The sequence below is a fragment of the Sodiomyces alcalophilus genome (genome assembly GCF_042370955.1).
Source record: "Sodiomyces alcalophilus JCM 7366 unplaced genomic scaffold ACRALscaffold_1, whole genome shotgun sequence".
NCBI lineage: Eukaryota > Fungi > Ascomycota > Sordariomycetes > Glomerellales > Plectosphaerellaceae > Sodiomyces > Sodiomyces alcalophilus.
Window position 1 is genome coordinate 5287488 of NW_027263532.1, and position 271441 is coordinate 5558928.

General features: G+C 49.9%; 64 protein-coding genes across 65 annotated transcripts; 31 read left to right on the forward strand and 33 right to left on the reverse strand.

Moving 5' to 3' along the window:
- Window positions 1-21138: 21138 nt before the first annotated feature.
- ACRALDRAFT_1090651 (uncharacterized protein) lies at window positions 21139-22874 on the reverse strand. The gene is made up of 6 exons (XM_071019529.1): window positions 22394-22874; window positions 22301-22326; window positions 22145-22233; window positions 21953-22082; window positions 21596-21874; window positions 21139-21533 (listed from the first exon to the last, which is right to left on the reverse strand). The coding sequence occupies exons 1-6, from the start codon at window positions 22432-22434 to the stop codon at window positions 21478-21480; spliced, it is 621 nt and encodes a 206-aa protein (XP_070880124.1). The 5' UTR covers window positions 22435-22874; the 3' UTR covers window positions 21139-21477.
- A 140-nt stretch (window positions 22875-23014) lies between these two features.
- On the forward strand, window positions 23015-24436 carry ACRALDRAFT_2024961 (uncharacterized protein; the record flags this gene model as incomplete). Its single annotated transcript, XM_071020275.1, has 2 exons — window positions 23015-23166; window positions 23233-24436. 2 exons carry the CDS (start codon window positions 23015-23017, stop codon window positions 24434-24436), a joined length of 1356 nt encoding a protein of 451 aa, XP_070880125.1.
- Window positions 24437-24667: 231 nt separating this feature from the next.
- Window positions 24668-26792, reverse strand: ACRALDRAFT_2039600 (uncharacterized protein; the record flags this gene model as incomplete). Its single annotated transcript, XM_071020973.1, has 2 exons — window positions 24668-24684; window positions 24743-26792. 2 exons carry the CDS (start codon window positions 26790-26792, stop codon window positions 24668-24670), a joined length of 2067 nt encoding a protein of 688 aa, XP_070880126.1.
- A 512-nt stretch (window positions 26793-27304) lies between these two features.
- Window positions 27305-29563, reverse strand: ACRALDRAFT_1045742 (uncharacterized protein; the record flags this gene model as incomplete). The annotated part of the gene is made up of 10 exons (XM_071015405.1): window positions 27305-28014; window positions 28107-28338; window positions 28405-28446; window positions 28517-28544; window positions 28599-28684; window positions 28764-28806; window positions 28870-29014; window positions 29097-29146; window positions 29204-29281; window positions 29399-29563. 10 exons carry the CDS (start codon window positions 29561-29563, stop codon window positions 27531-27533), a joined length of 1353 nt encoding a protein of 450 aa, XP_070880127.1. The 3' UTR covers window positions 27305-27530.
- Window positions 29564-30697: 1134 nt separating this feature from the next.
- ACRALDRAFT_1066520 (uncharacterized protein) lies at window positions 30698-31800 on the forward strand (the record flags this gene model as incomplete). Its single annotated transcript, XM_071017356.1, has 3 exons — window positions 30698-30740; window positions 31003-31157; window positions 31354-31800. 3 exons carry the CDS (start codon window positions 30698-30700, stop codon window positions 31798-31800), a joined length of 645 nt encoding a protein of 214 aa, XP_070880128.1.
- A 514-nt stretch (window positions 31801-32314) lies between these two features.
- Window positions 32315-33099, reverse strand: ACRALDRAFT_2024965 (uncharacterized protein; the record flags this gene model as incomplete). The annotated part of the gene is made up of 3 exons (XM_071020276.1): window positions 32315-32624; window positions 32753-32863; window positions 32930-33099. 3 exons carry the CDS (start codon window positions 33097-33099, stop codon window positions 32315-32317), a joined length of 591 nt encoding a protein of 196 aa, XP_070880129.1.
- Window positions 33100-33332: 233 nt separating this feature from the next.
- Window positions 33333-34533, forward strand: ACRALDRAFT_1073330 (uncharacterized protein). The gene is made up of 5 exons (XM_071018089.1): window positions 33333-33495; window positions 33561-33575; window positions 33784-33937; window positions 34007-34072; window positions 34140-34533. Exons 1-5 carry the CDS (start codon window positions 33448-33450, stop codon window positions 34163-34165), a joined length of 309 nt encoding a protein of 102 aa, XP_070880130.1. The 5' UTR covers window positions 33333-33447; the 3' UTR covers window positions 34166-34533.
- Window positions 34534-34944: 411 nt separating this feature from the next.
- On the forward strand, window positions 34945-39540 carry ACRALDRAFT_1078440 (uncharacterized protein; the record flags this gene model as incomplete). Its single annotated transcript, XM_071018776.1, has 5 exons — window positions 34945-35316; window positions 35475-35994; window positions 36081-39053; window positions 39097-39363; window positions 39488-39540. The coding sequence occupies exons 1-5, from the start codon at window positions 35254-35256 to the stop codon at window positions 39538-39540; spliced, it is 3876 nt and encodes a 1291-aa protein (XP_070880131.1). The 5' UTR covers window positions 34945-35253.
- A 1224-nt stretch (window positions 39541-40764) lies between these two features.
- Window positions 40765-43828, reverse strand: ACRALDRAFT_2092861 (uncharacterized protein; the record flags this gene model as incomplete). Its single annotated transcript, XM_071022606.1, has 3 exons — window positions 40765-40899; window positions 40998-43497; window positions 43563-43828. 3 exons carry the CDS (start codon window positions 43826-43828, stop codon window positions 40765-40767), a joined length of 2901 nt encoding a protein of 966 aa, XP_070880132.1.
- Window positions 43829-44198: 370 nt separating this feature from the next.
- Window positions 44199-44900, reverse strand: ACRALDRAFT_1073328 (uncharacterized protein). Its single transcript, XM_071018088.1, has 2 exons — window positions 44651-44900; window positions 44199-44587 (listed from the first exon to the last, which is right to left on the reverse strand). The coding sequence occupies exons 1-2, from the start codon at window positions 44820-44822 to the stop codon at window positions 44244-44246; spliced, it is 516 nt and encodes a 171-aa protein (XP_070880133.1). The 5' UTR covers window positions 44823-44900; the 3' UTR covers window positions 44199-44243.
- A 247-nt stretch (window positions 44901-45147) lies between these two features.
- On the reverse strand, window positions 45148-46550 carry ACRALDRAFT_2051148 (uncharacterized protein). The gene has a single exon (XM_071021598.1). It carries the CDS (start codon window positions 46438-46440, stop codon window positions 45418-45420), a length of 1023 nt encoding a protein of 340 aa, XP_070880134.1. The 5' UTR covers window positions 46441-46550; the 3' UTR covers window positions 45148-45417.
- A 299-nt stretch (window positions 46551-46849) lies between these two features.
- Window positions 46850-48497, forward strand: ACRALDRAFT_1045733 (uncharacterized protein; the record flags this gene model as incomplete). The annotated part of the gene is made up of 2 exons (XM_071015404.1): window positions 46850-46967; window positions 47054-48497. The coding sequence occupies exons 1-2, from the start codon at window positions 46882-46884 to the stop codon at window positions 48495-48497; spliced, it is 1530 nt and encodes a 509-aa protein (XP_070880135.1). The 5' UTR covers window positions 46850-46881.
- A 152-nt stretch (window positions 48498-48649) lies between these two features.
- On the reverse strand, window positions 48650-50192 carry ACRALDRAFT_205058 (uncharacterized protein; the record flags this gene model as incomplete). Its single annotated transcript, XM_071021588.1, has 2 exons — window positions 48650-49615; window positions 49713-50192. 2 exons carry the CDS (start codon window positions 50190-50192, stop codon window positions 48650-48652), a joined length of 1446 nt encoding a protein of 481 aa, XP_070880136.1.
- Window positions 50193-51869: 1677 nt separating this feature from the next.
- Window positions 51870-54099, reverse strand: ACRALDRAFT_1059213 (glycoside hydrolase family 125 protein). Its single transcript, XM_071015994.1, has 4 exons — window positions 53819-54099; window positions 52508-53721; window positions 52272-52439; window positions 51870-52181 (listed from the first exon to the last, which is right to left on the reverse strand). Exons 1-4 carry the CDS (start codon window positions 53947-53949, stop codon window positions 52075-52077), a joined length of 1620 nt encoding a protein of 539 aa, XP_070880137.1. The 5' UTR covers window positions 53950-54099; the 3' UTR covers window positions 51870-52074.
- A 159-nt stretch (window positions 54100-54258) lies between these two features.
- On the reverse strand, window positions 54259-56160 carry ACRALDRAFT_1078433 (uncharacterized protein; the record flags this gene model as incomplete). The annotated part of the gene is made up of 5 exons (XM_071018775.1): window positions 55934-56160; window positions 55670-55866; window positions 55534-55601; window positions 54610-55416; window positions 54259-54538 (listed from the first exon to the last, which is right to left on the reverse strand). A coding segment is annotated over exon 4 (721 nt), but the record flags the coding sequence as incomplete, so codon positions are not given.
- A 280-nt stretch (window positions 56161-56440) lies between these two features.
- Window positions 56441-57905, forward strand: ACRALDRAFT_2024975 (uncharacterized protein; the record flags this gene model as incomplete). Its single annotated transcript, XM_071020277.1, has 2 exons — window positions 56441-56966; window positions 57025-57905. 2 exons carry the CDS (start codon window positions 56441-56443, stop codon window positions 57903-57905), a joined length of 1407 nt encoding a protein of 468 aa, XP_070880139.1.
- Window positions 57580-59822, reverse strand: ACRALDRAFT_1059212 (uncharacterized protein). The gene has a single exon (XM_071015993.1). It carries the CDS (start codon window positions 59545-59547, stop codon window positions 58105-58107), a length of 1443 nt encoding a protein of 480 aa, XP_070880140.1. The 5' UTR covers window positions 59548-59822; the 3' UTR covers window positions 57580-58104.
- A 349-nt stretch (window positions 59823-60171) lies between these two features.
- Window positions 60172-63003, reverse strand: ACRALDRAFT_1059211 (uncharacterized protein). Its single transcript, XM_071015992.1, has one exon. It carries the CDS (start codon window positions 62634-62636, stop codon window positions 60273-60275), a length of 2364 nt encoding a protein of 787 aa, XP_070880141.1. The 5' UTR covers window positions 62637-63003; the 3' UTR covers window positions 60172-60272.
- Window positions 63004-63327: 324 nt separating this feature from the next.
- Window positions 63328-64383, forward strand: ACRALDRAFT_205054 (uncharacterized protein; the record flags this gene model as incomplete). Its single annotated transcript, XM_071021586.1, has 1 exon — window positions 63328-64383. One exon carries the CDS (start codon window positions 63328-63330, stop codon window positions 64381-64383), a length of 1056 nt encoding a protein of 351 aa, XP_070880142.1.
- A 268-nt stretch (window positions 64384-64651) lies between these two features.
- On the reverse strand, window positions 64652-67054 carry ACRALDRAFT_2024979 (uncharacterized protein; the record flags this gene model as incomplete). The annotated part of the gene is made up of 3 exons (XM_071020278.1): window positions 64652-64896; window positions 64976-65486; window positions 65576-67054. 3 exons carry the CDS (start codon window positions 67052-67054, stop codon window positions 64652-64654), a joined length of 2235 nt encoding a protein of 744 aa, XP_070880143.1.
- A 1674-nt stretch (window positions 67055-68728) lies between these two features.
- Window positions 68729-72184, forward strand: ACRALDRAFT_2024980 (uncharacterized protein; the record flags this gene model as incomplete). Its single annotated transcript, XM_071020279.1, has 1 exon — window positions 68729-72184. The coding sequence occupies one exon, from the start codon at window positions 68729-68731 to the stop codon at window positions 72182-72184; it is 3456 nt and encodes a 1151-aa protein (XP_070880144.1).
- Window positions 72185-72469: 285 nt separating this feature from the next.
- On the forward strand, window positions 72470-73106 carry ACRALDRAFT_205051 (uncharacterized protein; the record flags this gene model as incomplete). Its single annotated transcript, XM_071021585.1, has 3 exons — window positions 72470-72494; window positions 72568-72816; window positions 72898-73106. The coding sequence occupies 3 exons, from the start codon at window positions 72470-72472 to the stop codon at window positions 73104-73106; spliced, it is 483 nt and encodes a 160-aa protein (XP_070880145.1).
- A 22-nt stretch (window positions 73107-73128) lies between these two features.
- Window positions 73129-74924, reverse strand: ACRALDRAFT_2039612 (uncharacterized protein; the record flags this gene model as incomplete). Its single annotated transcript, XM_071020974.1, has 3 exons — window positions 73129-74390; window positions 74468-74615; window positions 74814-74924. 3 exons carry the CDS (start codon window positions 74922-74924, stop codon window positions 73129-73131), a joined length of 1521 nt encoding a protein of 506 aa, XP_070880146.1.
- A 454-nt stretch (window positions 74925-75378) lies between these two features.
- Window positions 75379-77609, forward strand: ACRALDRAFT_2024982 (uncharacterized protein; the record flags this gene model as incomplete). The annotated part of the gene is made up of 2 exons (XM_071020280.1): window positions 75379-75398; window positions 75923-77609. 2 exons carry the CDS (start codon window positions 75379-75381, stop codon window positions 77607-77609), a joined length of 1707 nt encoding a protein of 568 aa, XP_070880147.1.
- Window positions 77610-78049: 440 nt separating this feature from the next.
- ACRALDRAFT_2024983 (uncharacterized protein) lies at window positions 78050-80948 on the reverse strand (the record flags this gene model as incomplete). Its single annotated transcript, XM_071020281.1, has 3 exons — window positions 78050-79224; window positions 79383-80750; window positions 80828-80948. 3 exons carry the CDS (start codon window positions 80946-80948, stop codon window positions 78050-78052), a joined length of 2664 nt encoding a protein of 887 aa, XP_070880148.1.
- Window positions 80949-82536: 1588 nt separating this feature from the next.
- ACRALDRAFT_1059205 (uncharacterized protein) lies at window positions 82537-83003 on the forward strand. Its single transcript, XM_071015991.1, has one exon. It carries the CDS (start codon window positions 82653-82655, stop codon window positions 82902-82904), a length of 252 nt encoding a protein of 83 aa, XP_070880149.1. The 5' UTR covers window positions 82537-82652; the 3' UTR covers window positions 82905-83003.
- Window positions 83004-83568: 565 nt separating this feature from the next.
- Window positions 83569-84988, forward strand: ACRALDRAFT_1066500 (uncharacterized protein; the record flags this gene model as incomplete). Its single annotated transcript, XM_071017355.1, has 3 exons — window positions 83569-83937; window positions 84001-84845; window positions 84949-84988. 3 exons carry the CDS (start codon window positions 83569-83571, stop codon window positions 84986-84988), a joined length of 1254 nt encoding a protein of 417 aa, XP_070880150.1.
- A 426-nt stretch (window positions 84989-85414) lies between these two features.
- ACRALDRAFT_2039616 (uncharacterized protein) lies at window positions 85415-86452 on the reverse strand (the record flags this gene model as incomplete). The annotated part of the gene is made up of 3 exons (XM_071020975.1): window positions 85415-86030; window positions 86115-86226; window positions 86317-86452. The coding sequence occupies 3 exons, from the start codon at window positions 86450-86452 to the stop codon at window positions 85415-85417; spliced, it is 864 nt and encodes a 287-aa protein (XP_070880151.1).
- Window positions 86453-87161: 709 nt separating this feature from the next.
- ACRALDRAFT_1053389 (uncharacterized protein) lies at window positions 87162-88019 on the reverse strand (the record flags this gene model as incomplete). The annotated part of the gene is made up of 2 exons (XM_071015776.1): window positions 87162-87532; window positions 87641-88019. 2 exons carry the CDS (start codon window positions 88017-88019, stop codon window positions 87162-87164), a joined length of 750 nt encoding a protein of 249 aa, XP_070880152.1.
- A 336-nt stretch (window positions 88020-88355) lies between these two features.
- On the forward strand, window positions 88356-91064 carry ACRALDRAFT_1078424 (uncharacterized protein). Its single transcript, XM_071018774.1, has 2 exons — window positions 88356-88575; window positions 88631-91064. The coding sequence occupies exons 1-2, from the start codon at window positions 88477-88479 to the stop codon at window positions 90788-90790; spliced, it is 2259 nt and encodes a 752-aa protein (XP_070880153.1). The 5' UTR covers window positions 88356-88476; the 3' UTR covers window positions 90791-91064.
- Window positions 91065-91467: 403 nt separating this feature from the next.
- Window positions 91468-92235, forward strand: ACRALDRAFT_1066497 (uncharacterized protein; the record flags this gene model as incomplete). Its single annotated transcript, XM_071017354.1, has 2 exons — window positions 91468-91505; window positions 91560-92235. The coding sequence occupies 2 exons, from the start codon at window positions 91468-91470 to the stop codon at window positions 92233-92235; spliced, it is 714 nt and encodes a 237-aa protein (XP_070880154.1).
- Window positions 92236-93558: 1323 nt separating this feature from the next.
- On the reverse strand, window positions 93559-95001 carry ACRALDRAFT_2131493 (uncharacterized protein). The gene has a single exon (XM_071024016.1). It carries the CDS (start codon window positions 94872-94874, stop codon window positions 93621-93623), a length of 1254 nt encoding a protein of 417 aa, XP_070880155.1. The 5' UTR covers window positions 94875-95001; the 3' UTR covers window positions 93559-93620.
- Window positions 95002-95224: 223 nt separating this feature from the next.
- Window positions 95225-95785, reverse strand: ACRALDRAFT_1059199 (uncharacterized protein). Its single transcript, XM_071015990.1, has one exon. The coding sequence runs from the start codon at window positions 95708-95710 to the stop codon at window positions 95393-95395; it is 318 nt and encodes a 105-aa protein (XP_070880156.1). The 5' UTR covers window positions 95711-95785; the 3' UTR covers window positions 95225-95392.
- Window positions 95786-97346: 1561 nt separating this feature from the next.
- ACRALDRAFT_1078422 (uncharacterized protein) lies at window positions 97347-100024 on the forward strand (the record flags this gene model as incomplete). Its single annotated transcript, XM_071018773.1, has 4 exons — window positions 97347-97530; window positions 97607-97644; window positions 97809-98339; window positions 98375-100024. Exons 1-4 carry the CDS (start codon window positions 97497-97499, stop codon window positions 100022-100024), a joined length of 2253 nt encoding a protein of 750 aa, XP_070880157.1. The 5' UTR covers window positions 97347-97496.
- Window positions 100025-100792: 768 nt separating this feature from the next.
- On the reverse strand, window positions 100793-103442 carry ACRALDRAFT_2024992 (uncharacterized protein; the record flags this gene model as incomplete). Its single annotated transcript, XM_071020282.1, has 3 exons — window positions 100793-103026; window positions 103125-103249; window positions 103345-103442. The coding sequence occupies 3 exons, from the start codon at window positions 103440-103442 to the stop codon at window positions 100793-100795; spliced, it is 2457 nt and encodes an 818-aa protein (XP_070880158.1).
- Window positions 103443-104738: 1296 nt separating this feature from the next.
- On the reverse strand, window positions 104739-108515 carry ACRALDRAFT_1078420 (uncharacterized protein; the record flags this gene model as incomplete). Its single annotated transcript, XM_071018772.1, has 2 exons — window positions 104739-108243; window positions 108359-108515. The coding sequence occupies 2 exons, from the start codon at window positions 108513-108515 to the stop codon at window positions 104921-104923; spliced, it is 3480 nt and encodes a 1159-aa protein (XP_070880159.1). The 3' UTR covers window positions 104739-104920.
- Window positions 108516-109770: 1255 nt separating this feature from the next.
- Window positions 109771-118196, reverse strand: ACRALDRAFT_1078419 (uncharacterized protein; the record flags this gene model as incomplete). The annotated part of the gene is made up of 3 exons (XM_071018771.1): window positions 118074-118196; window positions 116979-117757; window positions 109771-116832 (listed from the first exon to the last, which is right to left on the reverse strand). Exons 1-3 carry the CDS (start codon window positions 118075-118077, stop codon window positions 109771-109773), a joined length of 7845 nt encoding a protein of 2614 aa, XP_070880160.1. The 5' UTR covers window positions 118078-118196.
- A 792-nt stretch (window positions 118197-118988) lies between these two features.
- On the reverse strand, window positions 118989-119689 carry ACRALDRAFT_205041 (uncharacterized protein; the record flags this gene model as incomplete). Its single annotated transcript, XM_071021583.1, has 6 exons — window positions 118989-119010; window positions 119127-119149; window positions 119184-119362; window positions 119413-119444; window positions 119511-119634; window positions 119668-119689. 6 exons carry the CDS (start codon window positions 119687-119689, stop codon window positions 118989-118991), a joined length of 402 nt encoding a protein of 133 aa, XP_070880161.1.
- A 93-nt stretch (window positions 119690-119782) lies between these two features.
- Window positions 119783-120735, forward strand: ACRALDRAFT_2024995 (uncharacterized protein; the record flags this gene model as incomplete). The annotated part of the gene is made up of 5 exons (XM_071020283.1): window positions 119783-119857; window positions 119956-120068; window positions 120116-120212; window positions 120408-120539; window positions 120694-120735. The coding sequence occupies 5 exons, from the start codon at window positions 119783-119785 to the stop codon at window positions 120733-120735; spliced, it is 459 nt and encodes a 152-aa protein (XP_070880162.1).
- On the forward strand, window positions 120495-123711 carry ACRALDRAFT_1073311 (uncharacterized protein). Its single transcript, XM_071018087.1, has 4 exons — window positions 120495-120539; window positions 120679-122782; window positions 122870-123148; window positions 123253-123711. The coding sequence occupies exons 2-4, from the start codon at window positions 120998-121000 to the stop codon at window positions 123268-123270; spliced, it is 2082 nt and encodes a 693-aa protein (XP_070880163.1). The 5' UTR covers window positions 120495-120539; window positions 120679-120997; the 3' UTR covers window positions 123271-123711.
- Window positions 123712-127176: 3465 nt separating this feature from the next.
- Window positions 127177-130689, forward strand: ACRALDRAFT_1078417 (uncharacterized protein; the record flags this gene model as incomplete). Of its 2 annotated transcripts, XM_071018769.1 has the most annotated exons (9): window positions 127177-127207; window positions 127710-127829; window positions 128404-128612; window positions 128692-129569; window positions 129623-129713; window positions 129783-129872; window positions 129941-130032; window positions 130090-130347; window positions 130566-130689. In XM_071018769.1, the coding sequence occupies 9 exons, from the start codon at window positions 127177-127179 to the stop codon at window positions 130687-130689; spliced, it is 1893 nt and encodes a 630-aa protein (XP_070880164.1). The 2 variants fall into 2 exon arrangements, with proteins under 2 accessions (XP_070880164.1, XP_070880165.1); XM_071018770.1 differs by lacking the exons at window positions 127177-127207; window positions 127710-127829; window positions 129623-129713; ... (2 more) ...; window positions 130090-130347; window positions 130566-130689 and having other exon boundaries at window positions 128418-128463; window positions 128667-129569.
- A 267-nt stretch (window positions 130690-130956) lies between these two features.
- Window positions 130957-132801, reverse strand: ACRALDRAFT_2117835 (uncharacterized protein). Its single transcript, XM_071023780.1, has 3 exons — window positions 132402-132801; window positions 131941-132279; window positions 130957-131864 (listed from the first exon to the last, which is right to left on the reverse strand). The coding sequence occupies exons 1-3, from the start codon at window positions 132589-132591 to the stop codon at window positions 131629-131631; spliced, it is 765 nt and encodes a 254-aa protein (XP_070880166.1). The 5' UTR covers window positions 132592-132801; the 3' UTR covers window positions 130957-131628.
- Window positions 132802-133288: 487 nt separating this feature from the next.
- Window positions 133289-134869, reverse strand: ACRALDRAFT_2117837 (uncharacterized protein). Its single transcript, XM_071023781.1, has 2 exons — window positions 133614-134869; window positions 133289-133554 (listed from the first exon to the last, which is right to left on the reverse strand). Exons 1-2 carry the CDS (start codon window positions 134720-134722, stop codon window positions 133467-133469), a joined length of 1197 nt encoding a protein of 398 aa, XP_070880167.1. The 5' UTR covers window positions 134723-134869; the 3' UTR covers window positions 133289-133466.
- Window positions 134870-136340: 1471 nt separating this feature from the next.
- ACRALDRAFT_2117839 (uncharacterized protein) lies at window positions 136341-140048 on the reverse strand. The gene is made up of 4 exons (XM_071023782.1): window positions 139658-140048; window positions 139519-139589; window positions 136928-139420; window positions 136341-136790 (listed from the first exon to the last, which is right to left on the reverse strand). Exons 1-4 carry the CDS (start codon window positions 139776-139778, stop codon window positions 136761-136763), a joined length of 2715 nt encoding a protein of 904 aa, XP_070880168.1. The 5' UTR covers window positions 139779-140048; the 3' UTR covers window positions 136341-136760.
- Window positions 140049-140230: 182 nt separating this feature from the next.
- ACRALDRAFT_2057006 (uncharacterized protein) lies at window positions 140231-141841 on the forward strand. Its single transcript, XM_071021793.1, has 2 exons — window positions 140231-140387; window positions 140478-141841. The coding sequence occupies exons 1-2, from the start codon at window positions 140325-140327 to the stop codon at window positions 141735-141737; spliced, it is 1323 nt and encodes a 440-aa protein (XP_070880169.1). The 5' UTR covers window positions 140231-140324; the 3' UTR covers window positions 141738-141841.
- A 1633-nt stretch (window positions 141842-143474) lies between these two features.
- ACRALDRAFT_1066485 (uncharacterized protein) lies at window positions 143475-144543 on the forward strand (the record flags this gene model as incomplete). The annotated part of the gene is made up of 3 exons (XM_071017353.1): window positions 143475-143794; window positions 143888-144140; window positions 144310-144543. The coding sequence occupies 3 exons, from the start codon at window positions 143475-143477 to the stop codon at window positions 144541-144543; spliced, it is 807 nt and encodes a 268-aa protein (XP_070880170.1).
- Window positions 144544-145004: 461 nt separating this feature from the next.
- ACRALDRAFT_2093040 (uncharacterized protein) lies at window positions 145005-145856 on the reverse strand (the record flags this gene model as incomplete). The annotated part of the gene is made up of 2 exons (XM_071022615.1): window positions 145005-145652; window positions 145758-145856. Coding segments are annotated over 2 exons (747 nt in total), but the record flags the coding sequence as incomplete, so codon positions are not given.
- Window positions 145857-146476: 620 nt separating this feature from the next.
- Window positions 146477-147897, forward strand: ACRALDRAFT_1078410 (uncharacterized protein). Its single transcript, XM_071018768.1, has one exon. The coding sequence runs from the start codon at window positions 146705-146707 to the stop codon at window positions 147803-147805; it is 1101 nt and encodes a 366-aa protein (XP_070880172.1). The 5' UTR covers window positions 146477-146704; the 3' UTR covers window positions 147806-147897.
- Window positions 147898-150629: 2732 nt separating this feature from the next.
- On the reverse strand, window positions 150630-159257 carry ACRALDRAFT_2016023 (uncharacterized protein; the record flags this gene model as incomplete). The annotated part of the gene is made up of 11 exons (XM_071019824.1): window positions 150630-150719; window positions 150751-150844; window positions 150892-150938; window positions 150969-151188; window positions 151252-151350; window positions 151381-151444; window positions 151477-151526; window positions 151558-151680; window positions 151739-151806; window positions 151836-151924; window positions 159233-159257. The coding sequence occupies 11 exons, from the start codon at window positions 159255-159257 to the stop codon at window positions 150630-150632; spliced, it is 969 nt and encodes a 322-aa protein (XP_070880173.1).
- Window positions 159258-164011: 4754 nt separating this feature from the next.
- On the forward strand, window positions 164012-167848 carry ACRALDRAFT_1045700 (uncharacterized protein). Its single transcript, XM_071015403.1, has 4 exons — window positions 164012-164712; window positions 164815-166895; window positions 166993-167162; window positions 167272-167848. The coding sequence occupies exons 1-4, from the start codon at window positions 164244-164246 to the stop codon at window positions 167357-167359; spliced, it is 2808 nt and encodes a 935-aa protein (XP_070880174.1). The 5' UTR covers window positions 164012-164243; the 3' UTR covers window positions 167360-167848.
- A 426-nt stretch (window positions 167849-168274) lies between these two features.
- On the reverse strand, window positions 168275-171067 carry ACRALDRAFT_205026 (uncharacterized protein; the record flags this gene model as incomplete). Its single annotated transcript, XM_071021580.1, has 20 exons — window positions 168275-168313; window positions 168349-168417; window positions 168462-168546; window positions 168575-168652; window positions 168685-168778; window positions 168872-168950; window positions 168991-169085; window positions 169135-169169; window positions 169201-169283; window positions 169415-169499; window positions 169562-169644; window positions 169684-169698; window positions 169826-169885; window positions 169919-169947; window positions 170081-170189; window positions 170290-170362; window positions 170405-170673; window positions 170724-170739; window positions 170836-171009; window positions 171063-171067. 20 exons carry the CDS (start codon window positions 171065-171067, stop codon window positions 168275-168277), a joined length of 1575 nt encoding a protein of 524 aa, XP_070880175.1.
- A 27-nt stretch (window positions 171068-171094) lies between these two features.
- ACRALDRAFT_205025 (uncharacterized protein) lies at window positions 171095-173418 on the forward strand (the record flags this gene model as incomplete). The annotated part of the gene is made up of 19 exons (XM_071021579.1): window positions 171095-171135; window positions 171188-171258; window positions 171329-171363; window positions 171393-171419; window positions 171458-171579; window positions 171662-171802; window positions 171839-171920; window positions 171966-172042; window positions 172085-172186; window positions 172234-172372; window positions 172440-172451; window positions 172487-172539; window positions 172578-172596; window positions 172635-172875; window positions 172907-173076; window positions 173162-173193; window positions 173238-173278; window positions 173314-173336; window positions 173410-173418. The coding sequence occupies 19 exons, from the start codon at window positions 171095-171097 to the stop codon at window positions 173416-173418; spliced, it is 1437 nt and encodes a 478-aa protein (XP_070880176.1).
- Window positions 173419-173695: 277 nt separating this feature from the next.
- ACRALDRAFT_205024 (uncharacterized protein) lies at window positions 173696-175720 on the reverse strand (the record flags this gene model as incomplete). Its single annotated transcript, XM_071021578.1, has 17 exons — window positions 173696-173704; window positions 173755-173864; window positions 173911-173945; window positions 174030-174143; window positions 174190-174312; window positions 174386-174467; window positions 174537-174553; window positions 174583-174653; window positions 174723-174825; window positions 174882-174966; window positions 175045-175066; window positions 175101-175121; window positions 175184-175219; window positions 175249-175316; window positions 175383-175399; window positions 175475-175552; window positions 175623-175720. 17 exons carry the CDS (start codon window positions 175718-175720, stop codon window positions 173696-173698), a joined length of 1089 nt encoding a protein of 362 aa, XP_070880177.1.
- Window positions 175721-178011: 2291 nt separating this feature from the next.
- On the forward strand, window positions 178012-181144 carry ACRALDRAFT_2117851 (uncharacterized protein). Its single transcript, XM_071023784.1, has 4 exons — window positions 178012-178640; window positions 178717-178724; window positions 179546-179744; window positions 179802-181144. Exons 1-4 carry the CDS (start codon window positions 178150-178152, stop codon window positions 180994-180996), a joined length of 1893 nt encoding a protein of 630 aa, XP_070880178.1. The 5' UTR covers window positions 178012-178149; the 3' UTR covers window positions 180997-181144.
- A 1746-nt stretch (window positions 181145-182890) lies between these two features.
- Window positions 182891-185648, forward strand: ACRALDRAFT_1037903 (uncharacterized protein). Its single transcript, XM_071015075.1, has 3 exons — window positions 182891-183274; window positions 183354-183533; window positions 183591-185648. The coding sequence occupies exons 1-3, from the start codon at window positions 183179-183181 to the stop codon at window positions 185556-185558; spliced, it is 2244 nt and encodes a 747-aa protein (XP_070880179.1). The 5' UTR covers window positions 182891-183178; the 3' UTR covers window positions 185559-185648.
- Window positions 185649-186210: 562 nt separating this feature from the next.
- Window positions 186211-188361, forward strand: ACRALDRAFT_2092563 (uncharacterized protein; the record flags this gene model as incomplete). Its single annotated transcript, XM_071022596.1, has 2 exons — window positions 186211-186603; window positions 186727-188361. The coding sequence occupies 2 exons, from the start codon at window positions 186211-186213 to the stop codon at window positions 188359-188361; spliced, it is 2028 nt and encodes a 675-aa protein (XP_070880180.1).
- Window positions 188118-189607, reverse strand: ACRALDRAFT_1078405 (uncharacterized protein; the record flags this gene model as incomplete). Its single annotated transcript, XM_071018767.1, has 2 exons — window positions 188118-189471; window positions 189533-189607. The coding sequence occupies 2 exons, from the start codon at window positions 189605-189607 to the stop codon at window positions 188887-188889; spliced, it is 660 nt and encodes a 219-aa protein (XP_070880181.1). The 3' UTR covers window positions 188118-188886.
- A 321-nt stretch (window positions 189608-189928) lies between these two features.
- On the forward strand, window positions 189929-193011 carry ACRALDRAFT_1045692 (uncharacterized protein). The gene is made up of 2 exons (XM_071015402.1): window positions 189929-190312; window positions 190379-193011. Exons 1-2 carry the CDS (start codon window positions 190045-190047, stop codon window positions 192829-192831), a joined length of 2721 nt encoding a protein of 906 aa, XP_070880182.1. The 5' UTR covers window positions 189929-190044; the 3' UTR covers window positions 192832-193011.
- A 1428-nt stretch (window positions 193012-194439) lies between these two features.
- Window positions 194440-196282, forward strand: ACRALDRAFT_2095707 (uncharacterized protein; the record flags this gene model as incomplete). Its single annotated transcript, XM_071022733.1, has 5 exons — window positions 194440-194741; window positions 194857-195139; window positions 195228-195252; window positions 195319-195505; window positions 195649-196282. The coding sequence occupies 5 exons, from the start codon at window positions 194440-194442 to the stop codon at window positions 196280-196282; spliced, it is 1431 nt and encodes a 476-aa protein (XP_070880183.1).
- Window positions 196283-196713: 431 nt separating this feature from the next.
- ACRALDRAFT_2025013 (uncharacterized protein) lies at window positions 196714-199165 on the reverse strand (the record flags this gene model as incomplete). Its single annotated transcript, XM_071020284.1, has 2 exons — window positions 196714-197046; window positions 197150-199165. 2 exons carry the CDS (start codon window positions 199163-199165, stop codon window positions 196714-196716), a joined length of 2349 nt encoding a protein of 782 aa, XP_070880184.1.
- A 1087-nt stretch (window positions 199166-200252) lies between these two features.
- On the forward strand, window positions 200253-202173 carry ACRALDRAFT_2039639 (uncharacterized protein; the record flags this gene model as incomplete). Its single annotated transcript, XM_071020976.1, has 4 exons — window positions 200253-200435; window positions 200502-200575; window positions 200654-202035; window positions 202103-202173. The coding sequence occupies 4 exons, from the start codon at window positions 200253-200255 to the stop codon at window positions 202171-202173; spliced, it is 1710 nt and encodes a 569-aa protein (XP_070880185.1).
- Window positions 202174-202529: 356 nt separating this feature from the next.
- Window positions 202530-203470, forward strand: ACRALDRAFT_1045688 (uncharacterized protein; the record flags this gene model as incomplete). The annotated part of the gene is made up of 2 exons (XM_071015401.1): window positions 202530-202790; window positions 202904-203470. Exons 1-2 carry the CDS (start codon window positions 202638-202640, stop codon window positions 203468-203470), a joined length of 720 nt encoding a protein of 239 aa, XP_070880186.1. The 5' UTR covers window positions 202530-202637.
- Window positions 203471-204126: 656 nt separating this feature from the next.
- Window positions 204127-206957, forward strand: ACRALDRAFT_2095583 (uncharacterized protein; the record flags this gene model as incomplete). The annotated part of the gene is made up of 2 exons (XM_071022729.1): window positions 204127-206417; window positions 206516-206957. The coding sequence occupies 2 exons, from the start codon at window positions 204127-204129 to the stop codon at window positions 206955-206957; spliced, it is 2733 nt and encodes a 910-aa protein (XP_070880187.1).
- Window positions 206958-207304: 347 nt separating this feature from the next.
- Window positions 207305-208657, reverse strand: ACRALDRAFT_2096190 (uncharacterized protein; the record flags this gene model as incomplete). Its single annotated transcript, XM_071022770.1, has 2 exons — window positions 207305-208348; window positions 208421-208657. The coding sequence occupies 2 exons, from the start codon at window positions 208655-208657 to the stop codon at window positions 207305-207307; spliced, it is 1281 nt and encodes a 426-aa protein (XP_070880188.1).
- Window positions 208658-271441: the final 62784 nt, after the last annotated feature.

Here is a 271441-nt window from a genome sequence, read left to right on the forward strand (position 1 = left end):
CTTAACTAGGGCCGTGTTAAGACCCCCGAAGAAAAGATATTACTGCGCCTAAGGGCCTTCGCCTAGTTAGAAGCCGATAAGAGGACTGCTACCGATATAGTTAATAAGTAATGGTAGTAGAAGACGGACTTTATTAACCGTTTAAGAGTTAGGACCCTGCGTAAGTAAAGACTCCGAGTCGGCGACCTTATCCTTATACACGATACTAAGCTGGCTATCGATATAAGCCGCGATAAGAAGCTAGACTACCGCTAGAATAGCCTATTTCGTATTATATCGTCTAATTAGGATAATAAGACCTTTAGGTTATCGACTTTATTAGGGGAAGAGCTCTAGGGCGTTACTTTTGCCGCTAACCGCCTTAAGAAATTTATCTAGGATAAAGACGGATACTAGGAGCCGGAGGACTAGACGATACTAGAAAGGGACTACGCTAAAGAACTAATAATTACGTACCCTACCCGTAGCGTCCTTATCGATAAAGAGCTAGTTAAAGCACCCCTCCTCCTAGGTGAATCTACTAATAAAGATACTAGGGCCGAGGATAATAAGCGTTAAGATAACGCTGGTTCCCCTGATTAGACCGTTAACGCACTCCTATGATGGTTAGCGAGACTTCGGGATATACTAGGCGAGTATTATAAGAGGTTAGAAGCGGAACTCCGGAAAGCGACGTAGTCGGAAAGAGTCGAAGTCTATATCCCTAGAGATCCTGACTTTAACCTAAGTAAGTATAAGGACTATACTAGGACCTTATACTTTATCCCCTACTATTACTTCCTACTTAGTTAACCTAATCCTAGTAATACTATACTTAATAGGAGTCTTACGTATAGTATTAGGGCCGAGGATATATAAGGCACCGCTATCTACTTATTATCGAAAACTAACTACTACCCCCTAAAACGAAAATACCACCTTTAGGACTCCTTTACTCGCTCTTTTTCCTATTTCTTTCCCGTTTACCCTTTATTACCCTAATTACCCTATTCCACGCCCTTCTACTTATTATTTTATTTATTAGTTCCTTTTATTTATATTTTACTATCACTATTTTCTATTTACACGCACTAACTAAGTAGACACCGTAAAGATATATCCACTAAATATATTTATTATTTATCTATCTTTCCTTTACCCGTTTACGCCGCGCACCGAAATAAAAATATCCTAATTATATTAAGGTTGCCCTGATTATAGTAATTACTACCCGAATCACCTATCTATATCTTACTCCGGCTTACTCTTATAGTCGCTATTACTAGGGCCGTACACTTCCGACTTATGCCGTTAAACCTAAGCCCTAGAGATAAAGGGAATATAATACCACTCCACTATCTCTTCTCGATCCCTCTTTATTAGGTTATTCTAAATAGTGTGATAGAACTTCTTAAGATCGTCCTTATATTTATACGCTAATATAGGGACCTATACTATTATATAGTCCCATGGTTTAAGACCCCTTCCTCTATAAACGTCGCGTATCTGCTAAGCACTTTTATAGTATAGAGTAATAGTGCTTACCACGAAGACGCTGTATTAAGGCGATAGCCGTGGACATATCTTATTATCGTGTACGGACTATAGCAGTACTAGTAAGTCCTTAGTACACGGATCAGCGTAACTAATACCTGTATAGTTACTATCTGGCTATAAGACCTCCCGATTAGACTAATAGAACTGCTTTCGGAGCTTATTATCACGATACGTGTAAGCTATCTTATAAAAATAGTAGTTAGCGTAGTCCGGAAATCGATCGTTACGTTAAAGCGATACGTACTCGAAGAAAGGATAAGTGATCTTATTATTAACCCGATTACTTATAGCCGACTATTATTCCTTATAGTATTAGTATAGCACCTTATTAATAACCCTAAACCCTTAGATAATCAGGGCTTTAACCGTATAAGCCCGGGTCACCGTCTTTATAATATACTCCCTTTATAGACTAGCGAGGTCCTTAGCCACGAATACACGGCGGCGAAATAAAGATAAACTATTACTAGACCTTACCTTCTTAAATAGCTCCTGCTCTATATCTCTGTTAGTAAGATTTAGCAGGCTATTCTATACCCGGCCTATGATAGTAGCCTTAGAGTCGCCCTGGATAACCTGGCCTATAAAGTCTAGCTCGATATACGATATACCACCTTTACTAGCTACTTTATACTAAATAAAATACGAGTTTGCCTGTATCTATAATATTAGCTTGCCCTGATCAGGGTAACACGATAAAAAGCGTAAAAAGAACTTACTATTATATCTTAGACCGTCGTAAAAATATTATACTTATTAACCGTACCCGCGATAAGTCGTGTCTTAGACTAGAAACACGGTATAGGACGAACTAACTCTTAACGAGCCACGGCTTTCTTACGCTTATAAGAGCTAAGGTTATTAAGCCCCGTGATTAGAGCTTTAGCGGATATATCGATAATCTTATTATTAATATTAATAGTGGGAAGTTAGTAGGAAAACACGATGTCGAGTCGTAAGATAATATAAAGACGTAGAGCCCGAAAGATACGCCTCTGGCTAGTAGCCCTCCGCCTTATATCCTTTAACGATAGGTAACGTGGCCTAGCGATTTATAGTTTAGTGACTTAAGGAGGCATAGTTAAATAAATAGCCTATTTTGAGTTACTAAAAAGATCGGGCTTTAAGCGTGATTTATAATTACCTTCCTTACGTCGCTTTATTATATAGTCGCGATTATAGGTATAATAAAAAAGGTGCTATCTAATCTTTTTATCTAATTAGATCGGTTACACGGTAAGCCGACTTCCGTATTTAGATCCCGCGCCTGATTTACTAAGTTGCTTTTATCCGAAAACCATAAATAGTATTAGGATTGCCCTTTCTTTGATAATCACGACCCTATTTAACTAGTAACCGTAATAGGAACTCCGGTTAAAGCCAGTCTTGTAAGGGAGGCACTGCTTAGAAATATTAGACGTCGATAGAGGATATATATCCCCTATTACTAGCTTTAGTTAACCCGTTTTCCCTCTCTTCCTCTCTTTTCCTATATCGTTAAGTTTATTTTTCTAACTTGCCCCCGCTATCCATTTCTTTACTATTTACTGCCTCGCCGCCCTTATGTATCTTTCCCTGTATCCGCTACCTATACGTTACCGTGATTAGGCTAATAGAGATATTTAGAATATCTGTATCCCCCACCTTTAACTACTAGGAGCCGGCTCCCGCTAGTCCTATCCTTACCGCTAATATTATTCCCGCTACCCGTGTTATTATCGATAAGACTATACGCCCCCGCCGTATTAATAACCCTAATAATAGCCGATAGGTATTCCCTATATAAGGACTACCGTACCGTTTATTTAACGTCCCCGATAACGCTGCCCCCTTTATAGGTTTTCCCTAGTAGCCGGAAGATAATATATACGTAGTCTAATGCCTCCTTAAGAATATTATAGATAGCGAGCTTAATACTATTATAGTTAATATAATACTGCCTTATATTCCTATAGTGAGTATATTCGCCGAGAGGCCGCGGGATGCTTACCCGGCAGTTTAGTTATCTTTTAGGATATATTATAACCTAATAAATAAGAGATAATTAGAGCGGGGCAGTCTAGAAGATATAATACGCGCTATGTTTAAGCGTAGATAAGGGGATAACCGTCCTATAGCATGGATTAGTGTTATACCTTACTAGGAGTTAAATGGCCGTACGGCGGTCTACTTATCTTAGCCGCTAGAGGTAATTAACCGTATTAAGAGAAGTCGCTTTATCCCTATTATTTATTACTTTAAGAATCACTTTATTAGTCTGATTATAGATTAAGAAATATAGTGTATATATAGGTATAATAGTATTTAGAATACTAGTAATACTAAGGACCGCCTTTTATAGTTATTTAAGTACGCTATAGGATAGTTACGTAGTATTAATACACCTAATAAGGCCGTCTCTAGCCTTACCCGCCGTTTCTATATTATTCCCGGTCCTTACTAGACGGATAATTACTTATACGGCCTTTTTATTATTAAGTGGATACGAGCTATTATCTAAGAGGGCTACTTATTCCCTTAAAGCTCTAAGATTTACCGGTTCGTATAAGGATATTATTATAGAAGTAATAGCGTAGCTTATGCTTATTATATTAAGGAAGAGTGGCTATCCTATGTTAGAGTAATTCTCGGTTTTAGTTATTAGAAGATACTAGCGGTCCCGGTGGTCCCTTAGCCCCCTCTACTATTACCTCCTAAGAGCATAGGTTTTACCCTTATTAATAAACCTGTTATTAAGTCTAAGCCCGCTACCCCTGGTTCCTTTGATTAGGCTAAGAAAAAGACTTAGGCCCTAGTTACGAGTACTCCTAAGTTATAGGAGCCTAAGAAAGATACTGGTGTCCCGGTGCGTCCTAAGACACCTAAGGTTATCTCTAAAAAGCCCTCGGCACTAAGTACGCCTAAGAAGATCGCTAAGGTCACGAAGAGTCCTAAAAAGACTCCTAAGTCCTCTAAATCTTCTAAGTTTACTAGTATTAACCTGAATAGCTACGAGATTATTTAGATATCGCTAAAGAAGGTCTTAGTGTAGCCTAGGAAGATTAATATCTAAGGCAAATAGGTTAAGGATATAGAGGAGCAGGATAAGGGCGTCGAGATGTCATATAGTTATCTATTCTATAGACTATATAATCCTCGCCCTACGGACTTTTATATTAGTCCGATTAGACCTAGCTTATTCTCTCGAGATAATTGGGTTTATTTATATAATAGTGTTTACCGGGTAACACTTTATAATACCGCCGTTAATAGTTCCTTATATATACCGCCTTCACGCGCGATTCCCTAGGAAGGATAGTTACGGTATAACGCTAGGATTAAGTGGGATAAGGATATGGTTACGGCCATTATAGAGCGAGTATATACTAAAAAGGAGGATTATATAGTCGGTGGATAGACTCTCCGTAAGCGTAAGTGAGTTTTAGGATGGTTTTACTAGATTATACTTAGCTTAATTAGGGTAACCTGATTATATTTAGAGTTATTATAGCTATAAGGGCGTGAGTAAGATAACTAGGGCCGATTATAAAGGGGTGGATCGGAGACCCAGTGCTATATTATTAGGACGTCACGTAACGTTATAAGACGCGCGCTTTTTTTATTTATCTTATATATTATATATACGTGGCGACGCCACCTAGACACACAGGATGCTTATTATCCTATATAATTATTATCCTTTTAACCCTAAGTTTTGCTATGTTTATTATATTCACTTTATTTAGGCTATATTACCCTAATTAGAGCAGCACACACCTCTAGGAACTTCTTTTAAAGGTCTCCTTATTATATGTGTTGTTTTAGTTATATGCACTTCGTGGTCTTAAGCACTCCTATTATCGAAGACTTGTCCGAGATCACACTGCCTAAGCCGTTCTGTATAGTGACGGCTTCGCCTTTCTTTAATAAGTGCTTACTCGTGTCCGTTATTAGTTAATTCGGCGCTTATCGAGGCGATAAACGCCGCTAGAGCTTTTTCCCGATCTATCTAAACGTCGTCTAATTCGCTTATATATAGTGGCTTCCGCTCGTCTATTCTCTTTACCTTTTTTTTTCCTATAAGCTTTTATAATTCTTTATTGTTTATTATCGGTAGCCGAGATAAAGCGTTAGAGACTATGTTTTATCTGCCCGGGATATATCGTATGTTTAGTCAGAATTAACTAAGGAAAGTTAAAGCGGCTACTAGTCGTGGGTTAAGTTTATTAACGTCTATTATCTTAAGTAACGTCTATTCTATTACTCCTTTAGTTATTTAATAGTCTATTAGCACTATTACCAGTTATTTATATAACTATAAGCGTATACGTAATATCTTATAGGCCTAAACGAGTATATAGACTTTGAGTTCGGTCGATTTATAGCGTGCTTCTATAGCTATTAGCTTTTAGGAAAGGAATAGAATAGGTTAAATCGAATACGCGGGGCCTTTTCCGCCGTCCTAGGGGGTTAATAGGTAGAATAGGAAGGCTCCTAGGCCGTTTCCGCTAGCGTCTAAGTTAATAAAAGTTATCTTATCTAGCACGTGGTGGTATAATCGTATCTCCTCGGTAACTTACTTCTATATAATATCGAACGCTTATCTCTTAATTTCCGTTAGTTTATAGGTTAATTTCTCGGTTTACTTTTATCTTATATATTTTAGGGTAGATAGGGTGATTTTACTTATATCTCTGGCTTTGTTATTTAGTATAGTTTTACGCTTTTATAGTGGCTCGACTTTAACTCGAAACCAGGGGATAAATCGCCGTAGAAATCTAACTTTTCCGACGTATATCTCTAGGTCGGATAATGTTTCTAGTATTTTAATCTATTATAAGGCTTTTATTCGGTCTATAGTGGTGTATAAACCTAGACCGTCGACCTTAAAGCCTAGTAAACGAACGGAATTATATACGTAGAAGGATTTTTCGGGAGAGAGAGCTAGCCGAATATCCTAAAATAGCTTAAGGATCGTTTTTAGGTGTTTTATATACTCCTCGAAGGTATTAGAGAAGATAATAATATCGTCGATATACGCTCTATAGAAGTGCTGATATTTAAATAGCCGTTAATCTATAAATCTTTATATAAAAGGTAGAGAGTTTCGGAAACCCATTAATATAACTTCCGGTCGTTCTAATCCCCGTGGGGAGACGATAGTTATTCGTTCTTTATACTCTTCCTTTACTAGTAGTTAGTAGAAAAAGGAGCTTACGTTAAAAGCACTAAACTATTTTTTCCCTTATAGCGATTATATAATCTTATCCTGCGATAGGATTAGGTATACGTCTAGTAAAACTACTACGTTTAGCTTATAAAGATTAATAACGACTCTACCTTTTCTCTGGCCTTAGACTATACGCTAAACTATAAAAGCTAGGTAGGCGAAAGGCGTGGGCAGCCTCTACTAAGTTATTCGGCCAAGTTTATATATTCCGTTAAATTTATTATTAAGAATATCTCTATCCTCTCCGCTTAGCGAATATAGCTAAGAATATAGGTTTACTATCTACTAGTTATCTATAAGGTCGACTCGTATATATTTATATAGTAGGAGCGGTATAATACCTTAGTCACGCTATACGTTAAAGGATTCTAGTAGTTTAACTATTTTTCTCGCTTTATCTGCGTCGGTGGTATAAATTTAGATACTATCTTTTATCACGATTTCTGGTATATCGTCTAGTCATTCGGGCTTTATTATACTATATTTCTGTTTTTTAGTAGGTAGCGTTCCTTTTATTAGTGCTCCTTAGTTATAGTTTATTATCTCCTTTAGCTACTCGGGGCTCGCTTTTAAGATACGTCGTATAATCTCTAAGTCGTTAAATTAGCCACCCTCGGCTATCGCCAGCGTATAGGTGTTTACCTATTTAACTTACTCGGTCTTATCGTTATCCTAGGAGTCACGCAGGCGGCCTATTTTATCGTTCCTATATAAGGTCTTAGGCGTGTTCGTGTCGTTTACGAAGTATATAGCCTTTAGGGTATCGGCGTCGTAGATATATAGTAAGGCGTTATACCGGCTATATAGCTTAAAGTGAAATTCATAGTCTCTAAGCAGATTATTATACCTTACCGGAATTAATATAATAGACTTTAGTGGCACTATAATCGTCTACGCTACTATAACTCTACGTTAATATCTACGTCCTAGCTTCCGTAGATATCCTAGGATTAGGACTATTATACTATAATAGCTAGTAACACGTAAATTTCTAGATAAGTATAGAATATCGACTCTATAGTTTTTTAGAAAGACTATACCGAGTAGCAGTTTCGGCTCCAGTTCGTCTAGCACCTAAGCCGTGACTATAAAATAGCCTTAGATCGGTGTGTCGCGTACACGACTATCGATATAGAAGTCGAAAATAGCCACTTCCTGCACGTTAATTATCCCGGTAACTCCTTTTACGGGCTTCGGTTTTACTATAGTTCCGTATCGTACATTCTAGGCATACTCGTTTAACCATTTTCTATCGACTAGGATTATAAAGTATCCCGAGTCTATATAGACGCTTGCCGGTTCTCCTAAGGGGGTGAATCTAATACCGATCTTATAGTACGTATATCTTTTAAGTCCTCGTGTTCTAGATACCTATACGTTAATAATTTCGTTAGGTTTAAATAAGAAGAAACTATTAAGAGCTTCCGGCTTTAGGGGTCTCTATGGTTTATTAGTTATCTTATCGGCTAGTTCGTTAATTTACTACGTGATTATTAGTAGTTAGATAATTTCGCTTCCTATTTCGTTATCCTGGGTAGTTGTAACGAGATGATCGCAGACCCATCGGCATATAGTCGGACCGATAGCCGCGCACGGACCACCGATCCGAACCTATCTCTGTGCGTACGCTAAGGGATCAGTTTAATCCCTTAAGTTAAAGTCTTAGTTTAAAGTCAGCGCTTAGTTAACGAATATACTACGATTACCCTGCGGTACTAAGCTATCAAGCCTTTTCTATAATATCTTCTCCTTAACTAAAGTCTACGGACTTTCCTTTTATTATAATTCTTTAACTTCCACACCTTTAAGGTAATCAGGCCGAAGATACCACTAAAAAGGACTTAAGGAATAAGCGTCCCCCCGGGGGGAGCTAGCGAAATAGACGCCGGGCAGCCGCCCGCCGTACTAAGGTTAATAACGACGGTAGCCGAACAGGAACCGTCGGATAAAAACAAGGGGTTAACGGATACGCCGGTTACGCTTAGTCCCGAAAACAGTAGTTTATAGGCTAATTAGCGATCTATCGCCGGCCCCTTAACGTCGATATAAAAGGCGTTAATTACGATATTTTTATAATATCTCTAGTAATAAAGCAAGATTAATCGAGTAATCATAGAAAAGCTCGCTAAATAACTAGCGCCCCGGCGTGATTATAAAAAACCGCCGGTATATAATTATAAACTAATTAGAGAGTTATCCACGGTTATAAAAATCGATAACTAATTAGCAGTAATTAAGGCTAGGAACTAGTTTAGACCTAGTACCCTAATACTATAATAGATCGAATAGGCTTTAACGAAGCTCGAATATACCTTCTAGACGTCCTAAAGGCACTATACCCGGAAAATCACTAACCCGAATTAGAACGACTTTACGGCGTTTATTCGGCGAGAGCACCTATCCCGGGATATATAATAGTATTATTACCGTAAGGAACTTCGTAAGCTACGAATAACCGGCGATATAACGCCGATAAAGCTATTCGAATAGTAGGATAATCTATATAGGCTATTAGGCTAGGAGATAAGCGGAAGCGAAGAGCGTGCCTATAACTATTTTAGTCGGCTACCCCTATATATTAAGGATAAGATATAGGAGCGGAAAACCGAATTAGACAAGGCGGTGACGCTAGCTTAAGAGGCGTAGCTATTCTAGGATATAAGCCCTATTAAAAAGGCGAGCAGTAAGCGATCGGATACCGGTTATAAAAGGACCCTATCGAACTTCTAGCGTTCGGATAGTCGCTTAAGTCGGGTAAGCACCCCGGCGACTAGTCGGCGTACGCCCGCCGAGCCAGGTAAGACGGACTCGAAGGGGGCGCCCCTAATAGGTTAAAAGGCATCGGGCTCGGGTCCAGAGCCTCTATAAGCGTAGCCTAGCACGCGTGCCTTTATAGGCGAGTACTATAACTATAGTAAAAAGGGTTACCGTTCTAAGGACTACTATAATAATAAGGAATAACGGATAACTAATAACGGGGCGGCGAAGGCTTACGCCCGCGTTAATAATATACACGCTATATATAATAACCTCGATAACGATATTCGGGTCAGAGAACTTTATTCGTTAGGAAATAAGTCGGTATAGGTAATAAGGGGGCCGGACCTACGCCTAATAACCAGCCAGTAATCGTAGTTAGCGAGGTAATAAGATCTATAGCGATAGTAATCCGTTATAGAAAGGAGATCGAGTTTAGCGTGAATTTAGATACCTATACGTAGGTAGATATTATTAGCCCGGCGTTAGTAGAACGCCTAAGGTTAAAACCGCTCTTAGAGGTTAAGACTCCGGAGATTAAAGGCTTCGACGGCAGCCCGATAAGGGTTCGCGGAGCATACGGCTTAGCTTTCTATTTACTAGATATAGAAGGGCGGCCACGCCTATTAAAAAGGGTCTTCCTATATACGGATCGACCTAAGGGTACCGGATAATTACTACTCTTAAATAATAGTATAGGTTAGGAAGGTATTATAATTAATACGGCCCGCTAAATATTTATCTACGGGCTAATCTTAATTATAGACCCCGAGCTATAGGCTCGCGAGGTTATTGAAAAGCGAGCGAAGGCGTACGTTATATATATCGCTGCCGCTACTACTATCGCACTAGGGACGCCGGATATAACTATTCCGTCTATAAATAACGATAAGGTGATATACGGACTAGTTATCGAACTACCACCGGAAATCGCTAACTATTAGGATGTGTTTTCGGAGCAGGCTATAAAGGAGCCACCCTTACTAAAGGACGCCGAATACACGATTAACTTATAAGACAGGAAGGAACCGCTATTCGGGCCGTTATATCCCCTATCTCGAGCCTAGCTAAAGGAGCTAAAAAAGTATATCGCTGAAAGGATAGCGAGCGGTTATATTTAACGGTTAATAAGCCCTATAGGCTCGCTAATACTATTTATACCTAAGAAGGACGGTAGCTTATAACTCTATATCGATTATTAAGGGTTAAACGCTATAATAATTAAGAATAGGTACCCCCTACCCCTAATCGGCGAGCTATTAAATAGGCTCGCCGGGGTAAAGTACTTTTTTAAAGTAGATATTCGAGATACCTATTATAGGATCCGGATTAAGAAAGAGGACCGCTAGAAGACGGCGTTTAGAACGCGATACGGCCACTACGAGTACACGGTCATACTATTTAGGCTAACGAATACTCTAGCCACCTTTTAGGCGTATATTTACTAAGCGCTCGCCGGTTTACTAGATATATATTATATCGCTTACCTAGATAATATCCTTATATATTCTATGTTAAGGGAATAGTATATAAAGGACCTAAAGAAGGTTTTAGATTAGCTTTATAGGGCCTAGCTATACACGAAACTATTAAAGTACGAATTTTACTATAACTAAGTAGATTTCCTAGGGTTTATAGTAACCCGTAAGGGTATTATAATAAACCCGGAACGTGTATATACGGTTACCGAGTAGCCGGCGCCCGGGTTATTTTATAATATCTAAGTTTTCCTCGGTTTTACTAATTTCTATAAGAGGTTTATTAAGGGATACTCTAGAGTCACCGCGCTATTAACTACGCTACTAAAAGGTAATTAGGCGGGTAAAAAAAAAGGACCTTTTAAGTTCCCGGATAGCGCTAAACGGGTATTCGAATTACTAAAAATCGCCTTCGGGTCGGCGACTATTCTACGGCACTAAAACCTAGTGCTAGATATAAGGGTTAAGATGGACGCCTCGAATAAGGCTATTTCCGGGATCCTAAGTTAGAAGTATAAGACTAAATAACGACTAGTCGCCTACTTCTCGCGGAAGCTATCCGAAACAGAGTAACGATAAGGTATAGGATAATAGGAGCTACTAGCTATAATAAAGAGCCTCGAGTATTAGCGCCACTATCTTAAAGGCACGGGATAGGCGTTCATAGTGCTAACGGACTATTAGGCGCTTAAGGGCGTACTAAACGCGCCGGCGCGGGACCTTCGCGGAAGGCTCGCTAAATAGGTGTACCGATTATCGTTATTCGACTTCGAGGTTTAATACCGCCCGGGTAAGATAAACCCGGTAGACGGCCTATTAAGACGGCCGGATTATATAGTGGATAAGACGCTATACGATAATATACTCCCTACCTTATCGTAAAGATTATAACTAGTTAGTGACCTCCCGATAAGCGTTCGCTAACGGATCGCGAGTATCTATCTTACCCTAATAAGTAACGCGGTAAAGATCGTATATATTTAAGCTGCTCGGGTAACGCTACCCGAATATAGGCCTAGTAAATATAAGCGGGCATAGACTTTATAGGAGGGGGCCCTACCTAGCTTAAGAGAATATAAGGACGGAAAAGGGCTATAACCCCTATATCCTATTAACGGTACCCGGCGTGTTATTATCGCTACTATTACCCGCTCCTGAATATAAAATATAGGGTATAGGGCGACTACCTAGCAAAGGATTACCGATAAGATATTACTAATACCCGAGGCTAATAAGGCTAGGGTTACTATAATACCGGATTAGTATATCCTACGTTTTATAGCCTAAGAGCTAGCTAGGAATAAAATAGCAGGTTAGTATACTATTAGCGAGGAACTAAAAGATCTGGTTAAAGGGCTATAGACTATTAACCCGGGTTATATATCCTTAATTAAGAATATTCGCTAAGGGACCGGAAAAAGAGCGGGGTACTCTCTCAGAGATAAGGATATACTACTATTTAAGGGACGGTTAGTACTGCCTGTATAGGGCGCCCTAAGGGCGGAGGTCCTACGATAGCACTATGATAACCCTAGAGCCGGGTATATAGGGGCGAATAAGACGCTTAAGCTGATTTTAAGAAAGTTCTACTAGGTGGACTTAGCGGCGGATATTCGCGATTACGTCGCCGTATATTCGGCGTGTTAAGGGGCGTAGGTACCGCGATATAAGCCGTACGGTTAGCTATAGACGCTATCGTTACCCACGTATCCGTTCTAAAAGATTAGCATAGATTTTATCACGGGTCTACCGTCTATAAAAGGGGTAGACAGGTAAACGTATAACGCTATCCTAGTAATCGTCGACTAGTATATAAAGTACGCTCTATTTATTCCTATACGGAAGGACTTAATAGCACCCTAGCTAGCGGCGCTACTATATAAGGAAATTAAATACCGATTCGGTAGCCTAAAGGGTATAGTAATAGACCGGGATAAGCTATTTACTAGTTAGTTTTAGATAGAGTTCTGCCACGAGTAGGCGAACGCTTAGCGACTATCCACTATATACTACCCGTAAACGGATAGTTAGACGGAATAAACGTATTAGTTCCTAATTAAGTACTTATAAATAATCGCCGGTAATATAATAACGTAATAGCCTATTTAGTTATTAGAAGCTAGGTTCGCCTATAATAATAGCGAGCACTCCTTGCTTAGTATCTCGCTATATAAAGCGTTATACGGGTACTATCCACGTATAATAGAATATATTCGACCCAGGGACGATACCCGGGTATAGGGCGTCTAAGAACGTATTAAAAAGCTAGCGGAAGTTTAGCGAAAGGTCCGCGAATACTAGGCGCGTGCCACGGAGTACTAGGCTCGGCACTATAATAAGCGCTACTAACTATAGCAGTATAAGGTAGGCGATATTATTAGACTATCCACAAAGAACTTCCGATTCTAGTAAGGGTTAAAGCTAGTACCGCGATATATTTAGGTATAAGTAACTAAAAGAATCGGCGAGTAGGCGTATAGGGTTCGCCTTCCTATATAGTATACGAGGATACACGATATATTCCCGGTATCCTTATTAAAGCCGTGGAAAGACTAAGTAGCCGTAGAGTTATCGGCGAAGGATCTCCCGCTCCTAGAAAAGGAGTAAGATAAATAGGAGGTAAAAGATATTATTAGTTATAAAGAAGAATAAGGGAAAACGTTTTATTTTATAAAGTAGGCAGGCTAGCCGGTAGAATATAATACCTAGGAACTAAAGGACTACCTAAAAAACGCTTTAGGGATCCGGAAAAGGTACTAAAAGCATAAAAAGTATATACATAAAAAGTAGGATAATTATAAGATAGTATAAGGCGCCGAAGGGTCGCTAGATATAAAAATAAGAACTTAATTATAGGTTATAATAACCTTTTTCCTTAATAATAACTAAATAAAATAGGGTTAAGCCCTAACTAATCCTAAAATTATAAAACTATCTGTATAAAGTTTAACGCTATTTTAGGCGATTATTACCGGCGGTAGCTCGGCGAATAAAAAAAAATTTTAGTTACTAAAACTAAAAAAATCGGTCTTATTACTAATAACGGCGGCTACGATATCGTCGTTATTAATAGGGGCCGGCTAAGTAGCGGGGGTATAACGGCGGGGCGTACGAATACGCCGATAAAGGATATCGTCCTTATCTAATAAAGTAAACGCTAGCGGCGTGTATATAGTATTACTAGTAAGAGCCGGAACGTTAATAGCCGATAAGGCGGCGGAAGCCCGACGATAAGCAGGATAGCGGGGGCGAGCCATAACGGGATAAGGAATAGGTTCGATAGCCTTATTAGAACTATCGCTAAAAGGATTATTATTACTATTAATAAAGGTATAACTATAGCGAGTGGCCGCTAAGTAACCGGTAAAATAATAAGCCAGAGCAGGGCGTTGGGGATTATTAATAGCCGCTAAGAGGTCGGCGAGCCTATCTAAAGACGGAAACGCCTTAAGGCCTTAAAGGCGATCCTCACGATTAAATAGGCAGTAACCGTTTATCGCTAAGTCCTTAATAAAAGAAATAAGCGACTTAACGTCGCGGAGGTTACCCTCGCGAGGCGGGCGGGTTTAATCTAATAACGCCGACGCTTCGGCGTTATTAATACGACTAAGACGGTGTATAAAATTAACTATTATTATAAAGCGTAAGGATAAGATCTCGTCTAGAACTAGCATTTAAGACTACTAATCGTTAGGAACAGGTAGCTAAGCGGCCGGCGATTAAACTTATATCCTTAACGGTAAGCTTTTTCTTATTATAGTTTATAACCACGCGGAACTATTTATAGGCCTTAGAGATACGCTTATAAGAGCGACGCCGGGCTATTAGCGTTAAATTATTATCTATTATATAAATACGCTTACTACTATTCTATAGTAACTAAGCAGCACCTAGTATAAAATCGGGGATTTAACGACTAATTAGTATAAAAAAACGCTAAAGAGTCGGCGAACCTATAACGACGTATTATTAATAACCCCGGGTATAGGCGACGTAGCGACTAGCCCCTATGCCGTCGCTGGCCTTATCGAAACAGTTAATACTAATATATAAATCTAGCCGAGAAATATAAAATAAACAGGGAGCCTTGTCCCTAATAACCGATTCCCACCTATTATCGGTATTATATTATAGCTCGCGAAGAGCTATAGTAACTTATAAATTAACCGACGATATAATAGCGATTAATCGGTATAATAATATTAATAGTATTAATAGTAATAGAATTAAGAGGGGTAAACTAATAATCGGCGAATAGTTAGTGATTATAATAATAAAAGATAGTTATAGGAAGAAAAGTAGGAGCTATAAGGGAAATTATTATATAAGGAACTATATACTCGCCGCTAAATAGTTACCTAAGGCTAGGCATAGTATCCGCGAAAGGTTAGATAACTATAGGTAATAATAATAAGCATCGCGGAGTTTCTATAGTAATATTCGGATAAATCACGAGGCATATAGTCGGCGATAGAATACTAAAGAGGTAAATAAAAGGAGCGGCCACTCTTTTTCCCTACGGGTTTTTAATAAGGGCTCGCGTGGAACCAGATAAAGATAATTAATCGCGATAAACGCGTAATTAGAGGCATCACGATAATATAAGTCTACGGGACCAGACTTATTAGGGGGGGGCAGTATAACGAGATAATCGCAGACCTATCGGCATATAGTCAGACCGATGGCCGCGCACGGACCACCGATCCGAACCTATCTCTATGCGTACGCTAAGGGATCAGTTTAATCCCTTAAGTTAAAGTCTTGGTTTAAAGTCAGCGCTTAGTTAACGAATATACTGCGATTACCCTGCGGTACTAAGCTATCGAGCCTTTTCTATAATATCTTCTCCTTAACTAAAGTCTACGGACTTTCCTTTCGTTATAGTAGTCTATTCTATTTTCGGGTTCGATCTATCGTTTATCTCCTCCGTTATCTCCTATTCCGGCTTTATAATCTACGGGGTAGTTTTATATAGACCCTATCCTTTCGGCTTTAGGTCTATATAGGTGTTTAAGAACACGTGCTTAAATAACTATATTCCGCTCGCGAAGTATACTATGTATTTTCTGTATTAATACGTTTACGGTTTCGGCCTAGTCGGTTCCTTTAATCGTGTTTATCCTTTCTATATAGATATATGCTCTTAACCGGTTATAGAGGTGGCTATGCCGCGGTTATACGCTTACCGGTTTATAGACTATATAGGAGTATAGCCGGTTCGGCCTAAGAAATAAGAATAATAGACGTTAATTTTATTAGCTAGTTCCTCCTCTTCGATTTTATAAAAGTATATCTCCTCTCCTTCGCTAAGTACCTTATCGACTAAAATATATCCCTTTTCGCGCAGTTCCTCCTTATCGTTAGCTCTACCTGGGTTATCTATAGCTATATACACGATATATCTATCGCGGTCACCGTTTCTGTTATTCACCCACTATCTTATACGTTATTAGTAAGGACATCTATCCTTATAAAACCAGCGGCCTCCTCTACGAAACTACCGGCCTCTACGGCCGCGATTACCACGATTATCGCCGCCTTAGCGGCCTTAGATAAATCTATCGCGGTTATCGAAATTACTAGAGTATAGTTATCTATAGCCGAAATTATTATTATTAAAACGGTTACCTCGGCTTCCTTAATTTCCGCCAAAATATCCCTAGTTCGCTAATTCGCTTATCTCTACCGTTTCGTCTATCGCACTAGCATCTATATAGTACACGGCGAGTCTATTAGTCTATAGCTGCTATATATAGTTATTAAGGGTATTTACCTAGCTATTTAAGGGGGGTCCTAGCTGCTCGGCCCGAAATATACCATTTTATAGTTAGTATTATAGCGAGAGTTAGCGGTTTACTATCTAGTCTTCGATTTATTATATAAACTCGTTAAGATATCTGTTTATATCTAGGCGAGCGCAGATTTCTTATAAAGAGGGGTCGATACGGTTCTAGATTTCCTACTAGACGTTAAGATTCGTTCTGGTGCTAGCGCCCGAAGCTCTATATAAGCGGGCTACTTAGTTTGCCTATTCGGTAAAAGCTTATCCGTCGACGATATCCCTGGTAGTGAAACGTAGATCGGCTATTTTCGCTATTACCACTTCGGGGTTTATTTACTAATAATAACGTAGGGCTACGTACTAGCCTTCTAAAGAGCGTCGGACCTTACTGTGTTGCGTTACGGTAAGGCTAGTTAGCCACTATAAAGCGGCTTCTCCGACGAATAAAGCGTGTAGATTAATTCAGGCTTCTTCGGCGAGCTTATAAGTGGTTACCCACTCCTTAACGTTTTCGATAAATAGTTTAATATTATACTATAGCACCTTCTTACCCGATACTAATTAAGGCACTAAGGTTAGCGATAGGTGCTTTAGCGGACTAAAAAATCCGATTAAGGTTAGCTTCTAGTAAAAAACGTGTAGATTATTAGCACTCTAGGAACTATAGTTTACGTCGTTACTATTATTTCCACTAGTTATATTATTAGTTACCGCCGTTCTGCCAGCGAAAATGTTTATTATCTACTAGAATTATTTAGTGGATAGTATAATTACGGCTAGCGCTAGTATAGGAGGCGGTATTAGGTGCTGCGTCGTTTACTATTAGGGCTCCTATTAATAAGTGCCCGAGCTAAAGGCCTACGTTTCTTAGTCGATATCTATTCTAGTTATCTAATATATTTATTCTAGTACTTATAAGGTTTCGCGTAATTAGTATAGAGGTGGTGGTTAGCCTAGGCTCTATAAGTCTATATAATTATAGGAAAAGGTCGTTTAGGTAGGGGGGTTATATACAGGGGGAGGTGGGGTTACGGACTCGATTAGGTTTTATATAGGTAGGAAAGGGGGTGGAGTGGTGGCTTAGAAAAGGGGTCTACGAGGGGCGTTAATATTAAGAGCTATTAATTAATTATTAACTGATTATAGTCTGTTCTCGAGTAATAGTTATTATCTATATCGCTCCACCAGTTATCTGCTTATTAGTAGGATCTCTTAAGGGGTCTAGCTGGTCTATCTCGAGTATATTCTGCTAGGATATCTGCTTCTACTAATATTCAGCTATCTAAGAACGGTTATAAGTGTTACTTTTACTACCTAATTATCGGTTTCCTACTATAGTAGGAAGGTTAGTCCTATATCCGTCGCTCTGCTTCTATTACTGCGTCTACTATTCCGGTACTCTCTTTCGGCTCTGTTTCTTAGCGCCGATCCTTCCTAGTAGATAATAGTAATTACTCCGTCTAGCAGTTATTACTATCTTACTTATTCGGGCTTAGCTTATATAAATCTGTGTATTTAAAAAAGCTCCCTTTCAGCAGTTATCAGAGGTTCTATTTACGGTAGAACGCTTAAAGTAACGGAGTTATAGGCAAAATCTATAGCGGAAAGAGGGGTAAGTGCTATAGTGTGTGATAAAAGAGGAGTAAAATTTATAGCTTATTATATAAGTTCGTGGCTACTACCTGCCGTGTAAAGCTATATTCGTAATAGTAATAACGCGTCCGATCGAATTAAGGTTAGAGAGAGGGGAGGAAAATAAAACAAGAAGAAATAGGAAAAACGTTAGAAAAGCGTTAGGAAAACGATAAGAGGAAAACGGTGTAAAATGATATAGAAAGGTGGGAAAACGGGGTTTTAGACGTCTTTAGTCTAACTCTATTAACGGTAAGTCGTTTACTGCAGTTATATATATAGTATGTGTTTTCTGCAGTTTATATAGCCGATTATTAGGTTACGGGAGGATATTTAATAAGGTCTGCGTAGGCTTATTGATTATATAGAAGAGTAGTAAAAAGAAGAAAAAGGGGTTTAGGGGTATAGTATAGGCGCCAACGATAGCTTCTAAACAGTTACTACCATTTACTATACTCAATCGTGGAGCGGAAGACCGGAAGGTCTATACAGAATTTATACAGAAAAGAAGATAATTATTCTAAGTCTAAGCTCGTTAAGCTCTGCTGTAGAGCAGACCTATATATATCTGCTAACAGCTAACTAAGTAAAATATGTATAAACTTTTGTGTAGCAGTGCCATTACTATACTATATTATCACGGACCGGGAGCTTACCCTAATAAACGCCCTAAAACTCTATATAAACTTAAGATACGTTCCCTATCTTCTATGCCGTTAGTATATTAATATAAACATGCTTACGAAGAGTAAATCCTTCTTCCCCAAGGCTATAAAGACTAGTAACGGAAGGGTTACTCGCTACCTTACTTTTTAGGCGTTTTTAAAGGGCTAGAATACCCTGGTTACGAGTTTAAACGGAAGAGATATTCGCCTAGCGACTTAGAGACTTTAAGTAACCAGGAAAACACCCCGAAAACGTAGTTAATTACGCTATGAATACGTGGATCTAGCCCTACGAAGAGAAGATTATGGATTGCTTTACGAATAGGGTCCTATATTTTAGTTACCGTACTATATCCATTATAGAGTCCTTTTACGCTAGCCTTAAAAGGTATATATACTCCTTTACCGGTAATCTAGTAACTATCTTCCGTAGCTTAAAGCTATACTAGAGGAATTAAGAGGCGGACTTACGATTAGAGAGGAATAGTCGAATTAATAGAACGCACTTTTATATAAGTAGCGTTCTGTTTAGCCTTATTAGATAGCAGGTCGTCCTATAAGTCCTTAAGCGGATCAAAATCGAGCTTATTACCCTAGAATCGGCGCGGTAACTATTATAACCATTATAAACAGCCTTATAATCGGCCTCACGGCTAGCCTCGTAGCCAGCCTTATAGTAGTAGCTAGGACCCTGCCTGCCTTATACTATCACGACCTCTATAGGCCTGCCCTGCCGGTATATACTATCCCGCTATCTACGCGACTCGGAGCCTCTATGTATTATATTAATCGATATCCACTAGCGATAGGATCGCTCTAATACTAATAATAACGATAGTACCACACTTATCCCCTCTTCCCTTAGTCCCCTTAAACCGATAACTATTTAAGGAAAAGGCCGGCTAAAAGGAGCCCTAAAGGCATCTTCTATAGGGAAGAAGAAGGGTCAGGGTAAGAATAGTACTAAGCGACTGCTATCGGGCTTTAAAATCGCAGCTTTTAAGGAATAACGTGATGCCCTTAATGCCCTCCCACTATTAACTACGCCTCCTGCCCTAATACTAGGATATAAGCCCGGGACGCAGGCCCCCTAAAAGTCTGCTGGAATCTTCGATTAATTAGAATCGATTAATAAGGTGTCTTCGTAGGAACACGAATTAGAGTATATTTCCGCTAAGTTTAAGGATATAATAGATATGTTATTAAGGCAGGCTAAGAAGGATATCCTAGATAAGCAAAAGGAATTATATAAGCTCGAGAAGATACTAGCTGATTAGCTATTTTATTATTCTTTTTATTACTCTTTTTATTATTCTTTTTATTATTATCCGACTTTTCCTTTTTTTATAGATAAGATAGATACATAGATATAATAGTTATATATACCTACTCAACTTCTATATATAAATTAGCTATGGTACTTAGGGATATTTGGTGTCACGTTATCGTCCTACATGGACCCACTTATTACGGTCGGGATAGTAGGACTTACGGTCGTTCCAGTTAAGCCCTTAATAATCTGTCCTCTTAATGGCATTGAACGTACTACGAATAAGACTTCTAAGAAGTCTCCGTTAATTGCCTCCTAAGCTGCTTTAATAGCTGCTTTTAATTCCTCTCTGCCTATCCACTAAAGCTCCGGATAGTGACGATCAATCCAGCTCTTTATAACGAACCAAATACATCGTGATGGCTTTAATCTTTTTATTCTTTGTTGACGTTAGTCTCGTGGCGATATAACGCTTTGTACCCCTTTATACAAAATTATATGGGAAGGTACCGATCGGCAGCGTAATCCAATGAACGGTCGAGATGTGGGGCAAAGTCGCAAACTAACGTATTAAACCCTGGTAGGGGTGTACAATGAGACGACACGACGTCGCTCGTCCGTGATGATAGGTAATTACTGACTACTTGTCTTAAAGGCAGAACTACTCGGGCACGAGTAGGTACAAAGTACGCCTCGTAACGTCTGACACGGGCATTTCGTTTCCCATAGTTTAGCAGCTGTCGGCTCTTCGCTCTTCGGATTTCCCCTTGAACCATCTCACTCATTTCGGCAGCACCAACCACAACAGCTTCGATCAATAGGATAGTGTATTCGAATTATTAAAAGTACTCCAACGAGCGTCGTAGGCATACAATGCCATTAGTATACAATTTCAACGAGGTGCGACCCTCATACGCTATGCTTTGTAAAGACGGAAATCCTTCCCCTCTGCTCCAAGTGGCCGGTCCCGTGGCTCCAGCGGTTCTAGTCAGTCAGTCAGTCAGTCAGTCATCACGGCATTCCATGTCATAAAACAGTGACAGGGCGTGACGGCCGACGCGATGCTGCCAATATAATGCCTCCCATCTCTCTTTGATTCTCTCATATTCCCACGGTTCTTCGTCCGTGGCTGGTATAAATTCTGTCCTCTAACAAGCGCAGTTCTCCTGCTGGGGCTGGGTGGTGTTGGTCTTAACATCAATCACTGCGAAAGGCGTGTTAGTCAAGATCGGGGCAAGACGAAATATCGCTGCGCCGGGTACATACTCTGGCTAGATGCCTGGGCAGCAGCATCGGTCCCCTCCATTCCAGGTAGTGCCTGGGCTATCCTCTTGAAAAGTGTCTTGACGTTGTGGCCCAACTTGGCGCTCGTTTCCACGAACATGAGGTTGTTCTTCTTCGCCTCTTCCTCCCCCTGCTGCGTCGTGACCTCTCTCTTCTCGTTCAGGTCTGTCTTGTTGCCCACCAGGACAATGATGACGTCGTTTCCCCGCTCAGCCCGCACGTCGTCTATCCACTTCTTGGTGTTTTGGAAAGATTTCGCATCTGCGCAGTGCCGTGGTATAAGTATCGTGTCTCCTTCCCAGCCCGAAGTTTTATCCTTTCAGTAAATGGGTAACGTACTGGAAATGTCGTAGACAACGACCGCTACGCTAGAGTCGCGGATATATGAAGGGATCAGACTCCGGAACCGCTCCTGGCCAGCAGTGTCCCAGAGTTGTAGTCTAACGGTGCGGTCCTCAAGGTACATTGTCTAGTCCGCAGCACGTTAGCGACAACCACCTCGAGTCTGTACGGTGCACGGAGCGATCATGCCTTGGAGAGAAAGTCGATGCCGATTGTCGCTTGGTACATATTATCGAACGAGTCGTACATAAACCGTGTAATGAGCGACGTCTTGCCGACTACAAGGGAAGAACTGTTAGTCGGCCAAGTCGATTCCGCGTGGAGATGTAGAATATTGCAATTTACCGCTTTGTTCGCCCAAGAAGACAAGCCTACGAACGAGTTTCAATTAATCATTACTCTTCAAGCACTAATTCCATGGACCGTGTTGAGACGTACTTGAACTTCTTGAGCGGGTTATTGTACGACGGTGATGCCATGGTTCTCGCCGCCTGGTTCTCGCACGCTAATCGACAAAGGAACAACTGACAAGGCCTAGGTCAGGCCGAAAAAGACGCGATCTTGGTTGGCTAGAAACCTTAGATGGGTAGTCGTCGTTGGTAGGTAAGCTGACTGGCCTCGGAGTGGTCCGCTGGAACGTCGAGCCGGTCAGACTGGTTAAGGGAGCAAGGTAGCTATGCGAGAGGCGGCGTAAGAGACGAGGTGTACGTCTGAATCGTTGTTGGCGTGGTATTCGCAGAGATATGGAGATTCGAGGCGCTGGGAGGGAGAAAAAGGAGGCTGCTGGTGTTCAAAGACGACGGCCTTGGCGGTCGTCCATGTTGACTTTCCAGGACAGGATACACTGCTGCCTTGGACCGATTATATAATACATCACGTGCTGATAACGGTGATGGCAGCCCCACCTCACCGCTGAAAAATTCTGGGTCATCACGGATCCAGTAGCTGTTAGTGCTCCATAACCGCTGACAAGAGTCTTCCCAAGAACTTTTCATATCTCATCATTGCAAGCACCGAATCACGCAAGAACCATCAATTTTCGGCAAGGAACTACCACAAATGGCGGTTCTCAAACCTCTTTCAGGGGACGGCGAAGCTCCCCAGCAGTACAAGCAGCCATCGAGGAAAGGCAAGAAGGCATGGAGGAAGAACGTCGATGTCAGCGACGTCCAGAAGGGCTTGGATGCTTTGAATGAACAAATTATTCGGGGGTAGGACTTCACTCACAGACGCACGGCACAAGAGTTATGTTTCTCTGACAACCTGTTGTTCTTTAGCGGCGTCATCGCGGAAAAGGACTCGGCCGACCTCTTCACCATCGACACAGTAGGCGACACCAGCATCGCTAGGCAGCGCACCAAGAAAACCCTCCGCTCCGACGAAATCATCGCTCAACGCTCTGCCGTTCCGGCTGTCCCGCTCCGAAAGCGGCCCGCCAAGACGTCAGACGGCATTCTCCCCGTGAAACGCCAGCGTAAAGACTGGGTATCCCACACCGAACTCGCCCGCCTCCGCAAGGTCGCCGACGGCCAGCACGACTCTCCCATCACCGTCCAGGACGCCACCTACGACATTTGGGCCGCCCCCGCCCCGGGCGCGCCCACCGTTATCAAGGCGCCGGACGTTCCCGAGGAGGAAAACTTCATCCCTCCCGAGGTGAACCCGAAGCTTCCCAGGACTCTGCGTCTGAAGCCCATCTCTCTGGCCGCCAGCGGTAAACCCGTGCCGGCCGTCTCCAAGCCCACGGGCAGCTACAGTTACAATCCGCTCTTCGAAGAGTACGCCGCACGTCTGCAGGCGGAATCGAACAAGGCCGTGGAAGAGGAGAAGAAGCGCCTGGCACAAGAGGAGGCCGACCGTGTCAAGGCCGAGGCAGCAGCACGATCAGCCGCCGAGGCCGAAGCCGCCGAAGCACGCGCCGAGATGTCGGAATGGGACGAAGATTCAGCGTGGGAAGGGTTCGAGACGGAAGCCGACGAGGACGAGGAGCAGGTCTCTGCGCGGAAGATTGCGAAGCGGAAGACCACGGTCCAGCGGAATCGGTACAAGCGCCGCAAGGCGGAGGAAGGACGGCTGAAGCACGTGGCGGCGATGAAGCGGCGCGACGAACAGGCCAAGCGCATCCGGGAAATCGCCGCCGAGGTGGCGGAGCGCGAGGCCCACCGCGCGGCCCTCGTGCAGGCCAAGTTGGCTGGGGGGAGCGACGAGAGCGAGGAGGAGGTCGGCGGGGAGGGCGAGCTGCGGCTGCGTCGTAAGAAGCTGGGCCGCACCAAGCTGCCCGAGGGCGATCTGGCGCTGGTCCTCCCCGACGAGCTGGAGGATTCGCTGCGTCGGTTGCGGCCCGAGGGGAACCTCCTCAAAGAGCGGTACCGGAGCCTCTTGGTCCGTGGCCGGTTGGAACACAGGAGACACATCCCCTTCAAGAAGACGGCCAACGTCAAGTGGACCGAAAAGTGGTCATTCAAGGATTTCAGGATATAGATGGCGTAAAGGGACGGTTCTATTTACTCTCGCTTCTGCTTTGCCTGCATTTTCCCAGGTTGCTGCATGCCTTATAGTGGAAGGCGAGACAACGACACGAACCGGCAGACGACGGGACGCTACACTACGTTTATGGTCATAAAATTTCCTTCGGGGGCTCCTCGATTTTTCCTTCTCTCTTGACATCCAGTCAATTCGTGCCAGTCATGTCGAATCCGTGGTGAATCCCCGTTAAAAGCTCACCATATCTGCAGATTCCAAGTCAGTACCGTGCAACGTCAACGCAAATGGCTCGTATGGGCTTACCTCTCCCAAACAAACCCCGCTTGATCCAGTCCATGGCAAGCAGGATTCGCGTGCGCAAGCTCACGCTCTGCGCAAAGTAGACAGACCGCCACGCATATACGGCCCAGAGCCCGCCGACGATATTCCAACCCTGGCCGAGGTCAAAGACGGCCGAGTTGCCGATGTATGCCAGGTTGCCGAGGTGGTGGTACTCAAAGGCCTTGTAGACGACCGCGTCGATGTCGCCATCACGCACGTGGTTGAGGTGCAGGGCATCGGCTGCGCGCGCCATCTTGTTGAACTTGTGGGCGAGGTACTGGCCCTGCTGGTGGGCTCGCTGGGCGGTGGCGGGCAGGGAGGTGAGCTTTGCGTCGATCTGCTTCAGCAGCTCGAGAAGCTCGCCAAAGTCGAGGGTGCCGGACTGGTCCTTGTCGAACTGGGCGAAGAGCTTGTCGAGGCGGCGCAGGTGGGTGACGGCCTGCGGGAACTTCTTCTTGACGTCGGTGGCCACGGCGCGCCAGTCGCTGAAGTGCAGCTCGAGGCTTTCCGGGTCTCTGCCGTGCTTCCAGGCGAGACCGCGGAGGAAGGTGACGATGTGATCGGCCACGTTGTTCTGTACCGTCGCGCAGTCGCCGATGGCGTAGACGTCGCCCAGCGGGGCCCCGTTTAGGCGGAGGTGCGTATCGGTCTCGAGCGCGTGACGGTTCGTCTGGTGCGGGCCCAGTTTCTTTGCCAGCCGCTCACAGAATTCGGTTTGCGAAACGCCTGTCGACCAAAGACAGAAACCCATGGGCAGCTCCTTTACGATTATAGAACCGTCGTCCTGTTTCTGGGAGAAGATGATCTTGTCGGGTAAGACTTGCTGGACGCGCGAGTTGGTGTGCACGGCGACCTGATCGCGACGGAATCGGGCCTCGGCGTACTTGGAGACGGCTTCGTCGTAGGTATTGAGGATATGGCTGCGGCTCTGGATGAGGTGCACTGATATCTGATTCCGGAGTACGCGCGGGAAATGGAGCGTCAAGTCCTCGTTGAGCAGGTCGTATAACTCGGCGGCGAACTCGACACCGGTGGGACCACCGCCGCTGATAACGAACGATAGCAGGCGCTTCCGCTCTTCGTGCGACGTGGTGGGTAGGGAAGCTCTCTCTAGGTTTCGAACAATGGAATTACGTATCAACCGCGCATCATTGATGTCCTTCAAGAAATGGGCGTTCTCCAGACCATGGACGCCATGCGGGTTCGTCTTGGACCCGACGGCGATGACCAGCTTGTCGTATGGGACGTAAAACCGGACCTCCTCGCCTTCGGGGGAAACCTGGGATACCTCCACGAGCTTGTGGGAAAAGTCGACGTCCTCGGCCTTTGCTCGGATGAAATGGCCATGGACACGGCCGAGAATGCGACGCATGGGCTCGACGAGAGACCTCAGCTCCAGGGTTCCGACCGTAGCCGAGGGGAGCATCGGGGTGAAGAGGAAATAGTTCTTGGGCGAAACGACGGTGACATGGTACTCGTCCGGATTCAGTTCCTTGAGCATGGCCACGCTGCCCCAGCCACCACCCAGGATGACCAGTTTTGGCTTGCCTCGCTGCCGCATCTTCTCCTCGCTGTCCGCGTCGTCAATCAATGCTTCGGCGATTGGTAGGTTCTTGGGTCCACCTCTTCGCGGATAAAGAGCCAACTGGGCCACCTCGACATCTTGCTGTGTCGTGTGCTCCTTGTATGTAGAGGCATCGTAAATGAAGAACCCAGCTATGGCCAGTGTCATGAAGACGATCGACCCGCCGAACCAAGCCGCTGCCCTGTATGCATACTTGAGAAGCTTCGATTGGACTTTCGGAAGAGGGCCCCCTGATGCGAAGCGGCTGTTGATCCGCGTGATCCCATGCGCATCGAAGAACGACGGCGGGTGTAGGGCCCGTGATCGCACCCCAGTAGGTGTTCTTTGTGGAGGCAAGCTTGTGTGTACTCGGCGCAGCGACCTAGAGCTGAGATGTCCCACGGGTAGTCGACATTGTCTCGTCGCCTGGAAAGTGCGCATTGGTATGGATGGAGTTGAAAGGGACATCTTGACGCATTTATCGCGACGGGAGATGGTGCGAGAAGGACGCAAGCATGTCTAACGAGCGGGGGTGAAGGCCAAGGGATGAAGTATCAAACAAAGCATGAGTATAAACTCCAAGTCTCCAGCGAGGAGTGTTTGTTTTGGCAATTGACAGACACAGGGCGAGGACGGACGAAGGAGAAAGTACTATGGTGCTAGTACTGTGCTGGGAGCAGTTTACGTCGCGTCTGAAACAGCCTCCATGATGTATCTGGCGGCCACAGGTCACCAACGATGCCATTACGTCATGGTACCATAACTTGTCCCCGCTTCTCCTGAGTACTGTGAAGGCTGTGATGTTTCGAGCTAGGTACCACAGTGTGGTGGGGTTGAGTGTCACTGTGTTCATTCTTCAGTTGCACTACTTCGTACAGAGTACAGAGTACCTTCAATGTCAAGACTTGGACCAGGTATTTACAGATATAATCCTTCAAGAAAATACAAATTGTATTTATTCAAGTGTCGCAGTCAGATGTGTGGAGTTTCTGAGGTATTCGAACAGGGCCAAGTTGCACGACATCAATGCTCACAGGCTTCACGCGCATATATATATCTATATTTCGACCACCTCCACCGCCTCATACTCTCCCCATTCCCGTCAAGTTCAAACAAAAACGCCGTGGATGACTGTTGTATATAGTCTAAAAGGCCATCATGCTCTATCACACTGCAGTAGATGCAGAACCCCTGACATCACAGCCCTCAACAGCGAAAGTACCTCGTCTCCACCCAGCGGCTTTCCGTGCCGGCAAGCATATTGCACAGCACGACGGAAATGGAGGGGAAGACTTGCGTCAGCCGGTGCACGCCCAGCTTTCCTGCGTGATAGCACGCCAGGACGATCTTCTCCTGGGCGACGCCGTGGTCGACGAGCACCTGCACCGCCATCAGCGCAGCCCCTCCGCTCGCCATCTGCGTGTCGATGAGCAACACGCTCTCGCTCTTCTCGATGTCCCGGGGTAGCTTGAGGTAGTGCAGCTCGGGCTCCCCGGTCCGGACGTTAGACTGGATCAGCACACGTCCCGTGCGACAGTCGGGGATCAGCCTATGCAGCGCCGTTTCGAACGCTGCTCCGCCCCGAAGGACGAGAACGGCCGTCACCTCGCCCTGGGCTTTGAGGCCGTTGTACCGGTAGCCCTGGGGTGTCTCGACAGAGTGTTCCTTGTAACTCACGTTGTTAAGCGCTCTTTTCCCCGCCCCGAGAGCCTCATTAGCATGTTCCTTTTACTTTTGCCTTTTCATTTGATTTGGCTAGACCAGAACGGGGTCAGACTCAACTGTTCAAGCAACAGACTTGCAAGTCGGTCAAAGTAGAAGATAAAGTCTTCGGGCTTGGTGTCAATGTTTTGAAGGATTGTGCTCATCCCCCTCAACTGCGGAGTCTGGTGAAGTATCACGACTCGGTCCGAGAGCGGTTGGTTCGCGGCGTCAATCTCCAGCTGGACCAACGCCTCTCTGTGATGGGTCGACTTTTCCAAAAGTTTTCCCTCGATGTACTGAACGACCATTGCTGCCTTGGGTCAGCGTCATCGCAGCCCAGACCACCCCCCCTGCTGGCCGTGGCACAAGAACCTACTCATGGCGACATGGTTTTCAATGCCTCGAGGGACAATGACATCTGCACCTCGTCAGTAACCACAAAACGGCTGGAGGAGTAACCCTGTAGTTAGTCACACGGGCCTACTTACCTGCTATCTTCCGCTGCGGCTCTACGTACTGCGATTTATTGAGCGAATAAGAACAGACATACGAAACAATGATTGTCCTTACCTTTTCAAAGTTGGGTTTGACAAATGCAAACCACTGTTTCATGATGCCCTCGATGTCACGACCTCGATCCTTGACATCACGCAACACTATACATACCGTATGAGCAAGGGTTGATATCATTCAACGTTGGAAAAGGTGAACATCTGGAGAGCAAGGTGATCATACCCCGTCTAGACAAGCATGTATCTGCGTCGGCATCGCAGAAAATCTAACGGAGCGCAGGCCGTCAGCCCTGTATATGGGACCTAGATACCTCGCGACATGTTCCCACCTTCATATCCAAGAGTTCTAGGATGCGCTTGTCGTACAAGGCGAAAATGCCTTCCAGAATCAACACATGGGGCGAGTAGATGGTCGTCGTCTGCTCGGTACGCTGATGCTTGGAGAATGAGTAGACGGGAATCTCAGTCTTCTTGCTACTGGGAGTGAGCCTCTGTTCTACATTCCAGGTGCTGGACGTCACCAAGGACGAAGCGACTGCATGTCCGGAGAACGTACCCAGCTTTGAGGTCTCGTAGACATTGAACCAGAACGTCAAAGTCAATGGCCTGATGGATGAAGCATTAAGCACCGTGACTCCACTGATCGCGGGGCTAGGAACTAACTTCAGGGGAATCAAAATCGAACTCATTGGCGAAGGCCTTTTTGGATTGTTCTGGACTGAGCGGTTTGTAGAACGAGTCCTAAACGGGGCAGAAGTAAGTCGATGTAAGGGGACTTTGTGGCATTGCCTCTCCCAAGGATACTCGTGGTGAGGAGAGGAATGGTCGGTATCGGGCGGACCCAAGGGATACACTGACCATGGACAAGATGACGACCCAAGGCAAGTTCAGTTTCTTGCAGATGGCATGGGAAAGGGTGGATTTGCCCGAGCCCGAGCTACCGGCCACTCCAATGATACTCAAGTCGGCCCATGGCGGTGAGTAATGCAGCCGTTTCTGGATAGTAAGAGACTCCCCGGCCATGGTCGGTTCGGATCTCATATCGGGGGCAGATATCCCTTTGTCCCGACAAGAAGTATATTGTGCGCCTTGGTATCTTCTCCCGGTCTCTTTAAATTCGCCCAGCCGCTAAAGACGGTTGTCGCTCTCCGTCAAGCAAGCCGGGCCACGAGAATAGCGATGGAACTCGCGGGAATCGAGTCCTTTATATGCTCCGTCTCTCGAGGGGTTGAGGGGATCGGTGTTGTTGAAGATAACCAAAGAGGCTTGATTGGTTAGCTTGTGATAAGCATAAACCGAACCGGGTGGGTGGCATGGAAAAGGAACCGCCGTCATGCCCGGTGGATCTGGCTTAATTATCGCCTATCAGCGGAGTCGCTGGCTTGGAAGTAGTTACGAATAGGTACGACAGTTTGAGCTCCATATCAACTTTATTCAAAAGACTCTGTCGCGACACCAATTGCCCCGCCGGAGTTGGCTGTCATTTGAGGTTTGAAAAGAAAGGTATTGTGCCGTTTAGGACGGACCCGGTCTGTTCACTGAAACCAAAGTTAAATAAGCACCATAGTAGTGGTTGTTTTCATAGTAACTCAAGCGCTGTAGCTGGACACCGACTCAATCTACTCGGTACTCCTCCGTGCCTCTTCGTGTTCGATGTTCTGCGTTCTGCTGCCCCGTTCATGTACCTACAGTAGGTCCACAGTCACCGCACGTTACAGGTACGGTACGGTACGTACCTTTGGTAAATCAGATTGGGGCCCGGATTCGTTGGCTCCTCCCCACCTACAAAAAGCACCGTCTTTGCTGATTCTTTTCCTTCCAAGCTCTCCTCTCCTCACTTGTCAAGCTCCCATAACTTTGCTCAACCCTCCCACTAATACTCTACCCGACCTTATTTACCTTAATTCTCCATCTTGTGCAAGGCGCATTCGTCCATCCATCTCAATTCTTCCCTTACCAACATCGCATGTCAGGTCTTCCTGATCCTGACGACTTGGCCTCTGTTGCGATTTGGAATCGAGCTGCCGCGCGCCTCCTCCGCCAGACTCTGGAAAGAATCATGGTGTGTATACCACTCTGCCATGTCTATTCGTCTTCTCAGCAGCCGCTAAGAGGCTCCGCAGACTTCGTCGGCATCAACAACCACACCCACGAACCATGCCTTTGAAGAAAGGGTGGAGCGTGTCAAAGTGCCCAAGAGGTAAGTCTGACTTTGATTTTTTCATGCGCTCGACTGCTTTCATCTCTTGCCCATGTCATATGATGAACAACTATCACAATGGGAATCTCTCCTAGAATTCCATGCGGAGAAAATCGATATCAAACTTTGTTCTGATGCATCAAATGCACCCTCAGTTCTGTTTGCAAGAGTCGGCATACTGCCTAGCTTTGAACTCGGAACTAACATCTGTGCGAGTTCAGCGACATCCATGCTCTAATTCTAGACTACCTGACGATGGAAGGCTATCCAAAAACTGCTGCCAATTTCAGCAAGGAAGCCAACCTCGTGCCGCATCCATCGCACGGGTCCATCAAACTTCGTCAACAAATACAAAACCATATCCATACGGGACAAGTCCAGTCAGCCATCGAGGCATTGAACGACTTTGATCAAGAGGTAAGCCGGTCCCAGCTGTCATATCTCCCCTTTGTTGTTTGCGATGATTAGACATCGAGTTGTACATGCACCACTCATATGGTCTTCGGATCGTTGATGAGAACCAACCACTTTTTATGAGCATAAAATACCCTGTCTCTACTTTGTTTCTGCCCGCCTTTTGATTTTGGCAGTTAAAACTGACAGTGGATTCCAGATTCTCGACCGAGACGAGGCGCTACATTTTGCCTTGTTGCGTCTTCAGCTGGTTGAGTTGATCCGGACATGCACAGCAACACCAGGAGGCGATATCAGCCCGGCGCTGGAGTTTGCAACAACACATCTTGGGCCCCGGGCACCCACAGATCCACAGTTCCTCAAGGACCTAGAGGAGACGATGGCTCTGTTGATCTTCCCCCACAATGATCTCGAGCCACCGCTTGCCGCGCTTTTTCATCCTGATCTGAGACGCCATGTGGCCGACATGGTCAATAAGGCCATGCTGAACCGCGAGTCGGAACGAAAAGAAGCAGCCATTCGGCAGCTTACCCGCATGAGAGTGTGGGCCGAATCGAGTGCGCGGGAGGCAAAGAAGCCGTTACCGGAGAAGATTGACATTCGCCTGGATGGATCGCAGGGTGACGATCCCATGCTCATCTCGTAGGAGAAGAGGACACGATTGATACGATGATTACGAGACAACATAATCAGCCTGCTTTTTACTGTTTGTGCAAGGGGTTAATGGTACACGGCCGTGCAGGAAGCATGGCTCCGGGGCTTGGCGTTTGGCTTGGAAACTTGGGGATTACGACTGGGAATAACGGACAAGGACAGGATAGCATGGATCTGGATATACACGACAACGGCGTTTATTCACGCCTGCCCTGGTGGCATGTACTATCATGTATCTATGATTTGTTCAGTACAAAGCATGTACTCGGACGGCGAGCAGACTCAAGAGCTTGCACGAAGCATTTTTCAATCGACTGTTTCGCAAGCTTTACATTCACGCACGAGTGTCTCCAGACATGAACGCCTTTGATGTCCAGTTTACTTTGCACCCAATACGTTTCTCAAGCAATATGGCCAAAGTCCCTCGTAATCTTTATGTACACCCGAGGATCTTGCCGCTTCCCTACTCTATAGCTACATATGCCTTCCGGTGTTCTCCCATCCTCCTACTTGGTCCGGACATGCTTGAGCTTCTTCGCCGAATACAGGAAATTGTTGGCGTATGCCTTGGGGGTGAACTTCCGGCTCTGCGGTTCCTGCACAAAGTACTCGTAGCCTTGCTTCTCGGCGAAACGGATAGCCGCCTCCTTGGAGTCGAAGTCGATATTGGTTCCTTGCATGAAATCGGCCGACGACTGCCAGCCCATCAATGGGTTCTCCCACCGGTGACCCTTGGGAAGGATGTCCCAGTCCATACGCCAGGACTTGCTCTTCCACTCGCCGGATTGGGTGGCGGGTTTGGCTTGTTGGTAGATGCTGGAAAAAAAGGAATGTCGAATCAGCCGGCTGCAGACCACGTCAAGGACACGAGACGCAAGACGCCCGACGCCAGCGCCCAATGGAATACAGGGCCTGAAAAAAGTCGAGGTCATTTCTGTACATACCGGACTGTGCGGGCTTGAAGCTCCATGGGCGCACCGGAGACCACCGCAGCTTGGAGGTAGGGAGTATCTTCCCTGCCATCCTGGACGCGCTTGGGGACGGGGGTGAAGGTCCTGTGTCCAATGGGTAAGCCTTTCGTTTGTTCTTCTTTTGCATCCAGAATCCACCGAGAGACTCACGAAGTCGCCCTGTCGTTCGTAGTGGTGTAGTCCGGCTGGTTCTGGTCGGTGGCGGGAATAGCGGGAGTCGATGATGTCGCGACGGATCGGCGTGCGGTCATTGGCAACGAGGCCCGCGGCGTGGCCGTACGGAGTAGCCTGGAGGCGTTCTGAGCTCTGAGGGCGGCCATTTTTCCAAAGTACGACGATGGCCTCGAAGGGGTGTGTGGACTGGCGACGTCGGTTTGCTGGTGAGAGCACGGATTACTGGGAACGTCGGAATTGCTCGTCGTTGAACGAGGGCCAAGTCAGGTCATGAATTGGTGGGTTGTGATTGGGCGACGCATTAATGTTTTTCCCGCTACTGCGAGTGGGTTTTCGTGCCCATTCCAGAGTCCCGCGGCAATCGACTCCTCCGAACATTGGAACCATCAACTACCTACGTCGTCACAGTCGTTAATAAATCGCCAATTGGCTGTCTGCAACTCTCGTCGATTGGAATCGTCTCCCCTCGGCTTTTACTTGGATCGACCGCCATCATGAGCTTCGTTACGCGTCGTGGTCTCTCGACCCTCATTCCCCCCAAGGTATATGCTCCGCTCTTCCGAATTGAGCATCTTGCAAAAGGGTGCTAACTTTTCTCGAAATTCAGGTGGCCTCTCCCAAGGTACGATCCTCCCTCGCCCCGATCATACAAACCGACGGACCGCGGTTGCTTCGATTTTGTATTTCCTCTGGGCCGCCGTAGAGGACTTTATGCTGCTACCGAGTGACTTGGAGACTGGGATACAGCTTGGATGTCAACGATGGCGGGAAAGATTTTGCTTGAAAAGTGATGGACGCAACGACTGATACATTCATCTCAACGACTCTAGGCCCTTGGCGCGAACCCCAACGCCGCCCGCATGGCCAACGTTGGCAAGTTTTACGAGGCCCTTCCCCGTGGACCTGCCCCCGAGATTCAGGCCAAGGGTCCCCTCGGGTGGTATGGCAAGAAGTACTTCCACGGCAAGAATGCGTCGAGCATGCGTACGTACATTCGTGGAGTGTGAAGAAGGGGAACGAGAAAAAGAATTGCTCGTACTGACGAACATACAGCCATCGTGCACGCCATTGCGCTCGTTCTGGGCATCGGCTACCTCCAGAGCTACTACTTCCACCTCCGTACGTTGTTGTCCGTGTCTTCGAGGCGGCGGGCTGTTTGTTTGCTGACATGTCTTCTTATTCGCAGGCCACGCCAAGAACAATGCTCACTAAGGGAGGCTGGGGAAGGACGATGGGTTCATTCGCCTAGGATAGACCGACAGGCGTGTACATATAGACGTTGTTCCAACAAAGCCCTTAACTGAGAGATTCCCTTTGTGTTTCAACTTTCCGAGGTTTCCTTTCGGACTTGTGTGGAATCGCTTCACTGTCCTTTGGTTGGTCTCCAACATGTCATACGACGTGGAGCTCGTCGAAGTATATGACATGTATGTTATTCAAGTGACTTGACCCGGGTATGTCGCCAGCCGTCGTGGTTATCCGGTGGGCCTTCGTACAGCACAGGTGATATACTTCGTATGTGCGGAACTGAGGGAAGTTGGGTGTGATTATTACACTGAGCCGCAGTTATGACTTTCAACTCATCTCTTAATGTCTTGCCTGCCTAGCCACTGATTCGGCGCACATTCTACCTAATGGGGTTGACATGATATGGACTCGTTTTGTCGCATCTGGACGTATCTTCTACGTTCCTCTACTTGTGCTGTAATGATGATTATGTACGATGTACCTATTGTCTTCCAAACTGTGCCCACACTGTAATCAAGTAATTTTCAATTTCTGCCAGCCTCGGCGGGGCTGTCGTTTGTACCTTAGAATTTAGGCTTGCTACGGTCATACTCAAGAGCGAACAAGTGACTGCGGGACCTGAACGCTAAACCCAAATGGGACTTGAAGGCCTGGGCCTGTAGCTTTCTGAAAATCAACTTAACCATCAGCCGCAAGCTTCCTTCCACTACGTCTCTTCGTCGACCTACCCTCCCCTCCCCTCCGATTACGCATCTTATTCTATCTACCTCTAATCCCCCTCTTCTTTTTTGTCCTCTTGCCGCTGCATCTTGCAAGCACACATTACTCTTTAATCAGCCCTCTTCCTGGTAGGGGGAGGCACGCCACCAGAAGATCGTATCTTTGCGATCATTCCGACCCAACAACCTCCGCTTTGCGAACCCCGTCACCCCGTCACGTCGTCACCTGATTTGATTTCATTGAATCCTTCGGCGACGATTACCTCGACATTGTCCACTTCTCTTCCACCAACTGCTTCCGGCCGCCTCTAACGATCCGGCCTCGCCACGACGATGGCAACAGAGGCTCCTACGAATCCCTCTGTCGATGCTTCTACCTCTTCTGATGCCAACTCGGTGAGTGCTGAATGCCGTCTCCTTCCTGACCACGCCTCCCTACGGGTCACAGTCCAATCATCCAGCATGGACCGACGGGATAGGCTTTCATACGACATTTTGTCCTTATCACCTCTATCCCAGTCATTCCCATGCCGCATTGCTGATATACCTTCTAGTCTGCTCAGTCCAGCAACGCCGACTCCCGCTCCCAAAATGCCTCCGTCAATCGTGCAAGTGTAAATGGGAGCCCCGCTCCCGACGATATCGAGAACAAACATATCACCAGCGTCGAGGAACAAGCCAACTCGGCCGAAGTTAGCGTGAGCGGCGGATCAGACACAGAAGCATCGCGGGGCGACTCAACCCCCAAAACGAAAGATGGTGAAAAATCCCAACCCCGTTCTTCGACAGGCCTCAAGAAGCCTACCACCTTCAAAGCCGTCTCAGTCAACAAGACCTTTCTGGCCTCCAAGGCTGCCGCGAGCAGTTCGACGGCCAAGGCCAATGAGAAGGGCAGTACCCCGTCCGGGATCGGTTCCACCTCGTCAGGCGCTTCAGGTCTATCTGGCTCCCGCCCGAGACTGGTCGCCAAGACGGGTGGTAGTTCAGGGACGGGGGCTAAATTCTCCTCGGCGGTCAATGGTGCTACAGCGTCGACCGGACCTGATCCCAACGCTGTCTGGAACAAGAATCGCCGTAAGTTGCTGATTTATATTATTTCTGAACTCCTGTCACCACCACTTGGATGGGGCCATTTCTCCTCAACTGACGCATGCTCGCAGCTGTCCCCGCCCCTGACCCCAGAAAGCTCACCGACGAGGAGCTGCAGAAGTACGGTATTCATATGGCGAACCGACTCGGGCCGGAGAGCACGCAGGGACAGAACAACTGGGCGGATATTGACGATGATGACGATGACTGGGCCCCGGACTCGATCACCTGGACTGATGGTACCAAGGTCACGCTTCCTCAGCCTTCCGCAGCACCGACACCCACCCCGCCTGACCGCCAACCGAGCCCGGCCAAGGACAAGCCGCTGTCCTCTGATAAGTCCAGATCGCCCGTACCGTCCGCCGATGGCCCTACTACTTCACAAACTACGAAATCCGGCTACCTCCCTTCAGGCAAAGGCTTAATTCTGAAGGGGGCGTCGGTGGATAAACCTACACTAGTCGCTAAGCCTTCGGCCACGACCACCCAGTCCAAAAGTCCTTGGGCAAAACTTCCCCCCATCGACAGGACACCCCCCGTTGTCGCGGAGCCGCCCCCTTTTCAAGCTCAGCCTCGCCCACCTGCCAGGGGGCATGCGGTACCGGGCGGCCCCGAGCCACATGGTGGCCCTCGAGAGATTGCCCCGGATGACTTCAGCCGATCTGCATGGCGCGATGGGCCAGGAGCTGGCAACAAAGAGCTTTTCAATTCACAGTCTGGTCGATATGAACCGGCGCCCGATCGCCGACCGTCCTGGCGGTCCGATCAGCATCCCAAACAGCCCGCTCTCCTACAACGCCCCCAAGTCGACCAACCCGAGCCTTCCCCTGCCTTTCAGAGCAGAACGACTGCTCAGGACGGCCACCATGGCCGGCGCCGCGGCTCGTCCTCCGTGAGCACAGGGAATAGTCTTGCCCACCCGCAACGGCCGTTCTTCAAGGGACACGAGCAAAATATGCCACCCCACGACCTACTCCCGCCTGGCGCCCGCCGCGGCTCACTCACGGCTTCCATAGAGAGCCCAGCTTCGCCCCGTGGAATTTCCCCCTCAGGTCTACACGGGGGGCCGCGAATGCACCAACCCGGTCAACCCTGGCGACCACATCCTTCTCCAGCCACATCTCACGCGACACTACACAATGTCGTCCCTCCCGCCGTTAGTCAGCCTGAGAGGACCACCGAAGACGAATTCGAACTACAGAAGAAAATTATGCGTGAAAAGCGCGAGCTGGCGATGCAGCGACGTCGCGAGCAAGAGGCTCGAGAGGAGGCCGAGAGACGGGAGCGAATTAAGGCCAAGCTCGAAAAGTTGGGTCCCCCACCCGAGCGCAAGTCGGCTAAGGAATCGACGTCTCAAGAAGAGAAGCCGCCTCAGATTCGACAACGTCCTAGTCCGACCGACGCGAGCTCTGCATCGCAGCCTAAGGAGTCGGCGGTGAGCCCACCCGGCCGTTCTTCCGCCCAAGCGCACGAGGCCCCTGCCACCGATAAATCCCTCCCTGAGACGGCGCATGAAAAGCCTCCCGGTCGCCCTGGCGCTGCTGCCGGCCATTCGGCACCTCCGTCGCAAATTCTTGGTCGTCCAGACGCCAAGGCTGCTGATGACAACGGCACCCATACACTTCCTACCCACCTCCGTGGGAGACAGGATGGGCGGGCCAACAGCTCCTGGACTTCACCCCAGTCGTCCCAGCCAGATCGCATCGTTCCTTGGGTCGTCCCAAGCCAGCAGTCTTCAACCAGCGTCTGGGCTCCGAACAACACCCGCGGCCTAGGAAACGGCACCTTCAACGAAAACCTCGGGCGCGCCCCGACTATTGCCCCACAAATCGATTCATCGCACTCGAGAAAGGGACCTGCGCCCATTGGCCCCCCTAGCACCCAGAGGGCGCAGGAACCTGCCGCACAGCAACAGCCAGCCGCCACACGAAGCCGGTGGGCCGCTGCCATTGCCGACAGCGACAGGACGGTGAGAAACGACCTGGTCATGCGTCAAGCCGAGCAGGAACGACAGCTTGCTGAGCGCGGGCTTACCTTTGCCGACACGATCCCCGACGTCACAGATACCTGGCGACCTGCCACCAAGCATTCTGTCCTGCAGCCATCTCGGCCAGATATGCCCCAAGCCGATCGTCCTTCGACTAGCGCCGGCGGACTTGGCGGCTCCGTTCTTCACGCCAGTCCGTCCGCATCGCAACCGCGACCGTCCCGATTCTTCCCTGCAAAGGACGTGCGGAATGAACCGAATTTCGGCCTGGGCTCCAGACAACCTAGATCGCCCTCCCCACCGCCCCCAGAAGCGGCTGGTCACCCGGCGTTTGACGGTGATGCGCTACATCCGCACGTTTCGCTCCCTCGCCCGCAGCCCATTGTCAGGCTGCCTCCCGCCCCGGCGGCCACATCGATCTCTGTACCCAAGACTGGTTCCTCGTTCTCCTGGGCAAACCCGGCGCCATTCAAGGATGGCCCCACGACTACTGCCACGGCCTCCTCGCATCGCCGCCATGGCTCAAGTGCCGAGCGGGATAACACCCTTGCGACCGTCAGCGAGACGGAGCGGTCTCAGTTCACGACGGCGGGTGCCTGGGACGAGAGGTTCCGAAATCTGTTTTCGGACCGGAAGGCCCCTACGGGACCCCGTAAGGCCCAAGCGCCGGCCAGGGCATCGGTCGTGGACCCTTCTAGCAGGAGCGCTCTCGACGAAACCAGCCACCGTTCCCCGGCCATGGTTTGCCTCCCTCAGGAGGTCGACCCGATTCGTGGGCATGCATCGGCCCGGAAGGAGTTCAGGGACGATCCGACGTGTTTCACAAGCAAACCCGTGTCGGAGGAGTGCTTCGAGGAGCAGGAAATGGGCTCGCTGCCCCTTGTCCGCGTGCCTCGCGATGTGTCGGAAGCTGCGTGGAATCCGGCCCCACCGCCTCACCGACACGGCCTTCGGCGGTTCGGAATGGCAGACATCTCGTCTGCGGCGCAGCTATGGATCCCACATGATTTCGCCCCAGGTGGTGGCCCCGAATACCGCATACAATTCCCTGGCATGAGTGCGTGGAGATCTGTGCCTGCGCCTAATCTACGTACACGCAGTAACCCTCGCCGTGGTTCTGGGAGGGGATCCCGCACATCACTGGGCCCTCGGGGCGGCAAGGGACGAGACTCCAACTCCCAAGCCGGGGATCAGCCCTCACACGGCTCCACAGGGGGTCGTGGAGGCCGAGGAGGATACCGAGGGAGATCGTCAGAGTGGACTCGCCGGGCGCCTGGTTCGCATGGGTCCCATTAGTGGTCGGGCCTGTGGCGCCCCAGAGCAGCAAATTCAGGCCCGTTCCAAGGCGGAAGAAGGCCTCTCGCGGCGTGAGACTATGGCGATTCTGCCTATACACCACTTACATATGTACGGCACGGTGGGCTTGTCTTGCGCAGGTGCCTAGCCTGGTCTCAGCCAGCCCAGAGCAGTGTGTACGATTGTTTGTTCCAGTGGAATTTTGCGAGGAGGCTTCTTCCTACATCTCGACGTGGCTCTGCACTTGAATCTTGGTCAGTCAGATGACCCCCAGAAGCAACCCCAGCTCTCGGGGCAGTCCAGGGATTTTCGATTCTTTCCAGTGTGTGGCCAGCATGATATGCGATACTGGGCACCGAAACCGGAATCACAGCGACCAAACAGAATTCTTATTTTCCTTTTCTTTTTCCTTTATCATTGTTCTTCATGACACCTAGCCCGATGCTATTGCGGCGTGGCGTTGCGCGAACCTCTGCGCCCCCAACCCTCTTCCTATCCAAGCAAGTGGACAGGAGGACACATCAGGGGCAGTGGACGAGTCGAGTTTAGAAGCATGCCCAAGATAGTTGAGTCGGATACCGCCAATGTGCTGCGCCATCCAAGGACCTCACAGGCATGACAGATGTGAATCCAGGCTGGATAGGGAGATGGGACGTGGAGGTATCGGCAGGTCGTTAGGGTCTTATGGGACCACGTACATATTGGACGGTATATCGAGATGCCATCCGTTGGCATTGGGTATTGGTGCGGACAAGGGGTTCACGACTGCGGTGGCACATGGACGAGGGATTGGCTTGTCATGGCGGGCGTACGCGGAATTATTCCTCCTCTGGACTCGGACGAATGGATGAGCAGCGACGGCGACGAGCCGCATTGGGTCGCTGCGGCGCTGCGGCAAGGTTAGGTGTAGGTGGTTGGGAGATTCAGGGAGGATGAAGGATGCGCACGCGAAAGCCGCAGCAACGTGGCCCGTACGACGCAGCAGACACTGAGCGAGAATTTAAGTAAATGATGAAACCCGTATCTTTTATATCGTGTCTATTGGGAGTGATCCGCTGGGTCTTGAAGCTGAGGAAAGGGGGTGAGTGGGTAGACGAGAGTCGAGGCGCAACCCGCTGGCATGAGGTTGCAGTCTCCCGCGTCTATGACCGTGTAATAATGTAGAATATCCTCGGAAGTAAAGGGCTGACAAAGTGTTGGATGGGAGAGTTCATCTTCAAGTCCGATGCTCTCGATGGTCTATTTTCCCGTCTCGTTCCATTGCCATCTCGCTGATTATCATGCGACCAAACTCCTAAACGCCGCCATATATGTCGTATCATCCTCAACTCCTCCATCATGACACCTCGTGAGCCAGAAACCAGCGCGATGCGGCGTATATATACAAACATACATCTACGTCCATACATGTGCCGCAAGACAGAAATACGGAAGAAGCCACCATAGTCGCAAATCGCAAGCCAATCGCAAGATTAGAACTCTTCGACTGCGCAATTTGGGTGTAGGATGAAAACGATCTTTTCGGCAGCCGACGATGAGCCTTCTCCGGCGTTGTCTCCGTCGGTGTCTTCGGTCGCAGAGCTCCGGATGGCCATGAGGATGCGTTCCTGTGGAAGAGGGACATGTTAGCTGCCGTCTGCCCAAGAGGATGACAAGAAAGTAAAGGAGGTGAAAAATACAGAAGAATTAAAACGAGGAGACATACCTTGACCATCTTCTTCAACACCAGCTTTGCAAGCCCCTGCTCGCGGTTGTAGTCCTCCTCACTTTCCAGCTCGTCCTCCTTTTGCTCGAGATACCACTGCACCAGCGTCTCGCCGTCGATGCCCTCGCCGCTGGAGGCCTCGTCCTCGTTGACGCGCTGCACAAACATGTTGACCATGCCGATGTACCTGTCGTAGGTAATGGTCTGCTTCTTCTTCTCCGCAGGCTGAGACTGCTGCTGCTGCTGCTGCGCGTCGGCCATGTCCTCGTCTTCCAGGTCCGCCGGCTGACCGGACGCCTCCCGCGCGGCCCTCCGCAGCGTCGCGCCGTCCTCCAGAGGCGGCTCGCCGAACCCGCCTTCTAACTCCTCCTCCTCGCGGAACTCGACGTCGTCGTGCTCGACGGAGATGATGCTCTGGCGGAGGAGGTTGTAGGCCTCGATGACCATGTGGGAGGCGATGCCCTCGACGCAGTTGGCCTTGGCGATGGCCTCGGACAGGCGGATCAGGCTCTCGAGCTGGCGCACGGTGATGCGGTAGCTGTTCTTGCCGACGCCGCCCTGGGCGTCGTCGGCGCGCAGCTCCTTGTACTTCTGCACTAGGGTCTCGCGGGCCTCGTCGGTGAACTCGGGGCGGAAGGTGCGGGCGAAGCGGATGTAGCGCTGCAGCTGCTCGGTGCTAAACTCGGGCTCGACGGCGTCGTCGCGCAGCTGGTGGACGCCGACGATGTGCTCGGCCAGGTTCCGGTCGACCGACTCGGAGCACTCGTCGAGGATGACGAAGAAGAGGTCGAAACGCGACATGATGGGCGCGCTCATGTTGATGTTCTGGCGGAGGGTCGCCTTGCGGTTGTAGCGGCCGCCCACGGGGTTGGCGGCGGCGAGGATGGACGTCCTGGCGTTCAGGGTGGCCTGGATACCGGCCTTGGCGATGGAGATGGTCTGCTGCTCCATGGCTTCGTGGATGGCGACCTGGTCGACAATGTCCATCTTGTCGAATTCGTCAATGGCGCAGATGCCGTTGTCGGCCAGCATAAGGGCGCCGGCTTCGATGGTGAACTCGCCCGTTTCCTCGTCCTTGATGACGGCGGCCGTGAGACCGGCGGCCGAAGAGGCCTTGCCGCTGGTGTACACGGCCCGAGGCGCGAAGGAGCAGACGTACTTGAGGAACTGAGACTTGGAGGTCGACGGGTCGCCGACGATGCAGATGTTGATGTCGCCGCGGAGCTCCATGCCTTCGGCGGTCGTCTTGTGCACGCCCGACATGAGTTGGAGCAGAAGCCCCTTTTTGACCACGTCGTGCCCGTAGACCATGGGGGCCAGCGATTGGACCAGGCGCGAGTAGATGTGATCGCTGTGGACCATGTCACGGAGTTCCTCGATCTCGGCCGGGTTCATCGAGGCGAGCACCGCGGCTTGGGCCTCCTCGACGGTCTCGGCCGAGTCGGTCGAGTGGCCCTGGGTCAGCGAGGTGATGATATCGGCCATCTGCCCGGAAGACGACTGGCCCGGCGAGGACGTATCCGGGATGACCATGCAGGCGAGGAAAGCCAGGCGGTAGGTAAGGTCCCGGACGCCCAGGGACTTGAGACCGGTGACGCCGGCGCCGCCGACGTCGGCGGCACCACGGGCGGCATTCCTGTCGTCGCGCACGGCCGTCGGCCTCAGGCCGGGTAGGCCCAGCTGGCTGACGTCGGGGACGACGATGAGGGCACCGGTGAAGATGCACTTCTCGCCGGCCTTGGCGCGATCGACAATCTCGCCGCGCAAGATGACATCCATTGTGCGCGGCATGCTGCCGGTGGGGATCTCGGAGCTGTTCTCCTGGATGCGGACCTTTTGCCAGTCGACAAAGGTGCTCTGGCGGATGTCGAGCTGCCAGGCCTGGCGGTTCGAGCAGATGCTGTTGGGGCACTGGGTGGGCTCGGTGTAGCGGAAAGTCTGCTCGACGTTGGGCACGACGGTGCGGCATGCCTCGCAGACAAAGGTGGCCACGGACAGCTCGGGGCGGACTTCGGAGGTTCGGGTGACGGTACCGGAGATGGACAGCAGTTGACCAATGTTGGCGGCCCGTAGACTCCTGACGCGGGAGACCAGCGGCAGGCTGTAGAAGGCGATGGAGAAGAGCTTGTCGGTCTGCTGGTTGCTCGTTTTGGAGCCGAGCTCGGACTGGCTGGCGGAACCGGCATTGCTGGCGGCGGAGGTGGCCAGGTTGCTGGAGGCGGTGGGCTGGCGATGCTCGCGGAAGTACTGGGGCTCATGCTTGGCGATCATGTTGTGGAGGGCGGCGGTGAGGAAGGGCAGGAAGCGGTAGTAGCCGCGCATGATACCGTCGGCCAGCTCGCCATTCTGCCAGCTGGCGAGGTGCTTGAAGTCGACGTAAAAGGTCGAGAGCTGGTAGGTGCGCATACCGTGAATCTGGGCAACATAGTATTTGTCGGTGGTGACGGCGGCGGCGCTGGGGGTCGGGGCGGCGCCGGATGGGGTTGGTTCCTCGATGAATCTGTCGTGGCAAGGGTGAGCCTTGGTCAGTACGAGGAATGGATGCTCGGAATTCTTGCCACTTACCCCTCGATGAAAGCCTCAAAGTGCTCCTGGACCATGAGGCCAATCTTGTCCTCCACCTTGGGGACGCTCGCGGGATCCTGTATCCTGGAGCTCCGGGGAACCTGGTCATCGGCGAAGCCTTCGGCCTCATCGTCACTTATGGCGTTGGTACCCTCGGAAGGTGGTGCACGCGGGCGAAAGCCGGCGGAGGAGCTTGGATGAAGGAATCTCCTGGGGGTTGTCGCCCTGTCGGACATGAGATAGCCGGCATCGCTCGAGGCAGCCATGATGCCTGGTGGGGGTGTTGTCGATCTGTTGTATTCCTTGTTCGTACGATAAAGATGATGGATTGAAGACGGTTGTGGTGAGCTGCTGGTGGAGTATCCAGTCGTCAGGATCGTCCCTAGGGCAAGGCAGTCAGTGAGTTGGTGTTGAGGCTGAAAAGTTGCAAGGGGGGAATAAACGGGAAACGGCGAAATTGATTGGCAAAGACGCGTGCGGGGTCCTCACCGCCCCTGACGCGTTTTAGCGCGACGGGCCTTTAATTGATTGCAGGCCTGACCTTACGCTAAATCGAATTCGGCTTAATATAGCACGTGACCTCGCGTTGTCCTCACCGGGCTTCACCGGGACTTGACCGAGATTACTGTGGTTCAGCGAGTACTCGTCGTTCAACTCAAGTATTGTAATGGGATGCCGCCTTTATTTCTCTTGCGATGAGTACGAGTGTATCCGCTCCGCTACTTGCACCCATTCTTCCATGCCTCTCACATGGGGATCTGTCTCTGCGTTCGCTGTCGATTCGTGTCCCCAGACCACGACTTGGTCAAACTTGGCCGTGATTTGCATGGCTCCCAGCTTCTCCTTCTCTCCCTCATCCTCCTCCTGCTCATGGCCATTTACTTCGTCAAGGTGTCGCCGTGCCTCTCTTTCCGTTGGTTGGTTTTCAGACTGCTTCTCCACCACGACGCCCCGATATCCGTCCGGTAACCTCACGCTCCGGCCTTGTAGTTTTCTGCCGCGAAAGTAGGCCGTCTTGTTGTCATCTAGAACTTCATATGAGTCTCCCCCATTTCTAGTGTAATCCAGGTGAGAACGGATGGGCTTACCTCCCGGCCTAATTGACGGCTCAGAACTTGTCGTTGTGGTTGTAGTGGGCTTCCAGAAGGCGTGAGCCGAGTCCACAGGTCCCTCGCAGTGGATGCGGCAGGGGAGCAGGTTGGCGATGGCCTTGGGCGGTTCACTTTCGCCCGATTGGATTGTAAACATGGGTTGGGACATGTCGGAAAGTCTTCGATATTCGTACTGCTAACAAAGGAATTGTTTTGGCTGTTGCGGTGGCTTCTTAGGTACGGTGAGAGGCGGATGGTGATGGCACTTAATCTCGAGACGCGTGTGGACGCGACGATAGTGCACAGACCCTGCACCTGATGTGCTTAGTAATACTCCGGTCCGGCCCACGTTTCACCGAGCAGACCGAGATCTAAAATACAGAACCCTCGTCTCGTCAGGTGAAGATGGACCTTCAATACCTAAAGAAGCAGAGGTTCTTTACTTTTTGCCTTTCTTTATTTCCTTTGAGTTTTCAGCGTGGAAACATGTGTACAAAGTATCAGCCTGGAAAGGGAGCTTGTGGTGCGAGGCGCGCATTGGACTCCAACGTCTTCGCTATCATGTCATCTATGATCTACAGAACACCGTCAATCCGAGATATCTACTTGCTTGACAGTAAGCATCTCATATCTCATTTATGCATTGACATTGTAAAGGCATATGAATAGTCGTCCCACCACACGAAGCAGACCAGACAGAAAAACAGGGTATCCCAGAACATGTTCGCAGCTCGCCTCCCGAAACGCCGGCTTCATTCCTTTCCCTATTTCTTCTTCTTCTTCTTCGCCTTCTTGACTCCGGCCTTCGCATTGCCCGCAGCCGTGGGAAACCGGTTCGCATGGTCCACGTCAAACGCAGGTTTATGCCGCCGGAAAAGCGCCATGGCGACCTTTGCGTCCTCCACGCTCGAATGCGCCCCGCCCTGGATCTCCACCCCGAGGATCTCCTTCGCCAGCCTCGCCAGGGCCGGTTTCCGCCCGTTGCCGTACTGCTTAAACCCAGGGAACTTGGCCGTGTCGCGTATGTCGCGCACGGAGTGGCTCAGCTTGAGCGCGTCGAGGTCGTGCTTGACGTCGTGCCCGACCAGGATCCTGTCCCGCAGCAGCTCGGCCACCTGGCTCTGCACCTCGTCGAAATCCCTCGCGAACCGCATGTGCTTCTGCGTCAGGCCCGTGATGGCCGTGCGCCAGTCCGTCACGCGCTCCTGCGGCTTGACGTACGAGTCGTACACCTGCCGCCCGTGAAAGTCCACGAGACTGACCCGCGCCAGGACCGACTCGTAGCCCCCTTCCCCGACGCCGACCATTTCGCAGTCGATGGCGATGTACTTGCCCACCTCGAGGTTTTCGGTGAGTCCCGCGTTTACCTTCTCCTCTTCCGAGGTGAGTAGGGAGTTGTTCCGCAACCCCAGCCCGTACGCCTCGGCCAGTGACTCGGGCGAGATGTCATTCTCGGCTGCCCATGAAGCGAGAGACGGTGAGGGCCCGGTGTCGATCTTGGAGCTCTGGCCTGCACCCATCCGGGCCGTGAGATTGGGAATCCTCGCTCTGGGCTTGGCCTTGTCGGCGGATCTTCCTGGCGGAGGGATCGAGAGGGTAACGGATTTTTGTTTCTTGGCTGGCCGCGACGTCTTAGTTGTCGTTGTTGGTTGAGTCGCTTTCCTTTTCCGAGACCCAGACGCAGTCTTCGCGGTTGAGCTGGTGGTGGTGGTGGATTCCGCTTTGATTTGCGCCTGAAGCTTCTTCCAATTTGACGATAGTTCAGTTGCCATGTTGTCTCTTGTCATGAAGAATGGTCACTTTGAGATCGTACCAAACGAACAAGTGTCCATAAGTGTCGGGAAAACTTCCGACAAGCAGGTTAGCCTTCCTTATCTATCTCATATATCCAAGTCTGTGAAAAGCTGGTGATGGTGAAGTCTCTGAATTCTTAAGATACCTCTCACGAGGTACCTCGGTGAGATAAGTCGTGTATCCTATGTAGCTAACAGATATTCACTAAAGAGAGATTTCTGTAACAATATCAACGAAATAAGCGAATGGAGCAGAATTCTTATCAGGATCCTTCTTATCTCACACACCGCTTTCTTGAGGGGCGTTTTCTGCCGAAACACTTTAGATCTCTTTGCGCCCAGGCGGCAAACGTCACTTTCCCATCCCTGTCCTCGACAGTCGCATCGACTTTCATCGACTTTCATCGAATTCCATCCCAGACATCGATTTCCATCATGGCGCAAAACCCCCCAAAGGTTGAGGCCACTGTTGGCTCCGAAGAGCCACGGCAGAAAGGAAAGGCCACTCCGGATACGCTCAAGTACGACTGTTGCCCCTCGGCTGCCCCTCGACCCTACATAACTGCTTTTCTTCCGGTCGAATCTCCATGCTAACCTGGCCTCGCAGGATCGGATGCATCGCCATGGTGACAAAGGATGGCGTACCGCGCCGCGCCGAAATCCTTAGCATCAAGCAAACGAGGAGCGGCCGCCAATTCTACTGCAACTTCGACAACTTCAACAAGCGTCTCGACGAGTGGGTGCCTGTAGCCCGGATAGATTTCGACCAGGACGTGGAGTGGCCGAATCCCGAGAAGGACAAGCTCAAGGAAGGCAAAGGGAAAAAAGGCTCGACGGTATCGAAAAAGTCACACCCAAAAAAGTCCCAAAAGAGGCCAGGCAAGAGGGAGCAGTCGGTGGCGTCGGCGTCTGAGGTCACCACGCCGCGCCCGACTGCCGACACCACCGAATCGAATCAGAAGCTTACGCCCGCCGAAGAGAGCCAGGCCCAGACACCCGTGAATGGCGAGGCCGTATCAACGCCGGCGGCGGGGGACGAGATGGAAGTGGACGGCCAAGGCGCACGAGCCGGGGCGGCGGTTGCGGCAGCGGAACCCAAGCGGCCCGAGACGAACGGGTTCAGTCGCCAGGCCGAGATTGAGAAGCTGCGTACACACGGCAGCATGACGCAGAACCCGGCCGAGATTTCGCGGATCCGGAACATCTCCAAAGTGCAGTTTGGCAAACACGACCTCTTCCCCTGGTACTTTTCTCCCTACCCCGAGGCTTTCGGAATGGAAGACGTCATGTACATCTGCGAGTTTTGCCTAGGGTACTACGGAGACTTCAAGGCCTTTTCGCGACACAGGACCAAGTGCACGCTCCAGCACCCGCCGGGCAACGAGATTTACCGCGACGAGTCGGTCTCCTTTTTCGAGATCGACGGACGGAGGCAGCGCACATGGTGCCGCAACCTGTGTCTCCTGTCCAAGATGTTCCTCGACCACAAGACGCTCTACTACGACGTCGACCCTTTTTTGTTCTACGTCATGACGGTCCGGGACGAAAAGGGGTTCCATCTCGTGGGGTACTTCTCCAAGGAGAAGGAGAGCGCCGACGGCTACAACGTTGCCTGCATCCTTACGCTGCCGCAGTACCAGCGCAAGGGCTACGGGCGACTGCTGATCCAGTTCTCGTACGAGCTGTCCAAGATTGAGGGCAAGCTGGGGTCGCCGGAGAAGCCGCTGTCGGACCTGGGTCTCCTGAGTTACCGGCAGTACTGGGGCGAGAACATCATCGACCTCCTCGTGGGGTTCAACGAGCGCGACGAGAAGGTGACCATCGAGCACATCTCGACGGCGCTCTCCATGACCCCCCAGGACGTGGAGCACACGCTCGGCGCGCTGAGGATGCAGATCTACCACCGGGGCGAGCACAAGATTGTGATTCCGGAGAAGCTGATACTGCAGTGGGAGAAGCAGAAGACGAAAAAGAGGCGCGTGATCGATCCAGAACGTATCCAGTGGAAGCCACCGGTGTTTACCGCTTCGAGCAGGACATGGGGATGGTAGTTGGGAGGCGTGGGAGGCGTAGGAGGACGTGGGAGGTTGTGTTTGACCATCATTAACTGTTATTAGCGCAAGGATTGTAAAGCAAATGATACCCCTTTTTTCTTTTTTTTCCGGTTCAGGTGCGCTGGCTGCATACACGGAAAGGCCGTTGCCTACTTGGCATTCTCAAGACTGCCAGCAGCAGAAGAACACTCGTTCACTGGAACCCTGCCCTCTTTCACATCCTTCACAACTGTCGCCAACCGTTCCACTCCCTCCAGAACATCCTCAACCTCTTCCCACGAGAAACATATCCTCAGCTCCCGGCCAAATCTGGCAGACGCTTCATCGCCGTACACCTCGAACAACTCCCCCGGCGCGATAATCAGCGCCTCAGCGTCCCGAGCCCGCCGAGCCACGGCCTCCGCCTCGACCCCATCTGGCAAGGCCAACCAGATGAAATATCCCCCGTAGACGTCTGCGCCGAGCAAGCTGGACCGGCGGGTCCGGACGCCGAGCGGGACGAGCAAAGCATCAACGGCAGCAGCGACGCGCGCGTGCCGGGTACGGAGCGCGGGGACGATGACGTGGCGAAGCCGGCGTTCCAGGTCGCCCGACCGCAACATCTCCCACAGGGCCACGGCGGCGAAGTGGCTCGGGGCGCCACCGCTCCGACTGGCGCCCGTCTGGGAGAGGCCGTAGGAAAAGGCGGGGGACGCGTCGACCCAGCCGGTCCTGACGCCCGGGGCGACGATTTTGGAGAAGGAGCCGTTGGAGATGGCGTGGCCGAAGCGGGCTGGGTCGGCGACTTCGTCTTCGCGGCGGGGCAGGCGGGCGTCGATGTCGCTGAGGCGCGGGAGGCGGAGGTTGGGGGAGGAGGGGGGGAAGGAGACGGGGGGAGGAGAGGAAGGGAAGGATGGGGGTGAGGATGCGGACGGTGGCGGGTCGAGGGGCCATTGGAGGAAATCGTAGACGTCGTCGGCGAGGAGGAGGGCGTCGTGGCGACGGGCGAGGCGGACGAGGGCTTCGCGGCGCGGTAGGGGCATGGTTTTCCCCGAAGGGTTGGCGCAGGTGGGCACGAGGTAGATGAGGTGGCGGTACAGTTTGCGGTGCCTGAGTTTCTTGACACGGTCAGGGTCCTATGATTCCGGGGGTTTTGCGCCCGTCGTTGGCGCGATGCTGTCAGTTCGACTAGGTCCAGTGGAGAATGGGGATGTTTGTTTGAGAATCACGCACCGTAGGACACTCCCTCTCCCACGCCTCATCAAAGCGTCGCATTCGCTTGTCCAAAGCGTCGACATCCACCCCTTGCTCGTCTTCCGGGGCGGCCCTCATCCGGCCTCCGAACCCGGCATCCTCGAATATGGGGCAAGCTAGGAAGTAGCACGGCGCAGCCACCCACACGGCGCGCGTGACGGCCGGGTCGGTGAAGCTGGCGAGGATGTTGGCGATGCTCTGGCTCGCGCCGCCTGTGATGCAGATGCGTTCCGGGTCGGGAACTCCGCCATAGAAGCGGGATAACCAGGCGGCTAGGGCTTCACGTAAGGGCCGGAGGCCGGGATCGGGGCCGTACTGTAGACCCGGCACGGAGACGGCGGGGTCGGAGAGGGCGCGGACGGTGGCGGCCTTGAGGGCTTCGGAGGGAAGGAAGGAGGGGGAGGGCCAGCCCCGGAGGAGGTTGATTTGTTTCTTTAGGGCTTGTATGGGTTCCCCCATGTTTGAAGGTAGCCGGGGTTTCTTGTCCTAAGATGAGGAGGAATGAGAATGAGATGGTGATGGTGGGTCTGTCGTCAGTGGGCGTCAATCTGATGATGGTTAACTGTCGTTCGAACCGGAGGTAAGCGGTGGACTCTAAGAACGCATACTTGCTTTGGGATATCTGCCTATAGCTGATGATATGGTGAGTGTTGCGACCGTGAGAGTGAGGCATATGAAGTGAGGGCATAGGACATGAGATAGAGGCCTGCCCTTTGCACGTGAATGTCTTGCCATGGGAAGTCGCAGTTGGTACCACCTGTTGCCGCACGGTCTCAGTAGCCCGCCACTGTCAACACCCTATAAGGCCCCAATATTATCTCAGCGGGCTCAGACGTTTTGATTCTAGGCGTGCGCGTGGAAGTAGTGGGCGGCTTCCCGGCTAATTCGTGGTGTACATAGTGACATAGTTCTGCTTAAGTCACACAAATGCAAAAAATGCACTTAATAGGTGTAAACCTGAGCCACACGCCACAAAAGGTACATTGACTTGGTATTTCTGGGATGCCTAGAATAAACGTCTGAGGAACGAACGCAGAGCTAAGCGTAGTCCCCCCTCTATCTTCGCCCACACACCAGATATCGCTAAGTAAATTATATCCTGAGGATCGTTAAGCGTAGGAAAAGCTTAGATAGTAGGTTTGATCGAGCGACCGGGCGGTCCTTTAATTAACGATTGAATCGAGCGACCGGGCGGTCCTTTAGGACCTTAAAGGACCCGGATTGACCTGATTGAATCGAGTGACCGGGCGGTCCTTTGACTAACGATTGAATCGAGCGACCGGGCGGTCCTTTGAGGGACCTTAAAGGACCCGGATTGACCTGATTGAATCGAGCGACCGGGCGATCCTTTAAAGGACCTTTGAAGGGCCCGGATTGACCTGATTGAATCGAGCGACCGGGCGGTCCTTTGAGGGACCTTAAAGGACCCGGATTGACCTGATTGAATCGAGCGACCGGGCGATCCTTTAAAGGACCTTTGAAGGGCCCGGATTGACCTGATTGAATCGAGCGATCGGGCGGTCTTTTGAAGGGCCCGGATTGACCTGATTGAATCGAGTAACCGGGCGCTCCTTTGAAGGACCTTGAAGGACCTGATTGACCTGATTGAATCGAGCGACCGGGCGGTCTTTTGAAGGGCCCGGATTGACCTGATTGAATCGAGTAACCGGGCGCTCCTTTAAAGGACCCTGAAGGACCTGATTGACCTGATTAAATTGATTAGCCTAGGCTTAGTAAAATTGAGCGATTGGGCAGACCTTTAAAACGATAATATCGTGGTTGTTCGTAAACGCGGTCGAGCCAGCGTTCGTTGATTACGGTTCTGTTTGCGTTCGGGACTCAGACCATCCTGCGGGCATGTCTAGTATAAACAGAATAAAGGTCTCTGATTGGCTAAACCTCTATAATAGACCCATATATACGTACCTTACCGATAATTTTGTATAATCTTCGTACCTACGCCACACTATGCCCCAGGGTGGTCTGAGCTTGCTGAGATAACCCCAATACAACATTTTCAGGGGATCTTCAGCATCACGGCCTGTCGACACTGCGTTTTCTACTTCTTGTCTGTCGGCTCGTTCTTCCTATGGTTTGGTCTATGAGACGTACAAGTCAAGGACACGAAAAGCAATTCGGAATCGTTCATTACAGTCCCATGCCTTGGGCTCTTCTCATGTCGTCGATACTAATACATGCTTAACAGCTTCTTATATCCATGCATCTCTACCATGAGAACGCTATTAGGGTATCCATGTTGCCTAGGCTCGCGTCAAGGTCTTCTTCCACTCGTCTTTTCAGTTTCTGCCCATTCAATCCTTGCCTAACACTCGCCACCCCATCACATCTCATAAGGATCCGGCTCGGTAAAGATGAGATGCGGTTTTCGCTTGGCAATGTCCAAGATGGTTTCGGCAAACACACCATTCGCCCATGCAAACCAACTCCCTGTTAGGTGTTAGCATAGAAGAGGAGGGGGGTCAGGGGAGAAAGAGGAGAGAAATAGAATAGACGTGCGGTCGACTGGCCAAGACTTACTGGTATAAGACGTCACGTAGTTGACATTCACGCTCTCGTGCACCAAGCCCAGCTTGGCCGAGTTCAGGACCAGGCCGATGCATTCCTTGATCTCGTCGTCGTCGTTTGAAGTTCGCGCTTGATTCAACAGGCTCATCGGCCATGCGTTGACGAGACCAATGTGAGGACCTTTACGGTAAGAAATAAATGTTAGCACAAACGGGCTCAGCTATGCAACCGGAGGCTGCGCAACTCACCCCCAATGCCCCGGAATTCCTGCCCCGTCAGGTAATACGGGTTGCCCGACTTTTCCAAGAGCATCCTCCTCGTGTTCTGGTACACCTCGTTGTCGACATCAACAAACCCCATCAGCGGCAGGGCCAGGAGGGAAGGGTAGTTGGCATCATCCATCAGAATGGACGAGCCGTACCCATCCACCTCGTACGCAAACACCTCGCCGTACTTGCGGTGCGTCACCACGCCGTGCTCCCACACCCCGTCCGAGATGGTCTTGCTCCACGCGCTCAGCGTCCCCGCCAGCTTCCCCTTGCCGGCGCCCTCGAGCATGGCGGCCGTCCTCTTCAGCTCGGCGGCCATCATGGCGTTGGCCGGGATGAAGAAGCCGAGGATGGTGGCGTCGTCGCTGGGACGGAACGCCGACCGCACCAGGCCCGTGCCCCAGTTGAGCGGGTTCCCGACGCCGTCGAGGCTCAGCGTCTCGGTGCCCGTGTTGGTGGGCCGCTGGAAGGTGTACTCGTTGCGCACGAACCGGCCCGTGTCCGGGTCAAACGTCGACCGCGACTGCTGCTCCAGCACGCCCAGCAGCGCGTCGACGGCCTTGAACCACCGGCCGTGCAGAAACTCGGTCGACCCCGTGTGTTGGTGGAAGTCGTTGCCCAGGGCGAGGAAGTGGGCGAGCGAGTCCAGCTCGTATTTGCACTCGAAGACGAACGAAGGCTCGTACGCCGGGCGCACCGTGTCGTCCTGCCCGTTGTGGCTCACTGGAAGCTTGCTGATCGGGGGAGGCTGGAAGGCGTTGCAGTAGGGCGACTTGATGACGTACTCGGACTGCGTGTTGATGGCGCCGAGGATCAGCTTGTAGATGGCCGGGTCCTTCTTGGCCAGCGGCTGGATCGGCGACAGCTGGTTGGTGGAATCGCGCAGCCATTCGGCCGTGATGTCGCCCGTGACTATGAACGATTGCGGGCCCTGCCACATGCCCTCGTCGGCGCCATAGATGTCGTCGCCGAATGGGACTGTTACCCCGGTGTCGGTGCCGTCGGTGTGAAATTTGATGGTGGTATCGGTTGTCGAGGGGAAAGCATTCTCGAATAGCCTTGCCAGGTCGGGGTCCTTCATGCGCGAAGTGACATCCTGGATGACTCTCTCGATCTCGTCCGAGTGGAAGGTTCGGCAAACAGGGTCGGGTCGTTGAAAAGGCAGGGCAAGGGGCCCTTTGCTCAAAGGACGGCTAATGTGTAGGGAGGCAGAGGCGTCGATTATTAGCAAGCCCAAGGCTGTCTTTCGCATGGGAGCTCGGCAAAGGTCCGAGACAGCGGCGCACTCACTGCGGATACTTGGAGTATTCGGCGTAGTTGGGACAAGCTGCGGCATTCACGCCTGGTATCGCCGGTTGTTCCGCCGAAGAGTATGCAACCCAGAGACTGACCAGCGGGAGGAATGGTAGGAGGGAGTCCATTCTGTCACGCGAGACAGGAAGACGGGAAACGCCAGATCACGGCGTGACGAGAGGGAACAGAAGGAAATTAAGAATGCTGCGACATGGACGAAGTCCCAATGGGCAATGGGGGAAGAAAAGAAAGCAAGTGATGTGCACTGAGAAGAGACGTAGGGAAGAAGGGAGAATGTGGCTTCGAGCGAGGAATACGAAGTACGAGTACAACGTTCAGCGTTCGGTGTGCGGGTGGGGAACCTCGGTGAGCCAGTAGCGTGTGCCAATTACGTAGGTGCGGCAATCGACGGCTTATTAACGGAGGAATTGGTACTCCTCGGCTTAATCGTATATACTATTGTTTATATTTCTTGCCTATGCAATCCCACCTCATGATACTGGGCCAACAGACAGGACTGCTTCACTTTCAGAACTGCTCACTTTTTAGAGAAAAAAGACATGATGCTCCCCTGCGACTTTGCACCAGGCTTCTTCGCTTTCGCGCCTTGGCTCCCCGCCGACGAATTGGTCGCTGAGGACACCTTCGGCTTGGATGACGTCGGCGCAGGTGTATCGTCTTCCGAGAACGACTCCCACCCAGGCTCCTGGGTCGTGACTGTAGTAGAAAACTCGGCGTTAGTCGTACTCGGTACTCGTCATGTCTCGTGCGCGTGCAGCGTAGCTTACCCAGATACCCCTGGCTATCCATGGTCTGTTTCTTCTTCATGACCCGGCGCCTGCCCCGTCGACGGCCATCGCCCGAGGCCGAAACGATCTCCGCGGGCTCTTCCTCCTCCGCCTTGGTCTCCGGCTCCGCCTCCGGTTCGGGCTCTGGCGCCTCTTCCATCGGCTCGTCCTCGTCCTCGTCCTCCTCTTTTTCCTCCTCCCCTTTCCGTTCAGACTCCTCACCGTCGCTCTCCTCCATCATGCGCCGCAGTTCCTCTTCCCGTTGCTTCTTCATCTTCGAAACCGACTCTGCCGCAACCTTTTTCGGAGCCGGAATCGACTCGGAATCGTCCTCGCCGTCGTCCGACAAGACTGGCGTCGGCTCCTCGCGCTTCGGTGTCGATGATGCCGAGGCGGATTTGGACGAGGCTATGGCGGCCGCCTTGGAGAAAGCAGACATGATTCCACCCGATGACGAGGAGCCGCCCCGCTTCAGAGTAGGCGTGGCCACCTTGCTGGCCCTTGTCGGTTTCTCTTCTTTCACGGGGGCCTCTTTCGGTTCTTCCTTGACTTTGGCAGCCGTATCGGTCGGTTTCTTGGTCCCACTGCTGCTTGCTGGCGTGGTGGGTTTCTTCTCGACAGGTTTCTTCGCGGAAGGCTTCTCCTCGGCAGGTTTCTCCTCGACAGGCTTCTTCTCGACGGGTTTCTTCTCAACAGGTTTCGAAGACGAAGCAGATACCGCGTGGGGTCGCTTTCCCTGACGGTCTCTCTTGGTCATGCTCGGATTGGAAATGGATCCGTACTTTTTACTCCGTTCGGTCGATTCCTCTTGCGAATAGTTCAATACCTCTCGTGAGACATCAGGCAAAAGTTGGAGCTCCTGCTTATCCAGTTAAGAACGCCGGCTTTCCGGATAGGCAAGAAGGATGAATCGTGCAGCCTCACCTTTAGAGGATGCGCCGATAGGCTGTAGACCTGGAATGATGCAACACTATGGTAAGTAGCCAAAACCTCTTGAAACCTATCAGCACACCATATCCTCGACAACCTCATGTAAGGAGTAGAGGCACACGACGCTCACCTGGCAGACGGTCCTCGGACGCTAGGGTCAACGTCTGCGTGAAGATCGGTTCGTCCGAGCCTTCAACAGCTGGACTGGTCATTTCGACGTCCCCATCGTCTTGTACCTCCGGCTTCTTCGTGCCATAGATGAGATATGTTGCGTGGACTTTGCCGTTGGTCATTGCATTTTGCCATCTGTGGAAGTCATAGAGCATTCTGCTACCGTTAGTCACTGGGATTCAATGGTCTGAGGTTGAAGTGGTAAATGTCTTGACAAACGTACGCCTTGGCAACATTGACATGCACCTGCAGCGCTCGACTGAGGGTTCTATAAGTGACCATCTTATCCTCCGTGAAGAGGCGTTCGGCCAGATATTTCTTGTAGTCGTCCATTGTATGAGTGAACAAGACCAGAAACGACTCCTTCAGGGCACAGAAACAGGCCGAGTTTCTTTGGTATTCTGTCTCCCTTTCTCAAGGTGGCGGTATTGTCAAATGAGAATCAAAAGCTTCAAGGTGACATGGCTCGGTGAAGTGTAAAAGGGATTCTTGCGACGCGCCCTGGACTGACAAGGGTGGTGACGCGTGGTCACGTGATGTAGCGTAATACATCGGACCCAACGACAAGGGGACCCCTGTAGGGACATATCTCTTTAATGGGATCGTGACGCCAGACGCGACTGACCCGGACAGACTCCCTGGAATAATTTCTTTGGCTTGTTCTCGGCGTATTTCAACGCTCATTGCCGACCAGCTACGTATTGTATTGCTCCCGTATCCTTCGCTCGCCATGGCAACCGATGTCCCCGACTCGACCGACTGGCTCTCCACGCCTCTTTCAGGCCTCGCCGCCGTCGAAGCATCCCTTCGCTGCCAGGTCTGCAAAGACTTCTACAGGACGCCCATGCTCACCTCGTGCTGCCACACCTTCTGCTCTCTCTGCATCCGCCATGCCCTCGCCAACGACGGTCGCTGCCCGCTCTGCCGCTCCGCCGACCAGGAGTCTAAGCTGCGCAACAATTGGTCCATGGACGAGGTGGTCGAATCCTTCTCCAAGGCGCGCAAGGCCGCCCTCGACTTTGCGCGCGCCGGTCCGTCGGTGGATACGAATAGGAAATCGTCTCCGAAACGGAAACTGGTGGATCGGGAAGGTGACGACGTTCTCCAAGAGCCGGTAGTCAAGAGACTACGGAGTTCTGCCAGGTTAAACAGCGCCAAGGCACGAAACACCCCTGCGGCTGCGTCGTCGACGGAAGAAATACTCGTCGCCGACTCGGATGACGACGCCATGGATGAACAGGACGACGATACATATGGTATGCGATTCAAGAAGTACTCCCCCGATGGTACCCCGCCCGTTCTGACCCTTCCTAGAACCCGAAGACGGCCTCGTCCCCTGTCCCATATGCCAAGCCCGCATGAAGCAATGGCAAGTCTTCAAACACCTCGACACATGCACGGGACCACCCGACCCTGCATCCTCCGCCAGCCGACCCAGCGGCCAACGCAGCACCAGTAGTGACACCAACACCTCCATCCTCCTCCTCAATTCCACGCGCCAACCACCAGCAACCAAACGCCCCGAACGTCTCCCGGCCATCAACTACTCGATTCTCAAAGACCAAGCGCTGCGCAAGAAGATGGCCGAGCTAGGCCTCTCGACCACGGGGTCCCGGCAGCTCCTCGAGCGGCGGCACAAGGAATGGATCACCCTCTGGAACGCCAACTGCGACTCGTCGCGTCCCAAGCGCCGCGCCGAGCTCCTGCACGACCTTGACGTCTGGGAGCGCACCCAGGGCGGGAAGGCGGCCATGTTTGCTGGTAACAACGGGGTTGCGAGGGCCTTTGCGGTGAAGGATAAGGATTTTGACGCCGCCGCGTGGGCGAGCCTTCACGATACCAGCTTTCGCGATCTGATCACCAGTGCGAGGAGGAGTCGGGACGAGGTGGTGCAGACGAAGCAGGGCGGGCAAGAAGAAAAGGCTAACGAGGGCAAAGAGGAAGAAGTTGGGGAGAAGGACGCCGCTGAGGCTGCGGGTGAAGCTGGGGGACCTAGTCAGTCAGGAGAACAAGAGGAGGTTTCTGCGAGTAGTCCAAAGACAGGGGACGCCAGATTACCGTCACCGTTACCGCCGTCACCGCCACCACCGCCACTAGCGCAGCCTTCTCCCTCGGTAATACAACTCGGGACTCCAAGTAGGGAGGAAGGAGGAGGAAGCACAGGGTCAGACAGGGACATAGATACGACGGCATGAGATTGGAAGCAAGTTTGATACATAACATTATAGGAGCTGCATTCGCGGCATGCGTGGGGAAGAGCCAAGGTATAGCGCCCACTTTGTATAAAGGCCTTGGATATAGAGAACGAGGGAACGGAGAAAAGAGAAGAAAGCAAATATACCCCCATGCCCCCTATTATAATCCATGGCATCGTTAATATTATTCTCGAGCCGGCTACGGCGTCTCTCCCAGGACCATCTCCATCAACCGTTCCGCTGCCTCGGTTGTAGGGGTAAGCGGCCTGTTCTTCTGCGCCTCCTTCTCCTTCTCCTCCTTCTCCTCCTCTTTCCTCGCAGCGACCGTCTCGCTCGGCACAATCCCCGCCTCGTCCAACCTCTTCTGCATCTCCTCGGCCTCCCGCTCCTGCTCCGCCAGCTCCATAGCACGCAACTCGGCATCCACCTCGGCCTCGTCCACAGCCTCCGCCCCGCTCGCCGCCGCATCCTCCTCCAGGATCCTCGCCACCTCGTCCGTCTCGGCAACCTGCTCCCTCAGCGCCTCCACCGCGCCCTCGACCCGCGCCACGCCGCCGACTTCCCGGTTCAGCGTCGCCAGCGCCCCCGCGCTGGATTCCATCACCCGCACCATCTGCGCCTGGTCTCGCGCCTGCTCCAGCTTGCCCGCCACGTCTTCGAGCTGCGCCAGTGCCGCGCCGCGCCGCTTCAGCGCATCCTCGGCCACCCGTTTTCGACGGAGCAGGGCCAGCGCTGTCGCGTGGCTGCTGCCCCGTCCCGCTGCGACGGCCGCCTTGGCCTCGGCCGTCAGCTCGTCCACGCGCGAGCCGAGGAGCGCCGTCTGGTGTCGCAGGTCGGCCATGAGGGCCCGCAGCTCCGCGACCGCCTCGTCCTCCGTGGTGATGGTCGGCTCTTCGCTTGCATCCGCCCCGCCGCGGATCCGGACCGTCCGCTCGTCGCCGGCCACCAGGCCCTTCTCCCTCTCCAGGAACCGAAGGAGAACGTCCATGTCTGTCCCGGATAGGGGAGGCACGGAGTGATTATCAACGAGCAGCTCGCGAACAAAGTCGCGCCGGGTAAATGTCCGCTCGAAGCGCGAGTCGCTCCTCCGTGCGGCGATGGCCTCCGCCACGGACGCTGCCGCCTTCTCCACATTGGCGAGGACGACGAAGCGACCCTTGGGTATGGTATCCTCGCGCGTCGCCGAGGGCGCTCCGAGACCGAGCTGACGGGCCGCCCATACCGCAGCGCGCCAGGGTACGCTGCTCCAACCGCCACTTGTGTGATATATGCTTTCTTGCCTGCCGAGGAAATCCTGCAAGGGAAACAGAGCGCCGTTGTCGAGCGAGTCACGGATTACCGTGCCGAGGGCCAGCGGGCGGCCGAATTGCCGAGATTCCAACCTTGCGGGGAGCTTTGCGTCGCAATCGAGGACGAGACGCTGTGAGGACGATGGGGATGACGGTGAGGCTGCGGTCGAGATGTCGGAAATCTGGCCGTTCCACGCAAGGCGGGCGAGAGCCGAGCGCCAGGCGGTCACATTGGCCGTATAACCATCTGGATTGAGAGATTTCTGGGTGCGAAAATCAGAGTAGAGAGCGGGGAGGCGAGCTCGGCGGAAAGAAGGGTCGTTCTGGATTAAATATTCGACAAGCTCGCCCATGATAGCAGAGTGGTTTGGACAGCGGTGTCGTCTCTTTAATCGTCTTTCTTTTGGCTCCCAGAGCCTGCGATAGCTCAGTATAAGATGGGAAATATGAATCTTGGATCGTGAGACGAGACGAGAGACGAGGCTTCGGTGGAAGCGGTCTACGGTTGCAAGTCGTCCTCGTGGGTGAAGAGATGTGTCTGCGACCAAGAGCAGATTCTATAGATGCAGGAGAGAAACCTCTTTGGCTGGAAATCAGTGCCTGCCTTTTGAAAATGGTTCTGTGCAGCGTATGTTGGGAGGCATGAAAGCAGGCAGCTTCTCAACACACGCAGTCGACAGGTCGTGAGGTCGTTCTTATCTTATCAGCGCGCCAAACATCCCTGGCTTATCCGATAAGATGACCTCACTGTACCTACGGCGTAGTACCGGCCCCACTCACCTTCACCCACCCCCACCAGCGTCGTGATACCAGGTACAATGTACAATGTACCTTGTACTTCGTAGGTAGTGTCCGGTCTCTTCCAAGGGCCCCTTTTAAAGGCCCCCTTAATAGGACGAATCGAGGAACAAGATAGGTGCTGCCCTCTCGCCGACACAGGATTAGAAGAGTCTCAAGATAGTGGACCGGACCTGTTAGTGGAGGTAACGTATATTACGGCATACGGTAGTTCTACTCCCACCCCTGATATCATCTACTTTCCCCAGTAACGTCCGTTATCACAGCAGATTTAGCCGCCTCACCCAAAATCATCCTGTGCGGAACTCGGCTTCTCTCCAGCCTCCTCCTCTCCCAGTGGAGGTGGCACATCATGCAAAGGAGCCGTCTCGAGACTCGCTGTGGCTGCGACAACACGGCTCGCTCTCCTCGTCCGAACCGCCTCCTCGCCCCCATCCAAGGCCTCGCTCTCCTCATCCACCACCGGCCCCTCGTCCTGATCCACACCCAGCGTGCTTCCCTGCAGGCTACCATTCAGCGGCGCTTGTAGGCCTTCGTCCACGTGCCGCTGTAGTCCCCGCACGAATTCGCCGGCGAGCGCGAACCGTACCTCGCCCTTCTCGTACCCTAGGTCGGTGTACAGCCGCTGGGCCTCGTTGAGACACCGCTGCGCCTGGATGTATTTCGACTGTTTCACCCACGCCTCCGCCCCCAGGACCGCCCAGAACCCCGCCTTGCGCGTCCGTGTCCCCCACGACGCCAGGGACCCGGTCACCGCCCCGACCTTGGACGCGTAGCAGATGGCCAGTCGTTCCTTGAGCAAGGCGTCCGCTATCGGGCCCGGTATCCTCGATTCTAGAAGCCGAGACGCCCAGCTCGCTGCCTTGTCGATATTGCTCCCTCCCTGGAGACGGAGCAGTTCGAAACCTAGGGTGAGGGACCGGAGCGCTCCAAAGGGCGCGCTGCACCGCGTATGGTACGAGTAAAAAGCCGATTCTAGCATCTGATCCAGCGCTTCGGCCCGCGACTTGGACGATGTGTTCTGCGCCATGATGAGCAGGCTGACTGCCGCCATCTCGTTGCTCGCCGCGTGGTACCTCCAAGCCTTGGCGTCGCCGAAATCGGACCGTAGGAGATCGTATGTCGACTGCGCCAACTTCCAGTCGCGCAACATGAAGCAGTAATCCGCCATCTTGCGCATGATGGCTTCCGAGCTATCCGCCGGGTAGTATCCCAGGCTTTCAAAGCTGGCATCGGACCCTGCCGCGCCGATGGACGACCTCGAGCTGCCCCCAAAGCCGCCCCATTTCCGCGACAGGTTCATGAATCGCCCGGCGAAACCACGCCGCCGCGATGCCACCTGGTCGTTCCAGATGGCCACATGCCGCTCCATCGTCGGGATGACCGACTGCGTAACCATCTCGCGCACAAAAGTGCGGATGGCCGTCGCATCCGACTCGAATATGTGTCTTGTGGGGTCCTCGAAATCCTCGTCGTCCTCACTTTTCCGGAGATCCGCCAGCTCTTCTTCTGCCGTCATCCAGTCGCTCCGGGGAAGCGGTATGCTGTCGTCGTCCGTCTCTGCGCTCTGGCTACTCCGGAGACGGAGGAGATGGCAGTGCAGTCCCAAATGGCGCTTCATCTGTTCGAACAGCGAGAGAGACCTGGTGATGTCGTCGCGCTCTTCGTCGTGCACCAGCACGTAGTACCGGAGATATTCGCCATCCACCCACTCAGGTAGCTTCTTGTCTCCCTGCCGTGTCTCGTTGTATAGCGTGCGCAGTTCTTCTATCGGTGACTTGCTTTGTGAGCTGATTGCGATGACGCATGCCACCGGGTGAGAGAACGTCTCGTGTGGTGAGACGGGGATCCCAGATAAGAGCCGGCGTATGTAGAGCGAGTAGTACGGGGAAGCGGCATCGATATCCAAGCCCTGCCTCGTGAAATGTTGTCCTTGGTGCGGTATGTTGGACATGGAGTGCTCGGCGTATTGGAGATGCCGATCAACGACCGACTCGACGGCCTCTAGCCTTTGCTTTTCCTGTGCCGCATTCTCGGTCAGCCCATCGGTGGTCGTCGGAGCAGCACCGCCCTTGATCCCGCTGGAGGACAAATCGGGTCCCTGGAGGTCATCCCCCAAACGGACAAACCGGATGGCGAAATCCTCCCACGTCCGGCTCAACCCATTGCTGTCCCGGATGGTCACCTTGCCCTGCACTTTCTCGCCAAACGGACGAAGAAGCTCCCACAGGCCATTTTTGAAGCCTTTGCCCCTGGCAAACTCGGCCGTTTCTTCCGACGTGTAGATAGCGACGTGGGGTACGAACGACTTGAGGAGGAGGTTGAGGAGATCACCCGGGTTGTCGCCAGCACTATCAGCGAGCGACTTGGTACCCCCAGCTCCGCCGAGTACAGATCCCGTATGGCTCCTCGCCGGAGAAGCGCGTCCCGAGGGCGATATGGACCTCGAACCGGGGGGTGTCTGAGTCGATGCGAAGAGAGAGGCGGTGGACGGGTTCGGCCTTCGATACGGCAGCGTGACTTCGGACTGCGAAAGCGGTCGGCCTTCCGGCACGGAGACCTTGGAAGACCTTACGGCGGGGTGTGCCGCCGGCAAGGTCTGCAGCGAGGCGGAGGGTGAGGCATCTCGATCGGGGGACTGCATCAAGACAGAGGGACCTTCAGGGGTTGATGGCCGCGCGATTCGACCATGCACACCTTACGGGGCACGGTAGCCAGTAGCCAGTGTCTTTTCAGACAGTCGGAGAGCGCCGAGGCGGGTTGTTCAGCCACCAAGTCGGGACTGTAGGGCTCGAAAGTGTGTCTGGAATACTGTGATGCTTTGCTTCTTGTGTTCTGGATGCTCATCGATGCCGTGGAAGTCGGTGGGTGGTGATTCGAGATGAAGAAGGAGGACTAAGCACCTAATTAGACTTGAGACCAACGCCTGCAGAATTCGAGAGAGCCTTCAGCTTTGTATGTACAGAAGGCTGATCAAGCACCCGGGCCAGGCAGTAGACATGACATGGCTTGTTGAATTGGGTAAAGGTAAGGTCGCTGGACGATTGACCTCCGTTTACTTGGTCAACCCACCAAAGATGGTATGCGGATATGCCGCTTAGGCGCTTATGTAATCAGGAACTCGGATATTTCCATATATACCGCCCAGAACTCGCGGTCCTTGAATATTCGTATATATACATAGTAACCCTTTGCCTGCATGCTGCTCCGTCCAGGGAGCTCCTGGTCCTGTCGTCACTTTTTTGAGTAGACCAGCTGACAAGCCAACTTCATTCTTCTCTTGATCCCTATCTTCACGCCTAAGTACTACACCACATAATATCAAAGACGTCCACATGTCCGATCTCTCGTCATTCCTAGCCACTCGCTACCTCGTAGCCGACCCCAAACCATCCAAGAAACGCAAACGCAAGCAAGCCACCGAAGGCCTCATCATCGCTGACGATGACGACTCCTGGGCCAAACCCTCTTCCTCCACACAAGACGACGACCCCACATTAGATGGCTCCGTAACCATCTCCGGCACGAGCGCCGACTTTCGCCGCAGCAAGAAATCCAACTGGAAGTCTCTCAATGGTCCCTCCAAAACCACCACCACAACATCCTCCACCTCCTCCTCCACAAGACCACCAGCTACCGACAGCGACGCCGCAGCAGCAGACGCCATCCTAGCCTCCGCAGCCGCCGAATCCGCCGCAGCGCGCGACGCCGACGATGAACTCCCCACAATAGCCGACCAATCCGTCGTCAAGATGAGCGACGGCACCCACGCCGGGCTACAATCCGCCGCCTCGGTCGCCGCGCAGCTCCAGAAGCGCCGCGAAGCCGAGGAAGCCGAGTTCGCCGCGCTGCGCAAGAAGAAAGGCGGCAAGAAACACGAGGAGGAAGAGACGGTCTACCGCGACGCCACGGGCCGGCGCGTCGACGTGGCGATGAAACGCGCCGAGGCGCGGCGCATGGCTGCCGAGCAGGAGGAGCGCGACCGCGAGAGGCAGGCTAAGACGACGGCGCGCGGCGACGTGCAGGCTGCCGATGCCCGGGCCAGGAGGGAGGCGCTCGAAGAGGCCAAGACCATGGCGTTTGCAAGGACGGCCGACGACGAGGAGATGAACCGCGAGCTGAAGGAGAGGCAGAGGTGGAATGACCCCATGGCGCAGTTTATGGATACCACCGGGGGTAGTGGCGATGGCGCGGGGGTGAAGGGGAAGAAAGGAAAGGGGAGGAAGCCGGTGTATACTGGCGCTGCACAGCCGAACCGGTATGGGATTCGGCCGGGGTACAGGTGGGACGGGGTTGATAGGAGCAACGGCTTTGAAGGCGAGCGGTTCAGGGCCATTAATCGGAGGGAGAGGAATAAGGGTCTGGACTACGCGTGGCAGATGGACGAGTAGAGAGACGGGGGAACTTGAAACGTTCCCACGAGAAGGGCAGTTATATTCTTGAGTAAAACCAGGTAAAGGACAATACCACCTTCCGACGTCCTTTGCGATGATCATAGACCGCAAGTTCGGGCTGGCAAACAAGTATACATGTCTATCAATTAGACCAAATACGCCCGAGCAACATGCCCATGGTGGTCCTGCGCCGCGAGGGCCCAAATCTAATCCAACCCCCAACCCTCACCCCAACCCCTCGGGACCCCAGTTGACCATGCCCCCCTTACTCTCTTCGGCGAATGAGCCTGTCCTGTCCCATAACACCATGCTGCTTGACAAGTTGAATCCAATCGGCCCTGGAGGTCTGATTGGGACCCGCGCCGATACGCCCGTGGAAGATTCTCTGCAGCTCTCCAGCCGTTATGCCTCCTGGCAAGGCCGGAAGCGCCTGAATAAGCTCCGAAGCCTCAATCGGCCCGGCGCTGGCAGGCGACCCAGCACGGGATCCCGAAACTGGTGGAGAGGCAGCTGTAGTCCCTGGTTAGCATCCCATATTTCCCATGGCTACATAGATAGAATGCGTCTCGATCAAAAAGGGGAAACGTACCAGACGGACTTCCGGCACGAGAACCGGTGGGCGTGGCTCTTGCGCCGCCACTGACGAGTTTGATCTTCTTCTGCTTCTTCCTCTGCTGCTGGCCATCCGACATTTCGCCGCCAGTCGCTTCCCCGTCACTCGTCGACGCCAGGCCCGGTCTCGGCTTCTGGCCGGCGACCCCGGGAGGCAAGGGGGTGCCGGAGCGGCTGGGCTGGACCGAGGTTCCCGTGGCCTTCTTTTGCTTCTTCTTCCGCGACGGCTCGGTTTCGCTCGACTCGGACAAATCGGGAGACCCCGGTCGCTTCAACGACTTGCCCTTCTTCAAAGCCTCCGTCTGCTTGTGCTTGCCAGAGGGAGTCAGGCTTCCCTTGGCTCCGGGCGTCGAAACGCCCTTGTCCTTTGCGCCTCTGATATCCTGCTTAAGGCCAGAGGGCTCTTGGCTGCCAGATTTTTCGTCGTCCTTCTTGTCCTCGTCGGCCTTGTCATTTTTGTCCTTTTCCTCGTCCGAGTCGTCTTCGCTCTGATTCGGTTGTTAGTAGGACAGTCTCAGGCAGCTAACGTTCAAGAAAGAATAAAACACAAAGAAAAACAAAGAATCGATATACTCACCGAAGAAGTCTCAAAAGGATCGTAACCACTGTCGGAATCGCTCTTGTAGATGGTCTCCTTCTCGCGCTTGATCAAGGCCTTGGTCATCTCCTTGCCTTCCCTCCGCCTGGCCTCTTCCTCGAGGCGCGCCTCCAGCTCCTCCTTGTCCACTTCGCCTTCGTCGGCGTCGCCAAAGAGGTTGGCGCCGAGCTGCTCGCGGCGAATGCGCTCGCTGGCGTGTTTCTGGTCTTCGTCCTGCTCCGGCTCGAAACCGGGGTTCTCGTCGTCGTCCTGGAACTCGTCGCATTCGAAATCCAGCTGGTCGTGGTCGAAGAGGTCCTCTCGGGACACCTCGCGGAAGGTGCTGCTCTCGGTCTTGACACGGGCGGGGCCGCGGAAATACTGTCTCGTCTCCTCCATGTCCTTCTGCTGCCTCTCTTTTTCCTTGTCCTGCATGTACCAACGGGACACGCCGGCTTGTTTCTTCATCAGAGCTTCCGCTTCCTCGAGTTTCATGGTGGCAAAGTTGGGCTTTGCCGTAAACTTGTACCACTTCTCGAGGGGCACCATGGCGAACTTGCCGTCGTTGGTGGCCACCAGGCACACGGTGGTCTCGGAGAGGGGGGCGACGTAGGAGCCGACCCATACATTCTTGCCATCGGCATCTTCGATGTGCCAGGGAAGAGACTCCTCGTAGCGCAGCTCTCGCTGCTTCCGCTCCTGTTCGGATCGGGGAGCGCGGTGGAACTGGACGCCGCGGTCCTCCGGCTTGGACTGCTTCGTCCTGGGTGCGGCGTCTTTAACGGCCGGGGCACTCTTGGCGGCTTCCATGGCTCTCCAAGCCTCTTTCTCGGCTTTGAGCTTGGCAATCCTCTCGGCTTCTTTCTCGTCTTCGGAGGTCGGCTCGGGTTCGGGCGGAAGCTCGGGACCCTTGGGCTCCCGACCGGGGGCGGGCTGGCGGGGATCTCGACGCTGCAGGGTGACGGGTCGTGTAAAGTCCTCCTGGTTGGTAGGATCGACGGCCTTCTTCTCCGCATCCAACTTGGACGAGGAGAATCTCATGACGTGATAGCGAAGAGAGGCGTTCAGGTCGCGCTTGGTGGTGACAATCTTCCACTCGCGGCCGCCGGGGGGTAGGGGTTCCGACCAACCACCATTGGCAGCTGTCTTGGAGCGGAATTCTGCGATTCTGGACAGCAAGGAAGTGGTCGGGTCGACCGAGGCCGCGGTGCTCGAGGCAGCCGGGCCAGGGCGGGCAGGCGGCTGAGAGGGACGAGCGGCACCCGACGCACCTGGTGTGGGTTTGGCACCCGGGCGGGCGGCATTGTTGTTCTTTGGCTGGGGCCTCCTGCGAGCGACCATGGGATCGGCGGTTCGGAGACGTCGCCGAATCGGGGGCGGTCGAGGCGGCGCGACAGGATTCGCATTGGATGTCTGGTTGGGATTGGGGTTGGGGTTCGGGCCCTGGCCGGATGGCGGGCCGGATGGCGGCGCGCTCATTGTGGTTTGCGGTAAAGGCGGAAAGGAGTTTGTTGGGAGAGAATGCGCGTGAAGAGATAGACGGGTGAGGTCGGCCCCGTTGTCGGCAGGACACAGCGACGAAGAAGTGGAATAGACAGACTCGGAAGCTGCCAGAGACTCGGGAAATGGAATAAGTAATTATATTCGAAGGTGTCAAGCCAGGGACACGGAGGCAATGATGATGGAGGATAAAGAGGACGAGAAGGGCGTCGAGCGAGGCCCTAGATCAGCCTTTTGAAGTGAGGAAGAATGGTAAGGCGTAGCATTACACAAGAGAAAAGGAGGAAACGATTGTAAAATTGCTGTGTTTGCGCTTGAATGTCAGACGCAAGGTTAGGAGGTATAGTATAGGTAGTGAGTGTTGCGAGGAGGAAAACGCGAATGGGCGAAATATCACGTTACTGATGGGAAAGAGACGATGTAGAGGAAGCAGTTGCACAGAGGGGACCTAGGCAAGGCGTAACTTTCAGACTACGAGGCTAACAAAGCCAACTCGCACGGTGTACACGGTGTACTTTCGTTGGCTCGGATCGCAGCAAAGGAAGGCACGAATTAAGGTTGGCGGGATTTGCACAGCCATTATTAGTCATGGGATCCCTTAGTCATACATTCTACAGGTACGTGTAGTTTCTCCCGCACGGTCCTAGCAGCATAACGTCATTGCCTCACGTGCGGAAAACAGTTATGGCCTTACTTCGTAGAATCAGATACGATACCATTATACATAATTACCTACCAAGTTGTGGCAGATGCTCTGATATAATAAATAGTGCCGCTTTATTTTATCTATAGTTTGAAAACATGCATTGCTTCTTTGTGCCTCCTACCGAGTAGGTATTCAAAGAACGGCTCCAAGGTCATCGACTTGCGAAGCTTGAGAGAGACGCTGTACAATCATTATGTATTTGGTACAAACTAACCAGCCATGTCGGACTGGTACTTTTCTTCAACAACTTGTTTGGCCTAGCTCAGATAAGTACCAAGTACTCCGTGTAAACTCAAACAAAATTTTAACTTCCTTCCCTGCGTACATGTACCTACCTACCTACGGATACATACTACAAAAGGACATGGCCCCACGTTCGGCTCAAACGTCAACTCCAGAGTGTCAAGGAAACATCGTGCCGCAAATTTCATCCCCATCTTCATCTTCAGCATCATCTTGCCAAAGCCCACCTGAAGATAATGTGACAATCTGGCTTTTAGCCCCGTCTCTCTTTGTCTTATCTCCTCCATTTCTCCCTGGAAATCCTACCTGGGGAGGACGGAAATAGTGTCAAGCTATCGTGACGGACAGCTTCCAGCCTCAGTCCGCATCACCCATCTCCCTGCAAACGCGCCTCAGTCAATCAATGCCGCACTCCTTCACAGTTCCTCTCTTTCTATTCTAGACAGAGTCAAGGTTAGCTGGCTCCTCCACCCTCCGTCCTTTTTCTTCCCTCAAATTTGTCAATCGTTCTCACCTCATACCTCTTCTCTAGACATTCCCCTGTTGAACAAAGATTAAGGTCATACGGAGCAAGTGTGGAAACATCCAGGGCGTGCCATGAGGTCCACTTGACAAAAGAGGCCTACTTCCGCTTTACTTCCATCTCACTTCCTTTCACCTTCCTTTCCCGCCCTGATCTCATCTTCTCATCTCCTCTACACATCATGGCGGGAAGACACGACGCGTACGGCATGGGCCAAGGCCATGCCCATGGCCATCTTCGGCCTCCTCCTGGCTTCTCAGCTCCGACACCCGATTTGGAAAATAGGCTTCGAAATCTGATCCTTTCAAACACGGTGCCCGGCGAGACGACTACCCAGTCGGCGCATCCATTCGCCGATCCATCTCATGCACCTGCCCCCGAAGCCCCTGGGCCGCCCGTCCCTCCCCAAACGAACTCGTCGTTTTCACCATATTCCGGCCATGAAACTCTCCCAGCTTCAGCTTCGCCTGATGCGCCCTTAGGACCCCAGTCAGCACCCGCGCCACCAAAGACCTCCCGGAAGCGCCCCAACCAGGCTCAGCGCCGCCAAATGAACTCACACTTGGTCATCCCCATCGATCCGCGACCTGCACATCCCTGGGCCAATCGACGTCAGGGAAATCGTGGGAATAACGGGAATCACCCGCCGAGTCAAGGTCAAGCTCATGGTTCTTGGGGTCTGCGATCCCAGCATGCTCATCCGCCAGGTCACTCTGATCCCTCTGATCAATCTGTCCCGGCAAGCTCTCGGACCACCGCCGGTCGTCATCATCATCATGGGCAATCCCCAAGGAATAATGCTCCTCAAGTACCGCATCATCACAACTCCATCCACCGCCATCCTACTTCCGGTATACCGCCGGGTCCGTCGGGAGACATCCCCCCGCCTTTTCCCCGCCGCCAACATCACGGAAACTTATACGAACCTCACGGTGTAAATATTCGCCCAGAGCAGGTCGCGGCCCAGTCAGCCTTCCTCGAGAATCTCTGCCATACTATTGTTAGAGACGCCGAAATCGACCGAAGCGACATCATTGAAAAGGAGGCTTTTCGGCTCAACATCGAGGAGATCTGCCGCAAGGCCATCGCCGAGCACGAAGAGCAAACCCGCGGCAAGCTCGGCTTTCCAGCTACTGCCATAAGTCTCAAGTGCTTTGGCAGCCTCTCCTCCGGATTCGCCACCAAGGCGTCGGACATGGATCTCGGCCTCATATCCCCCTTCTCTCAGCCGCAGCCTGATGCCCCCGACTCGGAAATCCCTCGTCTCATCGAGAAAGCCTTCCTCGCCCATGGCCTCGGAGCCCGTCTCCTGACTCGTACGCGTGTCCCTATCATCAAAGTATGCGAAAAGCCCACCCAGAGTCTCTTGCGCGACTTGCTCGAAGCCAGAGAGACGTGGGAGGCTGGTCTCGACGGTGAAGGCGGCCCTGGTGGTGCCGACCCCGCGGAGCATATGGACGACACAGACCACCTCGGACAGGAGCCCGCAACCGGAACGCAGAAAGGAAGCGATCAACTCGCCGCCGGCCCGACCGTGGCGACCGCAGCGACGACGAACGGTATCTCCGCAACGGACCAGGAGAGCTGTCCCACTTCCGCACTGGAGCCTTCCTCGCCCTTCGAGCTACGCCAGTCCGAAGGTCAATCCCTTGTCGCATACCACGTCACTGCTAAGCGCGCCTTGCGACGTCTTCAAGGGCGGGACCTAACCATGTCCAACCACCGAGAGTTTTCAAGAGAAGACTTTGAACTTTTGAACAGAGTCTGCGCTGCTTTTATCCAGGGGATCCGCGACCCCGTCCTCAAGGCACGACTACAAAACTACCCATCAATCGACTCTCTCACTTCGCCGTCGCCGTCCGCACCCGACCATAACCACCACTCCCTCCAGGCCGTATTCTCACAGGCCGAAGGCGAAAGGCTTGTTATGCTGTGGGAGAACCGCGGGACCTTTGAAAAGAACTCGGACCAGGAGAAAATGGCCGATGGGGTAATCAAAGACTGGAAGTTGACCCAGAGCCGAGACACGTCCGGCATGGACCCCATATCATTCACAAAGCTAGTCCAGATACATCTGGAGAAGCTCAGAAAGGTCCACTCGATCCAGCTGCTCACACTCCAGCAAGACCAGGGCGAATCCGCCACCGAGTACCATAACCGCGCAGCCCGAATCGTCGCCGGGCTGAGGCCGTCCGAGTTGCTCGACTCGGAGAGCTTCCAGGAGTTGGTCGTCCACCATTACGTGACCGGCATCTGGTCCCACGAACTCCGAAGCGATGTCGATGCCTTTGTCAAGAACTGCGACCGAGGTCCCACCCTCGACACCGTCGCTCGTCGCCACAAAAGCCTGCAGCTGGCCATGGAGCTGGAGAGAGCCGTCGAGAAGCACCTCTACGACGATCTCCTGGTTGACCAGATCCAACGATACATCTCCATCCTCCGGAGCCCCATGGAGCCCAGACCGTCGCCCGGCGGACGTGTCAACTACATTATCCCCGTGGCAGATGCGTCGCTGCTCGACCTCATCCGAGACATGCACGACCCGTCCAAGATGGGCCCCAACCAGGCCCGCGACCGCTACCGCGATAAGCTCGAGTTTCCCAAGGCCGGCGCCGGTGTCCAGTGCGATATCAATTTCTCCGCCCACCTCGCCCTGCACAACACCCTCCTCCTCCGCTGCTACTCACACACCGACCACCGCGTGCGCCCGCTCGTCCTCTTCGTCAAGCACTGGGCCAAGATGCGCGGCATCAACACCCCTTACCGCGGCACCCTCAGCAGCTACGGCTACGTCCTCATGGTGCTCCACTACCTCGTCAACGTCGTCCAGCCCTTCGTCTGCCCCAACCTCCAGCAGCTCGGCCCGCCGCCTCCCCCCGCTTCGGCGTGGGACGACGCCAGCCATCCGGCCCGCGCCGACGACACCCTGTGGTGCCGCGGCCACTACGTCGGCTTCTGGCGCGACGAAGCCGCCATCCAGCGCCTCGCGAGCCTCGGCCAGCTCAACTGCAACCGCGACTCGGTGGGCCAGCTCCTCCGCGGCTTCTTCGAGTACTATGCCCAGACGGGCCACATGACCACGTACCCGGGCGTGCGCGGTTTCGACTGGGGCCGCGACGTCCTCAGCCTCCGCACCCCGGGCGGCCTGCTCTCGAAGCAGGCCAAGGGCTGGACCGGCGCCAAGACGGTCGTCGAGGTTCACAATAACGGCGAGGGCGGCGGTGCCGGTGCTGGTGCAGGTGGCGCCACCGCGATCGCCGCTGGGCCATTGCAATCGCCCCCGACGGCCGGATCCCACGGCCACCCGAACGGGAAACAGCACCCCGCGGGCGCCGAAGTCAAGGAGATCCGCCTCCGCTACCTCTTCGCCATCGAGGATCCCTTCGAGTTGGACCACAATGTCGCCCGTACTGTGACGCACAACGGCATTGTCTCCATCCGGGACGAGTTTCGCCGAGGTTGGCGCATCATCAAGGCGGCGGGCAGTCCCGAGGCGGCGTCTCGGGGCCGTCTTGACCCTGGGGAGCTTCTTGAGGACGTCAGCGACGTGCAGATGAAGGATGACCGTGCTAACTTTCTCAAGCTGCTGTCCGATATTCATGGGTTAGACGGGACGTCCGTTGGGGAGACTATTTGAGATGAAGATCCTACTGTCTTATCCGTTGTATATGAGGTGCAACTGGAATGGTTCTAGGTGTTGGTTTTTTATTTTCAACCCCTGCACCTACATCGAGATGGGATGTAGAGCGGTTTGTCTGGGTATCTTGGTCTTTATTCTTGAGGAATGGCTTTGGAAGATGATTATGAACCCACACGAGATGAGAGATGAGATATGAGAGACGCAAAGCGATATTCACAGGGATATCGTAGCTTGTAATATTATCTGGATTGTAGGCTCAGTACTACTCCATTTCTCTTCACCATGAACAGAGATGACATCTCATGGAGTAGGTAGGACAAAAACAATGACACGAGAATTATCGAGAAAATATAACAAAATAAGGAGAAATGTTCGAAAAGTTCTCTTGCCCTTCACACACCAGCCCATAGAGGACAGCGGTCGACGAGACCAGTGTGAAGCGCCTTCTTTGATCGAAGTTTTGATCTTCCAGTACTCCGTTCAGTTCTCATTCTGGGATGAATCGAGCACTGGCTGTCCAGAAGACAGCATTACTGGGTTCGAGCGTCCTTGGAGATCGCCCAACAACAGGTCGCAGTTGGAAAAAAAAGGGGAAAAAAAGAAAAGGCATGATACCAAGATTGTAACCGGTGGACTGGTATCTCGAGATCATTATTCATGTCTATGAGTTTTCCCCCTTCTTTCTTCCGCGAGGAAATCTCTGTGGTCAGTTCATACCTACTCACTGCATCCTAGTTTTCCCGGTTTACCTCGAGTAAAGACCATGTGCCGCCTGCGCCTCGCTAAGATTGAATGCCGCCAAAGAGAAAAAGTCTTGTCAGTGGAAGCCAAGGATAATCGTCCAACATGTTGGTTTTGGTTTCGGAACCTTGAAACGACAAGCGAGAGTAAAGACCCTCGTCTCTTGCCGTTGTTCTAAAGAAAAAAAGGAACACATTGGCTCAGTCCACAATGTGCTGGTACAGTGGCGAGATGGATTCGCCATAGTGGTTGCGACGGATGGCCTCGGCGAGCAGGAAAGACAGGTCAAGGATGACGAGCTTGGTGATGTTTTTGACCTGCTCCTCGCGGATGGGAAAGCTGTTGGTGACGACGATGGTGTCGATGCACTCGCAATTCTGCAACTGCTCCAGGCAGTCCCCGCCAAAGACGCCGTGCGTGGCAATGCAGTATACCTTCTTGGCACGCCCCTTCTTCACGACCGTCTCGGCCGCCGCAATCCAGGAGCCAGGCTTGTCGATCATATCGTCCACAAGCAAGACGGTCCGATTCTTCACGTCGCCGACCAGCGTGACGGTGTGCTCAATCTTGGGATCTTTCAGCGTGGCCTCCTCATCGTCCGTCTCGCCACCACCGTCACCCGAACCACCCAGGGCGTCAGGCGCCGGGGCGAAGAAGGACGAAGCATGGGACATGGTCATGGGATCTGGTTCTTCTCGGACACTCCCGTCGGCTGCCGATGTGGACGGGGACGGGAAGTCGTCGTCGACGATGTGACCCTGTACGAGGCGGGCCTGAGTCACCTCGTGGGCTCGACCATCGTCATACTCGCTATCCTCTGCTCCATCTGAGCTGCTGTTCCGCTGTTGGGTCGGAGTCACAGACCGATCATTGGAGCAATCATCTGAACGATTTCTGTCAGCTGCGCGCGGACCCACGTCGACGGTGCGTTCAGGCGAGCCTTGGCTATTCGCGCGAACTCTAGACCGTGATTTGACGACGGTATCCGGCGGTGGTCCATCCACTTCCTGGTCCAATGGTTCATCTCTTGACGCTGGCGTTTGCTTGTCTCGGGTGGACGACTCGAGAACAGGGGGTCGCTGGAAATTGTCGAGAGGATTCATGATCATACTGCTCGACATATTCCCACGCTTCTTCTCGGTCGTGACCAAGCCAAAATTCAATTTCAAGGCATCGGCAAGCGAGGTTACCCTTTTGGTTCCGCCCGCGTTTTTGGAGACCACCACGGCCTCTCGCCAATTGGGGACGTTGTGCCGAATCCATCGGGCGATGAGGGGCTCGGCATGCAAATTGTCCACTGGACACTTGAAGAAGCCTTGCATCTGGGAGGCATGGAGATCGACGGTTATAACGTGCTTGACACCGGCCATGATCAAGAGATTGGCGAGCATCCTGGCCGTAATGGCACCGCGATGGGATTTCTTCTTCGACTGCCGGTTGTACGGGAAGTAGGGGAGAACGGCTGTCGAGTGAGAGCAAGCAGCCGGTTAGAATGCAATTCCTGTACGTGCGGACTCCCTCCCCCTATGGTCAGCTTACCGGTGATCTTGTTTGCGGAGCCTCCCTTGCAGGCCGAGACCATGATCAGGAGCTCCATGATGGTATCGTTGACCTTGGGGCTTCCAGACTGGACGATGAAGACGTCCTTTTCCCGGACGCTAGTCAGGATGCGCACGCTTGTCTCGCCCTTCGTGGCCAGTCAGTCTCAATGAGCTGCCGTGACGCATGATCAGACGAGGCAGCTGCCACTAGAAGCTTGGGAACCAAGGATTTCCGGCCCCCCTTCTCATTTGTCCGCCCCCCCACGATGGCCGACCTCTCATGCTTGACAAAAGGCAGGGAAAAGCAGGGAAAGGCAACCGACTCAGAATGTGCGGCGGCTTACATTGGAGAATTGGGAGAGCTCGGCTTTGGCAGGGCGTGTGCCGAGGTTCTCACAGAGCTGGGCTGTGAGGGCCGGGCACGAGCTGCCGGCGAAGATCAGAGTGCCACGCATGGCTAGAGGCGCGATGAAGACGTGACAATAATTTGCCAGGCGATGAGGAAGAGAATGGAAGAACTGCTCAAGCGTCTCGTAAGGGCTAAAGTTGCTGGGCTGAGAGCTGTGACCTGAGCTGAGCTCCGGCAGCCAGCAAACTGAACGAAGAGACAGAGAAAGAATTTATTTAACGAGACACGGAGCGAAGTTTGGGTGTACAAAATTCAAAGTGGGGTAATGTAGGAATTGACTAAAATTTACACTGTCTACGGGACTCCGCCATGTTCCCGATTTCATTAGCTAATGGCTGTACTTTTACACTACGTTGTACAGCGTACACAGCGCATTTTACGAGAATCAAGCCACCGTCCGAGAGACACTGTGTACTCAATCGGGTCTAATCCATGCACTTACGGAGTACAGCGTACTTTGTATGGGTTCAGTGCAACATTACGTAACCGTGCTACCCCTGATGACGTTCGAACTTGTAAGGTACTTCGTATGATGTATTCGGAAAGCGGAATATTCGTAATACACTGAAATCTACGAACAACACCAAATCAACTATCACGACAGCGCCATCATCATACGCCGCCTACATTTCCAGCCCTTAAGGCTACCGCTTACGGCGTGGGAAACGTATTAGATGCACCAGTACTATTTATATTCCTTTTTTGTTTCGTGCAAGGAAGCCTTGGATTCATGATCAATGTTGAAATCTCATAGAGAACACACTCATCCGGTCGATTATGGGAATCCCTCGCCTCCTTTCCCACCTCCAACCCTATGGAGTCGAGGAACAACTCGACAATGTCAACATTATCGTCGACGGACCATCTCTTGCTTACCATATCTATCACCTCTGCAATGGACGTCGGGCTCCGTCTTACAGTCTACTAGGAGACACGACCGTTGCCTGGTTGGATAGGCTCCAAGACGGCGGTGCCAAGGTGTAGCATATCTCTTCTGACCTATAGCCTCTTCGTTGTACCGTACTTCTCTAACACTTCCTTCAGAGTGGCCATCTACTTCGACGGTTTTCTGCCCCTGGAGAAGAGACCTGTCCGTCTCGACAGACTCCTCCAGTCATCCCTCCAACTCCAGCGCCTGCATGCCAGGAACTCAGACTTCCCAGAGTATACCTCTTCTGTATCAAGTCCCGTCTTACCACCACTCTTCCCCGACCACGAACCACGTAGAAGCATCACACACACGCCCCCTTTCCTAGTCCCCGCCATCCTCGAGCGCCTAAAAGACACCGAGCGGTATGCGCCACTCGTCCATCTCGTGCCCGGGGAGGCAGACGAGTATTGCGCCGAGCACGCTCTGGTCCACGGAGGCACCATTTTGACCTCCGACTCGGATCTCCTGATCCACGACCTGGGATCTGGATCTGTCGTCTTTATCAGCGACATTCGCCCTAAGACGAAGGACGCTAAAGATTCCCGCTCTCAGGAGCTAATCGCCTTGCGGTTCCATCCTCGTGAGATTGCATCGAGACTGCGGCTCTCTCCGTCTCCGGAACAAGGCTTGCTTCGGTTCGGGTATGAGCTATCCAAGGACGCCCATAAGTCCATGTCGCAGCTCCTCGAAGGCTGCCGGAAGCCTCTGTCGACAGGGGACATCCGCCATTTCCAGGCTTTTTCACAGCCCTACAAACCACTCAGCGCCGAGTCACGCAGCGCCGCGAGAAACTTCTTGTCCCCCGCAGCATCCCGCCTCGATCCTCGCATATCGGAACTTGTCCTCCAATCCCCTGGCTACCAGCGCCTCCTATCCACGGCCCCGGCCGGGTATGCCGCCACCCAGACCCAGGGGCAAGAAGCGCCCCTCATCTTCCTCCCCCTGCTCCTCGACTGCCCCGTCCGCACCAGCGCGTGGGACAGCAGCCTCGCCGTGCGGCAGCTAGCCTACAGTCTCATCCACGTCGCGTACCCCGGCTGGCCGGGATCCGTTCGCGAATACAGACGCATCCAATCCGCCGCCAACAAAGGAAAACCCCTCCCCCTCCTCACCAAGACGTCTACCCTCGACGCCGCGGCCGGTTTGTCCTCGGTCCTGTCTCACATCACCTACGCGTTCGACGACGAGCCTGACCTGCTCTGGTTCACTTTCGCCCTGCACCAGGACATGAGCTGCAGTTACATCCAGGGCAAAGACCCGTCCACCCTGTCCGCGATTCGTGACATTCTACTTCCTCCCTCTTCCTCCTCCGCAGCACTCTCGCGAGGGACAACAGCACCAACAATGACGACGACAGGTCCTGTCAACTGGGTGGTCCTGCACCTCACCGCCCAGCTTCAAGCAGCGCTCTACTCCCTCCGTATCCTCGCACAGACGATCCCCCTCGTCCTGCAGGTCGCCACCCCGCCAATGGAACCGCTCACAGCCACCTTGGTCTCCCTGCAGTGCAACCTCGCCCGTCTGCCGCCACTGGCCCGGTACCCCACAGCGCCAGGCACGCTGGCCCTCGTCGCAGACCTGCGCAACCACCCAGACCGGAACCTTTCTCGTGTGGCGTCCGTGCTGGGCATCCAACCGTCAGACATCGTCCCGCGGACCAGGAACGAGGAGAAACGACACAAAAAACAGCTGCTGCGAAAGAGACGCAAGGAGAGGGAAGAGGCGGGGCAAGAGGAACGGGTCGGTTCAGCCACTGGGAAAGGGTATACGAATCCATTTGATGTGCTTGGCGACGAATGACTGAGGGTGAGAGCCATGCAGTGCAGTCAGTCGAACAGATTGGTCGTCTGTTGCTACCTATCCAATGCGCTGCTCCTTGTATGGCAACGCCTCAATGCCCCCTACTCCAGTCCATTGCATTACGACAAAAGGCATACCATAGTGTGATGCCTGACTTTTCAAATCAACCGCACCGATTGTCAAGGGTATACTACAACAGGGATGTCACTGCAGGCTCAGCAAGCTCCCTCGAGCACTTCACCGCGGCGTCGGTTGTTCAGACATATCCGCCCTCAAGTGAGGCCCCCCTAGATCCATCGTGATTGAATCCAATTCCCAAACAAAAAGTCCTTCCAGATAAAAAACTCCAGCTCCCGCCTTTCCCGCATGAAAAAGAAAAGCGTCTTCCCAAAGACAACGTGGTCGCGTAGGCTCATTTAAATTCCACCCCAATGGCTCGGTCACCAAGCATAAACATTCCTATCCAAGGTCCGGCCTCTCGAGGGTTCGCGTCGACGACCCCTGTGGCCAGGTCTCGGCGTCAAAACGCCATCGGCCCTCAATTTCGCCTTGGCTTCTTTCCTGAGCCGCACAGCCCTTTGCACATCAACTCTGTCCAAGCCTCCTCCCCCTTGGCTGGTAGTGGACGCCGCGTCGCGGTCGGTCCCAATCGCTGAAAACCGCCTAACGCTGCCCTTCCTCGCCACTGGCACCAAAGGCCCATAAGCGACGCCGTCGCTGTCGGAAAACGTCGCTTCATCATGACTGTGGTCATATGGACTATATCTTTCTCTGCCGTCGTCGTCTTCGTCTTCGTCTTCGTCTCCAGAGTCATGGAAAGCGCTGGTTCCCACCCACGACGTGCCGTGATCGACTGTCCCGAAGCTATCGGCCACTACAGAACTACGAGGACGTCGCAGAACTGGGGGAGGAGTGGACGAGGACGGAATAGGCGAGACGCCGGGCCCCTCGTCATCATCTTGAAGCTGCGTGTTGGCGGGGATGCTAGGAATGCCATCGAAGAGTCCCGGCAGCTGAAGACCCCCAAATCCGTACCCTGTATCGCGGAATAGCAGGTGCCCTTCGCTCTCGCCGCGCGCCCTGCCTCCTCCAATGACGGAATCAGAATCTACATCCCCATCGGAGTCGAAACATTCGTCGACATTGAAGACGATAGAGTTGTCAAAGATAAGATCAGCCTCGGCGACGTCCATGTCGGCGGCATTCAAGCAAGGGAATGGGTTTTCGGAGGTGGCAATACACTCGAGTACGTTGGGCGCGAGAGCAGTGCGGTAGGAGCGTGCGTCGTCTTCGGTCCTACTGGCGCTGCTACTTTGTACCTGGCGATTGTAGCCTGTCATCTTTTCCGATAGGACGGGGGGCATATCGATCGACGTGTCGGCAGTGTGATGTGACTGCGGGCGTAGGAAGGGAGAACTGATGCTCGACGCGGTCGGGGTGTTGGATGATGACACGGACCACTGATGCAGGCTGCTGGAGCGAATAGGCATCTCCGTCTCTTCGTATGTTTCGTCCTGCGTGCTGCGGCCATGATGGATGGAGCCTGCCAGACTCTTTGATGTCACAGGCGGTTCCTCCCAGCCATGGTTCTGCAAATGGCCGTCGCGCATCGTGTCTGTTGTCGTGGGGTGGGGGTCAGCATGTGAATTTGGTAAATGCCATCGACAAGATGGCGAAATCTAAGCGAAGAAAGAGGAAAGAAATAGGATGGGGAAAAATCAATGTACTATAAAAACAGAAACACGAAAGCAAACAAACGGGTTGAAAACTAACAAGATGCAGACGACAGTGGCAACACCCTTCCTGGGTCAAGGCGATGGCGGATTGCGGAAACGGCCAGCAGAGTGTCGCTGGGCATGTCGAGTCGTAGACTCCTCGGGCGAGACAATCTCCCCGATGATGCCCTACTGTCTGAAGATTGCGCCCGCACCCCGCTGGCGGCGAGGTGCTGATCGGAAGTGGCGGAGTAGTCCTTGTGTGCCGAAGACTTCGCGGATAGCTTCTCGCGAGGGAGCCTTTCTGAGGTCCTCAGAGTCGGGGGAAGCGAATAGTTCGCCTTGGCGAGTAAGACCGAGTCCCGTGCAAAGGACGGCAACGGCGAGGACAGCTGGGGACTGAAATTCGGGACGGGGTGGTCGCGTAGGTCAAAGTCAAAGTCGGGGTCGGCGTTCGTACATAAAGATGTGTAACTGGTGGTGGGTGCTGGCGATGCGTTCGCCTCGGACACGCCGGATGCAAGTCGATTCGGTCCGTGCATGGTCCTCGGTCTAGTGGTAGCATTTGTCAATACGCGGGATGAGCTGGTGGTGTATGAGGCCAGCGACTGTCTCCGGACCGACCCGTCTGCTCCCGTCTCGGACAAACGGCGAGTCGTCTGCTCCGTGCGACTGCGACTGCGACTGGCAAGGAACGCCTGCTCTGCGGGTGTCACCGGGTGTTGTGTCAAGGGGTTCAGTATAGGCATGTGTGATGGGGGCCCGGCTGAGGTATCGACCGGGTTGCTGCTGCTGTCTAACGACTGCGACGCCGTGGAAGGCCGTTGGGCCGCGACTCTGTTCATCGAAGCATAAAAGGCTTGCACCCGAGGTGAGGAAAGGTCCACACCATTCTCGCCAACATTGCGGTCAGCGACATCCTCGCCGTAGTCCCTTGCACCGGCCGCCCTGAGTCTGGTATGGAAGCTGAGCTGTCGGAGCTCCGACTGCGCATCGAGAAGGTCGACGAAGCCTTTTCCTGAATTCATGCTAAGAATCGACGCTTCGCGGGTGTTGGCGACAGAAGAGGGAGATGAGTGGAGGCGCAAGCGAGAGGTCGAAAGGACCCGGCGGACAGGGTCAGGGGTAGAATGAGTGGTTGAGGCAATGGAGCTCTTTCTGGACCTCGTTTTCCGGAAGGCCACTGGTGGTAGTAGCATCATGGGATCTCTTCTACTCCTAGTACGATGGAGTTTCCTTCGCGTGTCTCCGACTCGGGCATTATGAGGAGCAGTCTGAGGGCGTTCGACGCCAGGCTCAAGGAGCCTTGGAACGAAGGGTGCGGGAGCCGAGTCATCGGAGCCGTCATCGAGGGCGAGACTTCTCTGAGACCTCTGCAGAGTCTCGAGTGCACTTGTAGGGCCGTTGCCAGCCACGGGGTACGTCCCTGGACGGAGAGCAGTTGTAAGAGTTTGACTGCGATGTACTAATCAACCTTGAGGGGGCTATCCCATCTTAACTTACCCTGTAAAGGGGCCCGGGAGGGCGGCGTAGCGTTGTAGGCTCGGGCCTCGATGCTGGTAGTGGAAACCCCCAGCGACTCACCGGTGGTCCTGCGAAGGGAAAAAAAGCTCAAGAGGCCCATGATGAACTGGGGCGATGGCGGCACCCAGCCATACGGCGCCTGAGACTACGTCGGTGGACGAGTCGGGAGTAATACCGGATAGGGGGAAGCAGCTTGGAAAATGAGACAGCTGGGATCTGATGAGGGCCTAGATATCATACAATGGACGCAACCAGTACAGAGGAGATGACGAAAGGAAACGACACATGAAAGACCAAAGGAGTGGATGGGTCGAAGAAGACCAAGGAGACGAGAGAAGGACAAAACCAACCACGAAAGGCTGGGTAGACCATCTTTACCAGTAAGGGGAAGAGGGAAGAAGACAGGTGCTTATGTGGAGTCCCCGTGTAGGTGCGTGCGTCTCGGGTTCTCGACCAGCAAGAGGCCGACAGACTATGAACGCTGAGAGGCGCGATAATGGTAATGGGCTCTGCGGCTACACGCGATGCGATGCGGTAGAACGCACTAGTAGCAGTGGTGCGATGGAGGAAAGGGCAAGGGACGTAGGTATGGTGGCAGGTTATTTGCCGAATTCCCGCATCGAGCGTAGAACCGGGTTACGATGGTTCTTCTCAGCCCTTGTGCAGTCGATAGACTCCCAGCTCGTGGTCTGTAGGCACCCTGGATCAGGTTAGCACAGCGACGGACTAGAGGCTATGTGCAGTCGTAGGGCTTGGCTTAGGTCCGCCCCCGCCGCCTGCAGGGCGGGCAGAAGAGTCGGGTCTCCACTGACTAACGTGATAAGCGAGGGTGGGAAACCATGCTGCGCGATACTGACGCGAGTTTGGGAATCTAGACGAGCTAAAACAGGACGTGTCGAATAAGATGGAAGAGGACACGGACACGGACTGGGAGGCCCAAGCTGTTGGCTCAACTAGCGAGCACGCTAAAGTCGGAGCACGGGACGTGGATGCGATGCCGATCTCTGGAGGCTGATTGCTTGTTCGCTCAGGCGAAGGGAAAGCAGCCCGTTTGATTTGTTTTCTAGCCCATCAAGACGACAAAACAAGATGTGTGAGTTGTAATACCGACTCCAAAAAAAATTATTCGTAAGATCCGAGTCGAGTCGTTACTGCCGTACCAGATTACGTACTTACCTAATCGTATAGACCTCCGTATTCGCAGCAGCGAAACGTGGAATATGTGCTACTCCGTAGGTACTCCGTAAAAGTCATGTTTCAATGTCACTTTTCGTTGGCAGAAACCACCCCACCTTCGATGGACTAGGGTACATTCCCCTGACGTCAATACCTACCAAGACCAAAGAGGAAGAAAAGAAAATAGGAAGAAATCCAAATCAATCACAATCATCTCTCATCCAACCAAACCCCTGCATTCCATCCGGTGTTCCGGTCACACGGCGCGAATAAGAGAATCAGAAACATGGGCTCGGCTGGCAGCAGATCATGGAAGGCTTTCACAGATCGCCGGTCCACAAAACCCGGAAATTCCGCAGTACCTCCAGGTAACTTCTCGGATCCATTCTCAAGTTGTACACAATATACACGGTGGTACCTACCTACCTACGCAGCAACGTGTTCAAGGCAGGTACCTACTTCGTACCTACCCTGCGGCACCGGCAAAGGCACCGAATACGAATGATCGACAAGCACTCTATCCAACCAACCCTATTGGACCCAATTGCTTTCTTTCTTCCTGGACATGCAGCATGCATGGATTGGAGAGGTGAACAACATCAAAGGCTGACGGTTCCTACCCGTGTCCATGGACATCGACATTTATACAACGGGAGACACGCTGCTGTGGCACGGCAACGATAGACGTGGAGCGGCGAGAGGTGCGACAAACCAGTCCTGCTCGGCAGCTCGCATAGGAGCTAAGTTGCAAACACACCATCGCCCAGTTTACAGCAAACGACCATATGTTATGCAGACGAGGGTTTTCATGATTTACACAGCTCATATTCAACGCAAGGAAAATGCGGCATTGTATAACCAAACAAATGACAGCGCTTGACGTTGGATTGCGACGAGGACACCAGTCACAAACCCACACCTACGTACGATAGAGGGTGTCAGGGGTATGTTTAAAAAATGCATTTACGCTGAAAATATCATATAATAAGGTGCGCTTATACCATCGGTGGTGCATTTTTTTGCCGCAAGTCGCCAATTAGGTACGATTGTCGAACAGGGCCTTAAGCAATTACCCTGCCGTTAGGTTCTGGAAGAAAACTTAGAAATAACAACATCTTACCCACGAGGTGAATTGTTTGAAGTGGCTGAAGTTAAAAACATTCTGACCTTGCTTGTGACTACCCTAGGTAGGTAGGTATGGATCCGTGATTGTCTTGTATAAAAGGCAACTGCACTATACCGAGACAGAAGCAGGAAGGAGCTATCAATGCGTACCTACCAAGTTTGTCTAAACTACCTACTCACAGCCCAAATCTTCCGTGTATCTGTTATTATATATGGCGCCCTGCGACGCTGAGGTCTCTCCCAGATCTGGATCCATGTGCCGCCCACTCTCTTTCGGACGTACTGGATCGCAGAACAAGGGCAACAAGTCATTTCAACAGAAGAAAAGGACCGAGAAACCCACGTCTATCTTCAAATCCATTTGCCCCATCTTTTCCTCAACCCCCTTCAGGCGCCTTGAAGCGGAATACGTGTTCAAGATGGCTTCTATCGAAGCCGAACTCCGGAAGCAGCTCGCTCCCCACGTTAGCAAGACCGTTTTCTGCAGAGACGTCGCCTATGCCTTCTATCCCGAACGTCATCTTCATTCAGCCGTGGAACGCATCCTCGTTCCCCCAGGTCCTGACGATACATCTGTTGCTCTGAAGCTCCGCCAACCCCCCATATCTGTGGACGACTTCATTGCCAACATGCAAGGGCTTTTCAACGACCAGTTTCTTCAGAATTTCAAGGAGAAGTGCGAGGCGTTCGACAACCTCTGCGGTTCTCCCGTTTCTGATGCTTTCATCGGCCACTACTCCTATCTGCAATGGGCAACAATCATCGGCGATGGCTGTTTCGATGCTTGTGTACGTCAGGCCAGAGGCAAGAGCAAGACCCTTAGGGCAATGAGTACTCTCGCGATGTTCCAGTTCGACGGCACCTCCGACGAACCCGACGAACCCTTGCCCGTAACTCAGATTCATCTGAGGGGCAAAACCTTGAAGCAAGCCTGGCAAACTAACCCAGATGCACCTTTTATCTCTACCTTCGAACGCCTTCGGCTTGTTGGCTGGACCCCTTCGGCCACAAATGGTGCCGAGGTCTTTCATGGAACGACTCCTACTACTGCGGTAATGGAATCGCTCGCTTCCACTCCGACCAGACTCTCTCGCTTTACCTCAAGGTCTCAGATCTTCCCCCCCGGAGAAACCCAAGCCATCTTCACGTCATTCTCCGTGATGAGAGCGTTCCTCTGGGCGGTCTTCAAAGCCAGTGTCATCGAAGATCCTCCCGGCCCTACTGAGAGCAACGCTCTCCGTAACACCTTCGAATTCCGCGGGCAGACATACCAGGGCGTCGTCGTCATCAAGTTCTGGTCCTCTCAGCCTGCTCCTAATGGATTGACGCATTACCAGATCCCAGTAGGCCAAGAGACGGAATGGAGCAGCCTAGCCATGCAGGAGTCGTCCGGTAAGGCCGGAGACTTCTGGCGCAATGTAGTCCGCAGTATCCACGGCCAATCGACAGACGATTTTCCGGATCTTGTCCATGGCAAGGACTTGCCGTATATTCAGTCCGCCCTGGGACAGTTCCCCTGCAACAAAAACCTACTTTGGCAGACGGCTTGGATCAGTGCAGAGGCCGCTCAAGCTCTTAACGCACGGGCGGCCCATATTTATATGATTTCTTTCGAGCGCGAAGAGACTACTCAGTCTGCTACTGAGTCCGAGCCCCAGAGTGGCAAAAGGGAGCGTGTGGGCGAATTCGCTCGGAGGTTCGGGCACGGTCTGAAGAAGATGATATCGAGCAAGAATCTACGCAAACAGCAGTTAAGAGTAGTTAAGACAGATAATTTATAACCTGGTTTATTATAATAGTAATCCCACTGTTTGGCTTGTTGATGTTTCTCGGTCTTGATAGCTTTTCTTAATGAAAGGGCCCGGCTATAGAGCCTATTCAAAATGATATCCGGCCTATAAATGTGGCTTATTTATGAGAAGCATCAACCAGGTCATTTAAGACTCGACAACCGCACCGTCTTTCTCTATATCCAATAGGATTTCATTCACACTTTCGTATGGTGAATTCCAAGAAGCGAAATGGAGACGCGTTCCCCATCTCTTTGTCCGAACTGGTCAACGGTTAATATCTGTCGCTCTTACTCACCGAATGGGCAGATCCGACAAGCCCAGGGCTCGTTCGGAATTACGTCTTTTATTTTCCTTGGCTCGTTTGCTTTTCTTTTTTTTTGTCTTTCATCTTTTTTGTGTCCTTCGCTTCCTTATTTATTTAGATTATATTATTCCCTATTATACTCTACTCACTGGCACGTCGTTATGAGGGCTAAAAAGCAGCCAGCTGCAAGATCATGCTCCCATTCATAACATTAGCCAGCCGGTAGGCCTTGCTCTCCTGAGGAAATATGCCGCTGGCGGCCCAAAGGTCGAGGAGGCTTTGTACGGGTTCCAGGTCCTCCTTCCTCAGCATGTCGAGAGACGCCGCCGTCACGAGAAAATGCGAAAAGCAGCTGTTCAGCTGCTTCTCCAAGTTGAGATGGTAAAAGGGCTCCACAAAGTGGTTGTGGTAGAGGTGCGCATACACACGCAGCATTTGCAGGAAGATGGTACGGCTGACGTTGGCGAATTCCTTGGGAAACCCGCTGCGCCTGCCGACCCAGTTTTCTTCCCCGTCCTGGTCCGCGTCTGCGAACTCCGGTGGGCCGCCGGCCTCGGAAGCGAGCTCCGGTTCGGGTTGGACCTGGTGCTGGGAGGCCGATTGGTTGGCGGTGGGTGGCACAGCGGAAGGATTCGGCGCCCAAGAAACCCCGGCGGGGTCGGTGGGGAAGAGCCTCTCGTCGTTCACCTTGCCGCCGATCCAGCGCTGCATGAGAGTCATGTACTCGCAAGCCGGGAGCTCGACTGGCTGATAGCGACTGTTGAGCCATGTGTAAGAGTGGTTGCTGCGTGCGTCCGTCCGTCAGTTGGGACCCCGAGGACGGAGGACGGCATGCGTTGACATTAAATCTGGGGGGCGTGGGACGTACGGGCCGGCCGACATCTTGGGGCATGATGTGGCATTGCAGATGCTCGTGCCATCTTCCTCCTTCTCGCGAACCACGCGAACAAAGTTCCATAAGTTCCGGTAGTTTTCAACAACTACACCCGTGTCAGAGGAGCACAAACACCACCGCCGCCGTACCTGCAGTGCGATGCTGACAGTTGTGGGCCGTGGACTTGGGAACATACCTTGGTGTGCGATCCACTCTCCTTGTTCTACTACCTTGGGCCGCGCACTCAATGCCATTAGATTTCCTTTCACGATTTGTCTCGAGTATGACGGGTTGAGCCACACGGGCAACGGCTCGGAGTTCTGTGTCGCCATGGTTCTCCCTGGAAACGAAATACCCGCAGTGTCAGACAAAATCGAAGTGCTGGAGTGTTGGTTAGGGGTAGTGGATTGAAGAAGGAATGAGGAATGAGCCTCAACCTCAACAACCCCGACCGTGCACAGTGGGAATAAGAAGAGCGGGGTAAGAATTATAATAAATAAAATATAACGAAATAAAAGGCAAGAATCAGAGGAAACTAAGAATAAAAATAAAATATCAAGTCCTGGCCGGACCGACCTAACCATGTCTCCCTGTATGTGGAAAAACAGAAGGACAGAAAGAATAGTGACACCTCGATACTGCTGCTAGGGTTGAAGGTCTGGTGCTTATGATGTGTTGTGAGGGTAGTATTGGTTTGTGGGCGCAGTGTGCGATGACATTTCTTGGCTGGTAGACCGTCTCATAGCTTTGCATTGAACGGGCGAACGGCAACTCCAAGTCTGCCTGTCAAGATAGCAAGGCTCTAAAGGAAGGTATCCGCTTCTGATCCCGTGTAGTCTCACCGATTCGAACTGACGTTTCTGTTCTCCCTGGAATAGTGCACAGAGAACCCATCGGTGCAATGCACCAACTCCCCAGTCTCGAGCCGCTTAAAGTGACCTAACAAGGGTAGTTTAGCTATGGCAGCGTATATATTCTTTTCCCACGTCATCGCTACTTGCGGGGACTCTCACACGATGCCCCTTACCCACGGTTCACCGATCAATCCGTCGAGCCGGCGAGCGCTACGGCGCTGAATCGCAAGTCGGCCCCTTCCCTTTCCAAAAACTTCAACGGACCCACGGCCAAGGCCTTCTGGCTAAGAACGTCTTCACTTTCCTCGAGAGTGCCGCGCTTCAGGGGTCCCTTGCGCCGCCCGTCCAGTTCCCACAGCGTCCCGTCCGTGCCCTTCACGAAGCAGACGTAGTGCAAGTCCACGTCGTCCGTCGCCTCAGGTGCCGACGTGGCGCCCTGCGATGCGGCCTCGCGGTGGGCCGATGCGAGCGATTCGCTGCGTTCGAGGAGTTGTGCACGCTCGGCTGGCGGCAGGGGTAATGCTCGAGAGAGGAGCGAGTCGAGATCAGACGGCTTCTCTACAGTTGTCATGTGTCAGATCGAGTTGGGAATGGTGGGGAGGTAAAGCTGAATGAGTATCTAGATAAAGTGGAAGGTTGAAATAGGTCATGAGGAGGAAGAATTACCAATGTAGTCGCGTGCTGGGCCGTTGGCAACAGCGTGCAGGAGCCCCATCAAGCCACAAGCATTGCGGATGGTCTGACGAAACCAAACGACAGGTTCCGCATCGCCCTTGCCTTTGTATTCTTCTAATAGGGCGTCTTCGGCGAGGCGATGGCTTTCGTACGTGGCCGAGACCGGGAAGACGAGGAGTAGCGCGAGAGCGGGTCGAGGGATAAAGGCGAGCAAGTCTGGGTCGGTCAAAGAGTAGACATCGTGGATTTGCAACGCCGACGAGAGGCCCAGTTTATGGAGCAGTGTAGTCATAAGCTCTGGGTTGGCTTCCAGGGGAATGAAAGCCGGAGAGGTCCCGGGGGCCGGGTCTGGGTTCGGGATGGTCGACATGATGTGGCTGTGATTTCGTGTGTTCGTAGGAGCTTCCGAGTTGTATGGGTAATGAATCAAAGACGCAAGAAACTGTAGTGTAGGTACTGTTCTACTTTCTTCGTACGATATGGGTATAGTACCTGAGGTGGTAGTTGCCCCGCGGTGGGGTTTTGCGTGGTCTGCCTAGACGTCGGTGACGACATGGCCGATAAGCCGAATACATCTCTTATCTTATCGGCTCTTATCGGCTCTTATCGTGTCCAAAATTTGTGTCCCGGCGCGTCTCTGGCCTTGAACGCCATCCGTGTGCTCAGCTGTCCGGCCTTTGTCAAACCATCCTGCTCGAACAACATTACGACTATGATTCAGATTTTCCGCCTCACTTTTATCTAGACTTTTCAACGGCCCTAAATCCTCTCAGACCATCGGATTGGAAACACCCAGCCATGAGGTTGCTAGCTTGGATTGAACCACCATGAAGCTACTCCTGCGAGCCGTTGTCTGTCGCCCGGCGGCCTGCGCAAGGCCGTCGTTCCGAAATGGCTTCGCGACAAGCTCCCCCGTGCTGTTCAAGGTGTGTTCATTCCACCTTCGGGTGTCACTATGGTGCTAACGAAATGATTGACCAGACCGGAAGTCCCTTGGCCCACTCGAGCTCGAGAACTCCACGGAAGAAGAAATATGAAGTGTTCAAATCCATGGTCAACACACAGTTCAACAGGATCGTCGACGAGATGAGCTCTTCCGATATTAGACACGATTTGAAGGGTTTTGGGATACGAAGCAGCCATGCACTTGCGAATGAAGTCGTATTGTTTCGCAAGACAATAGCCCAGGCCATGGCCATGGCCGAGCGAGGCAACGATAACCGGAACACGAATCCACTCTTTTGGGCGCTTCGAAATGCTTTTATCCGCGGCGATGTCAAGGGCCTGGCCTCCGAGATTCGATATTCCTTCCAGAGCTTCATGATTCGTGCCCGGCTCACGGGTGCAGTGGGCAAAAGCCAGAAACAGCTTGCCGACTTCCGGTACCCGATGGAGTGGTTCCCTGCTACCAGGGCCATGCAACGAACCATCCACCTCCATGTTGGGCCGACCAACTCGGGCAAGACCTATCACGCCCTGAAGGCGCTTGAATCGGCCAACTCGGGCATCTACGGAGGGCCGTTGCGTCTGCTGGCCCAGGAGATCTACGCCCGGTTTCAGGCCAAGGGGAAGCCCTGTGCTATGGTGACGGGAGAGGAGCAGCGTATACCCCCGGATGCCGACAAGTACTTCATCAGCTGCACCGTGGAGATGACGCCCCTGAATCAAGTCGTCGACGTGGCCGTCCTTGACGAAATCCAGATGATCGGAGATCCGGATCGCGGCTGGGCATGGACACAAGCTCTACTCGGCGTCATGGCCAAAGAGGTCCACCTCTGCGGCGAGGAACGCGCCGTAGATCTGATTCGATCCATTTGCGCCGCCATCGGGGACAAGTGTATCGTGCATCGCTACAAGCGGCTTAGTCCGCTGGAGACCATGAACGAGAGTTTAAACAACGACCTCAAGAATCTGCGCAAGGGCGACGCCGTCATTGCTTTCAGCCGTGTTAATCTTCACGGCTTGAAGAAGGCTATCGAGGAGGAGACGGGTCGCCGCTGCGCTATTGTCTATGGTTCTCTACCGCCCGAGACGCGAGCACAGCAGGCTGCTCTTTTCAACGACCCTGATAATGACTACGATTTTCTGGTCGCCAGTGATGCCGTCGGCATGGGCCTGAATCTCGAAATCAAACGCGTAGTTTTCGAGACTGTCACCAAATTCGACGGGACGAACGTTCGTCGCCTGACGACGTCCGAGACGAAGCAAATTGGCGGGAGGGCGGGTCGATTCAAGACTGCCCGGGAGGCGGCACAGGTCGACAGCAACTCCGCCCTCGACGTTGGCAGCGACCCGGCAGACGGCAAAAAGGGCTACGTCACTACGCTCGACCAACTGGATTTAGAACCCGTTCGGGAGGCCTTTGAATCGGCCATCGAACCATTAGAAGCGGCCTACATCAGCCCGCCGGCGTTCATCCTGGAACGCTTTTCCGAATACTTGCCCCCTGATACTCCGCTCTCTTTTCTGTTGCTGCGGATTCGAGAGCTCGCGCGGGTTTCGCCCATGTTTCTCGTGGAAATCTCTCCCGACGCTCTTCAGATGGCCGATGCCATCCAGAGCTACCCGCTCACCATTCACGAACGGCTCGCCATGATGAACGCGCCCGTCCAATTGCGCGAACCCGGCATGCCGGCTCTTGTCCAGGCCATGGCCCGCTGTCTCGCGACCCGGAAGGGGGGCGCATTGTGTGACCTGAGGCAGGTCGACCTCGAGATCCTGGACAAGACGGTGGACGATTACCGCGGGAACGGCCGCGACTACCTCCGCCACGTCGAGTCGCTGCACCACGCCATCACGCTCTACCTGTGGATGAGCTACCGGTTCCCCAACGTGTTCGTCAGCCAGAAGCTGGCATTCCACGTGAAGGGCCTCGTGCAGGCAAAGATTGAGCAGTACCTCGACACCTCGGTATCGTTCCGCACGGACAAGCATGAGATGCTGCGCGACGTCCGGCGTAGAGAGGCTCTCAAGCGGGAGCGGGAGCAGCAGCGCGTTTTCGGCGAGAGCGTCACCGGTGCGGCGGAGGCGGTGGCCGAACAGGGCCCTGGGAAATGGAACGAGCCGGGCCACGAAGAGCCGTTGGTCGAGGAGGTTCGGGAATACGACCAGCTTGATGCTGGCGGCGCCAGCTCACGATGATTTCTCAGCAAACAACCGAACACCTTGGGAAGACCTTGAGGCGGCCTTGCGACTCGGCCGCTGGCTCATAAATTTCGTTCCATATGTATACCTAGTACTGTACCATCATCTGCGGATATGTTCGGACAAGAGCGTATAGAGGGCGTTGGGGATGGAAGTGGTTTTCATCACGACAGGCTTGAATGCCCCGAATGTACCAAAGCTTTACAGCAGGATCTCACAAATCTTCGAATTTCATCAATAAAAAGGGGAATATATCCCAACTCTTCAGAACACTAATAGCCTCGCCGAATACAATTCCGAAAGTGAAGCTCGCATGCAAAAGGCATGGAGTTACACGTGTAGGTTGGATCACGTCTTGCCGTGCAACTATCGAGTTAATGCAGTTAAGCATAATATACTATGACTGAAAAGATGTCTCTAATGAAGTGATGAAAGTGGGGAAGTCTTTGCACTGTGTATCTGGGTGGTCGCAGTCGTCATCGTGAAGCTCTGAAACCTGGCCGAAGACCTCATACCAAGTCGTTACCTCCCTCGATAACTTTCCACCACGACAACAGACCTATTCTCGCATCTCAATCCATCTGTCTGTCGTAAAGCACACACCCAGCCGATCAGCCTCTTTCGCCTTCGACCCCAGTCAGTCTCGGCGTGGACTCGATCAGTCCATCGTCGCCATGGCTTCCTCATCAACGCCGGCTACGCCGCTCCTCTAGTACGGGCAATGACATCGGCTCCTAGGCTCTACCTTGGCTAACAGACGCTCTAGCTCCTGCATTGCCCACAACAACACCATCCTCAGCGAATGCACCACATCCGCCTCTTCGCAAACCTCGTCCCTCGCCTCGCTCATTCTCCCCAAGATCGAACACTCCACGAGCCAAAAGCTTACCTACACCCATGGCACCCACCACATCCACTACATAGCCGAGTCGCCGGCCGACCATCCCAACGACCCGGACTCGGGCGCCGGCGGCCTGACGTTCCTCGTCATCGCCGACGCAAGCCTGGGCCGCCGTATCCCCTTCGGCTTCCTCTTCGAGATCCGGCGCCGCTTCTTCGAGCGCCTGCCGCCGTCCAGCACGTACTTCCCCGACCTCCCCAACTATGGCGCGGCCAGCTTCAACGACGACCTCCGGCGCCTCATGGTCGAATACGGCACCACGTCCGGCGGCCGCGACGACGCCATCACCAACGTGCAGCAGGAGATTGACGACGTCCGGGGGATCATGACGCGCAACATCGAGGGCCTCCTGGAGCGCGGCGAGCGCATTGACCTGCTCGTCGACAAGACGGACCGCCTCGGGGGCAGCGCGCGCGAGTTTCGCGTTCGCAGCCGTGGTCTGAAGCGCAAGATGTGGTGGAAGAATGTCAAGCTCATGACGTTGCTGGTCGTTATTGTCATTCTCATCATTGCCGTCATGGTCATTGCGATTAGGGGCTAGCCCGCTGAACGGCACTTTTTCTTTCCTTTTTTCTTTTTGGGTCATGGCCCTGGAGTTTTCGGGGAGTGCGTTGCTCCAAGCCGAAGGGTGGGTTTCTTCACTTCCACTTTGGAATTTGTATTTATTATTCACATTTATTTACTATGCGCCGACGTTTCGTTTTGGGCAGTGTGGTGGAGACTGGCTGGCGAACGGGAATACGGGACAATAGCAAGTATACAGATATCAGTATTCTTTGATAGTAAACGCCGTGCTTGGTCTCGTCGTATTGTCTTTCCTCCTCAACAACTACTAACGAATCATGATGGATCACGACCGCGATTGCACACCGTTTGCGGTCCAACAAGCTCCCCATTTCCAATGCTCCCTTCAGGGGATAGGAATCCTCTACGTGTTGATCCCCGTAATCTCCAAGTTGATAATCATAACAGCGAGGGCGTCAATTCTTGAACTTCCTAATCACTTCTTTACGTGATCCGTGGTGGTATTGACGGGTAATGGAGAGACGTTTCTGTCTGGTCCTTGGAGAGTCCGGAATGCAAGATGAAACGGGACGCGTCAATTTGGTGCTGGGAATGACGGACGCCTGTATGTCAAGACGATTATCGATTTACTGGACATGGTCAACATCCTCGGCCCGTAGTAGATTTCAGTGTTCAACAGAAATGCGCTCACCATTTCGATAAACGAAGCATCACATGCGACCAGAGAAGAAATCGAAAAGAAACACCGGGCTATCCAAGCCGTGTCGCCTTTTCTCTCACCCTGCGACCTCAAAAGGAAGTTGCCGAGTCCATGGAAGTCGTGCGCATCGGAATTACAACTTCGGTCCCGCGTCGTTCCCGGCACGACCCGCGTCGCGATACACGTATCCATGAGCCACGGGGCTGAACAATGACGCGGGGCCCATTTCGACGTGGGATTTCCTTAACCTGTCCGTGAAGAAGACGGGATGCCGTGCGGACGCATTGTGAGCGTGCTGCTCCCAGACGCTTTGGAGATGGGGCTGGGGCCCGGCGGGTGTTGCGACCGGGGTTGAGTTTGGTGTGTCCATTGGCATCGCGATTAGATGAGCTTGACCAGGCGCATGGAATGCAAGTTTATCGTGTAGAAGCAGTACTGATATTGGAAGTGCGGTCTGGCAATTGGAAGAGGTGAGGGACTCGGCATGTCGTCATGCATGTGTATCCGAGCCTAGCCGGGTACGTATTGGTGGGCCGGGCCGGAGACATCGCCTGGGCTGCAGTCGGCTGCTATCACGAGTGAATTACGGCGCACCGATAGGGGGGGCGACGCATACAAGTATAGGCAAAGGGATTAACGGACAACCATACTTCAATGTCAAGTCGCTTCAAGTGAATATATCCGTAATATATGTGTCTAGTCTACGTGTTGGCCTTTTTCGATTTCTTCTTCCCCTTTGCCTTCTGAGCCTCCCTGCCCTTCTTGATATCCCGAACCAGGCTCTCGACTTCCTTGATCTTCTCAGCCTCCTCGGCCTCCTTCGCCTTCTCTTCCTCCCGCGCCTTCTTCTTCGCTCGTTTCAGCGCCTGTTCCTTCTCCACCTTCTCGATGAGCGCGTCGCTCTCTTCCCAGAGCTTCTTCGCCAGCTCCTCGTCGTGCACGTCTTTCCGCGCAAAGTCCACCTCCCTGCACTCCTTGATCATCTTCCCGCCGGCACCCCGGCCCAGGTCTTGCTCCATGGCCGCGTACAGGATGGACTGCGCGCCCATGAAGGGGCTCTTGAGGAAAAGCCAGGGCAGCGGGTAGGCGAGAAGGTAGACGAGGAGGCCCCAGAGCGACCCGCGTGTCAACCAGCGGCGCATCCCGGGGGAGCGCGAGTAGCCCGGATCGACCAGGATCATGCGGGCGTTCATGGGCAACCCGTCCGGCCGCTTATAGGCGTCTAGATGTTTCTGGAAGGCCATGCCGAACGTCATGAGCGCCAACTTGCTCCTCTTATATGCCGCCCCGGGCGACCAGTTCGTATCCTCCAGGGCTTGGGACAATGGCAGCGAGCCGATGTACGACGAACAGGTGGTGAAGATGATGCGGACGTCCCGGTCGAAAGGCTGGGCGCGAAGAGCGGGGCTGAGGATGGCGAGGAGGTGGAAGTTGGCCAGGTAGTTGACCATCCACGTCTCCTCGATTCCCTCGTCGGTCTTATTCTGCGGTTGCCCGGGTGTCGTGAAGGTGGCGGCGGCCAGCACGATCATGTCCAGGCGGCGGGGCGGGGCGTTGTCGATCCACTTGGTGGCGAACTGCCGGATGCTGTGCAACGACGTGAGGTCGACTTGCTCGGCGTAGATGAGGTTGTTCTTGGTGCGTTCGCGCAGGTCGTTGATGTGGTCGACCAGGAAAGGGTCCGATACGGGCGTCTGGGTGAGGAGGACGAGCTGGGCGCCGCGTCTGGCCAACTCGAAGGCGACCCTAGCACCTATTCCCGACGTCCCGCCCGTGACCATTATGACCCTCCCGTGCATGTCCCGGTCGGCCGGATTCGAGGCGCCGCTGAGCCATAGTTTGGTAAGTGTGAGGATGGCCAGAGTCGTAAAGGTTTTGACGAGAAGTCCGAGGTTGTCGCGGACCCATTGGGGAGGGCCATTCTCGATGACATGGAAGGCAATTTCGAGGGGCATCGCGGGGAGCTGTAGGGGAGGCGGAGAAGGTGATTATTGTCGACCAGAACTTATCATCCTGCCGGTGAGACGGATGGTTTTGTCTTTTATGGGCGCAAGGTGATGATTAGCTGCGTCTGATGTCGAGGGACCAAATGTTAGAGCTCTCCAAGTGAAATTCCGAGCATGGGAGCTTGCCCCTTGGCATAGTACGAAGTACCTTTTGTTACGGTACCTAGGTACCGGTACGTACTGTGTGATTGATCCACTTTCTCGATGCCTATTAGGTACGTACCTGCAGCCACAAAGATCGCCACTATGAACCCAGATGCGCCTTCACTTATCAACCATCGTCTCTTCCACCTGGCCAAGCAGTAATACTCGACATCTCCACGCAGCACTGTTAGACACGGGATCGACTATCCATGGCATCGGATTTTACACAGAATAGACTCTTCTTTGTCCCAGACACGACCACACTGCAGCTCAATTCGCACATAGATGGCTGACGAGTACGGCGATGATTACGATGTTCCCCTTCAACATAAACGGCCTTTTGGTGCGGGCATCAGGCGGAAAAAGGTCGAGTTTGTCAGAGCATCAGACCCAGACCTAAAGACTTTATCGGACACGAGGCCGGCCTCCTCGGGGGCCTCGGTAGCGGATACGTATTTGAGTCTCGTCCTCCCGGACGAGAAGAAAGACGTGTCAGAGTCGAGAGAGGGGGCGCGCGAAGCAGGGTCGTCTGACACGGATGTATGCGCAGTCTGCAACTTGCGTCTTGGAAAGGAGGACACAACGACCGATGAATCGCGCGTGGTAGCTGTAAGCGCCAGGCGAAGACACGAAGCGTCCATCGCACATCAAGTCTGTCTTGAGCATTCGCACCCCCCCTCAGCGCTGGACAGGTCGCGGATGGGCCTCCACTACCTCTCATCGTACGGCTGGGATCCCGACGCGCGGAGGGGCCTGGGGCAATCCGGGCAGGGTATCCAGTTCCCGCTCAAAGCAAAGCCGAAGGACGACACTCTCGGGCTCGGCCTGAAGGTGCCGAAGGATTTGAAGAGCAGAATCGAAAAGAGAAAGCCGCCTGAGCGGTTGGATGCCAAGAAGAGCAGGCAGGTGGCCGAGGCGGACAAGCGGAAGGGCCAGAAGCTCAGAGAGATGTTTTACGGTCATGATGATCTAGCCAAATATCTCGGACCGGGTTCATGACGACGTCACTCGGTGCGAGAGGCGATGCGGGGAATGGGTTTGTCTGTTCTGTACGTCTTTTCAAACACGGAGATGATAGGTACGCAGTATGCTGTTTACCTTGGTAGGCCAAGTTTCTGGCTAACTATCTAGAAGCTCCGCGATACCAGTCGGATACCAAGGAGAAGTTACAGCCCCAAGCCATTACAATCAGTTGCTAGTCAGATGTTCTCGTACTTGCTTACATTGGCCTGCTGTTTATATCGACAGCCAGATCATTCCCAGAAAAGGTACAGTCAGCTGCGGTCCGGCCGCCAGGGCAGCCGTTACTAAATGCAGAGGACCTCCTCGTCCAGCAGCCGAGAATGATTTCTTTGAAAGGCCCGTCAGCAGGGTGGAAGAGACCAGTCTTGATGTTCAACCTCCCTCTGGCAAATCAAGATAGCCCCATGCTACGGTGCAGACCAGTGCTCATTGATGATGGTATTTGGAATGGAGCAGAGGCCCAAGATAGCCATTGACTGTTGGTGTCCAAGATGATCTTGGGTTGATTTCTCCTCTCCAGCATCAGGAAGCTTCTTACCGGCCAGCTGGAGATCCGCACACGTTGACCTTCAAAGTCGCATAACCGGAGGTCTAGTGATTCAGGCCAAACGCCTTTTCATCGCAGGCTCGGCGGATCGTGTTGGTTTTCTGTGAGAACGCGTTGTAGGCTGTCGTGACTGGCCTCTGAGCAGAGCAGCCCCTCAGGGAGTCCCAGTGGCCACTCCAAATACCCTACCATTCCGTCAGAAATCGAGTAACGCTCCAACACACTCGCATACCTGTCGATTCCAGCATGGTGGCCTGAATGCTTTGGTCCGGAAGGCCTCTCACAGGAGACTTCAGAACACTACCGTGGATCCACGGAATGTTCTGACCGGGAGCTTCTGGAGTGCAGGTTTCGGTTCTGGAGCCAACTCCATCCCTGTTGCTGTTGAGTAAAGATCAGGAAATCTGTAGAACCTGCCCATGGCTCATGCTGAGAGAATTGAGGATCGCAGCTTCAAGTGCGAATTGGGGACGTACCTCGTAGGTACATGTACATCCAGGAGTACCCTTTGATGACGTACTCGTAGGTACCAATCTGCCATCCAAGTTAAGCTACCTCCAGGATGTACCTCTTCACATGTACACAGTAAACTTTATCCTTTCTTCGACTCCACACCGTTTTGTCTGCCGCATCCTGAAACCCCGCCAATATACTGGTAATGCCATCACCTACCTCGATACCCTATAGAACCATCCTTTTCTTTCCTCCCCGAACCACCAAATCGCTTTGCCCGTTTGCAGCCGCGCCTCTATATAGTGACCCACTGGCTTATCCCGACCAGCTTGCTTGAACACTCCACTCTCCAAGGCAGATACGCACCATCTCCCGACCGTCGCACATGACGCCCTCCCGTCACCATGGGCGTCTCTGTCATCCAGGAACAACATGACGGTGAGAGACTCCAGCCGTGTTCCAAGGTTACACCCCAGAGAAACTAGAAAACTCAACTAACACGGATGGGTCGTAGTCATTGTCAACACCATCAAGAAAATCACCCAAGGCGACGTGAGATCACACCCACCTAGTCCCAAGTTGGACCAACCCTGACCGCTGACCGACAAACGCCCGTCCCGCCTACAGTGGAAGGTCCTGGTTGTCGACGAGACTTCCAAGAAGATTATAGACAATGTCGCTAGCGAAGATGACATCCTCAACCTGAATGTGGCTAGTACGTGACCCGGGGCATCTTCTGTTCCCCCCCCGTCCTGGCCGTCTCTCGCGCGCCGTCTTTCGACCAGCTAGGTCCATCACGGATCATATGTCACCGCCCTGACCGTTGCTGGGCAGATATCGAGTTCATCGAGAAGAGGAGGGACATGAACCCCGACATGGACGCCATCTACTTCCTCTCCCCGCAACCCCATGTCCTCGACTGTCTGATGTCCGACTTTGATCGCCGCCGCTATAGGAGAGCCTTTCTCGTCTGGGTCTCCATACTGAACCCGAAATTGCGCCACCGCATCGACCAGTCGCCTGCGGCCCAGAAGATGATCGCCAGCTATGAGACACTAACGGTCGACTTTTTCCCTCGCGAATCGCACCTCATCACCTTCCGGGATCCCTGGAGCTTTCCGATACTCTATCACCCGGGCTGCAATGACCTTATTCGAGATCATATGCAGACATTGGCTCAAAGGGTTCGATCGCCCACCATTCCCGCACAACACCTCCCTCCCCTTCCCCCTCCCCTGGCCCACCCCGTCCGTATTCCATGAAGCTCACGACTCGAGAACAGATCACTGCCGTTTGCGTCACCCTCGGCGAGTATCCCAAAGTGCGCTACTACCGACCGCAGAACCCCATCCACGAAGCCGCCGTCTTGTGCTCGCATCTGGCACGATTCGTTCAGGAGGAACTCGACGCCTATGCGCAGTGGAACAAGGACTTCCCCCCGCAAACCTCGCGTCCCCAGGGCACACTTGTGATCACAGACAGGTCCATGGACCTGACGGCGCCCTTGGTCCACGAGTTCACCTACCAGGCCATGGCGCATGATCTTCTCCCCATCCGGGAGGGCGACAAGATCATGTACCGTACCGTCATCGACAAGGGCGGTCCCGACGAAGAAGAGGTGGACTACGAACTGACGGACAAGGACAAGGTCTGGGTGGAAAATAGGCACAGGCACATGAAGGACACCATCGAGAAGCTCATGACCGATTTTCGAAAATTCCTCGAGGCGAACCCTCATTTCGTCGACCAGCAACCCGGCCAAAACAGCGTGAATAGCCTGAGGGAGATGATGGGCGGGCTCAAGGAGTTTGGCGAGATGAAGGCGGCCTATTCCCTGCATATGAGCATGGCCCAGGACGCGATGAATCTCTTTGAACGCCACAAGCTGCCCGACGTGGCCTCGGCAGAACAGTGCATGGCTACGGGGCTGGACGAAGAGAACAGGAAACCGAGGAACATGCTGGAAGAGGTTGTTCGACTCTTGGACAACGACGCCGTCACCCCCGGAGACAGGTTGCGGCTCATCGTCCTGTACATCCTCTACCGCGGCGGCGTCGTCGCAGAGGACATCAAGCGCCTCCTGGCCCACGCCCAACTGCCGCAGGAGGACGCCGAGGTAATACGCAACCTCGAACTCCTGGGTGGCCGCGTACACCACGCGCTCAAAGAGCCCCGACACCCCCAACCCCCCGTCTTCCCCAAGAACCCGAAACCAGTCCAGGAGAACGACGAGTACGCCCTCTCCCGCTTCGAACCCGCCGTCCAATCCCTCGTCGAGGACCTCACCAGCGGCACCCTCGACCAGACCACCTTCCCCTACGTCAAGCCGCCCATCGACCCCAACGAAGACTACCAAGCCGCCCAGCAGGGTTCTCTGCGCGCAGGACGCCCCAACTGGGCCGCCGCCGGCCGGCGGCCCGTGGAGAACCGCCAGCGCTTCATCCTCTTCATGGCCGGCGGCGCCACCTTCAGCGAGAGCCGCGCCTGCTACGACGTCGGCGCCCTCCGCGGCAAGGACGTCTTCCTCGCCACCTCCCACATGGTGCCCCCGCCGCTATTCGTCCGTCAGCTGCGCGACCTCGCCCGCGACCCGCGCCGTCTCGACCTCCCCGCCCACCGGCCCAAGCCCCGCGCTCCCGACTGGGTGCACGAACGCCCCGCGCCGCCTCCCATGGCCGCCCCCGCCAACCCGAAACCTCGCATCCCGGGCGCCAGTGGCGGCGGTCTCCCGCCCCGTCCCGTGGCCACGCCGCCGACGGGGCAAATGGGCAACCTGTCGCTCGGAGACCAGCGCCCGCCACCGACACAGCAGCCGAGCATGGCCAACAATGGTGCGCCGTCGCAGTCCCCGTCCGCGTCTCCGGCTCCTGCGCCACAGAAGCTGGAGAAGAAGAAACGGAACCTCTTTGGAATAAAAAAGTCCAAGGGCTAGGATACAAAAAGGCCTCCTTTCGGTGGTGTTGGTCTTTCGTCTATTCTCCTTTATAGCAAGCATGCCCACTGTTCAAACACGTGTTGTAGTCGTGACATCGAAGCAAACACTTCATACATAATACCTACGATGCTTCGGACTTGCTCTTTTTTGCCCCGAGACCCAGGGTGCCATCATGTGGAATGTCAAGATACAGCCAGCATAAATTGGTGATGGAAGGTGTCATGGATTCATGTCTAGCATAGGACGTGCAGGGTTACAGAAAAGTCCATGATTCCATCCTTTTTCTTGGTTTTGGTTTCTCCACTTGTCTCCTGTCCTGTTCTCATGTCCACCTCTCTTTGTCGTGCCTTGTTTCCCATGCGACGTGATTCCCAGCTTCCTACTGTGTGGTGACGCATTGCATTGCTGGATTACCGAGGTAGTTTGAGGTAGATAATGCGGGCCTGATAGCGAGGTCGTGTGAAGGAAATGGAAAACATCAGAGCAAAGCGACTACAGGCCTCGCTTCAGCGAGAGGGGAAAAACAAATTTGCTTTGCGGCGGTGGGACATGAGAGCACACTTGCGACACTGAGCGTGCGTCGGCGCCGATGACCTCATGTTTGAATACTGACAAGCGACAGGACACGTGAGCAGGGAAAAATAGGTTGGTAATGACAGATTTCGTGTGTGTAGTAAGGCTCGAGAAAGTCCTGACCACGCATGGCTGGCGGTGCAAACCAGCCCAATCGGCTACCTCGAACCAACAAGTGGGCAGGTAGGTAGCTTATTGTCTCCGGAAAGCTTGGGCAGCGCCAGGAGGTGGCATGCCGCGGCCGTCAAAGGGAAAGCCGTGACCCTCGGGTCCAGGACCTCCAAAGGCCGGCCCACCGCCTATGCCGGGAGGGCCCATGAAGCCAGGTGGTGGCAGGCCTCCATAGAAGCCGGGAGGTGGCTGCATGCCGCGCGGTGGTGCAGGGACGCCTATCGTCTCTGGGGGTGGGAACCCGCCAGGGGGGAAGTTCGGACCCGGTGGGAACATTCCCGGCAACGGATGGTTGCGGTTGGGACCGCCGGGGACACCCGGACCGCCCGACAAACCAGGCGGCGGGCCCATGGTGCGTTGCTGGGCAGGAGGCAGCGGGCCACCGCCGCCAGGTTGCATCCAGTTGGGGTTCATGGGGTCAAGGCCGGGAGGGGGATGCGGGCGCTGCAGGATCTGGGTGGGCTGCGGCCGACCTTCGTGTTCCGGGTGATGGAAGGGCTCGTCCATGAAGCCAGGGGGCGGCGGCTGACCTCGCATCTGGCGCGGCTGAGATATGCGGCCCCCCGAAGAAAAGTCGGGTTCGCGATCAGGCATTTGCGACATGGAGCCGGCTCTCTGGGGCTGCTGTTGTTGATGCATACGTAACAGCATCTGCTCGGTGCGCATGGGTTCCGGCTGGGCTCGCATCAGGTTCATCAAGAACTCGGCGTTGCTGAGGTTCCTGTTCGGCTTCATCTCGGTCCTTGACGAGCCTTGGCTGGAGGCGTGCTGACGCTGATTGGCCAAGTCCTGTAGGAGCTGGTCCTGTCGTGCCGAGGACGAGAGCGGTTGCGAAGGCATCAACGGGGGCGGAGCTGCGATATCCTGACGACCGGGTTGGGTTTGCGGCTGGCGAGAACGCAGATCCTCGTGGTGGTGGTGGTGATGCTCGGGAGGCGGGAATTGCGGGAAGGGGCCGGGTGACCTGACCGCGCTGGCTGGCGTCGCCTCTTGACCGGGCGAGATGCTGGACAGAGCCTGCGGTTCCTGGAAGGCCTGGACAGCAGGCGGCGACGACCTTGCCTGCGGCTGGGATAGCTGAAGCTTCTGAAGCAAAACCTGAAAGGCTTCCTTTTCTGCATCGGGAGCCTGAGATATCGGCGGCGGTGCGGCTGCATTCGCGACGGCCGAGGTAGTAGCATTGGCATGGCCAGGTTCCGGCTGGGGACGTCGGTTGGGGTCCTCTTGAGGCGCGCTAAAGAAGGAAGTAAAGCGGGAGGATTTTCCCACGCCGGACCTGGCGGGCTTCGGGGTCGCGTCCTTGGGGCTTTCGGCGGCCGAGTTGGTGCCATCTAAACCGGTGTTGGAAGCAAATGCCATGAAGAACTTGTCGGGCCCAGATTCGACGGCTGCGGCAGAGGCCGGGGCGGGCTGCTCTGGCTTGGGAGGCGTGGTGGCCTCGGCGGGGGCAGAAGCAGCCGGCTTCTCTTGGGCAGCGGCAGGCTTGTTCTTGCCGGCTTTCATGCTCTCCATAAACCTTCTAAAGTCCTCCTCGGTATGGCCGCCGGGTTTGTCTCCGGCGGGTTCGTCGAACCATTCGGGTTCGCGCTCGTTTCGATGATCACGATCCCATCGGCGATCGTGGTTGCGGCCCATGTGGCGGTCTCGGTCGCGGTCTCGGTCGCGGTCTTCAAAAGTTTCGGCGTCCTTGTCCCGGTCGCGCCAGCTCTTGGCGCGGTCAATACGCTCCCGTGTGGTCATGGCGGGCCGTTCGGGCTTGTCGTGTTTGTCGTGTTTGTCTGGTCTGCTGTCGCCTTCGCTCTTGAACCAAGGTTCCGCCCTACCCCTGTTGAAGCTGCTGCGTGAGCGAGTGTCTCCCCCCTCGTCGCCATCCTTGGCGTAGTTGTTGTCGAGGGCGCGACGAGGCCTGTCCCTGGAAGGGTCGTGGTCGGCCCTGTCGCGCAGCTTGCGGTCATTGTTGTTGAACCTGTCATTGCCGCCCATGCGGCCGTGGAAACGCTCGGCACCTTCGCTGCCGAAGCTCTTGCGAGGCTTAACAGTGCTCCAGCCTTCACCGTCCTGGTCAGCATCACCCCGGCGTCGGAAGCCGTGGTTTCTGCTGCCTTCGACATCGCCGTTGCGGTTACGAAAGTTGAAGCGATCGCGAGAGTCAAAGTCTTTCGATTCCTTATCGTAGTCAAAGGATGCAATGCGAGCACCGGCGCCCGTGGAAGCGAATGCTGTTCGGGGAGGTCCTAGGATGATGTCGTCCGGGTCTTGAGCAGCAGGTGAATAGTCAGCAGGGTAGTTAAGAGAGGTATAGAATAGATCCAGGTACCCCGGATGACAGAAGACGATGGAGATGAGGACGTACTGGGACCGTTACGGGACAGAAAGCGGTCTTGGCCCGGGCGACGGCTCTGGTCACCGGAAAGACTGTCATTGTGTCTTCTGTCGGAAGTGGCCTTGCTCGGGGTACGTACGGTTTCGGGAGGCGGTCTTGTCGCAGGGTTCAGGTCATTAGCTTCTCTCGCTCTAATGGGAAAAATGCAGGACACCCTGTGATGCGCAATGGTAGTTCCATGGCAACATACCCCATCCACTCCTCAGCAGGAGGCAAATTGGCTGGTTTAGTACATAGCGGCGAATCGCGAAGATAGAGGAGAAACTCCGGGGAGTATCGAAGTGCCATAGTAGCAAGATGGCGCGAGTCACATCTGGGTGCTCGGCCTAGGAGAATCTGCAGGACAGAAGCAACCGATTTCTAGGTAGCGGCAGCACGGGAGGCGAGTTTGCACAGAAAAGTGAAATCCGAGTGTCGAAGAGCTGAATTCGAGTCCCAAGGCCGAGAAAGTCGAGGCGGAGAGGTGGCAAGGTGGCAGAGGAGGAGAAGAGAATGCAGTGGGGTGAGGTTTGAAAAGGGGCGGTTAGAGACGAGAATCTAGAAATTGGGTTGAACAAGAAGATATGGCGATTCTTGGAGATATCCAGAGACGAGTGGGCGTCACCGCGCGAAGCCGTGAGGCACCTGGAGTATCGGGTGGTGGTCGGTCGATTGACCGTCGAGTTTGAGCCCAAAGCGGAGCTCGATGATGGAGGAGCGGGGAGCGGAGTAACGGGGATTGATTAAGTGATTTGTTTGGGATGCTGGCGGATGCCGTAGATGGGAGATACGAGATGCTGTGCGAGTCGATCGTGGTAGGCGAAGAGGGGAGTTTGGGTGGTGGGTGATGGTCGGGAGGTTGAGAGGAATGAGGAGTTGGTGATGATGGAAGGAGTCGCTCGAGGCAAGGAAGGAAGTCTTGGTCTCGGTCTTTCCCATGGGAGGCTGACCAAGGCAAAAACGGGTGGTGGCGGTCAGGCAAGAACCAGCCAGTTAATAGGGTACTTGGCGTAGTAGGTAAGGTGCTCCTATTTTAGAGTACATTGTGTACTAGACTGGGATAGGTTCTTTATCTCAATAACAGGCTAAAGTATAGGTAGAACTTACGGCTTTTTTTTTAGACAATGAGTAAAATAAGAAATAAAACTTTACCCTAGGAATTGTTTTCTACTTTCCCTGCTTATTTATAATTTATTTAAAAATGTCCAGAAACCTAACATTATAATTAAGACAGGAAAACGTTATAATAGTTTTCAAGCTATAACCAAGTACCTTGGGCCAATCGATACTTGGTGGGACTACAAAGTACTGAGTAGACAGACAGCCTGGGACATACATGTACTTTGTTATCTTCCGTTCACGATTGACGACCAGCGGCACAAAGTCCCGAGAGGGGTAAAGTTCTAACTTTGTACACTAATAAAAGGGGCGACTCGCCTGGCCTCGCCTCCACATATACGTAGGTACGAAGTAAGGCCAGACCTGTACGTACTCCGTACCTCTGTACATGTGGTGAAATACTTCGCAATTACGAAGGCATAGGTACTTCGTAGGTCGGGAGGCGGGAGAACCGGCGATAGCCTCAACCAGGACCTGCTTATACAGCTTCACAAGCATGAGAATCGCATACTTCGTAATATATCTCACTTGCAATGGACTACGGCTCCGAATCCTGGGCTTTCTTTCACCCCGCAAGAAATGTACAAATACTTTTCAATGACCCCTGACTCCATATAGCCGCCCTATGTATCCTCGGACAAGAGACCGCTGTAACGACACGCCCATTTTCATCCATCACGGACTCTCCCACGGACTCTCCCTATCTCCCCCTGGCTCCACCTCCCTACCCTCTCCTGGTCACAAGTCTCCCAGACCCTCCTCCGCAGCGCCCTCAGCAGCCTGGCCTCGTCCTCGCTGCCCCCCCGCTCCAGCCGCACCGCCTCCTGCGCCTCCAGCCAGCTCACGATGCCGAACCGCGTCACCAGCGTCGTGCTGCCCCCCTCAATCTCCGTCGCGCGGTACACGATGCGCAACACCCTCGTCACGAGGTTCGTGCGGATGTACGGGTTCGCCGCCAGGCCCAGGATCTTCTCGAACCACTTCTTGTGGTGGAACACGGACAGGTCCGCGCGCGTCCGGAGCGCGTCGAGCAGGTACGACAGCAGCCAGCTGACCTCCGTGTAGTACCTGTCGTCCGGGGACGGCTCGCCGTGGAAAATGTCGTGCGCCAGCGGTATCTTGTCGGGCGCCCACACGGGGGACCGCGTCAGGTACATGTTGAGTTTCGGGTAGAGGCAGTGTAGCGGGTTCTTGATGATGTCGACGGAATGGACCGCGAACGCCACCAGCGGGGACGCGACGGGTCCCGATGGCACGAGCGCCTTGGACGACTCGGCAAGCTCCGAGAGGAGGAGCCAGAGCTGGTCCTTTTCCTCGTACGAAGACTCCTTGATTTTAGCCGCCATCTTGAGTAGGTTCGTGAGGGCTTCTTGTCTGATGCTCATGTGCTCGGACCACAGGAGGCGCATTAGGCCGGGGATGTACTCTCCATCCACTAAATCGTCAATAGTCTTGGTGACCCATCTCGAGAGGGCAGAGTTGTCCTCTTCCGGGTGGAAGGGAGTGCGAAGAATAGCTTCAAGGCGATCGTCGTCCAGATCTTTCGTCGTTGGTAGCTGCCCACCACCAGCGTCGTCGTCAGCCTGGAGCCGAGTCGTTTTCGCCCCAGTCTCGTTGGATCTTGAAGAAGAATCGTCGTCGTCGTCGTCTAGCAAGGCGGCTTTAAATCGTGGCTTCACTTTAGACGAGGGAGGACCTGAAGCGGAAGCACCAAGCACACTGTTGACCTTGTCCGTGAGGAGGTCGATCACCTTGGCGTTCTCTCCCGATCGTTTGGCATAACCCAAAAACGATGAAAGGACTTTGACAAGAGCCTCCATCTGCTCGGGGCTCGCGTCCTTGGCGGCAAAAGGTGCCTGCTCGACCATGGTCACGAGGACCAAGCTGACAGGCTCGGCAACAGGCGACGGCGGACCCTCAGAAGACCCCGTCTCAATCATCTCCTCCATCAAGTCCATATACTTGAGGGGAGAGGCCGCGCATCTGTTCATGCAATTGTCGAGGAATTTCCACAACATGTCCCCATTCTTCCTCCCCACCGCCCGCGGCACGCAGAAAAATAACCCTAACCCGGTCTTGGCCTGGACGATCTGGTTCTGGGTGGAGACAAACTCGAGCACCTCCCTGAGCCTGGCCAGCGACCCTCCCTGAGAGACGCCGGCGTAGACGCGCAGGAGAGCGACGAACGGAGACGTGCCGAGTCCCTCGGCCTTGGAGAACCACCGCATGCCGGGCGAGTAGCCCGCAATGGCGAGCAGGTTCTCCAGTTCCATCAGGCCGAGCGCCTGCTCCTGCGGGTCCGAAGTTTTGTTGTTGTGGAGACGCGAGAGGGCGTCGAGGAGGGAGGACGAAACGTCATAGTTGGCCATCAGCGCCATCTGCGGGATGACCTCGTAGTAGAGTAGCAACAGGCGACTCGCGGCCTCCCGTTGCAGGACGTTTTCCTCGGTAGGAATGGCCTTGTAGCATTTCGTAACCTCCTTCATGTCTGGTATCCTCTGGCAGAACTCATCGAGGAGTCGACGGGCCGCCGCTTCCCATATCGACTTGTTCGAGGCCCCTTCCGCCGCCTCCCGATGCATCCGCAGGGCCTCCCTCAGCTTTTGCAAGGCCAGGATCAATATACGGATGGCGAAGAACGATATGAGGTTCGAATCGTGCGATAAGCTTCGGACCAGATCCTTCTGCTTCAGCGGTGCGGGAAGAATGTTGCCCAGGAGCACCAGCGTCGGCGGCGGGATCCGATGGTATCTTGACCTGTTACCGAAGTATCTGGGTATCGGCAGCTGGACCGTGTTGAAGATGAAGGCCGCGTATCCGATCCACGTCATGGATAGTTTCGGCTCGAACGAAAAGGCGCTGTTGGCCAAGAAGTAGCTGGCGACGAGCTCCGGCGCCGCCCCAAAGATGGCCACCATGAGCTCGCTGTGCCTCAGACTCGACCAGGGCCGCGTCTTCTGGATGAACTCGTTCAGGACAAAGTTGGCGACCGGCACCTCGTCCCGGTACTTGTCCAGCCAGCCCACCCTTTCCAGGGCAAAGTCGTCCGAGTCCTTCACGTCCTGCGTAATCCCGTCTTCCGCGTCTTTGGGGTACAGGCCGGTCCCTGTGTACAGGATCCCCGCGCCCGGGGTGGTGCATGCGTGCGTGAGAAAGTCGTGCACGGCGTCTTTGACGGACGGTCGGCCTTGGGCTTCCTCGTCGTGCCTGTAGGTATAGAGGCCCGCCAAACGGTCCAGGGTTTTGATGCCAAAGGTTCGGAACTTGACCTCGCGCGCGACCTGGTCGTCCATGAGGACGTGCTTCTTCAGGGTCTGGAGCATGTCGACGATCAAGTACGGCGGGTCGTCCTTCAACAGGAAGGTCAGATGCGAGACGACTTCCTTCTGCATCAGGAGTTCCTTCTTGGCATCGCCCGGGAGGAACTTCAGGCACGTCATGAGGAGTTTGATGGCATTCGTCCGGACGGAAGGCTTGGTGGGGTCCTCGGGTCCGCTGTCGGTCGAGTTCCGGACCTCGAGGTTCCGCGCAAAGGCAGCAAAGGTAAAATCGCGGGCCCGAAACAGCCGCCTGGCCAGCGCACCGCCGTCGAGCGAGGCGATTTCGCGCAAGAGACGCAGCGTCGGTGAGATGATGAACCCGCTTCCCTTGGAGGCCGACAGGTTCCTCGATATGAGCTTCAGCTGCCTATCTTGGAGGAGAGTCTGCGAGATTCCGGTCGCATGAGGCAGGAGCTCTAGAGACCCCGAGATGATCTGGAGGAGCAGGGCGAGGACGGCGGGCACGGCGGCCGTGATGCTGTCGTTGTGGACCTGGGATCCGAAAGCCCAGGTCTCCATGAGGTCGGACAAGAATACGGCATCTTCGCTCGCGATTCGGGGCTTTTCAGATTCGAGATATTCCCGGAGTAGGGCGAGGCGCTGCTGGTTGTCGTCGTCGTCGTTTGTATCGGAGCCGAAGTTGTCTAGGAAGACTTTGAGAGATTGAATGCCTGTGGGAGGTGATGAGCAGTTAGCTATACCATAGAATGATGACATTGTAACAGCACGCCCAGTACGCCAGGCCCGACTGCAGGCGACATTCAACTGCCAGCGGCATTCACCTACCATGCCGTGCTTTCTTCAAGTCTTGGTCGAAGGCAAGGAGCTGTCGCAATTGGCGGGCCGTGTGAATCTCCTCAGAGGTTGGGGTCTCGTGGACTATTCTCTGTCTCTTGCGGGCACCGTTTGGGCCATCGACGTCCCTGAGTTGTCGCTTGCTCATTCTCGCAGGCCTTGAATTGTTCACCAGGCAAGCCGCAGTCGAGAGAAGTGGGCAACTTTTGCGAAATTATCCTTACGAAGTACTTAGTACCTAGGTACTCTGAGCTTATCGGTATCCTTATCTCGGTATCCCGCATGCCCCTGGTCCGTATCGGCAGGCGCGTAACTCCTTTAGGAAAGGTTCAGATACGGGTCATTGCTTAGTAATAGACGGTCCGTGCCCCAAATCCTCCGCTTCCCTAAATGGATCCGTGCTCTCAGAATCACCACCACTACACTCACAGTATAACAGACCAAAGGAGAGCAGGACCGGCATCAGCGAGTAATATAACGAGCGCGTGATGGCTGACGAGAGCGATTCCTGACGATAATGGACCAATATTACTTCACGCCACACACAAACGGTTCTTGAGCCATTCGGGCGTCGAATCCAGGGAACTCTGCGTCTCAGCCTCTCCTTCACCTACAGTCTCCGACGACATCCTTCGCCCGCCCAGGCCGAGATAGACTTGTGACTTTGCCTTGGGCGAGGTGACATGGCCGACAACTTAGAGACGACTTGAAAAGACTTGGAAGCTGAGACACGAGGCGGTACATGACGTTGTAGCCGCCCTGACCACGGTGTGCATGCATAAACCTACCGACCTCGCAGCATGTCTCGGTCGTACCCATTGACTCGTACCGGCTTCACTATCGTCTTCGAGCTCTGCCATATAAGGTCTCCTTGTCCGAATAAAGATACCTGCTATTGCCCGGCATATTGGCGACCCGGGAATCTGAACTTGGGTTATAGTAGTGGGATTCTTCAACGGATCACCAAGGCGAGAACACAGGTCCGGTTCCCCGGGTCGACTTAAACTCCCTTAGGATCGTCTTTACGACATCAATGCGCGGCAATATTGACATTGACCAGATTCCGGACTTGCAATTGGTTATATTTTATCGCCGCTAAGACCAAAACCCGTGATGTTCCCAGGAAATACAGGGAGACAAGGGGAAACCAAGGTGCGCCTCGTCCAGGACACCCGTGCCAAAATACAGGCATGCATAAACACGCACCGGCTTCTTGCCGTCCTTGCTGCTGCTAGTCCACCACGCCCCTTGTTCTGCCATGAAATGCATCTGAAGTACCGCCGTCGACACAACGGCCCTTACACATAACTCCTCCAGTGATCAATAAAACATTACAAAATCCCCTACGTAAATGCGCCCTACCGCGGAGGGCGTGAAACCCCATATACAACATCTCGTCCTCCCTACAACATGTCCCCCTGCGAAGACGGAGGCTGTGTCTGGTTCGGCGGGAAAAGGTTCGCCGGCAACTTCGGCACCGGCGTCGTGGGCGCCGCGCGCTCCGCCCGAAACAACTCGCGCGCCCGATCCGCCTCACGCGTCCTTCCACCCGTCAACCGGCGGATGCGCGTCCGCGTGCTCTGCGCGATCGGCTGAATCACGCTCTCCAGGGAAAACGAACTCGCGCTGCTGTCGGCGCTAGGCCTCTCGTCGTCGCCATCCGAGAACACGTCGTCGGTGTATTCGTCGTCAGACACAATCTCGCTTATGTGGGGCTGGTGGGACGCCGGCGCTGAAGGCGAAGTGATAGACCGTGTGTGGAGTGGCGGCCGGGGTGCTGCTGCTGCTGCTGCTGCTGCTGCTGCTGCTTCTGCCCCCGCCTCGGAGGCACTCGACGTCGTCGTGTTGGAGATGCTCGGCTCCCTGGATAAGGGGGGCCTATCGGCGAATCCGTTCTGGAACGTGGCGTTCTCGGAAACCTGATGCAGGATGGGAAGAATCTGTTCGTCGTACAGCTGCGCCCCTGATTCGTACGCATCCGGCGAGAACTCCGTGACCGTCCTCGACGACCTGCCTTCGCTCGTCGGTGGGCTGGTGCCCACCTCATCGAAGAAGTCATCCAGACCGTCCAGCTTGTCGACAATGTCGCCCATGGGAGTATGAGCCCCGTCCCCCCGACCTTCATCCGACATCATCGTCTCCGTCCGATCCGACATGTCAAAGTAGCCATATGTAAAGTCGTCGGCGTGGAACTCGACTTCCGTCGTCTCCGAGGCGTCGGACATGGTACCCTCGGCATTCTGGCACATGTAAAACGCCGCATGGATATTGGCCCGCGTCGAGTCCGTCTTCTCCGCCGGCATGGGAATCGCCCAGCCCGACGCCTCGGGGATACCAAAGAGGCTCTGCGTCCGCTCATATTCCTTTCGGATCGTCTTGGACGTCGACCGCGTCATGCTCATTCGCAGGTACTGTCTGTCCATAACGCTCCGAGACATGGTCATGATGTTGTCCAAGACCCGGAGCGCTTCCATGCAGTACTCTGTCTGCAACAGTCGTAGCAGTGGCGAGATGAGGTCCGACCCATGCCCTGCCAGCTGGGGTCTCCGCATGTCGACCTCCGGGAGGACCGTGCTGAGGATGTTCATGGTTTCAATCTTCACCCACCGAATAGGATTCGTCAGGAGTCCCATCAGGAACACGAGCATGTCGAACTCGAGTTTCGGGAGGAAACTGTCTCGCAACGCCATGAAGAGGCGCACTCGGAACTCGCCCGTGTCGTCTTGGTACTTCAACGCCGTATAATTCCCGAGCACCTCGGCAATGTCGCCGTAGCCACGCTCCTTGGCCACAGTACAGAGAATCTCTGCCGCACGCAGAGCCTTCTCGCCCGGCTTTTCCTCCTTCAACTCGTGCGACAGACGGGGGAAGTGCGCCAACACGGCGAAGAACAGCCGGCTATCATCCCCAACGAGACTGTCGCTTGGCAATTGCACCACCCTGTTGATGACGTCGAGCGTCGCCTCCATGCACTGCGACGACCGCAAGCCTTTATAGAGCAGAGCCTGCAAATCGTCAGAAGGGCCCTCCCATCGCGACGGTTGTCCATCCAAGAGGAGCCTGCGCACGCCAAGCGACGTGAAATCCAGCTTGGACAGAAACACGTCGAGCATGTTGACCGCCTCCAAAAACTCCAACTCGTTGATCGATTCGAGACAGGCGCACGTGGTCCAGAAGAGCTGGGGGAAGTTGGCAAGCTTGTCGGCATCGAGTTTGAGGATGAGCGTCTTGAGAGTCGTCAAAATCTCCATGGAGAATATCTGAATCTCCGTGTCTTCGTCGGCGATGGTGTTCGACAGCCGCGCCAACATGTCGCCGAGCATGAACTGGTCCAGCGACGTGAGCACGCAGCGGAAGACCTGGAACGAACGGCACGCGAGGTGCCGAACAGGGCACGACGTCGCCCACGTCAACGACAACCGCCCCCACTGTTCCTTGATACCGGGATATGTCATCGCAAACGTCTTCACCACTTCGGTCGTCAGGCACTCCATCCTTGCGGGGACCTTGTTGTCGTGGTCTTCGCCGTCGCCGTCGCCTGTCTTGTCATTGCCATTATGATCCTCGTAGCCCCATACAACCGACTTGTCATGTCGGCGAATCAGGTCGATCAAGTTTTCGATCGACTCTCTCGCTGCCGCCGGTGCCTTCTCGTCGAGCCGTGAGATGACGAGCTCATGAACCAGATGAATGAGCATCTCGCGCGCCTGCTCCTGAACCAACGGTGTATAGTGGTCCCACAAAACAATCACGACATGGAGGAGTAGCGCAACGTTCTCGGGAGCCAGTTGAACGGGGGACACCATGAGGTCGACCAGCAGGATAAGAGACAGTTGACCCAGGGAGAAACCGGCCTGTTTCGTCCCGATGGGTCGAGCTTCGCTGAGGTCGGCGCAGTACGGTAACTGGACAATGTCGGGCGGTGGCGGTACGACCTCCCTCATCTCATTCGGCACCATAGCCTTTGGTGTGATCTGCATCAGCAGAAACTCCACCACCTTGGTCCCTGGCGCGCTCGTGGTACTCGCAAGGAACACAACAATCTGCCTGGCGTACTCCACAAAACTCTGCTCTCGACGCTCGAGGCACAGGGAGATGATAAAGTCGAGGATCAGCCGAACGTTACCAGGGTACGGGCCCGTGGCGAGGGCTTGCCACAGCGCTTGGACTTCGTTATGGAGTGCCGCGCTCGACTGGATGGTGATCTCGAGCAGGTTAGCTAGGAGCACGTACGATTGCGCCGTGGGACCTCCGTTTGGATCCACCGTCAGCTCAATCGACTGGATCCATGGGAGGATAATGGCCACGACGTTCCGCTGAGACACGGACTGGAGGTTCTTGAAGTAGAGTGTGAATTCGGAGAAGATGTGGAACGCCAGCTCGGTGTGTTGCTTCGCCAGCCGTTTGGATATCTCAAACTGGGCATTCTTGTATACCGCCTTGGTCTTGTCCGAGATGCTAATGTCGAAATCCTGAATCCTCGAGCTTCGGCCTGGCTGGTGCCGCTCCTCGAGTGCCCTCAGGACCCGGGCTGAATTCGACCGTATCTCGCTGCTGTCGTTCCCCAAAGTGAAGAGGCACAGCGCTAACAGCCTCCAGAACGGGGACGGATAGTCGGGATGATCGAGAAGCACCTCGCTTACCACGGCGAAGTAGCTCTCGCGCAGCTTCGGCGCTTCCGACAGGTAGCAGCGAGCGATGCAGCCCTGTTCGAGAAGATAAGGGTACTGCTGGTTATGCACGATTAATTTCCGCAGTGCCCAGCGGCCGATGAGGTTCATGCGGTTGCTGTCCGAGCTGAAGATGGCCTCGATCCAAGCCAGCAACCTCCGCAGGTCGAACTGCAATGTCGCACCGCTCTCCGTCACGACGCTCATGGGACCGCCGCACAGCGCCGCCATGGCGCTGAGCGCCGCCGTCCGAAGATTGCGCTTCTCAATCTCCATGGCAGCCGTGACGGTGCCTCGCTCGCCATGAGATTGTCGATTGATCAGGGACCGTTTCATGCTATCTTCCCTTACCCGAATCTGGTTTTGGTTCGGCGAAAACCCACACCAGTCTTCCATGAGGGAAAAGGCTGACTTTCTGGACTCGAACGACATCCACCTCGACGGGTCTTCCGTCCGGTTAATCCCCTCGAAAAGCTCTTCCATCAAACCGCAGTAATGGCGCCGCAGCTTCTGGAATTCCCAGTCCAGTTGAACTTCCTCGTCCATGAGGAAGAGTTTGAGATCCCGAGTGTACGACACGAGGTTGCTCAGGATCCATTCATCTTTGCAGACCTCCGGCTCCTTGAGGAAATGGGACGTCAGCCTGTAGACGTGCGTAATCTCGGTTCGGAGTAGGTCCATCGTACGGTTCCGGCGGGGGTTGCTGTTGGTGCGCTGATGGATCCTTGCACGTGCTTCGTCGTTGCAGCGAGACGCTTGACCGGCGAGCTCCTCCAACAGAGGGCGGTAAATGTGGATGTTGATCGAGCCCATGGCTAGCACGACGGCTTCGCGGACAGAGGCAGACGACGCCGAGAGAAGGGGGATAAGGTACTTGAAGAGAAGCCGGGCTGAAACAACTGTCTCGGTGGAGGACTTGGACGCCTTGCCGCCGTGTTGGGTTGCGGGGGTGGCCTGGGCCGGGCCGGTGATTTGGCTCCCCGTGTCGTTCAGAGTCGTACAGGCGAAGATGAGGTATAGCTTCCATTGCTCTATCAGGACCTCCGGCTGTGCCGTCGGCCCCCGGCCACTCGTCCATCCACCACCCGTGTCGTTCCCGTAGTAGAGGCCTCTGGACGGTTCGGAAAGGACCGTTATGCTCTTGTACATCTGGAGGATTCGATTACATATCAGGTCGCGGGCAATGCTGACGGTGAACGGGCACTTCTCATAGGTGATCCGGATGAGATTCGAGAAGAGCTTGAACCAAAGAGTCGTATCATACGACACGTCGCTGGTGCAGAGCTCGAGGAGGGCGCCACGGTTGTTACTGTTTTGCATGCCGCGCTGGAGTCTGCTCCTCTCGGCGACCGACAAATGCTCATCCTTGAAGCTCATCACCTGCATCGAGTCGTTTTCCAGGACGTCGATCACTCTCAACCCGTCCTTTTCCTCGTTGGTCATTTTGCCGACGGCCTCGTCGAATTCTCTGATGAGCCGGAGCACGGTGATGGCAAAGTAACGCACTCGACGAGACTGCGAGCAGAGGAAGAAGAGACCGTGTGCTTCGGCTTGGTCGACCTCGGCCCAGACGGTAGAGAAATTGAGGTGCGTGCCCCTCATGTTGCTCGGCTCGCCTCCTTGTTCGGCAGCGGCGTCTCTTGTCTTTTGCTTGATCTCCTCGATCCAAATTTGCAGCAGCTCGATATACAGCCGCAAGGTGCTTTCGATATGGCCCGTACCCAGCATACCCCCATCGGACATGGTGGAGTACCGATCGTCAAAGTTGAAAATGAAACGGGCGAACCCCGTCGTGACTTGCTGCGCATGCGATTGACGCGCGATGGCTTTCAACGACCGCGCCGACGACTGGGCGATGTTGCCTTGAACATGGGCCGTACCCGTGCAGAGGAGGTTGATCAGTGAGTGGAAAGGTATATCAGGAGAGAGACAGCGAGGAAGAGCCTGGACAGCAACATGCAGTAGCTCGTAGAACTGCTGCTTCGAGTCGCCCGGCGCCTGATGATCATCGCGCCGCGAGAAATTGAAAGTCTCCGTCATTGGGGTTTTGGGCGGCCCCGGGCTGCCAAACTTCTCGTCGAGAGCTGCCTGGCCCCCAAAGGTGTTGTCGCATAGAATGGTGATCTTTCCGAGAACCTCGCAGAACCGATGATAGTACTCACGAGTCCCTTCGCTGAGAAGGCTCGTCACGAAGGGACGCGACTGCTTCTCGGACTCGAGGGCGGGCAACGCAGGGGTGGGTAGAGGCGCGTTGCGCGGCGACGCCACTGTCGGTGACGTTGGCACACGTTCCGCGTTCCAGTTCGGAACATACGAGACGGGAAATGGCGGGCGGCCCTGGGCGCCTCGCTCCAGATCCGAAATGATCATCATGAAAGCTCGTATACCAACGACAATTCGGTCAGGATCTAGCTGCTCTATCTTGGATTCCCTATTCGACATGAAGAGGTCGGCGTGGATGAGGGGGAAGACGATGTTCTTGAAGCAATACTCGGGGTATTTGAAGCCGATGATGCGTATGATCTGAAGAAGCGGATCGACAACAGCCGCATCCGATGCGACCAAGATGCGTCTGGTGGGAGGTAGGACAAGTTTCATCACATCGTCAAGTTTCCGCGCGGCGTTGGCAGCGCTGTCGCCGGTGCGGTAGAGGTAGGTCCATACAAGTCTAGAAATGACTTGGAAGCATAACGGCCTAGTAGCGCGGTCTTTGATCTTGGGCAGCAAGGGCAAGATGAACTGTACCCATTGCGAGCTGAACGAGTCGGGTGTCGAGACGCAGAGAATGGTTGCCGCAAGGGGAAAAGCGAAACTCCAATGTCGCGGCTTCAGGGACATCTGCGCTGGACGCGGTCCGAGTGTGGCGATAACCTCTGCCCACTTCGGGTGAGACAGTTCATGAACGGTGGCGTTGGCCGCGATGGGGAGCAGGAGGACGTCGATGACTTGGCAAAAAGCCGTCTTCACCTTCTGCCCATGCGATCTGTTAAACAGTCGCCCGAGGGCGACAAGAAAGTCGCAGGACTGCTCCCACGCCTCTGTGGGCGCCAGCTTCAACTTGAGATGCTTCATTCCCCCGAGTACCAACTCGATTTTGCCCTCGATATCGCGGCCAGCTGGGGAGATGGAGCTTTTCGCCGCCAGTTCCTGCAAGGATCGGTCGATATCGGCCAGGAATTTATCGGCGACGGACTTGAAGCTGATACCGCTCATGGCGCCGAGCAACTGTGCGAATAGGTTCCAGTTGGCGAGCTTGAGCGGGCTGGCCATGAGCTTTTCGGTATCGGCAGCTTTGAGTTGGCTAAGGATGATGCCTTCGAGCTTTTCTTCCATTTCCACAGTCAAGCGGGCAAGGGTCGTCTGGCGGATGACTTCAAGCAATACGCGGCAGAGGATATATATGGAAACGGTGGATCGGCGATCGGCGTGTGCCCGAAACTCGTGTCTAGCCGCCATGGACATGCCCGGATTCGCCACAGCATTGTCGGGGTTGCTTGCCGGGGAAGCGGACTGTATGGGCTCCGTGTTCCTCCGCAGTAGAGGGCCGGGGGGGTTGGCTTTGGGCTGCTGCAGCTGAATTCGGGCTTCATTGGCGGCGTCGCTTTTACTCTTCCTCCAGAACATTATCGAGTCGATGAGAGGCTTCGGCCTGGGCCGCGCGATGTGACCGAGGGCTGTAATAATCTGGTCAAAGTCCGGATCCGCACCAGGGCCACATATCTGCTCAATTTGAGGTTCTGGGTCGAACGGCACTGTGATGCAATCATTGAGCTTTTCCTCGGCCTGGGCCATGAACTAAAGTGGACTGTTAGCTTCTGCATGCATTGATGGGGGTTAAGTCTGTGTAGCGGCTGCGTAGATTCTTGTCGCCGGTGCTGCTTTTATCCCTTCCTCTCCTTTCCTTTCCTTGTTTTGTGACGGGGTCAGGCAAGAAGACGAACCTGGGTGAAAAGCATATGTAGCGCATACTCTCCCACCGTCTGCTGCTGCTCATCGCTGTGGTGCCTGGACGAGTGGGAGTGATGATGCGCACCCTCGCGCAACGGCCTGTTGTGCATTCGGTCGGCTCTTCTTTCAGCTGTCGAATGATCCGCGGAGTCTAGAGGTAGAGGAATGCTCTCGTGGAGACTGGAGCCAGCGGGGGGTACGACAGTTGTGCCCGACAGGGCAGTTGGGGGTCGAGGAGAGGCAGGCACGTCGGATTCAAGTCGCGCCACAGGGTGAATATCTGGTCGGTCGGCCGCAAAAGTAGCACCAGCCGCAGCGATCATCTGTGGGCTGAGAGGACTAGAGGCGCTGGCAAGGCTCCCATTGCGGGAATGCTGGATACCGTGCACGATGGACGTTTTGCGATGGTGGCCGTACGAGACGCTCTTGGGATCGACGGTCCTCTCGATGACAGCGCCGCTGAATGCCTGGCGCGATTCGAATCCGTGCGCCCGCGGGGAGGCTAGGGAGGAGGTGTTTGAGCTGGTAGTTGTATTCGACGGAACGGAGAAGAGGGTAGACGCGTTCTCGAGGGATGATTCGCGCGAGTGAGGAACGGAGCGAACGGAGCTAACGGATGACGGTACCGGGTGGTCCAACGCGCCGGGCCTCAAGGTGCGATCCCAGTCGCCCTCGAGAGTTCCTTCTTCGTCCTCCTCGTCAAGGGTGGTAACGGACCGTGGCGAGAACTTGGGCGGATCCGAGAGGTGGTCGGGCAGCATCTGAGAGGGCGCTACTAGGAAGAAATAGTGATTGTCAGTCGAAGCGGCTTCCCCCTCTTGGCTTGTGAAACATGCAGAGAACTCTGGCGGCAGTGAACGGAGGGTGCTAGACGGTGTACCGGGAGGGGGTAGAGATGCGTGTCAATCCGGCAGAAAAACCCTGCCAGTCTGGAGAAATGCGGTGCTACGGAGTACAACAGAGCCAAGCGACCCTAGAGCCCGACTGGCCCTACGTAAACCAGAACCGCGAGGAGGGCAGGAAAGACGGCCAGATGGGGGCTGTGGAACGGGGGAGATGCAACGAAGAGAACCAGTGAATGAACTGACCCATTGTCGCGTTGGACCGAGTGTCATAAGTTTGTCTCACAACATGCGAGATGCGAGCAGTCGCTACCGCCCAGAAGCCGGCACGTCGTAAACGATGCTGGATATGCGCCTACTTCGTCGTCGTCGGAACCGCGTAGAGGGATGGAGGCGATGGTCCGAACGGGTTGTAGTTGGGAAGACACGAGGTGACGTTTAGTCAGGCTAACGAACTACGAATAGTTGATAATATGGTAAGGTACGAGCGACCAAGTATTTTAATTGATCGCTTTAGGCTTAGACAAAAGACGCGACGCGCCTATCAGGAAGAAAGAACCAACTTGAGAGCACCATCCCTATACCCCTTTTAGTATACAAACGAGTGACTAAGCATAAAGTGAAGAGTATTACCGGGTGACACCGAATAGGTGCTTCATTTTTATATCTACCTGATGGTCCAGCGATGCGTCCGCGATACGTACGCTACATACAACATACAACGTATAATCATGTCAAATTAGAAACTGGTTATACTCCACATATCCCCAGTAATAGACGAGAAACTGGGGTTTCAGCTACTAAAATCCATCCTTACCGCCCCCTTACCTAGCTATAGTGGGTAAGCATTAATGACGAGTAGTTTCTTAGCCACCTACGCGCGTTACCTACTCATCACTTTTGCTTACTTACTGTATATAATAAGGTTAACTGACTCTAGTAATATTGCCGCCCTATAGTTATCTTCTATCCCGTTCACTATTCGCAATGCCGGGTTCTATGGTCTTCTTTCTTTTCTTTCCCTTGGAGATATTCCCTTGATCGACCGAGCACCGGAATAGTGATGGGTAGCTGTGGTATGCATGGAAAGATAATTAGAGGCTACCTACCTAGGTAACATGGGTGCTTGCACGGTATATGTAGATATAGTCCGGAGTCATGTCAGAAGACACGCAAGTCAAACCTAACACCGATTGATGGATATGTAGGAATTTACTCGCTCAATAGCTAAGTAGGCAGCTGCGGCGGGAACTGCTTGTGAAATTAGTTTAGGTCCAACCGATTAACTGTTAATAACACCGAGTCGCGTTGATAAAATGAGCCTCGAAACAACTGGTTCATTGCCCAAACAAAAACTGGGATGCATGATATATTTGAGGCACTGCCGATCTTTTGGCCTTTGGTATTTTTTCTAGCAAAAAAATCAAATTCAATCCTCGGTATCCGAAAGTCCAATTGGAGGATGCCGTACGTTGCAGATACACCAATCCGCAGATGTAGTTGTACAAGGCACACCCCATGAGATCCTGCAATGCCTATCCCAGAAGTCGTATTCGGATACCAAAAGCTACTAGGCTAAGAACACCAGATGCACACATTTGGGTATGCCCACTAGCCCTACAAACACATGCTCGTGTGGCCAATGTGAATTGTAGTGTACGTTGTATGGCTGGCTTTATCCACTTCAGGCCTGGTGTGTGGTGCAGGTACCCTGTTCTCGTCGTTTCGAGTGTGCATATAACTGATAAAGTCTTGCGTTGGCTTGGAATCAGGCACGGCTTGCCGAACACATCCGACTCTTCGCCGACTGTTTCATGCTGGCAAAACCAAAGAAAGAAACAAATCAAGCGAAAGGAGGGCATAAGCACCGCCACCCTTCGATGAGGCCAGGGTCCGTTACGGGCCGGAGGGCGGAGTCCTTTCCCGTGCCGGTCTCCACTTTTTAGGCGCTTAATATGAGTGCAGCATGTACTTGGTGTGGGGTGGCCGTTGTTGAGAGTGCCCTGCTCTGCAGCCTAATTTTGTATCCTGTGAGGTACCAATCATTATTCGTTTATTTTGCATTTTATTTTTAAAGAAAAAAAAGGAAGAAAAATAAAATAAAACAAAGAGAACACTTGTTCTCTAGGCGGTGCTACTATCGGTCTCTTTTGTATTGCATTTCCTTACGCCTTCCACTCCCACCTCCTTAATAAACTATACCTCAAGTCGCCCGGCTCTCCTCAACGAATACCTATGTATGTAAGTTGTACGTTGTGTGTAGACTGTGGTGCCCTTTTATTTGATAGGCTCGGTGTGCGCAGCTCGTCTAATCTGGCCCGGACTCGGTATTCCGTCTTCGCTCATTCCAACCTGGACGTTCCGAAGCGGGGCACTCAGGGCAGGGTATGGGAGGATACCGAGAGGGGATCTAGAAATTCGGAACTCGATACGCACCACACACCCTGCTGTGTGCTTATTTAATTTCCTCAGCCGATTCGCCCCCCGCCCTGTTAGCCATCCTCCCACTCGGTGTATCTACCGGAGCGATCCTTCAAAGAAAAGATCCAGTTTTAATTTTTTTTATTTCTTACATATCAGGCTCCAAAGATTCAAAAGCCTTCGCTTTCCTTTTCTTGTCTGAACCTCCCCCCACCCCTCTTTTTCTCTCACCTCACCTGCCGGCATGGCGAATTGGTCGACTTGACATTTTGGGCCTTTCAGCACTACGAGGTACGTTTGATCATGTATGAGCTCTTTTGTCATCATCCTCCGCTCGTCCAAGCTTCTACACTACGAATACGGCATTTCAATTCGGATGAAGATTATTCCCGGTTTACCTAGTGGTTTTCATAGGAACCCCGTTTCACTACTAAACGTGATTTAGTTTCCGCACCCATCGCCCCTCAACTTTCCCCATCCTCCATAGCGGGCAGCCTCGTGACTCGTGCGTCAATCTCACCGGCTTCCGAATCGGCATTTCGCCCTTTTAAATTTCTCCATCTTCTACCGCATCCTACAAAATTGCAGCCTTCCGCCTCAGCACCTCTTGACGTCCTTTCAGCAGCGTTCTCTAGACAAATCTCGCGGCTTTTGTCGCATGCAATAGCGCGTTCGTGCTCTTTTTTTTCTTCTTTCTTTTTCCCAAGGTTCCGCGATCGACCGAAATAGACCACACCAAAATCGACAACATGGCGCAACTAGACACGCTGGACGTCGTCGTCCTTTCCCTCATTCTTTTGGGGACGGTGGCGTATTTCACCAAGGGCAAGTACTGGGCCGTTGAAAAAGACCCCTATGCCAATGGCTTCGCCGGCGCCAATGGTGCCGACAAGGATGGGAAGACGAGGAATATCGTGGAGAAGATGGAGGAGTCTGGAAAGAACTGCGTCATCTTCTTCGGATCCCAAACCGGCACCGCTGAAGATTACGCCGCGAGACTCGCCAAAGAAGGCAAGAGCAGGTTCGGATTGGAGACCATGATCGCCGATCTCGAGGAGTACGACTATGACGAGCTCGACACCGTCCCTGACGACAAGCTCGTCATGTTCGTCCTTGCCACCTATGGCGAGGGTGAGCCGACCGATAACGCCGTCGACTTCTTCGAATTCATCACCGGCGACGGCGTGTCCTTCTCCCAGGGCAACGACCCTCCTCTGGGCAACCTCAACTACGTTGCCTTTGGCCTTGGCAACAACACCTACGAGCACTACAACTCGGTGGTTCGCGATGTGAACAAGGCTCTCCAGAACCTCGGGGCGAACCGCATCGGCGAAGCTGGCGAGGGCGACGACGGTGCCGGTACCATGGAAGAGGACTTCCTGGCCTGGAAGGAGCCCATGTGGGCTGCCGTGGCCGAGAAGATGGGCCTGGAGGAACGCGAGGCCGTCTACGAGCCCATCTTCGAGATTGTTGAACGCGAAGGCCTGACCCGCGATTCCCCCGAAGTCTACCTCGGTGAGCCCAACAAGATGCACCTCGAAGGCACCGCCAAGGGTCCTTTCAGTGCCAACAACCCCTACATCGCCCCCATCGCCGAGTCCAGGGAGATTTTCAACGTCAAGGACCGGAACTGCCTGCACATGGAAATCGACATCAGCGGATCGAACCTGTCGTACCAGACTGGCGACCACATCGCCATTTGGCCCACCAACTCCGGCGACGAGGTGGATCGCTTCTTGGACATCGTCGGCCTCAAGGAGAAGAAGGATACCGTCGTCAGCGTCAAGGCTCTGGAGCCCACGGCCAAGGTGCCGTTTCCCACTCCGACCACGTACGATGCCATCGTCCGGTACCACCTTGAGATTTGCGCTCCGGTGTCCCGTCAGTTTGTCGCGTCTCTTGCCGCCTTTGCCCCGTCGGAGGCTGCTAAGGCCGAGATGACCAAGCTGGGTGGCGACAAGGATTATTTCCACTCCAAGACGGCCCCGTCCTATCTCAACATCTCCCGCTTTTTGGACTCGGTCAGCGGCGGCGAGAAGTGGACCAACATTCCCTTCTCCGCCATGGTTGAAGGACTGAACAAGCTGCAACCCCGTTACTACTCCATCTCATCATCGTCCCTCGTACAGCCGCAGAAGATTTCCATCACTGCCGTCGTCGAGAATCAGAAGGTCACCGGCCGGACGGATCCGTTCCGTGGCGTTACCACCAATTACCTCTTCGCTCTCAAGCAGAAGCAAAATGGCGATCCGAACCCGGAGGTCTATGGCCAGACGTACGAGATTATGGGACCGAGGAACAAGTACGACGGCATCCATGTTCCCGTTCACGTCCGTCACTCCAACTTCAAGCTACCCTCGGATCCGAAGAGGCCTGTCATCATGGTGGGACCGGGCACTGGCGTTGCGCCCTTCCGGGGCTTCCTTCAAGAGAGGGCTAAGCAGGCGGCGGATGGTGCTGAAGTCGGTCGCACGTTGCTCTTCTACGGTTGCCGGAAGTCGACTGAAGACTTTGTCTACCAATCTGAATTCGAGGTAAGAGCTTTTACAAACGCGTTTGCTACGCTCACCCTGTGAGCTTCTTGTCGTCACCAGTCACTAACCCCGCATCGCGACCACCAGGAATACAAGAAGGCACTGGGCGACAGCTTCGAGCTTATCACAGCCTTCTCCCGTGAGGGCGACAGGAAGGTCTACGTACAACACCGCCTCAAGGAGTGGGCCAAGGAGGTCAACGAGCTGCTGGAGAAGAAGGCCTACTTTTACGTCTGTGGTGATGCCGCCAATATGGCACGCGAGGTCAACGCTTTCCTTGGGCAAATCATTGCCGAGCAGCGTGGCCTACCCGAGGCCAAGGGCGAGGAGATTGTCAAGAACATGAGGGCATCCAACCAGTACCAGGTACGTCTCCATCAGTCACGCCTTCATTCCCTCTTCTCTACTTTTTTTTTTTCTTTTCTTCTTTTTTTTTCTTTTGGCCAGCCGGCTAACGAATTGCTTTACAGGAGGATGTCTGGTCGTAAAGGCGAGATTCGCCTCGGGAACGCATCAACAGAAGAAAGGGTTATTCAAAAGCAAAAAGCGCGGCGCTCATGGCAACCAGGCCGATTACCGGTAGCAGAGACTGAGGGTGCCAATCCCATCGGCTGCCATCGGCTTGGATTCTTCGGCATAGGCGGGTTTAGGTCTACGATTGTATTGCATTGAGGACAAACAGCGCAAAACAGCCTCTAGAGACGAGGCAAGTCTGACAGGCCACCTTCAGGTATCACGTCTGGCATTATTGGTTCGCATTTTTTTTGCGTCCAAGGAGCCTTGGATGTGTGGTCAGGGTCGTCGTATGGATCCACTCACTGGGTCAAATTGGTTATAAACGACATACGTCTTTTTTTTTTCTACCTTAGTTATGACCCAAGTTTATTTGCAATATCCTTTACATGACCATTGGCAAGACAGGAATTGCGAATCATGTGCCATTAACCCAAACGGATTATCTCTAGACTTGACAACGCTGCAGTGGACGAGCTGGCTCGCACTTGATCCGTACTGTATATTGCATATTACTACCCTTGTGGAAAGTTTTCCCGATCTGACCCTACAGCACACAACCACTTTTTTTTTCTGAACGAGCCGCTGTCCACCCACCCCTGGCTGCAGTGCTTATTATGGCGCATCGTCGGGTCGAAGGAGCCGCCGGCCGATGTTGCAACGTGGTAGTAACACCCAAGTGGCTCACCATTGCATGGCCCGGGAGGATTCAAAGCGATGGTAGCTACGTACTTTGTGCTTCGTGTCCACTTCCTACGGCCCTCTCTCGGTCTTCTCTCGCGATTCGCTTAAGTTACATATACATGAACTCACAGAAAATCCCCTGCGTCTGCCTAGGATCCCTGGGGCTCCATAAACAATGTAACTGTCCAACACGGAAATGGATCGAGAGCGAGTGTGCGACAGGGATAAAGGTGCCTTGCCTTGTTACCTATCCACGCGATGAGGTATCACGGCACGGCCCATCACGATGCACTGCTCCACCCACGTCCCTTTCAGCACACCGAACTGGGCTGTTCTGGACCGATCTTACGGGCGTATGTGCTAGCTTCCTGGATAAAGTCGTGTCGAAACCAGACGATATGGCTGCGAGGACAGGCTTCTATAAGATCATTGGTACAGAGTACACACGCCTCACGCCATTCTTGTCGGATGCAGGAGAAGGATCAGTAGCGCCTTGTCTTGTCGCGGCGAAGAAGGAAAACGGCGAGAAAAGAAAAAGGTTCGAGGGATCAGAGGCCTTGGCATGAAACAACATATGTAATCAATTGGCCCGCCCCATCCCGTGTTCTTCACCTCGTCTCTCTGTCTCTCTCATCCTCGCTCTCCCTTTTTCCGCACACCGCTCGGTGACACCCAACCCAATATAAATCTTCAGATGTGTCCCTGCAGAGTAACCTCATTCTCCCAGTAACCAGGCGCACGGGAGGTAGCAGGCGGAAGCACCAGGGCGGAGAGACTGGTGCAGTTGAAGCTGCCATCCGCCAGAGCCAAGTTTTCTGTTCTCGCTGCAAAATAGAGAGGCTACCCACCATCAGGATATTGCTGAGGAGGTGTGGGGGCCGGGCAGGCACACTCGGACTTACGGTTATCAGATCGGCTTACCTCCTGAACGGAGGTTAGCAAATGGCAAGGTACGGAATACGGTACGTAATTATCGGCACACGTCTCCCGTCCGTTTACCCCTCTTTTACACGCCGCTCTTCGGTAGGTACGTACCGCGGACCCCACTCCAGCCAGTGTGGCGCCCAGCCGTTTCAAAGATGAGAAGTTAGAACGTCTTTATATTGGGTCAGACTTTTTCGAGTGGGACATGCAGGTAGGTAGTGTACAACGTATGTAGTTCTTCGGAACTTGGGATAGTAATCGGCTTGGATAATGTGGAGGACTTGGAGGCGGGATGACTCCGTGGTGTCTTTGAGCGGAACCTGGTCACAGGCAAGCGCGGCGACTTTTTGTAAGATATATGTGGCGATTCCTCGTGCGTACCGAAATAGGAACCGAACGTCGGGAGTTGGCTCCGGATTTAAATGTCCCCGTCGATCCCAATCGCGCAACAACTTCGGCCCGTTATTTCCTCAAAAGCCGACGCACGAATATCCAACTACACCGATCTATCTCGTCCAAGCCAGGCCGCCATGACGATATGTCAACAGAGTAAGGCTCCTTGTAGCTTCAGCAAGATGCTTGGTTTCTGGCGAATTGGATATAGACTTGGCCTTCTTCGCTTGGTGCAAATGCGCACCACATTCCTTCCAACCCGATCATCAGCCCTCGTCTGCCAGGACCCCAATGGCCCTCCATCAACACAATCACCGTTTGCAAGATGCATAAAAAGACCCAGGCAGTAAAATTTACCTCGAGTCCTAGATACCCGGAGAGGTTATCGACGGGCCAAGATCAAGACACCTTCTTGGCCATTGCGTCTCTGCGGTATGGAATCCAGGATCAGCTCTAATCAGATGCTGTGCACCACAGAGGCCTTGCTTCAGGCTTCGTAAGCATACTTGCGTCATGAAGGGCACTCACTGACTTTACATGGTACAATCGGGACGCCAAGTATATTTCCTATAGACCGGACAACATGGACGATAAGCCAAGTGCCCAGTCCCCCTTGAGACCTCAGTCTGAGGATGGCTGTGATCCATGACACAAAACGAGGCCCAGGAGCAATCGTATCCTCAATTAGCCCTTATATTCCTGTTTAACGTGCAATTTCCGTAGGTCTTTGTCTGTAGCCCCGAGTCTGCGGCAGCCGAGCTGCATTGTTCCTGGCGCATGGCATCACCGTCTCTTGGTGGCAAAGACACATGGAAAATGAGAAAGAAGCAAGACATTGACCGTTGTTTCCAAGTCGATGCAAGGTATTATATGTTTTTCGGGGCAATACAGACCCATCATCCAGTCATCTAAAAGTACCGCGAAATCCCGTCATCTGCCCCTGGGTGGCCTGCATGTTCGCCCTAGAAAGGGTGACTGCATCACACCCAATGATCCTTCTGGACGGCATCCTGCTGTTGCTAATGCTACTCCTGCATGGTCCATGGGACCCTTCAATTCTTCCGGCCACCGCAGACGTCATAACCCGAAGTTGTGGTTTTCTGTAGTTTGCCATAGGATGCATGCATTCTTGGACAGTTGAACCGGGAAAAGGGCGATCTCAACAAAGGCGACATCGTTTCTGTCTACGGAAAAGCCAGCCCTGAAAAGAAGAAAGGGGCACATGTAAAACCTCGCATATCAACTGCAGTGGCAGGACATCTAAGGCTGTGGGAACCTTGATGGTTTGGGGGCATGCCCATACACAACTCCTTCTGCTCACTCGCGGTCCTGCCCCGTGGAACATTCGATGGTAGTAGGAGCTGAGAGTTGGTCGCAGTCGAGGCGTCATTGTTGCCAAAGAGGAACGTAACCTCTTTCCCCTTACCGTTGGCTCCTGAAGGGGACATCTACTTCAACACCGGCCTCAACACCGGAGCTAGGGCAGCCTCATCAGCCTGAAACAGTCGGTTCCTCCCCTCGTGTACTCCCACCTTCACAGATCTACTGGCTTACTTTGTAATTAGGTCATTTTAATCGACTTGTCCATGAGCAGACCGGAGGGGGAGGCATGAAGGAGTCCTATGGGTGACTACTTCCCACATTCATCTCATTCAACAGAAAGCACAAAGAAGACGCCCTCAACCTAGGGGCACCAACATCGTGGGATCACGACACAGCCGGACAGGAGTCACCGACGAAACGTTACTGAGCAAAACGTTCCTACCTACCCACCAAGGTACGGCCAACTTAATTCTCCACCTACCCTTTGTCGTGTACACATATTGATATGGCCCAGAGGTCTCCTGTTGCTAAATGTACCTTGGGTATGTAGGGACATAATGTCGGCAAAGGGCTACCCAGGCCGGCCTGGTAAGCAGAAAGAAGGAGGAGTCTGGGTGAGTGTCCACCCTGGCAAGAAGTATCAGTCGAAGTTGTACTGTGGCTACGCACTCGCGGCCCGTTACTTCATAAAGCTTTCCTTTTTTTTTTTTGTTTTTTTTTGAATGCTAACATTACTAGTCCAATGTGCTTACCTTCCTGGACGAAGAATTAGAGGAAGGCGTTATTCATAGAGCCATCTCAAATCAGAGGTAGAGGGGACTCTTGACGGGGTACCTATCACCAGCAACTCTGCTGGGAAGTCGGAATCATCATAGGGGTATCGTGGGCTCAGTACTATTTGCATCTGGAAGTAGCAACGGAGGAGAGGGGCAGAAAGCCTACCTCCACCAAGGTACTCTCTACCTTGCTGGCCCCTTTACTTCTATGGACCGCGACTGAGATTCTTTCTTCCTTTCCTTCTCCTCCACCATCACTAATATCATCGCCTTACTGTATAAAGCAAGAATCTTGAAGGTTTGACAGTTTCTAGACTTAACCTCCTACTGCCCGGCATCCTTATACGTTGTTTCCTGCTTCTTCATATCCTGCTCCCCCATTCCGCGGCAGGAGCTTCCCGGAACCCAGAAAGACTGCCAGGCCGTAGCTTCAGGTAAGTCCACCTTCCTCGGGTTGGCTTGGAAGTAGCGAGTGCGCGAGGGTCATTATTATACCCCCTTCCCCTCATCCACGCCATCGTCGTCTTCTTCCACCTCCCACCATCTTCACCCACAACATTCACCAATCTTTTCTTCCTCCTCCACTCTTCTACACCAGACTCTCTCTCTATCTGATTGCTCTCTGATAGCTTCTCCTGCCTTACTTTTTTCTTACCGTCACTCGCTTACTACAGAGACCTGGTTGCAACATTCGCCATCGTCCATCTCATCTTGACCAGCATCTGCTCCCTGACCGCTGCCATCAGACAGTCTCAAGGTAGGTGATGGTCACCTATACCCACTGATTTCTCGTTGAACCGGGCCTTTGATTTCCACATGCCTGTTTGAGTCGTCGAGACTTCCTACGATATCTTCCACCACCGCCTCCGATTGCATCATAATCCAGACTCTGGCTTCTCAACCCTGTATCTTCGTGATGGACCTATGCCCAGGTCTTCTCAAAGTCCAGGCTTTTTCTTTCTGCCACTATTCTTTTCAGACTCGATAAGCTAACTTCAATCACTCCAGAGAGCGTTTCGAGCACCGTCATCTGTACCAAACGGAAAACCGAGCAATCGTCCCTCCAAGGTGAGAAGCCATTTCTGCCCCGGCCAAGGCCAGTTTGCGTCTTTCAGGCCTATTCCGTCACTCTGCTTCTCGGTTCGGCTCACGCCTACCACCACCTGCTTTTGCCCTGCTGTGATTCCCTTGGTCGTCACCACATGGCTCTCTTTAGTGTACATCTGGGTCCCATGATGAAATGACGAAAGCTGACCTTCGGGCGATGGCAGAACGCGTACGACTATGTCTTATCAGACGAGTGCCATGGATCCCAAGCAGCCGGTCGCTTATACTGGTGCCCATGCCCATCAATACGCCGAGAACATGGCTCCGGATCTTAACATCAATGGTGCCATCCATCAATTCCAGAACATGACTCTTGGTCCTGGCATGGTCCCAGCTGGCAATGGCATGGGCCCCATGCATCCTGGCCATGGTTATATGTTCCCTCAGTCTCAGGATGGTCACTTCGTTTTTGCCCCTATGCCTCCCGGTCCCATGGGCATGGACATGCTTGGTCATGCGGCTCCTTACTCCCATGCCGCCCCCTACCTCCCTGGCCATGGACACGCCGCTCCTTTCGTTCCTTACCCCATGACACAGCAGCCATTCACTCCGGGCCGCCCTGGCACACTCCACGAGCGCACCATCCGTGGCCACAGCGAGGTTCCTGGTCTCGAGAACCGACGCGGCTCGTATTCGACCACGGAGTCTACCCCAGCCACTCCTTTTTATCCCGGCTTTGCCAGGCATGACCATATTCCTCGCGTTACCGTTAGAGACCGCTCCGCCTACACCACCCCGTCGCCCCAGCAGATGGGTGCAATGGCGATGTATTCTGATCCTGGCGTCAAGCGCACCACCATGACCACTCCTCTCGATCGAACCCTCGACGAGCTCCTTGCCCAGAGTCCCGCCATTCCCAAGGCCGTTCCTGCTGTATTCACTCCCTCTTCTCAGATGAAGACGCTGGAGCAGAGCCTCGAGAACCGCATCCCCGGCAACCGCAACGTCTATATCCGTGGCCTTCATCCCACCACCGATGACGACCTTCTCCTTGCATTTGCTTCCCGATTCGGAGAAGTCGAGACGTCCAAAGCCATCATCGATACGTCTACCGGCGCCTGCAAGGGGTGCGTCTCATCCCGTCTATATTGATTTGGTCGATCTGCTGACTGGATCACAGCTTTGGCTTTGCCAAGTTCTACAACGTTCGTGATTCGGAGATGTGTATCCGTGGCTTCTATCGCCTTGGTTACGAGGTTGGCTTCGCTCGTGTAAGATCTTCATGGCAGCTTTCTCGGGGTGATTCGGCCTCAGTGTAGGTCCCTGACCTATTTCCACAGGAATCTTTCAACTCCCGCCTAAAGGCCGAGGGCGATGAGGGTTCGACCAACTTGTACATTTCCAACCTTCCCAAGAACATTACCGAAGTGGTACGTAACGCTCCGTCGCTCCCTGCTTCTGATCAAGCTCTGATTCCAACTCCTGACCGCCGTTGCAGGAACTGGGCGCCATTTTCATGGGCTACACAATCATATCGAGCAAGATTCTTCGAGACAGTCTGGGCAACAGCCGCGGAGTCGGTTTCGCTCGGTGAGTCGGCTTATTCTACGTCAACTTGTGCAATCCGGGGCGCTGATGGAAAGGCAGTTTTGAAACCCGCGAAATCTGTGACGAAATCATCAAGGAGTTCAGTGGCGTCCAAGTTGGAAACGGCCCTACTGGTTTGAGTATTCGCTTTGCCGATACGCCTTCCCAGAAAGAGTTGAAGCGGGTTACTGCTGAGCGTCGTCAGTTTCGTACCAACGAGTACAACATCGGCGCTTATGGCACCCCGCTTGTCGGGCTTCAGCCCAATATGTTTAATCAGTCTATCTGGAAGCGAACGCTGTCCCAGCAGCTCCATGCGTGAGTCGTCTCTACTCCATTGGCACCCATTTTCCGTGAGTCTTTCATCTAATGTGGAGATCACCCTGCAGTTCCGTCCCTCGTGGTTCCCACGGTATCGACCGCAGCAGCCGGTCCACGAAGTCGGAGAGTGGAGGCAGTACTCTGGGACAGTCGCAGTACTATCCGTCCTGGCTCCTCTAACATGCCCACCGCAGAGACTAACTTGCTGTTCCCAGGCGCTCCACGGAAGCCGCGGTCGCTGCAGTCTCGTCCGAGGATAGCGATGAGGGTGTCACGATCCACGCCGAATCGAACGAAGTCGCTGCGAGCACCCAGTCCTCTCCGGCGAAGAAGGAGTAGAATTAGGTTCTGGGCGGGAGTCGGAGTCATCATGTCGCCATGTTATGGTGTAAAAAGATTTTCAGCTATGGTTCGTTTGTGGGGCACAAGCATTGTTCGCTGTATTACACGGGTGTAAGGAGAAAAGGGGCCAAAAAAAAAGGGAAGAAAAAAAAAGGAGTTTGTTGTGTTTCGGTGTTGCAATCATGCTGGCATTGGTCTGATCACTGAACATCTTAGGTTCTGAGATGCCTGGTAGTTTTGGTGCGTTATGCTTACTTAGGTCATCTCCGCCGATTCTTGTACGTTAGCATTCTATGGACAGATCCGGACGAGGCAAGAAAAGACACTTGGTATGCCTATAACCTGAGAATCTCGACGTCACTGGCCTTCACACCTTGAGTTTGGACTGAATCAAGTCTAGATCTCCCTGAAACTGGACTGGGACGGACGCAGCATATCATGGCAGCAGGTCCTAGTCCACGGATTCCCGGGGCGGAGATTTCTACAATACCGCGCAGAGAGTCAGGACGTCTTATGGTCATAGATGTAACATCGCACCGGCTCAGAACCAGGACATAGCTCCTGTTGCGTCCTTTGAGATTTCCCACCATTGAACCACTGGGTTTGATACCAAGAGACGAGTGAGTTTGGAGGGCTGGGTACACAGAGCCGATTAATTTCGTATATTGTGCAAGTTAGTCTCGTGTGTTCCACCACTCCGTGAGACGCTAATGCAAGGGTTGCGTGTTGTTGGGTCGGGGGATATCTCGCAGCGAAAAGGTCAGGCGATGGGCGAATAAAAGGTAAGTACCGAGGAGTACGAACTCCGGCACAGATCATGCAAGGCACGCCACCACTCATGGGAAATCCACTTCATAGGTAGCCAGCTACTCCAGTTTCATCTTCCTCCTCTGAACCTCTCCTCCTTTCCTGTATCATTGGTGGTCGTTGACTGTATTAAAGCATGCGTCGGATCTCAGTTTCGTTGGTGTACTTCTCGAGGCCGGAGTCCAGGTGCGCCCACCACTCGAAGAGCATGTGCTGGCAGATGAGTCTGAACCAGGGAGTGAACTTGTAGGATGGGTCATCGAAGAGGGCCTTGAGCTCGTCGGCGGAGACGTATCGGGTGGCCCTGACCTCGTTCTCGCTGACTTTCATGTCGACATTGGCCTTGATGAAGAGGATGTAGTCGACTGGAGAGATGTGTTAGAGATGGACAGAGAGAGTGTGTGTGTGAGAGAGAGATATAGGGAGAGAGGGTCAACATACTTTCATGCTCACCCCACTCCCCGTTGCTGGGAGCCTTGTAGTGGATGCGGGTGAGAAAGTGGAACTTCTCGAGGGGCACCTGGGAGGGGTCGATGCCGAGCTCGTGCTGGAGCTTGCGCTGGGCGGCGCGCTTGACGCCCTCGACCGAGTCGGTCAGGTTGGAGCCGGTCTCGCCGGGGATGCCGAGCGGGTGGGAGCAGCAGGTGTTGGTCCACAGGTCCGGGAAGGTGATCTTCTCGGTGGCGCGCTGCTGGAGGAGCAGGCGGTTCTGGTCGTCGAAGAGGAAGACGGAGAATGCGCGGTGGAGGAGGCCCTTGTCGATGTTGGTCATGAGGTGGCCTGTGGGGTGGGTTAGCGGGGGAATGCGAAGGGGAAGAGAGGGAGAGAGAGAGGGAGAAGGCGGGGACTGGGAGGGGGAAAAGAAGAAGGGAAAAAGACATGGAGGGGGAAGGGTAGCTCACAAGTCTTCTTGCTGGCATTGCCAATCGGGATATCATTCTCGTCGGTGACGATGCAGACCTCGTCCATGAGGCGGATCTGCTCTGCATCATGGCCGGAGAGAGCCGCGGTGCTGGTGGTGTCGATATCCGGGAAGAGGCGTAGGATGTTCTGGGCCGTGATGGGCTCGGCGGCCGTGGCGGAGGAGGACATGGTGGGGGGCGGAGAGCGGTCAGATGGAGGGAATCAAAGGAATGAGAAGATCTGGGGTTATTTATTTCCCTGGCAAGAGTTGTTCGTCAGGTAGGTCGACCGACGTTGTTTGTATCCAGACCAAGTTGGTGCGACTGATAGGATAGGGAGGTTAAAAGAGGGGGGCCGAAGGGGGTTCGATTTGGTATTTGGTTGAGGAAAAAAGAGAAGAAAAAAGAAAAAAGGAGGCGCTCTAGGGGGGTTCACCAGCCCCGCGTTGCACCCCCTCCACTAGTCTACGAAGTACTTCGTACCTGAGTAATATCCGGTTGCCCCTTGGTCCCACTTCCTTATGTCCTGATATGGAGAGCCCCTGGTATCTAGGTACCTACCTAGGTACGTTGTATTACACTGTACTCCAGGTACGCTGTCGTAAGTACCGGGTACGGGTACATCGTACGGTACAGACTTCAGGCAGGGTCCTGTAAAGAGCCGGGCCAACCCGCGATTGTCAATTGATATCGGCATTGGATGTATCGGCTGGATTCAGACTCGGGGCCCGGAGTCGGCGCGCTTACGGGAACCGATTCCCGGTCGAGGCATTACGTACTTATTTATTAGGCCACATATGGCGGCTTGACTTTGTAGGACGAACTTCAATTCGGCTTCAGGGATCAGGGGTAGGTCACTACACGTCACTTATAAGCCATACCGTCATGAATGGGTATACTATAATGTAGTGACCCGTGAGGCATGTTTTGTCTATCCAACTTCAACCACAGCCAGGAGACGAAATACTGTGTGACCAAGAAGCGACTGGCCTCTCCGTCAACGGTCAATAAGGGAAGATTTAGGGTTTCGTCAACCATATATCAATGTGTTTCTTTTTTTTTTCTTCAACCAGCCGCGTTTCGGGTCTCTGCATCCCGCGCGGCATCATGCCAGTTTGTAAAATATGCGAATGTGTACTCAACGGTGGCAACCCTGCGTTGGGTTTTGGTCAGCAATGTTCGTTACAAAGTTACGAGGACGGAAGCACGTACACAGCAAGGCCGACGGTGACGCCCAGCCATAAGCCTTCCAGTTTCCAACCAAGCCCAAAGGCGGTACCAAAGGAGATGGGCAAGGCAACTCCGTAGTAGCCAAAGAGATTCGCGTAGCCACCGATGGAAGGGCGCCCGATACCCCGCAGCAGGGCATGGGCACCGGCGCAGAGGGCGTCGACGACCTGCATGAGGCCGATGAGGGGCAGGGTGGCGGCCAAGATTTCAATGACGGCGGGGTCCCGTGTGAACAAGAGCGGGATCTGGTAGCGGAGGGTGCTGTAGAGGGTCAGGTTCAGGAGGCCGACGACGGCGACGACGCCGATAGTGACGCGGCCGGTGGTCTTGGCGGCGTCGACGAGGCCGGCGCCGATGAGATTGGCGATGCGGGTGGAGGCGGCGATGGAGACGGGGAAGGGGATCTGGTAGGAGATGGAGGCGATGGTGGCGACGACGCTCTGGGCGGCGAGGTAGGTGGGGCCGAAGCGGCTGGAGGCAAGGGTCAGGACCTCAAAGGCCATGTACTCGGCCTGCAGCATGATCATGCCGGGCAGGGCGAGGCGCAGCATGACGCCCCAGTTGGAGAAGGCGCGGCGGCTGAAACCGCCCCAGCACTGGCGGCCGTCGACGAAGCGGACGTAGAGGAAGAGGAGGACGGGGAGGAGGTTCTGGGACAGGGCGGAGGCGACGGGGGCGCCGATGAAGCCGTGGCCGAGGCGGAAGACGAAGAGCCAGGTGGCCAAGACGTTGAAGGGGGCGGCGACGAGGAGGACGAGGGTGGTGGCGTGGAAGAGGCCCTGGGCCTGGACGAAGCGCTTGCCGGCCTCGAAGCAGAGGAAGGCCGGGCCGGAGAAGATGAGGACGCGGAGGTAGCGGGCGGCGAGGTGGGCCGTCTCGGGCTGCTGGGGGATGAGGAGGTTGAGGACGGGCTCGGCGTGGTACCAGAGGACGGCGACGGGGACGAAGCAGAGGAGGAGGAAGCAGGCCATGCGCTGCAGCTGCAGGCCGACGAGGTGGCGGTGGCCCGAGCCATAGGCCTGGGCGCACAGGGTGTCGAGGGAGGTGGCGAGGCCCTGGAAGGGGGCGTAGCAGGAGATGGCGGCGGTCATGGTGGCCAGGCTGACGGCGCCGAGCTCGAGGGTGCCGATGCGGCCGGCGGCGAAGACGGCGGCCACGTTGATGGAGTACTGCAGCAGGAAGGTGACTACGAGCGGGAGCGCGTACGAGACGATGGTCTTGGTCTCGCGCTGCCATGTCGTGCGGAGGGTCCCGGATGCCACGGCGGCTTCCCACTGTTGGTCGAGGTCGGCGTTCCCATCAGTAGGTCCGTGATTGCGTTGCCCCTCGGATGCGTCACTACGGCTGAGGTTGTTGTTGCCCGCGAGAAGGGGCGTCGATTCGTCGTTTGGCCTCTGCACGGTGATCTGGGGTGGTGACGATGACGGTGGTGGGCAAGTGTCCTCCGAGACGGCATGCAGACCTTGTTCCTCGTCGTGTTCCCCGGACCCTGCGCTGCTGCGTGGCACCTGGGTACCGAAGAGATAGCGGGATGCCCTGGCGAGCCATGATTCCAGATGAATGTGGCGGTGGTGCTTGGGCAGAGGATCTTGGTGGTCTTGGTTGTCCCTGAGAAGGCTGCGCTCGGCGTCACGGCTCTGTTTTCTCTCGATGGGTGAGAGGAAGGAGGAGGCATCCTCATCGGCGGCGGCCACAGAGCTCATGACGGGCCGGGAGGTACCATATGCCACGCCACTCGGGCGACGGTACATGGTCGTACGAGGCCGATCGTCGGAGATTTCAGAGCGGGAGTCATTTATGTCGTCGTCATCGTCGGATGAGGAACAGGTGGCCAGGTCGCGGGCTATGAGTTCCTCGACACGCGGGGTGCCAGTCCACGACGACGCATGTGGACCTGTATCTCGGCTGGACGTCGCCTTGGGACGAATAGAGCGTCCCCGTTCTGCTGGCATGTTCAAATGATGAATCGCTGTGTGGGTTTATGTTCGTTCGAGTCGATCCTTTTGCGCCGGGGACGAAATATCGTGAGGGACTCGGACAAACGTGATAGTCGCCAGGATAGCAAGCCGTAAAACCGGTTCAATGCGCCAGGCCACGTCTGAATTCCTGTAGACCTGGCCCAGGGTCTTCTGCGTCACACCTGACGGCCGTCTTCTCACTACGAAGTACGTCCTCGGACAAGATGCACGACGCAGCAACAATGACTCTATCAAGTGTTCATGATAAGTAAGGATCTTGTAATGAATACTCTGTCAGAATATAAACATGTTTCGTTAAAAATGTCAAGAGGAGATGAAGCAACAGCCAAGGAAAAGGATACTGTGGTTGCGATGTTCAAGGTAAGAGGGTTGAAGGTTGGGGATGACAGGAAGGGCGTCGGAAACTTTGGTGTTTATTCCGTATTATCTAGTACCTGACTTGGTAACATTTTCGCCTGTACTAAACGTTATCGTCTAACATTTTGACCCCTATAATAACTAATTCGTACTAATCAGTAGCCCCAGAACCCTAACCTTCCGTTTCAGGGGCTTGACGGAAATACACGGATATAAGTGTACAACGCAATGTACGTACGAAGTGTACGGAGTACGAAGTAGGTATAAAAGTAGCCAAAGGAAAGAACAAAATAAAGAAATAAAAATAAAGAAATAAAAATAAAGAAATAAAAAATAAAAATAAAAATAAAATAAACAAAACAACAGAAAAGACAAGAAATCCAACCACAGAGCTGAGATTGGTACTCGGATAAATACGCAGCTTCGTATCATCTTAACCCTCTACGATGTCTTTGCAGATATATATCACTAGAGCTACGGTGTCGGCGAGCTGTGCTGTCTAAAGCACCGAGTCCTTGTCGACTTGCACTGGACTGATCGCGAACAAGCTCGACTTGGCCAGACCATAGAGAACGGACATTCGGATACTTGGGATGGACCGTCTATCATAAATTTAGCCCCAAGGTCATCGGTCATCAATCGGCCCTCAAGGCGGCCTCAACTCTGCAGCTTACGAGCTGTGCAACGACCATGTATTATACACTGTATCAGTTTACCTGCCATCTTCCCTTCAGCTGACCTCGGTAGACCCCGGCTGTACTGCGTATTGCCAGCCGTCGCTAGGGGGTTGCTTTTATTTGCTGTCCTCCTCCCATTCCGGGTTCTGTGTACGCATGCGTTAGTGATTGTTCCATTGCATGTCGCATGACGATAGGGAGGGAAATATCAGGCCTCGACGGGCTACAAGAATGGCGTTCAGGGAAGACGTGGGGAAAAGAAGAAAAGGGGAAAAGGACCAACCTTCCGGAGAATCACCAAGCCCTCCAACGTGCTGTTCAGACTAATGTACTCTTCGTCCTCGAGCTCGGCCCGCTCGCCGTACGCCAGCAGGACCGGCGTGCTCTGCGTCTGCCAGCCCGTGATGCTCTTGGGCCGTCCCGCCTGGCCCACAACGTCCACCGCCTGGCCCACGCGCACGTTGACCTTGAGCGGCTTGAGGTCCTCGTCCAGCGTCACCAGGAACCGCGGGTGCATCGCCGTCACCAAAAAGTACAGCAGGTAGTGCGAGTCGGACGTGATAAACTCCTTGGCGTCCAGCATGGCCACCAGCACCGTCAGCAGCCCGGCCGCCGACACCCGCGAGAGCACCTGCCTGTCCGTGTTGAAGGGGTTGACCGACAGCGTCCCCTTGCCCATGTGCAGCAGGCCCTGCGCGACGCGCACCATGAAGAGCGACTCCTGGTCGCGGTGGTAGAAGCTCGCCAGCTGCCGGAGGAGCTGCGCCAGCCGCGCGTTGTTGGTGCCCGCCCCCAGCAGGCCCATGGCGAAGATGGCGTTGATCGCCACGTCGTTGTCGTTGTCGTGGCTGTACCGCGAAAGCGTGTCGTACACCTTCATCTGCGGGTTGCTCGGGCTGACCAGCCCCATGGCCAGCGGGACCGCCCGCCGGATGTTGGCCTCGCCGTAGTGCATCAGGTGCCCAAAGTGCCGCAGCACCATCTCCTGCCCCACGTCCTCGCCCATGGCCACCAGCGCAATCCCCAGCACCGCGTACTCCTGCAGGAGCTCGTCCCCCTTGTTCTGCTCGTCCGACTCCTCCACGTGCTCGTTGCAGACGTGCAGCAGCTCCTGGATCTTCAACACCGCCCCCGTCCCGGCCCACGCGCACATCTCCGCCAGCACCGCCGTCGGCCTCGCCATCGGGTGGTCCACCGCCTTGAGCGTCTCGAGGATCACGTCCACCTGCTCCTGCCGCCCGAAGAACAGCAGCCCGAGGCCCAGGCCCAAGAACCGCGTCCACTTGGAGGTCAGCTGCACCTTGCGGTCGTCGTCGAGCAGCGTCGTCACGATGGCCTCGCTGACGTCGGCATTCGACGACCCGACGAATATCAAGCCGCACGCAAGCGCCGCCATGGCCGAGATGCGCATCTCCACCGACGAATCGGTAATGATGGGGAGCAAAATGTCCAGCAGCTCCTGCTTGTTCGACCCGGCGTACGACAGCCCGAGGCCCATGAGGCAGGCCGTCGTGACCAGCGGGTGGGCTTGCGGGTTGCGCAGCTTGTCCTCGTCGCCCAGGAGCGCCAGCGCCGGTTCCGAGTCGAGACGCACGCCGGCGTTCATGATGCCGATGGCGAGCATGGCGCCGGCCTTGATCTCCGGCTCGGCCGCGTACGTGTACTTGTCGACCTTGTCCAGGCCGTTCTCCACGTCCCACAGGAGGAGCGTGCCGAGGGAGGCCACCGTCGACATCATGCCGTCGCCCTTGGTCTTCCACACCCAGCTCTCCTTATCCGAGTCGACGAGCATCATCTTGTCGTCGCCGAAGCCCGCATTCACAAAGGCGTTGACAAAGGCCGCCGCGAGGTTGTGCCGGGCCGAGTCCAGGTTCGTCATGCCGGCGACGCGGCTGCTCTCGAGGTGGCTTTTGTAAATGTCCTCCGTCGTCTTGGGCTCCAGGATGTTGAGCTCCTTGCCCAGCGACTTGAAATGCTCCGACAGCTTGATGTTGGAGAGACAGTCCTGGAGCTCCGGGTCCTGCTCGACGAGCTTCTCGTCGAGATCTTCCAGCACCATGCGCTGCCGGGCCGCCAGGAAGGCCAGCTGCCTCCGCAGGACCGGATCGTCCGTCGTCTCGATATCGCCCTTGACGAGGTCGGTGTCGTTGAACCGGATGGCGATGACCGCCGCTTGCGGGTATTGCTTGTACGCCATGTAGATGTCGTGAGCCGTCTTAAGGAAGAGCACGTTCTCCGGGTACGTGAGCAGGTTGACCATGCTGACCAGGTAGAGACAGACGCGCGCGTACGTATTCTCGTCGACGTACTGGGGGAGCCGGTCGATGATTTCGAGCTCGCTCATGAGATCCACGGCGTCGGCCTCGGCATTGCTTTTCAGGAACAGCGGGATGAGCAGCAGGGCGAGGTCGACCAAGTCGGCGGTCTCTTCCTCTGCGATGATCCGCTTCCCGTACACTTCGCCAATCTCCAAGGCCAGGTGTCTCACGTATTCGTGGCCCCACGACGCGATATCGGACGACGGAGCGAGGAGGCGATATTTGAGCGTGTCTTGCCTGTCCTCGTCGGAAAACGTCATACCAATCACGGACAAGACGTCGGCAAGAGAAGTCTTGTGGTCGCCTTCCGGCCAGCTATCGTGGAGTTTCGTCATGGTCTCGTAGTGTGGCCTGAGAAACTTTAGTGGCTTCGGCACCGCCGTCATGGAGGACGTCGAAGTCTTGATGAAATTCTTCATGGCGTCTAGTGCCGGTTGATACAGCGAAGCATCCGACTCCTGGGACACGCAGCCTGCCGTGTTAGCATCAAAGAGACCGCCGAACAAGTAGATAACAATGATATATCGAAAAAAAAAAGAGCCAAGGACTGACTGACCGTCAAGCGCTCAACGAGCATTTCAAGTTCATTCTTGAGTTGCTGATCCTCCTCGCTAAGTTCCTCCGCCGCTGCAAATACGTTAGTTGGCCTGCATCCCTCTCCACCTGCGTATTCACCCGCGTCGGCCTTCTCTTACAATCGATAATCTTCTCATCCTCCTTCTTGCCGTTCACAAGAGTCTTTTCCTTCTTGGGCTCGTCGACGGCCTTGCCTTTGCCCTTGTCGGCAGCCGTGGGCATGTCGCTGTCTTGCGCCATCGTTCCTGGCTGAGTGCTTGGCTGGACGGACGAGTGGGTAAACCAACTGGACTCGACTGCGGAGGGAAAGACGAAACAGTCAAGCTATACCCTTTTCGAGGATCCGGGTCACTCGATAAGAAGGTCTTCGTGCTTGGTAGGGTATTGTTGGAGAGGGCGTTGCGTGGGAGGGTCGTGAGAATTGTTAAGCAGAGTTGTTGATGACGGATGGAGTTTTGCCGACCGTGAGTTGAGAGCTTGGAACAACAGTAGCTCGTTCTTGCGTTTACGTGAGCTTTGCCGCCTAGGTAGGTACATTGGTTGGACCGTGCTGAAGAGTACCGCAAGGTACCTACAAAGTCGTCATGCGAAAGTCACGTGTCTTAGTCTGATTCCTTTATCGTCTTATCGATAAACGTCTCTTATCGATAAACATCTCGCCCCAACTTTTGCGAATGACCATGCCTGACCCTGAGGGGTTCTCGCTGCACAAGTCTCGAGGATTCTCAAATTACCACTGCAATCAACGGACATACCATACACGTCAGTGGGAATCGCACGCTCAAGATGAAGTTGGATACGCGAGCCATGCGCCATCTGGCGTCTGAGGATTGGAACGTCCTCACTGCTGTTCGTTTCTCCCCGTTCACTGCCCCCCTGCAGTGCCCCTCCAATATACAGTATATATATATACAAAAAATGGACTAATATTCTTCGCAGGTGGAAAGGGCAAGCAAGGATCATGAGATTGTTCCGACACCATTGATTGAACGATTTTCCCGGGTCAAAGGCGGTGCCAGTGGTGTTCATAAATCCATCTCGGCACTCGCCAAGGTTGGCCTCATTGCCAGGGTGAAGGATGCCAAGTACGACGGCTACCGTCTCACCTACGGCGGCCTCGACTACCTCGCCATGCACGCCTACTCGACGCGCAAGGAGATCTACAGCGTCGGCAGCCGTATCGGAGTAGGGAAGGAGAGCGACATCATGATGGTAGCCGACCATAAGGGTGTCCAGAAGGTGCTGAAAATCCATCGACTGGGTCGCATCTCGTTTCGGTCCGTCAAGACCAATCGAGATTATCTGAGGAATCGTCAGTCCGGTTCCTGGATGTATCTTTCACGACTGGCGGCCATGAAGGAGTTTGCATTTATGAAAGTGTTGCAGGAGGAAGGCTTCTCAGTGCCGGAGCCCATTGCGCAGTCTCGGCACACCGTTCTCATGTCGTTCGTCGACGCTTTTCTTCTCCGTACCATCTCGTCCGTCCCCGATCCTGCGGGTCTCTATTCCGACCTCATCGACCAGATTCTCCGGCTCGCCAAGCACGGGCTGATTCATGGCGACTTTAACGAGTTTAACATTCTCATCAAGGAGGAAGTATCCGTCACAACCACCGATTCTGGCGAAGAAACCGAATCGATAACTCTCGTTCCCATCATCATCGACTTTCCTCAGATGATATCGATGGACCACCAAAATGCCGAGATGTATTTCGATCGGGATGTGAACTGCATCAAGCGCTTCTTCGAACGCAAGTTCAATTTCATTAGCTCAACGCCTGGGCCTTTCTTCAAGGACGCCAAGAAGACTGTGGGTAGGGACAATGCTCGCCGGTTGGATGTTGCCGCGGAGGCATCGGGGTTCACGAAAAAGATGGCCAAGGATCTAGAAAAGGCGATTCGGGAACAAGAGGCGTCTAGGGGGCAGGATAACGAAGAGTCTACCGACGAGGATGAAGACGATGAAGACGAAGAGGACGATGAAGACGAAGAGGACGACGAAGATGCCGAGGCCGAGACTGAAGAAGACGAGATTGAGGAGAAGGGGGCGAGACAAAAAGAAGGACAGACAAGAGATGGAGACCAGGGCGACACTGGACAATCGGGCCAGGGTTCTCAGCAAACCCAAGACCCAGAATTCACTGGGAAGGATGCCAACATTCAAGGACTATCAAAGCTGTCCGTTGCCGACGGGACATAAGCTCTCAGACAATACAAAACCCAAGTGGACGAAACGCGCCAGGTGCATGCAGCTTCTCCAGCCTCAGCTTCTCGCCTCTTCCTTGGGTCGTTTTTGTTCTGATGCTACAGCAGCTCCAAACCGCCATGAAACACTTTCTCCCATTTAGTCCAGCTACCTCTGAGAGGCGGCCAATCGTATTATGCATCAACCTCGTTAATGGACTGGACTGCACGAGTCCATGCCGCCCAGTTTGTAAGCCGAGACCTCTACATAACCTCCGCTCATGGGAAAGACCATCGGTCTCAGGACACAAAACTGCCGTCACCTGACTGTCGTGCATTGAAACGATGTGAATGGAGTGATGGGATTTGCTGGTGGGCCATGCTCATTCTGCAGCGAGCTGCCAGCACCGTGGGCAAAAGAATGCCGTGGATACGCGCGGGTGATCCTTGGCCGCATATAGACGCAGGTTCGCTAACCGTTGTTGGAATTGGCAGCCGTCCTATGCTCTCTTTACATACATACTGCAGCGGAGGTAACACACCCAGACCACACACACGCTCGTACGCACCCTCGTGCGTCACTGGGAATGAATCATGAATCAGTCGGCTCGTGTTGGGCTATGTAGGAGGGGAAACAGGCGCATCCGAAGCCCGACATGGACCTCCACCGACATACACCCCGGATGCACAGTTACTGCACGAGAGCCAAGAAGAGAGGGAGGGACAGAGAGAGAGAAACTCGACTGATACACTAATACTCTCACCGTCCCGGCCACCAAACACCGTTGGGAGGCTGCGACATACATACAACACAACGTAGTCCCGTTGACCGGCGCGACGCCACTCAACCTCCGTTTCCGTTCGCCGCCCGCCTATCCTGCGTCACGCTCCACGCCGTCTCCCACGCCGTCTCCTACGCCGCCTCACTTGCCGCCGCAGTACCGGGCGCCTACTCCCCAGTCTGTCCCACCCGTCGGATTGACCTCCCTGCAGTCATCCCGCGCACAGCTGTCTCGTCCGGTCCCTTTCTTTTTCCTTTCTGTTTACATGGTGCCTACATAAGCCGCCGCTAGTTCTCAACAGTCTATCCTCCTCTCTCTCCTCTTCTTTTTCCTCTTTTCCTTTCACCCATCATCACACTGGGAAACTTGTCGACCTTTATAGTCCATCAAGTCACACCCAAGACTCTTTGCCTCAAGCCCCGAGATTCGGGGGCAGTACTCTGGGCAAAAGAACAGAAAGACTGTTCTTTGTTGCTAAGCTAGTCTGCTGCTCGTCAGCCCAAGCCTTGAGATTCAGATTCCAAGTCTCCCGCAATCCGTTGTTTCCAAATCCCATCTCTCCGTTGCCCCAAGAGTCTTTTGTTTGTACCCAACACGTTTCGTCCGTCATTCAGAACTGTGACAACTCCAACTTTACCCTTCGGCCCTAGCCTGCGGTTCATCCTCTTTCAACGACGTCTACCCGTTCCATACTCTTGTCTACCTGGGAGGTATCGAAGCCTTGATGTCGGTTGACATTCGCAGAAGCCTTCATTACTGTCTACATCATCCGTCCAGATTCATGTCTGTGTCGAGAAGACAGCTTTCGAAAGAGCACACAGGAGACAGTATACCCAGTAAGTGATACACTTCGACAGCTTTACGCAGAAGCCCTTTCTCTTCTGTTTCCATGTCCTTCCCCGGAGCTCACCGTCCGCCTTGATGCGCTAGGTCCGCACTTACACACGGCCTAAATGCCTGTTCTGCCCACCATGGAGGACACGGTAAGAAAATCCGACAGCCTGTTCACCCTTGTTGACAAGAGACGCCCGTCCCTGGTGCCGCCGAGTTGGGAAGATACCGTGCGAGTTATCGGCATGGCGGAGTGCAAGGAGGCCGGCTTGTCGCTGGCACACGCCTTTGCTGCTGATCGTCTTAGCCAGTACCTTCTTGACGCCGACGACATGGCCGCTTACCCACCGGAGCGAAAGTGGAAGCTTCACGTCGACCTCATGACGTACATAACCGCCTCTCACTGCTCTGCCGGGCTCGTCACCGCCATTGGACCTGAGCATGATTCTGTCGCCCTGTGGTAAGTATTTGTCAATATACATAGTTGCCAGCCCCGCCGCAATAGACGTACCCTCTAAGCTATCCCACCAACTCCATCTGACTGGAACTACAGGGTTCCCCCGGGGAAAGACACGGATGACTGGTGGACGTTTCTGAGAAGCGGCACGTGGCGCCTATACTACCAGCTCTCGCCCCAAGGCAGACAACGGTACTACGGCGAGTTCATGCCACTGCTGCACGAGACCAAGCATGAGGTCATGGGCGAGCGCGACGGCGATTGCTACTATCTTGTGTACATTGGGACCAAACCGAACGCCCGCGGCAAGGGATATGCGAGGAAGCTTATCGAAGACATGATCGTACGGGTATGCCGACTTATTCCTTACCCTTACATTATCTACTTTTCCTATTCTCTTCTAGTCTCTCCTCCCCCATGCCCTAGGGGACTTACCTGCTTACACTTGGCCCTGTACCCGCCCTCGCCACCGCCTATTCGAAGCTCGGTCTACTGACGCCGTCATCCCTAACCACTAGGCCGACGCGGAAAACCGCCCAATGTACCTCGAATCGTGCTCCGAGGCCAACAATGCCTACTACGCCAAGTTCGGCTTCGAGTTCAAGAAGAACATCTGCCTCGGCGGTGGCCGCGCACCCGTGGTGCTCTCCATCATGGTCCGTGAGCCCCAACCGCCTCGGAATGTCGTGTACACCGCGGCCGTGAAGGTCCAGATCAACAACATGAGCAAAGAGAGCGCCAGACTGGGCTAGGGAACTCGTCATGCGGCTTGATATTCCCTGTGCCTCCGGCTGGAGGGATGTAGTTTGCTTGCGTCGACGTCTGTTTTGCCATTATGTGTTCTTTCAAATCCATTCCGCTCCTGATGCAGAGATTGTCCTCCCAAGAGAAACAGAAAGAGCGATCATGCGTGTGTGTATGTATGTGTGTGTGTGTGTGTGTGTTTGTTACATCCAGTCTCTACCTAGGTCGTTGCATCTTTTGGTCGTTTTGCAGCCTAAACCAGCTGGCCACAAGTCGCCCCCTAGCCTAAAGCTCAGCTCGAAAATCAATAAATTGGCCGTTCTAATGCATTTATATGTCCCGCATGGCAAGCTCTACCGCGCCTCTTCATGTGATGTTACCAAATAACATGATTTCCCGTACGCCAGTTGTTCCCTTCCCCAAGTCCCACGACTCGCCAGGTTTACGATCAGCACCTCCTCCCCCCTAATCAGTATTCCAGAATGGCCCACGTCTCGTCGTCAATAGTCGTGTAGACCAGGCCCTGGGACAGAAGCTCGTCGGCTGCACTGAGAACGTCCCTCACGCTCATACCCGAGGAACCCGCGATGACGTTCAAGTGGACTCCCTCGTTCCCTCCCGGGGCGTTCAGGAGGAAGTTATACATCTTCTGGGCCAGCGGCCCGCACCCGGTCAACTTGCTTGGCTTGCCACCTCCGGTGCCAGTGCCAGTGCCAGTGCCCGCGCCAGCGCCAGCGTTGTACGCCGGACCGCCGTCCACGAACATGCCGTCTTCGCCGGCGGCGCCCGGCGGCTTAGATCCGCCGATGGGACCGCGTGTGATGTAGAGGTGAACGTAGGTACTCTCGAGCAAATGGTAGTTGACCTCGTTGTAGTCGGTGATGGGCCGGAGGAAATAGGCTCCCACGTTGCGCTTGTTGTTGAAGGACTTGAGGCGACCCCATACTCGGACGAACTGGCCCAGCTCGATTGTGCCGCTGCCGTCCGCCACTTCCTCCTCCCTCTTGTCCGAATCGGCCCACTTTTTGACCTCTATGATGCCCGTTCCGTCGTCGATCCTGTAGGTGATGTTGGTCGGTTGGGGGTTGATTGCACGGACTTGCCCGACAAAGGTGATCTGTTTTTGCAAACGAAACTCCCGGTTAACGAGTCGTCCTGGTTTCCCGATGTGTAGAAGGAACATGGAGAGAAATCTTCAGAGGTGGGAAAAGGGCCAACTGACTTGTGTAATGTTGACGCCGTCGATGCGAAAGTCCGCCCCAGGATAGGGTTCCTCGGCGTCGATGATCTGCTTGATTGTGACGGGTCGTAGCGATTCATCTTGGTTCTGCGAACAGACGAGTTTGAAACGAAATGTCAGAAATTGCCACAGATGAACGGGCACAGCTTTCCGGGCGTTGTCTTACTCTTCCTCCTCCTTGACTGCCCTGCTGGGTGCCACCGTAGACGAAGCCGCCCGAATCCTCGCCCCCCTGCGCACCGTACGCTGGTTTTGTGTATCCTCCGTATGCAGCTGTATTTCTTTGACTCAGTAGACGTTAGGCAGGCGAAGGGACGAGAGGTACATACACATTGTTGTGGTTGCACGGCAAGTTGTGTAAAAAGTGGGATGTTGAGGAAAGGTGGACGCGTTCAAGACGCGATTACGAAGGACAGGGCGTTAATTGAAAAAACGACCCCTCCCCGACAGTTGGTGACAGTTCGGGTCAGTTGGTATCTGTAAGCGGTCGGTGCGGGGAAATTCTTATCTAAGCAAGAGATAAGGAAATCCGACCCACCGAGGAGCTCACCGAGAAGAGAGCGGGAGTTTCCGGTCAGCAATACGGATCAGGCAGGTACAGCAGCAGTGTATGTACTTCATCTTAGCCAAGTTCCTGCTGCCCCAGGGTGCCTAGCGATGTACAAAATACAAATCCCGGTGGATGATGGGAGAATATTCATTCGGGCTAAACTGATAATCATTCAATACCTACACCATGGAGAGGCAGGGCTCTGTCTGAATGAGTAGGGCCTTTACCGTGAACCCTCTAACCAGTACATCTTTAAGTTTTGCAATAACACAATACACAAACACGTGCCAGAGTCGAGTCCGTTGAGCTGTCGTTGGGCACAGCCTAGGTAATAGCCGGGGCGAACAGGTCGCATCTCCTCATAGTGAGGAAAGCCAACATGGTGGGATATCCTGGTCTCGACAAGGTCGCCCTGACCCTCGCGGCCATCCTCTCTCAGCCAACGAGTGTCCACGCCGGAGTGTCCCCCGGCTGGCCCATGGTTATCAACACCTGGGGAGGCCCTTTCGTGAATGCAACCGACGCCGCCTACGAGGCCCTTTCGAGGAGCGACGTGTCGGCCCTCGATGCCGTCGAGATTGGCTGCACGGTGTGCGAGGAGAACCAATGCGACGGATCAGTGGGCTTCGGCGGCTCGCCCGACGAAAACTGCGAGACCACCCTGGACGCCATGATCATGGACGGCGTCACGATGAAGTCCGGTGCCGTGGCCGGCCTGCGCCGTGTCAAGAACGCCATCGGCGTCGCTCGTGCCGTCTTGGAGTATACATCGCACACCCTCCTCGCCGGCGACTTGGCCACCCAGTTCGCCATCGAGAACGGCTTCAAGGAGGAGAACCTGACCACAGACGCCACTGTCGCCCGCTGTGCCGCATGGCGTGAGGTCAACAGCTGTCAGCCCAACTACCGCCGGAACGTCTTACCCGATCCCACTAATGGCTGCGGGCCTTATAGGCCCCTCGTTCCGTTTTCTCCAGCCCACAACTTCGGACTCGTATCCTCTGCCCAGGCGAGCCATGATACCCTCTCGCTGATGGTCATCGATGCGGCCGGCATCATGGCCGCTGGCACCTCCACCAACGGTGCCTCGTTCAAGGTTCCCGGCCGCGTTGGCGACGGGCCCGTCACGGGGTCGGGATCCTACGTCGATGGCGACGTCGGTGCCTGTGGCGCCACGGGAGACGGCGACATCATGATGCGTTTCCTGCCCTGTTACCAAGCTGTCGAGAACCTACGTCGCGGGATGAAACCGGACGAGGCCGCCCGCGATGCCGTTTGGAGGATGGTGCGCAAGTATCCGGCCGTTGCGAGCGGAATCGTCGTCGTTGATAGGGACGGCGATCACGGAGCGGCGGCATCGGGCTGGACTGGGACGTTCACCTATTCTCTTCGAGGAGGGCGCATGAATGCTACCAAAGTGGTGGACGTGCCTAACATTGACGTTCCCGACCTTCTCAGGACGCAGCCAGGAGTAGACTAGAGAGAAACGAAGTGGATAACCGTGCGTTGAAAGAATACATGGCTGGCCTTGTATCTCATTGCGGCCGTCGTTCGGAATCCGGTTCTATATGGATTATTCCACAGTTGAGAAACGGCTCGATTCAAGCCTGTGGATTGATAGGTAATGACGTACTCCGTGTGAAGGATGAGGACATGTGAATCACACTGTACTCCATATGTGTACGTACCTAGGTACCAATGCGAATGCGTCCGACGCGACTTTGCTGACCAGACCAGGTACAGACCCGACGCCCTGGCGAGAAAGCAACTTCCCTCGGTCAAGATTGAACGCCCATACTGTTTTCCAGCCTGGCGATCGAAGCTCTTCGGCCACTCGCCTCTCGAATATTTCCATGATCACCTTTGGATCGCCGACTCACGACCCATTCCCCCCGGGGACGTGAAACAAACTGGACGCGATTTCGAATGATTTCAGCGCCTTCGCGGCACCCGACACCGATCCGCCAGCTCGGCTCGGCCCTCCATGCTCCATAGCGCCCAGCACCGATTCGCCGACAAGCACCCATAACGTCTAGATTATAACAAGGATGCAGGGTCGGTGGGCACAGTTCCGGAACCTCTTTTTTCTCAGCGATGAAGATATGGGGAAGAAAAACGACGACCACCAGCCCGCCGCCGGGCCCACGGCCCTGCTGCGCAACCCCCACTGGCAGCCTACCGCCAGGGTGCCACCTCGTCGAGTCCTCCGGCGCTGGACCACTCTGATTCTCGTCGCCGTCGCCATCTGGTTCCTCCTCAGCTATCTGACCCTTGACTTGGGCTTCGGCGCCGGCCACCACTCGCCTTACCACGGCCAAAAGGACATCGGCGGCATGGCGCCAGACCGCGATTACAATGGACCCCTCAGATTCCGCCAACTCGCAGAGTCCCTGAACGCCATCCCCACCCAGAGGGGAACCTCACACAGCAGGAATGTGCTCTTTTTCGCCGCGAGCCTCCAGAGCGCGTCGACCCTGCTGCCGTTGGCTTGCGCCATGGGCATGGAGCGTAAGAATGACGTCCACTTTGCCCTCACAAGCAGAGAGACTATTCTCTTGGAGGATCTGCAGCGGGTCAATGGCATCGACAGCTCGTGTCAGATCTTATTTCACGATGCCCGGCCGAACTACGCCGATGTGTCGGCCGACACCCGGATGCAACGTGCAACCATGAGGGCTCTGTTCCACATCAACAGTTTCATGCGCCCTCAGGTGGTCATCGTGGACGGCACGGACCGGGAGGAACGCTGGTTTCGCGATGGGACGAGGCTGCAGTCCGAATCCATCAATTTGCCCCAGATCGAGCTGCCCAGGGACGCGGCCGAGCGTCTGACCTGGTTGGCTAAATTGGATAGCTACTCTCTTGCCGCTTGGGACAAGATCACGATTGACATCTTAGTCCATGCGCCGCCGACGGGCTCGGGGAGTCTGTTGAGGCTACTCAAATCTCTCAACGCCGCCGACTTTCCCCCGTCGACCATCCCCCATCTGACCATCGAGCTACCTTTCGAGGTGGAGCCGGAGACGCACGCGTTTCTGCAAAAGTTCCGCTGGCCGCCTGCCCGTTTGATAGAGAGGCGCCGCGGTGTGCAGATGCTGTCTCTGCGACACCGCATCGCACGCCACCGAATGACGGACGAGGAGAGTGCGGCCAGGTTCTTCGAGTCGTTCTGGCCGCAGTCTCCCAAATACTCCCATATTCTGGTCCTCTCACCTCAAGCGGAGCTAACTCCTCAATTCTTCCACTGTATGCAGCAAGCCTTCTCCCCCTACCCAAGGCATCTTCTCCTTGGTTGTCCAAACCACCTGCTCACCTCTTTGTCACAGATCTCAAGTTTGCGTTGCTTGAGTATCGATATTCTCAGAATGCGTTACTAGAGGAATGGGATGAGAGGCTACTGGGGATTAGCATGGCCCTTCCTCGCACATACATTAACGGCTCTGAGCGCTTCATCGTGCCGGAAGCATCCGATCCCGACCACAGCAAAAGGCTGGGAACTTCCTTCCTGTGGCAGGCTCCCCAGAGCGACGCAATCCTCGTCATGGGTGATAAGTGGATCGAGATGCACGGGCTCGTATCTCGAACCCTGGAGAAGCAGCGCGGCCCGACGTTTCCCGCCCTTTTATCGGACAAGTTTGTCGGCAAACAGTATCCCTCCTGGCTGGAGCACGCACTCCGTCTATCTAGGGCACGGGGTTATTTCACATTCTATCCGAGTCCCGACACGGCGAGCGCTGTTGCGACGGTGCATCAAGATCTGTTCCGGGCGCCCACGGAGTATGAGATGGATCTTGAGCAGGAACGTGGAGACCAGTTGGCCGGCCCGCTCGTAAACGTCCTTGACACCCTACCCAACCGCGGCGACTTGGCGTCGCTCTCACGCATTCCGTTGCTAGATTGGGACGGCACGGTCGGAAACCTCTGGGACATGGATCACTCGGCTAGACAGTATGCTGCCAAATGGCGCCGCGAGGTTGGCGGGTGCAGTGAAGAAGAGACCGAAAGGGCATGGCCTCATCGGACGGCGAAGGATCTTTTCTGTGGTGAGCACTATGAGGGAGGTGTGTTGTAGATGTTTTATGTTTGATGAGCGTGGCAACTCGGGTCCCATTCGTGCCTTGTATTTATGAGCAGCATTTTCTTTTCGGATACCCTTGACTGTTCTCATCACCCCCAGGCAGGCATATCCACTAGGAAGGAAATAGAAACAGTAGAATCAGTGACGACGTACTACCAGATGGAGATTGGACGGTCAGAATTTCATGTAAGGTATAAACTAGACAGGTATATAGTATGGTACATGGTCATGGGGCGGTGGCATGCGAGCTGATCTTCGCGACAACTAAGAGGACGATGCATGTTCCCACGATGCTTATTGCTACGATGGTCAAGACCTACCCGCGAAAATGAAAAAGGTTAATGGACTTTCTGGCCAAGGGGAGGACTGGGATGGTAATAGTAAGGAAAAAAAAAATCGAAGGAAAAAAGGGATGGATGGTGAATACGCACCAGCTGCGTCCTCCACCCAGTCTGGACAATGGCGGCTTTCCTGCCGTATTTGTTTACCGTTTCTTGATACATACGTCAGCCATGCGTCGTTTTGATCGATTGGACTGAAGGTAGTAGACTCAAGACTTACTGACGTAGTTCCCAACGCCGAGGAACAAGCAGCAAACGGAGAGGGCCCAGAACGTGGCGCCCAACGGCCTAGCCATCCGAAGCTCAAGGTCGGTTGGCTGGGTTTTGAGGTGGAAGGAGAGAACGATGGCAACTGATACGACGGCCATGTAGATGGAGAGGCGGAGATAGGACAAGAAAGCTATATTCAGGTATTGTGTTAGCCTCTTAGCCATATGGGGGCGGCTGGGTGGGGATGAGAGCAGTCATCTCGGTCTCCTCGCTCTGTGGAGGTCAATCAAAGGGGACGAACTACGCTCATTGGCGCAATGGTCGCGCGCATCGCTCGTCTCATTTTCAAAGAGGAGAGATCCAAAGGGCCAGGTCCAGAATCTCGTTGGGAGTAGCCTAGTACGTGTCAGAGAGCGCGAGACAGACATGTGGCTGTGGAGGACGCGGATGAGGTTCGGGAGAAGAGATTGCAAAATAACAAATCTCAAGGCTCGTCACTCACCCCGGCTGGTTAACAGGGACGGGTTTGCATAGAGTCGAGGAGTGGAATGGCAGGCAAGTTGTCGCCGGGGCTGCAGTTAGGTCTTCATCGTCAACGTGAACGTTGACCATGGTTGAATATGGCAACCAGCGTCTCGATCGGAATGGCTGGGACGCGAATCATCGAGCAGCCACTGCGAGAACATGCATTCGGCTGATAGGCCTGCGATCGAGGTGGCCGTGATCCTGTTGATGACTGTGGAGTTTACCAAGAGACTAAGAGTAGTGTAGACGGAAAGATCACGGGACAGAACAGTAGTGTAGAATTTGACCAGGCATGTAAGCATTGTACGTCATAGGTAGCGTGATGCTCTAAGACACGACAAGTACATACAATGTACGAAGTACAGATAGTACGGTACGAATTTTATCTGGGTGTCGGAAGGCACCTGAGACGTGAAGCCAATAAGGGTGCGTTCGACAATTTCATCTAGTTAGCAAAATGTCACTAACTTGGTAGAAAAATGCATAACGATGACCCACCGATGCATAAGGACCCTTATTTGTATGATATTTTACTGTAATTGCATTTTTTATGTATACCTCTGCTATACCCCTGCTATACCCCTATTATAGAAGTACTACGCTAGTAGGAGTTAGATTTTAGTAGAAATCCTACTAACTTACTAGCTTTTATATAGGAAAAGTTAGTAGCTCGAAAAGTTACTTCTAAGTTAGTAGGATTTTAACTAAGATAGGATCTATAGTTAGCCGCGCTGTTATAGGCGAGGCTAGCGACGATATTATCACTACCTACGATAATAATACTACCCCCGAACTCGATTATATAGTCTTATTACTATTCCTATATCGACCCGAAGTTAATCTACGCCTCTAAAGGCGTTAAAATACCTCTTAGCGGTATCACGGTAATAATCCCGCTATAACGCTGCGTATTATATAAGGGATATTCGTCGGTTCTAATATAGTGTTTCGGGACCTATTTAGGATTAATCGGTACGAATTTTATCGCCTAATAGACTGGATTATATTAAGGGATATCGTTAAGGAGACCTCTTACTATATAATAACGTAAAAGGTTATAATCTTCCTTTATATTATCGGCCACGGCGTGCCTTTACGTAATATATACCACCGCTTTAAGATATCGTTAAATATAGGATCGCGTATCTTTAATAAGGTCCTAGGTGCTATACGTTAGCTTTATCTCGAATACGTTAAGAGCCTATTAATAGGATACGTATTATAATATATCGAGCTATTATACCGTAATAGTTAATTTAACGGCTATATCGGTATAATTAATAGAATATATATCGTAGCGTTTATACCGTTATAGTCGTAGCGGCGATATTATAACCGGAAGGGTTAACTTACGTAAAATATCCTCGCTATAGTCGATTTCGACCTATTATTTATATATATCCTGGCGGGCGCCGAGGGTAGTATAAACGACTCCTCTTTGCTTCGCGAGGCTTTAGCGAGAGGGTCTTTTTAAGTACCTAATAGGCGGTTTTACCTCGTAGATAGTGGGTTTAGTAACGATATTCGAGGTATCGTTACCCTATTCGATAGCGAGAGGTACTATCTCTAAGATTTCTCTGAAATTAAATAAAGACGATTATCGTTAAAGGAGCGGTTTAACCGCCTCCACGCCGATTATCGTAGTATCGTTAAGCGTGTTTTCGGAATATTAAAGAGGTCCTTCCGTATACTAGGCGGCAGGGCACCCGAATATAGTCTTAATAAGCAGGTTAAGATTATATATATAGTGACCGGTATCTAGAACTTCGTTAAAGCTATACGTAGTAATACGTTAATAGCTATAGTAGTAGGAGGAGGAATTACTAAGGAAAAGGAAGATTAGTTATTATAGCTAGCCGCGGAATAAGCTAATCGCTATATCGGTAGTAAGGGAGGATTAGAGATACGATATTAGATATCGAAGATAATATAGTAGTAACGATAAGAGTAAAAAGAGTAGGAAAAGAGGTTATTATAAAGAAGATATTTTTAATATATTAATATATATCGTTAGCTATATAACGGCGTTATAAGATAAGGCTTAACCCCGTACTAGTACCTTTTAGGTAGGCGGTAAGCACTTCTAACTAATTAGATATATAGAAAAATAAGGCTTAATCAGAATCGGACCTATAGTATCGCGCCTGTCTTAACCACTATCGCTAATATCACTAATATCACTATCGCCGCCGCCTAATTCCTTTTATTCCACCTCCTTTATAAATCCGTGATCCTTTTAAAACTCCTTTTTACTATCTATTAGTAACAAATTAAATATCGCCGCTTTATCTGGATTCTTTATAAGGAATCGCGACGCTATAAGGATTCCTATAGCGCCGCCTAGTTTAACCCGAAAATACTGCGTATAAGCCGTAATAGCCTAGTCGATAATAGGCGCGTTCTAGCGGGCAGCTAATATAACTAAGCCGGTTATTAGAGGGTCTACGGTAGCATAGGCAGTATCTACCTCCTTCTTATAGCCACGCCTTAGGATATTATCTAATAGATCGTTATAAGGTATAGGCGATTATAAGTCTATAATATCTGGATCCTATTACTAACTAGGCCGGAGTCGTTTAGGAGGCGGCGTTAATACCGATTACTAACACTTACGTTAATCTAGCTCGTGTATATCCTCGATATTCTAGCCTATCGCTATAGTATTAGGCTAAATCTTCTTTAGGAGGCTATTAATCTATTAAACGCCTCTACGCTTCCGAATACGCCGGCCTAGATCGCCGTACTTCTATACGAATACGTCCCACTGCTTATTACTCGTATTAATATAGCCGGACTTATTATTATAGTTATTAACGCCGGACTTACTAATTAGTGCTAACGCCGCTTATAGTTCCTTTTCTATACGATTAAGCTTTATTATTATCGGCTTAATTATTAGATTAGCTAATAGATACGTGTCAGGGACATTCTATTTAAGGGGGTCGGATAGGACTTAGGGGCGGTAAGGAATATGTTAGGAACCCGGAACCGGCCTAAGGTTAACCCTAGGAGATATTTAGGACCGAGTTATATTTTAGGACTATTAAGTTAGCCTAAGACCTATTATCTTAGAGCCTTAGGTTATTATATACTAGTCCTAGGGAGGATAGTCACTAGCCCTTAAGTAGGGTGTTTCCCGTTAAGTCCTGAGTTAGAGGGGCTTAACGAATAATCTTATAATTATTCCCCCCTAAGGTTAGCTTCGTGACCTATTCTTATCTAGTCTTAACGACTCTCTTCACTCCTTATACAAAACCTATAATATTTTATTCGTTCTAACCGTTTACGGGTATAACGACCGTTAAGAGTTCGAAAGACTAGTTATTTTATAAATCCTATTACTACCCCTAGCCAGTACTTAAGATACCCCCTAAGCGCACCACTATTATTCGTACCCGGGATACTTCCCCCGCTACCGAAGGAGCCGAAACCAGGCTATTAGGCGCCGATCACGAGTAATCCTTCACGCCTAAGTTAGAGGATAAAGATAGTAACCCCGAATTCGAGATTCGTGGATAAGCTAACCCGGATGCTCGTAATCCTATAATAGGACCATTACTCGACCAGGGGACCCCCTAAGTTATCCGAACAGAACCCTAATTCGATATTAAAGACCTTAAGAGCCGCCCCCCCGGCACCCTATCATCGGCGGAGCTCGATTTCCTAATTAAGTACTATAAGGACCGCCGAGCCCGTAAAAAGAAGGAGAAGCGCCTCCTTACCCTTCGATAAAGGAAGGACCCCGATACCTTTAAGCGTATACCCCGAGGGGACTCCCGTAAAAGTTAGTATAAGGTTCCGTAAAAGCTCCCGGAATAGGACGGGTAGTCCTATAACCAGTTCTAGACCTTTATCAAGGAACTTAAAGAGCGTTTTATACTTAATAATATTAAACCCACCGAACCAGAGAAAATACACCTCGTATCTACCCTATTACCGAAGACGATAAAGTCCCGCTAGCGTGCCTATTATAGACGCACGTATAGGAAGACTAAAGGTGCTATTTAGGAGGACCTTAAGTCGTTCCTAACTAAGTAATTAGTCGACGATAAGACCCACGAGATATCTATAACTAAGAAGCTATTCTCGGACTAGACCCTATAAAAGCCTAATTAGTCCTACGCTAAGTTTATTAATAAGCTTAACTCGTTATTTAATAAGGTATCCCTACCCTTCCCTAATAAATAGCGTATATAGTTAATCTTAATAAAACTTAATAAGCCACTACGTGATTAGATTATAGTAGCCGGTATCCTTACTAATAGTAAGGTACTAGGAGTCGTAGCCTAGTAGGCGGAGATTACCCTTTTATATAAGAATAAAGAAAAGCCACCCCGGAACGATCGCCTAAGGCATAATCGCGGCGAAAAGCGTAGGCGTAATAGTGCCCCTAATAGGGCCTATACTATAACGGCCCGTCCTTTTATACCGCCTTAAGGTTTCGTGGAGTTAATTAAAGTGGATAACACGGAGACCTAAGGTCCCCCTAAGAGGCGCTATAAAAGCAATATTACCTGTTTTAGATATAATAAGAAGGGCTATTACCGGAATAAATACCCGAAAAAAACCTTTAATTTAGGTTAGTTATTAGGATACTCCGCTAGTTAGAACCCTAATAACTTACCGATTAACCCCCGGGCCCCCGTCGTTAAATAGGCTTAGGCCTAGGATAAGCCGCCGTTTTAGCCGTTCTTCGCTAGTAAGGGCGCGATTAAGGTAAAGTTAGAGATACGGCTAAACGGCGGATAGGGCTGCTAGAGCGCTAAGCTTAACGGAGGCGCTAAGGTTAACTTAATCGACTAAAGAGCCCTACCCCCTAACTATAAGCCCTTAGGCCCGCTAAAGAAACTAAGGTGGGTTATCCTAGGGGTTAAAGTATAGTCCCTTAGGACTCTTAAGATATATATTAAGGTCACGGATAGCTAGGACCGAACCCGGATATACCCTATTAAGTTCGAGGTGCTAGATATAGACCCGGATAGATCCTAGATTATCCTTAGTATACCCTAGTTAATTAAATATAACCCCGTTACCTCCTTCCGAACCGGCGAATAGATATATCGACTCTATAAGGATAACCTTAGGGGCGTCCCGAGCCGGAGGGAGCTAAAAAAAGCTAAGGAGAACTCTTAGTTAATAGTTCGGCTAGTAAAGTTAAGCGCCCCCCGTATCGGTAAGGTTATAGGCATAAGGTAGAATACCCCCGGAGAAACAGAGAACACGTTACCTAATAGTCCTTTAATCCCCGTTATCTAATTAGACCCGTCCTATCCCTTACCCCCTATACCCCCTAACTATATATAATATAATAAAGGAATTCTGGTATATATTAATCTAAGGCCCTATTAAAAGGAATTAGATAAGGAAATACCGGAAAGCCTTATCCCCGAGCAATACTAAGAGTTCTAGGACGTCTTTAACGTCGTAAAGGCCGGCTATCTACCCGCCCACTAGCGATAAGACCACGCGATTAAAATAAAGGAAGGTAAGTTACCCCTATTCGGCCCTATCTATCCCCTAGCCGAATAGGAGTTAGCTATACTATAAGACTATATTAAGGAAGCCACGGCGAAGGGATAGATCCGCCCCTTATCTAGCCCTATAGGTACCCCGATCCTATTCGTGCCGAAGAAGGGTAGTTAACTATAGCTATATATAGACTACTAAGGCCTTAATAAGGTAACCTAAAAGGACTATACCCCTTTACTACTAATACACGAAATCCTTAACCGCCTTACGACCTCTACGATATATACTAAGCTAGACCTTAAGGACGTATACTATCGCTTAAGAATTTAAGAAGGGGATAAATAAAAGACGGCCTTTAGGACTAAGTACGGGTAGTTTAAGTACTTAGTAATACCCTTTAGTCTATATAATACCCCGGCCAGCTTTTAGCGCTATATTAATAAAGCCCTAAAGGGTCTTATCGACACTATCTATATCATATACCTAGATAATATCCTGATCTATAGCAAGGATCTTAGTTCTTACCGGGTATACGTTAAGGAGATCCTCGCGCGTCTCAGGGAGTAGTCCCTCTTCGCGAATCCTTAGAAGTGTGTATTTAAGACATAAGAGGTTAAGTTCTTAGGCTTTATATATAGCCCTAAGGGTGTCTTTATAGACCCTAAGAGGGTTAAGGCTATTAAGGACTAGGAGGAGCCTAACTCTATTAAAAAGATTTAAGTCTTCCTGGGTTTTACTGGGTTTTACTAATATTTTATTAAAGGCTACTTAAAGGTCGCTACTCCTCTTACGGACCTATTAAGGTTAGGAGGCAGACCGGGTACGTTCTAGTTAGGGGATATAAAGAGGGCCGCCTTTAAGAAATTACGATTATTATTTTAGTCGGCACCTATACTATAGTATTTTAACCCAGCCTTACCTATTTATATAAAACTAAACGCCTCTAACTTTACACTTAGTGCTATAATTAGCTAGTATAAGGATCGGATCTAGCGCCCTATAGCGTTCCTGTCTAGGAAGCTTAGGGGACCCGAACTAAATTACCCGACGCTAGATACTAAACTAATAGCGATTATCGAAGCGTTCCGGTAATAGCGCCACTACTTAGCGTATAGTTAGACCCCTATAAAGGTGCTAACTAACCACTTAAACTACCGGTATCTATTAAATAAGCCTCGAATTAAACCTTAATACGCCTATTAGCTAAAGGAGCTTTCTAGCTTTAATTTTAAGATTCGTTACCGCCTAGGCGCTTAAAACCCTGCGGATAGACTATTAAGGAAGCCGTAGCTCGCTATAGATTAGGCGGATCTTAAAGCGGAGCGGTAGAAACCCGTTAAGGGATTCACTAAGAAGTTTATAATCGGCCTTTTAAGGTCCCGAGGTATACCTAAGCCCTCGGGTCTAGCTAGTTTAAAAGATAAAGTTATTTTTACCTAGAAGGACGATCCCTTTTATATCTCCTTAATAGCGAAAGATAACCTATCGGACCTATAATCCTATAATAGTCAGGGTACGGTCTACTTTAGGGACCGTCTCTTTATACCGAACTAGTTAGGTTTACGCGATAAGGTCCTCTAGGTATTTTATAACGCGCCTACTACGGGCTATTATGGGTTAGGTCGGACGATTAAGAGGATTTCCGAGTCTTACTACTAGGAATACCTCTCGCGAGACGTTAAGAAGTTCGTGCCTACGTGTAGTATCTATTAGAGGACTAAGCCGCGCTAGTATAAGCCCTTTAGGTACCTAGCACCTTTACCTATACCCGAACGGCTATTCTAAGAGATCTTAATAGACTTTGTAATAGGCCTCCCCCCTATAACCTTATAGGGAAAGAAAAGGAACGCTATCCTAGTTATAGTGTATCGGTATATTAAGTACGCGTTATATATCCTTTATAGCAGCGCCCTAATAGCTAAGGGTCTGGCTTATATCCTATAGGTACACGTTTTTAGCCTCTACGGATTACCCGATAGTATCGTTTCGGATTATAGGTCCTTATTTACTAGTAAATTCTAGACCACCTTATATAGCCTCCTAGGCGTTATAAGGAGGCTATCCACTACGTTCTACCCCTAGATAGACGGTTAAACGGAGCGCTAGAATCAGAACCTAAAGCATTTCTTATAGGCGTTTTATTCCCTATAGCAGGACGACTAGGTAGACTAACTACCCCTAGCATAGTTCACGTATAACACCGTATAGTATTCGGCTATCCGGTAAACACCCTCTATCGCGTTAATAGGTTTTAACCCGCGCGGGCCTTATAATATATAGATACGTAAATCGGGCAAAGTCCGCGCCATGGTAGCTAAATAAAGGGTAAAGCACCTTATATCGAATCGTAAAGCTATAAAGGTCCTTATAAGGAAGGCCTAAACCACCTATAAGAAGTACTATAATACCGGCCGCGTAGGCTAGCGTTTTAAGGCAGGGGATTATATACTATTATCCGTAAAGAATATTAAGTAGCGCCGCCCTAATAAGAAGTTATTAGATAAGTTCCTCGGCCCCTATAAGATCACCTCTATAATAGGATAGTATAGGCTCGCCTATAAGCTATAACTCCCGGAGTCTATAAAGATTTATAACGTTTTCCTAATCTCCCTCCTTAAACTATAAAAGTCCCGAGATAGTAAATCGCCTATACCCACGGATATAGAGGTTAAGCCCTAGGAGTCTAATAAATACGAAGTTAAAAAGGTCCTAGCCTATCGTTATAATAGTAATAAGCGTGAATACCTTATTAAGTAGACCGACTATAGATATAAATATAATATATAGGAGCCGCGGAGATACCTCCCTGACACGCTTATCGAGGAATATTATAATCGGAAGGATAGTGTTAGTTAATAGCGTTATTATACCCCGTAGGGACTTTTTTATTTATAGGATAGTTAAGAAATAAAAAAAAAAAAGGAAAAAAAAAATAAAAAAACAAAAAATAAAGTAACTCTAACGCCCCTCCCCCCTAACTCCCCCTAACCTATACCTAATAACGACCGAAACTTAGTTATAGTCGGTTTTTTTATAAAGTTCCGCTAACTTTGATTTCTTAATTTAGACTAACTAGCCTAGATAATGGCTAATAGTGGCTAGATAACGCTTTATCTTAATAAAGGCGCCGCGCCGTTTCTCCTTGGCCTTTTCCTCCTTTTCTTAGCGACGATACGCTATAGGGTTAAACCCCTTATTATTATAAGCGAATTTTTTTATAGCCTTAAGGGCCCGCCGTAACTTAATTTAGACCCGATAAGCCCGCCGCTATAAATATAATTAGCACTATCTTAATATACACTAAGTACACTTTAGGTTAACCTATAAAAGTATAGTTATTAAGACTATCGCCGCCCCGCGCGGCCGCTACTAATATTTTCTATAGCTTCTTAGCTGCCCGCTCCGCCTATAATAAAAGCTATATCTAGTTAGTAACCTTAGGAGCGGTTAAAAAGAAGGGGGCTATAGCTATAGGTAAGAATATACTAACTTATAGTCTTTACTATTATTATCCTAGTAGTAATAGTATTTATCGGATACCTTATTACCGTGGCAGGGCCGTATAGTAATAGGACTAATAGCGTTATCGCTATATAGCTTTAAGCTAATAAAGCTATAGGCGTACCGCCTATAGGGAGTATAAAGCTCTAGGCTAGACCTAACTAAAATAATAGGACGTACCGTTATAATAACGCTATCGCCGTCGCTAAAGTCCGAGGGTCTATTACTAGACCCGTTAATTAAGGGTACGAACTCCGATAACGATAACCCGTCGGAGGAAGCCTCCTCCTTATTAAAGACGGTGGCTTTATCGGCATTACCGCCTATAACGATATCCTCGCTAATATAGTTAAGGATACCCTCTAGAGCGTTAAGGTACTTAGGAGCACCGTCGGATAAGCTATCGCTCTCTAAAAGGGGAGGGCCGGTCGACTTAGTAACCGGAGCTACCGTAGTAACTAGCTACTCGATAGTCCCGACTAGCGCAGGTTATCTAGCTAGAGCTGCCGCCGTAACTAGCTACTTAATAGCTTTATCCTCCGAGAAGGAAGAAGATAACGAAACAGAGCTTAATTCCGAGCTCGAATCCGATAACGACTCGGATAATAAGTCAGGCTATTATTACTGCTTTTACTATAACAGCTACTACTTAAAAGCAGCCGCCGCTACCGCTACCTTAGCCTTAGCCTAAGCCCGCTAAGCCGCTCGCCGGGCCTTCTTCCTAGTAGTCTTAGTTATACCCTTATCGATAACCTTAGGCGCTACCTAGGTAGACTTATTACCGACCGCGTCGGACTTTTTACCGCTATACTTATTATTTTTACCGGCCGCGCCGGACTTTTTACCCTTCTTATAGGATAGGGGCGCTATTATACGATAGTCTGCTTCGAATACTATAGGTTAGCCTTAATTTCCCCTAAAAGGGACACGATACTTATATAATAGTGTTATTATTATTATTAATATTAATAATAATAATAATAATCTACCATGATATTAGCCGGACCCTAAGCCGCCCGCGTTCCTATATACAATACACGGAACCATATAAAGATAATACATACCCTAATAAAGAGTCGATAAGATAAGTTAATACCCTTAGTATAGACGGGGGCGGATAACTTACTATTAATAGTAATAGCGTTATTATTATTATAGATAGGTAAATAAGAATAGGTAAGGAAAAGGAAAAATAATAAGACGAGTTAGGCAGACAGAAAAGTCCTATACCAGTATAGGCGTATAACCTAATATAGGCCCTACTTATATTACTCCTTCCCCTTTTACCTAGATACGATTACCTATTATAGGTTTCTACGATACGGTTATTTAGTTAATAAAGGGCGCGTCTAGGGTGCTATTATAGAACACGCGTCTACGGAGGGGCTCTATTATTATTAATATTCACGATAAATATCACGCCTTATTATTACCCGGCCTTAAGCTAGATAAGTCGCGAGAGGGCGATAAAGGAAATAAGGTAAGTTCTTTATTATTTAGGACTATATCGTAACAGGCTTTATTTAGGATAGGCCCTTTATATATATATCTTAGGCCGCCTTAATAATAGTAGCAGTATAAGAAGAGTGGATAAAAGGAGTCCTAGAGGATTACTAAAGCAATAAGGACTACGGTTTACTACCTATAAGTGCTATTATTTACCGATATAATACCTGCCTTTAGAATTATAGTTTATCTAGACTAAAGCCCTTTATCGGAGGGGCCCTGGCCAGAGCGCTCGGGGCTTTATTAGGGTATAGTCGTAATAGTAGTGATAAATAAGGGGACCTAGGAGAGTTATACTTTATCTAAAGATAATAGGGTCTCCCGGTTTATAAGGATTACGGTTATACTATATAAGGAGGATAGGATTAATTAAAGGAAGGTTAGGCCAGGTTAACGGGGATATCTAGTTTAGCTTAGATAGATAAGGAGGGAGTTAGTGGCCCCGATAAGTAGGGTTTAGGCCGGCCTGCCCGTCCCTAGGTCGGGATAGATTAATAGACGGGTCCGGACTAGTAACGGTTACCGGCTCCCGTGGATAGGAGCCTTAGAAGGAGGGGCGTAATATCAGGGATATTCTATTTAAGGGGGTCGGATAGGATTTAGGGGCGGTAAGGAATATATTAGGAACCCGGAACCGGCCTAAGGTTAACCCTAGGAGATATTTAGGACCGAGTTATATTTTAGGACTATTAAGTTAGCCTAAGACCTATTATCTTAGAGCCTTAGGTTATTATATACTAATCCTAGGGAGGATAGTTATTAGCCCTTAAGTAAGGTGTTTCCCGTTAAGTCCTAAGTTAGAGGGGCTTAACGAATAATCTTATAATCATTCCCCCCTAAGGTCAGCTTCGTGACCTGTTCTTATTATAGTCTTAACGACTCTCTTCACTCCTCACACAAAACCTATAACAATACGCCTCTTATAGCTCCGGTAGGATCATAACTAAGGCTCGCTACTTAGCTAACCTCTTATTACTAGTCGCGAATAAGGCGTTATCGTGATATACGGTAACCACAAGCTTAAAGAATCGATATTCGATATAATCCTTTTAAACTACTCGAGTAGACTACTTAGTGGACGAAAAGGTATCGGCCTAGGACTTAGAACAGCCCTATAAGGTGGTATTTTAGGTATTCTTATCGTCTTCGGATATATTATCGTCGGCAGAGTCGTCTAACTCGGTGGTCTCTTTCCCTTAAGCGAATTACGGCGCCCCTTCGATATCCTATATAGGCTCCTAGTTAATATCCTGATTATTTAACTACGACTCGTTATCGCGAAAGACCGGAACAGATATATTACTAAGGGACCCTTCTATAACCTTTTCTACGCTAATAGAACCTAGGCCAGCTATATCGATATAATTAGAAGTCACTATAATACTCTACTATAGCAAAAAACGATGGTTTCTATATTAGAAATATAAGACTCTGTATTATACGGATCGGCTCGATATTTAACCGATAATATACTCGTATTCCTGTATAATAGGGTATATCATGGAAAAGGACCGGCGCCGTTTTAGTGTCTTAGCTATAAAGTCACTTATATAAAAAGCTAGATAAAAAGCTGCTAACTAGATGAAATTGTCGAACGCACCCTTAGTAAGTCTCGGAACCAAACGTTCATTTTATTTTTCCACCTTCTGGGTTTAAGAAGCTGGATGAAGAGGAAAAACAATAACCAAGGTGGATTCCAACAGTTTCTACGATGATTACAAGCTTACCCCAAGCCGGCTCACTTACACCGTACCTAGAGTTGGCAAACCGGAGGAGATGGATGTATGTACGTTGTAGATTTGCCTCGGCACTGATAAGAGGTACCCACAACCATGGGCGTCCAGACCAATCTACGAAGTCACACGCTCACCTCCAGTCGGTCCTCCCACCAACGACCACTGTAGAATCACACCCCGGCTTCGGCAGCTGAGTCCGAGCTTCACTACTACCCACTAATTTGTCCGCTGTCTATCCCGACCCACCCGAGCAACGGCGAATAATACTAATTAACGTGAACGAACCTCCGCATCGAAACTGTCCTTCTCTCTCTCTCCCCTCGAACCCCTCGAACCAGCTTTTTGAACGACATCTATCCGTTACGTCCCTCTAATACTACTTTCCAGCTTCCTTTATTGTATTCGTAATAATTATAGCATCATTGATCAACCGAACAACGACGGCGACCTCCAAACACTCTTCTCCCGAGCCGTAATCTCTTCCATCTTGCTACGCCACGAGACGACCCGACCGACTAACCGACCGACCGGCTGTAAGCCGTTTATTGATCCATGGCGCCACCAAAGACAACCACTCTTCCCGTAATACCCCTCGCACGGGGAACCATCCTCCTTCCCGGCATTACTCAGCGCATTACCGTCTCTGCCTCCCGTCCCGACATCCCAGCTCTCCTCGCCAACGTTTACACTCGCGCCGCAGCGGCTGGCCCCAACGAGCGCGTCGACAATGTCCCCATAGCTTGCGTCCCAGTCGCGTCACCCTTTGTCGGCCCCAACGGCCAGCTGCTCATCAACAACGGAGAGCCCATAGACGAGTCCCAGATAAAGCGCGTTGACCCGGCCACCGCGACCAAGGACGACCTCTTCAACTATGGCGTCGCCGCTCGTATCACCGGCATCGAAGGCCGCGGTACCGCCGAGTTTGCCCTACGTGTCGAGGGCGTTTCGAGAGTCCGTGTCGAGAAGATCACCCAGGAGCGTCCATCCTTCGAGGCGAAAGTGACGCACTTCCCTGAACAAGGTACGTACATGATAATCATCTTCTGTCCGGCTTCTCCCCTTGTGTGGTTTGCCAGTACTGATGCGAAGGGACATTTTTCCTCCCGTCCCCTGTGTCCTATAGTCTCAATGGATCAGCAAGTCCAAGAACTCTTCTCGCTTCTTAAGCTCCGGTCCCGCGAACTGGTGCTCGCCCTGCGCGTTTCTTCCCTCCTTCCCGTGCCCCGTTCTGCCGACAATCCTGGCCTCTCGCCGATCCTCATTCGACGACTCGAGCTATTCATCATGAAAAAAGAGGTCCAGGATGCGGGTTCCCTCGCCGACTTCATGGCCAACATTGTCGAAGCATCCTACGAACAGAAACTCGAGGTCCTTGCCGCTCTCGACGTCAAGGTCCGTCTCGCCAAAGTCATTGAGCTGCTGGATCGGCAAGTTGGGGGCCTCAGGAACAACTTCAAAATCACCTCCATCACGAACGTGCCTGTCCAAGTGCTGGATAAGCTGCCCCAATTCAGGCAACGCTCTCGCTCCAACGGCATGCCCGTGCCGCCCAACGGCTTCTTCCCACCCGGCGCTGCCAGCGGCATGGGCCCTGACCAGGACGACGACCAAGAGCCGAACGAGCTGGACGAGCTGCGCAAGAAGCTCGATGCCGCCCGGCTGCCCCCGGACGCTGCCAAGATGGCGGACCGGGAGCTCCGGCGGCTTAAGAAGATGATGCCGGGGAATCAGGAGTATCAGGTCACGAGGACCTGGCTCGACGTCCTCGCCGAAGTTCCCTGGTCTGCGGTGACCGAGGACCGCCTGGGGCCTGATACACTGGCCAGGGCGCGAAAGCAGCTAGACCAAGACCATTACGGCTTGGACAAGGTCAAGAAGAGGCTAGTAGAGTACCTTGCGGTTCTGAGGCTCAAGCAGTCCGTCAATGACGAAGTCGACGAGCAGATCAAGAAGGCCGAGGAGGAGGCTGCCGCTACCGGAAACGCCGCCACGAATGACGCCGCCGAAGGCTCCCCTGATCCGCGGACACCGGTTGGCGACAAGCCCAACCCCCTTGCCAAGCTAGACGCCCTCAAGTCGCGCCGCATGACCGACAAGTCGCCCATCATGCTCCTCGTGGGTCCGCCGGGCGTTGGGAAGACAAGTCTAGCCAAGTCAATAGCGACCGCCCTCGGCAGAAAATTCCACAGGATTTCCCTCGGCGGCGTGCGAGACGAAGCCGAGATTCGAGGTCATCGCAGAACCTACGTAGCCGCCATGCCCGGGCTGATTGTACAGGGTCTGCGAAAGGTCGGGGTGGCGAACCCGGTCTTCCTCCTGGACGAGATTGATAAGCTGGGCATGTCCAACATGCACGGCGATCCGTCGGCGGCCATGCTCGAGGTGCTGGACCCGGAGCAGAACAGCACGTTCACGGACCACTACATCAGCATTCCCATCGACCTGAGCAAAGTCCTCTTCATCGCGACTGCCAATAGTTTCGATACCATCCCGGCGCCGCTCCTAGATCGCATGGAGACCATCTATCTACCGGGCTACACGACTCTGGAGAAGCGACATATTTCTATGCAGCACCTCATTCCCAAGCAGATCCGGGTCAACGGCCTTTCCGAGGACCAGATCACCTTCAGCCCAGAAGTGGTGTCCAAGGTCATCGAGTCGTATACGCGGGAGTCGGGCGTCCGGAACCTGGAGCGCGAGCTGGGGTCCGTCTGCCGCGCCAAGGCGGTCGAGTACGCCGAGGCCAAGGATAGCGGCCAACTCGAGTCATACAGGCCGCAGTTGACGGTGGACGACATCGAAGCCATCCTGGGCATCGAAAAGTTCGAGGAGGAAATCGCGGAGAAGACGAGCCGTCCGGGCATCGTCACCGGCCTGGTCGCTTACAGCTCGGGTGGAAACGGGAGCATTCTCTTCATTGAAGTGGCCGATATGCCCGGCGACGGCCGCCTGCAGCTTACCGGGAAGCTGGGCGATGTGCTCAAGGAGAGCGTAGAGGTGGCTCTTACTTGGGTCAAGGCCCACGCCTTCGAGCTCGGCCTGACCCCGGACCCCTCGGTCAACATCATGAAAGACCGGAGTATCCACGTGCATTGTCCGTCTGGGTCCATTCCCAAGGACGGTCCTAGCAGCGGCATCGCCCAGGCTATCGCGTTGATTTCTCTCTTCTCCGGGAAGACTGTTCCCCCCACCATGGCCATGACGGTAAGTGTTTGATGGTTCTGGCACGGAGACTTCCGCAACATTTCTTCTTTTTCCTTTGACTCTTTTTCTAACGTGGGCATGCTTTGCAATCCTCTAGGGCGAAATTTCTCTCCGTGGCCGAGTCACCGCCGTCGGCGGCATCAAGGAGAAGCTCATCGGCGCCATGCGGGCCGGAGTCAAGACTGTGCTGCTGCCGGCGCACAACCGCAAGGACGTCAGGGATCTTCCGCAGGAGGTTAAGGATGGACTTGAGATTCTCCACGTGAGGTACGTGCGCATGCATCATTCCCAACAGCCTGTTCCCGCATCTCCATCACTCCCCCGCCCTCTTCTTGGTCGGTCGTCACTGACATCTTCCGCCTCCCTCGCCATCTAGTCATATCTGGGATGCCGTTCGGCTTGTCTGGCCTGATTCGCAGTGGCCAGGCCTGGAACACTATGTGGCGATTGAGAGTCGCCTATGAGACATCGCTTGCGCCGTCTTTTATTTTATTATATGTACATCTTTTTTCAGGCCTTGCTCTCGTCTTGGTGTTGGCAATTTGACCTGTCGAGAACAGGTACGGTAGAAGTTACCAGGATGCTGTTGACATCTGGCAGACTGCTTCGACCAGAATAGATGTTCCATCTGAATGGAGTCGAGGTGTTGTAGTCTAGGATAACCCTGCATCCCCTCATTACATTCCTGTGTATGTAGTTGTCTGATACTAGCACATATATTCTCTTGAAGACAGTCAGTTCAAATTCGACCAATTCCGGCTTCACGCCCAGTCCCTGTTGCTTCCATCAGTCCCTGTTGCTTCCATCGCAATTGCTAGACAAACTCTCCGTTGTGTCTCCCTTCATTAACCCTATCGCTCACCATGTTCCCTAGTGCGTTAGCTGAAGGTCCTTATATCTGACCTCTCCTGCTCGAATCACAGGCTCTGAAACAACCGGCGAGATAGCCAGGCGACTATGGCCGGAGCAGCGATAAACGTCGTTATACACACTGAGCAAGCACCAGACATTGACCGAGAGAGTAAGATGCGTCTGTGTGGCGTTTTCCGGGCCGTTTACGCGAGGGGCCATGCCCAACAGATAGGCAGGGAATCCTGGGCAAGGTCGATTCTCTAGTGCTAGGCCATGAGCGTCTACGAATACTCTGCCAGTCCCTTAAGGACAGTTTTGGGTTTCCTTACGCGGTCCGCCGGCTGCCGGAGCGAGGTTCCTGGGCAACCAGGGAGTGAAAGGCACTTGGGTTTGAAGGCGTCACTAGATCGCTCCTCTAATATACCTGATGATGCAAACATGTGCGTCGATGACCAGTGCCAGTGCGAAGGAAGTACATACCTACTGATGACATCATTTTGGTTGGAAATCTCAAGGTCGAGACCAAATCAAGGGGAATCAAGGGGGCGATCTGGGTTGTCTCTTATCTGTATTTGCCCACCAGAATACGTTGTAATTACACGTACTTGTACTCCATAGGTACGGTACGAAGTAGGTACTGGCTTGGAAAGCTCTGGTTGGTCAGATATCGCTGACACATCAAGTCGACGTGCCAATGTACGTTGTACAACGCACGTACCTTGCATGCATAAGGTAAGCGGCGCGGAGCCTGTTGTTTGATCTCCTGAAAAGGCCGTCTGAAAGGATTTCAATATGTAAGCTTGTCTCTTGCAAGTCTGACGTCTTACTGCAAGTTGCTGTGTATACATGTAGATGGACAGTCTATCAATAAACGGGCTTTGGTTGCCTCGCGCTTCTCATTGTTGCTTGCTCTTCAGAGGGAGTTCTAAGTGCCCACAGTCCGTTGTACAATGGCTCCGTAGAGGCCTCGGAAAGTTCAAGGTCGAATGTTATTACACAAGCTTTTAGAGGAAGTACCCGGAACTGCGCAACTCATACGTTGTGCGTTGTTGTAGAGCTCTGGCATAGATTGGAAATTTCGGAACTTTTGCTTATGTGCCTAGTGACTTTCATGTACAACGTACAAATACGCTCAGTGCTATCCGAAATGGTCAGTTTGCGGGATGGCATAATCGAATTGGAGCGCATTGTCATTTCAGTTTTCTTTTTCCTTTCTGTTTTTGGATTCCCTGTTAAGACAGACGGAAGAAAAAGAGATGAGAACGAAGAAAATGTTGGCGAAATTGGTAGTAGGTAGAGTACGTTGTACACTACATATGTACGAAGTACATATTGTACCTGCATGTACGTTGTACAACGTAGATGCGCTACGGGAAGAAGTCGCAACCCTTGCCCTCTAAGTAGTAGCGCCTCCGTAATGCCCTTGTCATCTCGTGGTTGATGTCTGACTGACCCTTGCCCCTGAATATCCCCACGCACCCCAGGGATCTCATGTGGGATGCTCAGGCCGATCAGCGCCATCTGCAACCATTTAGTCTCATTATCTGTCATCTGAAGATTTTAGAGGGCCGTGCGCATAAATGCGCAAGTTTTTTTTTTCCCGTTCCTTCGTCCCTTCTTTTCCTTGCTTTTCCTACCTTTCTTTTTTTGAAAGAAAATTGGAGTACGTTAGACAATTCATTGTTGCCGTTCTCCGACATTGCATGCAAGCAGCGTCGGCCTATCATGTTCAGTGATAACCGCCTTGCTTTCCTGCACTCGAGACGAGACATAAGACGTTTCGGCGGATATATACACTAGATAGGTAACTGCACATGCGCAGAGTGCTCGGAATGTATGGGGGGAACAGGTTCGTGGCCTGGTCCATGAGCCTGCGTATGTACCCAATTTGCTGGGACTTGAACCGTGCAACGACGACGATGGATTAATTATGCACGTGGTGGAACGTTAGCTATATGGTGGGAACGGGACGAGCTCGCGTCTTCTTTTAGTCCTTCTACGTCCGAAATCGGCTATGTTGAAAATTCTCCGCGATTAATCAATTTCGAGAGGTGGGTAGTGGACGTGACGCAGGTCACGGTGAGGTCCGTGGCAATCGAGAGGGGAATCATGGACTTGCTCGGTTTGAATACGTTGTGCTTTGCATCATTAAAATTACTACCTAGACCAACGAAGGATTTGTCGGTCAGGATCCTCGCAGCTCACCTGGCACGACTAGTAGCCTGATGGAACATAAGGCTGCCATAATGCTACGATAATATTAACAAATACTACGAAGTAGGGCCCTGGCCCTGTCGTAATTACAACGTATGCGTGCGACGTGACTCTTGCACGTCGCTGGTACGCTCCTCTGTTATTCGACCTTTTTCTTCTTCTTTTTTTTTCTTCCCCATTCCTTTCCTCCTCAATCTTGTCAATGGCCTCGTTGTGTACCGTTTCTTTCTTAATCACGTTGTTCCCTTACCGTAGTCCCTACTAGATCAGTCTTCTGGGCCGCCCATAGATAGCGTTCTTTATATTATCCTCATCCTTATCCGAAGACTTGTCTGGTGATGTACCTACGATGGGTGCTTGGCACATGGAATGCCTTGGGTAACTTGTATATCTTGGGAGACCTCAGACCTCGATTCTGTCTGCAACTCTAGTCCTGATAACACGCCCATTCGTCGCTATTGGGCGTTGATTTGAAGTGCCGAAGCCCCTCTTTCGTAGGTACTTCGTAGCACTGTACTGTACTTCGTCGGGTCAAATTACAAGGAGTTAGCGCCCCAAGCTGCTGTCGCGGACAGATTGAGGTCTGGTGGGCTCGACGAATACAGAACAACTCGGCCGAATGATCATGTCGCGAATTCAGGTGAGGTGGGGTCAAGGTCCCACGAAATGACTGTACACTGTATTTCGTTCTCTGAATACCTCGACTCACCTTCTAGAAAATGTCGGCAACAGGAAGACCTGGCCTCTTAACTGCCTGCATACGAAGTACATACAGTCACTGGGCAAAAATTCCGACGGATTCTTAACAACTCCCCACTATTAGTATACGCGTTAAAGGTAGAAATCCGTCGAAATTATTGCTGAGCCACTGTACCTACGCTTGTCTGAGTCTTGTGCGGGGAAAATTATGTAACTGTAAGGCCAGGGTCGTGTCCTTCTGCCGTGCGTTTGGCGCATGACAACGACCCAGCATTCGAGAGAATTTCTGATGATGACTGGTAGCGGGCAAATACCTTCGCATTCGGTCCCAACGGCCTCCGGACGCCTGCTAGGACGCACGGACCTTTATAGTACCAGTGACCTCGTGTCTTACGGATCTACATCATACAGTGGGTTGTACATACACACTTCATATGTCGCCACCTTTTCCCTTTAACAAGATTCGGGAATTGACGTGAGGCATGATTATACAGCGTACCTATATGGAATTCTAGACATTTTTGTAGCGACTTTTGGTATCTACAACGTACATTGTACGGACTACGTCGTACAGTACCTAGCCATTTCCATCTTCCTAGTGGGTCTATGTACGTTGTAGTGTATCTGCGGGGAGCCGGTAGGAATATTCCACGCACCAACCTCCGCAGGTTGTGAGCACCCACGTTGCAGGACGGAGACACCAGTGGGTACCTGATTCAACCACTCGGAGAGCCCACCGACTTGCTCTTCGACAACACGGTCAGCCTTTGACCTATAACATACTACAACGTATGTAGGTAGGCATGCACTGCCAATATGCTTGGGATTTGTTCCAGTGCGTCCGAGTCGTCGTACAGTCATTGAGCAAGGATTCCGAGGATATCGAACAATCCACCCCACCGCCACCACTACAACGCATGTACAACGTACAACGTATACGCATTGACAGTCAAAAAAATCGCCCCGGGACTTTTGCAGGGCCACGCACTGCACGATATCAGTTCAGTTGGTACCCGCAGCATGATGCTTCGTAAATTACTTCGCACATGCTTCTTATTATCAATAGCCTATCCAGCTCTCCATCACTTTGCCTCTTGTTCGCACACCAATGCGGCCCCATGGCAGTGTTCCATTCCCCGTCGGTGAATTCCACTTTCCCCACGCTTCGGAGACTTAAGAAAGAAGCTCAGAGCACACCCGGTCCTAATTACCCAGTTGCCGGCGTCTAGTCGTCCCATGCCCGGTCCATTCCTTCTCCGAGTGTGATCGACCCTAGCCGATGGCCCCGCACGCACTCTTCCTCAGACAAAGACGTCGAGAATCGGGAAGCTCCGCAATCGCACCGCCAAGATTCCCGCTCCTGTCTATTCCTACCTAGGATAGTCACGTTTACATAAACCCCGTATGCGAAGTGTGTGTTCCAGTTCTTTGCCAAATGCGTCCGACTGGGGTAGTTCGCCAGCGGGCGGCAGAGAGAGAGAGGCATGGCATGCGGCCACGGCCGACAACAAACCCTATCAGATGCAGTAGAGTAAGATGCCCTGCAAGTGCGACAAGTCATCCATGTGTAAAGTGATACAAACGTCGAAGCGGCAAGGGAACCAGCCAGACACACGGCCGCTATTCTGCAATGGCAGTTGGGCGCTGAATTAAGAATTCTATTCGATTGGAACGACTCTAAGGGCCTCCTGCCAGAGGAGAAGGGAATACAAGTCAATTCGAAGTAGCGTACCTAATATCGCGTCCGGGAAGCTCCGAGTTCGGTGAATATCACCGTAGCAGACTTCGATGGTACGCTAAATGAGAGGGTTCGGCTGAGTTGCTAGTCCAAGAGGTATCGATGCGCTGGTTGCGTGCGGGCGCAGAAGATTGACCCAGGGTAGGTAGCTGTCGCTGTTGATATCATGCGCATCCTAGAGCGCGATGGCGTTGGAGGGTCAAGTTCTTTCTCGAACGTGACTGTCTCCACATTAGAAAATTAGCGAGGCGGGTATTTTAGGTAAACAGGCCGCCGCTACCTTCGAGGTCGGCCAGGCCTTGCAGGATCCCGCGGTTCATCTGACTTTGGTTAGCGCGGGCCGTCGCTGGCATTCTTCCCCCAACCCCGGGTCCAGGCGCAGGGCACAAGGACAGGGGGTAGATGAAAACCTTCAGTGCTGGCAGATCTTTGGATGCACCTGCGTCAATCCATTACAACATATGTACATATACATATGTACGTTGTAGCTGTACATGCAACGTGGTAGGTACGTCGGAGGTTGAAGAATGTGCCGTCCGACAAAACGGGGAAAGCTGGAAGTGCCGGCACTCTCCGTTGCGACCCAAAAGTTTGTCTTGTTACTCGGAGCCACCCGAAGAAGCCCAAGTCAGAGCCAGTAAGACGAGCAGCAGTGATGGCGTCTACCTAGATCTATGTGTACGTTATATATCTGTACACGTGTAGATAGCGACTCATCAGCAACACTAAGAGGATTTTTAACACCATATGTCATCGTACATAGGTAGGTAAATGTTGGGGCCCAGAAATATGCGCGTGGCGAGAAGATAGCGAGAGTACATACATACGTGTACATACAGTAAGTCGACACAAATGTCGAAAAAATGTACCCCACCTACGAGTGAGTACCTATAGGCATGGTGTTATACGGTGTAGGTAGGTATATTTGCTTGATAGCTGTGTCTACATACCTACGTTGTACGTTGTACGTTGTACATATGTCTAGCCACTATACCACGTGCAACGTACCAGATTCTGTGATTCAGGGAATATTACAACGTATGTCAAAGCATGCATCCCTTACCCACCTATTTTCCGGGTACAAGCAATATAGGCCAATCCTGCATACGGAAATAAAATATACCACCTCGCCCGAATAGCTGGGTGGGAGAGATGTTAAAAATAAAGCCGAGCCTCAACTGAATGTACTTCGTAAGGTACCTTGAAGAAAAGGGACAGTAAAGTGGCCAGCATTTCGTGTCTATACAACGTACGTACGTTGTACAGCGGTATGTACGTAGGTAGGTATAAAAAGCTCTCATGTTCTCTGGTCAGTGTACGTTGTATGTATGTAGGTAGGAATTCTCGAGGGCACACGCGGGGATTGGACAGACGCCACTGGCTCGGGTCATCCCATCTCTTTTGACCTTTGACAAAGAAAGACTCTCGGTCAAAGTCCCAGGAGGGTCGCGACATCCTGGTGCAATCTGCAGTCAGCAGCAGCGGCCGGTGTATCGAATCTCGTAGGGTCACATCGCTGCGTTACATTGCATGCCAACCCCCAGCACCTGGTCTGGTAAGATGTACAACGTACGTTGTACGTTGTACAATCGCAATTACAAAGTACCTATACATACGACGTTATTTCCCACCGTCTGCTTGGCCAAGCCATGAAATATGCCGCCAGTCGTCTCGTCTCGTTTCTAGCTGGGAATCGTGACGCAAGTTGAAAGGTACAACGTAAATGGGTTAGGTGGGCCCGAGGGCTGTTCCATCCAGTTACCTACCTACGTTGTACTGGCTACAACTTACCTTGCTGAATGTCGCCCAGTCGGCACGAAAGTTGTATCAACGATGGTTGCTGCAGCCATTCCTGACCCCGTCTTCAGGCTCGCCCTTCTATGTGGCAGTTGGGTGACCTGAGACGGTTCTGAACTTTGAAAACACGGATGTGGTCACTCCCGAGCGATCCGGGAATCCCCTTATCTTGCTACGGCAGGGCTCGGACGTTTTTACTTCGACTTCCAATGGGGTTCGATTGCTCCTAATGTCCCCATCCCTGCCTCCGACAGCCTTCGGCACGCAACGAGCTAGCAATCGAGCTGGTACAGTCACTAAGCAAAATTTCCGAGGAATTCGTAACATCCCGCCACGACCACTAGTGTGCATTTGAAGCCTCGTGCATTTGCATACAGCGTACACTACAAGTAGGTTGTACATACATATTCGTACACGTTGAAAGTCAAAACCTGCCGGAGCCTTTGCGGAGCCACAATCTAAGGGTGGTGGGTACAACGTACATACATAATATGCGGAAAGCCCAACTAAACTCAGGTAGCACCCACTGCAACATTGACTTTTAGGTAACCAACTTCAAGACTAGCATAACCAACGGCCCAGGCAGAATTACGGATAGTAAAGGCCTCATGTATCAAGGTCCTTTTGCGCCTACCTACTAATTGCATCATTTGGATCCATCCGACGGGGCGGCTTAAAGGTGCCACTCCTGCCGAACAGGGAGCAAGGCAGGGGTCTGGGAAAGCGAGCTGAAAAAGCAATAATCGACCTCATCATCGGCATGGCGCTTCCCTGTTGCCGACCACTAGGCAGCTTGGCTTCTTTCTTTCTTCCTCATAGAACACCAAGATCGCCCTAAATTAGCCAAACCCGAGGCCCTAGCAATTCCGGCCTACCGGTTGCTGATCACTGCCTGCCTATCACACCTCTGCATCTTTATTCCGCACCTTACGAAGTATTCATTCTAGTACGGTATACCTTATGGGTATATACAACGGTATGTATGTACATTATGTACATATGTATGTCTCTTCATGAGGCTGGCCTAAGCACATATCCAAGGCACTTACAAACCCACTGTAGGTACGTCGTACACCTACAACGTACTGTGCATGTCCCGAAAGTGGGAACGGCGAACCAGCCTGGGCGATCAATAACTACCTAGTCTTTATCTCTACGTTGTAGGTATATCTCTACGAATATTCCACGATACCAGGTCAGGGGGCTTAGTATAAGTCCACGTGCCCTACTACCTTTTATTAACCTATATGTACATTATTCACAGATACCTTACACTGACATGTGTACGTTGTACACTAGATGTCCTGGTAGGTACTTACCTAACATTGCCTTCTCCAGCCCGTCGGGAAGATTGGAGCTTAGATCGCAGGCACACCACTCCACGCCCTAGTTCCTTAACCCAAGACCAGTAAAGTGTATGTGTGTACTTACGACTATGTACATATATCTTGCTAATATCCGCTTTGTGCCGCCATCCCACCCCCTCTTCGTAACCCTGGGCATCGTCAGCCTTCTCAACCCCCATGGGGCCCCTTTTCCTTTTAAACCCCGTCACTGGCTCCGCTGCGACCTGTTAGGGCGACTTGTCATTTCCTGGCTCCCCACTCCCGCTCCGCTCTGTCCATGCTGCCGCAGACGCAGGGTAGTGTACCGGGTCTTCGTCTAGGTATCCAGTCCACTTTTAGCATGGTACATAGGTAAGTAATATGTACATTGTACGTTGTAATGTCGGTAGGTACCTACTGCACCTAGCAAATTCGGTACAAGTAACAATGTGGCTGGCAGCCCGCTCAGCCATCGGGCCAGCTGCCATCTTCTCTCGGTTCTGACCATTGGAAACGACGAGGCCCGGGAAACCCCCACCCATTTTCCAAAATTGAGGCTCCTAGGGCTACAGTATCCACCTGAATCACCCTCTGCTACTCCTCCTCTTCGGGTCCTCGCAGTCATTTGGCATGATGAGCCCCGACGCGCGAGAAATTTTGTACGTTGTATGTCCGTCGGAACTACGAAGTATATGCGACGTAGCCAGGCCGCCGCAATCGAGTCTCATCAGTTCTCCCTGCATCAGCCTAGGAAGCATCCATCCTCAAATCTCCTCATCTAGTCCATCTGGTGGCGCCTCCGGGGCTGTATTATAGACCTGAGAAGTGGCGTGCCCAAGGACAGACTAGGCCACCAATGTTCCGGAAGGATGCGACATTCCCTTTCTGTCCCTAGGTAGCTAATTAGGCGTCATCAACGGATGGCCGACAACGAATGGGATGGACCACGAATATACGCAGAGTATATGCTGCAGAAGATGGCGGTGGTCCATCGATCAAGATGGCGTCTCATGCTGAGAACATTAATTTGGAACGAACCTTTCTCGGATTGAGCGCAAAAGGAAGAACCTCTACGAAGTACGGAGTAGATACAGGTCCCTTGTTCTCGTTCCTTCTTCTTCTTTTCCTTCTTATTATTTTTTCTTTCCCCCCTCTTACTCAATTTATTTCGTTCGTTGTACACTACATATTGTCGGGTTACTGGAACCTTCATTTGGGGAGAGGCTGTCTGACCATACCTACTTCGGCACTTTGTGGCGTAATATCTCTACCGCCCCTTGTCCCTGGCACCCAGACGCACGGAAAATTGGCGATATTGGGTCGGTATGAGAGGCGCACGTCCAGGGCTATCATGATGGCATACAACGTAGTCCCTCCACTCTTGATTAGAGCGCCAGAGGTTACCTGTATCGTGACCAGGGTCTTCCTTGGTGCGTTCTGCTTTGTAGACAAGGCAAACTAGATCAACCCTGAGGGAACCCCTGCTTCGTCGCCATTGGCTTACCCGCCCTCCCCCCCCCCCCCCCCCTTTCTCTCCTCCGGTAGTCCAGCACCGAGTTGCACAAAAACCGACCGGGAGCCACCGATCAACTCTTCCCCAAATCAGCTTCTAGACCTCCCACCTTGATCTCCAACTCTCCCTTGCCCGACTAATACGATAAGAAGGATCAAAACTCGGAGAAGGAAAAGAGAAAAGAGAAGCGTCCTCTCTGAGACATTTTACTCCGACTTGGATGGTCCCACCTTAGAGCTCCGTTGACTCCGTCTGCCCTTTTTTTCCCCCCTAGCCTCCATCCATTTCACTCCACCTGGGCGCAATATCCCAAACCAACGATCAAGATCAACGACCACAGCTGCATGCTGTGCCGCCGGCACCCCGATTGTCATTGTGCGGGTACAACGCCGTGCAGCATCCCTACTCTATTCTCGTTTTCCCATCCCTTCAGCTCGACCTAGCTTCCCGCTTTGTCAGGTCGCTCAAGCTGCCTCGCGACGCCTGTCGAGTTCCCAGCTCTCTCAACTTCGCCCATCGCTCTTACCCGACTCGTATCCATCTCCAGATACGTCGCATATCTGTCTGAACGGCTTCCTTCAACCACCAGTCGCTGTGTATAGAGCATCTGGATTACCTTCGTCCTGTCGCATTCCTGCACGTTTCTCGATTTATCATTACTCACCACCCCTGGTGACTGAGGGCGGCAAGCAACAAGCGATCAGCGTCCCCCACCAGTCGATTTTAGCGCATTCAACCAACCGACGAATCGGACGACTTATCGACGTACTGTCACTGAACCTGCCACGACTGCTTTGTGAGCCATGCACGCTCCTGCACCCGGGACAGAGTGACAACATTTTCTAGACTTTGGGAGGCGTTCCCCCCCGACGGGACACAAGCTGCCGTCAGCAGCGACGCTGGGAGGAGCTCACAGGGCCCACTAGTTGGTCGGTCCTCCAGTGCACATCGTCCATGCCAGCAAACAGCAGAGGCTGTGATACGTCGCCTGTTATACGCGGCCAGCGCCAGGGCATCCCCAACCTGCCGTACTTGGCCTCAAACCAGACCTGGGCCGAGAAACGACCAGAACCCGAGCCCCTTTCTCGATCAGTCGCAGCATATCCCTCACCGCCCATGTCAGATTCCCCCCCTTCTTCCAAGCCCCACGCGACGCAAGACGCTGGGGATCGAGATCAACCACAGAGGAATTACTCAACCGCCGGTCCCCAAGATGCCTACTGGGTGGGGGCCACAGCATTGACACAGGGTCCAATGCAAGGAGGACAACCGCCGACGCAGCGGCCAATGCAGCCGCCGCCCCATACGCAACCGTACCAGCCCGAGACGTCGGAGAGATTGACGCACGCCTATTCTCGAGCAGACGACGCTGCGACAGGGAGCGCCTTTGCGTCGCGCATGACGGGCCAGCACATGCAGGAGCGAGCGCTTCCATACGCGGCCATGTCAGGCCCGTTGCCTCCTCCTCCCGCGCCAGGTTATCCCGCTCCCCCGGTATCGAAGTCGACCACCGAAGGCGCTCGGCCCATCGCCTCTCCGAAATCCCAGAGAAAGCCGAAAGGCCATGTTGCGTCAGCATGCGTGCCCTGCAAGAAGGCCCATCTCAGGTGAGTCACGCCCCGATTCTGGACAGAGCCATGTCCTGCAATATACGTGACTGCTGTGGCTAATACAATCGTTCAGATGTGACGGTAGGTTTTTTTCCTTTCCTTTTTGTTTTATCCACTCTTTCCTCTTTTTCTTTTTCCTTTTTTTTTTTTTTTCTCGCAGTCGGCATCCCTCAGCCCTTCCCTCGGCTTCTCTGCTGGCTCAGAGCTGTGGTCGGTACGAACCTCGGCAAGAAAGCGACACACATTTCCGCTGCATGCATGCGCATAAATTTGCGCGCCTTCGCGGAAGATTGGGAGGTATCCTTTTGCTCGAGATTCACAAACGAACAGCCATATACAGGACGCTCCTAGATACCATACCATCACGAGTACACAGAGCTCGGCGAGCTGAATCAGACACGAAAGTGCGTGTCGGCGGAATCCGCCGACACTTGACGACAATGTCAGCAAGAGCTGTGAAAAATTGGGCGACTGACGAGCAGGAGGAAAATGAGCGGAGAAAAATGCGAGGAACGGGCACCTTAGAGACGCCAATGGCGCGCCAACGGTGTCGTGGCGGACTCTTTCAGGCCCCAACTTTCGACACTGGCGGGTCCCTTTGTCGCAACCGTGCTCGACTAACACAAATGGGGCTCTTGGAACGAAAGTGCGGCGTCCCACGGTGCTGGGTCCGGTCGAAGCTAGAGATAGCCTACCCCGGATTGTGTGGCTACGCGCGACTGAATTGACGAGGAGCTAGGAATGCTTTGTGGAGATCAATTCCCCCCTTGCGGATTGGACGCTGCCAGAGACGAGGTGTCTCGGTAGCATATGGGGAACGGGAGCAAGCGCCCCAATTTCCTGCCGCAACTGACCAAGATGGTACGTGTAGAGCCATATGCTGACTGGGAGTTTTGATGCAGCTCGTCGCCCATGTTCCCGATGCACGACCAACGGAAAGGAAGATGCGTGCATTGACGTCCAGCACAAGAAACGCGGCCGGCCGCGACTACGAGACGATCGAGAGAGCCGGTCAGGTCCGCCCACTTATCCTCAGGATGCTGGTGCAGTGAGAAGGCCTTTCAGTCTGTATTCCTCGGGCGGGCCAGGGCCAGTTACAGGGTACGATGATTCCATCCGACCTAATCAGCTGTGCCGAGTTTTAACGTCTCAGCGCAGGGAACCAATCGCCCCCAAGTATCTCGAACGAGCCGCGTCGTCGGACGCGAATATCCCCGTGCCGTCGCCAGTCTCCGCCATGACACCGGAGCCGGTGGCTTTTCTCAATCCCGATATGCATATCGTCAAGGCGTCTCCCACCTTCATGGATGCCCTTGGTGTCGGCAACATACAGGGCAGGAATTTGTTCGACGTGGTTACGCCGGCAGAGAGGGCTAAGGTCCAAAGACACCAACAGTTGATACAGGAGGACCGCGTCAGGAACGATCCGATGTACTTGCCCCCGATATTCGGCAAGCGAGAAGAAGAGCGAGTGTTTGATACTCTGCGGTTCGACGCAGAGGAGCTTTCACGGATCCCGATGGACCGCCGAGATGTGCTCGTCTTTGCGGGTCAGGATGGGCAGCCGAGATCTTTCAGCGTGCGCATGGGGACAGCCAAGCGGGACTCGATCTACTTCATCGCCATACACTTGCAGCTGCCCCCCGGCTTTCCCTATCCCACGCCCTCCCCCCAGGGAAGAGAGGCAAGTTACTCCTCGTACACACCTTTGCCGCCGCCTCATCAGCCGCAACAGCAGCACCATCAACCACAACAGCACCATCAACCACAACAGCACCATCAACCACAACAACACCATCAACCACAACAACACCATCAACCACAACAGCACCATCAACCACAACAGCACCATCAACCACAACAGCACCGTCAACCACAACAACAACACCATCAACAACAGCAGCACCACCAACAACAGCAACAGCAGCAGCAATACCATATTTCCTACGGCCACCCTACGCCTTTGTCTGCAAATTTGGACACGGGTAGGCAGAGGTTCGTGGAAAGCGGTTTGGCGCCACGTCCTAGCCCCGGACACCCTCCCCATATAACCCCCGGTCTTAGTCCTGGACTGAGCCCGGGGCCCAGTCCTGTATTTGGCACGGGCGGCATGTCTGGGCCGTATGGTGCGTCTCCCAGTCGGGCGGATTTTGTCTCGGGACCTCCACCGAGTCAGGGACCCCGCAACGATCTGCTGTCGACTGTACGGCCACCATCACACCACCAATCGTATCAGCTTCCTCCGATTCGATCCCCACCACAGCATGGCATGCCCCAACCTGATCCGCCTGCCAGGAGGGAGGAGCGTTCTGGTCGAGTCGACATAGAGGGATTAATCGAGAAGCCGAAATAACCACGGCACCCACAATAATGCCTCCTTGCTTGTGCTAGCAGCCCTCGCCCGTGTAATAACGGATTTCGAAGGGGTTCAGGGTCTCATTCCATCGGCGCCCAGCACGTCCTGGTTGTTCCGATCAGGATCTTTTCCGCTCCTCGCGTCCTTCACTTTTAAAAAAGATACCACCTGTACAACCAACTCTTGTCTATTTGTCTCGATTTCTTACATATACTTAACTACATTTGGCTGATTTTCTCTTTCCTCCTTTTTCTTTTGAGTATCGACGGCCTAAAGGCGAGCGTACTTTTCCCAACACCATTGCTAAAAACCGTCATTTTCAGCCATCTTTTAAGTTTCATTCACGGCTGCTGAAGACATGACTACGGATGGTGAAGATGTAGGATAACGATGGAAAAGATGGTTGGGAGCTGGGTTCCTGGTTGATTTTGGGTCTTTAGTGTCGGGGGCACTTACGAATGGAAGAAGTCGAGAGTGCCGCGGAGAGACATTGGATCTTGGACTTTACACAGTTTTAAGCGAACCGGCGTGGTGGCCGGGGCCCAATACATTCTGATGTCCCTCAGGAGGTTTGCGTGCATTCAAATTAGGCGATTCAGCTTACCGGCTGTGCGCAGGGTCAAGTCGAGACTGGCGCGGTGGATAAGGTTAGGCAATCAATGTCTCTGGTATTCTCATGTCGGGCCGACCTGGTCAAATGCTTGGGAGCGGGTGTCTGATCTCGGCTGTCTGCTGTCTGAATAGGAGTTCAGGGGGGGCGAGGAGAATGCTAGGGCAGACTCGTGACGTATCGAGTCTGAGCAGTAGTAGGGGCAAGAGAGGGGAATGATTGACAGGAGACAAGCGGCACATTGCAGGTCGCGACAGAACTAAAACTGAGAAGCGGTGGTAGCCTTTCGGCAGAGATGTACTACGTGCCAACAATATGCTAGCCTTGCGCTACCCAGCTCGGTCTCGCTTGTTCTTCCTCCGTCTCGTACCGTTAACCTGCGCCGCTAAGAATTTATCGCCGAACTAGGGTCTGTAGCCCACAGCAAATGATGGACCCTTGACCTTTACTGTCGCTCTGTACGTGCCACAGGGATAGTAATCAGTAGACCTGTATGGTGAGTGCAAAACAGCAGGAAGAAGTTCAAGAAACCAGCCGTCGACGGGGTGCTGCTACGACCGCCTTTAACATCACATGTAAATGTCGAAGCCGAGTTTCTTTCCACGCCAAGTATTTAGGTGGCCCCTATTTCTCTGTCGCTGCCGGCTTTGGTAACGTCTCCGGTGTGAAAAAGTCTACGAGTAGTAGCATTCGCCAAGCTGCTCAGCACTAGTTTACTCGTTTTGGCGTCCGGAGAAGCCGAGTCACGACTACAATACGCCGGGCACATGCTTTGTCTATTCACTGTGGCTTCGGCTTAACCCCCGAGTTTTGAAGGGAGCCACGTCAGTTACTGAACCCAGCCCGGTGGTCGGGGTGGAGCCGAGTTAACAGGCCGCCGTGGGGCATAATAGTCTAGGGGAAGTGCTCTTCCGTGCCGCAAGGAAAGAAATCCCCGAGTGGTAAAACAGGATACAGATCCTAATCTGTACGTTGTATTCGGGTCCAAATGAACGTAGCGATACTTCTCCTAATTGATACCGTGGGACAATGGGACGGAAATTGGAAACCAAACCCAGCATACTTACTTCTTTTTGGGCGTTCGGAGACATAAGAGACCGATGGAGACCTGCGTGGTTGAAAAAGCGACTCCTCAAAGATTCCGGAAGAAACATGGCGGTGGCGCCATTTTCAGGATGACTAAGGATGCGTCACATGACCACGCGACGTGAGATCATTGTTCAACACGACTTGGGAATTGTTAATTATTAATCATGTACGGAGCAACTCATCACCCCACCCCTCGCGTGGACTCCTTGAATTACCAAACCTCGTGCCAGACCGACCTGCGGAAACGCGTATATCGTTTTCATCGCATTCATCGGCATACTGGATTGTCATACATGGAATGAATCCCGCGAGCGACTCCTGAACTGAGCCGCAGCGAAATTGCAAGGTTACTAAAAGGGGCAGGGCAAGTCGGCGGGCACCTTCTCACCAGGCCATAAGCTACAGGAGCACACTGCCTAATTTCCCCTTCTTCCTCCTTGGCTTCTTCCTTAAGAAGAAAGACATCAGGAAGAAAGCAAGATGGCCACTGAGCCAATGGATGTCGATGCGCCGACTGGCTCTAAACGCAAAGCTGATAGTGACCCCTCAGAGCCTCGTGCGCCGCGTAGGATCAAGGTCAGTCCCATCCTCATAGCCCATCCCGCTTCTTCTGTAGCTCTGTCCGGAATGAATCTCTGACTCGGAATACTCGCAGGCTCTGGATGATGATGTCGTGAACAAAATTGCCGCTGGAGAAATCATAATTGCCCCCGTTCACGCCCTCAAGGAGCTGATCGAGAATTCTGTGGATGCAGGCTCGACTTCACTCGAGGTTCTTGTCAAGGAAGGTGGCCTGAAACTCCTACAAATCACCGACAATGGCTGTGGTATCCAGGTAAGCCTTTTACATTCTGCGCAACTGTCCTGCCTCGCTGACATTGGTCGCTCGCAGAAAGATGATCTTACTATACTGTGCGAACGGCACACCACGTCGAAGATCACATCGTTTGAGGACTTGGCGTCCATTTCGACGTACGGCTTCCGTGGCGAGGCTCTCGCTAGTATCAGTCATATTGCCCATCTTTCCGTTACTACCAAGACGGCCGACTCGGATGTAGCATGGCGAGCCCACTTCCTGAACGGCCGACTCGTGCCGGCAAAACCAGGACAATCACCGGCCCCGAAGGCCACTGCCGGCCGGAACGGCACGCAGATTTGCGTGGAAGACCTCTTTTTCAATGTTCCCATGCGAAGGCGTACATTTCGGTCTCCTTCGGACGAGTATAACAAAATCCTTGACATGGTCGGCCGGTATGCCGTCCACTGCGAGGGCGTCGCCTTCTCTTGCAAAAAACACGGGGATCCGGGTACGGGCCTTTCCATTCAAGCCAGCGCCAAGACCGTGGACCGAATTCGCCAAATTTACGGCGCCGCCGCAACAAACGAGTTGCTGGAGCTGTCTACTTCCGACGATCGCTGGGGCTTCCAGGCCGATGGCTTCGTAACGAATGCCAATTACCACGTTAAAAAAACGACGTTTCTGCTGTTCATCAACCACCGCTGTGTTGAGTCAACCCATATCAAGAAGGCCATCGAGCAGGTTTACTCTGCGTTTCTCCCCAAGAACGGACGGCCTTTCATCTACCTCAGCCTAAACATTGACCCAGCCCGAGTCGACGTCAACGTCCATCCGACCAAACGAGAAGTGCATTTTCTGAACGAGGACGAGATCATCCAGTCCATCTGCGAGCATATTCGCTCCAAGCTGGCAGAGGTAGATTCGAGTCGAACGTTCATGACGCAGACAGTATTGCCCGAAGTGCAATGGGGTAGTACGAGACCCAAAGATGGTGCAGAGGGGGGCGAGGGAAGTCCGGCAACGGATGGGCCGAGTAAGAAGCGGCCCCGAAGGAATTCCAATAACCTCGTTCGGACCGATACGTCCCTGCGTAAAATCACGACCATGTTCCCCAAGGCGGCGGCGGGCGAGGGAAGCGACCAAACTCCCGCAGCTTCGGATGACCATGTGCTCGCCATGCCCCAGGACGTTAAATACGAGACTGTGCATCGGGAGCCGACAACGTGTCGGCTGACAAGCGTCAAGGAGCTCCGGGCCGAAGTACGAGAAGACATTCACCAGGACCTGACAGAAGTGTTCGCGGGTCACACCTTTGTTGGCGTCGTCGATGAGCAGCGGAGGCTAGCCGCGATCCAGGGCGGCGTGAAGCTTCTCCTGGTAGATTACGGGTTCGCATGTTTCGAATACTGCTACCAGGTCGGATTGACGGACTTTGGAAATTTCGGCGTCATTCGATTCGACCCGGCCCTGAACCTCCGCGAGCTGCTGCGGATAGCGGCTGGACAGGAAAAGGAGGCGATTGAATCGCCCGAGGAGGATTTTGAGGTGGAGGCCGTTGTTGAGCGTGTGGCGAACCAGCTGATTGAGCGTCGCGAGATGTTGCTCGAGTATTTCTCGCTGGAAATCACACCTACAGGCGATCTCGTGAGCATCCCACTTCTGATCAAGGGATACACCCCGTCTGTTGCCAAGCTCCCAAATTTCCTGTTACGGCTTGGTCCGTACGTCGACTGGACGGATGAAAAGGCTTGCTTTGAAACCTTCCTTAGGGAGCTGGCTTCTTTCTACGTCCCGGAGAGACTGCCCCCCTATATCCCGTCTGGCGGCGAAGAGGAAGAGGCGAGCGCAGAGACGCAAGGGGGGAAAGAGGTAGACATGAGCCGAGATGGTCCCTTGTACCGGGAACTGTCCACGCGGCGCAAGAACGTCCGCTGGGCCATTGAGCACGTGTTCTTCCCGGCCTTCAAGTCTAGGTTGGTGGCAACGAAGGCACTCATGAAGGGAGGAATTGTGGAGGTGGCGGATTTGAAAGGATTGTATCGGGTGTTTGAACGGTGTTAGAGCCCCAGAACAGGACCACTTGGCGACACTTACGACACCCCGGTGGGTGATGAGAATAGAATACCTAGGATTCAACTCACGATATCGCCCTTTATTTTTGCTTGCCATCACTGACGCCTACATTTGACCTTGGCGTCATGCTTGGGAAATGGGGAACTGTTTTGCCTGTAGGGAATTTCTCATACCCACCTAGGCGATTCCATCTCGGGAGGAGGTGGGTGGTTTCGAGGCTTCCCAGCGATCGGGAACGCGCCGAGATTGCTTGCGGGTAAATGTGGACCGTCCCGTAACAACGGTAGTTGTTTGGTACACTACGGTAGTACTTCGTAATCAGTGGATTGCGGTACTGTACATTATTACGTCCTGCCACTGTACACTACCTATTCCGTATGTATCCGGTACTCTGCAACTGCCAGCGCCGTGCGCCAATCGACCGCCTGCGTGCAGCTCCTGGCCCTGTTGAATTTTAAGCGGTCGGTCACGACAATTTTTTTCTCTCACCTAAAAAAAGAAAAAAACAAAAAGAAAAAGGAAGCCGATGTCAAGATTAGACCTGACCTGACCTGCCACCCTAAGAATTTGTAACTCGTTCAAACAAAGAGAACCAACACCACTTAAAAGGACGTAAAAGACGTCTCCTTTCCGGTCAAACATGGGGAAATCCCGTCGCAACCGGGCCCGGCCCAGCCGCAAGGAACCCATCCAGAAAACCGTCAAGCCGCCCTCGGATCCGGAGCTGGCAGCACTGCGTGAGAAGTCCATCCTCCCCGTCATTCGCGATCTGCAGAGCTCGGATACCAAGGCCCGCACGGCTGCTGCGTCCGCCGTAGCGAATCTCGTGGGCGACGCCCGGTGTCGCAAGCTCCTGTTACGCGAGCGGGTCGTCCACATCGTCCTTGGTGAGACGCTGACGGACTCGGGGCTCGAGAGCCGAGCGGCCGGATGGGAGATTCTGCGCGTACTGGCTGAGGAAGAGGAGGCTGATTTTTGCATCCATTTGTATCGGCAGGATGTCCTGACTGCGCTTGAATTTGCGGCCAAATCTGTGAGTCGGTTGCCCCCTGACCCTGCTTCTTTTGTCTTCATTTCATTCCTTTTTGATTTGTTTCTTACACCACGGTCGTTATCAAATCTCTTGCCTATACTAGTTACTGACTCTTTCCGCTAGACATTGAAATCACTGGCTCCCACAGAAGGCAAGCTCACCAAAGCCGAGCTCAAAGTTGTCTGGAGCATTATCCACTCGCTCGTTGCCCTCACCTCAACGCTGTCGGAAGCCGATGATGAGATTTTGGAGGCCATTGTCGGTCTTGACTCCATCATTAGATTGCTGTTCGCTGTAATCGCCGTCTCCGAGTCTCCAGCCAGCATCCGCCTCGATGCTCTGTCGTGTCTTATGACACTCACGGAGGACAATCGCCGTGCGGCAGAGCTTGTTGTCGCCGATGAAGACCCCAAGCCCTTTTCTGCATTGCTCCAGCTACAAGGTGGTCAGGGGGCCAGCAGGGTCCTCGCATGCGGTGTGCTACACAACATCTTCTCGGCCTTGAAGTGGTACGAAGGCAACCCAGGGAACAAGCAATTGTCGGATGCTAGCCTCGCGAGAACACTCTCGGAAGCACTTCAAGTCGCCATGTCAGGCGGAGATAGGAGCAGTGATGAATTACCAGCGAACAGTCAATGGTCACAGCAGTCCGAGGTCTTACAGCTGGCCCTCGAGATTCTGGCATCCATCGGAACGACGCTTCAGGAATCTATGGCGAGCAGTCATGTCAAGGAGGAAGAGGAATGGGGAGGCATCGAAGATGACGATGCCATGGACGAGGACGGGGATGGAGACGACGCAAAGGACCCGGAAGTGAGAGCCGCCAAAGTTGATGACGAGATGGATGAGGACGATATCGCCGACATCGAGGCTGACATGGCCATGGTCACCGGTGCAGATGATGATGATGCAGATGACTCACCATCAGAACATCTCTCGACCCTCCGCGAGCTCGTCCAAAGAGCCATACCGGAGATCATCCGCTTAATCAACCTGTCGGGACAGTCACAAGAGTACGTGCCGCTGCAGGCACCAGCTCTATCTGCCCTCAACAACATGGCATGGTCTGTCAGTTGCTTTGACTTTTCCATGGACGAGAACGCCCCGATCCTCAAGGTCTGGGAGCCAGCAGGAAAGTCGATTTGGGAGAACGTCGTCGCAGCAGTTCTGGCTTCCGACACGGCCGATATCGAATTGGCATCCAAGGTTACGAGCCTGGCCTGGGCTGTATCGCGCACCTTGCCAGGAGGTCGGCTTCAACTCACGGGGGATGAGCACAAGAAGTTCATATCCCTATATCATGCAGCGACGAAACTGCACCAAAAGAGCAGCAGCGACGGCCAGGGACAAGATACCCCGAGCAAGGATGGAAACGAGGATCCGTTCCAAGGCCTGGGCGTTAAATGCATAGGCGTTCTGGGTCAGCTCGCACTCAGCCCCGCGCCAGTGCCCCTGAACAGAGAGATTGGGGTCTTCTTGTTGGGCGTTCTTTCGAATCTCCCCGAAAGTCCAGTGGCGGACGTTGTCGAGGCTTTGAATCAGTTATTCGACATCTACGGGGACGAGGAGTACGCTTACGACAAGGAGGTGTTCTGGAAAGAGAACTTCCTGGACCTTTTAGAGAAAGCGCTGCCGCTGGTGAAGGCCGCGACCAAGACGGTCGACAAGAGGACGAGCTTGGAATTGCGATCTCGTGGTGACGAGGCCGTGTTGAATCTTGGGAGGTTCATCCAGTACAAAAAGAAACACAAGCCTTGAAGTCAGAATTGGACAGACGTGGCGCCCTGACGGGTTGCGCAGGCCACATACCACATACCCATTGACAGGAACGTCCACCATGCTATTGATGACTGCCGTATGAATGATGATGATGGTTGATTGACTTGGGGGGATTGTTCGCACACATGATTGCCGGGGAGTACGTTTCCGCTGGTAGGAGCCTAGGAGTCCCTTTCTGACACAGCCAAACGGCGCTTTCTCGCCATGGCAGGCCAACTCAGAAACAGGATCAGTATGAAACTGGATCGGTCAGAGTATATCTTAATCTAGATTGGCCAGTCAGGCTTTTTGATAGCGATCGTGTTGCAACAGACTCACATAACACCATTACTCCATCCATACCCATATTCTCCAGATAAATGCCCCCAGGATCAGATAAGAAGCACTGACGCCATGATCGCACCTCGTCCCCAACCTCTTTGCGCCGTTGGCATCAAGACGGCGGTATATTTGGCGTACGTGAGCACGGAATCGTCGTCGGTTCGTGCGGGCGAGGCGGGAACATCACCCAATAGGCTTCATCTTTTTCTTCTTCTTGCCCTGGCCACTGCCGCTGCCGCTGGATTTCCCTTTCTGAAACTGCCGCCAGCTGTCGATACGCTGGTCGCGCGTGGCCTCCCAGTCCTGTTCATGTTGCCGCTTGCGCTTGCGTTGGTCCAGCTCCTCATCCTGCTTCCGCTGCTCGCGGCCTTCCTCCTGCAACTGGCCCTTGAGCTGTCGCCGGCGACGGTGCTCGTTGTCGATGAGGACCTCGCGCGTCTTTTCGCGCCACTTCTTCGCAAACTCGGGCGTCTTGAGTTCCTCGCTATCGACTGTCCATTTATTCTCGCGAATCAGCAGCATACGGGCGTCCGCGATGGCCTCGTCTAGGCGCTCGCGGTGCTTTTCGTCCATGAGCTCTACTTGCGCCTTCTTCAGCCTGTCAAACGCATCCGGTGCTCGCGGGTTCTTTGTTTTGTCGGGATGAATGAGGAGGGACTTTTTGCGGTAGCAGAGTTTAATGTCGGACTCGGGGACGCCAGGCTGTAGGTCGAGAACGGCATAGGCGTCCAATCGAAACGCCTTGAGAATACGGTCTATTTCGGCGTCCTGCATTCTGAGCATCAGTGATGGGGGGTCATCCCGAACGCCATCTCGACCACCTACTTACCTTGTCGAACTCCCTGGCCTCTACTTCCAGCGCGTCAAGCGCTTCCATCTCGTCTTTGGCATCCTCGGTAGCCATTTCGGATATGTGCCTATATTTATTTTTCTATTTTTCTTCGTATTTTGGCGCACAAGGGGACCTGATGTTGTGAGTGGAAGGGAATTCGGAGGCAGAGGGTTTGAGGTTTGACAACGATCAGATTACATGAAGCTTCTCCTTACCAGGCACGTAGGTACGAATAGGCGGGACTATAAGGTAATACGTCGTGTAAGTGAAAAGATAAGATAAGAGATAAAAGATAAGATAACAACTGATAACGCGTATCCTAGCAGGGGTACCTGCACCGCCCGAAACTTTTTCCCAGATGGAAGAATTGATACGCAGTACCTAATTACGTCTCTCTGTCTCCCGTTTCTACGCCCAACCTTCACGAGGCGAACAAAGAAATACTCCGGGGCCTCGGGACATACTTGCCATTGGTGACCTCTATCCAAGTTGTCCTTTAACTTCCAAGCATGGCCCCTCGTGCAACCTCGCCCACTCCATCCGACGCGGGCATCGACATTGGCGAGTCTCTGTTCGGTCAAGATGGGGAGACAGGCCGCAGCAATGGAGGCGCCGGAAAGGATGCGGACGTCGATATGGACGGGATCTTGAATGGGGCGGATGATGACGATGATGGAGACGAGGCTTTCATTGCGCTGCAGCAGGCGGCATCGTTCAGGAAGACTTCCAACCTGAGGGGCAAATCGGTCAAGAAAGGAGGCGGCTTCCAAGCAATGGGTAGAGTCTCCCTCCCACGTTTTTCGTGTATTTTTTTTGTGCCCAATTGACTAACGCATGCTACAGGTCTCAACTCGAATCTCCTTCGTGCCATTGCGAGGAAAGGCTTCTCGGTCCCAACACCCATTCAGCGGAAGACCATCCCACTAATCATGGACCGGAGAGACGTGGTAGGCATGGCTCGGACGGGATCCGGAAAGACGGCCGCGTTCGTTATCCCGATGATTGAGCGACTCAAGGCACACAGCGCAAAGTTCGGTGCCCGAGCGCTCATTTTGTCGCCGTCCCGGGAGTTGGCGATTCAAACCATGCGCGTGGTGAAGGATTTCAACAAGGGCACCGACCTCAAGGCCGTGCTCCTGGTCGGTGGCGACAGTATGGATGAGCAGTTTGGGCTGTTGTCGGCCAACCCAGACATCATCATTGCCACGCCGGGCCGTTTCTTGCACTTGAAGGTTGAAATGTCCCTCGACCTCTCGTCGATTCAATACGTCGTCTTCGACGAGGCGGACCGGTTGTTTGAGATGGGTTTTGCGGCGCAGCTCACCGAGATTCTTCATGCGCTACCGCCGTCCAGGCAGAGCCTGCTCTTTTCCGCAACCTTGCCGTCGTCTCTTGTCGAATTCGCCCGCGCTGGTCTACAGGACCCGACACTGGTCAGGTTGGACGCCGAGACCAAGGTGTCGCCTGACCTCCAGAGTGCTTTTTTCTCGGTCAAAGGGGACGAGAAGGAGGCGGCACTGCTTCACATCTTGCATGACGTGATCAAGATGCCGCTGGGGACACCGGACGGAGTGCCTTTGGACGTGAATCCATCCAAGAAGCGAAAGCGGGGCAAGGACGGCTCGAGCGGCAAGGGCAAACCCACGGAGCACTCGACGATCGTCTTCGCAGCCACTAAGCACCACGTCGAATACCTCGCCGGGCTGTTACGCCATGCCGGGTTTGCTGTCTCGTACGTATACGGCGCGTTGGACCAAGAAGCGCGGAGAATCAACACAGAGAACTTCCGTCAGGGGAGGGCGAATATCCTTGTTGTCACAGACGTTGCCGCACGAGGTGTCGATATCCCCGTGTTGGCCAACGTCATCAACTACGACTTCCCGCCGCAGCCCAAAGTGTTCGTCCATCGCGTGGGGCGAACAGCACGAGCCGGGCAAAGGGGCTGGGCCTACAGTATTGTAAGGGAGCTCGACACGCCATATCTCCTGGACCTGCAGCTATTCCTCGGGCGCAAGTTGGTTGTCGGACAAGAGAGTGCGAACCCTTCGTTTGCGGAGGACATTGTAGTGGGCGCACTTCCTCGCGAGGGGATTGAGATCCAAATGGAGTGGCTGGCCAAGGCGTTGGGAGAGGTTACAGACATTGCGGCCATCCGCACGGTGTCCATCAAGGCAGAAAGGCTCTATCTGAAGACACGTCACTCGGCATCTAGCCAGAGCGCCAAGCGGGCTCGGGAGATTGTTGGTTCCAAGGGATGGACGCAACGTCATCCGCTGTTCGGCACGGTCGACAGCGATCAAGAGCAAGCGCGGGCCGCTCTCTTGGCCAAGATTAGCGGATACAAGCCTCAGGAAACCATTTTCGAGATTGGGCGAGGCGGCAAGACGTCAAACGATGAGGCAGCGGAGATGATGAAGCAATTGCGGAAGAAGATTGTGCCGCACAGAGGAATGAAGGGGGAAGACGGGAAAGCGAACCTGGAGGATGATGTCGACGAAGATGTCGATGAGGTTGGGCATACCGATGCGAACGAGGATGTCACAGCCGAGCAATGGGAGGATGATGATGACGATGACGGTGACGACAACGACGATGACGACGACGACGACGACGACGACGGTCTGGAGGTCACAGTGTCGAATCCATCGGACAAGAAGAAGGGGGCAGAGTCGTGGCGCGACTCGGAGGTGTTCATGTCATACACGCCGCGAACCATCAACGCGGCGGAGGAGCGCGGATACGGAGTGCAGTCGGGTGCGCAGGGCTCGAGCTTCGTGGAGCAAGCGCGCGAGGTGGCCATGGACTTGAACAACGACGAATCGTCCAGGGGATTAGGCGAGTCGACAAAGAAGGGCATGCGGTGGGACAAGAAGCAGAATAAGTACGTGTCGCGGGCCAATGACGAGGACGGGTCCAAGGGAACCAAGTACATTCGGGGAGAGAGCGGGACGAAGATTGCGGCGAGTTTCCAGAGCGGACGGTTCGAGAAGTGGCGCAAGGCGAACCGGCTGGGCAAGCTGCGGGTCGGGGAGATGGAGAAGACGAACGCGCCGCAGCTGCCGACGGGACGACGATACAAGCACAAGCAGGAGAAGGCGCCGAAGGAGGCGGACAAGTACCGGGACGACTACGAGGTGCGGAAGAAGCGGGTGGCGGAGGCCAAGGAGAAGCGGGTGGGCAAGTACAAGGACGGGGCGGGCAGCCGAAAGGAGCTCAAGGGGGCGAGCGACATTCGAAAGGGGAGAATCGAGAAGGAGAAGCGGAGGGCGAAGAATGCGAGGCCATCGCGGAAGTGATTGGTGCGGGCCATGGGGTCGGGTCGTCGTCAAAAGGCGTGGCGGTTTGATAGCCGGTGTAGTTGGTAGTCATTCGATTATTTCGAGTATCGATGCCTTGCGGAGCACAATGGTTTCATATCAAGTAGGACAATGTCTTCAACGTTGGGAAAAAGGATTTGATTTTCTTTTCCTCCTCTTAACCCTCACCCGTTGGCGTTGGCCCTGGCCATAGACTTTGTCTCGGGTATGGTATCGTATCGGTTCCGGTCTATCTGTAATCCGTATAGTGTGGTTCCCGGTACCAAGTATTCGTAACTTGCCGCCTCTTATCATCGGGCGCTGATTCTTGTCGGGAATGTACCCGATTGTCGACAGTGTACTTCGTACGTACTCGGTACGGGCCGATCATTATCTCTACTAGGTAGGTTAGTACACTACATGGTTATGGTAACTCCAGAGTTCATTGTCGGAATGTACCATTACGTCATCTGTCTTGTTACCAAGTGCATAGGTACTTCGTACCTAGTGTAGTAGTGTACCTCAATTGTCCAACGAGGTCTGGTCTCGGTGTCTGCTCACCGTCACCAAACCACCAAACACCACAGAGTACCTATGTTGTAACTGAGACATTCGACTTTCTTGGGCAATAAATTCGATAAAATCTAAGCTGAAGTGAATCCACCCCCTTGACGATGGCGTAACGTAACTCCCAGGTCGGCGACTATTAGTAACGACCAAAGAACTAGAAACTCAAAATATTTGCCCATAACTTGACTTTTCTATTGCTTCCGACGGGCTTCACTGAATGCCTGCCTATTTGATCTAACATTTGATTTGTTTCTTTATTGTCGACCTGGAAAGTTTCCTTTGAGCTTGTGATTTCTAGTGCGAAAGAGAGAGCTTTCCGCCTCAAAGCCACACCACGTACTCACTATGGGCCGAGGCCAAGCAGGAGCAGGAGCAGGAGCGAATCGAGCGACAGCATCGATGCGAGAAGATGAAGTCTCGAATCCAGCGGTGGAAACCACAGAAGATTCCACGTTACTGTCATACCCTGATTCGCTGTCTAGTCGTTCGAGTTCGTCTCGTCGCCAGTCGCCTAGCCTGCGTCATGGCAACGGCCAGGGGGGAGAAGAGCTCGAGGGCGAGGAGATTGATCCAAACGAGTTTGAGATCCTCTTCTCCAAGTCGGTGCCCTCGAGCGGCGGCTTCCTCGAGCCCGCGGTCACCGAGACGCCCATGCTACGCGGGCCACGTCGTCGCCGTTTTAGCTCCATCTCCGCCCGCCGCCCTTCCATCGCCTCCCTCGCACCGGGTCATCATCGCCCGAGCATCCTCAAGCCCACGACCGAGGTTGACGAGTCTCCGTCTCCGTCCCCATCGCTCTCCAGGCGCCCATCGCGCGATGTTTGCGACGGAGCCGTCTATTCGGGCTCCACGGCCCGGGAAGGGGCCCAGGTCGACGAACGGTACCCGCTCCTTGCGCCTTGCGATGCCGACTCCAGCGTCGTCGCCGACATGCCCCCGGAAAGCCCTTACCTGATCGACATAAGCCACTCCCGCTTCCGCCTCATCTTTGCCGACATGCTCGCTAGCTTCTTCATCTCCTGCTTCGACAGCACCATCATGGCCTCCTCTCACCCCGTCATCACCTCGCACTTCAACTCCTCCAACAGCGCCGCCTGGCTCTCTACCGCCTTCCTCCTCACCTCCACCGCCTTTCAGCCTCTACTGGGCCGTATTTCGGACTCCATTGGCCGAAAACCCCCTTACATGTTCTCCAAAGTCCTCTTCACCCTTAGTACCCTATGGTGCGCCTGCGCAGGGAGCATGGCGAGTTTCATCCTAGCGAGGGCCGTCTGCGGAATCGGTGCGGGGGGAATGATGACCCTGGCTGGTATCATAACCAGTGATATCGTGCCTATCGAGTGAGTTGAGCGATGGTTTTCCCTTGCGCCCCGCCTCTCCCCTTCCTCCAAGACATGTTAGTTATCGTCGTTTGGACGCTGACGTCGACGGGTCTTTGGCTTGTTTTCCCCACAGACGGAGAGGCGCATACCAAGGATACATGAATATGATATACGGCGCCGGTTCTGCCCTGGGTGCTGCCCTGGGAGGTGCCATGGCCGACCACCTCGGCTGGCGATGGGAGTTTGGCGTTCAGGTGATCCCGTTGATCTTCCTCTGCTTCATAGCCCACGTTGCTATTCCAGACGACCTAGGTCTTGAGGCGAAGAGGAAGTCTTTTACGGAAACCCTAAAGACTTTTGATATCAAGGGCTCATTCCTACTCACAGTCTCCATCACCTTTTTCATTCTAGGCCTGGTACGTCGTCCTCAAGTGTCTGCCGACAACCATGATATTCTGTGTATAACTAACAACTGCTCCTCCTCCTCCTCTCCTTTCCCTCTAGAACCTAGGAGGCAACGTCTTGCCGTGTGCGTTACTGACCACCTTCCCCGTATGACGAAGGAAAGAATCTCGCGCTGAATTCAGTTGATTAGGGTCTCACCCATTTGTAATCGCCTCCCTTGTTATATTCGCCCTCAGCTTTCCGTCTTTTCTCTACAGCCAGGCTCTAGCTGAGCGTCCCATCATGCCTCTCTATCTCGTTACCCAGGCCCCACGAGCAAACCTCATCCTAGCCAACTCCATCGCTTCTCTGTTATCGAATGCCATCCTCTTCAACATGTGAGTGTGCCTCCCCGGACCATGTTCCACCCCCTTTTTTTTTTGTCTTCTTTTCCCTTCTCTCTCTCTTTTATTCGTACGACTTGTTCGCTCGCATACAGACTCGACTTACGTTGGGCTCTTCTACCCACGCCATCTTCTAGTCCCCTCTTCTTCCAGGCAGTCCTCCTCACCTCCCCCACGACGTCCGGCCTTTATCTCGTCCTTCCCACCCTCGTCTCTTCCGCGGCCGGCACGGCGACGGGATTCCTCATGGCCTACACCCGACGCCTCAAGTGGCCTAGCATGTCCGGCGCCATTTTACTCTTCGTCGGAACCATGCTGCTTTCCCGCCTCGATCGCGGCTGGCCGGAACCGCTCTACCTCCTCATCCTCTGCCCATCCTCTATCGGGGGAGGATTCCAGTTCCCCGGTACCTTCATGGCCGTCCTCGCTACGTCCGAACAGCGCGAACAGGCTGTGGTGACGTCGACCCTCGTAACCTGGCGCAGCCTGGGCAATATCCTCGGCATAGCCGCCAGCAGCCTCGTCGTGCAGAACGCCCTGACCGCCTACCTGCACCGTTTCGTCCAAGGCCCGCACCGAGACGAGGTCATCGAACGTGTTCGCGAGAGCGTCGAGGCCGTGGCCCGCCTTGAACAGCCGTACCGCGACCAGGTTGTCATGAGCTACGAATCTGCCTTGCGGGTTACCTTTACCTTTTGCGCCGTGCTTGCGTTCATCGCAGTGTGCCTGTTGCTGCCTATCCGGCTGCCCAGGCTGGGGCAACGCCACTAGGTAAATAAGAATCTCCGCCTAGATAGATACGGGACGAACGGTTGGTGGCCTTGACCGCTACAAGGCGTGGCTGACATCTATAGCTGGGACAAGGAACAAAAGAGACTATATGAAAGTTAAGAATCCAAGGGGCATACCAGGGCAAGAGACAGTACCCCAAATTAATATCAATACAAAATACGGACATAACTTTGTGATGCTCGCTCCAATAAACAGCATCTTTGCCCCGCTGCTGTCCCCTCTATGCAAGTAGGAAGGTAGTCAAGACGATAGAAATCTGCAGTATTCCTCCCAGCTCTTTCCTTTGTCTGCCATCCGAGCCGACACGGCGACGACGAGAGGCCCAAACCCCACGGATTGAACCTGGTACCCCTGACAACTTATTCCTACACAGAACTGCCAACCGGGTGGTAAGAGATATTAGAGGCATGTTAATGGACGCCGTTCATTCCGTCCATCCTCAACACACCGAGCTCCTCCTGGGTGCGGCGGTACATCTCCTGCGCTTCCCTCTCCCTCCTGCTGATGAACCCGACCTCCTCCCGCAGCATCTCCAGGCGCCGGGCAATAGCGACCTCCTCCGAAATCGCCAACGTCTTGAACCCGCTCAGCGCGTTATTCGCCTTCTCGAGCGCGTCGGCTGCCGAGCCGATCTTCTCCTTGAGCATTTTCTGGCGCTTCTGGTAGCCGCCTAGGTGCAAGGCGAGTTTCTTTTCCAGCTTCGCCCCCGCTCCCGCCGAAGCCATGATGGAGCCTTGGACAGACTAGAAAGAGAGATTTATGGTCAGCTTGGGTTTTCTTTTTCTTTTTCCTTTTTTTTTTCCTTGTTCTTTTTGGGTATTGAGGGAGAATTGAGGGAATACGTACGTCAAACGCAGCTCGCATCGCAGCTTCTTCATGCTGGGGATTGTGGCCGTAGCAGCCAAGACCGAGGCGCAGCGAGTCGCGGCCGCGCCCCTCGAAATACGTCTGTATCTGCTCCAATTTAGGGGTATCTTTGGTCTCCACGAGGATTTGGAGCCGAGCATCATCAAGGTCGCTGTCGCTGATGGTAGCCAACGGAGGAACGGCCCCCTTGAGCTTCGATCCCGGAAGTGGGAATTTCGCCGCGTCGTTGGCGATCAAGGCCGCCGCCTCCTTGGCAATCAGCGCCCGGGCCTCGTCTTGGACCTGGCTGGCGGCAGCGAGCATAGAGGGGACGTCCACTGTCGCAGGGCGCGGCAGCTCTTTCTGCATTACATGCGTCCGCCTCCTCCGCTCCAGCGCCTCGCGAGCCTGGCGAATCTCCCTCTCTCGGCGATCCCGTTCGGCGGCATCCTCGACCTCGACTTGGTCGCCATATGTTGCCTCTTGCTGCTCCTCAGGGAGCTCGAGCTCCCATTCAGTGTCCTTGGGCTTGGGGAGAGATGCGAGGCCTGTCCTGAGCTGGTGGCGCAGGGTCAGCTCCCTCATCTTGACATCTCGCGGCGTTTCTGATGCGAGCGACGCGCCATCTGTCGGGTTCAGGGCGAAACTGTCTCGAGGCGTCCGGAAGGGCGTCTGTCCCGGCCTGCCAGGCGTCGCCGCGATGCCACCTTGGTCTGGTCGGAGCGGGGTCGCCATGGGGTTCGGGGTAGCTATCACCTGCTTTCGCGGGGCGATGCCATCGAAACCAGTCGTACCGGAGCCCTCGTGGAGAGGCGTATTCTCGCCTCCTAAAAGCGACGACTGTGTGTTAGTCAAGGCGCGAATGTTTCTGATCTCGTTGGCGATGTGGTCTTCCTGCGGAGGCGCACGGGGCGTGCGAATAGGCGCGTTGGTGTTGTTGAGGGTCGAGTATTCGCTAACCAGGCCCCGTGTGGCATCGTTCTCGCTTTGTCGGGCGATGCTGCTAGCCTTTTCCCCCATCATCCCCATCTTGACGATCTCTTCCAGCTCTGCATCGCTGACCTGGGGTGCGGGGAGGTTCAGCGGTCGCCTCTTGCTGCTCTGCTCGGCCTCTCTGATTTTCTGCATCTGGCCGGCTTTGATGGCCGCCTGAATCGACGCTGACGGCGCGTCCTTGTCCTTCTTCCTCCTCTTGTTATTGTCGCCGTCCTCATCGTCATCGCCCTTTCGCTTGTTCGCCAGGTGCTGTTTCCGGGGGTCGAAGGCCTCTCGTTGCTTCTCATTGCGGTCCCGCTCCTCGGCCGTGTCGTAGAATCCGAGCGCGGGCTTCTTCTCAAAGGGAATATCGGCGTTGTAGTCCATTTGACCCTTCTTGCGCGTGACGACCTTGATGTTAATGCCGGCGGTCTTTAGTTCGCGCCGCTTCTGTAGGGAGGCGAGACGACGGGACTCCTCCTGCTGACGTTCTCGAGCTTTCCTCTTGGCTTTCTTTCCCTGTGTATTGGCAAGACGCGCACGCGCCTCGCTCAACATCTCCTTTTCATCCTCATCCAGGTCGATTGTGTCGGGCCGCGCCGGCTTGGTCTCGGGATCGGGGTCGACCTCTCCAGGGCGTAGGCGGCGAACGTCATCAGCGCTGGGTGCCTGCGTTTCGGCGCCTTCTGGGCCAGTCAGTCCCAGACTGCTGGCTTCGCGAGCCTCGGCTTCATCGAGGAGCTTCTGGTAGCGCTCTAGGCACTGGTTCGCGGTACGGCCAACGATGGGAGCAATGGTGCGCCATTGCGTTGGCATCAGCTTGGCAAGATGCAGTAGCTTCTCGTCCTCCTCCTTGCTCCATTCGATCTTCTTAATGCTGGGGTCCAGCCATTCGTTCCATCGCGCTTTGCATTGCTTGGGAGTTTTACGGGCCAGAAGGGATGAGACGCGTGCCCACTGGTTCAGCCCATATTTGGACACGGACGCCTTGAGGATTTCATCCTCAATGTTGGTCCACACGCCTCCTTTGACGACGGCCATTACGGCGATGTACAAACGTGCCTGCGGTTGATTCCAGGTTGGCGTTGATGGATATCTTTTTGCTGGTTGGGGAGCGTGGTAGAGCTGGCGACGGAAAACGAAGACATCGTCAGCTGCACGCGATTGGATAAGTTTTCAGGCTACGCCAAGATTGTTGTGATTAGGTAATAATTCAGAAATATCGGAACTCTCCCGGTGCTGACTCAGCGGCATCACGAGCCTGGGACGTTACGAAGTAGGCGTTGGAATGGAGTTATTAATAATGTCCGAGCTCTGGGAGGTGGGGTTAATGCGATTGAGCGGGATCCAATAGCAATAGCGACGGTGCGCCAGAACAGTTCTGTAGGGTAGTCGATGATGTCAGGCCCGCCGCGCCGACCGCCTGTACTGCAATGTACCCACGCGTCGTGTACAAGATACGTTTATCATGGCCATCCGTACTGGCATCTATCAAGTATTGAGTACGTGTAATTACTTGTACACGTGTAGGTATATTTTTACGTTGCAAACCAGACGTCTACCATGATTTCATGGGTTCGCGACGCATTGGCTGAGGCATGCAGAGCACCATGTATTAAAATGCGCTTCCGCACCATGGATGCAGCATGGGCGGGTCTCGGACAGTGGTTTGTCATCACTTTCTTTCTTTTCCCTTGACCATAGATAGGATTCCGCTTCGGCCACCTCCGCCCGGCATGTCTTCGTCTTATCTATCTGCTACCTCCTCCACCGCCCGCGACAAGAACCATGCCAGTTCCTTAATGCCTCGATGACGCCCACTACCTTGGTCATTCGCCTTTGATTTGAACCTGGTTGGTTGGTTCTGATTCTCTGCTTGCCTAACCTCCAAGCTTCACCACCGGTCTTTTGTTCTGTCGTTACTCAGACGCCAGGGATATGAGCCTGCCTCTCACAGGACCATCTACGATAACCCCCCATTCAAACCTCCCATCAAGGTGGTCGTTGCGACAAAGATTCGTCGACCCAGGTCCAAGACGCACTTCCTAGTCGAGATCCCCCGGGCGACGTAAAAACAACCCTTGAAAGGCACTCCCTTGTTTCACCCATAAGGGAAGGAGTCACAATCATGTCTATTACAAAGGACACCCCCGGCGGGGCTCTCAATGTTGGACCTGCTGCAGATCCCGCCGAGGCCGAATCTGCCCAGCTCCTCGACAGCAGTGACCAAGACCATAGCGCCGAGACGCCAAAAGACGTTTGGGCGGGAGCAAAGGACTTCGAGGGTCTCCGATGGTGGCAAATGCCTTCTGTGAGCACCGGGCCACCGTTTCAGGCCTTTCCTTGGTCGTTCAACTGACATTGGTTGCATCTATAGGTCTACTGGATCATAGGCCCGTTCTTCCTCTTCAGTCTCGCGTTTGGCGGTGTCCTCGTCCCCAGGCTCAATCTGTAGGTTACCCCTACCAAGTTTGTGTCGTCCGCTCTCTCTCTCTCTCCCCCCCCTCTCTAACCATGGAAACTGTACAGGACCCTAGACCTGATTTGCCGGAAGCACTTTGCCGACCGAATTCTTGTCGACCCAGGGCTCACCCATGCGCCGATCATCCTGGGTGCGGACAACCCGCAATGTTACATACCCGAAGTCAAGAAGACCGTGTCCATGTTCACCATGGCAATGAATCTGATTGTTGGCATCATGTCGGCCATTACGGCCCCCAGAATGGGGAAGCTCTCCGATAGATATGGGAGGACCAAGTTCCTGGCGCTGGCTTCGTGTGGTGGCTGCATTGCCGAGCTCATTATAATTTTCTGCGCCAAGTACCCCGATACGATGCACTACAACTGGCTAATTGTTGGCTCGTTCTTCGATGGCTTGACCGGCTCCTTCACCACTGGACATATTCTCAGTTACTCGTACGCCAGTGATTGTACGCCGCCATCGAAGCGCACCGTTTCCATCGGCTACATGCAGGCCTGCCTCTTCACTGGTTTTGCGCTTGGCCCCCTCCTGGCCAGCTACCTCGTCGCATTCACCGGCAGCCTGCTGTCCATCTTCTACGTCACCTTGGGCTGCCACGTCTTCTTCGTTTGTTTCGTGGGATTCGTCGTGCCAGAGTCTCTCGTCGAGAAGCGCCAGCTGCGTGCTCGGGAGCGTCATGCCCGGGAAATAGCAGTCGCCTCGGCCGGTGGGTCTTGGCTCTCATCTATTCGTATGATGAACTTGCTGGCCCCTCTCAAAGCTCTCTACCCTGCCGGTTCGGGGACGTCGATGCCACTGCGGACCAACCTATTAGCGCTGGCAGTGATAGAAACGATTCTTTTCGGCTCTGCCGTGAGCGCCGGTACGGTCATTCTATTATATTGCCAATCGGATTACACGTGGGGCTGGGGTACCGTCGAGAGTTCGCGCTTCATCTCGGCTCTTTCTTCGGTCAGGGTCGTCATTCTCCTTGCTGTCCTGCCGACCATCAACTACTTTTTTCGGACAAGGCCAGCCGCCCGTCGAGCGCGAAAGAGCGGCACCGGCCTCGTCGAATCCAACCAGGGTGCGGATGCACTGGATTGCTGGTTGCTCCGCCTCGCTCTCCTATCCGATATCGTGGGCGCTCTTGGATATGTCTTCTCTCGCACCGCAACGCTCTTTGTCATCTCCGGAATGGTGACCGCCCTTGGTGGTCTTGGAAGTGCCACGATCCAGGCAGCCTTGACAAAACATGTTCCCGCCGACCGAGTCGGCCAAGTATTGGGCGCGATTGGTACTTTACATTGCTTCTCGAGGATATTGGGACCCATCGCCTTCAACAGCCTGTATGCCGCCACCGTCGGAAAGTTTGACCAGGCCATTTTTGTCCTTCTCGCCGCGTTGTTTGGCGTGGCATTTCTTGCCAGCTTGATGGTTAAACCACATGGTTCGTATATGCACCTCATCGCCCAATCGGATTGTCCTGAAAGCAGTTCCACTAACGGGTATCGCAGTGTATCTCAAAGACAATGAGGAAGGAGTGGAACAGACGGGAGAACGTGAGTCTCTACTGCGGTCTCAGTAACTCGGATTATGTGCAAGGGGAAAAATAAATAAGATTCTGCCAAGTTAAGAGCTCAGTGGTGTCTGCCACTGGCGACAGAATCGCGTCTTCCAGGCCAGGAATGCAGAGATCGTCATGGCGTTGCTTGTATTATGTATTATGTGGACTGGTTTGGGAATATGAGAAGTCCGAGAGCGTGAGGATATCAAATGGGCAGCATACTGGGTGACGCAATTGATTGTATATTCTTGGTCAGTTCCTGGAATAAGGGTACCTAGAGTTAATGGAACAATACCTAGGTATATAGCATAAAAAAGGCGAGCAATTGTCCATGCACAAGTTGTATCATTTTGTCCATCTCAACTTACACGGTATATCTTGTATCTGGTACCCAGGTGCTTACCAAGAGCGGAGTGATCAGTACATTGTACTAAACAATTTCTCGTCCACGACTCCCCTCCAACCTCGGTTCGGATCGGAATGTTATGCGCCATCCATCTTCCACGGCCCTGCCCACTCCCATGTTTCGAAGGAGAGCGCTCCTATCCGTCGCAAGTCCAAAATACCCCCTCATACCTAGGAGGACGATGAGCTCGCTGGACAAAATCTATTTCGGCCCATTCGAGGTCACTGAGCAGGTGTGCAATGGCATCCGTGTTCCATAACGTCCACCCAATGTTACGAGATATGGCAGTCGCGCTGAAGAAAGCATTCACGAGTAATAAAAGCCACCGGCTGATTCAATGCCTAGGTCTTCCTGCGGACGCCTCATTCCTTCGCTCTCGTGAACATTAAGCCTCTTCTGCCGGGGCACGTCCTTGTCTGCCCCATCAGACCGCATAAGCGGCTCACCGACCTGCCACCTGCAGAGGTCACCGACTTATTCAGCACGACACAGCGCGTCCAGCGAATGTTGGCGCGGCATTATTTCCGACCTAGTCAGGCGCGCAATGGCGCCACATCAGAGTCTCGCCCGGTACCATCTCCGGAGGATGGCTCGTTTAACATCGCCCTTCAAGACGGCGCACATGCCGGCCAGACGGTACCTCACGTGCATGTCCATGTTCTTCCGCGAATCCCTGGTGCGACAGACAAAGACCCGGGACCAACCGATGAGATCTATGAGCACATGGCGCAGGAGGAAGGCAATGTGGGTGGTGGACTATGGGATAGGGATGTGTCCATGAGAGACCGGCCGAAACCTGGTGGCCATTTCCCGAGGATCGAGGACAGTACGAGACATGCGAGGAGCTTGGAAGACATGGTCGCCGAGGCGGAGACATACAGGGCGGTCTTGAGGGACATGGACCGGACCTGAACCAGGTGTTGATATCAGATGTCGTGGCCCATGGATCTTTGAGGCAACTGTCATTGTTATTACGGGACGTCACTTGTCCAGCTCGCATTGAGCTTCCTTGGATGAGAGGCCAAGAGCCGGACCTTATGCTTTTTTTGTTTTCTTTTCCCCTCTAGACGAAATATGTACCAGGTACCGGGAGTGCCTCGCTCATGCATATATACATAATGCGGTCAAATCGATAGAAATATATATCTACAGGACGTAGCATCTAATCGGGTAGTTTCCATTTTAGGGTGGATCGTTCGTCTCATCCAATTTCCAAATCACGACGCGGGTCAGGGACGTGTCGCGCGTCGCGGGGACAGGCAGTCGCCACGAACCACATCCAGACTTTTTGGCAACTCGACCACTCCTCTGGCAAACAATCTTCAACAGCATGATCAATTGCACTATATGCCCCATCAACCTAATCGATAATCTCGACCAACATGATGATCGCATCCTCCCCGATTAAGTTCCCTCCCTCATCGCCACCCCCCAGCACCAAGCGGCCTCGACGAACTGGCGATGGTCCTCCTAGGGCAAAGCCCAAAGTCCAGAGCGGATTTGTGGTAGACGACGACTCGGACGACTCGGATTTCGACAAAGATGACCACCCGCCCCTAAAGAAACCCATGACAGGCCGCTCGCCGTTCCCTGAGCCGCCTATCGAGACCCGACAGAACCCACCTATCACTCCGAGTCTGACAACAACTGCTCAACCCCTCAATTCCTCTCAGTATGGTCTCCCCGCCTCCAGTTTGTTTCCGCTTTCAGAGCCAAAACTGGGGCTCAGGACGGAGCGAACCTTCACCATTCGCTCCAGTTCTGGGAAGGCGACCACTGTCAGGCAACGGAAGCCGGCATCGAATGCATCCTACGAAAGTATGATCGCTGCGAGGACTAAGACGAAAGAGGGACGTGCAAAACGTGGATACTACGGCATTGATATCAACGATCTCATTGACGTGGCCAACAAGGAATTCACCGACCGGCGGACTCGGCGAATAGACGTCCCGGAACGCGCCGTCCGCCCTTCGGTCGAAACGGGACGGACCACCCCCGCCAAAGATAGGAACTCTCTTCTGTGGACGGAGAAATACCGGGCGAAAACTTTCATGGACCTCTGTGGCGACGACGGTACCAACCGAATGGTCCTCCGTTGGCTGAAGCGGTGGGATCCTCTTGTTTTTCCCGGAGCCGCCAAGAAGCCGCCAACTGTCCGCAGATTCGGCACGAAGGAGCGGGCTGAGGAGGAAAAGCCCCATCGCAAGATTCTAATGCTGACCGGACCTCCCGGACTTGGAAAAACGACCTTGGCTCACGTTTGCGCTCGACAGGCCGGTTACGAGGTGATGGAGATCAATGCCAGTGACGAACGGAGCCGCGATGTGGTCAAAAACCGCATACGAACTAGTTTAGGGACGGAGAGCGTCAAAACCGTCGAGAACGTGAAGTCCCACGAAGGTGAGCGCTGCAAGCAGAAAGTGGCCAGGCCAGCCTGTGTCGTTGTGGATGAAGTGGACGGCGTCGTCAGCGGATCCGGCAGTTCTGGCGAAGGCGGATTCGTGAAGGCCCTGATGGACCTCGTTCTTCTCGACCAGAAGAACAGTGCAGGAGCGGGAGCGGGATCGGGGCCGTCCATGTCAACGACGAACCGCAAGAAAAAGAAGAGCGACGACTTCAGACTGATGAGGCCTCTAATTCTGATCTGCAACGACGTCTATAATCCATCTCTCAAGCCGCTGCGGCAATCAAGTCTGGCAGAGGTCATCCACGTTGGGAAGCCAGGTATCGAAGCGGTCGTGCCACGCCTCGAAGCAATCTTCCACAAAGAAGGCATACCCTGCGAAAAGGACGCCGCGAGAAAGATCTGCGAAGCAGCCTGGGGCATGACGAATTCCATGGAGGCGAAGCGAGGTGCCCATAGCGGCGCTGAGGGCGACCTGCGAGGAGTCTTGGTAGTGGGAGAATGGGTTGCCGGGCGGTACCGGGCAACGGCGCCGAGTGGCACACCGCTGACGAGGCAATGGTTGGACAAGCATGTCATGCCGGGCTTGGCCAGCGGAGCCGGCGGAGCGCGAGGCCTCGGCAGAGGCAACGTGAAGGACATCACTGACCGCATCTTCCAGGACGGTGCCGGCTTTCCCAAGCTTGGCCTCCACAACCCGAAGCGTGTGGAGGCGCAGCACGAGCAGCCCAGGGCGCAGCTGGGCTTCGCCGAGCACCACAAGAAGCATGCCATGGAGCGTCTTCAACAGATGATCGACACCAGCGGAGAGATTGACCGGATCGTGACGGATGTCATGCTGGAATACCCGAACCGCGAATTCAATGATGATTCCTTCTTGACCAAGCCGAATACCGCATACGACTGGGTTCACTTTTACGATGTATGCTCCTCGCGACTATACTCAAGCCAAGAGTGGGAACTCGCACCGTATCTTTCCCAATCCCTGCTTGCATGTCACCACTTGTTCGCGTCTCCGAGACGGCACGTGGCCATATTGGGCTATGATAAGAAGTGGGGTGGCGAGGTCGACAAAGAAGCACACGTTCAGCCTTTTTCCGGTCCGCGAGCGGACTTTGAGGCTCGTGAGGCCGAGAAGCGCAACCGAGCTGTGCTGCAGTCCATCCAAGCACAGCTCGGCCCCAATCTGATGCGGTCTTTCCGGAGCCCGGGGGACATCGCCACGGGCTTCTTACCTTATCTCGTGCGCTTGGTCTCGCCCGATGTAAAGCCAGTCATGATAGGAGGCAGCGGCGAGCAGAACGGAGTCGCGAGCGTCCGCAGGGAGGCCGAGAAGATCATTGTCAAACGGGCAGCCGAGGTATTAGCCGATATGGGCATCACATTGCAGAAGGGGAAGATCGACGACGATTCTCTCTTCTCCAGGGGACCCCAGTGGGTCTATCGCATGGAACCGTATGTTCTGCCTTATTTTCGCCTTGTTTACTTTTTTTTTTTTTTTTTTTTTTTTTTTTTTTTTGCATCCGCGGTGGAGTTCCTAACTTTGTAGACAGAGACCTTGATGCGCTCGCCATGTTCGCAACGGCAAGCAATCTCCATTCGAGCCAGGCCCCTACCCGCTACGCAGTGAGACAAGTTCTCGAGCAGGAGCTCCATGCCACCATTGCGAGGCGTGAGAAGGAGGCTCGACAAGCCCGGATCAAGGGCAGCCAGCCACTTTCGCAAGAGGGACGAACTGTGCCAGATGGCGATAGCGACAAAAAAAACCCGCCGAAGAGGGAAGAAATCAAAGCCGCACTGCCAACCGGGTTCAAGAGGGACTTCTTTGGACGGGTCGTCGATGCTAGGCCGGTACAGGGCGTAGACCCCAACTGTGCCGAGAGGAAGACGAAGACGGACATTGGAAAGAGGAAGGTCTGGGTTACGTATCACGAGGGATTGAATAATGCCGTCAGGAAACCTATTTCCCTGCAGGACTTGATGAAGGGAATGTAGAGTAGAATAAGATTTAGACAATCCTGACCCTATGCTCCCTGGCGGAGTTTGCTGACAGTCCCTGCAACTCGGTACGACAGGTAGAAATTGCGATTTTTGAGTTTCTTGTCCTGTTACAAACCTCCAAGTCTGACAAGGAGTGGAAAACCATGGCCAAGTGAAATGTCGAGGATTGTTCCGCTGCTCCAAAAACGACACGATGCACAACAAAACCCTTCTCGAAATAACATGAGACTTAGTTACACCCGGCACATCCTTGCCGTGTTTGCCCTTTTCATTCCCTAGATATAATATACATTGACAGCACACGGCTGTCCTAGACGAGAATTTCAAAGCCCGAATTCTCCTCAGGCCCTTGCCAGTGCAGCCTGCTGGCGCTTGAAAAATTTCTTGGATTCGGCACACCGCTCACTCTTACAGCCAGGACACCTCAGTTCCATCTGCGGAGAGCAGGAGATCCCGCTATCAATGTGCGCCTTGGCGATGTCGGCTAGGGCGCGAATGAAAAGTGGGTTGTCGTTCAGGCTTTCCACACGCTTGACGGTGTTCGGATGGCCAGAGTCGGGAATGACCTCTTTATCAATCTCGAACAATGTTTCGATGTGATCCGAGGTGAAGGCGATGGGAATAAGCACCAGATCCGTTTGACCCTTGCGGCAATAGCCCTCAACGGTATCAGACGTTTGGGGCCCCAGCCAAGCAGAAGGGCCAACCTGAGACTGCCAGCAGAGGCGATACGGGTTGGAAAAGTTCAGGCGCTGCATGACGGCATAGACCGTCGCGGCGACTTCGGCCGGGTACGGGTCACCCCGATTGACGACGGACATGGGGAGACTGTGGGCTGAGAAGAGGAGAACGGCCTCGTTGCGTCGCTCCTCCGGGTACTCGGCGAGCGTCTTCTCGATGTTCCGTGCGAACGCCTCCACCAGCCCGGGATGTACAGGCCATCGGTCAATGACGCTCCAGGAAATGGTGCCATCGCCGTTGGCCCCGGCCGCAGCGGACTTGCCCTCGAGCCGCTGCCGCCATTTCCACAGCTCGTTGAGACTGCTCCCCGTCGTTGAGCACGAGTATTGCGGGTACTGTGTGAAAGCGACGGCCCGTCCTCCCTTGCCCCTGCCAAAACCATCGTCTAGCAATCGGGTGTACATTTCCTCGGTCAGGGGATCGGCGTATCGGAAGGCAACATAGGGTTTATGCGGCGCCGTCTGGGGGGAGATTTCATCAAGAATCTTGCACATCTCCTCGTTCTGGTACTCCGACCATCTGCGGATTGGAGACCCTCCGCCAATTTCGGCGTACTGCTCCTTTATCTTGGGCGTCCGTCGTTTGGAGATCAGCGGCCCGAGGTAGCTCTGAAGACGACCGAGGGGGATCAGATCACCGTCAGCCTATTGGAGTGTCGAACATTCAAATTGGTTAGCTTGGTCGAACCCATGGGACACACACAAAATCGTACGTACGAAGAGTTTGCTCAAAAAGTCTCCCACTTCATCTGTTGTGGATGGTCCTCCCATATTCAGAAAGACCATGGCCGTTGGACCTTTTGCGCCGGAAGCATTCTGGGTAACGGGAGGCACTGTCGCCAATCTTCGGAATTGAGATTGGGCGGTCCTGATTTGCCTAGGGATGCCCGAGGATGCCGTCCATGCTTGCGGCAGGCTCCTTGTGAACTGCGTCGCGGCCCGCCGGGACATCATTGTTAGTGGGCTGTTGTCGTGTGGCTTGTCGTGAGGATCAAGAGAAGATTACAGGGAAGTCTGTTTTTTTTTTTTTTGTTTTTTTTCTGCGAGGGGGGGGAGGGGGGGGAAAGATTGAGTGTATTATTATGTCGTCCTCGGAGACGGTGGGAAAGCAATAGTAATGATTACCTACGATACTTCGGTCTCGGAGCTCCGTCCTGCGTCATAGCGGAACTCGGAAAGCCAAGACGGCCGAGACCCACTAACAGGAGTACCACTATTTGCAAGCGGCCTGTCTACTATTTGCAAGCGTCTTAAGCCTAATTAGGAAGGTTACGCGAGCCCGTGTAGTAGTCTGTATACGCCACGATCTTAGCTGCAGATATCCCGTACCGGTACGTAGTATAATAGAATTTTTATGGTGTTAAGTTTTAAGTGAGTCTAAGTGAGACTTAAGATTCTTAAATAAGTTAAATTCACTAGTAAAAATAATATATTTCTGAATCGATAATCTTATTCAAACCTATCCTAAACTTAATCGCTGTTTATCGTAAAATAACTATTCGACTAAGGCCACTGATTACGCTACGGCGTAACCTAAAACTTACTTCTAGCCGCCTATTAATTTAATAGCGGTATATCTATATACGCCTGGAACACCTCCTATTAAGTAGACTAATATACCTGCTAAGACTTAGGCCACTGTATTTAGCTAGGCGCCTGCCCGTAAGGTATATAGCGATACCTATTAGTAAGTGCTAAGACTATCTCGGCCCTAAGCTTAGTAAATAATACGCGAGTAGTCTCTATAGCTATTATAGTAGCGGCCTATACCGGATTAATTCGCTTACGCCGCGGCCTTAGTTAATCCCTCTTATGCTACGATAATAAGCGGCCACTTTGAGCCCTAGGGCCTTAAGCCCTAGCCGCCTAAGTCCTAGTAGCCTAAGTCCTAGGCGCTTAAGTGCCGGGAGGGCGTGGCCGTTACGGCTCGCCACGAGTAGCAGGCAGCTCCCTTAATCGATTCCGATTTAATCGGATAGGAAAAGGATCTAGGATTCAGGTTCTTTCGCGTATCTATCGTATTTTAGGCTAAAATAGGTAGTAAACGGTTAGAAATAGGATAGCGCGAGAGGTACGGATAAATATACTAGGCTTTAATTAACCTACTAGTAAGGGTTAACTTAAATACGTTCTAGCACGGTTATAGCCTCTAAATAATATAATATCGTGTAACGGCATGGTAGCCCGAATTACGCCTAAAACGTCCCTATATAGTTAGGAAAAGGCTAGCGAGTCCTAAACGCCTAGTTTATAACTAAATACTACTACTATATAAGCTTTAGTGCCTTAAATATGACTTTAAAAATAAGATTAGAAACGATAGGTTGATTTATATAGATTATTACGTGCTTCCTACCCGCTTCCGCTAAACTAATCTTTAGCCGCTTAGTCTTTTTTATTACTATTAGATACACCTAGGAAAAGAGCTTATTAAGATTAGCTAGGCGGCCACGAAGATAGGTCTTTAGCTCTGTATAGGCGGACTCTATACGACTCATAGCCTTAATACCGTAGTTATAGAAATGCTTAACTACGTAGTTATAGAACTAATCACGATATAGTAGATAGGTTTATTTAAGATAATCTATAAGAGCTAATACGGCGGTTAGTAAAGATAAGTAGGGTGGTAGAAAATAGGGCGGCGGAAAAGACCTACCGATCTATTCGCGGCCGAACCGTCGCTTTAACGAGTCCTAGTGCTTATTAAATTCATCCTCGGTTAGTGCGTATATACACGATTTCCATGAATCTATAAACTTATCTATAGTCGATCCGTTAAACGGCGCCTATACCGAAACACGTGAATTTTACTATCTTTTAGTATAGCCGCTATCCGTGATTTCGCCGGTAATTAAGGCGGCGATTTCTAGATTACGGGTAAGTTAAGAGGCGATAAGATCGTTATCCTAGTCTTTTTCGCGGGCGCTAGCGTTATATTCTATATTATTATTATATTCTAAATTTATTTATATAGCTAATACTCGGTTAGTAAAAAGTTTTTATATACTAGTCTAGATTAGGATAGTAAAGCGATAATAGGACTAATAATACTATAGAAAAAATTTTTATCGCCCTATAGCCCCACCCTATAAACAAAGAATATTCTATATATAATAAATAAGACTAACTACTAAAAAAAAGATCGTGAACTTACCCGCCGGGAAGAGACTGGTTCCCTTAAGAGGGCTAATCTATTTCTTTCTGATATAAAGGTTAACGTTCTTTAGGACGTGCTATATACAGATTTATTAATTAATAGCTAGGAAAATAATACTTAACGTATTTTTAAGGGCCTTATCGAAATTAGTGATAATAGAACTTAGAAACTCGATATCCTCGGTTACGAACACCTCTCTAATACGGCGATAGATCTATCTAAAGGCCTCCTAAGTCTCTCTTAATACTAGGGCAAAATAGTAGTTATAGGAGCTATAGTCCGCCGCTACGCCTATAACCTTAAAAAGAGGTATATTAAATCGATTCACCTAAGTAGAGGTTAGTTAATAGTAAATAATCACGGAGCTTTTATTAACAGAATAGGTATAATCTATACTTAAAAGCTCCGGATTCTTTCTCTATTAATTAACGTAGTCTCGATAAGTCTAAAAAATTATATCGATACGGCCTATATTATAGTTAAAGTGTTTATACACGTGGTATTCGCCTAACGATCCCGCCTCTAACCTCTTAAGGAAATACTACGTCGATAATAAAGGGCCGTACTTCTCCCGCTATAGCTGCTATTAATAGTTACGGATATCTTATAGGCTAAGCATAAGACCGCCGGCGATATCGTACTTAAATTTTTGCTATAGTTACGTAGTAATTTAAGAGGCTGTTAGTCTGCCTATACCCGATAACTACTCGACTATTATCTTAATCCGCGATACTCTAATCGCTTATTACGAATCTAGCCTCGCGGTTACCGACGCCGCCGCTATGTTTAATATAAGTAAAGGGTGGTTATAATAGTCCTTATCGCCGATAAAAAAATACCACGCCTCCCTAATTAGTACTATCTTGGTAGCCTAAAGGTATCTAATTTTAGTTATTTTAGTGGCTTTTATAACGGCTTTAGATGGCCTCTACGCACCGCCATGGTTATAGGCGAGGGTAATCCGAGAGACTATACCGCTAGCGAGTCTTTTATTACCTGACTTTATAATACTAAAGCCGTAGCCACGATAGTACGCCTTAACGGCCACGAGTAGCTTATCCGGGTAGGCGGACGCCGGGATTACGGGTTTTAGATAAGTAAAGGATATAACGCGTTCTAAGATACTTTAATATAATAAAAAAAGAGTTAAAATGGGTGTGATTTTGCTATGTGGAATATCAGGTATAAGTCGTAGCGATTAAGGCCTGTCTTAACACCATAAAAATTCTATCGTGATACGTACCGGTACGGGATATCTGTAGCTAAGATCGTGGCGTATATAGACTACTACACGGGCTCGCGTAACCTTCCTAATTAGGCTTAAGACGCTTATAAATAGTAGACAGGCCGCTTGCAAATAGTGGTACTCCACTAACAGAAAAGAAAAAGGGATTATATATAATTAATTATATAGTATACACTAGAATACCTCTATAATTGTATAATAGGGTATATTCCGAATCTTCCTAAACGGGATGGTTTCGAAGGTTCGCGAAACATATCTATACTAATAGTTTATGTTAATATTATATATATAATAAGTAATAATTATAATAATTATAATAATAATAAATATAATATCTAAGTTAAAATAAATAGTATATCGTTTATAACTATATAACTAGATATCTACTTTATAACCGGCTTAACCGATACTATAATACCATATATCTTATATATATATATATATACTTAGCTTATAATATATATATTATAAATACACTAGGTATCTATCACGGGTTAACCCCTTGAATATATTGTTCCGGCACGAGGCCGGAACCGCTAATCAGCGCGCAGGTCTAACGCTTAGACCTCGCGCTGCCCTTACCATAGATTCGTATAAACCTAGTAAATCCTGCGCTCCTCTATAGACCTTTTCCTTTCCTTTCCTTAATTCTAGCTAATATAATTATTCGGCCTTACTTAGTGCGATTAACCTATAACTAGCCGCTTATATAGCTAGAATTTAGCGAACCCTACGCGCTGTGTTAGTATAGAGTCAGATATAAACACGCTGTTAGGCGGCGGCGGTCCTATAAACCCCGCTAAGCTAGCTAAGTAGACGGATAAAAGGATTACCGAAGCTATTAATATAACGCTTAGTCCCTTATAGAAATAGATAGCTTAATAATAAAAGCTACTTTAATAACTTATAAATAGTCTTATAAACGCCTAGGCCCTATAGTAACCTACCCCTAACCTCGCGCCCCCCTTGGAGGGAACCCTTATAAACACACCTACTAAGTCGGTAGCAGGTCCTCCGACCCTAGTAATCTCTACTCCCCCTTAGATTATAGTCCTATAAGAACTAAGCGAACTATATCCGCTATATACTAAGCCCCTGCTATACCCTACGAAGTTTAGTAAAAGATAAATAAAGTACGCTACCTAGTCGTAGTAGATATATAATAAGCTTTTACTAAATAAACACTTATTTAATAACTAAACCGAAATATAATATTATATTAACTTATACTTAGAAGGGAGTGCTTAGTAAGTAGTATTAGCCCTTTACGCTATTAGGGGGCCGGGAGGTACCCGTGACCTAGAGTCGTTCTTTACCTACCTAGACCGTATATATAAGGACCAGAATAAATAGCCTCGCGCGGCCTTCGCGTTATATTCCCTTAAATAACACAAGGAATAAACCTTCTCGTAGTTTCTACTAAAATTTAAGAAATAAATCGCTTAAGTAGGTAGTAGCGAGTAGGTAGACTCGGTAAAGATTACCTTCCTAAAAGGAGCCCTAAGCCAGAAACTATATAGCGCCTTAGTTACTACGACGTTACCCTATAACTATATAAGCTAGGTTATTAAGGTCTAGAGTATCGCCTAGAAGCTAGAAGGTCTACGCCTAACTAGCCGGAACACTTATATACCGAACCGAACCCGGAACTAAGAGACCGACGCTAATAAAGACGTTATAATAGCCGGGATTAATTAGGTCCGGCCTAATACGACTATAGACCGACCTCGCGATAACCGGGAGTGCTAGGGTTATAGGAAAAAAGGATATATCCGTATAAACTATAAGTCCCGGGATAAGGGATCGAAGGCTAAGGGCGCCCGCGTAGCGAAGGTTTAGGCCGGGGATAATAATATCGCTATAAGCTTAGACGGTTCGGATAATAAAGAGTTAGGAAAAGAATAGCTTTAATATAAAAACGGGTATTAAAGCCGATAGCCGCTTTATAGCGGGAGTAGGAGGCGTTTAAATACCTAGCTAATAGCGACTTAGCTCTAATATTAATATAAGTAAATAAAAGATATATATATATACTTTTATAGATACGGGTTATAACTACTATACTACTAGAAATAAACGCTTTACCTAAACACTTTAGTTACCGTTAATCGATAAAAGAAAACGACTATTAAAAGGATTCTTAGATACGTCTAAGCCGGCCACTAATACTAGGATCGCCGCGTTTAAGCTTAAGATTAGCGGCTATATATAATAAGTCTTCGCCTATATAATAAAAGGACTAGATTAGGATATATTCCTAGGAAAACCGTGGCTAGAATATAACGATATTATATACTATATAAAGAATCGTAGGTTATATTATAGAGTCGCCGATATAAACCTATAACTAGGAGGCGAAGAAGAACTAGCCGATATATAAGCTATCCGCGAGGTAAGGCTAGTCTTAGGATTAGTATTTATAGCTATAATACGACGGATAAGAAAGGGATTAAAAGGAAAAGAAAAAAACGAGTTTAATACCTTAATCCAGGCTATTAGTATACGGGATATCGATAAGGCCCTCTATAAAAAGGAACTAGTAGACCCTTAGGACTATATCCCTACGAATATACTATAAGAGTTCGGTAACCTCTTTACGCCTAATAAGGCTAACGATTTACCCCCCTACCGACTAGGCGTTAACCACGAAATCACCCTAAAGCAAGGTCCTAATAAACTCAAGCCGACTCTACTATAGGGGCCCCTGTATAGTATATTAAGGGAAGAGTTATTAGTGCTCCGGAAAACGCTTAACGACCTAATAGATAAGGGATTTATATAAGCTAGTAGCTCGGCGGCTACTGCGCCGGTCTTATTCGTAAAGAAGCTAAGGGGCGGGCTACGCTTTTACTATAATTATAGAGCCCTAAACGCGATTACCTAGCGGGATCGCTACCCCCTCCCCCTAATCACTAAGACCCTATATAACCTAGCTAACGCTAAGTGGTTTATAAAGCTTAATATAATCGCCGCCTTTTATAAGATCCGTATAGCCCCCGGGTATAAGAGTAAAACAGCCTTTAGAACGCGCTTTAGTCTCTTTAAGTAGCTAGTATACCCTTTCGGACTAAGCGGCGTACCCGCTACCTTCTAACGCTATATTAACTAGACCTTATAGAAGTTCCTTAACGACTTTATTATAGCTTATATTAACGATATCCTTATTTACTCGAGTAGATCTTATAAGGACTATAAGGTAAAGGTCCGACTAATACTATATAGGCTTATAGATACCGGCCTAAACCTAGACCCGGCTAAGTATAAGTTTAGCGTAATAATAATAAAATACCTAGGCTTTATTACTATAGTAGGTAAAGGAGTATCCTACGACCCTAAGAAGTTAAAGCCTATCCGCGACTAGGAGGCCCCTACCTCCGTAAAAGGAATATAAAGCTTTTTAGGATTCGCGAACTACTACCAGATATTTATCTACGACTTCGTAGGCATTATAGCCCCCCTTATAGTATTAACGAAAAAGGACCGGCGTTTTAGGTAGGGGGCTAAAGAAGACGCCGCCTTTAAGGAACTAAAACGACTCTTCTAGATAAAGCCTGTCCTGTAGTTATAGAACCTAGACTATAAGACTATATTAGAAACCGACTACTCGGGCTATACGCTAGGTAGTATCCTATCCTAGGTGGATAAGTGTAACGAGATAATCGCAGACCCACCGGCATGCAGTCGGACCGATGGCCGCGCACGGACCACCGATCCGAACCTATCTCTGTGTGTACGTTAAGGGATCAGTTTAAATCCCTTAACTTAAAGTCTTGGTTTAAAGTCAGCGCTTGGTTAACGAATATACTGCGATCACTCTGCGATACTAAGCTATCGAGCCTTTTCTGTAATATCTTTTCCTTAACTAAAGTCTACGGACTTTCCTTTTATTATAATTCTTTAACTTTTATACCTTTAAGGTAGTTAGGCCGAAGATACCACCGAGAAGGACTCGAGGAATAAGCGTTCCCCCGGGGGAGCTAATAAGGACGCCGAGTAGGCGCCCGTTATACCGAAATTAATAACGACGGTACCCGAGCAGGGACCGGATAAAAACAAGGGGTTAATGGATACGCCGGTTACGCTCGGTCCTAAGGATAGTGGTTCGTAGGTCGATCGGCGATCCGTTACCGGCCCCTTAACGTTAATATAAAAGGCGTTAATTACGATATTTTTATAGTATCTCTAGTAATAGAGCGAGATTAATCGAGTAATTATAGAGAAGCTCGCTAAACGACCGGCGCCCTAGCGCGATTACGAAAAACCGCCGGTATATAATTATAAGCTAATTAGAGAGTTATCCACGGTTATAGAAATCGATAACTAGTTAGTAGCGATTAAGGCTAGGAATTAGTTTAGACCTAGTACCCTAATGCTATAGCAGATCGAATAGGCTTTAACGAAGCTCGAATATACCTTCTAGACGTCCTAGAGGTATTATGCCCGGAAGATTACCGACCCGAATTAGAATGACTTTATAGCGTTTATTCGGCGAGAGTATCTATCCCGGGATATATAACGGTACTATTACCGTAAAGAACTTCGTAAGCTACGAATAACCGGCGATATAACGCCGATAAAGCTGTTTAAATAGTAGGATAACCTATATAGGCTATTAGGCCAGGAGATAAGCGGAAGCGAAGAGCGTGCCTACGACTATTTTAGTTAGCTACCCCTGCGTATTAAGGATAAGATATAAGAGCGGAAGACTAAACTAGATAAGGCCGTAACGCTAGCTTAAGAGGCGTAGCTATTCTAGGATATAAGCCTTATTAAGAAGACGAATAGTAAGCGGTCGGATACTGGCCGTAAAAGGACCTTATCGAACTTCTAGTGTTCGGATAATCGCTTAAGCCGGGTAAGCACTCCGGCGACGGGCCGGTGTATACCCGCCGAGCTAAGTAAGGCAGACTTAAAGGGGGCGCCCTTAACGGGTTAAAAGGCCCCGGGCCTAGAGCCCTTATAAGCATAGCCTAGTACGCGTGCGTTTATAGGCGAGTGCTATAACTATAGTAAAAAGGGCTACTATTCTAAGGACTATTATAGTAATAAGGAATAGCGGATAACCGATAACGGGGCGGCGAAGGCTTGTGCCCGTGTTAGTAACGTATACGCTATATATAATAACCTCGATAACGATATTCGGGTTAGGGAACTTTATTTATCGGGAAACGAGTCGGCGTAGATAGGGAGGCCGAACCTATACCCGATAACCGGCCGGCGATTATAGTTAGCGAGGTGGCGAGATTTATAGCGATAGTAATCCGTTATAGAAAGGAGATTAAGTTTAGTATGGATTTAGATACCTATACGCAGGTAGATATTATTAGCCCGGCGTTAGTGGAACGCCTAGGGTTAAAACCGCTCTTAGAGATTAAGACTCCGGAGATTAAAGGCTATAACGGTAGCCCGGCGAGGGTTCGCGGAGCGTACGGCTTAGCTTTTTATCTGCTAGACGTAGAGGGACGGCCACGCCTATTAAAAAGGGTCTTCCTATATACGGATCGACGTAAGGGTACCGGATAATTACTGCTTTTAAATAATAGTATAGGTTAGGAAGGTATTATAATTAATACGGCTCGCCGAATATTCGTCTACGGGCCGATCTTAATTATAGATCCCGAGCTATAGGCTCGCGAGGTTATTAAGAAGTAGGCGAAGGCGTATATTATATATATCGCTACCGTTACTACTATTACACCAGGGACGCCGGATATAACTATACTATCTATAGACGACGAGGTGATATACGGACTAGTTATTAAACTACTACCGGAAATCGCTAACTACTAGGATATATTTTCGGAATAGGCCGCGAAGGAGCCGCCCTTACTAAAGGATACCGAATACACGATCGACTTATAAGACGGGAAGGAACCGCCGTTCGGGCCGTTATATCCCCTATCTCGAGCCTAGCTAAAGGAGCTAAAGAAGTATATCGCTAAAGGGATAGCGAGCGGTCGTATCTAATAGTCGACGAGCCCTATAGGCTTACTAATACTATTCGTGCCTAAGAAGGATAGTAGCTTATAACTCTATATCGATTATCGAGGGTTAAACGCTATAACGATTAAGAATAGGTACCCTCTGCCCCTAGTTAGCGAGCTATTAGATAGGCTCGCCGGGGTAAAGTACTTTTCTAAGGTGGATATCCGAGATACCTATTATAGGATCCGGATTAAGAAGGAGGACCGCTAGAAGACGGCGTTTAGAACGCGATACGGCTATTATAAGTATACGGTTATGCTATTCGGGCTAACGAATACTCCGGCTATTTTCTAGGCGTATATTTACCGAGTACTCGCTGGTTTACTAGATATATATTATATCGCTTACCTAGATAATATCCTTATATATTCTATATTAAGGGAATAGTATATAAAGGACCTAAAGAAGGTCCTGGATCGGCTTTATAAGGCCTAGCTATACGCGAAGCTATTAAAGTATAAATTTTACTATAACCGAGTAGACTTTCTAGGGTTTATAATAACCCGCGAAGGTATCGTAATAGATCCAGAACGTATACGTATAGTCGCCGAGTAGCCGGCGCCCGAGTTATTCCAGGATATCTAAGTTTTCCTTAGTTTTACTAATTTCTATAGGAGGTTTATTAAGGGATACTCTAGAGTCACCACGCCGTTAACTACGCTATTAAAAGGTAGTTAGGCGGGTAAAAAGAAGGGACCTTTTAAGTTTCCGGATAACGCTAAGCGGGCGTTTAAACTACTAAAGGTCGCCTTCGGGTTAGCGACTATTCTACGGTATTAGAATCTAGTACTGGATATAAGGGTTAAGATAGACGCCTCGAATAAGGCTATTTCCGGGATCCTGAGTTAGAAGTACGAGACTAGATAGCGACTAGTCGCCTACTTCTCGCGGAAGCTTTCCGAGATAAAGTAACGATAGGGTATAGGGTAATAGGAGCTATTAGCTATAATAGAAAGCCTTAAGTATTAGCGTTACTATCTCGAAGGTATAGGGCAGGCGTTTACTATGCTAATAGACTATTAGGCGCTTAAGGGCGTGTTAAATACAGCAACTCGACATAAGTGTCGAGCCAATGTACTTACTTACGACACCTATAACGTGGTGTTGTAAGTATATCGGCTCGACAGTTTTGTCTCGTCACTATACGCTAGCGCGGGACCTTCGCGGAAGGCTTACTAGGTGGGTATACCGATTATCGTTATTCGACTTCGAGGTTTAATACCATCCAGGCAAAACTAACCCGGTAAACGGCCTATTAAAATAGCCGGATTATATAGTAGACGAAACGCCGTATAATAATATGCTTCCTACCTTATTATAAAGATTACGACTAGTTAGCGACCTCCCGATAAGCGTTCGCTAACGAATCACGAGTATCTATCTTACCCTAATAAGTAACGCGGTAAAGATTATATACGTTTAAGCCGCTTAGGTAACGCTACCCGAATATAGGCCTAGTAAACATAAGCGGGTATAGACTCTATAAGAGGGGGCCCTGCCTAGCTTAAGAGAATATAAGGATAAAAGAGGGCTACGACCCCTATATCCTATTAATAGTACCCGGCGTGTTATCGTTACTACTATTACCTGCTCCTAAACATAAGACGTAGGGTATAGGGCGACTGCCTAGCGAAGGGTCGCTGATAAGATATCGCCGATGCCCGAGGCTAATAAGGCTAGGGTTACTATAATACCGGATTAGTATATCCTATATTCTATAGCTAAAAAGCTAGCTAGGAACAAAACGGCAGGTCGGTGCACTATTAGCGAGGAACTAGAAGATCTAGTTAGAGGGCTATAAACCACTAACCCGGATTATATATCCTTAATTAAGAATATTCGCTAAGGGACCGGAAAGAGAGCGGGGTACTCTCTTAGAGATAAGGACGTACTACTATTTAAGGGACGGCTAGTACTACCTATATAGGGCGCCCTAAGGGCGGAGGTCCTATAATAGCACTATAATAACCCCCGAGCCGGGTATATAGGAGCGAATAAGACGCTTAAGCTAATCTTAAGAAAGTTCTACTAGGTGGACTTAGCGGCGGATATTCGCGATTATATCGCTATATATTCGGCGTATTAAGGGGTATAGGTACTATAATATAAGCCGTATAGTTAGCTATAGACGCTGCCGTTACCTATATACCCGTTCTAAGAGATTAGTATAGATTTTATTACGGGTCTACCGCCTATAAAAGGGGCCGATAGGTAAACGTATAACGCTATTTTAGTGGTTATTAACTAGTATACAACGTATACCCTGTTTATTCCTACGCGGAAGGACCTAATAGCACCCTAGCTAACGGCGTTACTATATAGGGAGGTTAAATGCCGATTCGGTAGCCTAGAGGGTATAGTGATAGACCGGGATAAGCTATTTATTAGTTAGTTTTAGATAGAGTTCTGCTATAAGCGGGTAAACGCTTAGCGACTATTTACTATATACTACCTATAAACGGATAGTTAGACTGAACGAATATATTAGTTCCTAACTAAGTACCTATAGACAATTACCGGCGATACGACGATATAGTGGCCTGTTTAGTTATTAAAAGCGGGGTTCGCCTATAATAATAGCGAGTATTCCTTATTAGGTATTTCGCTATATAAAGCCTTATACGGGTACTACCCACGTATAGTAGAATATATCCGCCCTAAGGATAATACCCGGGTATAAGGCGTTTAAGAATATATTAAGAAGGTAGCGGAAGTTCGGCGAAAAGTCCGCGAATACTAGGCGCGTGCTATAGAGTACTAGGCTCGGCACTATAATAAACGCTACTAGCCGTAGTAATATAAGGTAGGCAATATTATTAGACTATCTATAAGGAACTTCTGATTCCGATAAGGGTTAAAGCTAGCACCGCGATATATTCGGGTATAAGTAACTAAGAGGATCGGCGAATAGGCGTATAGGGTTCGCCTTCCTGCGTAGTATATAAGGATATACGATATATTCCCGGTATCCTTATTAGAACTATAGAAAGACCGAGTAGCCGTAGAACTATCGGCGAAGGATCTCCCGCTTCTAGAGGAGGAGTAAGATAAATAGGAGGTAGAAGATATCGTTAGTTATAAAGAAGAATAAGGGAAAACGTTCTATCTTATAAAGTAGGCAGGCTGGCCGGTAGAGTATAATACCTAGGAACCAGAGGACCACCTAAAAAACGCTCTAGGGATCCGGAAAAGGTACTAGAAGTATAAAAAATATATATATATAAAGTAGGACGACTACGAGATAGTATAAGGCGCTAAAGGGTTATCGGATATAAAAATAAAGACTTAATTACAGGCTATAATAACCTTTTCTTATAGTGACTTAATAAACGGAGTCGATGCCCCGACTAGCCCTAAAGACTATTAGTATAAAGTTTAACACTATTATAGGCGATTAATACCGGCGAACGCTTAGCGGATAAAGAAAGAAATTAATTATCGAAGCTATAGAAATCCGTCTCCGTACTAGAGGTGGCGCTAGATAATCGGCGGCGGTTAGGGCGGAAAGGCCTAAGGACCGTTTCCTCCTTATCGGCGTTATTAGTAATAGGCGTGGCGGCGGCGGACGTATATCGAGAGGGAGTACGAATAGGCTCGGGCTTAATAGCGGCAGAGGGCCCGGCGCGAGGAGTATAACTACGACGAGGGGTCGCTATATAGCTAGTAAAACGGCGACTAAGTAAAGGTTAATAAGGCTTATTAATAGCCGCTAATAGAGCGGCGAGACTAGGTAGCTCCGGGAAGGCCTCGATGCCTTCCTAGTTATCCTTATTAGGATAGGAGCGACGATACATAGCACGTAAATCGGTAAGGCAGCGCCGAAGGGACGTAATATCCCGTAAGTTATCCTTATAAGGCGGACGGATTTAGTCTAAAAGAACCGAGGCGTCCTTATCGGTAACGCGGCTAAGGCGGTGTATAAATCCTACCGTTATAACCGAGCATAAAGAAATAATCTTATCTAAGAGGAGCTACTGATTCTATTAATAATTAGTATAAGATCGCTAAACGCTTAGCGGAAATAGAAACTTATAGCTTTAACGGGAAGCTTATAATCGCCACGCAGGATAACCGCCCGGAACCACTTATAGGTATTAGAGATATAGGCGTGGGTATATTAACGCTAGATCGGCGTTAAGTCGTCGTTTTTATTAAGTATACGCTTACTATAATTCTAAAGTAGCTAAGCTATACCTATTAAGAACTCCGGAATCTAATAAAAAGGAAAGAATTTAGTATAAAAATAAGGAAACGCCGAATAATCGTTAAATATACGGCGGTGTATTATTACTGGTTATAGGCGTAAGTGATATAGCGGCTAGCGCCTACACGGCTAGTAGACTTATCGAGGCACTTTAACTTAATATAGCTACCTAGTCGAGTAACGTAACGCTAATAAGGCGCCTTATTAGCGATAAGGCCGAACTATCCCTAAGCCTTGTTAAATAGACGCTTACTTATAGTAATAACCACTTATAGGGAAACGTCCGATATAATAGCGGCGAAAGTACGGCGAAGAAGGTTATTACGATTAATAGAATAGTAAATAAAGAATTATCGCCGAACGCTTAGCGATATAATAATAATAGAAAATGGTTATAGAGGGAAAATTAATACTACGAGGAAAATTACGTGACGGAACTATATACTCGTCGCCGAACGGTTACCTAGCGCTAGGCATAATACCCGCGAAAGGTTAGATAACTATAAGTAATAATAATAAGCATCGCGGAGTTTCTATAGTAATATTCAGATAAATCACGAGGTATATAGATATATCACGAGGTATATAGCCGGCGATAGAACGCCGACAAATAGGTAAATAAAGGAGCGGCCACTTCTTTTCCTACGGGGTTTTAATAAGGGCTCGTATAGAACCAGATAAAGACGATTAACCGCGATAAACGCGTAATTAAAGGCATCACGATAATATAAGTCTACGGGACTAGACTTATCAGGGGGGGGGGTAGTGTAAGGAGATGATTATAGACCCACCGGTATATAGTCGGACCGATAGCCGCGCACGGACTACCGATCCGAACCTATCTCTGTGCGTACGTTAAGGGATTAGTTTAAATCCCTTAAGTTAAAGTCTTAGTTTAAAGTCAGCGCTTGGCTAACGAATATACTGCGATCACTCTGCGATACTAAGCTATCAAGCCTTTTCTGTGATATCTTTTCCTTGACTGAAGTCTACGGACTTTCCTTTCGTTATAATAAGCTAGGATATCGCTACGTGGTCGTGTATTACTCGCGTAAGCTTACCCCGGTAGAGTATAACTACCCTATTTATAATAAGGAGATACTAGTAATTATAAGCTATATACTCGCCCAGAAAGCAAAACTAATTAGCTATAAGTAATTCACGATATTATCGGACTATAAGGCCCTTAAGTACTTTATAACTAAACGGTCCCTTACTAAAAGATAAAGCCGCTAGGCCAGCGAACTAGCCTAGTTTAACTTTATACGAGAGTACCGGCGAGGTACTAAGAATTTCGTAGCGGATACCCTCTCCTATTATAAATAGGACGCCCTAAAGGGTAGCTCGGACGACTAGGAATAAGGGCGGGTAATTTAATTAATACCTAACTCCGCGATCCCGAAAATAATCCCTAAGCTAATAATATAAAGGATATCTGCTAAGCGTGTATTCGAAGTAAATAAAAACCTTTAACGATTTTAGGACGAAACTATAAAGACCGACCCCTAGTACTAAGGGGTCCTTACCGTGATTACCACGAGAGCTCGTAGCTTTAACCCCTCCTTTAGACTACGATTATAGATCGCGGAATATTCTTTTAACCCCGCGGGATATATAACCTTCCGGGATCGTTTTTAGGTTCCGAGCTCTAGAAAGGACTCGCCGCTAAGAGGACGCTTAGTATAAGCGATCCACGACTCTGCTATTAGCGGCTACCTAGGTAAGGAGAATATAATCGCTATAATAGCCTAATAATTCTTTTAGCCCGGTATAAATAAGGACATACGGAAGTTTATCTATAACTATAATCTATATAATAGGGGTAATTAGTGACGGAATATAAAGTATAGGCTACTAAAACCACTACCTATACCAGAGCGAATTCGTAGCTACCTCGCGATAAACTTTATAATAGACCTGCTATTTACCGGTAAGGGCAGGGCGAGGTTCTTATAAGTGACTATAGATAGGCTAATAAAGTTAGTAATATTAAAAGCGATAAAAATAATAAAAGCGGAGGCCTACGCGGAACGCTTCCTAAACTATTATTTTAGGTTCTATAGTATACCCTTCTTAATTATTAGCGACTAAGGTTCGAACTAGACCGGGAGGTTCTAGCGATACTTCTATAAACTTATAAAAATTAAGTAGCGTCTTAGTATAGCTTATTACCCTTAAACCGATAAAGGGCCCGAGAGGCTAAACTAAAATATCTAGGCCTACCTCTATACCTTCGTATACTATTCCTAGAATAACTAGGGTCGCCTATTACCGACCGCGTAGTTATCGCTTAATAGCAGGAAAAGCTTAACGACCTAGCTAAGCCCTTTCTTCTTAGAACACGGGTTCTATATCGACCCTATCTAAATCCACTACCCGATACCCGTATACTTAAAAAGAGCCGCCGCTTATAACCTACTAAGTCGCTTATAAGGGGCCGTGGAGTTTATATAGGTAGCTATAGCCTTAAAGTAACTATAGAATAAGGAATCCGCGAATAAGCGGCGACTCCTAGCGGAGCGCTTTAAAGTAGGAGACCTCGCTTAGTTTTTTATAGCTAACTACTCTACGCCTAGGCCCTCGAAAAAGCTAAGCTAGCTATACTTAAAGTATAAAGTAATAAAAGTAATTAACTCCTATATTATTAAGTTAAATATACCCTCGGGGATATATCCTTATTTCTATATTAATATCCTAAAGTAAGCTAGCCGCGACCCCCTCCCTAGATAAGTCGTAACCCACCCCTAACCCGAACCTATTAGGGACGCACTTTATAGCGACGAAGAGTAGGAGGTAAAAAGTATCTTATATACGCGGAATAAATAACAAGGTCGCGGTGTATAATATAAGGTATTAGTATAATAGGCGGGATACGCGGAACCTACTTAGGAACCGTTAGATACCGTATAGAATACTAAGGCGTTAAACGATTTTAAAGCGGAATATAGCCCCGCGGATAAAAATAATAGGCCTTTATAAGACTATATTATAAGGAATACGCGAAGACAAGGAGACCTTAGTATAAAGGGAGTACGACCTACAGTTATAAGTTAATTAAAGGGGGGGAATTTACCGGCCCCCTTACCGGTTTCTAAGGAGATAGATAATGCCTCCGTAGAGGACTTTAATTAGCGGTATTACCGCCCGGACCCTCCTGGCTATTATTATTACTGCTACTAGTAATAGGACCGCTACCTCCTTAGAGGGCGGCGAGGATACCCTTTAGGAGGCGCGTTATCGCTACGCCCTATAAGCGAACCTTATAGCGGAGGGCCGTTACCTCGCGGCGGAGACCCTCGCTATTATTAAGGGAAGCACTGCGGAGCCCGTACATTTTAATATCGAGCCCGTAAAAATGGAGTCATAACTCTATATATTCTCTTACTTATATAAGACCCATTTTTCTATAATAAAGCGAGGTCTTAGCGGGCCAAGGTATATATAGTTATATCGTACTAATTCCGCCTACTTCGCCTTACTACCTGCCTACGTAGGTAGCCTTTATTACTCTTCTTTAATCTTCAACCACCAATCCTTCTTACTATCGATTATTACCACTATCGCGATAGAACGCCCCTGCGGCCCGCCCCCGCCGATTAGCCCGACCTACGATTCGGTAGATAAGGCTTAGAGGGCTATCCAGGAACACGCCTTCTTAAACGGCTACTCTCTTATTATTAAAAAGCAGTATCCGGCCGCCTTTATAGGTAGGAAAGCGACTTGTATCACGTTTCGCTATGGGAAGGGACGTTCTAAAGCAGCTCGAGTCTCCTAAGCCTATAAATCTAAGCGTAGGAAGACGTTAACGTAGATAACGAACTGCCCTTTTCGGATTAATATTAAGGAATAACACGATAAGAAATAGATCGTGGATTTAGTTCGTGGTCACGGTAACGATATAGCCTCTTCCTATAACCACGAATAGGCTAAGGCTTCCTCTTTTCTAGCCTTTTAAACCTCCTAGCTATCTGTATTTAAGGATAAGGTCGTTAATATATAGAATACTGGTATTCGGCCTTAATAGATTATAATAAGGCTCCGAAACCCTAATAATCCGGAATAAGCAGCTCGTTAGGTTATATATACGGATATTATAAACTTACTTACTAAATATCGTAAGAACGAGCTTACTAGCCGATCCCTATTATAGTGGCTTTATAAGGTACTCTCTACTCCCCCACGTATCTAAAACTTAGCTAACGCCTAGTAATTTAGTAGTAACTTAATAATAAAGCGAATTACTTTTACCAAGACCTTTAAGATAACCTAGGCTATATTAAGTGCCTCTTTATTATGCTATAATCTTTTATCTAGCTACTACGTTAAGCGCCTAATTACCTCCTCTTTAACTATACCTATAAAACTAACCGCTTTAATATACTATTACTTAGTATCTACGGTATCACGCCTTTCCGTAAGGCGTTCTAAGTTACCTGCGCCTTCCTAAACAGGGAGAAAATAAGTTAATATAGCTAGGCGTTAAACTGCCTATTCTAGTTCCTAGGCACGTCTTACCCTCTACCACGCTATATTATTATAGATTATAAACTTACCTTAATTAGAGCGCTTAAAAGTAATCTAAAATTAAGGTCAATCGACTTCGTTTTATACCGCTAGTATATTAACGCTAATATCCTCGCTAAAACAAATAGCTTTTTTCTAGTAGTAACGCGAATAGCCGATAATCGCGTTAAGCGATACCCTTAGTTCCGTGCCTTCCTTAAGGCCTAGAATACCTTAATTAATAGCGCTACGGAGGACGTGCTTAATCAGTAACTTAAGGAGTTCTAGTAGGATAGCGTATACCTAGTAAACGCTATTAGATGCGCTATAAATACCTGGATTATGCTATAGAAAGAGAGGTTTATTATTTACTAGCTAAATAAGGTCCCTTACTTTAGGTATTTAACTATATCTATTATAGAGTCCTCCTACGCGAGTCTTAAGACCTTCCTATACTCTTTAACTAGCGATTTAGCGATAGTGTTTTATAAACTAAAGCTATACTAAAGAAATTAAAAGGAGGAGATTATACTTAAGAGGAATAGGCGAAGTAATAGGGTGGCGTTTACTATATAAGGCTTTCTTTTTAGCCTTATTCGCTATTAACTTATCCTATAGGCACTCTAGATTCTATAGACCACTAAAATCCCTTTTTTACCCAGAGAGTATTAGGGTTATTAATAGCCTTAACGTTAATAGCCTTAGTATTAGTAGCTAGATTTAGGCGACTACCCACTATACCCTATTCTACGGACCCACGGTCTGCCTTATTACTATATGCTTACCCGCTATATACGCGATAATAAGCCTCTTAAGTTATAGTCTTTTAATGCCTACTAGCGATAGGATTAAGACCGACTTAACGCGTAGGATCGCGATAACCTTAATAGGCTGGATCGCTATAAGGCTGGTACTATAGGCGAAGGTACTCCTCCTACCTTATCTCCCTAGGTACCCTTAGATCCTATGCTTATTCGTGGAAAAGGCCGCCCTAGAGGCGCCCTATAGATATTAAGTTCGAGTCACGCTAGGGGCTATAGGAGGAATAGTATACGGAGACTTCCTTCGGGCTTTAAGATTACCTAGAATAAAGAACGGAATAAAGTAATTACCGCTCCTCTATCTATAGCACCTCCCGCCCTGCCTATAGTGGATATATATAAGCCTAGAACCGCGGCTCCGCGTAGGAGTTATCGGGTTTACGAATATATTAAGGAATAAGAAGCAGAGGAGCCTGTTAGGGCCCTACTAGAGTATCCAGATATAGCTATATCTGCCTATTTTAAGGGTCCGATTGATAAGCGATTAAGGCGGCTTAAGGTGGAGGCGATAGAAGCTACTCGAGATAATCGAGACCTGTATAAAATAGATACGCTGGCTATATAACCTAGGTATCTACGAATACACTGGTAGTAGGTAATTAACTTAATTAAGATAGTGAATTGGTATAATATAACTGTATGTACCTTGGCCCGCTAAGACCTCGCTTTATTATAGAAAAATGGGTCTTATATAAGTAAGAGAATATATAGAGTCATGACTCCACTTTTACGGGCTCGATATCAAAATATACGGGCTCCGCAGTGTTTCCCATTATTAATAGAGGCGGGGGCGGAGTTAGTAGCGGGGGCGGGGGCTGCCTTAGATAGAGAGGCGTAGTAGTCGCTATAAGCTAATTCATAGGCCTTACGGAGCTAGGCCTAAGTTAGTAACGACCTAGAAAAGGATATAAAAAAAGAAGAAGATACTTATATTATTATTATTAGGGTTATCGCGTATAGCGTGACCCGTGTTAGCTAAGGGCTTAATAAAAGGAATAGCGGTGGCGGGGAGCTATAAAGGTTAATTATAATAACCTCGCCTATAAATCGTAGAAAGTTTATAGGGCGGTATAGGTAGGATCCTACGGTATATTTATAGTATTTAGGCTTATTATAGGCCGCGCTAGGCCCGGATTAATTATAGTATATTTAGTTAAACCTTTATTTAATACCGGCTATATAATCGGTATAAGGGCGATAGAAGGTATCGCGGGGGCGGCCGGGGGGGGTAAGCTAGGCTATATTAATACTTAGAAGGCGTTATAGCCTGCCGGAGAGTTAGTAGGATCCTTATAGCGAGATACTAGGCCGTATTATAAACCTCCTTTTTAGCCGGACGCTTACCGGTATTCGCTATAATAGTAAGGGCCTCCTCGGCCACGCTTTTAACTAATTAACCGCGTTCTTTGCTATTAGAGGCGGGGGAGGGGGGCGCGATATTACCGGTAGCCGGCTACTCTTTAATAGTGCCCTTATAGGTATAGCAAGCGCTATAGCGGAGAGGGGATATCTACACGTACTCTATTAGCTACTACCTAGCTAGCTCGATATAAGGGCTTATTAAGAAACTTATAATAGTTAAAGGGATAAATAAAGATATAAATTATAAGATTAATAAAATAATTATAAGAATAAAGCGGTTACGCTACGAGTTAGCACGGAATAATAAGGTCCTTAGTATAGAACCGGTAACGGAGCTTATTACTAAAATAACGTTATAGGCTTATAAAAGGAGGAACTAACTATAAATAAAAATCCGGGCAAAGCTATGCTTATACTATAATATCGAATAATAGAATATATTAAAAGCCTATAAAACTATTTATTATAGTAGTTTATAAATAAAGGAGAAGGAGTAACCGGGGGTTATTTAATATAATTAGTAAGTATATAGCGAAGCGCGAAGTATCGACGACCTATAAGTAAAGTCGCCGTGAGTAGCAAATAACGCGAAGCGGCCTAATATAAGGGAGAATACACGCCTCCCTCGCGTAGTGTTAGGATAAAACAGGAACCGGCTATTAATTATCGCGACCCGAGGAGGGGGGGGAGGGGGGTAATATTATAGGTTAACCCCTCGAATATATAGTTCCGGTATAAGGCCGGAACCGCTAATCAGTGCGCAGGTCCAACCCTTAGACCTCGCGCTGCCCTTACCGTAGATTCGTATAAACCTAGTAAATCCTGCGCTCCTCTATAGACCTTTTCCTTTCCTTTCCTTAATTCTAGCTAATACAATTATTCGGCCTCACTTAGTACGATTAACCTATGACCAGCCGCTCACAGTATTGGAAATACGATATCTTAATTATTACTTAAGCTAATAATGTGATGTAATAACCGTCGCATAGGCTATTAACATAATAGTCGCCACCTTATCTTTTAGGGTCTTTTACTAGCCCCGGATCCAGGAAGAAATCTCAGAAAGTCAGTCTTTTATATACTCGCGTAATAACTAATAATCCTACGATTCTATAAATTAATAGCTTTCAGTTAATTTTCCTTCCTTCCGCTAGAATAGCCTACTACTTATAGCCTAATTCATTAAGAGGTTATAAGCCCGAGTTAGCAAAGAATGAAATCTACTCTTTTTTAATCTTTTTATTCTATTCTCGAAATATAAAAAGACTCCTGCCTTTTTATACTATCCCTTTATCCTCCCCCGGTTATAGATCCTTATCTCGGACTATATAAAAGTCCTTTATCTCCTAAAGATAGCTAATCGAATCGAACCATTTATTCTGATACTATATTTCTAAGCTTTGTATTCTTCCTAATACGGCTACTAAAAGCCCAGCTCTTTATCTCTAACTAGAAGAACTATATAATTGGAAAAGACTCTTTATTATTGATCGGATATACTATTCCTTTATTTATAAAGGGACTTTTTAAAAAAGAGAAAAAATAACGAATATGTAGATTAAACGTAGCTGCTTTTATAGTTATTACTACTCCACGAATAAGAATAATACTAATTAAGCCACTTAACCTACCCCGCTGCCTATAATAATAGGATACCGTAACATAGTATATAAGCCCTTAGCTAAAAGTCCGACTATAGAAATCCTGTTATTCGCTTTATATAAGCATTGCTCGTCTTTACACCGCGAAATATATAAATAGCTTCACTATTTAGACCTACTTTTAGACCCACTTTTCGAAGCTAGGGTAATTGGAACGAGTACCATTATTTATAAGCGGCCTGTCTGCTATTTACAAGCGTCCTAAACCTAATTAGGAAGGTTATACGAGCCCGCGTAGTAGTCTGTATAAGCCACGATCTTAGCTATAGATATCCTGTACCGGTGTAAATGATTATTATAGACGTTTTGTGTATATAAGATAGTCGTTAATTACTATAACTTATACTTAAGACCTTATACTCTAAAATCGCAGCTATTCTAACCTATTTTCTATTATGTTAAAGTACTCCAAAGTGTATTATATCCTTAAGGTAGAAAAAGGACGTAGAAAAGAAGTGGAAAAAGTGGTAGAAAAGTGGTAGAAAGAGGAGGTAAATCTTTTTAAAGTAACACGTAATATCACATAGATAAGGTCTTATCTATTATATAGATAAGGGCTTGTCTAAGGGCTTATCTATTATATATAGTAAGTAAGCAAAAGTAATAAGTAGGTAACGCGCGCAGATAGCTAAGAAACTACTTATTATTAATGTTTACCCACTATAGATAAGATCTTATCTAAGGGCTTATCTATTACATAGATAAGGTCGTATCTATCATGTAGATAAGACCTTATCTAAGGGCTTATCCATTATATAGATAAGGTCACGTAACTAACACTATATATCATCTTAAAAGAATTTCTATCTATTTTTTCCACTTCTTTTTCTACCTCTTTTTCCATCTCTTTTTCCACCTCTTTTTCCACCTCTTTTTCCACCTCTTTTTCCACCACGATATCGTATATTCTTATTAACTAGACCTTTATACAAGGAGGTTAAAATAAGCAATGAATTTATAGTAACGGATATTTATAATAAGCTTAGGAGAGAAAACCTTATCGTGATATAATATAATATATCTATATGGGACATCTATAGCCAAGATCGTGGTGTATACAGGCTACTATAAGGGCTCGCGTTACCTTCCTAATTAGGTTTAGGACGCTTATAAATAGTAGACAGGCCGCCTATAAATACTAGTACTTAATTAGGACAGTACCTTTGGCTCGGTGTGAGCGGCTAGTCACGAGTTATTTATAAGGTAAGGCCGAATAATTAAATTATCTAAAGCTAAGGAGAAAAGGAGGAAAAGGAGAAATCTCTATAGGCGCTTACGACCTAAATGTAATATCGCAGCGACCTACTAGAAACACGATATAATTGTAACGAGATAATCGCAGAACCATCGGCATATAGTCGGACCGATAGCCGCGCACGGACCACCGATCCGAACCTATCTCTATATATGTATTAGGGGATTAGTTTAATCCCTTAAGTTAAAATCTTAGCTTAAAGTCAGCGCTTAGTTAACGAATATACTATAATCACTCTACGATACTAAGCTATTAAGCCTTTTCTATAATATCTTTTCCTTAACTAAAGTCTACGGACTTTCCTTTTATTATAATTTTTTAACTTCTATACCTTTAAGGTAGTTAGGCCGAAGATATCACTAAGAAGGACTCGAGGAACGAGCGTCCCCCCGGGGGGAGCTAGCGAAGCGGACGCCGGGCAGGAGGCGCCCGTTATACCAAAGCTAATAACGATAGTGCCTAAGCAAGGACCGGATAAAAATAAAGGGTTAACGGATAGGCTAGTTATACTCGGTCCTAAAGATAATAGTTTATAGTTAATCGGGGATCTATCGCTAGCCCCTCGATGTTAATATAAAAGGCTTTAATTATAATATTTTCGTAGTATCTTTAATAATAAAGCGAGATTAATCGAGTAATTATAAAAAAGCTCGCCAAATAACCGGCGCCCCGGCGCGATTATAAAAAACCGCCGGTATATAATTATAAGCTAATTAAAGAGTTATCCATGGTTATAGAAATCGACGATTAGTTAGTAGCGATTAAGGTTAAGAACTAGTTTAGACCTAGTGTCCTAGTGCTATAGTAGATCGAATAGGCTTTAACGAAGCTTAAATATACCTTCTAAACGTCCTAAAGGCACTATACTAGTAAGATCGCTAACCCGAATTAAAATAACTTTACGGCGTTTATTTAGTAAGAGTATCTATCCCGGGATATATAATAGTATTATTACTATAAGGAACTTTATAAGCCATAAATAACGGGCGATATAACGCCGATAAAACTATTTAAATAGTAGGATAACCTATATAGGCTATTAAGCTAAGAGATAAGCGGAAATAAAAAGCGTGCTTACGATTATTTTACTTAGTTACCTTTATATATTAAGGATAAGATATAAGAGCGGAGAACCGAATTAGATAAGGCCGTAACGCTAGCTTAAGAGGCGTAGCTATTCTAGGATATAAGCCCTATTAAGAAGGCGAATAGTAAGCGATCAGATACCGTTCGTAAAAGGACCTTATCGAACTTCTAGTATTCGGACGGTGTCATAGGTTTGTATAAGGAGTGAAGAGAGTCGTTAAGACTATAACAAGAACAGGTCACGAAGCCGACTTTAGGAGAAGTGATTATGAGATTATTCGTTAAGCCCCCTTAACTCAGGACTCAACGGGAAACACCCTACTTAAGGACTAGTGACTATCCTCCCTAGGATATATTTATAATAACCTAAGGCTCTAAGATCATAGGTCTTAAGCCAGCTTAATAATTCCGAAATACAACTCGGTCCTAAATATCCCTAGGGTTAACCTTAGGGCCGGTTCCGGGCTCTTAATATATTCCTTAACGCCTCTAAGTACTAACCGAATCCCTTGAATAGAATATCTCGGCCTGTCCGTTAATCTATCCCAACCCAGGGGCGGATAGGCTGGCCTAAGCTCTGCTTATTAGGGTCACTAACTTCCTCCTTATCCTCCCGAACCAAACTAGTCTAGTCCCCCTTTAACCTAACCTATCCTTCCTCTAATTAATCCCGTATATCTTATATAGTATAACCGTAGTCTTTATAAACCGGGAGGCCCTAGTTATCTTTAGATAAAGCATAACTCCCCTAGGTCTCTTTTATCCACCTTTCCTTACCACGACTATACTATACTAAAGCCCTAAGCGCCCTGACTAGGGCCCTATCTAATAAAGACTTTAGTTAGAACTAACCGTAACCCTAAAAGTAGATATTAGGTCTAGTAGTAGCACTAATAGGTAATAAATCGTAGCCCTTATTGCTTTCGCGATCCTCTAAGGCTCCTTTTATCTACTCCTTTTATATTATTACTATTATTAAGGCGACCCGAAAAGCCTATATAAAGGACACTTCTATAATAAGGCTTATTATAACACGGTCCTAAATTATAAAAGAACTTGCCCTATTTCCTTTATAGCCCTCTTATAGCTTATCTAGCTTAAGGCCAGGTGATAATAAAGCGTGATATCTATTATAATATTAATAATAATAAAGCCTATTTATAGACGCGTGCACTATAATAGCACCCTAGGCGCGTCCTTTATTAACTAAATAACCGTATCGTAGAATCCCGTAATAGGTAATCGTATCTAGGTAAAAGGGGAAAGAATAATATAAGAAGGGCCTATATTAGGTTATACGACTATTCTAATATAGGACTTTTTTATCTACCTAACTTATCTTATTATTTTTCCTCTTCCTTACCCTTTCTTATTTACTTATCTATAATAATAATAGTATCGCTATTAAGAGTAAATTATTTATCCCCGTCTATGTTAAGGGTATTAACTTATCCCACGAACTCCTTATTAAGGTATATATTATCTCTTACACGGTTCCGTGTATCGTTTTAGTCGCGTATAGGATTATAGGCGGCTTAGGATTCGGCTAATATCGTGGTAGATTATTATTATTATTATTACTATCACTATTATTATCGCTATTATTATCGCCACTATATAAGTATTATATCCCCTTCGCGTAGACCTTAGGCTAACTTATAGTATTAGAGTAGACTATTATCATATAATAACGCCCCTAGCTTTAGTTAATAAGCATAAAAAGTCCGGCGCGGCTAGTAAATCCTCTAAGGAGTCCGGTAAGGCCGGTAAAAAGTCCGACGCGGTCGGTATTAAGTCCACTAAGGTAGCACCTAAGGTTATTAATAAGGGGATAACTAAGACTACTAGGAAGAAGGCACGTCGGGCCGCTGAAAAGGCTTAGCCTAAGGCTACGGCCGCGGCTATAACGGCTACTCTTAAGTAGTAATAGTAGTAGCAGTAGTAGTAATAGTCTAACTCTTTATCGGACTCGTTATCGGATTCGTCCTCGGATTCGTCGTTTTCTTCCTCCTTAAAGGATAAAGCCATCGAGTAGCCGGGTATAGTGGCTACTCTAGCTAAATAAGCTATATCGGTTAGGACCGTTAAAAAGCCGGCTATTATAGCTGCTCCGGTTACTAAGTTAACTAACCCTCTCCTTTTAGGGCGTAATAATTCGCTATAGGGTGCTCTTAAGCCCCTTAGTGACCTAGAGGGCGTCCTTAACCACGCTGGTTAGGACGTTATTATAAGCGGTAGTGCCGATAAAGCCACCGTTTTTAATAATAAGGAAGCTAACTCTAATAGGTTATCGTTATCAGAGTTTATTTTATCTATAGCCGGGTCTAGCGATAGACCCTCGGACTTTAGCGATAGCGGCGGCGTCGAAATACCGGTACGACCCGTTATTTTAGTTAGGTTAGGCCTAAAGCTTTATACTCTTTATAGGCGGTGCGCCCATATACTAGGTTCCCTAGTACTACGTGGCGATAACGCTACCGGTCCTATTACGATACGGCCTTACCGCGGTAGTAAGGTATCCGATAAATACCACTACTATTATTATAGAGGGGCAGACTCGTGTTCCGGGTCTGGACGTCATGGATATCACGTGACTATGTACGCAGTCCTAGAGATCTGGTCTTGTATGCGGCTATTCTTCGGAATAGACCCACTATATCTAGCTAGCTTTTCGTCCGATCTTTCACGATCGTCACCTATCACCCATTATAATCATAATTAGCATTATCCTTCCTATTTCGGATATCTAGACGATCCAGAAGAGCCGACCGTAGGCCCGCCTGCCTATCTATAGCTATCCGTTCCCCTGATCAGACCACTGCCGACCCTTCTAGAGGCCCGGCGACCGTCTCCTCGGGACCCTTTTAGCTCTAGATACGGACCCGTAACGAGCATGACCCTCCCTTCGGCTAGCCTATTGGTTGGTTGTTTGTTTGGCCCTACGCGGAGCCGTTCTGCACAGTGACGGCCTCGCCTTTCTTCACTATAATAGTAATAGCTATGACTACGAGTTAGTACGTTTATATAGTTATAGTCCCCTTTACTTTAACCGCTCCTAAGGCTACTAACTAGATATATAACTTTCGTTATAGGCGGAGCAGGTAGCTAAAAAGCTATAAAAGATATTAGTAGCGGCCGTATAGGGCGGTAATAGTCTAGACGACTAGACGTCTATAAGTTAGCCTAATATCCTTATAAAGAGTACCGCTAATATATATAAGCGCCGGGCCTATCGGGTCTAAACTAAGTTACGTCGGGCCCTTAAGGCTATAAAGAAATACGCTCGGGATAATAAGGGGTTTAACCCTATAGCGCGTTGTCGTTAAGAGGAGGAAAAGGAGGCTGAGCGTAAGAGGCGCGATGCTCCTATTCGTACGGAGCGTTACCTAGCTACTATTACCCGCCGCCTAGGCTAGTTAGTTAAATAAAATTCGAAGTTAGCCGGTCTTCGTAAAAAAACCGGCTATAAAAATTAAATAAGGATTGCTTACGGTAGTCGTTAGGCTTAGACTAAGGGGAGTTAGGGGTTGGGGGGGGGGTTAGCGTTTGGTTTTTTTTTTAAATTTTTTTCTTTTTTCTATTTCTTTTTTCTATTTTTCTTCCCTAGACCTGAATAAGAAAAGTCCCTACGGGGCACCGACGATACTATTAACTAGTTTTACTCTTTCGATTATAATACGCCTCGATAAGCGTGTCGGGGAGGTGTTTTTATGGTTCCTATATATTATATTTATATTTATACCTGGCCCACTTAATAAGGTATTCGCGCCTATTTCCGTTATAGCGATAAGCCAGGACTTCCTCTACCTTATATTTATTAGATTCCTATAGTTCGACCTTAATATCCGCGGGTATAGGCGACTTGCCGTCCCGAGACTTCTATAGTTCGAGGAGTAAAATTAGGAAAACGTTATAAATCTTTATCGACTCTAGGAGCTATAGCTTATAGGCGAGCCTATACTAGCCTATTACGGAGGTAATCTTATAGGGGCTAAGGAACTTATCTAATAGTTTCTTATAAGGGCGGCGCTACTTAATATTTTTTAAGGATAATAGCACGTAGTCGCTAATCTTAAAGCGCTAGGCCGCCCGGCCGGCGTTATAATACCGTTCGTATATAGTTTAGGCTTTCCTAATAAGGACTTTTATAGCCCTATGGTTCGATATAAGGTGCTTTACCCTCTGCTCGGCTATAGCGGTATAAACCTCGCCCGATTTATATATCTATATATTATATAGTCTGCGTGAATTAAAACCTGTTAGCGTAACGGAAGGGGTTTACCGGATAGCTAAGTGCTATACGGTATTATAGGTAAACTAGGCCAGGGGTAGCTAGTTAACCTAGCTATCCTGTTATAAGGCACCGAATACCTATAGGAAATACTCTAAGTTCTGGTTCTATCGTTCCGTCTAACCGTCCGTCTAAGGGTGGAACGCGGTTAATAACCGCCGTTCGACGCTTAGAAGGCTATACAGGGTGGTCCAGAACTTACTAATAAATAAGGACCCTCGGTCCGAAACGATACTATTAGGTAGGCTTTAGATACTAAAAACATACGCCTATAGAATATTAATAAGACCTTTAGCTATTAAAGAGCTACTATAGAGGATATATATCGCGTACTTAGTATATTAACACACCACGACCAGGAAAGAGTCCCTTTTCTTTCTCTATAAGGTTATACAGGGGCGGCCTGTTAGAAAGTCTAATAAAATCTCTTAAAATAGCTATTCGGGTACGGGCAGAGGTGCTAGGTACCTAAAGGGCTTATACTAATATGGTTTAGTCCTTTAATAGATACTATATATAGGCATAAACTTCTTAATATCTTATAAGAGGTACTCCTAATAGTAGAACTCGGAAATCCTCTTAATAGTCCGACCTAACCCAGGGTGACCTATAGTAGGTATATTATAAAATACCTAGAGGACCTTATCACGTAAACCTAACTGGTTCGGTATAAAGAGACGGTCCCTAAAGTAAACCGTACCCTAACTATTATAGGATTATAGGTCCGCTAAATTATCCTTTAATACTAAGGAGATATAAAAGGGATTATCCTTCTAGGCAAAGATAATCTTATCCTTTAGGCTAGGTAGACCCGAGGGCTTAGGTATACCTCGGGCCTTTATAAGGCTAATAACAAACTTCTTAGTAAATCCCTTAACGGGCTTCTACCGCTCCGCTTTAAGATCCGCCTAATCTATAACGAGCTACGGTTCTCGTAAAAGCCTATCCGCGGGGTTCTAAACGTCCGGGCAGTAATAAATCTTAAAATTAAAGCTTAATAGCCCCTTTAGCTAACGGGCGTGTTAAGGTTTAATTCGAGGCTTATTTAATAGATACCGGTGGTTTAAATAGTTAGTTAGCACCTTTACTAGGGTCTAACTATACGCTAAATAGTAACGCTATTACCGGAACGCTTTAATAATCGCTATTAGCTCGGTATCTAGTATCGGATAGTTTAGTTCGGGTCCCCTTAGCTTCCTAGATAGGAATACCACGGGTCGCTAGGTTCGTTCCTTATATTAGCTAATTATAGCGCCTAGTATAAAGTTAGACGCGTCGGGTTCTATACGAATAGGCAGGGCTAGGTCAAAATACTATAGTATAGGTGCCGACTAGAATAATAATCGTAACTTCTTAAAAGCGGTCCTCTTTATATCCCCTAACTAAAACCTACTTAGTCTACCCCCTAACCTTAAGAGGTCCGTAAAAGGGGTAGCGACCTTAGAGTAGCCTTTAATAAAACGTTGGTAAAAACCAGTAAAACCCATAAAGAACTAAATCTTCTTAATAAATGTGGGTTCCTCCTAATTCTTAATAGCCTTAACTCTCTTAGGGTCTATAAAGACACTCTAGGGCTATATATAAAGCCTAAGAACTTGACTTTTTACGTCTCGAACACGTACTTTTTATAAGCGGCTGGTTATAACTTGTTTAGAGAGTAAGACCGAATAATTGAATTATCTAAAGCTAAGGAGAAAAGGAGGAAAAGGAGAAATCTCTATAGGCACTTACGACCTAAATATAATAACGCGGCGACCTACTGGACGCGCGATATGATTAGTCGGAAGATCCGGTGCTTTACCGGATTATCTCCACGGGGTTAACCCGTAATATTACCCCCCTCCTCCCCTCGGTAAGCCGTCGATTTTCGGTATATTAGTAAAGCGTTATTATTTAATTAAATAACGCCTTTTTATCGATTAAACAACGACCTCTAATAGCTTTTTTACCCTAAATAACCCTTTTATTCATTAAAGGGTACTCGAGGCGGGCTTTCTTTATAGTTATAAGGTTAATTAACGCTTTATATAAGGATATTATTATTATTTATAGGCGGGTCATAGGGTTATTCCTTCTATATAAGGAACCGATATACGTACCTTCCCTAACCATATAACTAGCTTATTAATAATACTAACTTTACCGTTACCTTTATAGTTCTGTTTTTCTTCTTTTCTTTAATAATATCCTTTACTATTAGTAATACGTTTTCTATCGCCTACTACCCTTTTACACGCCGCTTTATTATTCTAACCCGTTATCTCTCTCTCTAGAAGATATTTAAGTATCTAGGATTATCTCCGGCCCCTAAGGTATATCTTCTCGTTCTTCTTATAAGCCTCGCGCGACGTTTACTAACTTATATATATAATATAGGGGGCTAATAATAATAATAATATTAATACCGGCGAGGAGGCACCTACTCGCGCCCCGGCTAGTAAAGAGATTATTACTCCTGCCTTAGCTATAGACCGCCGCGCCTAGCTAGCCCGAGCCGCTAAGGCTAAGGGTAAGCGTTCTGCGGGCGAAGCTTCTATAGTGGTTAAGAGCCCCGCGAAGCGCGCTCGTAGAATAAAATATCCTCTTAGAGGGACCCGTTTAGTCTTTTACTTTATTTATATAAAGGTAATTACTAATAGCCAGGATAGGCGGCGCTACCACGACTAGTTAGGACCCGGAGTAAGGATACCCGATCCTAAATACTATAACTACTTAAAGGGCGGTTATAGGTGTATTCCTCCTCCGCCTAGGATAACTAGTCTATCGGTAGCACTCCTAAAGGCAGTAAAGGTGGTTAACGATAACCCCTTTTATAGCCCTAAGGCGGTAAAGGCGTTTATAGCGGCTTATTCGGCCTTCTAAAAGGCGTCTAGGGTCTAGAACAAGGCTTTTTGTATTTCGTAGGAGGATAAGCCTATCTTAGCGCCCGTTAACTCAGGAGCCGGTAAGCCTCGCTTATCGGTATATATTACCGCCTCCCCCCCCCGCGTAGACTCCTATATCACGGTAGGTAGACCTATACCTATCACGGCGCCTCCTATTATCGTTACGCCTATCCCTAATATAACGATTACCTTTATAAGGGTAGAAGGCCTATACTAGCTTAACCGGTTCCTATAAGTGGTTAAGAATATTATAGGGGTTATAGCTATTAAGGTAGAGGATCTTAAGTCCTCTAAGGGAAAGAAGACGGATAGGCAGGCCGAGGTCGCGGCGTTTACGTCGTCTCCTATTATCACGGAAAGCGTTAATAGTTATAAAGATACTCGTAACGATATTAATCTTAATACCTAAACCCGGTAGCTAGGGGCGGGGCTTATCTACCCCGACTTAATTAACGTGGATAGCTATACTATTATTCTAACCTTTATTTAATCCTTACCGCCTTTCTTATAACCCTTTTTCTTTTCGTAACGTTCACGTAGTCCGTTATTAACTTTAATCAGGCTATACTTCTTTTTATAGCGGTGTAGGGCGGTTAATTCGTATAGGGACTCTATTAGTTCCTAAGATATCTAGGCGTATCCTTCCTATTTTACTAACGCCTCCTTTACCACGCCTCTACCTACCTTCCTATTCCTAGCGTAGAGGATTTCCTTTACTATTTATTTATTTTCCTTTAGACCGTTATAAATCGGTCCGGGTTAGGGGTTATATAGGATTTAACTAGGAAGCGGGTCTTTACTTATATATCGTAGAAGGTCTATATAAAACCTCGGGTATACGTTTAAAGATACGTCTAGTTTTATAACGTATAGGTTAATAAACTTAGTAATCCTATACTTTTAGTATAGCTAGCTTAATTTACGCGACGGTTATAGGGTAGAATAGTTCGCGAGTAAGAGCTATATAAGGTCGCCTTTATAGAGCTATTTAGTAAGGATATAACGCTTATTCGCTAACTCTTCCTATTATAGCTATATAGCTATTATTAAGGCTTAGGCGAACTTTATAGCTTCTTAGAGGCGGCGGAGCAGGTTATAGGCTATAAACTCCTAAGTATCGCTGCTTAGTTCCTTATAAATCTGGATTGGGTCGATATAGTAGCCGTGTTTAAGGAAGAACGGACTTATCTTAGTAGTAAAGCTCTCCCGGTTATTTAACGCTAATTAGGCGGCGGGTAGTAACTTATCCTAATCGTCTTAGGCGTAATAAACGAAGGCTCGGAGGTATGCCTATACTTCTTAATTCGCTTATTCGGTGGCTTTATCGGTCTAGGGGTAATAAGCTATACTTAATCGATATTCGATTCTAGCTAATTTATAGAAGTATCGCTAAAAGCGACTTATTTAGTTAGAACCTTTATCGCTTATAATTAAATAAGGTATACTATAAAACTAAAAGTAATAGTATAGGAACTCTTCGGTATATACTTCCGCTTTTATAGAGTCTATCGCTTTAAGGGTAATAGCCTTTATAAGTCGATTAGTTATAACCTATAAGTACCTATACTTCTTTTTTTTAGTAGGACGTAGATCCGTTATAAAATCTATTAATAGGTTACTCCTTATTCGTTTAGGAATCGGGAGCGGTTTTAAGAGTCCTTATTAAGCGTTCCTCCACGCATAGCTCTAGTTATAGACGTTATAGTTATATATAAACCTGTATATATCTCGGTTTATTCCCGGCTAGAAGAAGCGTCTCGCTATAAGGGTAATTATATTATCTCGCCCTAGATAGCCTCTAATCGTAGAGTCGTATATAGATTAGATTACTTATGTTTATAGTATACTCCTTTCTTAAGCTCCCGGCACCTATAGGCGATCTTAGAATACTAGTAGTCCTTATAAGGTAATCCTATATTTAGTAATCTAGGCTTAGAGACTTAATAAAGGAGGAAACTATTAATCGCCCTTAAATACGGCTTATATAGCTTAGCGATACTAATTATCTTCTTTTACTATAGCGTCTTATAGCTATTATAATTCGTTATTAGCTTCGAATACTCGTGGGTATTCGCGAAGGAGGCGGATCTTTAGGGGGAGTAAGGTCTCTAGGATTAATTATATATATTATACCTATTCCTATTCGTCGGAGAAGTCTTTTAGTTCGTCTTATTCCCTTCGCGAGAGAGTATCGGTAATATAGTTATCGGCACCCTTACGGTATTCTAGTATAAAGTTAAACTAGGCTAGCTTACTAGCCTATCGGCTTTATCTTTTATTAAGTATCTTCCTTATTATAAAGTATTCTAGGGCCTTATAGTCGGATAGGATCGTAAAGCGACTATAACTTAGGAGCTTTACTCTTTAATACGTTACGTAACTTATAATCGCTAATATCTCCTTATTATAGATAAGGTAGTTATACTCGGCTCCTATAAATCGCCTTAAGTAATAGGCGATTATATAACGATATCCCTATTCGTCTTTTTAAACTAATACGCCTCCTAATACGAATCTCGAGTAATCGGTTTCTATAAAGGTCTTATTACTTAAGACCTATTACCGTAGGATCGGTTCCTCCTAGAACCTTTTCTTAACCTCTTTAAAGGCCGCTTATTCGTTAAGACCCTAGGAGAATACTTAATCCTTCTTTATTAGTCTTATTAAGGCGGCCGTGATATAGGCGAAGTTCTCTACGAATATACGGTAATAGTTTATAAAGCCTAGGAAGCTTCGGACTCCCTTTATTAAGGTCGGGGCTTCCTACTCTCGGATCGCCTTTAGTTTATCGGCGTTACACGAAACACCCTAACCGGTAGTAACTATAAACCCTAAGTACTTCACGGTCTTTACACTAAACTCGTACTTTACCGGGTTAAGCGTTAACCCTGCGTCGCTTAGCGATTATAATACTAGGTTAACCTTCTTCTTATAGTCGCGTAGGGATCTACTCGAGTAAATTAGGATATTATCGGTATAGGCGGTAATAAAATCGTTAAGGTAACGCTATAGCGTCTTATTAATATATTATTAAAAGGATACGGGGGTGCTACTAAGTCTAAAGGGGTGTACTAACTATTCGAATAAGCCGAATCGGGTTCGTAATACTATCTTCGCTTTATAGCTAGCGGCTATTCGGATCTTATAGAATATAGTAACTATATCGAGTTTCGTAAACCACTTAGCTCGCTTTAGGTTTCGGAGTATCTTTATAATTAGTAAAAGAGGGTAATAGTCTATCTATATAATCGTATTTAAGGCGCGGTAGTCGTAATAGAATTATAACCCCCCTCCTAGCTTCTTTATAAATAGAATAGGAGCTTTAGCGGCGGAGCTACTACCTTATATAAACCCCTTATCGATTAGATCGGTAAGGGTCTTTTATAGGACTAGTAGTTCTTCTCGGGATATATTATAAAAAGGGCCCTAGGGTAGTTCTGGCTCCTTACCGTCGGGCCCTTATATAAGGTTTATATTATAGTCTACCCCGGGTTAATAGGGGGGAAGGCGGTTCGTTTACGAATCAGAGAATAAGTCAGGAAATCGTTATAGGATCTCCTTTAGGATATACTTCCGGGGGTCGACTAAAGACTTACCTCGGAGGGCCTTATCGATATCTTTAATACTAACTACGTAAAGCGCTAGTTCCTCTTTTTTAAACTATTACTTTCTTTATAACCGGCGTATAATACTAGCGAATACTAACCCGGTTACTACTTAAGCTCCGCGAATAGCTCTGATATTATCGGGCTTTTTTTCGCCCTAGAGTTAGATATTAATCTAAGCCACTCCGTGGTAAAGGCGATATCTTTTTACGTAATAGGTAATATCGTTATATTCTATCTAAGGTTTCCCTAAGAATATATTATAATTTAAGCCTGGTATTATATAAGCGAATAATCGTTATATATATCCACTAATCTTAAGATTATATACGGCGATACCAGAAGTCTTAGTGGACCCTATAATATCGGAGAACCCCGAGAGGGGTCTTCTAGTCTTATCGACTAATAGGAGGCGGAGGGACTTTATAAGACGTTCGCTTATAATAGCGTAATAGTTATATCTAGTATCTATAAGAGCGGTAATTAACTTCTTATTTATCCGCGCTTATATAAAAGCTAAGTAACTACTTCGCGACTATAATATAAACTCTTTTTAATCCCTTAATTCCTCTATAATAGGCTCTAATACCTGTTTTCGTACTAAAGCTATTCTTTTTCCGAGTCTTTATCGTTATCTATAACTCCTATATAGGTTATCTTATTATCCGAGGTTACTAAGACCTTAGCTATACGGCTTTCCTTCTAATCTTTAATATCCTGCTTCTTTAAGCGGTATTTCCTAGTAAGGTATCCCTTCTTCCTAGAGTTATAACACTCTCTTATCTCTTTTCTCTTACTCTATACTTAATTAACCCCTCCTATCTTTATATTACCGTTATAATCGCGGGTATAGTTATTATTATTATTACTATTACGGGGTATTTAACTAAAACATAGCCTCGTGGCAAGGACTTTAAGTCTCTAAGCGATACTCTATACCTCTACCACCTAAGCGTGGTAATTATTCGGAAGTTTCGTAGTAATAAAAACGGCACGGAGGCGGCTACTAAAAGCTCCTTCTAGGAATATAATCTTCGCCGTATTATCTTATTAACCTCCGCCCGCGATAGCTAGCTATCGTTTAAAGCCGGGTATAAAACTACCGAATACTTAGTCTTTATAGTATTATAATATTTATAGGGTGTTAGCTACGCGAGGTTATTTATTAATATCCTTATATATACGATTAAGGTAATTAAGGAAGTCTTCGGGGTTATAATAACCGTTAGTTCCGCCCGCCGCCTAAAAGGAGGTAACGATATAACGAGGGGCTTTATCTAGATAGACGTTAATAAAATACCACTTCTCGTAAAGGCTTTAAAAGAGGTGTTAATCTAATAGAAGCTTCTCGCGTATTTTAGATAACCAGCTTATATACTCTAAGCGTTTTCCGTTAAACTTTTATAGTAGTAGGAGTACTTTAGTTCGTGGGTTTATAGCGGGTATCGGGTCGGATATATATATTAAGACAGGCGTTTAGGAGCTATATATAACCTCCTCTAATAGGGTAGCTAGGCGCGGCGTAGCTATACGTTATTAGCTTTATATCGCTTATAGTAGTTAGTTTATAGCGTTCTGTTATTCTTAGATCTGAGTGGTTAAGGTGGCGACCTGGGTCTATAAAGGGTTAATAATCTCCCTCCTCTACTCCGTAGCCTTAGGCGACTCGCCCGCTAGGCGTAATAGAGCGCTAGGAGGTGGATTAAACTAGTAATCTATCTGTATAGGTATAGCGTGTAGGTATCGCTAAGCTTTAGATATATAAGCGGCTAGTTATAAGTTATTTATAGAGTAAGGCCGAATAATTAAATCATCTAAAGCTAAGGAGAAAAGGAGGAAAAGGAGAAATCTCTATAGGCGCTTACGACCTAAATATAATAACGCGGCGACCTACTAGACGCGCGATGTGATTAGTCGGAAGATCCGGTGCTCTACCGGATTATCTCCACGGGGTCAACCCGTAACACTTTTAAGGGTTTACGAACAGGGACTATTCCCTTAGGCGTATAAGGATCTCCTTAATATATACGCGATAGGTACTAAGGTCCTTACTATAAATTAGGATATCGTCTAGGTATATAACGTAGATAGTATCGATAAAACCCTTTAAGGCTTTATTAATATAACGCTAGAAACTAGCGGGGGTATTATATAGACTAAAGGGTATTACTAAGTACTTAAAGTATCCGTACTTAGTTCTAAAAGCCGTTTTTTACTCGTCCCCTTCTTAAATTTTTAAGCGATAATAGGCGTCTTTAAGATCTAACTTAGTATAAACTATAAAGGATATAAGGCGGTTAAGGATTTCGTGTTTTAGGGGGAGCAGGGTGCGGTCCTTATAGGTAACCTTATTAAAACCTTAATAGTCTATATATAAACATAGCTATCCACCCTTCTTTAGTATAAACAGGATTAGGACGCCTATAAAGCTTATTAATAAGCGAATCCACCCTTTAGCTATAGCCTCCTTAATATAGTCTTATAGGACGGCTAGTTCTTACTCGGCTAGGGGGTAGATAAGGCCGAATAGGGGTGACTTACCTTCCTTTATCTTAATTATATAATCCTAATACTAGTAGGCGGGTAAACGGCCGGCCTCTATGATATTAAGAATATCTAAAAACTCTTAATAGTGCTTAGGGATAACGCTCCCTAACTCGTCCTTATCTAATAACTCTTAGTAGGGTTCGGGATTAAGATATTCTAGGATCCCTTTATTTAATTAGGTCGGGTTAGGGGGTATAGGGGGTATAGTGTAACGAGATAATCGCAGACCTATCGGCATATAGTCGGACCGATAGCCGCGTATAGACCACCGATCCAAACCTATCTCTATGCGTACGTTAAGGGATTAGTTTAATCCCTTAAGTTAAAGTCTTGGTTTAAAGTTAGCGCTTAGTTAACGAATATACTGCGATTACTCTACGATACTAAGCTATCGAGCCTTTTCTATAATATCTTTTCCTTGACTGAAGTCTATGGACTTTCCTTTCGTTATAATTCTTTAACTTCTATACCTTTAAGGTAGTTAGGCCGAAGATGCCACCGAGAAGGACTCGAGGAACGAGCGTCCCCCCGGGGGGACCTAATAAGGCGGACGCTGAGTAGGCGCCCGTTATACCGAAACTAATAATAACGGTGCCCGAGCAGGGACCGGATAAATATAAGGGGTTAACGGATATGCCGGTTACGCTTAGTCCTAAAGATGGTGGTTTATAGGTTAATTAGCGATCCGTCGCCGGCCCCTTAACGTTAATATAAAAGGCGTTGATTATAATGTTTTTATAGTATCTCTAGTAATAGAGCGAGATTAATCGAGTAATTATAGACTAGCTCGCCGAATAACCGGCGCCCTAGCGTGATTACGAAAAACCGCCGGTATATAATTATAAGCTAATTAAAGAGCTATCCATGGTTATAGAAATCGACGATTAGTTAGTAGCGATTAAAGCTAGGAATGAGTTTAGACCTGGTGCCTTAGTGCTATAGCAGATCGAATAGGCTTTAATAAAGCTCGAATATACCTTCTAGACGTCCTAGAGGCACTATGCCTAGAAGATTATTAACCCGAATTAGAATAACTTTATAGCGTTTATTCGGCGAGAGTATTTATCCTAGGATATATAACGGTATTATTATTATAAAGAACTTTATAAGCTATAAATAACCGGCGATATAACGCCGATAAAGCTATTCGAATAATAGGATAACCTGTATAGGCTACTAGGCTAGGAGATAAGCGGAAGCGAGGAACGTGCCTACGACTACTTTAGCCGGCTGCCTCTATATATTAAGGATAAGATATAAAAGCGGAGAACTAAACTAGATAAGGCCGTGACGCTAGCTTAAGAGGCGTAGCTATTCTAGGATACGAGCCTTATTAAGAAGGCGAGTAATAAGCGATCGGATATTAGTCGTAAAAGGACCCTATTAAACTTTTAGTATTCGGATAGTCGCTTAAGCCGGGTAAGCACCCCGGCGACTAGTCGGCGTACACCCGCCGAGCTAGGTAAGACGGACTCGAAGGGGGCGCCCTTAACGGGTTAAAAGGTATCGGGCTCGGGCCTAGAGCCTTTATAAGCGTAGCCTAGTACGCGGGCCTTTATAGGCGAGTGCTATAACTATAGTAAAAAGGGCTACCGTTCTAAGGACTATTATAGTAATAAGGAACGACGGATAACCGATAACGGGGCGGCGAAGGCTTACGCCCGTGTTAGTAATATGCACGCTGCGTGTAATAACCTTAATAATAATATTCGGGTTAGAGAACTTTATTTATCGGGAAACGAGTCGGCGTAGGTAATAAGGGGGCCGGACCTATACCTAATAACCGGCCGGCGATCGTAATAGGCGAGGTAGCGAGATCTATAGCGATAGTAATCCGTTATAGAAAGGAGATCGAGTTTAGCGTGGATTTAGATACTTATATATAGGTAGATATTATTAGCCTGGTGTTAGTAAAACGCCTAGGGTTAAAACCGCTTTTAGAGGTTAAGACTCTGGAGATCGAAGGCTTTAATAGTAGCCCGGCGAGGGTTCGCGGAGTGTACGGCTTAGCTTTCTATCTGCTAGATATAGAAGGGCGGCTATATCTATTATAAAGGGTCTTCCTATATACGGATCGACCTAAGGGTATTAGATAATTACTGCTCTTAAATAATAGTATAGGTTAGGAAGGTATTATAATTAATACGGCCCGCCGAATATTTATTTACGGGCCGATCTTAATTATAGACCCTAAGCTATAGGCTCGCGAGGTTATTAAAAAGCGAGCGAAGGCGTACGTTATATATATCGCTGCCGCTACTATTATCGTACCGGGGACGCCGGATATAACTATTCCGTTTATAGATAATAATAAGGTGATATACGGACTAGTCGTTAAACTACCGCCGGAAATCGCTAACTATTAGGATATATTTTCGGAGTAGGCTATGAAGGAGCCACCCTTACTAAAGGACGCCGAATACACGATTAACTTATAAGATAGGAAGGAACCGCTATTCGGGCCGTTATATCCCCTGTCTTAAGCCTAGCTAGAGGAGCTAAAGAAGTATATCGCCGAAAGGATAGTAAGCGGTCGTATTTAATAGTCGATAAGCCTTATAGGCTTACTAGTGCTATTTATGCCTAAGAAGGATAGTAGCTTACGACTCTATATCGATTATTAAGGGTTAAACGCTATAACGATTAAGAATAGGTACCCTCTGCCCCTAGTCGGCGAGCTATTAGATAGGCTCGCTAGGGTAAAGTACTTTTCTAAGGTGGATATCCGAGATACCTATTATAGGATCCGGATTAAGAAAGAGGACCGCTAGAAGACGGCGTTTAGAACGCGATACGGCTATTATAAGTATACGGTTATACTATTCGGGCTAACGAATACTCCGGCTACCTTTTAGGTATATATTTACTAAGCGCTTACCGGTTTACTAGATATATATTATATCGTTTACCTAGATAATATCCTTATATATTCTATATTAAGGGAATAGTATATAAAGGACCTAAAGAAGGTTTTAGATCGGCTTTATAGGGCCTAGCTATACACGAAACTATCAAAGTGCGAATTTTACTATAACTAAGTGGATTTCCTAGGGTTTATAGTAACCCGCGAGGGTATTACGATAAACCCGGAACGTGTATATACGGTCGCTAAGTAGCCGGCGCCCGAGTTATTTTATAATATCTAAGTTTTCCTTGGTTTTACTAATTTTTATAGGAGGTTTATTAAAGGGTACTCTAGAGTTATAACGCCGTTAACTACGCTATTAAAGGGTAGTTAGGCGGGTAAAAAGAAAGGGCCTTTTAAGTTCCTGGATAACACTAAGCGGGCGTTTAAATTACTAAAGGTCGCTTTTAGATTAGCGCTAATTTTATAGCACTAGAATCTAGTGCTAGATATAAGGGTCGAAATAGACGCCTTAAATAAGGCTATTTCCGGGATCCTGAGTTAGAAGTATAAGACTAGATAGCGACCGGTCGTTTACTTTTCGCGGAAGCTTTCTAAAACGGAGTAACGATAAGGTATAGGATAGCAGGAGCTATTAGCTATAGTAAAGAGCCTCGAGTATTAACGCCATTATCTTAAAGGCACGGGATAGGCGTTTATAGTGCTAACGGACTATTAGGCGCTTAAGGGCGTGCTAAACGCGCTGGCGCGGGACCTTCGCGGAAGGCTTACTAGGTGGGTATACCGATTATCGTTATTTAACTTTAAGGTTTAATACTATCCGGGTAAGATAAACCCGGTAAACGGCCTATTAAGACAACCGGATTATATAGTAGACGAAACGCTATACGATAACGTGCTTCCTACCCTATTATAAAGGTTATAGCTAGTTAGTGACCTCCCGATAAGTATTTATTAATAGATCGCGAGTATCTACCTTACCTTAACGAGTAACGCGGTAAAGATCGTATATATCTAAGCCGCTTAGGTAATGCTACCCGAATATAGGCCTAGTAAATATAAGCGGGTATAGACTCTGTAGGAGGGGGCCCTGCCTAGCTTAAGAGACGAGGATAGAAGAGGGCTATAACCCCTGCGTCCTACTAATAGTACCCGGCGTGTTATTATCGCTGCTATTACCTATTCCTGAATATAAGATATAGGGTATAAGGCGATTACTTAGTAAAGGGTCGCCGATAAGATATCGCCGATACCGAGGCTAAGGCTAGGGTTACTATAATACCGGATTAGTATATCCTACGTTCTATAGCTAGAAAGCTACCTAGGAATAAAACGGTAGGTCGGCGTATTATTAGCGAGGAACTAGAAGATCTGGTTAGGGGGCTATAGACTATTAACCCGGATTATATATCCTTAATTAAGAATATTCGCTAAGGGACCGGAAAGAGAGCGGGGTACTCTCTTAGAGATAAGGATATACTATTGTTTAAGGGATGGTTAGTACTGCCTGTATAGGGCGCCCTAAGGGCGGAGGTCCTATAATAGTACTATAATAACCCCCGAGCCGGGTATATAGGAGCGAATAAGACGCCTAAGTTAATTTTAAGAAAGTTTTACTAGGTGGACTTAGCGGCGGATATTCGCGATTACGTTACCGTATATTCGGTATATTAAGGGGTATAGGTGCTATAATATAAGCCGTATAGTTAGCTATAAACGCTGCTATTACCTATATATCCGTTCTAAGAGATTAATATAGATTTTATTATAGGTCTACCGCCTATAAAAGGGGCTAATAGGTAAATATACGACGCTATTTTAGTGGTTATTAACCGGTATATAAAGTATGCCCTGTTTATTCCTACGCGGAAGGACCTAATAGCACCCTAGCTAGCGGTATTACTATATAGGGAGGTTAAATACCGATTCGGTAACCCGGAGGGTATAGTGATAGACCGGGATAAGCTATTTACTAGTTAGTTTTAGATAGAGTTTTACTATGAGCGGGCGAACGCTCGGTGACTATCCACTATATACTACCCGTAGACGGATAGTTAGACGGAACGAATATATTAGTTCCTAATTAAGTACCTATAAATAATCGCCGGCGATACGATAATATAATAGCCTGTTTAGTTATTAGAAGCGGGGTTCGCCTATAATAATAGCGAGTATTCCTTACTTAGTATTTCGCCGTATAAAGCGTTATATACGTATTATCTATATATAGTGGAATATATCCGCCCTAGGGATGATACCCGGGTATAAGGCGTTTAAGAATATATAAAGAAGTTAGTGGAAGTTCGGCGAAAGGTCCGTGAATACTAGGCGCGTGCCACGGAGTACTAGGCTCGGTACTATAATAAACACTATTAACCGTAGTAGTATAAGGTAGGCGATGTTATTAGACTATCTATAAAGAACTTCCGATTCCGGTAAGGGTTAAAGCTAGCACCGCGATATATTCGGGTATAGGTAACTAAGAGGATCGGCGAGTAGGCGTATAGGGTTCGCCTTCCTATATAGTATACGAGGATATATAATATATTCCCGGTATCCTTATTAAAGCCGTGGAAAGACCGAGTAGCCGTAGAGCTATTAGCGAAGGATCTCCCGCTCCTAGAGGAGGAGTAAGATAAATAGGAGGTAAAAGATATTATTAGTTATAAAGAAGAATAAGGGAAAACGTTCTATCTTATAAAGTAGGCAGGCTAGCCGGTAGAGTATAATTCCTAGGAACTAGAGGACTACCTAGAAAACGCTCTAGGGATCCGGAAGAGGTACTAGAAGTATAAAAAGTATATATATACAAAGTAGGACGATTACGAGATAGTATAAGGCGCCGAAGGGTTATCGGATATAAAAATAAGAACTTAATTATAGGTTATAATAACCTTTTCCTTAACGATAACTAGATAAAATAGGGTTAAGCCCTAACTAATGCTAAAATTATAAAACTATCCGTATAAAGTTTAACGCTATTTTAGGCGATTATTGCCGGCGATTACTTGGCGAATAAAAAATTATTAGTTACTAAAACCGTGGAAGTCGGTCTTATCACCGATAGCGGCGGCTACGATATCGTTATTATTAGCGGGGGCCGGCTAGGCGGCGGGGGCATGGCGATAGGGCGTGTGAACGCGACGACGGGGGATATCTTCTTTATCGGAAGAGGCGAATATTAGCGGCGTGTACTTAGCGTCGCTAGCCGGAGTGCTGGTAGCCGACGGGGCGGTAGAAGCTTAATAACGAGTAGGATAGTGGGGATAAGCCGTAGCGGGGCGAGAGGCAGGCTTAATAGCCTTATTAGAGCTATCGGCGAAAGGGTTATTATCGCTATTAGCGGAAGCAGTATGGCTATAGCGAGTAGCCGCTAAGCTACCGGCGAAATGATATACTAGGGTAGGGTATCGGGGGTTATTTATAGCCGCTAATAGGTCGGCGAGCCTATTTAGTAAAGGGAACGCCTTAAGGCCGCGTAAACGATCCTCGTGGTCGAATAGGCGGAAACCGTTTATCGCTAAATCCTTAATAAAAAAGATAAGCGACTTAATATCGCGGAGGTCGCCCTTATAAGGAGGACGGGTTTAGTCTAATAACGCCGACGCTTCGGCGTTATTAATACGACTAAGATAGTGTATAAAGTTAACCGTTATTATAGAACATAAGGATAAGATCTTATCTAAAACTAGTATCTATAACTACTGACTATTAGGAATAGCCGAACGCTTAGCGACTAGAAAAAGAACTTATATCCTTGGCGGTAAGCTTTTTCTTACCGTGGTCTATAACCACGCGAAACTATTTATAGGCCTTAGAAATACGCTTATAGGCGTGATGCCGAGCTATCGGCGTTAAATTATTATCTATTATATAGACGCGCTTGCTATTATTCTATAGTAACTAAGCAGCGCCTAGTAAGAAATCCGGAATCTAATACTAATTTTAGTATAGGAAAAACGTTAAGGAGTCGGCGGACCTATAGCGACGTATTTTTAGTGGCCGCGGGTATAAGCGATATAGCGACTAGCGCCGGTGCCGTTACCGGCCTTATCGAAGTAATTAACGCTAATATAGGCGTTTAGGCGAGATATATAAAATAAACAGGGAGCCTTATCCCTAATAGCCGAGTCCTATCCGTTATCGGTATTATATTAAAGCTCTTAGAGAGCTATAACGACTTATAAATTAACCGACGATATTATAGCGATAGGTCGGCGTTGCTATTAATAATATTAGTAATAAAATACGGATAAATAAGATAATCGCCGTGCGGTCGGCGATTATAATAATAGACTAAAGATGGTTATAAAAGGAGAATTAGGAGCTACGAGAAAATTACGCGAGGAACTATATACTCGTCGCCGAACGGTTACCTAAGGCCAGGCATAATATCCGCGAAAGGTTAGATAACTATAGGTAATAATAAGTATCGTGGAGTTTCTATAGTAATATTCGGATAAATCACGAGGTATATAGTCGGCGATAGAACGCCGAAAAGGTAAATAAAGGAGCGGCCACTCTTTTCTCCTACGGGTTTTTAACGAGGGCTTATATAGAACCAGATGGATATAATTAATCGCGATAAACGCGTAATTAAAGGCATTATGATAATATAAGTCTACGGGACCGGACTTATTAGGGGGGGGGGGCAGTATAACGAGATAATCGTAGACCTATCGGTATATAGTCGGACCGATGGCCGCGTATAGACTACCGATCCGAACCTATCTCTATGCGTACGTTAAGGGATCAGTTTAATCCCTTAAGTTAAAGTCTTGGTTTGAAGTTAGCGCTTGGTTAACGAATATACTGCGATTACTCTGCGATACTAAGCTATTAAGCCTTTTCTATGATATCTTTTCCTTAACTAAAGTCTACGGACTTTCCTTTCGTTATATATAGGTAATAACGGGTCCGATTAGATAATAGAGACTAAAGGACTATTAGGTAATATATCCTCTTTTTCCTTAGTGGTATTCCACTTTATACTAATAACTCGGCCGATACAGGGGGCACTGGACTTTATAAGGCGGATAATAAGCTATATATACTCCCTCGCCTTCTTTAACTCTGTTCGACCCGGGACTCCTTAAAGGTCCTCTTACTAGAGTCGATATATCTAGTCGCCGGACCGGAAAAAGGTAACGGGGTTATATTCTACTAACCAGGGTATACCGAAGATAACTTAGGACCTATCGGGGTCTATATCCAGTATCTTAAAGTTAATCGGATATATCTAGGTCTGGTCCTAACTACCCGTGACCTTAATATACGTCTTAAAGGACCCGATAAACTATATATCGACCCTAGGGATAACCTATCTAAGTCGCTTTAATAGTCCTAGGGGACTATAGTCGGGGGGCAGGGCCTTTTAGTCGATTAGGTTAACCTCGGCGCCTCTATTAAGCTTAGCGCTCCGGCGGCCCTATCCGCTATTTAACCGTAACTCTAACTTCGCCTTAATCACGCCCTTACTAATAAAGAACGGCTAAGACGGCGGCCTTTCTTGAGCCTAAGCCTATCTAATAACGGGGTACCTCGGGTTAACTAGTAGGTTATTCGGGTTCTAACTAATAGAGTATCCTATTGATATTATACTTATAATAAGTAATAATCATAATAATTATAAGTATAATATCTAAGTCAAAATAAATAGTATATAGTTATAGCTATATAACTAGACATCTACTTTATAACCAGCTTAACCTATACTATAATACTATACGTATTATACGTGTATATATCCTTGGCTTATGATATATACTATATTAATACACTAGGTATCGTAAATACGATATCTTAGTTATTACTTAAGCTAATAACATGGCGTGATAACCGTCGCGTAGGCTGTTGACGTAACAGTCGCCACCCAATCTTCCAGGGTCTTTTGCCAGCCCCGGATCCAGGAAGAAATCCCAGAAGTCAGTTCTTCACACATAACTACACGTTTGCGAAACAAGCAGTAATCCTACGGATCTACGAATTCAACAGCTATTTGCTTGATTTTCCTCTCTTCCGCGCGTACAGCCTACTACTCGTAGCCCAATCTATCAAAATATCCCAATAACTAACTTAACTTAAAGGGCTTTTTCGGGTATTCGTTCCGGTAATAACCCTTTTTATCATAGCTATAGTATATAACGCCGCTATTATTACGCCTCTTAGGAGGCCCGGGGGCTTTTATATTATCTACTTCGATTAATTCCATGAAACCTTAGGGAGGTATAGAGGGCCGAATAGTTATAGTACGGGCTCTATTAAGGGCCTTATTACGCCTACGCTTCTCGCCACGGGGCTGCCTTAAGCGATTATTCCGTGGCGTCTCTTCTTTATTCTTATATAAAAGAGTAATCTCTGCCTATTAGGCTATAATACCTGACGCCTTATTATCGGTAAGGATACCGGCAGCCACGGTCTAGTTATATAGCGGCTTATTAAGCTTTATTAAGATTAACTATATACGCTACTTATCAGAGAAGGGTAGGGATACCTTATTAAATAACGAGTCTAGCCTATTAATAAACTTAGCGTAGGTCTAGTTAGGTTTCTATATAGTCTAGTCTAAGAATAGCTTCTCGATTAGCTTATCCGCAAATCTCGAATTCGGGGTTACCGTCTTCTTTTTCCTCTGATTCGGGCGTAAGGAATTACTCGTAATCGGCGCCTAATAGCCCGGCTTTGGCTCCTTTATTAGCGGGGGAAATATCCCGGGTATAAATAGTAGTGGTACGCTTAGGGGGTATCTTAAGTGCTGGTTAGGGGGTAATAATAGGATTTAAAAAATAATAAGTTTTCGAACTCTTAATAGTCGTTATACCCGTAAACGGTTAGAATAAATAAAATATTATAGGTTTATATAAAGAGTGAAGAGAGTCGTTAAGACTATAATAAGAATAGGTTACGAAGCCGACCTTAGGGGAAGTGATTATAAGATTATTCGTTAAGCCCCCTTAACTCAGGACTTAACGGGAAATACCCTAGTTAAGGACTAGTGACTATCCTCCCTAGAATATATTTATAATAACCTAAGGCTCTAAGACTATAGGTCTTAAGCCAGCTTAATAATTCCGAAACATAACTCGGTCCTAAATATCCCTAGGGTTAACCTTAGGGCCGGTTCCGGGCTCTTAACCTATTCCTTAACGCCTCTAAGTACCACCCGAATCCCTTAGATGGAATGTCTCTGACAGACGGTTACTTAAGCCGGGGAAGCACTCCGGCGACTAGTCGGCGTACGCCCGCCGAGCTAGGTAAGGCAGACCCGAAGGAGGCGCCCCTAACAGGTTAAAAGGCCTCGGGCTCGGGCCTAAAGCCTTTATAAGCGTAGCCTAGCACGTATACCTTTATAGGCGAGTGCTATAACTACGGCAAAAAGGGTTATTATTCTAAGGACTACTATAAGAATAACGAATGACGAATAACCAATAATAGGGCGGCGAAGGCTCGCGCCTATATTAGTAATATACGCTATATATAATAACCTCGATAATAATATCCCGGTTAAGGAGCTTTCTTTATCGGGAAATAAGTTAGTGTAAATAGGGAGGCCGAACCTATACCCGATAACCGGCCGGCGATTATAATAGGTAAGGTAGCCAGGTTTATAAGGATAGTTATCCGCTATAGGAAGGAGATTAAGCTTAGTATAGACTTAGATACTTATACGTAGATAGGTATTATTAGTCTAGTATTAGTGGAACGCCTAGGGTTAAAACCGCTCCTAAAGGTTAAGACTCTAGAGATTAAAGGCTTTGATAGTAGCCCGGTAAGGGTCCGCGGAGTATACGGCTTAGCTTTCTATCCACTAGACATAGAAGGACGGCCACGCCTATTAAAAAGGGTCTTCTTATATACGGATCGACCTAAGGGTACTAGATAATTACTACTCTTAAACGATAATATAGGTTAGGAGGGTATTATAATCGATACGGCTTACCGAATATTCGTCTACGGGCCGATCTTAATTATAGACCCTAAGCTATAGGCTCGCGAGGTTATCGAAAAGCGGGCGAAGGCGTACGTCATATATATCGCCGCCGCTACTATTATCGTACCGGGGACGCCGGATATAACTATTCCGTCTATAGATAACAATATAGTGATATACGGACTAGTCGTTAAGCTACCGCCGGAAATCGCTAACTACTAGGAGGTGTTTTTAGAGTAGGCCGCGAAGGAGCCGCCTTTACTAAAGGACGCTAAATATATAATTAACTTATAAGATAGGAAGGAACCGCTATTTAGGCCGTTATATCCCTTATCTCGAGCCTAGCTAGAGGAGCTAAAGAAGTATATCGCTAAAGGGATAATAAGCGGTTATATTTAATAGTTAATAAGCCCTATAGGCTTATTAGTATTAGGGACTGACTAGAAGGCCTAGACGAATTGATATTCGGCCTACAATCATAGCTTTTTAGTGGAGCATAGTAAAGCCGCTAAGCTCCCTAAGTACCACACCTACTGCGCATGTACACATATAGGTACAACGTGTAACGTATATACATCTTAAGCAGTACTCGCAGGATCATAACTCCGAGCCTTTTTAGCTGAGTTTAAGGGCAGAATTAATGCGTTAGTGAGGAGCGTCAAGACGATAAGAACAGAGTACTCATAAGAACAAGGCAGATGAATTGAATGAATTGGTGCCTATATAATAGGTGATGATAACTGGATTTTCCTACTTACTATAAGATATGGTACATATAAAATAGGTGTGGTACTTAGGGAGCTTAGTTACTTTATCATAGCCCCACTTTCACGCCACGATTGTAGGCCAAATATCAAACTGTCTAGGCCTTCTAGTCAGTCCCTAGTATTATTCGTGCCTAAAAAGGATAGTAGCTTACGACTCTATATCGATTATTAAGGCTTAAACGCTATAACGATTAAGAACAGGTACCCTCTACCCTTAGTCGGCGAGCTATTAGATAGGCTTACTATAGTAAAGTACTTTTTAAAGGTGGATATCTAAGATACCTATTATAGGATCCGGATTAAGAAAGAGGACCGCTAAAAGACGGTATTTAGAATATAATACAGCTATTATAAGTATACGGTTATACTATTCGGGCTAATAAATACTCCGGCTACTTTCTAGGCGTATATTTACCGAGCGCTCGCCGGTTTACTAGATATATATTATATCGCTTACCTTAACGATATCCTTATATATTCTATATTAAGGGAATAGTATACGAAGGACCTCAAAAAGGTTTTAGCTCGGCTTTATAGGGCCTAGCTATACGCGAAACTATTAAATTACGAATTTTATTATAACCGAGTAGATTTCTTAGGGTTCGTAGTAACCCGTAAAGGTATTACGATAGACCCGGAATGTGTATATATAGTCGCCGAGTAGCCGGCGCCCGAGTCGTTCCGTGATATCTAAGTGTTCCTTAGTTTCGCTAATTTCTATAAGAGGTTTATCAAGGGATACTCTAGAGTTATAACGCTATTAACTACGCTACTAAAAGGCAGTTAAGCGAGTAAGAAAAAGGGACCTTTTAAGTTCCCTAGATAGCGCTAAGCGGGCGCTTAAATTACTAAAAGTCGCCTTCGGGTCGGCGACCATTTTACGGTATTAGAACCTAGTACTAGATATAAGGGTTAAGACGGACGCCTCGAATAAGGCTATTTCCGGGATCCTAAGTTAGAAGTACGAGACTAGATAGCGACCGGTCGCCTACTTCTTATAGAAGCTTTCCGAAACGGAGTAACGATAAGGTATAGGGCAGTAAGAGCTATTAGCTATAATACAAAGCCTTAAGTATTAGCGCTATTATTTTAAAGGCACCGGATAGGCGTTTATAGTACTAATAGACTATTAGGCGCTTAAGGATATACTAAACGCGCCGGCGTAGGACCTTCGCGGAAGGCTTACTAGGTAGGTATACCGATTATCGTTATTCGACTTTAAGGTTTAATACCGCCCGGGTAAGATAAGCCCGGTAGACGGCCTATTAAGATAGCCGGATTATATAATGGATAAGACGCCGTATAATAATATACTTCCTACCTTATTATAAAGATTACGACTAGTTAGCGATCTCCTAATAAGCGTTCGCTAACGGATCACGAGTATCTATCTTACCCTAATAAGTAACGCGGTAAAGATCGTATATATTTAAGCTACTCGGGTAATACTACCCGAATATAGGCCTAGTAAATATAAGCGGGTATAGACTTTATAAGAGGGGGCCCTGCCTAGTTTAAGAGACGAGGATAGAAAAGGGCTATAACCCCTATATCTTACCGACGGTACCCGGCGTGTTAATATCGCTATTATTACCCGCTCCTAAATATAAAACGTAGGGTATAAGGCGATTACCTAATAAAGGGTTACTAATAAGATATCGCTAACGCCTAAGGCTAAGGCTAGGGTTATTATAAGACCGGATTAGTATATCCTACGTTCTATAGCTAGAGAGCTAGCTAGGAATAAAACGGTAAGTTAGTATACTATTAGCAGGGAACTAAAAGATCTGGTTAGAGGGCTATAAACTGCTAACCCGGATTATATATCCCTAATTAAGAATATTCGCTAAGGGACCGGAAAAAGAGCGGGGTACTCTTTTAGAGAAAAGGATATACTATTATTAAAGGGACGGTTAGTACTGCCTATATAGGGCGCCCTAAGGGCAGAGGTCCTATAATAGCACTAAGATAACCCTAGAACTAGGTATATAGGAGCGAATAAGACGCTTAAGCTAATTTTAAGAAAGTTCTACTAGGTGGACTTAGCGGCGGATATTCGCGATTACGTTACCGTATATTCGGCGTGTTAAGGGGTATAGGTGCTATTAATATTATACTTATAATAAGTAATAATCTTATATATATACTAGGTATCGTAAATACGATATCTCGGCTATTACTTAAGCAAATAATGTGGCGTGATAACCGTCGCGTAGGCTGTTAACGTAATAGTCGCCACCTAATCTTTCAGGGTCTTTTGCCAGCCCCGGATCCAGGAAGAAATCCCAGAAGTCAGTTCTTTACACATAACTACGCGTTTGCGTAACAAGCAGTAATCCGACGGATCTACGAATTCAATAGCTATTTATTCGATATTCCTCTCTTCCGCGCGTATAGCCTACTACTCGTAGCCTAATTTATTAAAAGGTTATAAGCCCGGGTTAGTAAAGAAGGAAATCTACTCTTTTTTACCCTATTATTCTACTCGAAATACCAAAAAGACTCCCGCCTTTTTAGGCTATCCCTTTGTCCTCCCCCGGTCGCAGATCCTTATCTCCGACTATACAAAATCCCTTTATCTCCCGAAGACAGCTAATCGAACCGAACTATTCGTTCCGATACCACGGTTCAAAGCTCTTTATTCTTCCTAATACGGTCGCTAAGAGTCGTGCTAAAAGGCCAGCTCTTTGTTCCTGTTCCGGAAGAACCACACGATCGGAATAAGACTCTTTATTATAATCGGATATACTATTCCTTTGTTTATAAAGGGACTTTTTAAAAAAGAAGAATAACGAATACGTGGATTAAATATAAGAGCTATTGTGTATCCACGAATAATAGCTATATTAATTAAGCCACTTGACCTACCGCGCTGCCTATAATAATAGGATATCGTAACGTGGTATATAAGCTTTTAGTAAAAAGTCCGCACGTGGAAATCCTGTTATTCGCTTTATACAAGCATCGCTTTTCTTCGCGCCGCGAGATCTATAAATAGCTTCACCGTTTAGACCCACTTTTAGACCTACTTTTCGAAGCTAGGCTAATTAGAATTAGACCTTTAGCTTAGTATTCTTTATTTCTGTTCTTTATTAATAGCGTAATAAAGAAAAAGGAATAAAGGAAAATAAATAAAAATAATAAAAATAAATCGTTAAATAACTCAGTTAATTTTAACCTAAATAAATAATAAAAAATATCGTTCTGCTGCTTAAAAATAGCTTAATAAGAGACTAGCAAAGATATTTCCGTCCGGCAGCTCCAGGGCAGCATAGATTATTAAAATTAGACTATAGGAATGCACGCTCACTTCGCTCGTAAAGGAAAATATATTAAAGACGTTATAAAGCCCCTTCTAGTAAATCCTTCTATAAAACAGAAGGAGGAGTCTCTAAAGACAGCTAGAGATATACTCTCTGCTCTTTTGGACGGTCCCTTAACCCAGGTTTAAGGAATAAATAAAGCTTTAAAAGTATAGGAAAAACTAAAGGATTTATATAAAGTAAAGGGATTCCAGGCCGACTATATTGTCCTGACTTCTTTCTTTAACCTCTCGCCTTCTAAATTCCCTAATCTCGAAGCGTATTTATATAAAATATAAAAGAGACTGCTTACCTTAAATCAAAGAGGTATATCCTTTTCTAATAAGGTAATCTTTACCTAGATTCTTAATAGTCTCGATAAGAGGTACGAATCTATAATAGGGCAAATAACTTAAGCTCTCTATTATAATATTACTAGTTATACACTAAATAAATTAATAGCGGAATTAATAGACGCTTTAAGAAAGGTCGATTAGCCGTTAAATACCCTCCTTATATAAGGTTCGAAGTCATAAAAGAATAAGAAGCCCTAGAAGAAAACTAAGGGTTTATTCTATAAGAGCTGTAAGAAGCCTGGCTATACGCCGACTAACTACTACTTTCTCTATCCTAAAAAAGCACCTAAGAACTAGGTAATAAAGGATAATTCAGGATTAAGGAAAAATACAGAGAATAGGGTAAATAAATCCTAGTCCTTTTGAAAGGATAAGGAAAAGAAAGGAGGAAAGACGAGTCTCTCTCGAAGAGAGAAGCGTATAATAAACCTCGTACTAAAGGCAAAGGAACAGCACGCCTTAGATACGTCTTTAGAGGAGGAGAATAACGAGTCTACTACGGTTAATATAATTATAGATTAATAGAATCAGTAGCAGGATTAGCCGCAGAAAAAAGAAAAGAAAAAAGAACAGGAAGACGATAATAAAAACGAAGAGGCCGGCGTTATCTTTAAAGACGTCCTCCCTCCTCCGTTTCCTCTTCTAGACCGTCCTAATCCTTTTATATAGAATTTAATGGATATGGATCAGGTATTTATTATCTCTTCTAAAGTTAATAATAAAGAGAATAAAAATACTAACTTTAATATAGATTGGTTAGTGGAAAAGATTTATGAAATATAAGCAGAAAATAGTATTAAATTAGATCTGAATTTCTATATAGATAGCGGGGCTATAGCGTATATTATTATAAATAAAAGACTCTTTTCTACTTATAATTCTAAAAAAAGAACTGTTTATTAGGGTCAGGTAAAGGAAATAAAGATATAAGGTAAAGAAGACTGCGTTATAAAATTCAGGGATACTAGAAAGCTTTTACTTTTAAAAGAGTGCCTTTATATACCGGAAATAGGCACGAATATTATTAGTCTCTCTTATCTTAATAATAAAGGTCGCGGTCTTACTAGAAATAAGAAGCTCTTATTATTTAATAATAAAGAGCCCTTCTTTCTTTATATAACGGCTCTGCTTTATAACGGGTTATACTAGGCTGCAGCACGGGCATTATCGTATAGGGAGGCTGAGTCTCTGAAAATAAATACAATAAATATAAGAAAAATACCAAAGAAATAGCCTGGAGACTTAACTAGAATAAAGCGGTTTTAGAGGTTTAAAGAACAGGTTTTAAAGAAACTAAATAAACAAAGAAATACCTTAAAGGGGTTAGTTAAACCTTAACACAGAAATAAGATAATAAAGAAACCTTAACCTCTTTAACCTTAAGAAGAGCTTTATAAATAAAGAGACCGTAATAACCGTCGAAGGACTACCTCTATAACTGAAAATATAACGCTATGGCATAATAGGATGGGTTATATTAACCCTGTTGCCTTAAAAAGTCTTTATACTAATACTCTTTAAAAAGATTATAATATAACCAACGAAGAGTTAACTGAAATACAGAGCTATGATGCCTGTAAGAGAAGTAAGTCTATTATATTTACGAATAAAGATTTAGTTAATAAATATAAGGACTTTTCCTATTTAGAAAAGGTTTATATGGATCTTTGCGGTCCTATCGAACCTCTTTCTTATAATAAGAAGCGTTGGATTTTGTTTATCCTAGACCGTTCCACCCGGTTTCTATGGGCATAACTGCTCTTAGATAAGTCTAAAACGACGGTAGTTATAGCTATAAAAGAGTGGAAAGCTTAGGTGGAAAATAATAATAATAATAATAAATATCACTTCTTTATTAAAGAAGTAGATACTGACGGTGGAAAAGAATTTAATAACGCCTCTTTTTAACGCCTCTTTTTAACGCCTCTTTATAGGTGTAAAGCATAATATAAAGCCACCGTATACTTATAAAGCTTAAGGCTCTGTTAAACGAGTTATAAGAACTATAATAGAAAAGGTTCGAGCTCTTCTTTTCTACTTAGGGCTGCTAAGATACCTTTGGGGTGAAGCTATGCTCTTAGCTGTTTATATATATAACAGATCACCCAATTCAGCTCTTGAATACAAGAGTCCCTTTGAGCTTTTAAAAGGTCAGAAACCTAATATTAATAATATACGGGTCTAGGGTTCTATTATTTATTATAAAAACAACGACCCAAATATGAAGAAACTAGATATAAGAGCACTTCGAGGTGCTTTAATAGGTTTTAATAACTATAACTATAAGGTTTATAACCCAGTAACTAGAAAGACTGGTTGGTTTCGAGACGTGTATGTCTTAGAGAATCAGTTTCTTTACTCTTCTTTAGATAACTATAATAATAACTATACGCCTAAAAATAATAATAACCTCCCTCCTTATATTAATACTTAGGCATATAATTAGGTTTCTAACCGCGGGCCTTATTAACCCGTTGAGTATAATAAAGGTATCACTTTTAGTGAAAATACCGGTTAATTTTTATAAAATATTCCTTCGCGCGTTTCGAAACGTTCTGTTGAGTCTATTCAACCTGAAGAAGAGAATAATAATAATAACAGACGTAAGAGTCTTCGTCTGTGGGCAGCGGGCTATGAAGTTCTAGCTGATAATAATAATAATAATAATAATAATAATAATAATAATAATAATAATAATAATAATAATAATAATAATAATAATAATAATAATAATAATAATAATAATAATAATAATAATAATAATAATAATAATAATAATAATAATAATAATAATAATAATAATAATAATAATAATAATAATAATAATAATAATATTAACTATAGCCCGGCTAATAATAACAGTAGCCAGAGTACCAGGCTAGAAGTCCAAATACCTTCAGAACTATTAAAACCGGACTATAAGGATTTAATATCCTATAATAATAGTGCGCACTTACTATATTATATAAAAGATATAATACTTGGAAACCTATAGTTTTAAGAAAATTCCCTATTTCTTTTAACTGTAAATTCGATTAACGAACCAGCTACCTATAAACAGGCTATAAACCGCCTAGATAAAGATAAATGGATAGACGCGATGGTAGCAGAAATATTAGAACTGGAAAAGAGAAAGACCTAGGACTTAATAAGTATAAGAAATACGCCTAATAATTATAATAAAATAAAGGAAGACTACCACGTACTAGGAGGTCGTTGGGTCTTCAGAATCAAATATAATAGCTCTGGCAAAGCTATTGAATATAAGGCTCGGTGGGTTATTCAGGGGTTTAATCAGGTTCTAGGTCTTGATTATCTAGAAACCTTTTTAACTACCTACTAGCCAGAAAGCTATAAACTAGCTTTAATACTAGGCGTATCATGCGGCTAGAAATTCAGGCAGTTCGACGTTAAAAACGCGTTCGTTCATACCAATATAGATACCCTGATATACGCTATATAACCTACAGGCTTCGAGAGAGAAGATAGCTTAGAAAATAATAAAAATAATAATTATATAACACTCTGTAAGCTTAATAAACCTTTGTACGGGTTGAAATAAAGTCCCAGACTCTGGTATAATTACCTGGTTAAGATATTAACTAAACTAGGTTGCCGGGTCTCTAAATATAATAACGGACTTTTTACCTTTTATAAATATAATAAAATTAAAAGAATAGAAGAACGAGCTATTCTTTTATGCCACGTTAACGATATAGTGGCTCTGAGCCCTTCTAAGGATACTTTAGACTATTTCTTTAAGGAGATATCTAAAGATATTACACTCAAAGACTTAGGTGAAATAAATACTTTTCTAGGTCATATAATAAATATAAATAAAGATAACAAGACTCTTTCTATAAGTCAGTTACCTTATACTAATAAGATACTTAAAAGGTAAAATAAACGAAGTCTGAAAAGGGTTAACACCCCTTATATACACAAGAAGGTCCTAGTACCAAATCCTAAGCAAGCATCAACTAATAATATAAATAAATTCCAATAGGAAATCGGGGCTTTATTATATCTAGCCTTGTATTCAAGACCAGATATAACTTACGTAGTTAATCAGTGTTCTCGCTATATAAGTAATCCCTCGCAAGACCACTTTACTGCCTTGAATTGAATCTGGGCTTATATAAATACATATCCTAATATCGGTCTTTTATATAACTGTAATAAAAAAGACCTTAGTATTTACGGTTATTCTGATACCAGCTTTTCAGATATAATCGAGGATAGAACCTCGACCTCAGGATATATTTACTGCGTAGGAGTAAATAACCCCGTTAGTTAGACCTCAACTAAACAAAAAGTCGTTACTTTATCAATAACAGAGGCCGAATATATGGCTCTCACAGAAGCTTCCAAAGAAGGAATCTATCTTTATAATCTATATAAAGATATACTACAGAATCTAGGTCTAGATTCCAATACAAGAGGCAATAATAATAATAATAATAATAATAATAATAATAATAATAATAATAATAATAATAATAATAATAATAATAATAATAATAATAATAATAATAATAATAATAATAATAATAATAATAATAATAATAATAATAATAATAATAATAATAATAATAATAATAATAATAATAATAATAATAATAATACTCTCGAGATTCCTACTATCTTAATAGATAATAAGAGTGCAAAGAAGCTCGCCGAAAACCCTGAATTTCATAAACGGGTAAAGCACATCGACAGGCAGTATCACTACTGCAGGCAACAGCTACAAAATAATAAAATAAAAATCGTATATATAAATACGAAATTTAATATAGCTAATATAATGACTAAAGGTTTAGCAAAAGAGACTCATAATACTCTTTGCGGTTATATAAACCTAGGTCACAAGGATGATACATTGCCTGAGTATAATTTGCCGCCTTATAACAATATCAAACAATTAAAATACTAGGTTTTAATACTTAGTATTCTTAGTTCTTTATAAGGGGAATACAACTAGGTTTTTTACCTCCGGGTTTTCCTAGACATCAAAGGTTTTTCTGAACTTTCCTTTGGATAATATACTATAATAATAACAAGGGTTTTTGAATTTTCCCTTGAATTAAAAAGAAGAGGTTTTTTCAAAAATTTTCCTCTATATATTCTGGTCTTAGATAGACTAGGATTACTACGCTATAATATAACATAACCATAAGTATAACCTGACTAAGCTGCACTTATTATATAAGAGTCAGCTTACGGGGGGGTGTTAATATTATACTTATAATAAGTAATAATCTTATATATATACTAGGTATTATAAATACGATATCTCGGTTATTACTTAAGCAAATAACGTGGCGTGATAACCGTCGCTTAGGCTGTTAACGTAATAGTCGCCACCCAATCTTCCAGGGTCTTTTGCCAGCCCCGGATCCAGGAAGAAATCCCAGAAGTCAGTTCTTTACACATAACTACGCGTTTGCGTAACAAGCAGTAATCCTACGGATCTACGAATTCAACAGCTATTTGCTCGATATTCCTCTCTTCCGCGCGTACAGCCTACTACTCGTAGCCTAATTTATTAAAAGGTGCTATAATATAAGCTATACGGTTAGCTATAAACGCTGCTATTACCCACGTATCCGTTCTAAGAGATTAGTATAGATTTTATTACGGGTCTACCGCCTATAAAAAGGGCCGATAAGTAAATATATATCGCTATCCTAGTAATTATTAACCGGTATATAAAATACGCTCTGTTTATTCCTACACGGAAGGACCTAATAGCACCCTAGCTAGCAGCGCTACTATATAAGGAGATTATATACCGATTTAGTAGCCTAAAGGGTATAGTAATAGACTAGGATAAGCTATTTACTAATTAGTTTTAAATAGAGTTTTATTATAAGCGGGCGAATACTTAGCGACTATACATTATATACTACCTATAAACGGATAGTTAGATAGAATAAACGTATTAGTTCCTAGTTAAGTATCTATAAACGATCGCCGGTAATATAATAACATAGTGGCCTATTTAGTTATTAGAAGCAGGGTTCGCCTATAATAAAAGCGAGTATTCCTCGCTTAGTATCTCGCCGTATAAAGCATTATACGGGTACTATCTATATATAGTAGAATATATTTAACCCAGGGACGATACCCGGGTATAGGGCGTTTAAGAATATATTAAGAAGCTAGTAGAGGTTTAGCAGAAGGTTCGCGAATACTAGGCGCGTGCTATAGAGTACTAGGCTTAGTATTATAATAAGCGTTACTAGCCGTAGTAGTAGAAGGTGGGCGATATTATCGGACTATTTATAAAGAACTTCCGATTCTATTAGGGGTTAAAACTAGCACCGCGATATATTCGGGTATAGGTAACTAAGAGGATCGGCGAGTAGGCGTATAGGGTTCGCCTTTCTACGTAGTATATAAGGATATATAATATATTCCCGATATCCTTATTAAAACCGTAGAAAGACCGAGTAGCCGTAGAGCTATCGGCGAAGGATCTCCCGCTTTTAAAGGAGGAGTAAAATAAATAGGAGGTAGAAGATATTATTAGCTATAAAGAAGAATAAGGGAAAACGTTCTATCTTATAAAGTGGGTAGGTTAGCCGGTAGAGTATAATACTTAGGAACCAGAGGACTACGTAGAAAACGCTTTAGGGATCCGGAAAAGGTATTAGAAGCATAATATATATATATATATATATATATAAAGTAGGACGATTACTAAAAGGTATAAGGCGCTAAAGGGTCGTCGGATATAAAAATAAGAACTTAATTATAGGACTCGATAACCTTTTCCTTATAGTGACTAAATAAACGGGGTTAAGCCCCGACTAGTCTAAAAATCCTAAACTATTAGTATAAAGTGTAACGCTATTTCGGGCGATTATTACTAGCGATTACTCGGCTAAATAAAGAAAAGCTAGTCGCTAAAACTATAAAAGTCGGTTTTATTACTAAACAAAATACCGGATATATAATAGTTATTAGCTTAAAAAGGGCCGGGCAGGTTATCGAGATCGACGTTAAAGCCGTCGTTATTAGGGGCCGACTATTCGGTAGACGGATAACGGCGGGGCGTACGAATACGACGATAAGGGATATCTTCCTTATCAGAGGAGGCATAAGCCGGGCTAGGCGGTATATAGTCAGCCTCGCCGGAAGCCTAATTATCTACCGATGAAGCGGTGAGAGCTTAGCGGCGAGTAGGACGATAAGGCCGAACCGTAGTAGGGCGGGGAGCGGGCGCGGCAGCTTTATTAGAACTATAAGCGAAAGGATTATTATCACTATTTACGGAGGCGTGGCTATAGCGACTAGCCGCGGAGCGACTAGTAAAACGATAAGCCAGGATAGGGCGCCGGGGGTTATCGATAGCCGCTAAAAGGTCGGCAAGACTATTAAGGACCGGGAAGGTATCTACGCCTCCTAGACGTCCCTTATAGTCGAAGGGATAATAACTATTAGTCGCTAGATCCTTAATACAAGCGATAAGCGACTTAACGTCACGAAGATCGTCCTCCTAAGGAGGGCGAGTAAGGTCTAGTAACGCCGAAGCCTCGGTATCGTTAATACGACCGAGCCGATATATAAAGTTAACCGTTATTATCGAAAAAAAACATAAAATTTCATCTAAAATAGGCGTTTAAACCTACTAACTATTGGAATCTAGCCGAAGGGTTGCCGGTAAATTAATAACTTATATTCTTTACGGAGAGCCTTTTATCTTTATAGTCTATAACTACACGGAACTACTTACACGCGTTAGAAATACGTTTATAGCCACGACACTAAGCTATCAGCGTTAGGTTATTATCTAATATATAAATTTACTGCCTCTGTAGTGTAGTGGTGGTATACCTAGCACACGGTTAAGGTGACCGGGTCGGTTTAAATCCGGCTAGAGGCGCACGTAAAAGAGGGAACCCGTTCCTTTTTTACGCTACTCGGATCCTGTTCTAGGGGGCCCTTATCTGCCTTAGCATGTATAATAAGGGTTAAATAGGGGGCCTATTAGACCCACCTTCCGCCCGGCTTCGCTAGTTAATAATAGGTGTCATGGGGGAGTTAGTCGCCCCACCGTAGAAAATAAGAAGACGGTACCGCGCTATCCCTAAGCGTATAAGTAAAATACGCGGCGTCTCTTCTATGATACGGAGGCAGCCTCTTACGCTATTATGTAAGCGTTCTGCGTGGGTATATAGCCCGCGTTAGCTCTACCTATAGCCATAGAACAGGGAAGCTTAGGAGCTTTAAACCCTAGGAAGCGTATATATAAGTCGCCTATAGTAGGCCCGCAGGGACTAGCCCTAGGGCTTATAGGAAGGCGCATAAAACCAACTAAGATAATCACGCGCGCGCTGTTAATTAAGTATATAGTCAGGTTTAAAGCCGCTACGGGCAAAAAAACGTTATAGGCTTCCTAGAATAGAAGCCACGAGTTTCGGATATATATTAAGTTACTACCGGGGTCGTTAAGGTCCCGACGCGGCACTAAGCCTTAAAAGAGGGGAGTATAGAGGTTTTTATCTAAGTTATATACTAGTTCCCTAAGTCTTATACTACGGTTTTCCCCCCTTTAGGTATTAGAGAAGGACCGTATAGTCAGAATTCTGACTCCTAGCTACTTAAGTAGGATAAGGATAGCGGAGTGAGAGATAATAAATAAATAAATATAAATTTACTTACTGCTATTCTAAAACAGCTAAGCGATACCTAGTATAAAATCGGGTATCTAATAAAACTAATTAGGATAAGAAACGCCGAAGAGTCGGTAAACTTATAGCGATATATTATTAATAGCCGCGGGTATAGGCGACGTAACAACTAGCGCCTATACTATCGCCGGCCTTATTAAAATAATTAATACCGGTATAGGAGTCTAGACGCGATATATAAAAGAGGCAAGGCGCCTTACGAGGGAGGGCCGATTCCTAACTCTTTTTAGTATTATATTTAAGCTTATAAAGAGTAATAGCGACTTATAAGTTAACCCACGATATAATAGTAACCGGTTAGCGTTAATAATATTAATATTAATATTAATAATAATAATAAAATTAAGACAGGCTAACTAATCGCTATACGGTCGGCGATTATAATAATAGAAAATAGTTATAAAAGAAAGATCGGGAGCTATAAGGAAAATTACGCGAAGGAACTATATACTTATAGCCGAACGGTTACCTAGGGCTAGGTATAATATCTGTAAAAGGTTAGATAACTATAAGTAATAATAATAAGTATCGCGGAGTTTCTATAGTAATATTTAAATAAATCGCGAGGTATATAGTCGGCGATAGAACGCCGACGAATAAAATAAAGGAGTGGCTACTCTTTTTTCCTACGGGTTTTTAATAAGGGCTCGTATAGAATTACATAGGAATAATTAGCCGCGATAAACGCGTAATTAAAGGCATCACGATAATACGAGTCTACGGGACCAGACTCGTTGGGGGGGGGGGGGGGCAGTATAACAAGATAATCATAGGACCATTGGTATATAGTCGGCCCGATGGCCGCGCACGGAACACCGATCCGAACCTATCTCTGTACGTGCATTAAGAGGTTAGTTTAATTCCTTAAGTTAAAGTCTTGGTTTAAAGTCAGCGCTTAGTTAACGAATATACTGCGATCACTCTGGGATACTAAGCTATCGAGCCTTTTCTATAATATCATTTCCTTAACTAAAGTCTACGGACTTTCCTTTCGTTACAGTAACTAGTTAGAAGATCCGGTGCTTTACCGGATTATCTTTACGGGGTTAACCGGTAATATTACCCCCCTCCTCTCCTTAGTAAGCAATCGATTTTCGGTATATTAATAAAGCGTTATTATTTAATTAAGTAACGCCCCTTTATTAATTAAATAACGACCTTTAGTAGCTCTTTTATCCCAAATAACCCTTTTACTTATTAAAGGGTACTCGAG

Excerpts from the sequence above, each read along its gene's own strand:
- ACRALDRAFT_1090651 (XM_071019529.1), bottom strand. The coding sequence starts at position 22,434 with ATGGCATCACCGTCGTACAATAACCCGCTCAAGAAGTTCAA. Across the intron at positions 22,234-22,300 it reads CTTCTTGGGCGAACAAAGCG|TCGGCAAGACGTCGCTCATT; the intron begins GTAAATTGCAAT and ends CTTCCCTTGTAG. Across the intron at positions 21,534-21,595 it reads TGCCCAGGCATCTAGCCAGA|TGATTGATGTTAAGACCAAC; the intron begins GTATGTACCCGG and ends CGCCTTTCGCAG.
- ACRALDRAFT_1073330 (XM_071018089.1), top strand. The coding sequence starts at position 33,448 with ATGAGCTTCGTTACGCGTCGTGGTCTCTCGACCCTCATTCCCCCCAAG. Across the intron at positions 33,938-34,006 it reads CAAGAATGCGTCGAGCATGC|CCATCGTGCACGCCATTGCG; the intron begins GTACGTACATTC and ends ACGAACATACAG. Across the intron at positions 34,073-34,139 it reads GAGCTACTACTTCCACCTCC|GCCACGCCAAGAACAATGCT; the intron begins GTACGTTGTTGT and ends TCTTATTCGCAG.
- ACRALDRAFT_1073328 (XM_071018088.1), bottom strand. The coding sequence starts at position 44,822 with ATGTCCCAACCCATGTTTACAATCCAATCGGGCGAAAGTGAACCGCCC. Across the intron at positions 44,588-44,650 it reads GCCGTCAATTAGGCCGGGAG|ATGACAACAAGACGGCCTAC; the intron begins GTAAGCCCATCC and ends ATGAAGTTCTAG.
- ACRALDRAFT_2051148 (XM_071021598.1), bottom strand. The coding sequence starts at position 46,440 with ATGACAAGAGACAACATGGCAACTGAACTATCGTCAAATTGGAAGAAG.
- ACRALDRAFT_1059213 (XM_071015994.1), bottom strand. The coding sequence starts at position 53,949 with ATGGACTCCCTCCTACCATTCCTCCCGCTGGTCAGTCTCTGGGTTGCA. Across the intron at positions 53,722-53,818 it reads GAATACTCCAAGTATCCGCA|CCGTCCTTTGAGCAAAGGGC; the intron begins GTGAGTGCGCCG and ends CCTACACATTAG. Across the intron at positions 52,440-52,507 it reads GGAATTCCGGGGCATTGGGG|GTCCTCACATTGGTCTCGTC; the intron begins GTGAGTTGCGCA and ends CTTACCGTAAAG.
- ACRALDRAFT_1059212 (XM_071015993.1), bottom strand. The coding sequence starts at position 59,547 with ATGGGCGAGCTTGTCGAATATTTAATCCAGAACGACCCTTCTTTCCGC.
- ACRALDRAFT_1059211 (XM_071015992.1), bottom strand. The coding sequence starts at position 62,636 with ATGCAGTCCCCCGATCGAGATGCCTCACCCTCCGCCTCGCTGCAGACC.
- ACRALDRAFT_1059205 (XM_071015991.1), top strand. The coding sequence starts at position 82,653 with ATGGACATCGACATTTATACAACGGGAGACACGCTGCTGTGGCACGGC.
- ACRALDRAFT_1078424 (XM_071018774.1), top strand. The coding sequence starts at position 88,477 with ATGAAGCTACTCCTGCGAGCCGTTGTCTGTCGCCCGGCGGCCTGCGCA. Across the intron at positions 88,576-88,630 it reads GCTCCCCCGTGCTGTTCAAG|ACCGGAAGTCCCTTGGCCCA; the intron begins GTGTGTTCATTC and ends ATGATTGACCAG.
- ACRALDRAFT_2131493 (XM_071024016.1), bottom strand. The coding sequence starts at position 94,874 with ATGCCCCTCGAAATTGCCTTCCATGTCATCGAGAATGGCCCTCCCCAA.
- ACRALDRAFT_1059199 (XM_071015990.1), bottom strand. The coding sequence starts at position 95,710 with ATGGACGCTTCGTGTCTTCGCCTGGCGCTTACAGCTACCACGCGCGAT.
- ACRALDRAFT_1073311 (XM_071018087.1), top strand. The coding sequence starts at position 120,998 with ATGGCGCAACTAGACACGCTGGACGTCGTCGTCCTTTCCCTCATTCTT. Across the intron at positions 122,783-122,869 it reads TCTACCAATCTGAATTCGAG|GAATACAAGAAGGCACTGGG; the intron begins GTAAGAGCTTTT and ends CGCGACCACCAG.
- ACRALDRAFT_2117835 (XM_071023780.1), bottom strand. The coding sequence starts at position 132,591 with ATGTCCTCCTCCGCCACGGCCGCCGAGCCCATCACGGCCCAGAACATC. Across the intron at positions 132,280-132,401 it reads CAATGCCAGCAAGAAGACTT|GCCACCTCATGACCAACATC; the intron begins GTGAGCTACCCT and ends CCCACCCCACAG. Across the intron at positions 131,865-131,940 it reads GGAGTGGGGTGAGCATGAAA|TCGACTACATCCTCTTCATC; the intron begins GTATGTTGACCC and ends ACATCTCTCCAG.
- ACRALDRAFT_2117837 (XM_071023781.1), bottom strand. The coding sequence starts at position 134,722 with ATGACCGCCGCCATCTCCTGCTACGCCCCCTTCCAGGGCCTCGCCACC. Across the intron at positions 133,555-133,613 it reads GTCACCGTCGGCCTTGCTGT|GGTTGCCACCGTTGAGTACA; the intron begins GTACGTGCTTCC and ends AACCCAACGCAG.
- ACRALDRAFT_2117839 (XM_071023782.1), bottom strand. The coding sequence starts at position 139,778 with ATGGCGCAAGACAGCGACATGCCCACGGCTGCCGACAAGGGCAAAGGC. Across the intron at positions 139,590-139,657 it reads GGATGAGAAGATTATCGATT|CGGCGGAGGAACTTAGCGAG; the intron begins GTAAGAGAAGGC and ends ACGTATTTGCAG. Across the intron at positions 139,421-139,518 it reads TGCTCGTTGAGCGCTTGACG|GAGTCGGATGCTTCGCTGTA; the intron begins GTCAGTCAGTCC and ends TGCGTGTCCCAG.
- ACRALDRAFT_2057006 (XM_071021793.1), top strand. The coding sequence starts at position 140,325 with ATGAAGTTGGATACGCGAGCCATGCGCCATCTGGCGTCTGAGGATTGG. Across the intron at positions 140,388-140,477 it reads ATTGGAACGTCCTCACTGCT|GTGGAAAGGGCAAGCAAGGA; the intron begins GTTCGTTTCTCC and ends TATTCTTCGCAG.
- ACRALDRAFT_1078410 (XM_071018768.1), top strand. The coding sequence starts at position 146,705 with ATGGTGGGATATCCTGGTCTCGACAAGGTCGCCCTGACCCTCGCGGCC.
- ACRALDRAFT_1045700 (XM_071015403.1), top strand. The coding sequence starts at position 164,244 with ATGGCGCCACCAAAGACAACCACTCTTCCCGTAATACCCCTCGCACGG. Across the intron at positions 164,713-164,814 it reads GACGCACTTCCCTGAACAAG|TCTCAATGGATCAGCAAGTC; the intron begins GTACGTACATGA and ends TGTGTCCTATAG. Across the intron at positions 166,896-166,992 it reads CCCCCACCATGGCCATGACG|GGCGAAATTTCTCTCCGTGG; the intron begins GTAAGTGTTTGA and ends GCAATCCTCTAG.
- ACRALDRAFT_2117851 (XM_071023784.1), top strand. The coding sequence starts at position 178,150 with ATGTCAGATTCCCCCCCTTCTTCCAAGCCCCACGCGACGCAAGACGCT. Across the intron at positions 179,745-179,801 it reads GGGCCAGGGCCAGTTACAGG|GGAACCAATCGCCCCCAAGT; the intron begins GTACGATGATTC and ends GTCTCAGCGCAG.
- ACRALDRAFT_1037903 (XM_071015075.1), top strand. The coding sequence starts at position 183,179 with ATGGCCACTGAGCCAATGGATGTCGATGCGCCGACTGGCTCTAAACGC. Across the intron at positions 183,275-183,353 it reads GTGCGCCGCGTAGGATCAAG|GCTCTGGATGATGATGTCGT; the intron begins GTCAGTCCCATC and ends GAATACTCGCAG. Across the intron at positions 183,534-183,590 it reads ACAATGGCTGTGGTATCCAG|AAAGATGATCTTACTATACT; the intron begins GTAAGCCTTTTA and ends GGTCGCTCGCAG.
- ACRALDRAFT_1045692 (XM_071015402.1), top strand. The coding sequence starts at position 190,045 with ATGGCCCCTCGTGCAACCTCGCCCACTCCATCCGACGCGGGCATCGAC. Across the intron at positions 190,313-190,378 it reads AGGCGGCTTCCAAGCAATGG|GTCTCAACTCGAATCTCCTT; the intron begins GTAGAGTCTCCC and ends CGCATGCTACAG.